This window comes from Puma concolor, chromosome A3 (genome assembly GCF_028749965.1).
Source record: "Puma concolor isolate L17-30 chromosome A3, mPumCon1.1.hap2, whole genome shotgun sequence".
NCBI lineage: Eukaryota > Metazoa > Chordata > Mammalia > Carnivora > Felidae > Puma > Puma concolor.
Genome location: NC_141669.1, coordinates 109,871,645 through 110,136,623, shown reverse-complemented (window position 1 = coordinate 110,136,623; position 264,979 = coordinate 109,871,645). Strand labels below are relative to the sequence as shown.

General features: G+C 46.0%; 3 protein-coding genes across 13 annotated transcripts; 1 reads left to right on the top strand and 2 right to left on the bottom strand.

Annotated features, from left to right (window-relative positions):
- Positions 1 to 27,542: 27,542 nt before the first annotated feature.
- Positions 27,543 to 71,961, bottom strand: RASSF2 (Ras association domain family member 2). Of its 5 annotated transcripts, none has more exons than XM_086701752.1 (11): positions 71,936 to 71,961; positions 46,835 to 46,925; positions 43,854 to 43,929; positions 41,145 to 41,296; positions 38,799 to 38,887; positions 37,172 to 37,332; positions 36,237 to 36,338; positions 34,855 to 34,906; positions 34,235 to 34,356; positions 32,931 to 33,028; positions 27,543 to 31,454 (listed from the first exon to the last, which is right to left on the bottom strand). In XM_086701752.1, exons 2-11 carry the CDS (start codon positions 46,891 to 46,893, stop codon positions 31,385 to 31,387), a joined length of 981 nt encoding a protein of 326 aa, XP_086557878.1. In that variant the 5' UTR covers positions 46,894 to 46,925; positions 71,936 to 71,961; the 3' UTR covers positions 27,543 to 31,384. The 5 variants fall into 5 exon arrangements, with proteins under 5 accessions (XP_086557878.1, XP_086557876.1, XP_086557880.1 ...); XM_086701750.1 differs by lacking the exon at positions 71,936 to 71,961 and adding an exon at positions 71,714 to 71,886; XM_086701754.1 differs by lacking the exon at positions 71,936 to 71,961 and adding an exon at positions 71,582 to 71,601.
- Positions 71,962 to 77,844: 5,883 nt separating this feature from the next.
- LOC147582656 (protein S100-A11-like) lies at positions 77,845 to 106,664 on the top strand. Its single transcript, XM_086702802.1, has 4 exons — positions 77,845 to 77,910; positions 94,526 to 94,851; positions 104,337 to 104,398; positions 106,507 to 106,664. Exons 1-4 carry the CDS (start codon positions 77,845 to 77,847, stop codon positions 106,662 to 106,664), a joined length of 612 nt encoding a protein of 203 aa, XP_086558928.1.
- On the bottom strand, positions 103,744 to 241,035 carry SLC23A2 (solute carrier family 23 member 2). Of its 7 annotated transcripts, XM_086701745.1 has the most exons (19): positions 240,885 to 241,026; positions 214,288 to 214,411; positions 203,492 to 203,650; positions 202,643 to 202,706; positions 182,756 to 183,016; positions 163,028 to 163,126; positions 154,315 to 154,431; positions 151,777 to 151,934; positions 136,418 to 136,506; positions 135,343 to 135,413; positions 134,156 to 134,337; positions 125,794 to 125,914; positions 125,138 to 125,294; positions 120,668 to 120,815; positions 119,417 to 119,522; positions 114,014 to 114,143; positions 113,230 to 113,367; positions 110,285 to 110,380; positions 103,744 to 108,524 (listed from the first exon to the last, which is right to left on the bottom strand). In XM_086701745.1, the coding sequence occupies exons 5-19, from the start codon at positions 182,861 to 182,863 to the stop codon at positions 108,292 to 108,294; spliced, it is 1,953 nt and encodes a 650-aa protein (XP_086557871.1). In that variant the 5' UTR covers positions 182,864 to 183,016; positions 202,643 to 202,706; positions 203,492 to 203,650; positions 214,288 to 214,411; positions 240,885 to 241,026; the 3' UTR covers positions 103,744 to 108,291. The 7 variants fall into 7 exon arrangements, with proteins under 7 accessions (XP_086557871.1, XP_086557870.1, XP_086557869.1 ...); XM_086701744.1 differs by lacking the exon at positions 203,492 to 203,650 and having other exon boundaries at positions 214,288 to 214,407; positions 240,885 to 241,035; XM_086701743.1 differs by lacking the exon at positions 203,492 to 203,650.
- Between the last annotated feature and the right edge of the window lie 23,944 nt (positions 241,036 to 264,979).

The window sequence follows — 264,979 nt, the reverse complement described above, 5'->3', positions numbered from 1 at the left end:
CATGATCTTGGACTCTCAGACTCCAGGCCTCTGAGGAGTCTGTTGTTCAGAAACCCCCCCAGCGTGTGGTGCTTGGGCTTAGCGGCCCAAACTGCTGAAGATGTGATAGGATCTCCGAGCTTGCAGGGCAGTGATGTCTGCTATGCAGCTTCTACAGCAGCAAAGGTCTGGTGGTTCCTGGATTTGGGGTGCTGATCCCGACGGCTTCGTATAGAAGGCCACCCACCTGCCTTTGACCCTGCCCCAGGATCCCAGATTCTACAAAGATCTCCCGCATCCCATTGAAACGTCTTTAACACCTATCTACAGAACTGCACTAACTTTGTTGACATTGCCTCCTTCTGTGTATTCCCAAGCAAGATATAGATTCCACAGGGATACCAGCTGGAATGTCTGCTTCTTTTGTATGGCACACAGCACCTAGCCCAGAGCTGAGTGCATCAGCCCAATGGATGACGGAGTGAATGCCACTCTCTTGCCTGTGGAAGCCCCGTTTACTCCTTCCTAACTGATCCTCCTCCCACCCGGGAGATTCTGTCAGGGCTTTGAAGAACTCATTATGGGGCACTCAACTCAGTCGGTTGAGTGTCCAATTTCAGCTCAGGTCACGATCTCACAGTTCATGGGTTCGAGCCCCGTGTCAGGCTCTGTGCTGACAGTTCCGAGCCTGGAGCCTCCTTCAGATCCTGTGTCTCCCCCTCTCTCTGCCCCTCCCCCACTCATGCTCTGTCTCTTCTCTCAAAAATAAATAAACTTTAAAAAACATTTAAAAAAAAAGAAGAATTCATTTATATCTCCAGCACTGTCATAGCAACATTATGTAAGTGGCTCAGTGTGATCCAGGATGAATTTTTTTGCCTACCTTGTCATACAAAAACCCAAGGACTCCAGAGTTTGCCTGAACCATAAAAAAGGCAAAGTAGGGGCACCTGAGTGGCTCAGTTGGTTAGGCGATCGACTTCGGCTCAGGTCATGATCTCGCATTTCATGAGTTCGAGTGCTGCGTCGGGCTCTGTGCTGAGAGCTCAGAACCTGGAGCCTGCTTCAGATTATGTGACTTCCCCTCTCTCTACTCCTCCTCTACTCATGCTTTGTGTCTCTCTGTCTCTCCATAATAAATAAATGTCAAAAAAAAAAAAAAAAGGCAAAATATAGGAGCACCTGGGTGGTTCAGTTGGTTGAACATGCGACTCTTGATTTCAGCTCAGGTCATGATTCCACAGTTGGTGGGTTCGAGCCCCTCATTGAGCCCCACGTCGGGCTCCATGCTAACATCATGAAGCCTGCTTGGGATTCTCTCTCTCCTCTGCCCCACCCCCATTCTCACACACACACACACACTCTCTCTCTCTCTCAAAATAAGCAAATAAAACTTTGTTCAAAAAAAGGCAAAGTACAAAATCATTGAAAAGAGATGGGGCAGGTTTATGAGAACATCTTTCAGATTCTCAGAAACAAGGCAGGTTGTGCACACTTCTCACTCTTCAAGGAAAGCAGAATGAAGTCATCTCTACAGTCTGTTTTAGATCTACTGCTCTTTGTTTATAAGGGTCCTCCACATCTATTCAAAATCCTCTGGAGATGCTCCGTCTTGCCCGGAAGGAGGCCATCGTGTCTCAACAAAGTGCATAAGGTCTGCTCTGCCTGGTTCTCCAAGCTCATCTTCCATAACCCCCGCACAGGCCCCCAGTCCCACATATCACCAGACCCTCTCAAGTCCTTCCCCCCTGCAGGATTCCTACTCAGCCCTCAGGACAAGCTCAGACGTGACCTCCAGAAAAACCTGTCCTAAGATTCTAGGGGACATAACTAGCCCCTTGTCACTTTGTGACCTAATTATTCACCTGCATGCGTATCCCCCATAGTGGACCGTGTCTCCAAACACAACTATGTGTTTTAGTCGCCTTGCACTTCTCTACGTAGCTGCTGCCCCCATCTTGCCAGACCGTCTGCAGGGACTAGAGCTCTTGGGATGGGGTCTTCAGTGTCTCTCTACCTGCCTGACGCCCGAATTCCACTGCCCCTGAATCACTTTTCTTTCCACCAAGAGGCTATCTCCCTGTCCTGGAAACACCAGCACTTACTCTGACATGCACCAGGGAAGTCATTCCTCTGCTGCTGTTCAAGCCCATTTCCCATGCCTGACCTTCTGTGATGACAGGGCCTCAGCCGAATCCCTCTGCCTCTAGGGCAACACTTGCTCTGCAGGGTCCCCTGCCTCTCAAGAGCCACAATATGGCATCCTGTTTGTTAGGTCTTCCTAGACGGGCTGCAGGAAAAATTAATGTTCCAGTATCGGCCAGCAGGGGGCAGTGCAGAAACACAGAAACTAGGCCTTTTCTAGGGTCATCTTCCCTGACCGTGCCCATCTTGGATCTATGAAGATGGCCTGAGCCATTCCTCAGGTCCCATGTTGACCTGGATTCTTCTCTTACCCTTTGTGTCTATTAAATTATAAAATCCCAATTCACTTTCTGGGTTGTTTGGAGAGGCAGCAAGTTCTGCCAGTCAGTTCTGGGTATTTGAATTAAATGTGGGCCAGGGGCGCCTGGGTAGCTCAGTCGGTTGAGCGTCCGACTTCGGCTCAGGTCATGATCTCACGGTTTGTGGGTTCGAGCCCCGCGTCGGATTCTGCGCTGACGGCTTAGAGCCTGGAGCCTGCTTCGAATTCTGTGTCTCCTTCTCTCTCTGCTCCTCCCTCACTCATGCTGTCTCTTTCTCTCCTTCAAAAATAAATAAAAACATGAAAAAAATGTTTAAAAAAAAAACGTGGGCCAAAAAGTGTGGACCTTTGGTTCAGTGTTATCAGATCTGAGTCAGAAAGATTTTTTTTTTTCTTTTCTGCCTGTCACATGCCAAAGTAGGAACGCTAAATATTTTAACCTGGGAGATGAAGACAAATGGGTTACTTTTCCCCTCCAGCTTTATTGAGGTATAATTGACGTATAAAATTGTAAGGTATTTAAAGTGTGTGCAGCGATGATTTGATACACGTATTCATTGTGAGAGGATCCTCTGCATCTAGTTAATTAGCACATCCATCACCTCACAGATCTATCCTTTTTGGTGAGAACATTTAAGCTCTACTCTCTTAGCAAATTTTAATACCGTACAGTGTTGTCAACTACAGTCATCATGTTTCACGTCACATCCTCGGCCCTTATTCATCTTCTGGCTGAAAGTTTGTACCCTTTGACCAGCCTCGCCCCCTTTCCCCAACCTCCCCAGCCCAGAAACAAATGGGTTTCTAATCCTCTCTGATGCCTTGCATTCTAGAAAGTACGTCTTTGTATTCTATTGAAGTGTTTGGATATGTCTTTTAAATACGCTTTTAAATGTACCAGAGATTTCTTTCTCTGATGGATTCTCTTTCTCTGAAAAGAATGATCTAACGTTGGGAGAGCATCAAATCCTCCAGGTTTTACCATTTGTACCACAGTGCAGGTTTCATAAGAAATCCTGTTACTGAAGCCACAGAATCTAAAATCATGTTATTTTGGCCCTGAAGTTATAACTTCAAGTTCTCTTGGCTACTGAAAGTGTTGCCGAGATCATGCAAGCACACCGTGTTCTTTGTCGCATTATCAGAACCATGACGAAATATTTCTATCTCACCCTTCATTTCAAAAACACATGTGAGCACTTGCTTCTTGATACACGTGGGATACCCTGGTATCAGCCTGGTATCAGGCTGGATAACCATGTAAACCAAATGTAATTTTCAATCTCTACATTTTAAAGAAATAATGCTGATGGTACAGGATGCCTTCAAGGGGGTTTTGGGAGTTTCGGGCTTTAAAAAGCACTTTGCGGGGCGCCTGGGTGGCTCAGTCGGTTGAGCGTCCGATTTCGGCTCAGGTTATGATCTCGCGGTTCGTGGGTTCGAGCCCCGCGTCGGGCTCTGTGCTGACAGTTCAGAGCCTGGAGCCTGCTTCCGATTCTGTGTCTCCCTCTCTCTCTGCCCTTCCCCCACTCACACTCTGCCTCTCCTTCAAACATAAATAAACATTAAAAAAATTTTTTTTTAATAAAAATAAAAAAGCACTTTGTAAATCACCAGGAAGAATAATTCACCCGTATCTTAGCCAACGGTATTTACCAGACTCTCAGATACCTCTGGAGTTGAGCATCCCGCCTCCACCAACAACTGCAAGTTAACCCCATCCTTAATCACCAAGGACTTCCCCATCATATGTGTTGGGCACTTTGTTCCAGTTGGTACAGGTGTTTCCCACAAGGGTATGGGTTAGCAATTCTGATACATGTATACTAGAATTGAACAATTAACTAAATGGATGGTGGATAGTAGGTGCCAGGTTCCCCAATGTTGGAGCGAGAACTCAGAGAAGCAAGGGAAGGAGGCTAGAATGACTCATGTGGTAATGGAGCAGAGTTGGAGACACCAGTATGAATTTCATGTTTAACTCAATAGAGACACAGAAAGTTACATGTAGGAACATTTATAGGTATGTGTATCTGCTTGGGTTAGCATACACACATGTATTTCCTTTCTTTGTCAGCTGAGAAGACCTGAAAGAAACAAAACTCCAGTAGTAACAGGCAAACCTAGTGCCCAGATCTTGGTTTCTAATACCATTTCCCAATAAAAGGAACCAGGGCTCCTTGGAGAAATGGCTGATTGTACGACTGGGGCAGAAATGTACAAGAAAGCGGGTGCCTGAGTGGCTCAGTCAGTTGAGTGTCCTACTTCAGCTCAGGTCATGATCTCACATTTCGTGAGTTCAAGCCCCACACCGGGCTGTCTGCTGTCAGCCTGTCAGCTCAGAGCCTGCTTTGGATCTTCTGTCCCCCTCTCTCTGCCCCTTCGCCGCTTGTGTTCTCTCAAAAATAAACGAACATTTAAAAAGAAAGAAAGAAATATACAAGAAGGGCCTGGAGCATCTTGTAGTGCCAGAAAAGAAGGAAGTGCAAAAAAGCAAACAACAAGCAAACCCATATTCAAGGGGCTACATCAAAGGGACACAGGAGCTCTGAAAGAGCTCCCAATGGCCAAAACTGCAACAATTTGAGCAACGAAATAGAGTAGTACTGGATTATAACCCAAATAAAATAAAATATATATCCATGAGTCCATGCTGATATAAACAAATTGGGTAAATAATATACAGGGGAGAAGAGATAAATCCCCTGGGTAGCAGAATTCCCAACGATTTATGTAGATACTCTGCCCTCAAGGGGGGTGGAACATAACTTCCTATTCCTTCAGTGAGGCCATGCATAGTGACTTTCTTCCAAGGAGGACAGGGTGGGATGGGGGGCAAAGCCTAACTTTACAGCGAAGAAGCCAGGTGATCGAGGTCAACAGCGAAACAGTGATAAACCAGCCTGATATACATACTACTGAGACAATGTGAGGAAAATGGTGCTTTACCACTGTGGTCTTCCTCCCCAAACTCATAACCCCATCTAATCATGAGAAAACCATCAGACAAATCCAGTAAAGGCACAGTCTACAAAATATCTGCCCAGTCCTCCTTAAAGCTGTCAAGGCCATCAAAAACAAGAGAAGTCTCAGAAACAGTCACAGCCAAGAGGAGCCTAGGGAGACATGATGACAAAATAATGCACAATCATTCATTGTAACAAAAGAACCATACTAATGTAAGATGTTAATAACAGAGGACACTGGGTATGGGGTCTATGGGAACACTCTGTACTATCTTCCCAATTTTTCCGTAAATCTAAAACTGTTCTAAACAATAAGGTCTTTTTAAAAAAATTTTTTTTTAATGTTTATTTATATTTGAGAGACAGAGTGTAAGTAGGGGCGGGGGAGGGGCAGAGCCAGAGGGAGAGAACACAGAAGTGGGCTCCAGGTTCCATGCTGTCAGCACAGAGCCCGACCCGGGGCTCGAACCCACGAACTGTTGAGATCATGACCTGAGCCGAAGTCGGAAGCTTAACCAACTGACCCACCCAGGCGCCTCTAAAAGATAAGGCGTTTTTTAAAAATGCAAGCAGCAGAAGAAGAGAAAATATTTGCAGAAAATAACGGATAAAAGATTATTACACAGATTGTGTAAATAGCTTCCATTATCAATGACAAAAGGATAAGCCAATAGAAGAAAATGACAAAAGATATGAAAAGGCAATCCATAGAAGAAATGCAAGGACCGATAAACATAAGGAAAAAAATGCTTAATCTCACTAACAATCACAGAGATGCACACCGTATTAAAGTATCGATAAGATTGTTTCCCCCATCAACTTAAGAGACATGACATTCAGTCTTAGCAAGGGAATAAGGAAACAATACAAATGTGTTCAAATAAAACTTATGTATTTAAATATAAATTGACATGCGTGAATTTTTAAGAAAACTCAGAGATAAGGAAAGGCATGATCCCTTTGCCAGACTCTAACGGAAAATATGACTCAAAATGATGGGTGGCTAGCCAATGGCCGATAAGCATGCGGGAAGGTGCTCATTCTCGTTCCGCATCAGGCAAATGCAAATTAAAACTACCATGAAACACTACTACACACAAGAATGACTGACATTGTCAAATGTTGATGAGGATGTGGACCTATCAGACCTTCAAACCCAGCTGGTGGGATTGGTTCCACCCACTTTGAAAAAAATGCTTGGGCAGTATCTACTCAACCTAAATAGGCACCTGCTGGTAAGACCCAGCAAATCTACTTCTCAGTAAATACCCCACGGGAGACAGAGCTTATGAACACCAAATGACACATACAAAAGTGTTCATAAAGTTTTGGTCACAATAGCTTCACCCTGGAAACAACTCAAAGGTCTGTGCACGGTAGAATAGCTAAACAGCAGGAGAGACATACAATGGAATTGGGCACAGCAACCAAAGAGAGCCAGCTGTTGCCACATATGAATGAATCTCAGAGACAGGGCTGAGCCAAAGAAGTCAGATGCAAAAAAAAAAAAAAAAAAAAAAAAAAAAGAACTATTGTATGGTTCCATTTTTATGAAACTCAAGGGTAGGCAAACATAATCCTAAGAAGATCGAAATTAGAATAGCGGTTTTCTTTGGGGGCGAAGCGGGTGGTATTGAGGTAGCCTGATGGAAGGATGGATTGTTCTATATCTGCAGCTGGGCGGTGGGTTATTCAGGTAGAAACATAGCTAAAAACTCATCAGTCTGGACACTTAAGGTGTGCACACTTGATTATATATTAGCTATATATCAGTAAACATGCACGTTAAAAGGAGGACATATGTGAATCTTTGAAAATGGGATAACTGCTAGCAAATGAGTCACTTGGCTGTACCCGCTGTATGGTGTGGAGGTCAGATTTCAAAAGGAATCCTTAAAACAGAGGAAAGATAGAGGCACTTGGGTGGCTCAGTCAGTTAAGCGTCTGACTTCAGCTCAGGCCATGATCTCATGGTTTGTGGGTTCAAGCCCCGCATCGGGCTCTCTACTGTCAGCACAGAGCTTGCTTTCGATCCTCTGTCTCCCTCTCTCTGCCCCTCCCCCACTTGCATTCTCTCTCTGTCTCTCTCAAAATAAGTAAATAAACGTCACAATTAAAAAAAACAACAACAACAGAGGAACAGTCAATAAAAGGTTGTCCATCCATACAAGGGAATATTTTTCAGCCAGAAGAGGGAACGAAACACGGATGAATCTTGAGAACTTGATGCTGAGCGAGCCAAACCAGACAGCAAAGGCCACACACCATCTGATTCCACTGGACTGTGTGAAATGTCCAGAACAGGCAAATCCATAGAGACAGAAGGTAGATTTGTGATTACCAGGGGTTCCAGGGAGGCAGGAATGGGGAGTGACCGTTACAGACCTAGGGGTCATTTTTGGAGTGATGAAAATGTTCTGAAATTAGATATTGGTTGTGGTTGGGCATCTTTGTCAATGTACTTAAAAACCACTAAACTGTACCCCGTAAAAGGGTGAACTTGACAGTGTGTGAATTATAGCTCCAAGGGGGGGAAGAAAAGACAAACACACAAACACGAGGAAAGGATCTTCAGGAATCTCAGGACATGGCCATGAGCAGGGCACAGCTCTGTCACCCAAGCCAGCTTCGTGGGCATGTGGCCGGGCCTGCACTTGGTTCAACCCCCTGCTGTCGCCACTTTGAAATTCTTAATCTTTAACAAGGGCCTGAGCCTTCATTTTGCACCGGGCCGGGTGAATTAAGCGGCTTGTCCTGTGTGTTGGAAAGACTTCAACCTGAGTCTGATGGAGGCTGATGCCTGTCCCGGGAGGCAGAGGCACACAAGGACGGTGTGGGCCTGGGAACTCGGATCTCTGGACATTGGCCCCTGTGGCTGCCTCTCCATTCCTGGGGCAGCCAAAGACCCAGACCGAGGAGACGAGGAGCTGCTTTGGCCCCTGTGCGGCCCCAGGAGGTTCAGCTGCAATCTACTGGGGGTGGCGGAGGAGAAGGGGCCCCAGTGGTGGGGCGGGGGGGAGGTGGGGAGTCACCCCCAAACCTGGGGCTCCTATCATGGAGCATCCGGGCCTCTGTGACTAGTGTCTCCTTGATGCCGTTGATGCTGATTAGGGTAAGGCAGCAGGATACAGAAGAAGGGACGGCTCCAAAAGAACCCCAACTATTTGCTGTTTCTCAAGGGCAAGCACAGGGTCTGGCAGGTGGCTACTGCCTCGTGCACTTGGGAGCTTAAGGAGCAGGCATGCAGAAGACTGCTTTTTTGTTTTAGGCTTTCATTAAATTGCATAATCCCTCTTATAACCACCCATTCTCTTCTGCAGGTTACTTGCTTCTACTGATCTGTGATTTATTTATTTAGTTAGTTTTGAGAGAGAAAGAGAGAGCATGGGTGCATGAATAGGGGAGGGGCAGAGAGAGCGAGAAGGACAGAGGATCTGAAGCAGGCTCCAGGCTCTGCGCTGACAGCAGAGAGCCCGATGCGGGGCTCAAACTCACGAATCCCGTGAGATCATGACCGGAGCCAAAGTCGGACGCTCAACTGATTGAGCCACCCAGGTGTCCCGATCAGTGATTATTTTAATTAATTAAAAGTTTAAAATGCAAAATGAGGGGCGCCTGGGTGGCTCAGTCGATTGAGTGTCCAACTCTTGGTTTTGGCTGCAGTCATGATCTCATGGTTCGTGGGTTCAAGTCCTGCGTCGGGCTCTGTGCTCACAGCTCAGAGCCTGGAGCCTGCTTTGGATTCTGTGTCTCCCTCTCTTTTTCTCTCTCTGCCCCTCCCCTGTTTGCACTCTCTCTCTCTCTCAAAAATAAAATAAAACATTAAAAAAAAATTAACTAGGCATGATTGGTGGTAAGCAGGTTTCAAAGGCCACACTTTAATCTCCACATGTTGTTGCTGCCTTCTAATAAATTTTTATAATTTTCATCAACAACATTGGAAGGTCGTCTCTTGCCGCTGAGGTCTTCGACTAAAGGTCATGGTCCCCACGTAGGGACATCCACCTGGCTGTACATCGTCACACTCCCCACCCACAGGAAGACCACGTAGGTCGGCGTTCCTGGTCCCAGCTGCCCTGCCAGAGGTTTGCAAAGCCTGGGGTCTGCAATCCTGCTTTCGGCTTACAGATCATATAAGCAGTTCCTGTTCAGTCCCCTGCTTTCCTCTCTGTTTTTATTTACGGCATCCTCTCAGAGAAGAGCATGGCCAGGGATCTTCCCTCTCTCAGGCATTTCGGACTCACACAAGACCTCGGCCAGGCCTCGCTGGGGGGTGGACGGGGCCACCTTGCTGAGAAGGGCTTGCTGCAGCTCTGAGGGGTCTCCCGCCTTCTTGGGGCATCTTCCTCAGACACCGAATGAACAGGTGGCCAGAGGTCCAGGAGGAAATGCGCCCAATGCCAGCTCTCCCTCTGCCCACCTGCAGAACGACCTATCAAGCCTGGAAATTCTGCAGACTCTAAGTTACCGGTCTCCAGAGACAGGCTGTCCGTTCTCGTCCTCGGTACAGACCTAAGAGAAAGGAGTGTCAGGTGCACCAAAAGACAAACAAGGATGTTCATGGTCTCCTCAGGCACCACTTCCGACAGGCAGTGAGTCACGAGGAATCGGCAGAACAGTCACTAAGATGGTCCAGAGGAAGCAGACCCATGGGCTCTCCTGAGCCATGAGAGCTCCATTGTTCTCCGTGAGGCCCGAACATGTCCATCCGGGACACAGAGAAGGCCAGCCGAAGGAAGCCCCGGCTCCGGGTTTTGTCATCTCTTCCTGCCGATGGAAGAATAAGGGCTGGCAGGGAAGGAAACTCAACAAAGAGCCGGAGAAAAATGAGAGGTTCTCAGGGGAGAAGTCCCAGCTGGCCCGGGAGCTCCTTGTAGTGGGGCGCGGGCACCTGTGTGAGAACAAGCCACTGCCCGGGAATGTGCCTGAAGCCCTAAGAGAGCCCCATGTCCTTCACCACCTAACCAGGGTCCAGCCCCCAAATTTGACTTTCAGGGTCTCCAAGGGGACCTAAAGTTGGGTTTTAAAAAACTCGACTTCTTCCATACGCATTCAAAACAGAACCTCCATTAAAAAGCAAATGTTGGGGTGCTTGGGTGGCTCAGTTAGTTAAGTGTCCGACTTTGGCTCAGGTCACGATCTCACGGTTTGTGAGTTCGAGCCCCTCATCGGGCTCCCTGCTGTCAGCATGGAGCTCGCTTCAGATCCTCTGTCTCCCTCTCTCTCTCTCTGCCCCTACCTCACTTACTCTGCCTCAAAAATAAATAAATAAACCTTTAAAAATGTAACCAATTAAACAAAAAAAAAAGCAAATGTTAACTCTGGGGAATCGTGTGTGTTGACGTTATCGATCAAGAAAAAGCTTCTCAGGTGAATTAGCCACCATCCAGAGATGGGAGCAAAGCTGGGTTCACAGCTTGGGTCACAGATGGGTAGACGAGGATCCCAAAAGGGTTATGTCACAAAGCGACACGTGAGAGGTGCTCAGGGGCCTTGGGCATCCGGCCTCCAGGCCAGCGTGTCACAGAGTATGGAGACCCCACTCAGAGCTGAATGAGGGACCTCTGAGAGACTTGCAGAGGCGGCCTCCAGCCCAGAGACCGTGCAGACCCCCAGATCCCTCTGCTCCTCTTGCCAGCCGTGTGCGCTCTTGAGCAAGTCGCCCCTCCTCGTGGCGTCTCCACCTCCTCGTCTGTAAGGCGGGATGATGACCTACGTCGGGTTGGCGTGAGGCCATCGAGCGTGTAGGGCGGCGCCTAGAATACAGGAAATGCTCGGCCAGTGCGAGTAATCACGCTGCTACCATGACTTCTGTGCTCTCATTCAACACGCATACCCATCATCTACCCTCCCCTCTCTCCTCTGCGTTTCCGGGGATGGTTTGGGGGAGGTGAAGCGGTAGCCGGTGGTAGTTTTCCATCATACCCCAAACCAGAAGTCTTGGCCCCCTGAAGTCTACTCTGAAATGAGTTATTAACCACTCACTTCCCACAGTACCATTGTCACCACCTGGTACAGGCCTACCCTCGTCTCATCTGGATGTCTGCCGTGGCCTCCTAACTGGCATTCCTGCTCCTGTTCACACAGGAACAAGGACGGTCTATTAGAAATAGCCATCTCTGCCTCTCTCTCTCTCTCCCTCTCTCCTTAAGATCTTTTTAAAGTTTCCCATTGTATTGAGAATAAAGCCCAAACTTCTCACACTGGCTTCAAAAGCTCTGTACCTCCCTCTATCTTCATCTTGGCCTCTATTCCCTGACTAACTCTGTGTCAGCCACTGGGGCCTTTTTGGCAGCTCCTGAAACATAAAAAGTTCTTTCCAGCCTCGGGACCTCGTCTGTTTTTACTCCGTTCCCTTCATCGTGTGAAAAGCTCCTTCTTAACCTTCAGGGCTCAGCTTAACTATCAGCCCCTCATCAGACCTTCCCAGACTAGCCTGCCAACAGCAGCTTCCTTCTGCCATCTTGGTCTATCTCAGCTTCTCATTCCCTTCGAAGCACCTGTGTCAGCCAGCTGTTGCTGTGTAACAAGCCTCCTCTAAACTTAAAACCACACTCCTGCGGGGCTGGCTGGGGTTCAGCTGCTAGGCTGGGCTCAGCTGGACAGCTGTGCTCCTCACGGGAGGGCGGTGAGTCAGTTGGGGGCAGCTCTGCTCCACCTGTCTCTCATCCTCCTACTGGGACCAGATGGGGCGTGTTTTCTCATGGCAGCGGTGGAGGAAAAATAGAGCAAGCAGAAATGTGTGAGGCTCAAATCTGACACACTGTCACATCTACCCACATTCCATCGGCTGAAGTGTTGCGATTGATCCCAAAGTGAAGGAGTGGAGAAGTGTCCTCCACCCGTGAAAAGGCCAAGCAGGCATGTAGGTGCAGGGAGGGAAGAAAAATCGGGGCAATCATTCAACTGCCACCATTTGCGATTCGTGGTCAGTATTTTTGTTCCTCCCTTCTCCACTGCGAGGTAAGCTCTGGGCAAGCAAGGAACTTGTCTGTCTTACGTATCTTTACCTAGTCTCTCCAGCACCTAGAGCAGTGTCTGCCCTGTGACAGATGTGCAACCAGTCCTTCATTACGCATCTGAATAAACCCCTGAACCAAAAGTCTGTGTTGGATTCCAAACAATTGTCTATAAAACCATCCTGCCAGATGGATTTTCAGAAATGGCCTCTGTGGGAGATTGACTTGGACATGGATAGATTTTGCTTAACAATGGAGGTTTTTTTTCATCCTATGCAGCCTCATACCTACTTGTTAGCAACTGTTTTGGACATGGCCTGAGAATTACCACCGCCAATAAGCCCATGAAAATGGCCCTGACCAGGACAAAGACCTTGCAAGGCACTCTCTCTTCTAAACATGGCGGAACTGGTAAAATTCAAAGCAGGACCTGTCCCCAAATTCCCCTAGCCTCAAACTTGCTTATCCCTTGGAGAAGGGAGTGGGCCGAAGGTAGCCAGAGGGTAAGTTACAAAGGCTAACGGTCCTCCTCTTGTGCCTCCAAGGAGAATGGGGCAGACCAGAAGTTAAGCTGTCATGGAAAGCATCTGGGAGCATGGGAACCATCAGTCTTCGCAGTGAGGAGGCCCAGCTCAGCCAGTGGCCTCACTGAGTAACTTGGGATTTAGAGTCTAGCCCATTGTACCGTGAAACCACTAAACACGGCGTAACTCTGAACAAGGCTGCTGAGCAAATCAAGGGAGATGTGCAGGGCAAAGCCCACACGTCTACTGGGCTTCTGTCATCCAGGTTAACAAGCAGTGGTCCCCAAGCTTTTCACGGCGAACACCACCCAGTAAGCGTTCTTCATATGTGCTCATTCTTGTTTATAAAGTATTTCCATGTGCTTTTAAGAATCGCTAATTTTAGCGATCATCTGGACGTCTTGTGTTCACGTTCTTCATATGGTCTTTGGTCTATGTTTTTTGCAGTAATCTTGAAGCCTCTTAGGATTTTTATGAGGGTTTTAGCCTAAATAAAACCAAAAAGTTGTAGTTTTTGCTGCTTATACGGTCCCCACAAAGGCACTTTTCTAAATGTTTTAAAGGCATTTAATCCCCCAGCAGCCCCATTAAATAGACGAAAAAATGGAGGTAGACAGAGAGCAGTCGTAGTATGAGTCAAGGACTCATAATAATGGAACAAGGGTTTGAACTTGAGCAGCCTGGCATGAAAACACACCAGGGATGTGTCAAATCTTTATGTCTCAAACACTGAGTCCAGGCAGGGCATCACCAACAGCTCTCCAAGGTGTGGGGCCCTCCTGTGCCCACAGGGTACCCCTACCCCTTTTATTTTATGCAACGTGCTACAGGACTGACGCACTAAGTAAGGGCGCCAAGGTCAAAATGTCGCTACTTTTAAGATTTAAAAAATTCAATGATTACAGTTACAATAGAGGTTGTAGTCTTTTCTCTCCTGGCCCCACTTTGGAGACCACCACTCAGAAGTGGGAGAGTGAAAGTAGCACAGAGTCTGGACCACCAGGGGGCGCTCCAAAACCACTGACCTGGATGGGTGCAGAGGAACCTTCCAGTAGCGCAGGCAACCTGAAGACCTAGACCCACGGAGGCTTTCTGCAGAGTGCACTTTTCACATGCTCATCAACCATCAGGTTCACCCAGTGTGACAGATGGGCCTGCCTTTCTTAGCCCCAGAGACTTCTTAGGGCTGGACCCAGGACAGGGAGGCAGAGTGCGACACATAGCTAATACCAGATGGGGCAGTGGCCATGAAATCCTCATGGAGTCACAGAGCCAGAAGGTACCACCTGGAGAGACTGCCCTCATCCTCTGCCTCCACATCTACCACCTTCTGAGACAGGTTTTTAAAGGCCTTCTTCCTGATTTCAGGGGGAAGCTCCATCAGGATGTTCTGCTTAAACAGAAATGGATTTTGAAAGGTGCTTCTCGAGACTCTAGCTCACACACACACACACGCGTCATCCAAACGTTCCAAGGTTAACATGAATACACTTGGCTTTTGGACTGTGTTTGATCAACCTGACCATGGCTCTCCAACATGGCTAAGCTTTCAGACTGGGCAGGTGTGGGATGTGGAAGCGGTGAGACAGACAGAGCACAAAGGAAAGGAAAGAGTTCACTCCCAAAGGCCCAAGAGCTAAGAGTGTTGCCCACCCTAGGGACCCTGCAGTCTGAATTCCATTCCACCAAGCAGAGGACAATGCCTAACCCTAAAGAGCACCTCCAGTGAGTTTGCAATGTTAGAAACCAGGGGCTAGGGTACCTAGGTGGCTCAGTTGGTTGAGTGCCCAACGCTTGATTTTGGTTCAGGTCATGACCCCAGGATTGTGGAATCGAGTTCCACATCCAGGGCTTAAGATTCTCTCTGTCTAGGGGCACCTGGGTGGCTCAGTCGGTTAAGCATCCGACTTCACATGATCTCACGGCTCGTGAGTTCAAGCCCCGCGTCAGGCTCTGTGCTGCCAGCTCAGAGCCTGGAGCCTGCTTCGGATTCTGTGACTCCCTCTCTCTCTGCCCCTCCCCTGCTCATGCTCTGTCTCTCTGTCTCTTGAAAAATAAATAAACATTAAAAAAATTGTTTAAAAAAAAAAGATTCTCTCTCTCTCTCTCTCCCTCTGCCCAACTCCCACTCATGTGCACTCTCGCTCTCTCTCGCTCTCTCTTAAAATAAATAAACATTTTATTTAAAAAAGGAAGAAGAAGAAGCCATCAGTGGTTATGCGCTCATACAAACCATTCATTCAGTCAGTGCAAGCAAGAAAGAACATAAGAAATATAGCAGGGAACAAAACAGATGGGTGAGACCTCTGTTTCTGAGAGTTTCCTTTGTAGAGGGGGAAAGAGATAAATAAGTCTGACAGAGCTAAGTGAAGTCAATGAAACAAGGCAATGTGATAACAAGGCGATGGGGAAAGTTTGTATCTTGACTGGGATATTGCTACACAGATATATATATATATATATATATATATATGCACACACACATATATATAAATACACACACATATATACATATATGTGTGTGTATTTATATATATAAACTTTATATATGTATATATGCATGTATATGTGTACATATATAAACTTTATATGCATAACATATAAACTTTATATATACTACATATGTATAACATAAAAGAGTCAGAACTCTCCAAACTTAAGACAGGCTCATGTCATTGTATGTAGCTTTTATCTCAATTAAAAACTTCTTCTCACGTATTTTTTTTAATGTTTATGTATTTATTTTTGAGACAGAGAGCGAGCAAGCATGAGTGTGGGCCAGGGAAGGACAGAGAGAGAGGGAGAGAGAATCCCAAGCCGGGCTCAAACTCATGAACTGTGAGATCACAACCTGAGCCAAAATGAAGAGTCAGACACTTAACTGACTGAGCCACCCAGGCACCCCTCAATTAAAAACTTTCAGAAAATAATGAAAAGAGTGATGGAAAGGAAGACATTAGCTAGAATGACCAAGATGGCCTCTTTGCAGGGTGGACATTTGAGCGGAGACTTGAACAATGAGAATGAGCTAGGATAAGTTTGCCATGCCAAGATCTGGTGTCTTCTCCTGCCAAGACGCTGTCAGAAGAGGAACCTGTGCATTCAAAGGGCCCATAGAGAGTGTGTTGAAGGTGTGGGAGGCAGATGTGAGCAAAGGGAGCAAAATGGCAGGTATGTGAGATGAGGTTGAGGAGAGCTGGTGATGGGGACCTTGAAGATTGTGTAGAAGTTCATTCCAAGTATAGTTGGAAGCCACTAGGGGGAACAGACAGGAGAAAGATAGAGCTTCCCAGTCTGATCGGCCCTAGGCAAAGTGTGAGGAAGGAGGAGGAGGAAGCAGCGAAGTTTCGAGCAGCTATCTGAGCATTGGTGGTAGACATGACCTGGGCAGCGGGTGAGCAACTGGAGTTCAAGCTGTCCAAGGAGGGCATTGTGGCCACAGGTAGAAGACATAGCAGGGAATGGGCAGGACTAGAAGAGTCGGGAAGATCCAGGGTCACTTGGAGAGCCCCAAGGTCTCGGGTGATCAACAAATGGGCACCACTGTATGCTCCCAAAATGAAGCCCGGGAACACAGCCAAAAGGGGAGTCAGAAGAAAAGGGATAAGGCCAAATGCTATCAACAGGAAGGGCACTCCCCAACCACTGACCTGAGCTCCATAAACGCCCGCTTATACGAGTGCACAGGTCATTGTGGTCACAGTCTAAGAAAGCCCGGTGTTTCCAGGGAACAGGTGAATGGTTGGGCCGCATGGTGCATAATTAACCCCTGAGTCTGTAAGGCAAAGGATTTCTGTGATGTGAGCAGGTGGCTGGAAACTCAGCAGCATGTCCCCAAAAGACCCTCATTCACTGTTTCTGTCTGGCTTGACAGCTGTGTGCTCTGAGGAGAATGAAGGCAACCAGCTCAAAGCTGCCCTCCCCCCACCCCGAACACCCAATGGCCTGGACTCCTTAGGGGAGAAAAAGCCAAGTTGGATATTTGAGATGGGGCTGTCTGCCATCACCCAAGAATGGAGAATGTCACTGACGCTTATGCAATGGAGGGCTTGGCCTTCTGAATCACCAACAGCCTCCTCCCCTGGGACGGGCTGTTTGTTTAGAGATGGAAATGTCCTCTTTCTGGTCTCCCTGTGTCTGGGATCTCCGTGGCTTCCAGTGCTCAAGGAATGACACGGGGAAAGAACCTAAGTGTCATTAGGTTCACCAAAGTGAATTCCCTAATTCACTTTGAGAAGTGCTTTGGGAATTACCCATAAATACGTGGCAGCCTTGAGATGGCCTTAGAAGGAGAGAACGATCGAGAGAAGCAGATGTTAGGGGCTGAGGGCTGGGGGCCTGGGGTCAGACCTGCCTTGGCCTTCTTTTGTTTTTCATGACCGGGCGATGTTCCAGGCTTCCGTTGGCATGCATTTTCTTGTCTCCTACACAGGTCATCCAACTGACTGCAGGCACTTCTTTTTGCCTAACTTCACGCTTCCCAAGCTAGTTCAGGTTTTCCATAGTATAGATAGGCTGGAAAATGGCCCCCAAACATACCAGGAACCTGTGGATGTTACCGTATACAGAAAAGTGTTCTTTGCAAATGTGATTAAGTTACGGCTCTGGAGAAAGGGCAATGATCGTGGATTATTTAGGTAGACCATAAGTAAATTTCTGGAGTGTCACCTGGGGCGGAACAGAGAAGCCTCTCTTTTTAGAGGATCCAGAAAATCGCAAGCTGAAGAAATGTGGAAACAAGTTTACAAAAGTGTGGAATAGTTTAAGTATTTGCATCTAATTCAAAAATTTGCAACAGCTGTTGCTTTTAACACATACAGGTACAACAAGTTCACGTAGCAGACATTGTCCCTATCCACTTGACATCTCTGGGCACCTACACCTGACCTCTAATGGCCAGCACTTGTGTTTCTCGGCCTGTGCATTTTCTTTGGCCCCCAGAGCCCCGATCTGCCCATATACACAGAAAGCCAGATACGCCAGGGAATTAACCCCCATGAGCAGTCCTCTCCCTACCAATGCCTGAGGGAAGCTGATATGTAAGTGCCCCGGCTCCCTCACCCCTCGCTGGGAGAACACTGAGGTATGCTGTACCCTGACTTCCCGAGGTCTCAGATGGGATGAAACTCCAGTTGCTCATAGTTGTAACTTAACTGACACGTGTTTATACATGAAATATTGGTGTGTGTGCGTGTGACATATAAGTAGTGCCCTCCTGTCCATGTCTCTTACCCACCAGCTCTTTTCGCCAACATCTGCTTCCAGTTGGTGACATTGGTTTTGTACCCCGTCTCCAGGCTTCAACACACTTTCTCTGCAAATTCCTGATAAGGGAAGTATTACACGCTGTGAAACAAATCTTTATCGCCAGGACTTTAAGCTCCTTCACGTAGCTCACTGAAATCACATTATTATCTTTCGATTTGTCTCCCAAGAGAGATGGTATTAAAGATCTTGATCTTTCAGAGGATGCATTTTTGGAGCATTTGCCTCTGGGGGGATAAGGCGGCTGAAGTCGCCACCACTGAGGAGAACGTGTTCCAGTATCCTGTCTGGATTCTTGTAGCAGGCTTACCTTGACGTGGTGGCCCTGGGATTTTGGTTTTCCCCCCTCAACATGTTACATGTCATACTGGCCTGAAAAGCAACTTGATGACTATAAGGGTAGCTTAAATTTAGTTTTATAAAGCCTAAAATCTGCATGATTTTTGTCCTAATTCAGGGTACATTTCAATGATTACACTGAGAAAAACATGGCGCACGACCCTTAGATGAATTTGGGGGCCCCAGCTCAGAAGTGGGATGAACTTCTAAAAAGTATTAATTACTTCACCATATTTTTTAACTAGATCCTTAGGTGATGGCACACACATGGAACCCAGGGTAAGGAGTGTTGTGAGGGTTTGTGATGTTCCATATCAGGAAAATCAGAGTTTGGTACCCCACTTGGGTATCAATGCTGCTTTCTCATTTTTCTCAGTGTTTAGGGTTTATGGTCAGGGTTATTCGAGTTTAGAGCTCTGGGTATCAGAAGCAAAGTCACATTTAGGTCCAGATAAGCCTCGGGGTAATCTCTGTCACAGTTCTCCTGACATTTGGATTATTAGGGTGAAGGCATAGCATCGTTAAGGGGAAGGGTACAGGGTTAGGGTTGTGGTCAGGATATATGTGGATCTGCTCCAGTCTGCTTTCCAGAGTTTACACTTCAGGGTCATTAGTTTATGGTAACCAGGCATTAGGGTTGCCCCTCGGGGCATTCAGAGTCAACCATACATGAATCCATTGTCATTTGCAACTCAGGGAATTCAGCATGAATGGTCTCCCTGGGTCAGGGTTAAAGTCAAGGCATATGTTCTGCTCTTTGGAGCATCGATGTTGAGTCATTGGAGTGTGGAGTAATCAGGGTCAGGACAGGCCATCAACAAGGTGTCTGCTCCATTGCCTCTTAGGGTTTTACGTTGTTTCATCAAGTTCACTGAAGTTGTTAGCACTAACGTCACTGAGAGTGGGGAGGTCAGGCTCGTTAGATCTAATCTCCATTTAAACTATTTAAGGTCAGTTTGGGTTTAGGATAACTTGGGGGCAGTTAGAATTGTTTACCGAGTCTGGGATTTTAGGTGTGTTTAGGATCTCTTGGGCCTTTTAGGATCTTTTGTACTGTTGGGGTTTAGAATCATTTAAAGTAAATTTGCATTTTAAAGACATTTAGGGAGGGGCAGGATTTAAGATCTTTTAGAGTCTATTTAGACTCTAAAAGAGTCTATTTATCCCTCTATTTTAGAGTGATCCTTAGGGTCATTCAGAGTTGTTAGTTTAGGGTCATGTGGATAATTTGGGGCTTATGGTTTTAAGCATCAGCTGAGAAACTTTAGGGTGGTTAAGGTTATTTGAGACTCAGGATTGAATTTTGTTGAGGATCTTTTGTTGGGATCACCTTACCCATTGGGCCATTGAAATAATCATTTTTTTAGAGAGTGAGTAGGGGAGAGGGGAGGGGGTGGGGGAGAGAGAGAGAGAGAGAGAGAGAGAGAGAGAGAGAATCTTAAGCAGGCTCCACCCTCAGCCCGATTCAGGGCTTGATCCCCGCAACCTGGGATCATGACCTGAACAGAAATCAAGAGTCGGACACTCAACCGACTGAGCCAACCAGGCACCCCGTGAAATGATTGGGTTTTTAAGAGCCCTTAGAATTAGGGTCATTTTTTTTTTTCATTTAGGATATTTTATGCACTTAGAGTTAAAATCATCTAGGGTTCAAAAATATTGAAGCTCTCTTAGAGACTGCTAAGGTTTGGGTTCTTCTTGGATTGCTTAGAGCTTTTTAAGGATGGTGTGTATCATTTGGCATCATTTAAAGTCATTGGAGATCATGTAGGGCTAAAGTAATTTTCAGTAATTTATGCCTCTTCAGGATCTTTAAGTGTTTGAAGTCTTAGGCCATTTCGGATAGTTTAGGCTACCAAAAGGTATGGGAACATTTGGAGTGATTTATGGCCCATTAGATAGTTTGGGATGTCTAAGGTCATTTTAGCGGGGAATACAGGGGTTATGATTGTTAAGATACTTGGGTCAAGACCTTAAGGTTGTTATCAGCATTGGCATTCTTGCTGTTTTAAGGTCTTTCTGTTTAGGGTACATCTGGTTATTCACCCTTGCTTTCACCAGACATTATCGAGGTGCCCGCCAAAGGTCAGGTACTACTCTAAGTGTTCGGGTTACCCTCACAGAGTTTGGGTTCTAGCGGAGGAGATAAATAAATCAACAAATCTATTCAGTGACAAGTGCTTTCAGGAAAATAAAAGCAGAGGGGGACTGGCAAGAGGGCGGCCGATGGAGGTAGGGCACTCAGGGAAAGCCTCACTAGGACGCAAGTGTTGTGTTCAGACCTGACTCAAAAAGAAGCCAAGCATGGGATGAGCTGGGAGAAGAATGTTCCAGAAAAAGAGTGGTGAGTGCAAAAGCCCAGAAACAAGAGAGGTCTGAGGACAGCAAGGCCAGAGAGCATGAAGCACGTTGACTATGGAGAAGGTGGAAACCAGGGGATCCAAGATTAGGTGGGACGAGACCATTTAGGTCTAGGTAGGCTAGATAAGGTTTTGGCATTCTTTTAAAGGTCATTTAGGGTCGCTGAATATCATGTGGGTTCTTGAGGTTTAGAGTTGGTTCCTTCAAAGTTTAGGGCTCTCTGGGGGCTTTAGGAGCCATTAAGGATCATTTAGGAACTTTTATGGTCACTTACGATCTTTCTTTGTTGTATAGAATTTTTGAAATTCATTTGGATCACTTAGGGTTAATTAAGAGCATTTCAGAATCTCTCTCTGAGTTATTTAGAATAATTTTAATTGCTTATCACATTTAAATATTTCACATGGAGTCATGTTTAATTGCTTAGGATTGTTTGGGTTTGTTTGGAATCTCTTAGGATTGTGTGGGAAGTGGTTCTCAAATTCAGTGCACGCAGGGATGGGAGGGGGTGGTGGGGAGGAGGAGGGACAATGTTAGAAGTCCTGCTGCCAGAGCTACACTTTAGAAGAATTAAATCAGAATCCCTTGGCATGAAATGCAGGCATCGGTGTTTTTAAAACTCCCCAGGCGATTGCAACTTTCAGTCAGGGTGAGAGCCATCGCTTTATACTGGTTTAGAAAAGAGCTACTTACAATGGACCAGCAGCCTCAGAACCATGGGAGGATTTTTCAGAGATGCAAACTTTTGGCCCCCCATCATCTGCTGAATTGGGAACTCTGGGGGTGGAGCCCAGCAATCAGGTTTCACGCGTTCCCCAGGTGATTCTGATTCTAAAGTTCAAAACCACTGGCTCAGGGTTTACAAGAATCTTCAGGATCCTTGAAGTTTTCTAGGGTGGGGGATTCTAAGGGCATTTAGGATCTCTTCCTGTCAGCTGGGTTCGTTTGGGGTTGTTTATTATTGGTTGGCTTAGTGGGCATATCTTTGTAGGGTGCTGGTAGACACCTGAGGCAATTATTTTTCAATTAAGTTTATTTGGTGACTACCTGAGTCCAGAAATAGTCTTCCCTGCCACCATCCCTGGACAGCTTCTTCCCTAAAGCTCTTGGAGAAGGTGAGCCTCTGACCTGTGGGGATGTAGGTCAGATCAGTTCCTGAGCTCCTTGGATCAGACCTCCAGGTGCATGAGGTGAGAGAGAGGAATAGGATGTATCCCGTGTGCCAGGGTGGGGCGAAGCACACATTATCCAGAATCCATGATATGGGCCTTAGTTAGCCAATCAAGTATCCAATCCTTAATAAAGAGAACTTCAGAATGTCAGAAACTGAAAGTGGAACAGTCTGACAGCATATTCTGAGTGATGTCAGGTTTGCAGAATTTGTAATAGGGTTTTTTTTTTTCCTCCTTTTGAAAGCTGTTGCTTTTCTAATCCCTAAAAGAAACATTGAGAGGACAATCAGAAAGTGGGTTCGGTGTCCAGGGTAACTGAGCCTAAACACAAGGAAGTCCCCAGCTCAGCACATGGAGACTGCATCGTTCAGACTCGTACACACTCAAGACGTCAGGAAACCAACCACAGAAGGGTTTTCTCCAGGTCCCTAGAACTATGGATGTGATCCTTCCATTCTGGCGTGTGTGTTTGTGTGTGTTCGTGTGTTGTTATGTCAGTGTACACGCATGCGATGTATTTTACATGCACACACACATAGACAGGTTGGGCACACAGGGACTGCATTTCAACGGCATGAAATTGAATTGCCTCCTGGTAGGCTTTGAAGTCTTGCACTTGGAGAAAACTGACCCCAGCAGGGGGATGAGGGCTTTAATGTTCTCTACTGTGGGTTTTGTGGGGGGTTTGTGTACCCATATGTGCTTTTGAAGCCTTCATGTTTCTGGCATACTAGCAGGAAATTTTAATCAAAAAGCCAGTGTAATAAAAACGTAAAGAAAGCATAATCCTATGGCTCCAAGGTAACTTTTCTCATAGGCTTTTATATATAGGCCTGCCATCATATTGAACATGCTGTTTTACTCACCTTATGTAATAACATATTCCATGTTTCTACAAAAACTTCATAATTATACCTTTAATGGCTGAATAATATTCATGTTTATGGTTTCGATTTTATCTGCAGCATTATCACAGAAGGAAGGAAGAAAGAAATAGTCCTACTTGGCTTTTTTTTTTTTTTTAATTGAAATATACCTACTCGGCTTTTCCATGGGATTATTTAAATCAATTTTGGGAGAGCTGCTATCTTTCCAATCCAAAAATCAGGAATAACTTTCCATTTGTAAACTTTATTTTTTCGTATTTTATTGCTGATACACAGAAACACAATAAATTTGTATGTATTCACATCATTTTAGCAACATTGTAAAATTCACTTAGTATTTCTAAATAATTTCTAGATTATTATGACTATCTTATTTTTTTATTTTTGTTTATTTATTTTCTAGTGGATTTGAATTTCAACTGACTTGTGAAGAATGTTTAATATCTTTGTTATTTTTAAAAGTTTTTTCTTTTTTTTTTTTTTTTACTGTTTAAATTTTATTTAAATCCAAGTTTGTTAACATATAGTGTAATAGTGATGTCAGGAGTAGAATCTAGTGATTTATCACTTACATATAACACCCAGTGCTCATCCCAAAAAGTGCCTTTGTTTATTTATTTATTTTGAGAGTGAGAGAGAGAACACACAAACGGGGGAGGGGCAGAAAGAGAGGGAGAGAGAATCCCAAGCAGGCTCCAAGCTGTCAGCGAAAGCTCGATGTAGGGCTCAATCTCATGAACGCTGAGATTATGACCTGAGCCAAAATCAAGAGTCAGAAGATTAACCGACTGAGCCACCCAGGTGCCCCTAAGATTATTACGACCATTTAAATTCAGCTTTCCCTTGTTGGTTTCTTTTAATGGATCGTGGACATCTTAACTTTCTATTTCTTCTTTTTGCTTAGTTAATTCAAGAGCTTTTGGGCAAACTACTCAAATGTATTTTTGTGACTTGTGTTAAAGACAAAATTTGGCTAAGGAATTTTAACAATTTAAGTTGAACGATAGGTTACATTCTGTAAATATGTGCCTTACCTTTATTTTTTTCTTCATTTCTCATTTTTTATTTATTTTTCATTTTTTAATATTTTTATTTATTTTTAATTTACATCCAAGTTAGCATACAGTGCAATAATGATTTCAAGAGTAGAACCCAATGGTTCATCACTTACCTAGAACACCCAGTGCTCATCCCAACAAGTGTCTTCCTTAATGTCCTTTGCCCACTTAGCCCATCCACCCTCCCACAACCCCTCCAGCGACCCTCAGTTTGTTCTCTGTATTTAAGAGTCCCTTGTGTTTTGTCCCCTTCCCTGTTTTTATATTATTTTTGCTTCCCTTCCCTATGTTCATCTGTTTTGTACCTTAAATTGCACATATGAGTGAAGTCATATGGTATTTGTCTTTCTCTGACTGACTCATTTCGCTTAGCATAATACAATCTCGTTCCATCCACGTTGTTGCAAATGACACGATTTCATTCTTTTTTGATTGCAGAGTAATACTCCATTGTGTATATATACCACATCTTCTTTATCCATTCATATGTCAATGGACATTTGGACTCTTCCCATACTTTAATATGTGCCTTACCTCTAGAATCTTCCCTTAGGATCATTTTGGGTTCAAGGTTTTCCATAGCCCCAGACATTCAATATTTGCTATGTGTGCGAGTTCTCGTCAGCAGTTTGTTCTTGAAATTATACCCCAGACATCTCTGAGACATAATTACTTTCCATTAGCAAGACATATCCACGCTGTCCTGTGCCTTCTCCCCTGGTCTCTGGCACCAGCTACCCTCCTGGGAGCCCAAATTTCTCAGTGGAGGATACCGTAAGAGACCCAAAATCTGGGTGTTGCCCACCCCTTAGATGGTTCTGCAGCCATCCATGGACAGAGTGACATTCAAAGCACGAGTTAAGGGGCATCTGGGTGGCTCAGTCAGCTAAGCGTCCAACTTCGGCTCAGGTCATGATCTCATGCAGGGTTCATGGGTTCAAGTCCGCATCAGGCTCTGTGCTGACAGCTCGCAGCCTGGAGACTGCTTCAGATTCTGTGTCTCCATCTCTCTCTGTCCCTTCCCCGCTCACGCTCTGTATCTCTTTCTCTCTCTCAAAAATAAAATAAACGTTAAAAAAAAGAAACAAAAAATTAAGCACTAGTTAATGCTAATGTGTCTATAAAAAGTCTTTGGGAAAAAAATGGATCTCACTGTAATGCAAGAACGTTTACATCAGTGTTATCAAAATATTGATATATAAAATATCCATATTATATTTTGCCTTTCACCAAAATTTGTGTTTAGATTGCAGTTCTATCATAAATTTTTTAAGTGGGAGGAGGGGCAGAGGGAGAGAGAGAGAGAGAGAAAGAGAGAGAATCTTAAATAGCGTGGGGCTCAATCCCATGACTCTGCGATCATGACCTGAGCCGAAATCAAGAGTCAGATGCTCAACCAAGTGAGCCACCCAGGTGCCCCTCTATCATAAAATTTAAACTTAACTCTCAAGTTCCAACTTATGGCTCCGTCTCGAGGACCTCGCACATGAAAATTATGGTACGTTGTTTTCTAGCCAATGCGTGGAGTCAGCCTAAGTCTCGTCCACACTGAGACATGTTGGAGAAATAGGGGCTGCTTTTGATCATCACAATAGACCAACAGGCAGAAACTGAAACTATCCTAAGGAAAACAGAACACACAGTCCCTACCAATGCACCCCTGGCTTTAAAGCTTCTGAAGTTAACTTCTATACTTCTATGACTTACATGCTTAACTCATAAGCAATCATTTTTATCTTCTGTAGGTTTAAAATGGAAAAAGGCAATGTCGGTTTTACCCCAAGTCCAATTTTCCGTAGATTTGCCTGCGTCTAAGCATCTTAGCAAAACCTATTCGAATGGATTCGAAACTTCACAGCTCAGTCTCCTGCTCCAACTCCATTCAGTACTCGCTTCGTTACCTAAAATAGACAAAACCAAATTATTTCATAAAATCTGTTTCTGTAAAGAAAGCCAAAAAGGGCTGGCTCCTTGGGGGAGAAGGTTATTAGTATTTGCAGGGTAGTGTTCAGTACTCCAACGTTTGTAAGGCTTCCTGCCTGATTTGTGGTGTTGGTGGGACCCCAGATTATCTTTTGTCTTTGTCACCTACATGCACAATCTGAACAATACAAAAAACCTCACTGCCTTGGAAGGGTTAACTGCTCATCTGTTTCACCCAGTTTAGTTAATTCAGCAGCTAAAAAGCTACTGCTTGGAGTGATAACTCTAAATATAAAAACTCAAAACAGCACGTAAGGGGAACACTGATTCGTCCAAATTTTTCTCTCTCTTTTAAAAAGAAACCTATAGGGGCGCCTGGGTGGCGCAGTCGGTTAAGCGTCCGACTTCAGCCAGGTCACGATCTCGCGGTCCGTGAGTTCGACCCCGCATCGGGCTCTGGGCTGGTGGCTCGGAGCCTGGAGCCTGTTTCCGATTCTGTGTCTCCCTCTCTCTCTGCCCCTCCCCCGTTCATGCTCTGTCTCTCTCTGTCCCAAAAATAAATAAAAACGTTGAAAAAAAATAAACAAATAAAAAAAAAATAAAAAGAAACCTATAAGTATCATTTGGGGTCATTGTTAAAAATCTTATCTTGGTTGTTAGCCTTTTTTAGAGGCCAAATTATGATGGTCCCTAAATTCCTCCCGGGAAGACAACTGTCGATCACATATTCAAATGTTGTGAACCAATCACACAACCCTCCTGTGTTCTAGTTCTCCAGAAAAAGAGGACCCACGGGATGTGGGTACATAGAGAGGGATTTATTTTAAGGAACTGGCTCATGCAGTTGTGGGGGCGGCTAGTCCAAAATCTGCAGGGTGGGCCGGCAGTCTGGAGACCCGGGGAAGAGCTCGGGCTGTGGCTCAAGTCCAAAGGCAGTCTGGAGGCAGAATTCTCTCTCCTTCAGGGGAAGCACGATCTTTCTTTTAAAGCTTTCAACCTATTGGATGAGGTCCACCCACATTATGGAAGGTGATCTGCTTTACTCAAAGTCAACTGATATACAAGTTAATCTCATCTAAAAACCACTTTCACAGCAACATCTAGACTGGTGTTTGACCAAATATCTGGGCACCATGGCTTAGCCGAGTTCACCTAGAATTAACCGTCACACTTGCCCTGCTCCTTGGGGTGGAACTTGGGCCCTCGTCTGAGGTCTTACATTTGGCAGCCTCTGGGGAGCTGCCTCTGACGGAGGCAAGTCCAGGTCCCCACACCCCCACAGGGTGGCTTGGCCATTTTACGGCTGGGGAAACCAAGTCCTAGCAAAAGGTTCCACGAATTGGTCCCAGGATCGTAAGAGGCCTGGGGGTACAGTCAGGACAAAATCTTGCCTCATGGGATGGTGGCTCCCAGCTCTTTCCACCACAATCGTTGGCTCCAGCAGGGCCTGAGCTCGCCGGGGACATTCTCATTTCACTTCTGACTTGGAATATTACAGCCAAGCCTGAGCCCATTCAAACCAGAAACTCTGGGGGAAGAAAATCAACTGACTTCCTGGATGTGCCTTCGCGTTCCCATCCCCCACTGTCCCACGGGGCAGAGCGGCGCGCCCAGCGGCCACACACAGAGCCATCCACAGAGGGACTTCTCTTTGAAAAGTGCTTTATTTCAACAAGATCTACGTTGGTGCATGGAAACATATCAAAATGTTACAGAAACGCGTCGCCCCTACTGAGGCCTTGTCAAATTACGACATGATCCCTAGATGCATCCGTTTGTAAGTTCAGAACCCAACAGTGAACCTGGTCATGTACCATTGCAGAGGGCAAATTATGATTAAGAAAAGGATACGTCACAAAGCTAAAACAAGTGGGGAAACCCTCAAGGACACTAACAGTAGTAACACACCAGAAACCATCGGCCGGGGAAGCAGGTTTGCGATCGGCTGGGAAGACTCCAGGGGTAAACTGAGGCTCTCCCTTCACCGCTTGTCCACATCTTGTGCTTGGGTAAAATGCAGGGGGCACTGTAACCTCCCGCGATGGGGTCACCGCTTTCAGTCCCGTCTGAAAGGCAGGTTGCTACATTCATTTTTCTCTCTCCCCCTCTCGGAGACCACTGTTCATCTCCTGACTCAGGCAGGAATTTGTGTACAACTTAAGCAGCAACTCAAAAACGTGGGTTGCGGCATGGGGACGCAGGAGACTTGCTCTGCTTGCTGTCTCGGCCCCCACATCACGGTTTGGCCACGAGGCCCTGAAATTCCCTTGTTCGTACAGAAATTTCTCTCTTGGCGATGTATCCAGGGCACCATATTTCTCCATGTTAATAAGGAGCTTTGCATTTTTTATTTTTTTTTTAACAGAGCCTCTCTTAAGAGTTTCTTGCGCTTCTGGGATCCGTTGCTCCTCTTCCTTCTGACATTCTGAAATAACCACCCAACTCTGCAGAAAAGAATTCGTGCCAAGAAGTTTTGCATCTGAGAACAGATCTGTGTGTGTGTCATTGTATTTCAAAGTCTAAGCTACAGTGATGATAAAATGTCTTCATCTGGGGATCTCCAGGAGAGAGGATTATTGTTTTCTTTCCGTAGGGAGGAGGGAAGGGTGCAAATATTTCTCCTTGAAGTCTCAGACCAAAACCCCAGTCCCCGCATTTTTCTCGAAGGTGGGTGGCTAATCTGAGCTCCTCCCTCCTCAACCTCGCTTAGAATCCAAGTCCATCGGCCTGGTGCACACTCCTCACCAGCACGTACAGGCAAGCCAAGCCTGCTATCTGTGCTTCTCAGTCTCTCCCCAAGGTATCCCCCCACCCCCATGTAACTCATCACCTGTCCACTCATGTGATCACCGAGAACGTGACCTTGTGCTTAATCTCACCATCACCTAGGGGAGCGGACCCCCTCCCCAGCCAGATGGACTCGGGCTTTTCCTTCATTTGATCACCTTGTAACATAAACCCCTAGAAAAAGAAAGCCAGATGTGGCTCTACTGCTTTTCACAAGTTAGGGGGAGAAACCTATAAACTGGCCTTTTGTTCCTCACACGATTTCAGGTTCATTGCACACAATTACATAACCCCCTACAAATCGGTACAGGAATTCAAAGCTGCCAGGCCATGTGATACCAGTGAGAAAATCCGGCTCCACACTGTGGTGAAGTGTCTCTGTTTCAGCCGCTGCTATTTCAAAGGCCCTTTCCAAAATTCCTGATCGGGTTGTTAGGAAGTAAGAAATGATCTCCAAACAGGGTGGGCCAAAATGCCACAAGGTACGGCCCACATTACGTGGAATGTATCCTGTAAGATGCGATTTCCCCTGGCTTCCACCCTGAATCCCTCCCGCCCCCCATCTTTAAAAAGCCAGGTCTACCTTAGCATCACTTTCTCGGCAAGGGATCCGGCAAACCTGACGTTTTGCAACATCGCCATATTTAAACTATCGTAATGCTAGTACAAATCAAAGAGAACTCTTATGAACCAGAAATAGCTGTCCAACAAAAGTTAGTGGTTAGTAGTTTGCTTTGTGGGGGTTTTTCTGCCTCGCGCACCAAGGAGAATTACTGGGGCCAACAAAGGCTGCGAACATTCAAAATAAAAAGAACTGGAAGAGAAGTTTAAGTCATTTTCTCAAAGGCAAGACTCAGGAAGTGTGTTTGCATTCACAAACCTGCTCTCGCCCATCTGTATGTAACAAAGGAAGCCTCTCCCGCCCCCGGGGTTTTCTGTGCATTTAGCAGAGGCCCACGGAGATGTCTGATTGAGACTAAGGTCGCCGGATTTCCAGTCCACACCCCACAGGGCTGGTGGCGCTGTCCCCGAGGAGGAGGTCGCCTTGCTAAGAGACCCCCGGCAACACGCCAGGTGGCAGCGTGCCATCTTTTTGAAAATCAACAATGAGACCACAGCTGTGAGCCACCTACAGAGGCCACGGAGGCCACAAGGGACAGCAGGGGGCAGGAACCTCTCTGCTGCAAACCTCCACCTTCCTTGCAGGTGCTGACCACTGGCACTCCTTCCCCCAACCGCCCAGCTCCCCAAACCTTCCTTGGAGGGGAGGTGAAGAGATGGGGAATCTCTCCACCACCAAGGCTGAGACCCCTGATGTCAGGAGCTCCTGGCCTTGCTTGGTTGATCTCCCAGCCAGGCACCCTGCCCCCACGCATCTATCAGTCCCTCTTCAAACTGTGTCAGCCATACTGTTGCCCAGCTGCCCGGAAGTCTTCCTGATGGGGACCCCACGGGGACAGACTGTCCTGCCCTTTCCCTGCATTGGGGTCTGCTCTAAAGCTCACCCAGGTGGCTGCTCAGAGAGGCCGAAAGAGAAGCTCCACCCTCCCTGTGCAGCCCGACCTGGGCCCCACCCCGGTCAATAGCAGCCTCCTCACTCTTGGGAAAACCATCTCCACACACGAGGTGAGGGCCACTTGCAAGAATCCAGTGGTTGGAAAGACTGAAGCCTTGACTTCAAACACATGGCTTCAGTATCAAGTGCAGGAATCTCCCCTGGTGGTATGAAACGGGCCGGGCTCACAGGCCTGTCATTTCTGCAAGGAGCCTCTACACTTCCCTAAAGAGGGAAACTCTCTGGCCACCCCAGAACGAGGCCAGGCCCCGGCCACACTAGCCAGCCTGCCACGTACAAACCGGTGAGACCTTTCCCTCAACTCACGGAGGCACCAAAGAGTTGGGGCCGGCAGCCTGGCATGCTTAGCGCATCAGGCTCCTCTCCTGTCTCCTAGACGTGGCCGTGGAGGCGAGGACAGAGGCAGAATCCGCGCAGATCATCACATATGTCTTTGTTATTTAAAACAATCCAAGTTTCCAGTGTAAAAACGTGTGGGCCTACTGCAGCTACCCCAAGGACGGTTTATCTTTTTCCATCGCATCCCCCAGGAGCATGGGGCTGTTATTTTGTTAATTTCCAATCCCCAATCCTGTTACGTGTACAGGGAGAATCTCTACTAACATATAAATATCCCAAATGGTGCGCTGGCTGAGTCCCCTCCCTTCTAAACATGTGTGGCTTGCTCCCTGGCACTGGAGGAGAGAAATCTTCCCTCCGACTTAAACCCCTCAGATTGGTGACTCGTCTGATTTTCCCCGTCTCGGCCAGCCTACCTGCAAGCCCCGTGGCACTTGTGCTGGTTGTTTGGAATTCAATGGCATGTGAATGTCAGGTAGGCACGTGGATACACACACTTACAGTGCACGCACGCATTCATGTGCGGACACACGCCCATGCACACATTTTGGGTCCTTATAACAAAATCAAAAGTCCTTGTGAGTGAAAGAAAGGAGCGGAGCACAGGGTTCCAGGGATGGGGAGTTGTCTGCTGGCTTCCCCATCCTGCTCCGGGCAGCAAATGGTGGCTTGGTGGGAGCTGGAGAGGTCTGCATCTAAAGGTTTCCACAGAAGGAAACCTTCCTGTGCGTCTTCTCATGTCAGCGGCGGCCCCTGTGGCATCTGGATCCCCTCCCTCTTGTGGCTCAGATTGTTGCTGGGGTCTCAGCCATCTCTTCCAGCCTCTGCCGGATCATTAGCCGGAGCACGGTGTACCTGGGGACAGGAACAGCTGCGGTGGACAGCGGAAGGCAACACACACCCCCTCTTGATCTTTCCCCACCACCCGGGCCACAGGGGCCACCTGTCGCTCCTTCTGCTTCTATCACAGGCCCAGCCATCCGCCACTTTGTGGCTTGTGTTCATTTCCACACCCAGAGGACAGGAAATGAACAGACCAAATCCAAAGTGGACAACTTGACTATATAGTTAGACACTCTGGCAAAAAGAAGGATGGGAAGGCGAAACCGAAACACCAACAGTAAGGGTTCCGCTAACCGAGTGCTGACTAGGCCCAAGGCTCCACGACACAGGAGCACGGGATCCTCACCTGAGCTGGACCATACGCAATTGCCATTATTTGACTACTTGGGCGGGGGGGGCTACAACGGCAGCGGCAACTTCGTATGGTTCAACCTAATATCAGTACCCGCATTTTGCGGAACAGGCTATAACAACTACCAAACGTGGGTGTCCATGACTTGTCTCCACCCTCTCCCTGAACTAATAAGGCAGCGCGGACGCTGGAGTGTGTACGGCTGTAGGACTAACGGGAACATTCCTTAAGTCCAGGGCTTGGCACCGCACAGCAAAAGCCATCTTAAAAGTTTGGCACATAGTAAGTGTTCAATAAATATTAACTGCCATCATACTAGCTATTATCATCGATACAGCAAATATTATCGGTGTTATTCGCCAGTGGCAGAAGTCAATCAACTGTCCCGCTGTATCCATGAAAAGCAGCCCGATTTATGGCTAACCATGGCAAAAAATATCATAAAACATAACCAAAAACATCAAAGTCACAATAAAAAAAAAAACCCACCCCCGAGAAATAGGGTGAAACAGGTGATGGGGATTAAGAGGTACAAACTTCCGGTTATGAAATAAAAAGTCACAAGGATGAAAAGCATAGGGAATACAGTCAATAATACTGTAATAATATATGGTGACAGATGGTGACCACACTTGTCACGCACGGTGAGCACTGAATAATGCATAGAATTGCTGAATCGCTACGCCATACGCCTGAAACAAATATAACATTGTATGTCAACTATACTTCAACCGGGATTTTTTTTTTAAATCCTCCCCAGAGAGAAGCTTTACTGGGCTTTTCAACCCAAATGCAATTTCCAGAAGAGAAATTGTTGAGAAGGGAGAAGGGTAGGAGGAAAGGATTTCATAGGTAGGGCTGTTCAGATTACTTTCCGCTGCTAAGATGGCTTTCTCTGGCACGCTTTTATGTCCCACATCAAAATGAGACGCTGGCCTAAGAAGCAAAGAGACCAACACACTTATGTTTTGTGTCCCCATCTGAGATCCACATTTGTCACGGGAAGCCCCCGGAAGAAGGTCCATGGGACCCAGGCCCACACAGCTGCTCAGCACAGTCCCTGCAAGGCATCTGAACACCTGGGCTCCCCACGGCCCTGGGAGAAGCCCAACCAGCCGCCCTGGGGCCATGCGTACTTGCGTATCAGCTTCTTGACTTCCCGGTCTTCTTCCTCTTGGAGCTTCTGAATGAAGCTTTTAAGGACAGGCATCTCGAACTTTATGTACTGGGCCACCTGGGGAGGAAGAAGTAAGTCTGGGGCGCACACACACCCCCTCCCAACCCTATTCCAATTCCTTTTGGTGTCTCTCTTACGTAAGGCCCAAAGCCGCGGGCACCTATTTCTACACGGATCCAAGATTTCCTTAAAGGCAGTAGCCAAGCCTCGTTCTTTTCAAGGCTGGCATCGAGATGGCTCCCTATACGTGATACAGATCTCCTAACTTCTCATTTCTCGTCCCCATGTATCCAGTCCACGACAAGGTGAAATCAAACATGGAAAAGCACTTTCTCCTGATGCAGCAATGCAGAGGAAAACCTGACCCGTGGTATTCAATAAAACTCCGTGTTCGCCCCTAAGAGGATTTATGGAACCGTGGCTCAGGACGATGGTTTGCATCTCGAGTCTCAAGCAGGCGTCCAAATGGGAGCTTACTCTGGAGAGGCTGTGGGGGTGAGGGTGGTTCCCGGGTGAGCCATCTGTCACCCCCCACAAGAATCCCCACCCTACTTTATCAACTCTTCTCCACGGGAAAAGTGGATTTCTCCACCCTATTCATGGCTACGTGACTTGTTTTGGTCAATGGAATGTGTGTGGACGTGATGTAAGACGCAACTGAGTGGAGGCTTCAAAGGAGCTTACGTGGTTTTGCCTGGTTACTTGCACTACAGGCACCTGCCATGTACCTCAGGGAGGCACTACCCCTTAGGCCTCGGTCTCTGAATGAGACATGAAGTGCACACCTGAACTCAACCCACAGCCCCCAGCAGAGCTGCTGCTATTCGCCTGCGGCCTCCTGAGAAAAAGGTAAATGCTGTTGTAAGCAGCTAAGATTTGGGGATGTTTGTTACCACAGCAAAAGCTGACTGATGCATAAGATGAGGTAAAATCACTGCTAACTTCTTGAAGCCGCTAAGAGAGGTTTGCAGAAACTTCTCGGGCCTCTTACAGTACCCCAGAAAGGCTGAAGACATTTACTCCTTCCATGGAAACCACTTGGTGCCTGAGCCTACCTCCAACAAATCCCCAGGGCATAGCCTCAGTCTAGCCTCTGCGTTCATTCTCCCTGCTAATGGCTTCAAGGAAACCCGGTATTGAGGAATGGCAGCAAAATGGGACATGGCCCTTGGCCAAAAAAGTCAAGCTATACCCCAGTTGCAGGTAACCCAACCAAATCCCCACCCACCTGAGGACAGACCAGCCGACCAAAAGGGGACTCACATCATAGGTGACTTCCTCCACCTGGTCCTTCTCCATAAGAAACACTTTGGAGACCTGCTCACATGGGCCCTGGAGGATTCGAGCTACCAGCGGGTAATCGGTGTTCTTGAGCTTCTGTTTCTCTGTAACACACACACAGCCAGGAGCAGCCCTGAGTTCGGCCCGAGGCCCTTCTCACCATAAGTAGTGGCCAACTCAGGGGCCCAAATGGCCCAGGCACCTTAGGAGATGCGGCCACGTAAGTCAGGAGACTGAATAGTGAATGAACAATTCTTGTTCAAAGCAACCATTCCCTCCCCCCTCTCCCTAACAAAACTACCATGCTCAAATCCTTTGGAAGATACTCTACTGGAGGAATTGGTCTTATCTACCTCTTAAGAACATCCAGTTCCTCTTTAAATAAGCAGTTACGTTTTAGTGTTTGTTTCCTGACCACATACGGCATTCCCCAGTGGACTCAGCCAGTGAGCCCACTGGCCTTGGAGGCAAACAACATTTGGAGGTTTCCAAAAGCCAAACGACAAGCAAATGAGGCAGAGGTTTGGTTTGTTTGTTTGTTTGCTTTTTCCTGTTTTGAGTGAAGTAAAAATGTTCAAGTACACTGTATTTTTCAGACTTACCACCGCTGGTATGGACCACATACAAAGCAAACTCTTCTGCGGAATTCTCGATCTGAAGCAGAAACAAAAGATACTTGGAGGAAGCACATATTCACACATCCCAAGCCCGAGCCATTCCTTCTTGAATGCCACAAAGCTCAATCAATTTTAGGCAACTTTTGAGGGGGGGAGCTATTTATCTACAGCTCTCAGAGGGGATGAGGAGAGGGGGCAGGCCGGAAACTTCACCAGTCACAGCAGATAATCAGGGCTGATGCTTTCTGCACCCTGCCAAGCACAGCGCTCCACACTTTGCATGCGTTCACTCATCTAAGGCGCCCGACAACCCCTCAATGGGGTCCCGTTAACCCTCATTTTACAGACGAGGGAGCAGAAACACAGGGAGCTTTAGTAAGTTGCTCAGCTCATCCATGCAGCAGGTGATGGCTGGGGATTCGAACCCAGAGCCTGTGCCCTTAGGCCACTGGGCGACACTGGCCTCAATAAAAATAAGAATCTCTGACACCAAAAGATAAGGGGATGATTCCTATAAAGGGATTGTGGAAAACAGAGTAACAGGACTTTAAAAAAACTCAGGCACTATAATTTACACATCTACTGAAGTTCCTTTTTAAAAAAAATTTTGGGGGGCGCCTGGGTGGCTTGGTTGGTTGAGCATCCGACTTCAGCTCAGGTCATGATCTCACGGTCCGTGAGTTCGAGCCCCACGTTGGGCTCTATGCTGACAGCCAGAGCCTGGAGCCTGTTTCGGATTCTGTGTCTCCCTCTCTCTCTGCCCCTCCCCTGTTCATGCTCTGTCTCTCTCTGTCTCAAAAATAAATAAAAACGTTAAAAAAAATAAAATAATTTTTTTAATGTTTATTTTTGAGAGAGAGAGTGAGCATGAGAAGGGGAGGGGCAGAAAGAGGGGACAGAGGATCTAAAGGGGGCTCTGTGCTGACAGCAGAGAGCCTGATGCGGGGCTCGAACTCACAAACTGTGAGACCGTGATCTGAGCTCAAGTCAGACGCTCAACTGACCGAGCCACCCAGGCGCCCCCTGAAGTTCCTTTTTCAGAGTCGGTTCCCCAAATGTGTTTCAGAAGTCAGTCTGTACACAGAGCCCCAAACCAGGCATCAGGCCTGAGGTCTCAGAATCCCCCGCAAGTTGCCCAACAGGCTCCCGGCCTCACCTCCGGGCTTTGGACTCAGCGGGTCTAATTCAGGGCCAGGGCCTGAGAAGCTCTGCTTTGCTGACAAGCTCCCACGTGATGCTGATGCCGCAGGGTCTGAAGAACCAAACCGTCTGCCCGGTGCCCCCTTACCACACACTCTCCATGGCCCCCCTTTCCACCCCGGGCACATGCACCAGCCATCCCAGGCCAGCCAGCAGAAGGAACTTGCCTTAAATTTGTTAAGCAGCAGCTTCAGGACCTGTGGGGTGGTCATGGTGCTGTTGATGCGGACGTTGGTGACAGAACCATAGGCCGGCGTGAACACTGACGTCTGTCAATAGAGAGGTCTGGTTCAGGCTGGCAGTGGGGACAAGGACCGGGGCACTAAAACTTGGGTGTCCAGGCCCCGCGACCTGGGGTACAGGGCCCAGTGACAATGGCACTTACCCTGTGCACCCTGAGAGCCCCCTGATGGCCTGGCAAGCAGTGGGCCTTAATGTCAATAAGGCCGCCCTGGGCTTTGCCTAACTCAGGAGCTCATCGCCCACCCACCGCCCCAGAGGGAGTCTGGGGGTTCTGAGCTGGGCACGTGGCAGGGCGGGGGAGGGGGAGTAGACCCAGATAAGGAAGACCTCCTCTCCAGATAAAACACGCACGAGGCCCCCTCCACTGTGACTTCCACACAAGGTCTCTGACCGCTCTCCCATGATGCACTTGCTTCCGGGGCTCGGTTCGGACCAGGCAGCAGGAGGAAAGAGGGTCAGCTAGCTTTGGGAGAGGCAGGCGGTGCAGGGACGCCCCTGCCTTGAGTCCTGCAGCTCTGTGTCAGGGGCAGCACTTAGCTCACAGAAACGGGAGACCCCACAGCAGCTAAGAGGCACGCGGTGTAGGAAGTGGGTAACGTGTGGATTTTCCGGGGAGTGGGGAATGGCTCTGATGTTTGTGGGGTCATCTCACCCACCACCCTGAGGGGACTCCTGATCTGGGGTCCCTCACCCCTCACAGGGCCGGCAGAGCCTGAAGCCCACCCACGACCCAAAGATGGAACAGCAAACACTTGGCTTCCCACACGTCTGCGGCCTCGAGGGGGCGGCTGCCCGGGGAGAGACCTTATTCCCTTGAGGCTCCCCAGGCCCCCGACCCCCCCCCCCCCATCCTCTCTACCTTGTGGTTGTAGAAATGGCCATTGATGGAGAATCGGTGGCGTCTGATTCGCCTCTGGTCACTGGGTGTCCTCACGTTGCCACGGCGACGCACCCCAACGTCACTGCGCGTGCGCATCAGCTGTGGGGTGTCTTCCTGCAGGGTCTTCAGGCCCCTGGAGTCTAAGAGGGAAGGGAGAAACGAGCTCGGTCTGCCTGGACCCGGGATGTGGCGGTTCGCACACAGTACCCTTTTTGTGGCCAATGCTACGGTACCCACGGCCGCCTCCCCCAAAACGCGTTTCATAAAAACAGTGTTTCCCGCTGGGGGGGTAGGGGTGGAAACATATGGTATGATGCACTGAGAAGCAATCCAGTGACAAGGTTCAGAGCACAGACTTCAGAGCCAGATTCCCAGGGTCAAGTCCCAGCTCCACCACTGCCACGTATCATGAACCCCTCTATGCCTCAGTTCCCTCACCTATAAAATGGGCATCACAGAATTGTTGTGAGAGTTTAGTGAATTAATTCACACAAAGCACTTAGAATAGCGCTTGGCACAGGATAAGCACGACATAAGGACGTGCAAGATATAGCAAGCTGACAATATCTTCAAGATTACACATGCGCATAGCCTCAGACCCAGAAATTCCACTTGGAAGAATCCTACAGACACTGATGAATGTGCGAAATGACACGTGTACAAGGCCACTAACTGCAACCTTGTTTGTCACAGCGAAAGCCTGGAATGACTTGGGGTACCTGGGTGGTTCAGTTGGTTAAGTGTCAGACTCTTGATTTCGGCTCAGCTCACAATCTCATGGTTCTGTGGGATCAAGCCCCACGTGGGGCTCCGAGTTGATGGCATGGAGCCTGCTTGGGATTCTCTCTGTCCCTCTCTCTGTCCCTCCCCCGCTCATGTGTTCTCTCTCTCTCTCTCAAAACAAATAAAAGACTGGAATGACTTCAATGTCTATCAGCAGGGAGTGATCCACATTTCTTCACACAATGGAAAGAACACAGAAGTTCTTCATGGATTTGTACGGAACAGTCCTCAAAACAAACTAATAGAAACAGGGATGTGCAGGGGCACCTGGGTGGCTCAGTCGGTTAAGTGTCTGACTTCAGCTCAGGTCATGATCTTGCTCGGTTTGTGAGTTCAAGCCCCACATCGGGCTCTGTGCTGACAGCTCAGAGCCTGGAGTCACCTTCAGATTCTGTGTCTCCTCCTCTCTCTGCCCCTCCCATGCTCATGCTCTGTCTCTCTCTCTCTGTCTCTCAATAATAAATAAATGTTAAAAAAAATTTTTTTAAAAAGAAAAAGAAACAAGGATGTACAAAATGCTACCCCTTATGTAAATGGGGGAAGAAAAGAAATGACGTCCGACGATAAAGGTATGTTGCTGTGTATTTGCTTGTATTCATATAGAATATCTTGGCAAGATATTCTCACCATGCCTTCAGGTTTTTTCTAGGGAGAGAACCTCTAAGGTGAGTAAACAAAATGGGGAGTTTTCACCTGTTTCCTTTGAATCCTCTTTGAATCCTGAACCATGTGAATTTCATTTATTTAATTTACAACATCTATAACCGCATCGGTCTTCACATAAGTGGGCCCAAAGCAGGAGCCCTGCCCTCCACGCACGTACCTGTGGGACTTGCTGTCTGTTCACTCTCCGGTGGGGCATCCACTTCTGAGATCTGAATGTTGGGCACGGTGAGGGGCTTCAGGATGGTGCTGGGGAGGCAGAAAACAAAAAGAAGCCTGGCTCAGCCCCTGTGGAGAGATACTCCCTCTCCTGCAGGGGGAGTACTTCGCCTGTGCCAGGCAGGGGACCAGCCACACCCTCATGGATGGCCCGTGCTAAGTGTCCCATGAGGCTGGCCCGGCTCCAGGGCTGAGCCCTGGGTAGGGAGGGGGTATGTCGGAGGAGAATATGCTCATTCCCAGCATCTGCAGCAACATAAGCACCCAATTCACCAAGGCCAGGATGGAGAACACCGAAGAACAAAATCCACGTGCTATGTGCGTGCAGTTTCTAAGCACATACGGGTTCTATAGCTTCTTTGGGAAACCCTAATAATCTCCGGACAAGATTCCAGTTCAGATCCTTTTCTGTTGTAGGAGTGACTCTAAAGGAATCTAAAAGGAATGGCATCTAAAAGGAATGGAAAGTATCTAAAAGGAATGGAAAGTAACAGGTTGGTTGCCGTGAGGGTCAGGGCCTCATCGGAGGGGCCACTGATGATGGCGTTCTTGGGATTGCCGGACGGAATGCTCAGCCGAGCTGGAGAAAGGATCACAAGCAGGCAGTCTGAGCAGAGTCCTGGTGTTGCCATGGTAATTGGCAAATGACTCCCCGAAGCCAAAAGGGATAATGACAGCAGCTCAGAGAAGCACACCCAAAATCAACAGAGGATTTGGCTCGAAAGGAGAATCATACTTAACCAATGAGGACCATCCCATAATGAGAAGAGTGTGGGCTCCCTGGCACCCAGCAGAGATGGGACTTATGGTCCAGGGATGATAGTTTTAAAAGACAATAAAAATTGAAAATCTGAAAGAACTTCCTGTTGTAGTAGAACTCTGGACTTCTGACCCTAGAATGGAACTGGTCAGAGCCTCTCAGGAACGGTGAGCACTGGACGCTCACAGGGGCCACCGCCCATTCCCGCATCGAGGCAGAAACTGGCCTCAGCATCCTTCTGGACACAGTGGTCCAGGCAGTCACGTTATTAGAGCAGGCATCAGAGCTAACATTCTTACAGTTCTGACAACTCTCTCAAAGTACTAGTAGGTTTCAAGAACCAACCAAGACCGCTTGATGTTGCAGGGATGGGGGAAGAAACAAGTGTGCAGAGTGAAGGACCCCTTAGCAGGCTCAGCCGAAAATCACGCGGTCAAACGGCATTTTAAAAATCCTCTCACTTAGGGGACGGAATGCAGCATAGTCTGGGCACTGGGATGCGGCTGTGGAAAGGGCTTGACCCACAGGAAATCAAATATGGTAGAAATGCTGAAATCAGAGTGGAGTGAGAAACCATCAAAGACAGATGAAGCCAGAGAACCTTGACTAGACATCGCAGCGCCTGATGGGATGGGCAACAACTTCCCTCCTAAAATTCCCTTGGAAAGAAAGCAGATCAGCTCCAGGGTTTGGCCACAGTGTAGCTTTCTCTCCACTTTAGAGAAAGATTGATTTGGCTGTGGAGTTTAACAGAACATTCAGCGTGTCCAACAGACAGGGCTTGGTTCTGGGTTAAAACAGAAAACACATCGCAGCGGTTTTGGCTGCGAGGTCGGCACACCCCTCCCCACCCCCCCCAGACTCCGGCCCCAGGGCAGCAGGGACCAGTGACAAGTGTCTGGATGGAACGCAGCTAGTCACTTGATACCAAGAACTAAAGTTCCAGAAAGAAGGCCCAGTAAAGAGGGCGGGCCTCACTACAGGTGCTCGGCCACCATCTGGCATCGGAGAGAGGAAAGGAGCAGACCTTCCCAGACTCCCAGCGGGGACCCAGAAGAGAGGGCCTCCCAGACATGCAGAGCTTCCATGTTGGAACCCTAAGTGTCTCCGCAGCAGGGTCATTCTATGAGGAGGGGTCCCCGTGGAGAGGTGCTGGGACACCAGGTGTCCCATCGGAAATCTGTAGGCTACGCCTGGCTGGCCGCTGGCGGTTCCCCTCAGAGGCTCCGGAATTCTCCATGACGGAGGACTCACTGCTCAGCCAGGTGCTGGCTGGTGCGCCTCCCCTCTCACTCTCATCCAGTGATTGTGGTGACAGGCACAGTGGCCAGATCACACGAACATCTGCTCCTTCCTCCTCCTCCTAAGCCGAGAACAGGTGCACCCGCAGCGCAGGTGGGAGAGTGGGGCGCTGGGGTCAAGGCTCTCTGGATGAAGGTGGCATTTACCGACTCAAGAACACTCAAGAACGGAACCCCCAGACACGCCCGGTCCCCCCCCGCCCCGGTCCCATCTCTCCCCACTCACCCCTGAGCCCCCAAGTTACAGCCAGAGTGCCAGGAGGAAGAGGATGGCGGGGGGCGAATGCGTTCATTGTCATCTTGCATCTGCAGGCGGATGGGCCGGCGCAACCCCCAGGAGATGTTCAGCAGCCCCTCCACGATGAACTCATCTTCCTCCTGCCCACGGAGCAACTGACACAGTGAGCCAGCCCAGAAAACCCCACCAGCGCCACGCTGAAGGACAGCTGACAGCACCCTTCTTGATGTGTCCTTGCTGGGCACGCCCAGTTATACTCACACCCCAGCTCCAGGACGTGCCCCACTGCAAACTACCCCGATGACCTCACGGGTCAACACAAAAGTTGCCCTGAAATTCAAGTACATGTGCGTAAATTATAAAAAATGGGGTATTTTTTCAGGCGCCTGGGAGGTTCAGTCAGTTAAGCATCTGACTTTTGATTTCAGCTCAGGTCATGGTCTCACAGTTCGCGAGCTCAAGTCCCACATCCGGCTCTGCGCAGACAGTGCGGAGCCTGCTGGGGATGCTCTCTCTCTCTCTCTCTCTCCCTCTCTCTCTGCCCCTTTCCTCGTGCTCACGCTCTCTCGCTCTCTCTCTCTCAAATAAAGAAACTTTAAAAAAAATGGGGTGTTTTTTAATACTTTGCAGAAAAAAGAATACATCTTTTAAAGTGAGACTAACCTTGCTAACAAAGCAAGAGCTAAATTCTTGCATTAGCTACTTCCCCTCCCCTACCAGGGAAAGTGATATGTGTTTAGCCGTAACATGTGTTTAGCAATCTGACCTGCCGGTTGAAGGAGATTCAAAGTAACGTTTCCCCAAGTTGATTCTACAGAACACTAGCTCCTCTAACAGGTCACCTGTTACCTTAAAAAAGGGTGTCAAGTGATCATGAGTTGGGAGACGATGTGTTAATCAGATTTCTTACCAGCAGAACTTCCCAGAGCCTTTAATTAGCTAATGTGCTACCTGACGGCTCTCCACGAGGTGAACAGGTCTTGTAAGGATTCCCAGTTTATACTCAAGGGTTGTTGACTGGTAAGAAATTAAATGTGAAACCCTTTTTTTTTTTTTAATTTTTTTTTTCAACGTTTATTTATTTTTGGGACAGAGAGAGACAGAGCATGAACGGGGGAGGGGCAGAGAGAGAGGGAGACACAGAATCGGAAACAGGCTCCAGGCTCCGAGCCATCAGCCCAGAGCCTGACGTGGGGCTCGAACTCACGGACCGCGAGATCGTAACCTGGCTGAAGTCGGACGCTTAACCGACTGCGCCACCCAGGCGCCCCAAATGTGAAACCCTTTTAAGGGCATCTGCATGTTTTATCCCCAAGAAATTAGTCTCATTGATGACCATGAAACCCTTTCATCATAGAACATTCTGAGAATTTATTCTGTAAGACGCAGCCCAGAAACGTTGTTCAAGGACCTAATCTTGCAAATGGCCCAGCCACAAATTAGAAGAAGTTTTCAGGACAATGCATAAAAGGGTCAGACCTTCTTTCCCAAGTCTCAGAAAAACCCACAGATGTCAGACCTGGGCCACAGCCACATCTTTATGCTGTATGGATAAAGATGACACCTGTCCAATGAACCACTGACCTGGATCCCAGGATCACCCTCAGAGAGGTGGGGGAAGAATAAAAGAAAGCAGGAGATAAGTGAAACAACTTTCATGTGTGGGGGAAGCTTGGGGGGAAAGCTTTATTTAAGAACAGGCCATATGGGGCACCTGGGTGGCTCAGTCAGTTAAGCATCTGACTTCAGCTCAGGTCATGATCTCACGGTTCGTGAGTTCAAATACCACATCAGGCTCTGTACTGACAGCTCAGAGCCTGGAGCCTGCTCCGGAGTCTGTGTCTCCCTCCTCTCTCTGCTCCTCCCCTGCTCCCACTCTGTCTCTCTCTCTCTCTCTCTCTCAAAAATACATAAACATTAAAAAACTTTATTAAAAAAGAAAAAAGAACAGGTTATATGTATGCCTTCTAGCTGGTCGAGGCTGGCATCACTACTCTTACATCACATGATTTAGGCAAAGTAGGACTTTGCCTGGTTTAAGGGCCACAGAAAAAGTCACTGCATCTCACATACTATCCCCAACCAGCCTGCCTTAGTAGTTGAAATTCTACCATCTGACTGATATCTGTTTCTGTGGATTAAATCGCCATGGCTAGATAACCTGAAAATGTGTTTAGCATGGTATTACACATATCTTCTTATCAGTCTAGAACACTTGAGTATAAATTACTCTACCAGGCTCCTATATAGCTCATCATCTACCTGATAACAGGCTTTACAGAAATGGATACAGGATGAGTAAGCTTAGATTCAGGATGGGGGCTGGGAAAAGACAGAAGGATAGCAAAGAGCATCCTGGGAAGACACCCTAGGAAGACCGCTACGGCTGTGGGGAAGGGCAGAGCATTTCCTCACAGACCTCACATGATTTGCCGATTTCATGAAAGTCCCCCTTTGGAGGACCCCCCTCACCCCCCGCTCAGCCTCACATCCCCAGAAATGTCCTTGGAACAGAAAAGCTCATCCTCTTTAGAACAAAATGAGCCTGGGGGTATCCTTCCAAAGAACTCCAGGGACACCACTGACATCCTAAATGAGAGGCCTCTCCCAGGGGCAGGAGAGGCAGGGACCCTGAGACCCTAGAGACACGGAGGCAAAGTCTGGCCGGCCCACAGGCCTTCCCCGGGGACGCCTTACCTCACGGTGCCGCAGCTGCAAATTCTGGCCTTCATAGTACAAATTATAGGTCTTCAGATGCAGGAGAAGTTCGTTCCTTAGGGGAAAAAAATACAAAAGGTGTAACACTCTTAGCTGAAGCCACTGAATGCCGTCATTCCCTCTTTTCTCACCTCTAACCTGGCCTTCAGCCACCCCAGTCTGGGTGTCTGTCCACATGCATGTACACACACACACACACACACACAGCCACCACCCCCACCTTCATGTTCCCCCAAGATCCAGGTCAAGAGTAGACACCAACCGTAAGGAACAACTCCAGAAAACCAAGGCAGGCCACGCCTGCTGACGAAGCCTGGCAGTTCTGACCACGCTCCCTAAACCCAAGCTAAATACGCCATCTCCCATGAGGCACAGACTCAGAGGCCAACGCACTACAAAGTCCACAGACAAGGTTTCTCTGGCATCTCCACTGTCTGTCTTCCCTCACATATGCTGTGAGTTAGGACAGGATGATTGATCCCTGTAGGCCTCCGTGAGACTCAGAAACTTCTGGGCTTTTCAGAAAGTGAAAAGGTCTGGACCCCACCGACTTAAGCTTCATAGACATGACCTTAGGGCGTGTTTAAAAACCTACAAACTCCCATCAACAGTGGAGTGGATGAATAAAGGGAGCTGAGTCACATAGTGGAATATCACGTAGCTGCAAGAATATGAACGAGCTACGCACAACACGATGAATCTCACAGACGTTATGCTGAGCAAAGGAAGCCTCACACAAAAGACCACGTATCATATGGTTCCAGGTATGTAATGTTTAAAATGGGTGCTAGAGGGGCGCCTGGGTGGCTCAGTCGGTTGAGTGTCCGACTTCAGCCCAGGTCATGATCTCGCGGTCCGTGGTTTCGAGCCCCGCATCGGGCTCCGTGCTGACAGCTTGGAGCCCGGAGCCTGTTTCAGATTCTGTGTCTCCCTCTTTCTCTGACCCTCCCCTGTTCATGCTCTGTCTCTCTCTGTCTCAAAAATAAATAAACATTAGGGGCGCCTGGGTGGCGCAGTCGGTTAAGCGTCCGACTTCAGCCAGGTCACGATCTCGCGGTCCGTGAGTTCGAGCCCCGCATCGGGCTCTGGGCTGATGGCTCAGAGCCTGGAGCCTGTTTCCGATTCTGTGTCTCCCTCTCTCTCTGCCCCTCCCCCGTTCATGCTCTGTCTCTCTCTGTCCCAAAAATAAATAAAAAACGTTGAAAAAAAAAACTTAAAAAAAAAATAAATAAATAAATAAATAAACATTAAAAAAAATTTTTTTTAAATAAAAAAAATAATAAAATGGGTGCTAGAATTCAGGATAGCGGTTCACCTTGGGGAGCAGTGACCACAAGGGGGCAGAAGAGGGTTCTGGGCCCTGGTAATATTCTATTCTACAAACTTTTATCTTTTTATTGTATTCTAGATGCTTTCGGTTTATTTTATTTTTTGTTTATTTATTCTTTTAAATGTTTATTTCTTTTTGAGAAAGAGAGAGAGCACAAGTGGGGAAGGGGCAGAGAGAGGGGGAACAGAGGGTCTGAAGCAGGCTCAGTGCTGACAGCGGAGAGCCCGAGGTGGGGCTCGAACTCACAAACTGTGAGATCATGACTTGAGCCGAAGTCAGACGCTTAACTGACTGAGTCACCCAGGTGGCTCCTTTCAGTTTATTTTTTAAAAAATTTGGGGTTGCTTGGCTGGCTGAGTGGAGGAACATGGGACTCCTGATGTCAGGGTCATGAGTTCAAGCCCCATGTTAGGTGTGGAGACTGCTTAAGTAAATAAATAAACAAAAAAAAAATGTTTTTTAACTTGCCAATCTCCCTCCGAAGCCTCATATCAGGCCTCCCTAGCTGTTAGATCCTGGTTTCCAGGTGGTCCTCTGGAAACACAGCTCTCCTGAACAAGAAAGAGCAAGGACTTCCCGCCTTTGTGATCAGGGTGAGCCCGCGTTGAACCTGAGAACAGTCTATGGGAAAGTGCATGCTAGCGCCTGGGGGCTGGGAAGGGAGAGGCTTGAGGAGGCTGCCGTGTGCTTTTGCCTCATCTCAGGCAAGAGGTTATGAAGTTTGCTCCCTCTGACTCCAGCCATTTCAACACAGCGATGCGGGGCCACACCAGAGGTCAAAGCTGGCTTGAAATTCCAAGAATCTCCTGCCAAGCTAAACCTAGAAAAATCGGAGTAATTCTATGGAAGCCTAAGTGAATTAGCGAAAAATGCGACTCCAAATAACCTAACGCAAGAGCCGTTTGGCCCTTTTGAACACGCAGATCTCAAATTACTGGTCAGCAGAAGTCCCCGGGGAAATCCGTCAATGAGGAGATAAGAGCGATCCATATCTCACACAACTGCGTGTCTGTATATGGCCAAATATGTGTAAAGGAATTAAAACAATTTGGTGGCAGATAAGCTAAACATTTAGCTCAGATACAGAGCACCCAGCGTGAACAAATCCTGGTGCCGGATATAAAAATACATCCTCAAACAGATAATCTGGAAGAGTCCACTTTGGCTCACACGAGCCAAATATCTGAGCTCGAGAGATTTTCGTACATACAGAGCAATGAAACTGTCTCCTTCTGTTCAGGGGGCACCTGAACGTTTAGTCAGAACGCCGGCAGCACAGGGACCCAGCCCAGCTGGGACCCCCCCCAAAGGGACACCACAGGTAGCACAGCGAGCCACCACCATTAACTCCTCCTCCTGGGAGCCCTCCAGGACACCATCTTTTTGAGCACCCAAGGGTGCCGTGTCTTGAAGGTCTTTACTTCGCGGTCTATGGCCAGGCTCTGGGGGCATGTTTTTATCTATAGCACCAACCTTGCTGTGCTGACACTAGTTCACAATCGGGAGCTTCGCTTCTTCCCCCCGACAGGAGCCCCTGCTCGCCCACGTACAGAAGAGACTCCTGTGCCAGGGGTTTCCAACCATGTGGGACTGGCCCCTGGGGACACAACACTACAGCAAAAAACCTTACTTGGAGATGTATTTATCTTGTCCACACGGGACTAGGGAGGTTTCGTGACTGTAATCCATTCTTCCTTTCCCTTGTCATCAGAAGGGGAGACCTATATTTGAGAAAAGACACAGGTTAAAGTCAAGTTGTGTCCTCAGGAACTCAGCAGAACCTGGACCAGGGGAGGGAGAACAGGGCTCCCTGTTCCCACCCCCGATCCACAGCTGGTACAGCCCAACGCTGACCCAGGGCTGGTGAGGTGCCACACTGTGGGCTGCTGCCTCCGCTGGCCACAGCCGCTGGGGAAAAACCACCCCAAGACGACAGCCCTTGGAAAGCCCCAGAACAAACGTTCCAGGCACAGAGAATGCTGACACCCAAGGTGGTCCCGAGGACGACCAACAAGCCTTTCCCGAAGATATCTTCACCACACAGGATAGAGATTTGTCTGACAGCGAAGGTTCAAATTCTACTGAGGTAGACTACAGATTGGTCAACTACCTAAAAATGCCCAGAGCGAGCTGGGCCCAATAAATCACAGCATATACATCTATAATCGCCATTAAAATATGACAGCGTTAAAGCCAATTTAATTACCTGGGAACGTGACAATACATTATGAAGACACAGGTTATAAAACTGTGAGTCCGATTTTGTTTAAAATATATGTAAGCATAAAACATGCATATACACATCTATATGAATGGATATCTATATTCAGATACTCAGCTATATACGTCAGGCTTTCTCAGCCTCAGCGCTATTGACGTTTGGGGCTAGGGCATTCTTGGTTGTGGGGGCTGTCCAGTGCGTTGGAGGATGTTTAGCAGTATCCCTGGTCTTTACCCACCAGATGCCAGCAGCACCACCAGTCATGACAATCAAAATGTCTCTGGACATTACCCAGTGTCCCCTTGGGGCTAATTTGCCCCTAGTTTAGAACTTCTGGTATATGTACATCTGCATGTAAACGAATGAAGGATTGGCTCTCTCGGGGTAATGGCTTACCAGAAAGTTTTTTCATTTTGTTATGAGCATTTTCAAACATAAAGATTTAGAGTAAGACAATGAACAGCCATGTATGCATGGCTATTCTACCCTTAACACTTACTATATCCTTCATTATCACACATCTGTCCAGCTATACGTTCCTTTATCTATTCAACAATCTATCTTGTTTTTGATGCATTTCAAAGTAAACTAAACGCAAAACAAGTTTCATAACTTAAGATTGAAATCATGTCAAGTGTCTTCTCCAACCACAATGGTATGAACTAGAAATCAATAGTAGGAAGAAAACTGGAAAATCCACAAATATGTAGAAATTAAACAACACAATCCTGAACAATCAATGGGTCAAAGAAGAAACCAAAATGGAAGTCAAGAATACCTTAATACAAACAAAAATGGAAATTCAACATATCAGGGCGCCTGGGTGGCTCAGTCAGTTGAGCGTCCGACTTCAGCTCAGGTCATGATCTCGCAGTTTGTGAGTTTGAGCCCCGCATCAGGGTCTGTCCTGACAGCTCGGAGCCTGGAGCCTACTTTGGATTCTGTGTCTCCCTCTCTCTCTGCCCCTCCCCAGTTCATACTTTCTCTCTCTTTCTCTCAAAATAAACATTTTAAAAAATTAAAAAAAAAAAAGAAATTCAACATATCAAAGTTATGGGATACAGCAAAAGCAGTTCTAAGAGAGAAGTTTATAGCAATAAAAACCTGCATTAAGAAAAAAGAAAGATCTCAAATAAACAACCTGAAGGAACTAGAAAAAGAGTAAACAAAGCCCAAAATTAGACGAAGGGAGGAAATAACAATGATCAGAGCAGAAATAAATGAAAGAGAGAAGAGAAAAACAATAGAAAAGACCAATGAAATTAAGCTCGTTTTTTGAAAAGATAAACAAAATTGATAAACCTTTAGTAAGATTAAGAGAAAAGACTCAAACAAAATTAGACACGATTTGGACATCATTACAACTGATACCAGAGAAGTACAAAGGATCTTAAGAGAATATTATGAACAATTATATGCCAACAAATTGGATATCCTAGAAGAAATGGACAAATTCCTAGAAACGTACAATCTACAAACACAGAATCGTGAAGAAAAAGAAAATCCGAATAGACCAATAACAAGTAAGATCGAATTAGTAATCATAAACTTCCCAGGTTTTGAAAAGCCCAGGACCAGATGGTTTCCTGGTGAATTCTACCAAACATTTAAAGAAGAATCAATATCGGGGCACCTGGGTGGCTCAGTCGGTTAAGCGTCCGACTTCGGCTCAGGTCGTGATCTCGCGGTCCGTGAGTTCGAGCCCCGCATGGGGCTCTGTGCTGACCGCTCGGAGCCTGGAGCCTCTTTCAGATTCTGTGTCTCCCTCTCTCTGACCCTCCCCCGTTCATGCTCTGTCTCTCTCAAAAATAAATAAACATTAAAAAAAAAAAAAAGAAGAAGAATCAATATCAATTCCTCTCAGATTCTTCCAAAAGAGTTTGAAGAGGAGAGAACACTCCCAAACTCATTTCATGAGGCCAGGGTTACCTTGATACCCTGGTAGCCAGGTGAGCCTCCTACCAGAAAAGAAACTACAGGCCAATATACCTGATGAGTGCAAATTTAAAAATTCACAACAAAATATTAGCAAACCAAATTCAACAGTGCATTAAAAAGATCATACAACGTGAAGGGCACCTGGGTGGCTCAGCTGGTTAAGCATCTGACCCTTGATTTCAGCTCAGGTCACGATCTCACGGTCTGTGAGATCGAGCCCCACGTCAGGCTCTGTGCTGACAGCATGGAGTCTGCTTGTGATTCTCTCTCTCTCCCTCTCTCTCTTCGTCCCTCCCTTGTTCACAGGTGCTCTCTCTCTCTCAAAATAAGTAAATAAATAAACTTTAAATTAAAAGATCACAGAACATGATTAGGTGGGATTTATCCCTGGGATGCAAGGATAGCTCCACACACATAAATCAATAAATGTGATATATCGCATTAACGGAACAAAAGATAAAAATCATATGATCATCTCAACAGACGCAGGAAATGCATCTGACAAAATTCAACATCCTTTCAGGACAAAAACTCCAACCAATTGGGTACAGAAGGAACATACTTCAACATAAAAGAAGCCAGATATGACAAGCCCACAGCAAACATCACACTCAATGGTGAAACCCTGAAAGCTTTTCCTTCTGAGATCAGGAGCAAGACAAGGGCGCCCACCCTCTCCCCTCCTATTCAACACAGTCCTGAAAATCCTAGCCAGAACAATCAAGCAGTACAAACGCATACAAGGCATCCAAATCAAAAAAGAAGACATAAAATTGTCTTTGTTTGCAGATGATAGTATCTTATATATAGAAAATCCTAAGGACTCTACCAAAAAACTGTTAGACTTAATCAATGAATTCAGTGAAGGTACAGCATAAAAATCAGCATGCAAAAATTGGTTGTGTTTCTATCCACTAACAGCAAACTATCTGAAGAAGAGATAAAGAAAGCAATCCCATTTACAATAGCATCAAAAATAATAAAATACTTAGGAACAAATTTAGTCAAGGATGTGAGAGATTTGCACACTGGAAGTTACATGACATTGATGAAAGAAATTGAAAACAAATACAAAAACAAACGGAAAAATGTCCCGTGTTCATGGATCAGAAGAATATTGTTAAAATGTCCATAGTACTTAAGGCCATCTCTAGATCAACACAATCCCTATCAAGATTCCAATGGCATTTTTCACAGAAACAGAAGATATAATCCTGAAATGTGTATGGAACCATAAAAGAACTCAAATAGACAAAGCAATCCTGAGAAAGAACAAAGCTGGAGGCCTCGCATTTCCTGATTTCAAATCTTACTACAAAGTTATAGCAACCAAAACAGTATGATGCTGGCACATAGACCCCTGGGACAGAATTTAGGGACCAGAAATTAATTAATATTTATTAATTAATATTAATACAATTAATACAATTAATTATTAAAACAATTAATATTTGACCAGGGAGCCAAGAATATTCAGGCGGGGGAGAAGGGTCTCTTCGATAAATGTTGGAAAAATTGGAAACTCACATGCAAAAGAATGACATTAGACCTCTATCTCACACCTGTCGGAATGGCTAGTATCAAAAAGATACAACAGGGGCGCCTGGGTGGCTCAGTTGGTTGAGCGTCCAACTTCAGCCCAGGTCATGATTTCGCGGTTCATGAGTTCGAGCCCCGAGTCGGGCTCTGTGCCGACAGCTCAGAGCCTGGAGCCTGCTTTGGATTCTGTGTCTCCCTCTCTCTCTGCCCCTTCCCCTGCTCACACTTTGTCTCTCTCTCTCAAAAATAAATAAACATTAAAAAAAAAAAAAAAGACATGAGATAACAAGTGTTGATGAAGCTGTGGAAAGATGGGAACCCTTGGACACTGTTAGTGGGGAATGTAAAATGGTGCTGCCACTGAGGACATGTGGTCCATGTGGCAGTTCCTCAAAAAGTTAAAAATAGAATTACCCTATGATCCAGCAATTCCGCTTCTGAGTATATATCCAAAAGGATCGAAAGCAGGATCTTGAAGAGATATGTATATACTCATGTCCGTAGCAGCACCGATCACAACAGCCAAAAGTTGGAAGCCACTCAAATGTCCATCAACAGATGAATGCATTAACGGTGTATGGTAATACCATGAAATATTATGCAGCCTTAAAAAAGAAGGGAATTCTGGGGTGTCTGGGTAGCTTAGTTGCTTAAGCGGCCAACTCTTGGTTTCGGCTCAGGTCATGGTCTCACAGTTCGTGAGTTGAAGCTCCACGTTGGGTTCTCTGCTGACAGCACGGAGCCTTCTTGGGCTTTCTCTCTCCCTCTCCCTCTGCCCCTCCCTAGGTCTCTTGTTCTCTCTCTCTCTCTCTGTGTGTGTGTCAATAAATAAATAGATAAACATTAAAAAAAAAAAAAGAAGAAGAAGGAAATTCTGACACGTACTACAATATGGATGACCCTCGAGGACATTCTGCTAATTGAAATAAGCCAGCCACAAAAGGACAAATACTGGCTGATGCCACCAATATGAAGTCTCCAAAGTAGTCAGTGTCATAGAACCATAAGGTAGAAAGTTGGTTGCTGGGGCCCCTGGGTGGGTCAGTCGGTTAAGCGTCTGACTTCAGCCCAGGTCATGATCCCATGCTTCGCGGGTTTGAGCCCTGTGTCAGGTCCTGTGCTGACAGCTCAGATCTCAGAGCCTAGAACCTGCTTCAGATCGTGCGTCTCCCTCTCTCTGCCCCTCCCCTGCTGGCACTCTGTCTCTCTGTCTCCCAAAAATAAATAAATACTAAAAAAAATTTTTAAAAAATGACGAAGCTGATACATTTTATGGGTATTTCGCCAAGATTTTTTACAAAATGGAAGAGGGAGGCAGAAAAGCCAGTGTTATCGTGATACAATGTGAGAAGGACACAATCTGCTGTTGCTGGCTTCGAAGCTGGAGGAAGACAGGCACCAGCCAAGGAATGTGAAAAGCTGAAAAGGACGAGCAAGTGAATTTTTCCCCTGGGTCTTCTAGAAAAGAACACAGCCCCAGCTGACACCTTGATTTGAGCCCAGTGAGACCCCGAGATAATAAATTTGTGTCGTTTTAAGGGGCTACATTTCGGTGACGTGTTCAAGCAGCCACAAGAAACAAATACGAAAGGCCCCGCGAAAGGAGGGGCAATCGGTGTGGGGGAGGGGAGCTGAAGGGCTGAGTTCCATTCAGAAAATTCAATCCCCACCTGCATACCCAAAAGTAGTATCCTAAGAACACAACTGTTCTCTCTAAATTATAAATATTAATTTCTCTATTTTTCCTAAAGGGAAAAAAATCATAAAAATAGGAATACATATGTACTGCAGGAAAAAAAAAAAAAAAAAAGAAGAAGAAGGAAACAAGAGAATCAGACCGGTGAAAAAGTTATTTTTTTAAAAAGACAATTACCCGTAACTAGTGAGTAGTTTTTAAAGTACCCTTTCTATGCATATTTGAATTTACACATTTCACAAAAATGTATTGTATGCCTAGCGTGTGCCACATGTTGCGCTTCCTGATGGTGATTCAACAGCAAAGTGAACAGGCACAGTCCTGCCCTCAAGGTCTAGCGGGAGACGGACAGGAGGAGACTGTTCTAGCAAGGAAGGCAGGTATATGGCAGCACACAGAAGGGCGCTTAATCTGGACTTGGGGCGTTCCCGGGAGCTTTCTGGAGGAAGTGACCTCTCAGCTGAGACCTCATTGATGAGGTACAGCTGACAAAGGTAAAGGTGAAGGGCAGAGGGGTCCAGACAGAAGCAGCATGCACCCCGGAGCTGTGCAAGATGGGGTGGCGCCCACGGGGGACCCTGACCATGCCAAGGAGTTGGGGTTCCGCGGGAGGTGTGGTAGGCTGAATAATGGTCCCAAAGGTACCCAGGTCCTAATCCCGGGAGCCTGTGAATGTTCCCTTATGAGTCCCCAGGTGTGATTAAATTAAGGTTCTTGAAATGGGGAGACCATCCTAGGTTACCTGGGAGGGCCCTAAATGTAGTTACAAGTGTCTTTCTAAGAGAGGCAGAGGGAGGATCTGCCACAGACAACCCCAGCAGAAAGAGAAATTTGAAAGTGCTACACTGGCTGAGGGTGGAGAAAGGGGCCATGGGCTAAGGAACACGATTTTCCAAGTCAGAAAAGGCAAGCAAATGGTTTCCCCCCAGAGCCCTCCTGGCACCATGGTTTGGGCCCAGTGAAACCGTTTTCAGACTTCTGGCCTCCAGAACGTAAGAGAGTAAACCACCGCATCTGGGGTCATTTTTACAGTGGCAAGAGGAACACAAGGAGAGGGTGTGATCTGACTTGAACTGCAGAACGATTGCCCCACCCCACCTGCTTTGAGAAAGGATTATGGAAGGGAACGGTGGCAAGGGGACCCCTGGAGGGTCCTGACCCAGGGAAGGGGACAGTGGGGGTGGAGTCACAATGTCTAAAGGGTTTAGAGAGGTAGATGGAAAAGTCGTTGACGCATCAATAAAAAGGTTTGGAAAGGGGCACGCTGCCAGATTTGCTGTGGGGTTACACTTGATCTTAGCCAAAAGGCCGAGAAGCGATGGCCGTGGGCTTAAAGGCAGAGTCCAGGATGATGCACACACACAGGCTGCGGCTGGCAGGCACAGCCCCCGGTCTGTGGCCCAGTTAGGTGACAGCACGCAACTCCCAGGGAAGGAGGTCGGGAAAGCGTAGAAGGCTGAGGGGGCTGGGCTCCAATGCACGCCATAGGTCAGCGATGGGCAGAGGAAAAGGAGCCCCTGGAAGGGGAGCAGGGAGACACGGTACCCTGGAGGCCAAGAGGAAAAGGTGCCTTGAAAGGGAGGCTGGTCGGCAGAGCCGGGAGCTGGTGGTAGGAGCCCAAGGAAGAAAACCCAGAGCCGTCATGGGGGAACCTCAGCCAGAGCCAACCCCACAGCCTGGCTGGAGCAGACACTAGGTTAGTGGCCGTGGACAGACGTCACCGTGAACATTCAAGTCTTTCCTCAACCAGGGAAATGTTATTCTATTCTTTCTTCGATACTCTTCTCTTCCTTCCATTCTTGGTTCTTCTTCGGCAGTGTCTCCAATCCTCTTTCTCTAGCACTGTCTGTCCATCCATCCATCCATCTGTCCCTGCCCCGATCCCTCAAGTCTTGTATCATTTTTACTCAAACCTCCATCTCCTTCTTTTCCTAGAATGCTGCAGCTAACCTGGGGCGCCTGGGTGGCTCAGTCGGTTAAGTGTCCAACTCTTGATTTCCGCCTCAGGTCATGATCTCACAGTTCATGGGTTTGAGCCCTAAATCGGGCTCCAAAATGCTGGTGGAAAACCTGCTTGGGATTCTCTCTCTCTCTCTCCCTCTCTCTCACTGCCCCTTCCCTGTTGATGTGTGTGTTTTCTCTCTCTCTCCCTCCCTCAAAAAATAAATAAACTTAAAAAAAAAAAAAAGAATTCTGTAGTTAATCTAACTCACAGATTGGGTTTTCTGCAGGACTCTTTTGTTCACTGCCTCCATCATAAGCTATAATTTGGTAATTTTGTTTTGCATCTGAAAGCAGTCTGTCCTGTTTTAAGACAAGTCCCTTTGATAGCATGCCCTCTTAAATCCACTGAACATACCAATTAGTGAATTTTTTTTAAGTTCATTTATTTTGAGAAAGAGAGAGAGAGAGAGCATGAGCAGAGGAAGGGCAGAAAGAGAGGGAGAGAGAGAAAATTCCAAGCAGGCTCCTTGCTGCCGGTGTAGAGCCCAACACGGGGCCCAAACTCATGAACCGTGAGATCATGACCTGAGCCAAAGTTGGGCGCTTAACCGACTGAGCCACCCAGGCGCCCCTCCAATTAGAGAATTTAAGTCTTCTCTACAGTTATTAAAACAATTTGGTACTTGGAGAAAAAAATAGGCAGATCAATAAAACAATACAGCATATAGAAACAGACCCAAATATATTTGGGAACATAGAATGTGGGCTACATCTAAATAGCAGGGGAAAGATAAATTTTAAAAATGTTGCTAGAGAATTGATTAGCCTTTGGAAAGGGGAGGAGGGGAAAGCTAACCCCCTACTTTACTCCTTCCACCAAAAGAAATGATATCTGTATAAAAAATTTCAACATTAAAACATAAAATGCTGGAAGGAAACATAGGATATATATAAACTTGAAGTGGGAAAAACTTTCCTATGAAAGACTCAAAATCCAGAAGGCATAATTGAAAAAAAACCAAAATGGAACCAATCTGTAAAGATTTTCAACTTCTGTTTAGAAAAAAATTTTTTACCCTGTCCAAAGTCAAAAGTCAATGACAACTTGGGGGAAAACATTTACAATACATGTGACAAAGGGCTAATGTCATTAATATGTAACATTAGCTAATGCCATTAATATATAAAATTAGCTAATGTCATTAATATGCAAAATTAATAAATCTATAAGAAGAAGATTCTACACCCAACAGAAAATCGGGCAAAGAACATGAATACTTTCACAGAATTCACAGAAAAATAAATTAAAATAGTTAACAAATTTACGAAGAGATGTTCAACCTCCCTAATCACTATTTTTGTATTTGCCAGATTGATAAAAAGCAAGTAGTCTCATGGCCCAAATGTGGGGATTCTCCGGGGTCCCATCGCTCTACCTGTGTTGGGTGATCTTAGCAAGACCATCGCTATGCTACTGGCTCATGTTGGCTCCATCTTTGTTTCCAACCTGAACTTCTCCCCACCTTTTTTCTTACTTTTACAAGTCTTGGGTGAGGGGTGTTAGGAAAATAATAGCCTACCACACGGTTAAATTAAAACTACAGGTAACTGGGGCCCCTGGGTGGCTCAGTCAGTTGAGCGTCCAACTCTTGATTTCAGTTCAGGTCACGATCTCGCGGTTCATGTGGCTCTGCACTGACAGCATGGAGCCTGCTTGGGATTCTCTTTCTCCTTTTCTCTCTGGTCCTCCCCCACTTGCACTCTCTCTCTCAAAATAAAAAAATAAACACAGGGGCGCCTGGGTGGCTCAGTTGGTTGAGCTTCCGACTTCAGCTCAGGTCATGATCTCACAGTTTGTCGGGCTCTGTGGGGACAGCTCGGAGCCTGGAGCCTGCTTCGGATTCTGTCTCCTTCTCTCTCTCTGCCCCTCCCCACTTGTGCTCTGTCTCTCAAAAATAAATAAATGTTAAAAAAAATTAAAAAAAAAAAAAGAAACACAAAATAAAATAAAATAAAATAAGTAACTGATTCTAGGACCCAATCCTTTCTTTGTCTGTCTTGAGACCAACACCTGCATCTCCCTTCACAAGCTTTGCAACTATCACCACAAATCACTGGCTGCCTCCAACCAGTTGGGGGTTTTGGAGGGGGGAAGGGGACAGGGGTGGAGAGGGCTGGGGGAGACAGGAGTGAGTGTGGCGGGGGGGGGCGGGGGGGAGTGTCAGCTAAATTAACATTCACTTTAAGGCAAATACAGCAGCAGAGCTAACAAAGGGCCGGAAATTTAGAGTTCAGTCTGATATTCCTTAAACAGAGTATTGTTCCTCGCACAAGGAGGGGTCGGAGGAAGATGGTCGATGGGGCTGGAATGTGGATTCAATTGGACACTTCCTCCAAGGCGCCTGCCAATGTCTGCAGCCTCGGAGAGAGGGATTTGTTTGGTGGCTGTTGCAACTCTTCTGCCTTGTCTCTTATTATCAAGAATTTGCGGAGCACTCTGGGACTCCAAAATGCCTTGTAAGGATCACTTACAAGCAACGCTTCCACGATGCCTTGAGGATGCACAAGTGGCAAGCCACCATCTCTCTGAGGAAGAGCCAACAAGATGGGGAGGAAGGCCGGGCTTCCCACATCGGCCAGCATCTCAGACACAGAACTGAAACGGCTCACGGTTCATAGCTTCCCACACAGAAAAAGAAGGGGAGAGAAAGGGGACACGGATGAAGGACAACTCTGACACAACACATAAACTTTATAGAAAAAGAACTTTATAAAAAGCTATTTATCAAAAATATTTTGTAATGTGGCACTGCTCTTTGGGAGTCTAAATCCTATTTACAACTACTGAACTTCCTCTGTGAACAGAGTCTTTCACTCCTCAAGCATTCTAAAATTTTTTTTAATGTTTTTATTTATTTTTGAGACAGAGAGAGACAGAGCATGAGCAGGGGAGGAGCAGAGAGGGAGGGAGACACAGAATCGGAAGCAGGCTCCGGGTTCCGAGCTGTCAGCACAGAGCCAGATGCGGGGCTCGAACTCACGGAGTGTGAGATCATGACCTGAGCCGAAGCCGGACGTTCAACAGACTGAACCACCCTGGCGCCCCTCCTCAAGCATTCTAAATCAGCACGACTTCCCTGTAGAAAGACTTTAAGAGGTGGAGTGTATGTTGAACCACATCTGCTAAAAGGTCTGGAGATGTGCGAAATACCGGGCTTGCCACATCGGGACACGAGCCTCCCAGGGTTTAGTCACACTGAAGACCCGCTGGGGCCACCAATGAGTCAGTCCTTCCTACTGGCACTGACATCATGCCTTGGCAGAATGTTCTAGGTGCTCCTCGGCTCCCTCAAATGCCTGGGCAATACCATGTACCTTGCTGGTGCAACCTAGTTTGTATGTTTCACGTGACTACCCATCCATTACTTCCTGCTTGCACCAAAGACAACCTGGGGACACGACCCTCCTTAAGATCCAAGAGAACGTTTTTGACAGAGGAGAGGTTCCTACACAACTGGAGGGTGACACCCCAGCCACAGAGACTTTCTGGGTCTGCTTTTCACGCTCTGTGTCCATGCTCCTCTACAGACCCAAGCAAACTCACATGCTCCCCAGACCCTGATCCAAAACTTAGCTCCTCCTTCAAAGTGTCCCCGCTGCCCCTGGGCAGTGTCGGGGGCAGGCGCTCACGCCTCAACCTGCCCTCCACCCCAGCACTTAACCACCACACAGAAACCATCCATCTGGTGTTTCCATTATCATTGTTTCTTCCAGGGAGGGAGCGGGTTCCTGCTGTCTTAGGTAAGAGGATTCCTAGAAGCAGAGCCCCAAACAAGGATTTGGGGGCACATGAGTTACTAAGGAAGTGTTTTCGAGAGAAACCTGTGCGCAAGTGAGGGAAGCAGGGCCGGGCCGGGGAAGGAACTGGGTCACCGGGGTTCAGCTGGACCCCAGCCATAGCCTGATCCCATGGGAACTCCGGCGTGTGAATAACTCCACAGAGTTGTCCCTGCTTCAGACAGGCAGGCCAGGCTTTGCTCCCGTGCGCCAGTCAGGCATCAGCTGAGAGCCCCTCTGGGAGGAGGGTCCCAGGACTGGGAACAGTTCCCAGGACTGGGAAGCAGCTAAGACTCATGAGCAATCCACTTTCTCCCACCACCCTCAGGCTGGGAGGAAGCAGCTGGGGGCAGGAGACAGCCAGGTGCCGCTGGCTGCAGGCTAAGTTGCAGGAATGGGGGCAGACTTGCCCCAGCTCCGGACCAGTCAAACCCCTGCAGCTGTTGCACAAAGGATCCCTCCCTCTTCCTTTTCACGGACTCCCCCACTCACAGGTGTCTCCAGCCTCCCCAAGAATAAATGAGGGGCCGTGCAAGCCCTTGAAAGTCACCGGCTCAGCTTCCTGTGAGGAAGGCAAACATTAAGCACTCAAGAAGCTCAAGGAGGTGGGAAAAGGCATCCAAAGCTCTCTTCGAAGAGAGCAAGGTCTCCTGTGTTCTCAGCTCTTGGTTGCTCCAGACTCCGGTGCCCTCACTCCCTTACTGTCAGGGGGCCTGGAGAACACACCATAGTTGGTTCTGGTCTCACAGCATCCCCGGGACGCTGGCTAATCCCTACCATTTCTGTTCTGGCCTAGACACAAAGGAACTGAAAAGCCCCCAGAGGGAGAAGGGCAAATGCAGAACAGAAAGGCTGGCAACCCCTGGCAGGAAAGTCCAGAGTGAGATAAAGAACCCCACTCCGTTTCCCAAACTCTCTTCCTGGTGGCACAGCAGGAGCCAGGCTTGAGCTCAGCAACCGGGGTAGGATGGGGGCCGGGGGCAACAGGCGGTTTCCAGCACCCAGGCAGTCCCAGTATCTAAGAAAGTACAGCTAGGAGAACGAGACAGGCTGGGGGAGGGGACGGCCTGCCGCAGAGAGTTCCCAGGGGGGCAAACCCCACAGAGCCGCCCTCTGACCAACGAGAGGGATGTGCAGTCTGCTAGGCCTCGGCCGAAACCAAGGCGGGAAGGAGAAGCAGCTGCCTTGAGTCACAGGACACCTCAGAGGTTCTCATTCTAGCACTCATTAAACTCTCCCTGAGGATGGGGCTCGGGGTGGGGGTGGGGGGTGGGTGGCAAAAAGAGTTGATTTTAAATTCCTGATATCCAGGCTGCAACTCATACTGATTACAGCAGACCCCCTGAAAGGGGCCCAGGCATGACCGCTTTTTTCAAAGTTTACTTATTTTGACTAAGACACAGCATGAGCAGAGAGAGAGGGAGACAGAGAATCCCAAGCGGGCTCCGTGCTGTCAGCGCAAAGCCCGACGCGGGGCCCAATCCCACGAACCTCGAGATCATGACCTGAACGGAGATCAAGAGTCGGACGCTTAGCTTAACCAACTGAGCCCCCCAGGGGCCCCGCATGAGCAGTTTTAAAGCCTTCGCAGGTGGTGCCAATGTACAACCAGGGCTGAGAACGATCGTCAAGTCCGATAGGGATAGAGCTGTGTAGACTGAGGACACCACAAAATGTACCCCAAAGCAGCCTTTCAAGAATGGAAGGAATGGGATCTTCTCAAAGCAAACTAAGTTGGATCTTTAGCACCCCCTCTCCGTTACTAATCTTTCAAAGGGGCGAGGGGACGGTGTAGAGCATCGCAAAGGATCAGTGTGTGCAGGGCCACAGCTAGCTGATGCAAAAGGGCTCCGTCATGCAGGGCACCGCACCGCAGAAGCCAGGAAGCCAGCCCCAGGCTCCAGATACAAAGGAAATTCTCGCTGGAGGCCCACAGCTTCCCCTTTTGGGGCCTGTCCCCACCTCTTCTCTGAGTGCTGCCCTGCCTCCCGGGGACAATCGGGACCCCTGGGTTGGAGCAGAAAGTTATCTCACACAGCACTTCATACTATAGTGTTAAAGACTTTCTCATCAGGTCTCCTGAGAGACTCCGTTTTGTCACCAAGCAGCGACAGAGGAGATAGTCCCCCTGCATTTCAGCTCCTTGGTATAGGGGCAGGAAGAAGTGTCGATGGCAAACAGGAAACCCCAACCCTATTGCGCCACACGAGGAAGGACACAAGAGTTGTGGGCTGGGACCCTGCCAAGTTCTAGAGATTGCAAGCGATTCCACCTCCTGGTTCCTGAACCTGAACTTGATCCTGTCCCAGACACAGGCAAAATTCAGGCTGCTTGGGAAGGAAATAGGGCACATTTTGCCTTCCACCTGCCTGCTTTATTCAATGAAAGGCCCACTTACTGGCCAGGACCGGGACCTCTCCGGGACCTGTTCACCCCACTGATCTTCCCCTCTCTGAATGCACTTCCTCTGTCCCCTTTTCCAGGCATTTAGGCCTCCAGTGACCCATCCACACAGCTCTCCCAATCACTCTGCTCGAGAAAGAGTCTGGCACCAAACACTGCCAAGGGACGTAGGGTTAAGGTCAAGTGTCCCAAGTGTATGTACTGCACTTTCTCAGCTTTACATTTGACCGTGAAAGGCTTTGCCAATCGCCACCTCAAAAGCCCGCTAAGCATCAAGAAAGGGCGAGTGAAAGGTATTTGGGAAGAGGCTGGCAGGTGGAAAGGGGCTTAGTGCAAGAGAACTAGCAGAACACTCGTCTCAGGAGGCACCTTGACACCTGTTTCCCCCACAAATCAGGAAAAGAACAACCACAATATTATCACCGTGCTAATAATAAAATACCAAATGCAGATAATAGACAGCTACCCTAAATGAGAGCTTACTATGGGCCACCTAGTATCTGCTTGGACCCATCGAATCCCCACAACAACCCCATGAAGAAAGAAACCCTAATACCCCCATTTTGCAGATGAAACCAAGGAGGCACAAAGACGCGAAGTAGCTTGTCCCAAAACACACAGCCAGGAAGAGACGGAGCTGGGGTCAAACGTCGGACTGTGTGGCGGAGAAGCTGAAGCCCTCGAGTTCTTGCCGAGAAAGCTTTTTCGAGGGGAAGGGGGAGAAAAGAGTTTTCAGCGACAAATCGGCTGACCCAGCCATATCCAGAGGGGTGGTTCTCACACTGGAGGGTGTACCCGAATCCCCTGGAGGGCTCATCACATACAGACTCCTTTCCCCCTCCCCCCAGTTTCCGATTCAGTACTTCTGGATGGGAGAATGTGCATTCCTCGTGGGCTCCCAAGTGATGCTGCCACTGCCGGTAACAAGGCTCTAGAAGCTTTATCTTATTCCTTACAAGAAAGAACCCATGGGGAAGGCTTTATTTTCACCGTTTTACAGATGAGGAAACAGAAGGTCCCAGAGGTTAGGCAACTTGTCCCAGGTCACAGAGCTGACAAGAAGCCCGGGGCTCCTTCTGTGGTACCCTGGCGAAACGCCAGACATGGGGGAACGGGCTGAGCAGGACAGGCAAGGATAGGCTGGCTTTAGCAGCCAGCCACGGTGGGTCCAGGAGTCCTGGGGAGGGGAGGTAAGTGAGACAGACAAGCCATAGGTAAAGCAGACCCTGCGGGAGCCAGGGATGGAGACCTTGTCCAGGGACCGGGGCACCTGCAGCGTCACAGAACCACAGACCCTAAGTCACATCTACCCTCTGTCTAAAGAATGAGCTAGCTTCACAGTCGTGGGTCCCACAGACCACCTGCTCCCCCAGCCTGGAAAAAGCCTGGGGGCCTGACTGATGACAGATACGAGGCCTTTGCTGATGGGAAACTTGGTTCCCATCCCAGGAGGCAGCCCCTGCCTGGCCCACTGTCCAGATGAGTAGCTGAGACTCAAGCCATGCTGGGTTCCCCCCTCAGGCAGCTTGGTGTGCAAAGCCCCTGCTCTTTCCACGGTCGGCCGGCAGGGACCCCGGCCTGTTCTGCTCAGGCCTTCCGTGCACTGATCTGAGTCCCCAGTGCGGTCGGGGCAGATATGAGGAAATGGTCCTGGGACTCCCGCCAGAAGGGCCTGCCTCCCACTCCACACCAGCGGGCGGGTGGCCAGGTGAGTGACCTGGAAAGTCACCACGGGTACTCACCCAAACAATCACCTCGCAGGCCCGGATGAGCAACTACTTGTTTATAGGAAAGTCCCACCGGCGTCCACGAGCTTTTGACCTTCTGGATGGATGTTTAGGAGGAAATCCAAAGGCCCTTAGGCTCCCATCAGAGAACCAGGGTGTTGGAGCAGGACGGAAAAAAAAAAGGCACTAAGGAAGTAAAAAAACGCACGCATGCGTGTGTGTAGAATTTAGACTCTGGCTCGGAGAAACTAAAGACTTAGAAATCTAACCCTCCAATCTGACAGACCTGCCGAGGAAGGGCCTGGTTACATCCACCTCCCTAAAGCAGCACCTTCGTCATCTTTAACCAGAAGGGCCTCGCCAAGATTACCCCCTTCAGGGGCTAAACTCCAACAACTTGGGAAACTCTCTATGGCTGATTTGGCCTGAGGAAAAGAACAGGAAGCTGGTGGAGGAAACACTGGCCCTGACCAGGCAAATAAGACAGCATTTCTTGACCTGCATCTCTCAGAACCAAGAGCTATTTTACAGGGTAGTTTAATGTTGTACCTAGGGAAGGGTGAATTAGGCTTTCCTCCAGCCCAATAATGATGGGGTTTAGGTGGAGCCCCGACCCACGGGGAGGGCCCAAGGTCTGGATGAGTCCTTGCCTTGGGGCCCCCACTCGCTATCTGTGGTTAGCATCTCGGCTCTGCGGGGACGTGCTGACCGATCTGGGCAGGTGAGGAGGGGCTGCCTTCAGTTCTCTGTTTCTGACAAGCACAGGTTTCTTTCTGGCCGCTCTTCCTGTTTACTGAGTGATTTCTCTGAGACCCATCTCTGACCTCACTTCCCCTTCCTCAGGGAACCCCAGCAGTTTTTCCTTTTTTGGTGCTCTAGGCTAAGATTCTGAGTTTTGTGTGCAGAGATCTTGGGGTTTCTGCTCCTGGCTACCCGGGGCCAGGATTGGAAACCCAAGAGCCAGGAGGGTGGGCCTCCTTCACCCCACCCACCCCCCAAGTTGGGCAGGTTCCTTGCACTTCAGAAGCAGTAAGGAAGGGACAGCAAAGGAAGAATCCAATGTGTGCTGGGCCCTCCCTGGGGGCAGCCATGGTGGGGCATCTTACATCCACCTTCCTTTAACCCCCTTAACCCCCTGTGCGTGTGGAAAAATTCACTCTCACGCAGCAGATCTCAGACCCGTCCAACTACCAGGAGAGATGGCTCATCTGGGGGTTTCCAGAACATTTCCAGGAGGCTGAGGGGAAGTTTTCCACAAAACCACATTCACACCCTCTTCTGCCTGCCCTACAACCAGCCAAATGACCCTAAAGAAAAATCAACAGCATGAAAAACAAGACTTCTCCTCAAAATGGGCTTCTCAAAGGCCATCTCTGTAAAATCTTTACACTTCCCCGACTGTCTAGGATTAAAAGAGCAGCCTCCCACAGGGCAGAGAGGAAACAGACAGGGCCAGGTAAAGAAACTTCCAGAGTCCAGTGGGCAAGTCTGTCCTTCCCAGACCTACATCCTATGGCTGACCCCCTGGAGAGCCTGACAGGCCCTTCCGGGAGCTCACTTACCAAGAAAGTTCAAGCTTTTCCCACAGAACAAGGTGTTCCAGAGAAAAGCCACGTGATCCACTCCCGTGACGCCTGAACACATGACCTGGTTTCCCAATTCTGGGTCCTAAAGCTTCCCGACGCCCTCTTACCTCAGACTCAACCTGAAGCTGAAGCATACACACCATCTCCCCTGTTCCCCACCCCACTATACCATGTGCCTGATTATCTTGTCAGAGGCATAAGAAAGTACTCCTTATCCCAAATGTCTGTATGACCAGCTGTAAGATCCCGTGTGGAGCTTTAGGAAGAGGGCACCGACTATCTAAGGCTACCACCCATGTCTCCAGAGCACTTGGGGCCTCATGGACCCCCACCAACTAAAGTCCTCCCTGCATGCCAGGCAGGTCACCCTGCCTGTGGACAGAACATTCAGCAGCCATAACCACAGCCACCACGGTGGGCACTGAGCGGGTCAAGTTGAGCCTCACAGCCTGAAACACACAAAGGATGCTTGAAACTGAAATGGGGAGGATCTCATTCTCAATCTTCAAGGAAGATGGCCTCAACAACTCACCTCCACCTGGTTTGGACCTCACTCACTACAGGACAGCTCTTACGTTCAAGGCACAGTGAACCCCAAGACTGTAAGTGGAATAGGGGCTGTGGGGGGCTTGAGGATAAGGAGTGGGAAGCTAATGTTCAATGGGTACAGAGTCTTTGTGTGGGATGATGGAAAAGTCCTGGAAATGGATACTGGTGATGGTTGGATAACAATGGGAATGCACTTAATGTCACTGCTGTTGTCTGAATGTTTATGTGCGTCCACATTCATATGTTGAAATCCTAACCCAAAATGTGATGGTATATGGGGCGCCTGGGTGGCTCAGTCGGTTAAACGTCCGACTCCGGCTCAGGTCATGATTGCACCGTCCGGCCCGTGAGTTTGAGCCCCGCGTTGGACTCTGTGCTGACAGCTCAAAGCCTGGAACCTGCTTCGAAGTCTGTATCTCCCTCTCTCTCTCTGCCCCTCCTCCACTCACGCTCTGTCTCTGTCTCTCTCAAAAATAAATAGACATTTTTTTAAAAACTTAAAAAAAAAAAACACGTGATGGGATGAGGAAATGGGGCCTTTGGGTATGATTCATAGGGGTGACTCCACCCTCATGAATGGGATTGGCACCCATCTCATGGAGCACCCCCCCCCCATCCTTTCTGCCATGTGCAGGTATAATGCAAAGTCAGAGACCTGGAAAAGGCTCTCACCTGCCCATGCTGACACCCTGACCTTGGACTTCCAGCCTCCAGAACCATGAGAAACACATTTCTGTAGTTTTTAAGTCACTCAGTCGGTGATATCACGTTACAACGAACCCAACGGGCTAGACAGCCCCTGAACTGTACATTTAAAAGGGATAAAAGATGTAGATTTTATATTATGTATCTTTTACCATAATTAAAAATAAAAAATATAAATATTTAACTTAAAAAAAGACTAAGATCAGGGGCGTGTGGGTGGCTCAGCCGGTTAAGCGTCTGACTCTTGATATCGGCTCAGGTCATGATCTCGCAGTCATGAGATCGAGCCCCACGTCGATGCTTGGGATTCCGTCTCTCTCCCTCTCTCTCTGCCCCTTCCCCACTCACACTTTCCCTCGCTCTCAAAATAAATAAATATATATTTTTTTAAAGACGAAGATCAGTATCTCCCCAAATTTCACCAGAGACAATCACTATGAACATTTTGCCATACATCCTTCCAGAGACAAATATAAAACAGAGGGTATGATACATTTTACAAATAGCGCAGTTCAGTAACCTGCTTTTTAGAAATATATTTTTCCACAGGAATAGATGCACATCTGTACCCTGTATTTTCTGTGGCCACACAGTAATCCAGCATATAGATATGCGGGTCTTCCCTTCCATCCAGAAGCCGAGCGTTCCTGTGAAACTTTTGTGAGCCGAAGTGGTATACAGCGAAGAAGCAATTCCCATGAATTTGTATGGAAAAATGTTTTAGCACTCCTAGACCCCAAAAAGAACTTAGGCTTTTCCGACACCTCAGGACACATCTTGCTAACGGATACGTAAAATAAACTGAAACAAGCACAGGTGCTCACAAACCCAGTTCAAAGCTCTGAGGCTCGATGCCGACATGCTGAGTGTTGGGCCCAGGGAAGGAGCCTGGCGGGACCACTCTCAGGGCTCAGGTTGTACGTAGCCTCCACATTAGTTTGCTGCAAAACAAACACTGAACGCTATTTCTGCTTTTCGCCTATTTTCATAAAAGTGAAAATCCCCTTCAGATTTCTTTCTGTTAGAAAAAAACAGGGACAAAGGTAGATCTTTCATAAAAGCCAAGCAGCATAAAGGCAAAGAACTTTCAAAAAGCGAGGGATACCTGTACCATAAGAACAAGCTTCCTTTTGTTGGGATTTAGTCTCCATTTTGGTGGTGGTTATTATTACAAATAATGGTGCAAGGGACATCCCTGTGCACGTATTTTCCTGCACCTGTCCAATTATACCCTTAGGGTAAGACTTCCTACCAGTGGCATTGCTGAGTCAGGGACTCCCTCAAGAGGACTGTCAACCGAGACTTAGGAGTAAAACCGCACCAGGGATGCTGGATTCTGTCATACGAAAGTCTCCTTCTCCGTGTGGACTTCTCTTGGCTTTCACTTGGAGGTCTGTGACATTGCACTGTGGTTCAGGAAAGTGGGGACAGTCTTCCAAAAGACACCAGCTCCTCTCTCCCCACCACCCAGGCCTCCTCAGGGGACCCGCCATGCCTGTGTCATGAAGAGAAACGGGTACACAAGGAAGGGGGAACGTGGCTGGGCTAATCTCTACTGACTTCCCTTTTGCCAGCAGGGAAGACCACGGCCAAAGGCTCTAACAGGGCCCAGTGCTGAGTGCCCTGTGGTGCGCAACAGAAGTATGGACACATGAAAGATTCTCCTTTGTGAAAGGTTTTGTTTCTGAGTGGACGCAAGAAGAATGCAGTGGACTCTTCCTAAAGAGACCCAGGGGCAGAAGGATCTAGTGGAAGCATCTAATTCTTTACCCCGGAGATGGGGAAACTGAGGCCCCGAAAGACAATAGCATAAACATTTCAATAGTCTTTGAGTAAACCCCAGAAGCATCTCACACAGAGTGATTCAGCCGGCTGTTCAAGGGCAGAGCTTGAACATACCCCGAATTGTGGACGCCTCGTACAATTCTTACCCTCCTTACTTGGTATACAAAATTGAAAATTAAGATCACTGAGGCCACATCCCAGCTCGGTCATGGTCAGCTACGAACTGGAGCTGCTCCTACTGGCTCTCAAGGGCTGACTATGTACATCTCTTCCCGACTTAGTGTTCACGCCGCCATGTTGGTAACTTGAAATCAGCCGCGGTGGGAATACTTACACTATAGAAATCAACAAATACTACAAAGCAGGGCTTCCCCCAACCTCTAGAGAGTCAGTTGTTCAAAATGTATCACTGGTCACAGCTTAGGTGTGAAAGCCATGAGCAGATGAGCTGTTTCCTCTCCTCGCCTAAGGATAGCTTATTTCCAAAGCATTGGCCATTCATGGGCCATCATAATACCCGCTCCCAAATCCACCACGGCTGCTTCTATATTAATCAATGAGCAGCAAATGTCTGCCTGAATGCCTGCTCTGCGCCAGGCTCCTGTCTGAATGCACATCACAATATCATCGTGAGACAGTTACAGTTTCCATCTTACGGTTAGGGAAACTGAGTCTCAGAGACTTTAAAATACTGTTTACATTTACCGGTAAATGACTGCGAACTAAATCCTATCCTGGGTTGGTTTCCCCTGGAAGTTGACCCTCAAACAAGAATCTGAGTGCGAGTGGAAGAGGGCTGGGAAAGTGAGACAGGGAAGGGACAGCAGCCAGTGAAGGGAGCCAGTTACTAGGCAACTCTGACGGCACAGCACGTGCCCCTAAGTCACCCCAGCAGAGATGTGAGGGAATTGGGGTATTTATCACCTTCTCTCGTCAGTCACTGGTTGAGGCCAACGGAACATGGGAAGGATGCTGACAGCATCTATTACATTGCCAGGTATCATGCAGCCGAAAATGTTAAAACCACATTCAAACTGCAAATCCAATATTCTGCATTACTCTTTTAGAAATGAGCAGTTAGGGGCGCCTGGGTGGCTCAGTCGGTTGAGCATCCGACTTCGGCTCAGGCCATGATCTCATGGTTCCTGAGGTCGAGCCCCGCGTCTGGCTCTGTGCTGACAGCTCAGAGCCTGGAGCCTGCTTCGGATTCTGTGTCTCCCTCTCTCTCTGCCCCTCCCCTCCCTCTCTCTCTAAAATAAACAATAAAAAAAATAAAAATGAGCACTTAATCTAACAAACACAAAATCTCACAATCTAACAAAAAACAAAATCTCACAAATCTGAGTGCCCAGTATGGGTAAAGCACCATGCTGGTCAACTAAACCTATCTTGCCAAATCACTTGGTGTTGAGATGCCCAAGGACAGCACAAGGTAGCTTCTTGTCAAGTTTTATCAATGGAATGAATAGGCAAAGTCCTTCTAAGTCACTTTGCTCATCCCACGGGAATTAGCCAAGACCCCCTCCCCACCCCCCTACTTCTGGGAAAGGTTTCCTTCCCTGATTCAGCCGCAGCTGACTTGGGCAGGAGTTCTGCATCCTCAAGCTGTCGTCCCAAGCAGCCGTGCAACCTGTGATTACAGGCTCCAGAGTCTGCCTGCCATCCCAGGGCTGATCAAAAATGACCCACTGGACGCCCCACTGGCCGAGTCTGGAGGACGTCCCTGTTTACTGTGCCCGCTTCCCTCCATTCTCACACAGACATCTCCTCCAGGGGAACCCGGAGGCAGGCCAAAGAAATGAAACCAGCAATCACAGGCCTGTGGGAGCTTACCCCACCTTAAGGACTTATTTAAAATTCTTCTGGAGATGTGGGGAGGTGCTTAAATAGGGCAGTGGGTCATTAGGGTAAATCACTGGACCCTACTATAAAGAGTGGTGGCAGAAGCAGGGAGGTGGCAGAAAGGGACCGCCGCCCCAGTTCTGTAAACCGCGTGGTCGCAGCTCTCAGCAACTGTCTTGAAGACAGAGAGACTGGACGTCTTCTGTTCCGAGCACACTGCGGAGACCTGCCCAGCTTCTCACCCTGGGGGAGAGAAGGAGACACAAGGCAAATCCCAGTCCATTTCCTAGCCTCTCAGCAGAATTCGCTGGCAATCTCGTCCTGCCTCCACACCCCCTCCCGGTGAGGACGCTTCCTGCCCGAGTACCCGGGGAGGACCGAAGGCAAGAATCAGGCCAACGTTCTTTTGTGCTTTGGGACAGCCTTTGGCACTCCAGCGGAGGTGCCAGGATGTGCGGTCCTGGGCACGGCTCCAGCCAACTCTCTCGGCCATTCCTAAGCAGCTCACGCACGGAAGGCAGACACGAAGCTTGGCTCTGGGGCCCCGGAAAACAGACGAAGAAATCAAAGCAAAACCAGTGGGTGACTGACAGGCCCCAGGTAGGACAGCGCATCTGAGAACAGGGGGGGTTGAGGGACTGAGAAGAAGATCGTATACCACTCCTAACTAACTTCCAAGACAACACAAACTGGAGAGAGGTCTTGGAGCCCCAAACAGAAGCAGTGCAGACATGCAGAGAGGCAGGCAGGCTCTGGAGCCCCCGTGGCAGAATGAGACCCCCTCGGGAAGGTGGGGATGCTGCCAGGGGAAGAACACAGGCACAGGTGCACATGCCCTTGCCCACGCAGTCAGGTGCAGAGGGCACACACCCCACCTTCCCCTGGAGGGGGGCAGGTCTGGCGGCTCCAGGTCCCCCGGCCTCCTTTCAGCCCGGCTCCCCAAAGATACCCCTCACTTTAACCGATCTCACCAGCACAAAAATAAGGGCGAGGAACATGGGATATATCTGGGCTACCTGCCCCCCGCCCCACCGCTAGATGATCCTGCCTCTCAGTACGGCACCCCTGCTGTCCTGTCTTCTGAAGGAGGGGCAGGACTCCCCGCTCAGCGTCCCCAGCACAGAGAATCCCCAACTGTCCCAGCCCACCCTCCCAGGTGCCCAGGCAGGCTGTATCTACGGCTTCCTCTCCTTCTTCCAGGGCAAGAACAATCTGCTATCTTTCCCAACCTACCCCACCTCTCCGAGCTCAGCCACCAACTGAGACCTTCTTGTAGCCTCCCACGGCCCAGCAGGCTGCAGCCGTTCCCAGGCGTCAGGCTGCCTGATCCAGAGCAGAAAGCTGGTGCCCACACTCACTTTGCCACTCCAGGGTCGCTGCTCCCAAGTGGGCACCTCCCAGGCTGACTCCACACTTAGTCCCTGGGACACTGCATTTGGACACAAGCTAAAAACAAAACAAAAACAAAAATAACCCTCAAAATAACCCATATCTCTTGGCGGTGAGAACTTTCTTTAATTCCTCAGACCACCTGCAGAAAAAGTTCCCAGGAAATAAAAGTGGATTGATAAGTAAAATAAATCCAACCCCAGATTCCTCCTCCAGATGCTCTGGCAAGAAGGCCCCTGGCTCTGAATCACAGCTGTTTAAAAGAATCATTGTTTCTAATTCTTTCCTCCCATTGTACCAAGATCAACTGTGGCAGGAACAGAGTCTCACTCCAGGATGAATTGTTATTTGTCAGCTCACTGGTTCAAACTTTCATTCATCACATTAAGGTACTTACTACAAACCCGGCCAGCACTAGTCACAGCCTCTCTCCTCTGGGAGAACCCGGATTCCGGACACCTGGGAAGCCTAGCGCTCAGCTCCTGCTGTCACTGAGGCGCAGAGGTGCTGTGAACAACCCAGCACCCACAGAGAGCCCCAGAGTAAGATGGAGCCCTCTGTCTCCCCGCCCGGCCACCTCGCCTCTCTGTGCTGTCCCCAGGGCTTTCCCAGCTTAAGAGCTGAATGCAAAGCAGGCGCCCGAAATGCAGAAGTACCCGGGTCGCCTGAGGCACCTGCCTCTCTTGGGCGAGAGAGAACGCGAAGCCGCGGTCCCCAACGACCTCAGCGCTAGCTCCGTAGGCGGGCGGGGAGACCGCAAAGGGGAAGTGCCACGAGGACCGAGGGCCCCGGGCCCCTGCGCCCTCCCGGAGGAGCCTCGGGCGCGCCGCCCGCCCGCGCTGGGTGTTGGAACCCGCCTTTGGGGAACCGTCCGTTGGGCAGGGAAGATGGGGACCGGGCTGGGGTCGGGCACTCCCAGCGCTGTCCGGGCCTGCCAGCCTTGCACCTGCTGCCCGGGCCCAGCTCACCACGGAGTCCCGGGGCCCCGAAGAAGGGGTGGGGGCGCCTTCCTGTCGCCGCCCCTGGCGCGGAGAGAAGGAAGGACCCCCAGAGGTCTCGGGGAAAGACGAGCTTGGGACCACAACTTTCTCCGACCAGAAGGTGGGCGTGCAGGGGTTGGCGCCCACGCGGCCCCCGGGGAGTCCGCACGCCCAGGAACCCCGGCGGTCGGGGGAGGAGGGAGGAGACCAGGGCAGCCGAGGACTGAGGCGCTGACCTGGACCCGGCTGGGAACACCGCGGGAAAACTTTCGGCGAGGCTGGAGGGAGGCGGGGGAGAGAGGACCGGCCCGCGCCCGGCACCTTGCGCCCCGCATCCCGCGCCCGCTGCCCCGCGCCCCGAGCCTTGCCTGCGTCCCCAGCCGGCTGCATCGCCCGCGGAGTTGAAAAGTGGGGGTGCCTCGGCGGGGGCGGGGGCGTTGCTCCAGCGCGCGCCTGGGTCAGCGATCCGCGGGCCCGGCTCAAATCCAGTCGGGCAGCGCAGGCGGCGGCCGCGCGATTGGGGGTCGAGCGCCCCGCCCTCCTCGCCTCCCCTCCGCCCCTCCCGCCCCCCTGCCTTTATCCGTCCCTACCGCGTCGGATCGGCCTCTCTCCCCGCCTTTCTCTAGCTCTCCATCTCTCCCCCGCCCCTCTTCCCTCGCCTTTCTTCCTCCCCTCCTCTCCCGCCGTCCCTCCCTCCTCCCTCCTCCCCTCCCCCTGGGGGGCGGAGTTTCTCCCCTCCCTCCCAGACAATGCTGGAGCTGCGCGTCCCCTCCTTCCCAGCTTGAGAGTCGGGGCTCCGGCTGCCGGCGTCTCTTCCGGGCTGGGGGTGGGGGCGACAGGGAGGGGGTAGGAGTGCAGGGGTGGGGAGGATGGGCTGGCTTCCCTCACCCCGTTCGGCCGCCGCCCTCTTCAAGCCGGATGGAATCTCGGCCCGAGCCCCTTGGCTCGCCCTGCGCTTGTGACAGCCACTCCCAGGGAACAGTCACGCTGCCCCTCAGAGCCCACCTCGAGCGCCCCGGATTCCCCAGAGGATGTGGGATTCATTTTCTAACCCTCTCACTCCCTTATTCCAAAAAGGGTTTGAGCTGAGCAGGGGCTAAGCAAGGCCCCTTCGACTGACGGGTGGGCAGACGTGACGGTGAAGGAGGCCAAGTTTCTTTGTCCACCTCTCACCTCCCTCTCTCATCCATCCCTGGACTTCCTGGGGCTCTCAGCACCCCAGCTGCGGGGCCCCTTTTCTGTTCCCTTCCTCTTATCATAATTCTCCCCCCACATACAAACCTCACCCCTGCAGGGTGAGTCTCCGTGCCAAAAAAGGGGGCCTGATGGTTAATGGGGAGCCAACCCCAGGGTACAGCCGGCTCTGCCCTCCTGGAAGCCAAGCATTCTTCACTAAATTCATTGTTTGGATCTTGGAATGTGTCTCCCTTAGAAACAATGTTATAAATGGTGATGTGCTTCCCAGCCCAGCCACAAAAGCCTTTGAACCCAAAATGCAGCTGTAGGGTGGTGCTCAAAACTGTGTCAGCTACCCTGGAACAAGGAGGCCACTGATCAGCGTTTTCTGGAGGGGAAAAAAAAATTATCTATTTGTACTATCCCCTTGACCTATAAACACAAAGCTCTCCCATTAATATCCTCCCCTACCCCTCAGCCGGAACTCTGTACTGGCAAGCTTCTTTGGTTTGCAGGTTGACATGAACACCATGGGGGGGGGGGGGGGATGTATTGAGGACATGGCACTCGCTCTATGACCTCGAGGTCAGAACTGCAGGGAAGAGCTCTGTTAGAGGCAAATCCAGAGCCTGGAGGGCTCCCAGGAACCCAAAAGTCTTTTCTAAGGGGCCAGCTCTTCCCTTCCATCGTAGACTGGCCTTCCCTGCACCCCAGGCACATGACAGAGGGTGCCCCCATTTCCAGCAGGAGGGGCTGGAGCTCCCCTATGGAAGACGGCAGCCGGGTGAAGCTACAGACCGGTAGTCTCTTCGACTCCAGTCTCCCAAGAGAGCAGTTCATTGGCCCAGCTTGGGTCAGGTGACCACTCTATGACCAATCAACTGGGGTGCGGGACTCCTAGTGCAGAAATTGGGCTGCCATGTTCCCCGCCCCCAGGCTCTGTTTACAACACAATCCAGGGGTGCTTGGGTGGCCCAGTGGGTTAAGCTTCTGGCCCGGGGTTGGTGTGTTCCAGCCCAGCGTTGGGTTCTGCTGAAGGCTTGGAGCCTGGAGCCGGCTTCCAATTCTGTGTCTCCTTCTCTCTCTGCCCTTCCCTGGCTCGCTCTCTCTCTCTGAAAAATAAACATTAAAAAAAAAATTAAAACACAATCCATTCCCGTCTACTTATATTTTCACCTTGGTGAATAAATTGATTCAGTAGTTCAAGATACCAGAAAACAGGTTTTTTTTCCCCCATCAGCTTCCCCACACAAAAGCCAAAGAAGAGAAAGGAATATGTTTTTATCCTTCCAGGTGGTGTAGGGACAATACCGCTGTAACAGGCTTAATACTTTGCAGATATTAAACTGACACATATTTTCTTGCCACCATCCACCTCTGGGGACATGGCCCCAGGGAAGCAGCAGATAACCTTGTCTAGAACCCATTCTCCATTAGAAGTACAGTGTAAGCAACAGGTACAATGAAAACTTTCTAGCTATATTAAAAATAGTAAAAAAAAAAAAAAAAAAAAAAAACAACAGTGAAATTAATTTTAATATATCTCATTTAACCCAATGTATTCAAAATATAATTTCAACATGTAAGCAATCTAAGGACATTATTCATGAGGGATGTTACATTCTATTGCTGCACGAAGACTGAAATCGGGTGTGTATTTACACTTCAGCACATCTCAGTTCAGATGTTACATTTTTATCAAAAATACTTGATCTGTATTTAGGTTTTATAAAATTTCTATCTGAAAAAGTAGAGTCACATACCCAGGTTGTTCCAAAGATACTTTAAAGTTACCCAGTAACGGGGGTGTTTGGGTGGCTCAGTCAGTTGAGTGTCAGACTCTTGATTTAAGGCTCAGGTCACTATCCCAGGGTGGTGGGAAGGAGCCCCGCTCCGGGCACAGAGCCTGCTTAAGATTCTCTCTCTCTCCCTCTGCCCCTACTGTGTGCATGCCTTCTCTCTCTCTCTCTCTCTTAAAAAAAAAAGTGTTTAAATAAGTAAAGTTACCCAATCACTGAATTTAGTAGTATCAGTTTAAAAATTTTTCCTTAATGTTTATATTTATTTTTGAGACAGAGAGAGGCAGAGCATGAGCAGGGAAGGGGCAGAGAGACAGTAAGAAACAGAATCCAAAGCAGGCTCCAGGCTCTGAGCCGTCAGCACAGAGCCCAATGTGGGGCTCGAACCCACAAATTGTGAGATCATGACCTGAGCTGAAGTCAGACGCTCAACTGACTGAGCCACCCAGGTGCCCTGAGTAGTATCAGTTTTTTCAATTTTAATTTTCATTAATGAAGATTAAATGAACTTAAAATTTAGCTCTTCAGGGGCACTAGATATGTTTCAAGTGCTCAATGGCCACATGTAGCTTGTGGCTACCATATAGGCACAGTGCAAGTTTAGAGAGCGAGGAAGCCACTGATGAAGTCAGAGTCTCAAAGGTGACTTCCCTCTTCTCTTTAGCAAACCAGTGGCAGGAATGTCAAGCATGGCCAGAGAGAAAATGATTTTCCAAATTCCTTATGTCCCCGTTGAATATCTCAAGAGGCAGGCTTTGCCGCTAGATGAGAGGTCTACCAAATGCCTGGGGAGAAGGAAGTTATGCAGAGAAGAAAAGAAGTCCCAAGGCCCACTCTTGTGTTCCCAGTGGATTCTAGGAGAAGAGAGAAAGAAGTAGGACAGACAGCTGGAAGGAAAGGTTACATCTTCCCTGAATGTGACCTTTGACCAGAGTGAGGAGGTATGTCCCTGGGTTAAGGGAAGTTCCGGGATTGAATAGAGGGGTTGGCACCATGGGCTGCCCACCTCCTTCTCCCCAGTCCTCAGGCACTGACCTAAGAGAGGGGGCTGCCTCATTAAAGTCAACTTAGTGGATCACCATGGTCATACAGAGACAGGGCCTGGGTTTAGCTTCCTGGAGTCACCCCCCCCCCAAATTCCTTTGTGGCACCCACATGATGCAGAAATTCCCACCTACTCACCAGCACCAGGGGCCTCCGAAGGAGACTAACTTGTGCGACACAAGCTTCCCATAGGGACGTCTTAGTTTGAGTTGTCTCAAAAACACAACCTGAGATCAGGACTTGGGTGCAGGTCACTTGCTTGGAGTTGATCCCAGAAAGCAGGAAAACGAGACAGGAAGGGAGGAAAAGCTCATAAAGCGTGTACAGCTGGGGCTCCATTCATCTGGGGACCCTCTGAGGAACTGTGTAGAATGTGCCTCAGAACTGTCCTCTCTGAAGGTCAGGGGTCTGGGGCATTTATCTCATCTCCCACCAGTTGAGGATTACTCCCAGGAAAGCTTACTTCTTCTTACTTCCTGGTTGTGTGGACGCCTTTGGCCTCAAAGAAACATCTGAGGCAGAAAAGCAGGAGCCACTGCCTTGAGGTGCGATGAGTCATTGTGCCTGAAGCCGTCCACCTCCACTATGCTGGGGTGAGAGGTGGGCTGAGGGATGTAACACAGAATACACAAATCATCTGTTCTAAGACCCAGCATGGAGAGGGGAGAGTTGACCCCGGAGCCGGCGGGAGGACATGATGGGCACTCAGAGGAAACATTGGTGAGGCCTGAGTTAACGTCGTTGGGGAGGTTGGGGAGCACTGCAGAGCTCTGAATGAGCGTGAAGCACCCAGACCATGAGGTACACAAGCCACAGACATGCAAACACTCAGGAATGGGGCCATCACCCCTCAGCATTCTGCTTTTAAGGGATGATCTGCAGCAGGCCCTTGAGACCCAGAGGCATCACCTCACATGCCACCCCAGGAAGAACTTGGAGAGTCTGAGGAAACCGGAGAGTCTGAGGAAACCGGAGAGACTGAATTATTGCCTCAGACTCCATTTTTTCCCCTCTGCTATCCAGGAGGTGAGACCCTACAAAAGAGTACCTAATGAGTTATAGAGAAATAAAGAAGACTAAGTGAGGTCTGCCACTGGGACCTGAATATATCTGGACATGTCTGGCACACAAGCATGGTGGGCTGACTGGATATCTATTTGCTTGAGAGGTGTAAAAAGAACTCCTGGAAAATAATTTTTATTCTAAGGAAAGAAGAAACCAAGTTTGGTTTGGTCCAGTGACAAAGTTTTAGTTGACGGAAGGGAGATGAAATTGTCACTCAACTCTGCCCCCAACTTGGCCCTTTGGACATGTGGGATCCTAGGAAGCTGGAAGAAGCTTCTAGATGTTACAACACAAAGGACTGTTTCATAAGGCACAGGAAGACTCTGGGGCCCAAGCAGCTATGCTTTGGGGACCCTCCTGCTAAGTAACAATTCAGGGACATACACTCCAACACTCAGCTTCTCTATTTCAAGGGCTTGGTATGGTGACATTACTGAGAAAGTAGTAGATGGATTGCCAAAATGGTCGTAGTTATGGGGCACCTGGGCGGCTCAGTCGGTTAAGCATCCGACTCTTGATTTCGGCTCAGGTCATGATCTCACTGTTTGTGAGATCGGGCCTCACGTCAGGCTCTGTGCCGACAGCGTAGAGCCTGCTTGGGTTCTCTCTCTCCTTCTCTCTCTGCCCCTACTCCCCTCTCTCTTTCAAAACAAAGAGATAAACATTTTAAAAATGGTCACAACTTCCCCCCTCCTGCAAACGCTTTGCACTTCCTCCCACAAAAAGGGGGGGCCTACCTTCCCATCTTGAATCTGGGCTGACACTGTGAGTTGCTTTGGCCAAGAGAATGTGGCAGACATCATATTGTACCTTCTCAGAGGTACAGAGTAGAAGCCTTACATCTTTCTACTCTCTTCACTGGAACATTACTCTGCCACGTGAGTGAGCCTGAGCTAGCCTGCTGGAGGGTGACAGATCTCAGGCCCCAGAGCCAGGGCAACCCAGCTGTCCCAGCCAAGGCCCTAGATGTGTGAGAGGCCCAACCAAAATCAGTAAAGCCCTCTACCCCATCCACAGCCGACTGCTGATGCAGGAAGGAGCCCAGCTGAGTCTAGCCCAAATAGCCAACCCATAAAAGCACGAGCTAAACAGTTTGTTGTCATCTTAAGCCACTAAGGTCCCAGTTGTTGGTTATACAACAGCAGCTAACTGTTAAAGAACTTAGGAGGATAAAGGAAAAAAAAAAAAAAAAAGGTAACTGTGGGAGGTGACGGATGTGTTCACTAACTTTATTGGAGTAATTTTTTGCAATATGTACACATATCGAAGTGTCATGTTATACACCTTGAACTCACATGATGTGATATGTCAGTTATATCTCAATAAAGCCGGAGGGGGGAATACAAAAAAAAAAAAAAAAAAAAAAAAGCCTTTAATCCAAAGGAAGAAAAAGAACATAATAGGATAAAGTGGCCATGGCTGACATGACCAGGATATCGGTGGACGCGAATCTGGAGCCTCCTGGATTTGTTTATGAGCTTGTGAGAGATACCCCTGGGAGTTCTTCCCCCACAGACACACCACTTCCAAAAGCAGTATGGACGTCTCGATGGCTGAAGTCTCAGGGTGCTGGCGAAAGTTCTATTTACAGCTGCTAACGTGACCATTTGTTCCCATCAAGGGGAGCGACCTGGACATTTGAGTAACAAAGACTTTGTCACTGAACCCCACAGGTTTATCTTTCACGGAGAAGGGCTATCTTAATTAAAAGAGTCCACTTTATCCACCGCCAAGAAATTTCCATAGCACCTTAAATATTTATACCGGACAGTGTCTGGATTCATCCTTGGAGAGGGGAGAGTGGGTTAAAGCTCTCTCACAATTGGCATCTAAGTAGGCTCAGGTGCGCGAGTCTCAGGCCCCACACAGGTGACCGATCTTACTAGATTTTTCCCTTTTCCACTTAAAGTGCAGGCAGGGACCCGTGAGCAGAAGATAGGAAAGCAAAGTATATAACTCAGACTCGGTTCATTTCTTGCAAATATGCTTTTTTCCCCAGTATTTGGTGGAGAGCCGTAGGTGAAATTCTCTGGACAGCTATCCCTCTAAACGAAGTTCTTATAAACAGAATTTGGTAACCGAACTGTGTTTCGGATTAGACGGGAGATTTCATATAATTGTTCTAGGAATCTATTCAAGTTTCCTTAACCCCAAGGTTGCATTCCACCAAAGCTCCCCTTCCAATTTTGGATGTATTGAAATACTAATTATTTGGTATAAAATGTTATCTTGTCATAATACAAATTGAATACACATTCCAAACTGTGTTGATAGATATTTGCTAGGCATCTATGGTATGCAAGTTGCCAAATTAGGCATGGCGAAATAAAAAAATATATAAGAATCATGGAGCCAAAAATACCATCAAGCAACATCTAGTCCAACAACACATCTGGAGGACTCAGAAATTGAGACTTAGAGAAATCAACTCACCGCACCCTTTGGTTGCAAGAAACAGAAGCCATTTGAGCCAGCCTAACCAAGTAAAGAGAGACCGATTTTAAAGAAATAAAGTTTCTTGCAGAACTCATGGGAAGGAAGTGAGCCAGCACCAAGTGGGGCTAGAACATGACCTACAGTCTTCTCTCATTCTTGCTCCCCACCTCTCTGTCTCCCTCTCTCCCTCCCTCTCTTCCTGCCTGCTTTTTTAAAAAATGTTTTTATTTAGTTTTTAGAGAGAGAGAGACAGACAGAGCACAAGCAGGGGAGGGTTAGAGAGAGAGGGAGACACAGAATCCAAAGCAGTCCCCAGATTCTGAGCTGTCAGCGCAGAGCCTGATACAGGGCTTGAACTCGTGAACTGTGAGATCATGACCTGAGCCGAAGTCAGACGCTTCACCAACTGAGCCACCCAGGCACCCCACTTCCTGCCTGCTTTTTGTATTGCCTTTTCTCTTCGTATCTGCTTCAGTCTGCCCAGATGGCAGTCTTGATTCCAAAGTCTACGTGCACTTAGAGATCCTGTGCCCACCATCAAGTCACGCAGTCTCTGGGTGTCATCAGCTGTGGCCGGCAGCAGGGTCGGGTGGGCAGGTAAGAAGGATCCGTGACCTCAGAAAGGGAAGGGGTGGGCAGAGGGTGGAAAGGGAGAGTGCTTGGAGTCTCTGAGTGGTCACATCGTCTGTTCATCTCCCTGCTGTTGGCCTTTTCATCTCTGACAGCCCAGGTCCGTGGCCAGACGAGATAGCCCCTGCCCATGGGATTCTGACCTCTGGGCATTCTTGAGAGATCCTGGGTGGTGGGTTCCTTGAATGTGCCATGCCTTCTCACATTCCCCTTCTCCTGGAGGCCCTTACCTCCCCTCTCTGCTGGACTGTTTCTCCCATGACCCTTTACAAAAAAATTGAGAGAGAGACGGAGAAAGACATGAGATGGGGGAGAGCAGAGCAAGAGGGAGACACAGAATCCGAAGCAGGCTCCAGGTTCTGAGCCGTCAGCACAGAGCCTGATGCGGGGCTCGAACCCATGAACCGCAGGATCACGACCTGAGCCAAAGTCAGACACTTAACAGACTGGGCCACCCGGGTGCCCCTCCCAATACCCTTGATGTAACCTCCATCAGTGCCCTCTACCCTTCATCCTCCCAACTTAAACATGCAAACTAAGTAAAAGGTCAGTTCAATCTTAGCCTCTGGTGAGTCCCCTAAGTTCCACAGTCCAACTGGAACGTTGCCTAAATCCCTTCCCATATGCTGGAACTGCTCATTCTCCGAAACGTGGCTCAAGTGCCACTTCTCTCCCCACCCACCCCATCACTTCTTCAGTGCTCTCGCAGCGTTTCAAAATGCATCGACAGTGAGCACTTCCTCAGGTCAGCCAGCCCAATGGCCAAGATGGCGTCTTATTTGTCAGTTCATCTCGTTCTCTGTCTGCCATGCTGTGAGTACTCAACACATACCTGACCAACAAAGGAAATGAAAAAATGAATCCTGTCCCATAATTTCCCACATTACTTGCCACAAGCTTTAGCTCATTTAATCCTCATAGGACCCTGGGAGGTGGTATTATTATTATCTTCATTTTCACAGAAAAGGGAGCTGAGGCGTGGGGTGGTGAGGGAACTTGGTGAGGCGGTCTATCAGAAGGGTCTCTCGGCCTCTGTGCTTTCTGCCTCCTCCTAGCAGCCCAGTCTAGGTAGAGAATGATTCTTGCTGATCCTCACCCTGCTAGCCTCAATTAAAACCTGAAGCCAAATGGAGAAACGAGGTTGCTATATGTCCTGGGGTGAGAGTAGAGAAAGTCAGGTTATTGCTTCTTTGCAATCTCTAATGGCTAGGCATTGGAAGGAGCACTAGCATCACCTTAGAATTCCTGGGGTGGGAACACAATGCCCATCCAGTCTTGGAAAAATTGTGGAGTCAGCAGAAGTTGGCCTTGTGCCCTGCCCTCACTCCCCTGTCTTCCCTTCCTACCCCTACACCCCCATGTTCTCTTCCATTATGATATAGAAGGCTCTGTTGGTCACTGATTCATTCAACAAACATTCAGTCAATATGAACAATGCCAGAAGTGTTCCTGGCACTCAGGAGACAAAGCCTTGTCAAGTTACTGTAGTATAATGAAAGAAGTAAGTAAGAAGTAAATATACATTACTGTTAATACTACTGTAAATATATATTACTATTAATATCATATACATATTACACACACACACACACACACACACACACACACACACACCCCTGTGTTGTTCAAAGCTTTCCAATGGGCCAGAGAGACTTCTTGCTACCCCTTGGGAAAGAATTTGTCTTGGAGACAAAGATTGTGATGACAATTTTCTCATAAATTCAATCACTGGATGGAAAAAGTCACCTATAAACAATGACTCAAAGAAAAGTTACAAGCACACAAGAAAAAAAAGAATAAGACAAAGGAAAGAGGAGAAATCTAAGTTGCTAGGAGCCAGGAAAGAAGTGAAAGAGAAAAAGAAAATCATCACAGAAATGAAGGATCCAATGAAGCAGGAAAACAATAGAAACATTTAGCTTGGAGCATCAAAAATAAATTCCAGAAAAATGAACACCATAACATGGAGAATAACAACGAATTTTATTTGTTTGTTTGTTTGTTTATTTTAAGTAGACTTCGAGCCCAATGTGGGGCCCAACGCCAGGCTTGAACTCACAACGTTGAGTTCAAGACCTGAGTTGAGATCAAGAGTCGGACACTCGTCTGACGGAGCCACCCAGGTGTCCCAACAATAAATTTTAAAAGGAAGAGAATAGGGGTGCCTGGGTGGCTCCATCAATTGAGTGTCTGACTTCGGCTCAGGTCACAATCTCCTGGTCCATGGGTTGGAGCCCCGCATCAGAAAACTTGCCTAAACAAAAACCTTGAATTTATAGATGTAAAGGGCCTACTATGTTTTGAGAAACGGACATAGTTTTCTTTCCTAAATTTTTGTCAAAATGTAAGTTCCAGGAAGTGTAGGGACAGGGATTTTTCTCGTCCTTGTTGTTCACTGTTGTATCCCCAGTGTTCAAAATCATTCCTGGCACCTAAGAACCCCCAATAAACATTGACTGAATGAACTCCTAAGGGAATAGACCAACTAACACTGACATACCCTATTAATGTTACCGTACTTCGAAGATAAAGGTTCCTTTAGTCACCCAGCAGAAAGGTCAAATCACCCATTTGAAGAAAAACAAAACCACAAAGATCAGACCGGCTACAAACTGTAGCATGGTGACACTCGAAGCTAGAAAACCATGGACCAATCGCGTACCTCATAGAACACCACGGTGTCTGCAGAGAAAGAAAACATGGCCCAGGAACTTTGTATCAGCCCAAACTGTAGTCCAAACATAAAACATGCAAATATTTCAAAACTACAAAACTTCAGCCATCTTGAAGAAAATACCATAAAAGACTAACTCTGGTGGAGCAAATGGATAGAGAAACAGAAGCAAAAACACCAAGGGGACACTGGATCCGTGGATGTTTGGGATTAAAGTTAAAACAACTCTTGGAATTCTGGTTACAAAACATGACATATTACAAAACGTAACATAGAACACCATTATGAGATAGAAACTGTAAAACCAATGGAAGTAGACGTTTGCTAAGTATCCTGATTTCTTCCTTTTTTAACGGCCAAGGGACCGAAAAGCTAGGTTGCGAGTAGGTGGCCCAGAGAACAGAGATACAGATCAAGGTGTACAAGCATCCACCATAGCGGTTTCCAGCCAGGGGCCGTGTCTGCATCTTTGGTGGTCCTGGAATTGAGCAGCACACATGCCATTCAGTGTGATGGGATCAGAGCTTATGAGCAAACTGCAGACTGCTCGACTGCCTTGCACAAAGAAGAGGTGTCTCGTGGAAACACATTAATTCATCCCCACGGAGAAATAAAGCACTCCAGCCAGTGGTAACAACCAACCGGAATGAGGGGCGAAGAGAGGAGAGAGAAGGGACAGGACCGACTGGACGCACGTGGATTTTGTCATCGCTGTGGTGGAGATTCAAAGGATATTGTCTTAGATGAGGAGATTAATTGTGTAATAAGTGTGAGTGCTCTTTTGTATTATGTGAATTACTTGTTCCATATACATATGTTAACTAGTCAAAAAAAAAGTAAAAAGTAAACATAGCCCTGTGGGATGCAGGGAGGGGGCGGGGAGAGTGAGCTGGCAGTGAAGGAAGTCAGTTACGTGCTGGTGGGGATGTCTGGGGTGTCCACAAGCTGCCTCCTCTCTAGGGTTACATCCAGAAGGATGGGAGAATGGGCAAGGAGACCCTCAGATTTCAGATCAGTTTGGGACCTGCGAGTGGGGAGGAACTGTACAGCTTCCCACCAGGCACCTGGAGTAAGCTGGTGGCCATGGCATGGGGACTGCCTAGGGCATCTTCAGGAGGGGAGGGACCTAGACAGATCCAGAAAACTTTTGGGGGCCACAGGGTGTGTGGGAGGCAGCTTACATTCCCCAGACCCCAGAGAAGGGCATGGAAGCCAGATGGGAGAAAGCGGAGGGACCTGAGGGTATCTCACAGTTGGGACAAGGGGACCCACAAAAAGGCAGCGGTCTGGGCCATGCCAGGGACCACATGGGAACTCAGACATCTTGGGGGAGCCGGTGGAAGGAATTCTGTACCCACAACCAACATGACATCCACCCGTGGTCAGATGCTTCCTCCCACGCAACCCCTGCCCCCAACTGCCAAGATGTTCCATAAGCCCACCACCAGCAGTTAGCAGCAGCAGCAAAATTGAGATAAGATCCTAGAGAGAATGTGGGGGTGGGGCAGGCAGAAAGGAATATTTTACCTGGAATGACCCAAGTTTACCAGAAATTAACCAGCATGTTTTCTGCTACTAGCTGAATGGGGTTCAAAGTAGAGGTTAAGTTGTATTTTTTAAAAAGTTTCACGTGTAGCACGTCAGAGCACTTGGCCCAAAAATTCAAGTGAGAGAACAAGATCAATGCTTTAAATCTTTGCTTCTCAGAGTGTGGTCCAGGGACCAAACGGCACCGACCTCGCCTAGCAGTTGACTGTGAACACGGGGCCAGGCCTCAGGCCACGTTCAGTTTCAATGAGGCGGCCAGGTGCTCTGGGTGGATGCGAACAGTAGAGGCCCCTGCTTTGATAGTTTCGGGTACCACTTGGAAGTGCCTAGAAAGACAGGACGAGGTATATGAGGGGGACCTCAGGAAGGAGGAACCTCTGGGTTGAGTCTTCAAGGGTGATCAGGAGTTCCTCAGGTGAAGGGCATTCGGGCAGAGCTGCAACAGGTTCAAAGCAATGAAAAGCCTGACCCCCTCAGACAGCAGTGTGTGGTCCGGCGTGGCTGGAGCAGAAGGTGGGAGGTGAGATGTGTTTTCTGTTCCACTTATGCAGCCAAGACACGAAGTGCAAGACGAGTCGAGGTCCCTGGCTCCTGCGGTGTTTCAGGAACACAGCTCCCCTACCCCTAGGCTTGAACATTGTTCAAACTGCAGGGCCAGACTGGGAGCCAAAACCACCTCTCTCATGGAGATGCAGGCCGGCTGAGGGGAGCCAGCTGGGGGAAGTTTCTTGGAGGACGAACACGCTTCCTGGGCCAAGAAACCTCCGGAAGGAGCCAAGGAGGCGAGGGCAGGACGGCTCAGCCAGTGGGACCAGTTCATCAGCCTCTCCCGGCCCCGTGTGAGATGCTGACCCTCCACCCAGGGCCAGCCAAATCTCTGCAGTCACAAAGCCAACTCTCAGGGCTTTTACCACTTTGAGGCCTTGACCGCCCTTCATTCCTGGCCCTGGCTCACCCCACCCTTTGCTGTGCACAGAGACGAATATTCAGAACATTCAGCGGGTTCTCCCACACTCCAGCGAATCACTCTGCTATGGAGACTTCCCCGACCCAGCAAGCAGCCCCACGCCTTCCTGCTGTGCCCTGATTGAGAACAGGCCTGGGCTGTCCAGGCCTTCCAACAACCTTAACCTCTTCCTCCCCAGACCCAGGCCACAGGGAAGGGATGGTGAGTTGTGCCTTGAAGCGGCTGAGTGACTAGACAGAGAATGTAACTTCCAGCATCCCACCAGTTGGCTCTTGTTGGGAGGCAATGGTGAAAGTCGTGTGCAGATGAGCAGGGGGAGGGCTCGGGGAGATGGGCACAGATAAGGTGGCAGAGGCCAGGTCACGCCTCGTGCCACAGGCCAGTGAAGGACTTGGGTTTCATCCATACTGCAGTGAGAACCCTAAACCATGGACTTCATGTAACCATTGGGCCTCACCTCCCTTGTGGGAGAAGTTGGTGAGGTGACATCTGGAAGAAGGTCGTGGAGAGATCAGAAAATATCATGAGGCGAAACCACCAAATGGGGGAAATGATGAAGAAATCTACAAAAGGCTGCCACCTCTGTATTCAGGCTACTGTTTAAAGATGGATTAGCAAGGGGGTAAGATTAGAACACGGAAACTGGTCAAAAGGTCACCACTGAAGTTAAAGAACAAAATTGTGATCACTTAAACTACAGAGGTGTGTCAGTCACCTATTGCCACAATACTGCTGTGTAACAAACAGCCCTAAAAAACTCAGGGCTGAGAACACTCATCCTTTGCAGGGGCCCGTTGGGACAGCTCTGCTTCATGCTGTAGGCCTCAAGCTCTGCTCTACGTTCTCTGCTCTTCCAGAGACCCGTGGGCTAGCCAGGGGCCTGTTCTCCTCATCACGATGGCTGGGACACAAGAGAACACGTCTCACCCCACAAGGACACTTCAAGTCTTTAAAACATCTCATTGGCCAAAGTAAGTCACATGGCCAAGCCCAAAGTCAAGGCATGGGAAGAACACTCCGCCTCTGGTTGAGAGGAACTACAGTCATATGACAGAGGATGTGGACTCTGGGCCGACTCAGATACAATCACTTTTCAGTGTTACAAGTCGTAACACCACCAAATGCTGATCAGTGTGATAGAGGTAACAGTGAGTGTGCAGAGTAGAGGATAGATTCAGGAGAGGGTTGCAAGGCAGGACCCACAGGGTTTGGTGATAGACTGGGCCCAGGAGACGAAAGAAGAGAGGACTCGTGAGCGAGTGCAATGAAGCTGGAAGAGAAGTATATTTGGCAGAGAGGGAAGGTGCTGCCTCCGGATTGAGATGCAGCCTGTGGTTATGCCACATAAGCAGTCAGCTCTCCAGTCAGGAACTTGGAGACAAGGTCTGGGTAAAGGTTTAGAATGGCCAGTCATCAGCTTACCAAAGCCTACCAGAGGGGTGAAGTATTTGCTCGTGGCCGTACTCTGAGATACGATTTTTTAAATTTATTTTTATGTTTTATTTATTTCTGAGACAGAGAGAGACAAAGCATGAGTGGGGGAGGGGCAGAGAGAGAGGGAGACACAGAATCCGAAGCAGGCTCCAGGCTCTGAGCTGTCAGCACAGAGCCTGATGCGGGGCTCGCTGAGCCAAAGTTGGTGGCTCAGCCGACTGAGCCACCTAGGCGCCCCTCGTGGCCGTACTCTGCGATGCCACGGGAGATGTGTCCTCCTTTCCCCAATCCCACACCCTGACACAGACCTCCGAAGACATCAGACCCCATGTGACTAAGTTCCAGGGGCACCATGCTGCCACCCAAGAGGACAACTCTCTGTCAGGCTCAGAGAAGCTGAAAAGACTCTGCACTGGGCTGGAAAGAGGATTTTTGTTCTAGTTTGTTTATTTTGAGAACATTAAGAAGTTTTGGAGTACTATACAACCCCCCCCCATTTCCCCACTTCCAGGATGAGGCACCTGTGAAGTTCAGTGATAATCGCGGGTGAGCGTGTCTGAATTCGGGTGCCCTCAAATGCAGACCCCAAGACGCAGATGCAAGTGCAAGCCGCTTAGGTGGGGAGGGGAAGAGGGGAGGTGAAGAACACCAACACGGGGCATGTGGTGCACATCACCACTGTGGGCGACGGGGGCTCGGTCCTGCTGGGGATTCTGGGAGAAAGTGTAGAACACACCTCAGCTGCCCACCCAGGGGATGAGGGAGCTGGCTACTGAGGCCCTTCAACCACTGGCTGAGAGCTTCTCCTGCGTGTTATCCCCCTGGCACTTCCTGTTTGCCTGAAAGGTTCCCAGAGAGCAGCAGTAGTCGAGCGAGTGCCAAGTGTCTAGAGAACAGGAGTGGGCAGTGACAGTAACTCCCCAGGGAAGGCTGTCATCCTGTCTGTCATATGGAGTGCACAGAAAGGCCGTCTCCCTCCCTGTGACGTGTCTACAGGTGTCGGTAGGAGGGATAGACCACTTCCAGGGTTTCTGGGAGCCGTGGATGCCACCTGGGAGAGAGCAAGGTGAGTGTGGCCGCCTCGGGAGACCATTTCAGGGACTTGTGTCACAGTTCACCTAGAATGGAAGGGGGTGGGGGGTGTCCAATGTGGCTTCAGTTCCGGGGCAAGCACCTTACTCAAGGAGGCAGAGTCTTCAGACATCTCATATGAGAGAGGGAGTTTCAGAGGCTCTGATGTGCAGAAAAAAGGGCACCTGGGCATCAGCAGCTGAGAAGCAAGAGCAGCCAGGGGTCTGGGAACGCGGTCAGACGGGGACACGTAGCCCTGCACTGTGGAGCTGGCGAGCAACCTGGAGTGAGGGGGAGGAGGCTGGGTGGCAGCCTGGGGTAGAGGAGCTGTGCTGAACAGGTCCTGGGTACGAATAAAAAGGCACCTCCTGGACTACCTGTGCCAGAGAGGACCAACAGAAAACTGTTAACGGGTCTCAAGGGTCAAGAAAACAGTCACTCATCAACAGAAGTTTTCATTTTTGCATATATCCAATTTGTGCGTGCCACCTTGGATGATAACGCAGGCCAAGGCCATGGGTGGGAGTAGGCATCCTGAAGAGAGAAAAGACGCAAGGTGGGAATCTGCTAGTTAGAGGTGGGAGCTTCTCCCTTAAACTCCTTTTGCAACTTCCTACGCCTATAGGATTAGGTCCCAAAGCCTCCCATGTCTTAGTTTGGCTTTACCCCAAAGTAGAATCTGTATATTAATTAACTATTTCTAGGTAATAAATTAGCACAAAGGTGAGCTTAAAACAATAATAAATGCTGGTTATTTCATACACTTACTATCAATCGGGGATTTGGAAGTGGCTTAGCTAAGTGGTTCTGCCTCAGAATCTCTCACAGGGGCTGCAGTCATCTGAAGGCTTGACTGGGGCTGGACAATCCACCTAGAAGGAGGGTCATGCACACAGGGGGCCTCAGTTCTGCTCCACAACATGGACATCTCAACAGGGCTGCTCAAGTGTCCTCACAACATGGTGATTGACTTCCCCAAGAGCAAATGATCCAAGAGAACAAAGGAGAAGTCATCATGTCTTGTATGACCGAGACTTGAAGACACATTGTCATTGCTACTGCATTCTACTCATTAGAAATAAGTTATGAATAGAATGCAGTGGCAGTTACAATGTGTGTCTTCCAGAAATAAGTTATGGGGGCACCTGGGGGGCTCAGTTGGTTAGGCATCTGACTCTTGATTTCGGCTCAGGTCATGATCTCGTGGTTTGTGGGTTTGAGCTCTACATCAGGCTCTGCACTGACAGTGTGGAGGCTGCTTGGGATTCTCTCCCTCCCTCTCTTTCTGCCCCTCCCCTACTCTCTCTCAAAGTAAATAAACTTAAAAAAAAAAAAGCACCTGAGTGGTTCAGTTGGTTAAACATCTACCTCTTGATTTCACCCCAGTCCTGATCTCAGGTTTGTGGGCTCAAGCCCTGCATGGGGCTCTGTGCTAACAACTTGGAGCCTGCTTGGGATTCTCTCTCTCTTCCTCTCTTTCTGCCCCTCCCGCCTCCCCAGCTCATGCAAGTATGCACATTCTCTCTCAAAACAAATACACATAAAAATTGTTTTTAATGTTTATTTTTGAGAGAGAGCAGGGGAGGGGCAGAGAGAGAGGGAGACACAGAATCCGAAGGAGGTTCCAGGCCCTGAACTGTCAGCACAGAGCTCAATGCTGGGCTTGAACTTACAAACCATGAGATCATGACCTGAGCTGAAGTCGGACACTCAACCAACTGAGCCACCCAGGTGCCCCAAAAAATACACATTTTTTGAAAAAGGGGGTGTCTGGGTGGCGCAGTTGGATGAGCTTTCGACTCTTGGTTTCAGCTCAGGTCATGATCTTGCAGTTGGGTTCACGGGATTGAGCCCCATATGGCAGAACCTGCTTGGGATTCTCTCTCCCTCTCTCTCTGCCCTTCCCCCACCCATGCTCTCTCTCTCTCTCTCTCTCTCTCTCTCTCTCAAAATACATGAACATTTTTTTAAAACAAAACAAAAAAAAGAAGTACGTTTTGAAAGCCATCACCCTCAAGAGGAGGGAAATTCACTCCACTTTTTGAAGGAAGGAGTGTCAAAGAATTTGTGAATAGATTTTGAAATCACCGCACCCTTTATTTGGGAGGTCATCCTAGGAAACACGAGTGAGGGAGTGAGGAAGTGGGACGAGGGAGGGAGGAAGGTGAATTAAAGGTGCGCTAATAAGCAAGTTACGCTGGGGGCAACTGGAGCTTGGTCCTGTGAGTTCTCCGAAACACTATGTGGAACACGCCTTAGAGTCATCCCGTTGGGGGACGGAAGTCTGGGGCACGACCCACCTTTGCCAGTCCTGCATTGGTTGAGGTTAAATCCCTGCATCTTCCGCTTCTGGGTACCCCTGCCTTCAATGGAGCAAACGCGTGTGATGCTCAAGCTTTAAGCACAGAAAAAGCAAAACGTACACGTGCTTGACGTAGGAAGCTGTCAGTGCGCCGGAAACGGTCTTCTTCTGCAGCTGCAGGTGAACTCAGGTGGCCCAGGGGGATAGGAAATGAGGCAGAAACAGCATCTACTCCAGCCTACGAGGTCGTCCATTAATTAGCGCTTACCTAAGGCTCCCTTTTCATGACTGACTTCTCTTTGGCCCACACTTGAATGCTCCAACAACACTGAAGTGTTTGTCACTCCCTGCAATTGCTCTCCGGGTTCACTCTTCCTTGACTTTGCTCGGTTAGCTATCACGCCCCAATGTGAGCAAAAAATTAATGACTGTGCCTAGCTAGATGTAAGAGCAGCACAAAAAATGTGGAGCTAAAATACTGAGCCTTATTATGAGTATTTACATATACAAAGTAGAAAGTACCATGAATTCTCATTTGCCCGTCACCCAGATCCAGCAACTGTAAAGATTTTGCCACAGGCTTCATCTACTGCCTTTTCTTCCCTATTAAGTATTAAAAAAAATTTTTTTTGATGTTTATTTATTTTTTGAGAGAGAGTGAGAGAGACAGAGCATGAGCAGGGGAGGGGCTGAGAGAGAGAGGGAGGCACAGAATCCAAAGTAGGCTCCAGGCTCCAAGCTGTCAGCACAGAGCCTGACGCGGGGCTCGAACTCATGGACCATGAGATCATGACCTGAGCTGAAGTCAGACACTTACCTGACTAAGCCACCTAGGCGCACTGCCCCCACTACTAAGTGTTTTAAAGCCAATTCCAGGGGCGCCTGGGTGGCTCAGTCGGTTAAGCAGCCAACTTCGGCTCAGGTCATGATCTCGCGGTCCGTGAGTTCGAGCCCCGCGTCGGGCTCTGTGTTGACAGCTCAGAGCCTGGAGCCTGTTTCAGATTCTGTGTCTCCCTCCCTCTCTGCCCCTCCTCTGTTCATGCTCTGTCTCTCTCTGTCTCAAAAATAAATAAATGTTTAAAAAAATTAGAAAAAAAAAAAAGCCAATTCCAGACACCATGTTCTATCACCCCTACATATTTCAGTAGGCAGCTCTAAAAAATACATACTTGCTCTCTTCTAACCATAACACTTGTTTCATCTACTTTTCTACTTTGCAAAAGTATTTTAAAGCCAACTCTAAAAAATATGGGCATCTTACCATCTAATCACAATAATAAATATATGATTTTTTAATTAAAAATTTCAGTAAATGAGTTGAAGGAAAGGATGACTGATGTTGAGATCTGAAAGAACTAGGCACCTACCACAGGAAAAAATAATCAAATTGACACCAGACTTTTAATCTGCAACACAGGAAGCTAATGGACAGTGGAATAACACATACTGATAAAAAATTTAAAAAGTAAAAACCCCAGCAACCCAGAATCCTCTATAAACCAAGATATCACTGACAGGTCAAGGTAAAAGAGAGATATTTGTGGATATGAGAGGCATCAGAATGTCCCGTTCCTTAGGGAAATTCTCAAGAAAGTACTGTCCAAAGACAAATGACTCAGAACACAGATTTCAAGTTGAGAGAGAGTAAAGACAGGAGGAAACAGTGGTGAGCAGTGGACCTTTAAAAGAGCACACTGTCGAATTAAACAGAATAATACACAGTGTGAACTGTGTGGTATAAATATTCAGCAAGGATTGATAAATAGAAGAGACATACTGTTAGGGAAATTCAAGGAATCAGCTGGAATGAAGGGTATTAAAGTATCTCTGCACAACTTAGAGGAACTGTATTTGTTTAATTATGAAATCTGGGAAAAGTTCAACGATATTCCCTAGCTAACCAGGCAGAGAAGGGAAAGGAAGGAAGAGACGAACACAATTTCATCACATTAATAAGAAATGTTCGAAAGGTAAAACAGATACAACAAAGTAAGTGATAAGTAAAATGAAGAAAGAATAAAATCAAGAATATCAGTTAATACAGTAAGTTCAAACAGAATTAATGAACCCGGCAAAATACAGAAATGTCAAAGTGAAAATGTGAAACCTAGGTTTATGCTGTATATAAAAAGCACAGTTGAGGGGCGCCTGGGTGGCGCAGTCGGTTAAGCGTCCGACTTCAGCCAGGTCACGATCTCGCGGTCCGTGAGTTCGAGCCCCGCGTCGGGCTCTGGGCTGATGGCTCAGAGCCTGGAGCCTGTTTCCGATTCTGTGTCTCCCTCTCTCTCTGCCCCTCCCCCCGTTCATGCTCTGTCTCTCTCTGTCCCAAAAATAAATAAACGTTGAAAAAAATAAATAAATAAAAAGCACAGTTGAAATAGAGTGACAGGTTTTCAGCACACAGATCTCTTACATCTTTGGTTAGGTTTATTCCTAGGTATTTTATGATTCTTGGTGCAATTGTGAATGGGATCGGTTTCTTTGTCTTTCTGTTGCTTCATTATCAGTGTATAAGAATGCAACTGATTTCTGTACGTTGATTTTGTATGCTGCGACTTTGCTGAATTCATGTATCAGTTCTAGCAGACTTTTGGTGGAGTCTATTGGGTTTTCCATGTATAATATCATGTCATCTGCAAAAAGTGAAAGCTTGACTTCATCTTTGTCTGTTTTGATGCATTTGATTTCCTCTTGTTGTCTGATTGCTGATGCTAGAACTTCCAACACTGTGTTAAACAACAGTGGTGAGGGTGGACATCCCTGTCCTGTTCCAGATCTCAGGGAGAAAGCTCTCAGTTTTTCCCCATTGAGGATGATATTAGCTGTGCGCTTTTCATAAATGGCTTTTATGATGTTTAAGTATGTTCCTTCTATCCCAACTTTCCCAAGGGTTTTTATTAAGAAAGAATGCTGAATTTTGTCAAATGCTTTTTCTGCATCTATTGACAGGATCATATGGTTCTTTTCTTTTCTTTTATTAATATGATGTATCACATTGATTGATTTGCAAATGTTGAACCAGCCCTGCAGCCCAGGAATAGATCCCACTTGATCATGGTGAATAATTCTTTTTATATGCTGTTGAATTCGATTTGCTAGTAAGCCAAATTATGGAAAGAGCCTAAATGTCCATCAACTGATGCATGGATAAAGAAATTGTGGCTTATATACACAATGGAATACTACTTGGCAATGAGAAAGAATGAAATATGGCCTTTTGTAGCAACGTGGATGGAACTGGAGTGTTATGCTAAGTGAAATAAGTCATACAGAGAAAGACAGATACCATATGTTTTCACTCTTATGTGGATCCTGAGAAACTTAACAGAAGACCATGGGGGAGGGAAAGGAAAACAAAAGTTAGAGAGGGAGGAATCCAAACCATAAGAGACTCTTAAAAATTGAGAATAAACTGAGGGTTGATGGGGGTTGGGAGGGAGGGGAGTGTGGGTGATGGGCATTGAGAAGGGCACCTGTTGGGATGAGCACTGGGTGTTGTATGGAAACCAATCTGACAACAAATTTCATATTAAAAAAAAAAAAAGAAATAGAATGACAGGGACGCCTGGCTGGCTCAGTTCATTGAGCATCCAACTTTTGATTTCAGTTCAGGTCATGATCCCAGCGTCGTGGGATGGAGCCCCATGTGGCACTCCATGCTGAGCATGGATTCTTCCTCTGTCCCCCCACCCCTCCTCACTGTTTGTGCACGCTCTCTCTCTAAAATAAAATAAAAAATAAAAATTTAAAAATTGTGATAATTTTATATTAAATATGAAATTTAAAAATTTAAAGCACTAAATAGGATAAAGAGAGTCACAATATATGTCACAGCATACAAAGAAGATATAACAGCTATAAACATATGAGCAAAAAACAACATGGCAACTGGGGTGCCTGGTTGGCTCAGTCAGCAGAGTGTGCAACTCTTGATCTTGGGTTCATGATTTTGAGACCCACCTTCGGCAAAGAGATTACTCTAAAAAAAAGGCAACTAAATATATAAAGCAAAAATTATTAGAAACATGAGGATAATTCCATTTAAAAATTAGTGTTAGAGATTTAAATACAACTTTTTGACATGTCTAATAAATGTAAAATAAAAGCAATAGAATAATATAATAGAACTAACATACTTAAGTTTTTTGAGTAGAGAATATATTTTTTATGGATCTCGTGGTTCGTGGGTTCGAGTCCCATGTCGGGCTCTGTGCTGACAGCTTGGAGCCTGGAACTTGCTTCAGATTCTGTGTCTCCCTCTCTCTCTCCGCCCCTCCCCTGCTCATGCTCTCTCACGCTCTCAAAAATAAATAAACACTGAACAAAAAAAATAAAATGCTAAATAAAATTGGAAACTTCTTAAATATATAATAAAGTCTATTTACTAAGATCCAGTAGGAAATATTCTAAATGGACACTCAACCTAAATCAGCAACTACCCAGGATGCCTGACCTCATCATTATTATTCAGCATTGACTTGGAGCTCTAGTATTTGCAGTACGATAAGAGAAAAAGAAAAGAATCCCAGCATCAGTCAAGAAAAAGTAAAAACTATCTTATTTTTGTCAAGAACACACTGTTTGAATTCAAAACCTAATAAAACTAAAAGAATTAATAATAGAAGTTAGTAAGCTGGCTAGATATAACACAAATATATAAAAATTCATATCTGATGTGTACAATACATGTGGAGATCTAGATCCTAGATAAAATATTCCATATACAATAACAATAAAATTATTAACTTCTTACGAATAAACCAAATGAGAGGCATAAGACATATATGAAAAAACTACAAAATCCTTTTGAAGGTCTTAAAAACAAGATTCTAACCAAATGAAAGGATGTATCACATACTTTATTGGGGAAAAATATATAAATATACTGTAATTCTAGTTAGCATCTTAACAGGGCTTCTTAGGGATTTGGATAAACTGTGCTTAATACAATGTTAATAAACAAGAAACAGCTGAGGCTGCTCAGACCTCTCTGAGCCACTCCCCAGTCCCAGCCTCTGATTCAACTCCAACAAGGCAAGGATCTTCAAGTCTACAGAGACTGAGTGGTGCCCTGAGTCTCTGATTGCTGTGTTCCAGAAGTGTCCTGGGAGGGACGGTAACAACTGCAGACTCTCTCAGAGTGTGTTCCTAAGCATCATGAAGATGAAACTGACTGCCTTCACAAAGAGCCAGAAAGACCCTGGTGTCCTTGACCACATGATGCAAAAATGGAACCTCAACGGTGAAGGGCAGCTAGATTTCCAGGGGTTTCTCATTCTGCTTGGCAGCATGGCTCTGGCTTGCCATAACTCCTTTATCATGGCTACCCATTCCCATAAACTAATCCGAGGAACCCTTGGGCCTGGCCTCCAAACCCATCTTCTTTCTTTCCAGCTTCCCAACCATCATCTCACACCTACCCTGAACCCGGTGCACCGACCACCCACCCCATGCAGGCCACTCCTGTTGGTAGTAATAAAGCAATACAGTCTTTACAAATAAAATAAAAGCCTGAGAAAATGTAATAAATATATGGAAAAGAATAGTAGGCATGGATTTGCCTTCTTATTATAATAGGAACAGATTAGTAGAATAGCCAATCATAAACATAACTTCCAGAATCATTAAGCATTTAAATGTAAAAAATTAAATAGTGAAACTCAAGAATGAAATCTTGGACTACACATGCAACCTAGGGGTGGGGAGACTGTCTTAATCAAAACAGGAAACACACTTGCTCAGCAGACACAGACATAGTTAACTATATAAACATTAATAAGAGCTCTTTATGCATCATGAATATTTAACTCTATCTGTACTGTGAAAATCCCCCCCTCCAAATTTGTCTATTAACACTGTTCCTGATATTTCTTGGCAAGAAATAGTAAAACAAATACACGTGGGGAAAAAATTATAATACAGATGAGGAGTTAAATATCCATAATACACACAAAAAAAACCTCACAAAATAAAAGACAAACAACCGAAATGAAAAAAATGAGCAAAAAATATGAACAGACCATTCATCGAAGGGAAAATCGAAATGGCTGAGAAATATTTTTAAAAAGCTGTTCAAATACATGATGGTCAAGGAAAGGTAAGTTAAAGTCCAATGAGATATCCTGTTATAGTTATTAGGCTGAGAAAAATTAAGAGAAAGGTAATGTCATTGCTGGCAGGGGTGCAGGGGTGAGATATTCTCATACCTTGCTCGCGGAAAAAAAAAATTATTATGGCTTTTAGAAAGCAATCTGGTAAGATCCCTTAACATTTAAAGTACATATACTCTTTATCTTTTTAATTATTTTTTTTTTGAGAGAGGGCTCAAGTGTGCAAGAGGCAGAGAGAAGGAGAGAGAGAGAGAGAGAGAGAAAGCAGGGCGTAAGCTCCCCCAAAGAGGGTCTTGAGCTCACTGATGCAAGACTTGGGACTCCTGAACTGTGAGATCATGACCTGAGCCGAAGTCAGATGCTTAACCGCCTGAGCCACCCACGCACCCCCAAAATACTCATGCTCTTTAGCCCACCAGTTCCACTGGTGGGAAAGTATTTTATCATTTGTTAAAAGCTCTTACGAAAATGTCTATTGTAGCTCTCTAGGACAGCTAAAAATGGAAAACACCGATATCAGCTTTGAATAAGCTACAGTGAATCCTCAGCAAGAAATATTATAAAATCTTTATGAAAAAATGAATCAGAGTGATGGTGGCTGACTTGTAGAGACTTCCGCAAGATATTGTTGAGGGAACAACGTGGTGCGGAAAAGTGTTTAAGAGGATCTTTTTTTTTTTTTTTTTTTGGTAGAGCAAAACCTGACAAAACATGAATGAATGTGTATATGTGATGTGGATGCCTATATGCGTGTACAGGTAGGTAGGCAGTTTGCATAGCTGGAGGAACATGGGAAAATGTATGAATGCTAAAAGCAGGTTGCCAACATGGATTACTAGAGCAACACAGAAGGATGGGCAGAGGGAGAGGGAAATGGAAAAAGAAAAGCAAGCAAACAGAAAAGATGTAAAGAAGGCTGCGCTAAAAAGAAATCGTTGTGTATAAGATCTTATTTATGTTAAACTGTATCTCAGGGCATAAAATATCAGGAAACAGATCTACCTCTTCCCCTTTGTAGGAATGCTTATGCCATACTATAAAATGAAAAAAAGCAAGTTTCAGAACGTAGTATGCCACCATTCTATTTCAATAAAATCAGCAAGCACAACCCTTGTATATGTCTATTTATGATTACATACATTTGTCAAACAAGAATATAGTGGAAGGAGACACCAGATGGGTAATGATGGTTATGCAAGATGGGGTAGGATTGGGGTGGTTGGGGGAATAGTTTTCACTCTTCACATCTCTGTATGATTGAGCTGTTTTGCCAGTCACAATAAGCACATATTACTTTGATAGTTTCAAAACATCAATAGAGAAAGAAACCCTCTAATAACAGGTTCCTTTCTCTTTACATCTTCATTCATCCTAACGTCTGGCTTTGGATGTAGTCCAGCTCCCCATGCCCCATCTCACTCCATTTCCTACGTGAGTAGACATTTGTGTCCCATTTGTAGAGAGACTTGAAGTTACTTTCCACAAAACTCCCAGGTGGTGGTCAAATTCAGGGAATGTGTCTGGGTATCTGTGAGGCTCTTTGAAAATTCTGGGCCACTTAAGGACTTGGCTAGTCTAGAGAACACAGAGAAACTAGGGATGGGACCCACGACTCTACAGATTGACATATCCAAGTCTCGGCACTGGCCTGGCAAGTTCTTCCAGTGGAAGGATGTACACCATGATCACGCTCTATAAAAATATCTGTGTGTGCCTACAAGGCCTGGAGAGGACTTGAGGAGCACTGGAACCTAGCCTGTTAAGACTTTGTATCTTAATCCCTATAATCCCTTCTAATACTCTGGATGAGTATTATTTCCATTTTATAGAGAAGAAAACAGTTGAATGACATGCTCAAGGCTATATAGCTGGTCAATTTTTAGGTGGAAACGTAAGACTTGCTAGTCCAAGTTTAGGTGGTTTTTGACTTACAAAATCTCTAATAGGGCACAGTTTTGGTTGCTACAACAGATACACAAGTAATAATGGTTTAAACCAGTGTATCTCTCTCTCACATCAATTCTGTGCTGCTGTCGTTAGGATTTCAGGCTTCTCCTTTCGTATTTTCCTGCCCACCCCGGTGTTGTCCTCATTGAAATGGAACGCACTGGTTGGCCACCACTTCTGCCTTCCAGCAGGAAGGGTTGGGAGTTGTGGGGGAAGACAAAAATAAAGGTAAACATCTACCCTTTAAGAACAAAACCCAGAAGTTGTACCTTCAGCCTTGTTTACTCCTCACTCATCCGAGCCTGGTCACATGACCATAGTCAGCTACAAGCAAGGCTGGGAAGTGTAGTCTTGTGCCCTTCTGCAATTGCATGATCATAGAAGAATGGGAGAATAGATCCTGAGGGACACTTGGCAGTTTCTGCCATGATGGGAAGAAGGCTCTGGAGATCTGAACGCTCAAAGCTCATTATCTGATCACTGGACCACAATACAAATGGTTAGGCTCCTACTCGAGATGAAATATTTTATTTAAAAAGTCTTCTGTTGCTCAAGAGGATCATTCCTAAGAAGATCTCTCTGAGGGTGATTCTTCCTGCTTCAAAGTCATTGTCATAATTTTCCTGAGACCACAGTGGATCACTTGCTGCCCAAGAGGTAAAACAAAACAAATTGTACATATGTGTTTGCACACACACACACAAATATATTAAAGGCCCTCTGACATCTTTGAGTCTCCAAGGGCAGTTGCTTCATAGTTGACATAAACAGAATTTGAGGCTCAGCATCTCCATAGTGGTTGAAGGTTGAGGCTGCAACGGAAGGAGAGTTTTCTAGTTGCTCTGCCCAGGCAGAGCACATCAGTCCAGAGACCACATCAGCCCAGTTCAGAGCAGCGCTGTGTTGGTGTGTGTGTTGGGGGACGGGGTGTGGTATGGGAGTGCATACTGTAGACTTCTGGACCCAGCTCAGGGACAGATGCCCAAAGTCCACCATCTGAGAGACATTCAGCTTGAACCTGTGTTTTCAAACCCCATTGTGCTCTCCCCAACTGACTTCCCCACCTGCCCCCGGTCCCTAAGGATGGAATGTTCTGGAAGATTTTATCCACCAAGCCATGTATGTCATTTAGGAGGCAAAAATCTTCCTATATAAGACAAAGGGTAGCAAACAGAGTAAGTGGTAGCTTTAGCACTTTCATATTTTTACTGAGGTATATTTGGCCACAACTGTTATTTTAATGTCAAGTACAATATGAGGAAGTGGAATGTTTTATATTAGTATTAGAAGAGTACAGGGACTTTCCTATTTCTTCAACTGTGATATTACTATTTACAATACAACTTTCATTTAAGACAGTTTAAAAATAAAAAAATTAGGATAGAAAAAATGGCATTAAGTGTAACCTGCAACCCCACTTCCCCAAAATAATGATCACAGATCTTGGGCTACATTTTTGTTACTTTCTTGTAAGCACATGTTCACATAAATATGAAGGTATCTGTAATAAAATGGAAATGTTGGAAGAATACCCATGGTGAGTTACTGCCAAATAAACAAGAGTCTGGTAAATGGATGCAAACTGATGAAAAGTCCAAGGAGAGGTCATCTCAAAAGGTCTAAAGGATTCTAGTTTCAACTCATAAGCTTTGGGGAAAAAGTAATCAACCAAATCCACCGTAAATCCTGTTGTTGAACAAACACAGACCTCCTTCTTTAGCATAAGCGGTCAGAAAAAAATCACCAGATACATGAAAAGGTTCAATAGTCCCAAAGAAGGGTATATTTAGAGTAATTGGAAGAAATATTTGCCAATGAAACGTATGAAATGGGAGCAAAGTCCCTAAGATATGCTTTCAGTGGGATTTGAGAGGTTATTGCATCTATGAAGGCATCTTGTGGGAGTGTTTTAACTTGAAATGAAATTATTGAACCAAATTTAAAAAATGCAATGTCCCCCAATAAACTACCGGATCTGGGAATGGGGTACCAATAGCTGTAAACATCACAAAAGGAGAGACTGTGTGCTGCCTGACAGAAGGACACACAGCCACTTACAAAATAGTGCTCTCCCCCACCAATACCAGATTCGGGCCAAAGAACATATTTAAGGAGCTGTACTCAGCACTTCTTGTAGGGAACTGCAGGACAAATAAATTGCTCAACAAATAAACTCCAAGGAAGAGACTTATCAACCAATAACAAAGTATAAACATTATGTGGATTCTATCTCAAATACTTATGAGACAATTGTGAATTTGAACACTGAGTAACTATTTGATCATATTAAATACTGTTAAATTTTAAAGACAGGTTTTTTTTAACTACCTTTTGGCGATAACTGCTGAAATATTTACAGATGATGTGATATGTGAGGGATTTGATCAGAAAAATGGAGGGAAAGTTGAGAGGTGTAGATGTTTGAAACAAGACTGGCCAGGAGTCGACGCCTGTTAAGCTGGGTTGTAGGATGTGGGGGAGTGGTTATGCTTTTCTCTTTATGTTTGAAAATGACCAAAATAAATTGCTTACAAGACATGAGTAAGAGATTCAATATTCTAGAAAACCCAGTCAGTAATCTAGATCATTGCTCAGGAAATTCTCCTAGAACTTAGAGGAAATGGAAAAAGACAACATGAGTGAAACTATATGAAACTTACAGGAGAGATCTAAGAGACGCAGTGTGGATGTAAAGTCAGAAGTCCAGGACGCGTGCATAGAACCACCAGAGGATACATGATACACATCCATTAAAGAACATTTCTATTATTGGTTTCTTCTTTGAACATGCAGCTATTTAGCAATATTCCGTACATCCAAATACGTAAACTTGTAAACTCAACTTTTTATTGACTTCCGACTTAATTGCTCATAGTTTAGTGGACATGTTCTGCATAACACGTATTCTCCAGATTTTTGAGGCTTGCTTTAATGCCTAGAACAATTAGTTTTTAGAAACACCCCTGAGTGATTGTGAAGAATGTGTATTCTCTAGTCGTTGGGCGTAGAGTTCTAACCATACCCTCTGACCACTTTCACTTCTGTGCCTCACTTCACTTTTTGCCTGCCTGACGTATCAAAAGGTAAGTGCTAGAATCTCCCACTGGCAGGTGAACTTATCAGTTTCTTCCTATAGTTCTATCCATTTATACTGCATGAATTTTGAGGCTGGGTTTCAAGTTGACTCTTTGTAAATTGCACCGGTCTATCATTACACCATAAATTTTCCTACCTTAACAATGCTGTCTCAGGATTTATTTTGTCTGAGAATAATATAACAAATAGATGGTTAGTATTTACCCCATGTGATTTTTCCCCATCCTCTTACTTTCGATTTTGCCCATCCTTAAGTAAACCAGTTTCTGGTGAGGTGCTTCTAAATTTTTTTTTTTTTTTTACATTTATTTATTATTGAGAGAGAAAGAGCACAAGCAGGGGAGGGGCAGAGAGAGAATGAGACACAGAAGCAGGCTTCAGGCTCTGAGCTGTCAGCACAGAGCCCAATGTGGGACTGGAACCCATGAACTGTGAGATCATGACCTGAGCCAAAGTCAGATGCCTAACTGACTGAGCCACCCAGGCATCCCTAGGTGCTTCTAACCCTATCTGTGTTGAAGGATTTTTTGTTTTCCCCAATCCATTATAGCCTAAGACTTTCAAAAAATATGCTTTAAGAGATTTATGAAATTCTGGAATTAGAGACATACAAAAATACAGGGGAGATACTTTAGTATTAAACTCAACACACATAAGACGATGTCAAATTGACTAGAAACTTTTACATACTTTTTAAAAAAGTTTTTAAAATGTTTTTTTTTTGATGGGAGACAGACCATGAGCAGGGGAGGGGCAAAGAAAGGGAGACACAGAATCCGAAGCAGGCTCCAGGCTCTGAGCTGTCAGCACAGAGCTTGACATGGGGTTCAAACTCACGGATCGCGAGATCATGACCTGAGCCAAAGTTGGACACTTACCCGACTGAGCCACCCAGGCGCCCCCAATTTTTTTAAAAATTTATTTTTGAGAGACAGAAACAGCATGAGCAGGGGAGGGGCAGAGAGAGAGAGAGAGACAGAATCAGAAAGAGGCTCCAGGCTCTGAGCTGTCAGCACAGAGCCCAACGCGGGGCTCGAACCCACGAACCGTGAGATCATGACCTGAGCCCAAGTCAGACACTTAACCGACTGAGCCACCCAGGCGCCCCCTACACACTTTTAATAAAGTTTCTAAGATGTTATCAGCTCCCGAACACATCTTCTTGCAGCCATCAACAGAACCACTTTTGAACACTGGTGTTGTTGACTAAGTCAGGATTTTGTTCTAGCCGTCCTAACATCTTCTAATTGGCAAGTTTAGTCCAATAATTGTTATTGGTGCATTTGGTCTGGTTTCTCTCACGTCTAAGACTCCTCTCTTACCCCATCAACAACTTCATATGACCTTGAATTACAATTTGAGAACAGAAGCTATATAGACTGTCCCCCTACCCAACAAGTTCACGTGAAAACCTAATCCCAATACGATGGTATTAAGAGGTGGAGCCATTGGGGTGACTAGGTCATGATCATGGTGGGGGATTTGTGAATTCCTCATTAGTGGGATTAGTGCCCTCATAAAAGAGCTCCCCCCCCCCCCAAAAGAGATCCTTTGCCTCTCCCACCACGTGAAGACACAGTGAGAGGGCAGCATCTATGCACCAGGTGACAGGTCCCTACCAAACACTGAATCAACTGGTGACTTGACTTCTAGCCTCCCAAACTGAGAAATGTTGGCTTCTAAGCCACCCCATCTATGGTTTTCTGTGATAGCAGCCAGAATGGATCAAGACCTCAGTTTTACCAAGTTATTTACTGTTTATCTTGCTCTCAGCAATTACAATGCTTCCTAGGTTTGTTTCTCCTCATATTCAAGTACTTTATCTGAAGCATTTAAGTGAGGGCATTTGAGTGGCTAGACATGAAATTCTAAGTTCAAAGTTCTTTTCCTTCGGTCCTTAAAAATGTAACTCCATACACAAAGTTGCTGCTGAAATATCTGATGTGCATTGATCCTGGCTCTTTAGGCTCCGCTTCTGGCTTACAGTCTCTGGAAACTTTCAGAATGATCTTTGTGTTTGTTAACCTTAAATTTTACTACCCAGCAATGAAGATGGATGAACTACATCATAGACACGTACCAACATGAAAGAATCTCACAATAGTGAGTGAAATATAATATATACACTGCTATTCTTTTTACATGATGTTAAAAACCACGTAAAACAAACTAAACGGTAAATTGTTTAGGAACGCATATACATGACAAAATTGTGAAGAAAAACAAGGAGAGGATAAACCCCAAATCTGGACGGTGGTTATCTTGGTGCATGGGGTGCCCCAGAAGAGAGGCCCATGGGGTAGAGGGTCTTGAGTATTGGTAATGTGCCATTGTTTCGCTGGGGGGTGGGACCATGGGTATTCTATTAATACCTTATACACATGTTTTGCATGCATGTAAGGTGAACATTTCACCTTGTGGCTGGTTGCCCAGTGGCAGTGCTCAGGTTAGGGTACTGGGAACAGGAGGCAGCAGATTGCACACTGGATGGGAGCAGCCGTGGTGGCCACTCATGGCCCAAACTGCCAGAGATGGACCAGGGATGGAGATGGGAACGGGAAAATTCCAAGTCAGCTCTACATCAATATACTCGAACACCTCCGCACACATCTTCAAGCCCCACCGGGAGGCCTGACAGAACGAGCTGTCACCAGCTGCTCTCAAGCTGGGCTCCGGGCCTCTTTGGCACCCACGCCTCAGCATTTCTGGCCCCTGCCTAAACACTCAGTAGGGCTTACTCTGCTCTGGAAGCCTTTGATTCCACCGTGTGGACGGACTGGCTCTCTCCATCCAGCCTCCAGATGTCGCTGACCTAACAAGAGGTTCCTGATTTTGCCCACGGCGCAGCAGGGTGCATCCTGTAATGAAGGTTCGCTCAGGCATCCCCCAAGCGGCCCGCTGTGGTTCTCTGCTCGTGGGAACAGATGATGCTTTGGCTCCTGCTTTCCTCCTGTGGTCTTCCAGGTCCCCAACAACGGTAACATCTGAGACTTGCTGAATCGAGTTTATTGAGTCGATTTCCCTCCCCTGGGTGATGACTTTTAATTAACGACAAATTTCCTACAGACCAGCCAAAGGAGGAGGCACATTAACAGGAACTGCGTCCAGGAGAGCTTTTATTTGTACGGAACAGTTTTAAAAATACAGAATAAAATAGCTTTATCTCTACTATTATTCACAACATCTGGTCCAAATATTACATATTTTTAAAATACTTAAACGTTTAATGAAGCCATGTTAGAAAAACAATATGAAAATTCTTTTTTAAAAACTCCATAAAAGAATTACACATCTCAAAAAACAACCCCACCCCCAGATACCCTCGGTATGCAAAATAAAAATAAAAAACAAACAAAACCCCAGAAAGGTATATAGCCAAAGTCAGTCACAAAAACGCAAGGAAAATATAGGCATCCCCACTGCTTTAAGAACAGTCAGAAATTTATTAATGTGTCAAACAGAGGTTGTTACCAACGAACAAAAAAGGGTATTAACTTGAACTGTCAGTGAGACGGCGACACTGGTGAGGGTGCCCTAAGTGCCGGGAAACAAGCGCAGTGAGTCTAAGGACGCCGGGTGTTCCTTCTGCGGAGGATGACCAGGCACAGTCAAGAACAACCTAGAAGGGCAGGAATGTGTGTGAGGCTGCTGAAAAGGGGTGCCCAGCGCTAACGTGCTTTCCGCATCCACAGGGAGAAGCCGAATGTCTGTGACAACGGGCAGTCTTCTCAAGCTATTCAGGAGGTGACTGCAGGTGAAGTGGCGGGTGGGAAACGTCCTGTTGTCTGTGTCCAAATCATAAGGGGACAGAGCACAACACGTATGGCATGTGGAAACCCGGGGCCCTTCTCTGAGGCGCAGGGGGGCTCCCCTGAGAAGGGGCGCCCCCCAGAAGCCTCAGGCCCGTGTGCAGTGAGTGCACAGCCACGGTGCCCGGGGGGTGTGGCTGCGTGTGCACGTCCCAAGCACAGCGCCCACGCAACGTTGCCGCTCATTGCCAGGCAGGTTCTGGAATGAGGCTTCTGCCACAGCTCCTTATTCACCTTCTACCTGGTCTGGCCACTCTCGTGGCATCAGTATTCTGGATGATTATAGTTGCCAACCCATAAGTCTAAGTTGCCAGTACCAATCCTTCAGCAGGGCCGTGAATGAAAGAATTACTTTAGCTCATGGTGATAAAATACACGCATGGTTAAATAAAGTATACACACATACTAGAGATTCATCAATGGAGAAATTCTATTATCACATGACATTGTCATGAAAATTATATCATTCCCTCCCTGGAGAACTGACTATTATCCTGGGTAGAAATGTTACTTTACTATATGGAAATACTGCAGTATTCATGCATAAACCAAGTCGTCATCATGAAAGTCAGTATTCTACAGTATAAAGCAAATCCGGTGTGTGAATTTGTTACCATGAAAACGGGAAACCACCAGGACCCACGATGCCTCATTCCAACTGGCCTGGTTAAGCCACTTCTCTTACCTCCATCAATCACGAGAAACTACGACATCTGAAACCCTCTTAAGAAAGAGTCTGTATGAAAGAATCTAAGTTTAATTCCCTAATGAGACAAAGACTGGAGCCATTCCCCATTACTCTATGAACCACGTTAGATAGTTTTTATTAAAACCAGTGGTGGGCTCTCCCTTGCCACCCACCTCGATGGGACAGTATCTACTGTCCTTCTAAATAAATACTTTCTACTTCTTACATTGAGATGGCCAGGGTCAATGTAAAGACGATGGGTAGGTGTAGTCACTATGGAAACTAGAGGCTGAATGCCCTGTCCAAGAACACTTACATCCAAAACATTTAAAAACGTTCTATTGGCCAAAGTGTGGTGGATATGCGGCCCCAGAAATGCAGGCCAATAATGTAAATGCACATGACCCCTTCGTCCCTCAAAATCTCCCTTTCAGTGTGTGCTTGAACCTAAGGAGCAGACGAATACATTTCTCTTTTAATTACAGACTCATTCTGTAGCGTATTTGCCGGCAGGAGGACCACTTTCGATCATGGTTGTGTGTGCTGCACATGCAGGATCTGTTCATTATCAGGAGACTCCACTCACTCAAGTGAAAGTGAGTGCAGAAAGCACCAGACTCAATGGGACCTTTAGTTGGGCTGCCCTCTTTCCTCCCCACTTCCTGTCCCCTTCCCCCTGCCTTAGAGAATCTAAAGTTGGCCCCAACGAAACAAAAAGAGCAAAATCCATCATCTCTAACATTCGGTATGGATACAGGGCTTCCCTCCACATTTAAATGCTTGCAGAAGACATCCCCCAGACCAGCAGATTTGGAAGCTCCCAATAAAACCCGGCCCAAGGAGGGGTTTCAGAAGGGAGTGGGTTTCTGGATGTTTGAAGCACATATCCTAAGTGTCACTCACTAGGAGGGAAGATGCCCCATCAGGTTACGCTGAAAGTTAAATTACCCAATGGTTCAGATGCTTTTATTTGATATTTGGTCCTTCTGCTCACCTAGAGAACTAGAATACTGCAAATCTCTGGCCTGTTTAACAGTTTCCCCACTATTTAGAGCAGAGAAATTAGAGATGCTGAGCAAAAACACAAACAGAAGGAAACTGAGAGCAACTCAGTGCAGGACGGCTGTCGGCATTGAGTGTTAGTTAACCAAGTTAAAGAGATGAAAACCATTGACCAGTGTGCTTCTACAGTTAACTATGCACCAGATACACTTTTAAAAAACATACAAAATTAAATGTAATTTAGAATCTCATTTTTTTGTTTTTTTTGTTTTTTACTTAATCTGCAATAAGATCTTGGCAAAACGGTACAGTGGCTCTGAACTATTCTTGCCAGAATACGCCTTGAAGCCCCAAACTTCCCAGGAATCGAGGAGGCTATAGTGGTACAACAATGCTGCCAAAGACATCAGAACGAGGTGGAGGAGAGCCAGCTATGGGGGCAGGAAACGGGCCCTGTGGACACAGAGCTGCTGAGAACCATGCCCTGCTGTCAGAGTCAAGAACACCCATTGGCTGTCTAAGGCTCAACCAGGTTAACAAACGACCTAGGAAGCACAACCTCACGCAGCGAGGTTGCTACCTTGTGTTTCAGGGTTTCCTTTGGCTGAAAATTTTCAAACCAAATTCCACAGAAGTAACTTTTCCAGAAAAGATTTAGTGTTATTAATGAGAAATCAACAGAAGGGGCCCTGCCTACTGCTTTTCTTACCATCTTCTGCAATAACTTAAAACAAGAAAGGCAGCATTTAGCCAGTCTAATTTCCGCCCCCCCTGCAAAATCAAAATCCAGTGGACATTCCACATGGTAACTCACAGAAAGTCTCCTTAAGCCTAACTGCCAGAAATGACTTGCAACAGAACTACAGGGATGAATTTACCAGGATGTCCAACCATTCAATATGGCGGCTCTGTTGATTACCTGCCTCAGCTTCCCTTCTTCACAAAACAAATTCACGTGTAACTTAACCCACGGTTTCTGGGCTCTGGTCCAGTAGTCAGTTTTGATAAATAGATTAGGCATTACAGTATTTACACTTTCATGGTATCAAGCAATACAAAACACAACCACAATAATGGTTACTGGCCTTCAAAAGCCTTGACGACAAGCTTCCCTGATGGTATCCACAGCTTTATAAATGCTGGTTCTTTTCTTAATGGGAAGTGAGGGGTGGGGGACAAGTAACAGGGATGCAAGGAAAGAGGGTCACATGGAAAAACACTGATTTCAAAAACCTGTTATAGTCAATAACATTAAATAGGAATAAAATCTGGTAATTTATAGATACGCGCAACAAGAACTGACATCCACATGACGGCAGAGTCAAGACTCCCATAAACATCTGCTTAGTGCCCCTGTGTGGCACTCTATACCCATCACACCAGCCTGGAGTGATAAAATGTCAGATAGAGTGTCTCAATTATAGTGAAAAAGAGGCCAGTATGAAATGTGCTGGCCCATCCCGGGCCAGGGTGGCACCAAGAAAGAGCAGTTGAGAATCAGATATTGACTTCAAGGTCCTTTCCTTTCCCCTCCAATCCCCCAAACAGATTTCAATTCTAATTAACACCTGTACAGACCTTACCCACACACAGATATGGGTATAAGGTAACCATGTTGACTGTTTTCAATCAGGTCAATAGTTTCCTGCTACAGGAGCATCAGGGGACACAGAATCACATTTGACCAGTCAGATGTGACAATGCGAGGATACTGGTGCCCCTTGAGCAGAGGGGGTCTATGCGGGTGCAGGCTGAGGTCAAATAAAATAGAAGCGGGTCCAGGTGCTTCTGGAACAGAAAGCCCCTGCACCCCAGAGGCAGCTTGTAGGAAAGCTAGCCCAGGGTGGTAGAAGGAGACCGAAACCAAGGAACCGCTGTGGATTTAAACACCCACTCCCACAGGAGGACAGGAACTTCAAGTTCAATGGACGCTCTCAAAGGCAAGGGGTAGGGCTTAAATAAGGAGACAGGTGAGACACAATATTAGACACGATCACCACCCACAACAAAAACAGCTATTTGTAATCGTCTTAGCTCTGGGTGCAGAATGTAAATGCAGATATACAAACATACAGGTTACTGCTTGTTACTCAGCAAGGAACTACAGATTCATGCCTCACTGCGGCCGGGCCACAGGGTGAGCTACAGCTATACCGTGGCCTGCGAGTCCTCGTCTGAACTCCGGCTGGTGGCATTCTTCCTGAGGCCTTTCCACGTGTAGCCCGCAAAGGTTGGGCTGATGGGTAAGTAGCCGAAGCATCTGTATTTTTTAATAATGTTCATGCCGAACGGCAGATCGTAGGATTCCATGCCATCGAGCGACTTGCTCCCTTTGCCCACGCCCTTCTTCCACTTCCGGATTCCTCTTTCCTCCGGAGTACCTGTGGAACACCCCCCCCCACACAAAACAATACAATGGAATGTTTAGTTTGACAGTTCCACCAAGAGTTGAGATCCTCCGACATGCTGTCCCATACATGGAACCTGCCAGGACGACAGCAAAGATCCCTTGAGGAGCAGTTGATGGCACTCAGCCATCCAGGTACCTAAACCAGAAACCTAAGAACCACTAGCCCATCCTTGTTCCTTTTGCTCCACAAACATCCCGATGTCTTTGCCTCCTCACTGCCCTCCCACGTGGCCCATATTCTCGATTCCCATTGTTGAGGTCAGTCCCACACCACGTTATTGCTTTCTTGGGTCATTTTAACAATCTCCTAACTGGTTGTCTGGTCTTCCATCTCACCATCTCTTTCCCCAAATCTGTTCTCAAAAACCAACACAAGAACTTCTAAAATGCAAAATATGATCTTGCAGAATAGGACCCGGTCTTTATTATATCACATATAATGTCTTCATAAACTGGTCAGGGCAAACCACCCCCCATCCACACATGCCAAGGTTTATCCTGCTTTGCTCCATCTGTGTGGGGTGGGGGAGGGGGAGGGAGGGGGAGGGGGAGGGAGGGAGAGGCACTTTTGCCATGTACTCCCCACTTGTCATGGATGAACATGTGAGGATGAACTTCCACGTTGTAGCCTGACAAATGAGTCAGGGAGAAAGATCTGGGCCCACAGGGCTCAGAAGCTCCTGAGCCCTTGACTTTTTCCTGTAAATCTTTCTGGTGCAGAGAGGCACAATGGCACCTGCCCTTGGCTACATGGGATACCTAACAACATACTATCTCTGCCCAAACCCAGATGAGGAGCTTAAGTATGTGGTGCAGGATGAGGAACACCGTTGTTTTCTTACATTTAAGCAAGGCCCTCCCGTCCATGTTGCTGTAACAAAGTGAACTTTAATTTCCACCTGTCAGACTCCTGTGCCTCTCGCTCAATTAGTTCTGAGAGAGTTAGTGACTGACCCCCATCAATCTAACACCTTCCACCTATTCATGCATGTGATTCCTTTTGCCTCATTTGCAGCAACCTCTTGATTGAGGCTTTTTGGAGTGTGTTTTTAGGGGAGAAATCTCAACAAAACCTTCAAGTTCAAGAATAAGCCTCACCCTTCCTTGATGGAAGGTACATCAATCAGTGTGTCCGTGGTGGCACTTTCCAATGGTACCAGCAGCCTCCTCTAGGAAGCTGGGAAGGCTGTGAGGCAGGGCCCAGAATGCACCCAGCTGAGAAACAAGGGCTACGGGTGTGGGGGAGACAGCTGCCTCCATCCACCTCTCAGTCACTGGTCCTGGAAAGATCCTGTGCCTACCATACTGTCTTTTGGTCCTAGGTAGCTGGGAGCCTGCCTCAGAAAGGAGGAGGAGACACACTGCAGGCTGTTAACAGCCGGCTCAGAAGAGTGTGTGAACAAGATGACAAAAGCCACCGTGGGCACTGAGCGAGGCTGTGCAAGGAGGGCTGGTGGCTTGGACAGTGCCCCAGACATCCCACCACCCTGCACCATGGGCAAGAAGCTTACCTGCTTTCTCTCAACTCAGCAAGGAAAAAAAACCCCACTAGGTTTATCAGCAAAAAACTGATTCATAAAAGGAGGCTGGAGGCATCATCTTAACCGCTTTAGAAAAGACAGTTTGAACCAGTGAGGGCTCTGAACTGATTCACTCTTCCTGCTTCTGTATTTACTTTGCAAAACAAGTAATTCACATACGCAATAAGCACGTTTGGTGTATACCACATACCTGGGATGGTGTTATCCAAAATAAAGGCCACGCAGCCTCCTACAAACATAGCAGTTGTGAGAAGAACGTTCAACACCTGATCGATCCCCGTTATGCCTGGAGACAGAACACAGTGGGAGGGTCACTGCCACAGCCAGGACAGCTAGAAGGAGCACTGGGGTGGGGACTAATCACCAGCCAATGTGATGCATGAAGGTGAAAATTTCTGTTGTATATGAGCAGATAAATTTTTTGCTAGTAACATTTTCAACTATTATAAGTAATTTCCATAATAATCAAAAGGTGATCTCCATGAGGAGAATTCCCAACGATGGACCGTAGAAGATAAATCTAAGAATGAAGCTTACCCGATAATGAACTAGGAAGCCACTGGGGCGTGGTGTTTGCAGATTGAGAAAAAAAATTAATATAAAAGATAGCCGTTGCAAGGCTGAAAAAACTACAAACAGAACAAGACAACAAGAATATCTGTGGTGTTCACAACCAGATAAAGGGTTTCAGAATCCTGGATCACTGATGTGTGCTTTAGCTCCTTTTAATTAGGAGCAACTGAATTTCTATAAGTGAACTCCTATAAATGTGATATATTAAAATGTGAAAAGCAGCAAGAATCTCCTCGTTATCAGAAGCTCACACACTTCCTAGATTTAAAGTATAAAAATCCTCAACAGAAAATAACAAGCGTTGGCAAGAGTGTGGAGAAACAGAAACCCCTGAGCTCAGGTGGTGGGAATCAGTTTGGCAGTTCCTCCCAGAGTGAAAAATCTAGAACTTCCCTATGACAAGGCAATTCTACCCCAAAGAAACAGAGAGCAGGTACTCAAATCCAGCTGATCCTCATGATTAGCAGATTCTGTATCTGAATTTACCTAAACAATAAAAACTTATCTGCAAACCCAAAATGAATCCTCCTGGCCTTCACAGTCATTCACAAAGCAGCAGAAACTTTAAGTTGTCAACAACATGCATGTTCCTGGCTGAGGCTGAGGTCAATCAAGGTAACGCTCTGCCTTCTTGTTTCACCTCTGTTCTTCTCAAGTGTGTGTGTGGCGGTCTGTTTAATACCGCCTCTTCCCCATTTTTGTGTTTTTGGTCGGTGATTTAGTTGTTTAAAATGGCCCCCAAGTGTCATGCAGAAGCGCGGTCTACTGTTCCTAAGGGCAAGAAAGCCGTGCTGAGCCTCAGGGAGAAAACACATGTATTGGGTGAGTTACACTGCTCTTGGCTGTTGCTCCCCTAGAAGGGACGGTTCAGAATTTGCTAATTCCGTGTTCACAGTGACCTTACAGAGCAGAACTACCATGGGTGAGGACTGACTGTACTTGTATGCCAATGTTCACAACAGCACTATTCACAACTGTCAAAGGGTAGCAACAACCCAAATGTCCACTGTTGGACAAATGGATAAACAGATTATGGTGTGTGTGTGTGCGCGTGTGTGTGCGTGCACGCGCACACACACACACAATGGAATACTATTAGCCATGAAAAAGAATAAAATAGTTATATACAAATCTCAAAAACATGCTAAGTGAAAGAAGCCAGAGATCACATATGATTTCATTTATGTGAAATATCCAGAACAGGTAAATCCACAGAAACAGAAAGCAAATTGGTGGTTGTCAGGGGCTGGGAGAAGGGGGATAAAAGGAATTAACTGCTTAATGGATACGGAATTTTATTTTGGGGTGAGGAGACAGTTTTGGAAACTAAATAGAGGTGGTGGTTATACAACATTGTAAATGTACTAAAACAGCACTGAACTGTTCACTTTAAAATAGTTCATTTTAAGGGTGCCTGGGTGGCTTCGGTCGGCTGAGTGTCCGACTTCGACTTAGGTCATGATCTCACAGCTCATGAGTTCGAGCTGCACATTGGACTCTGTGCTGACAGCTCAGAGCCTGGAGGCTACTTCAGATTCTGTGTCTCCCTCTCTCTCTCTGCCCCTCCCCTGCTCAGGCTCTGTCTCTGTCTCAAAAATAAATTAAAAAAAAAAACAAAAAACAAAAAACAAAAAACATTAAAAAAAAAACTTAAAATAGTTGGGGCACCTGGGTGGCTCAGTCGGTTAAGCGTCCGACTTCAGCTCAGGTCATGATCTCACGGTCCGTGAGTTCGAGCCCCGCGTCAGGCTCTGTGCTGACCGCTCAGAGCCTGGAGCCTGTTTCGGACTCTGTGTCTCCCTCTCTCTCTGACCCTCCCCCATTCATGCTCTGCCTCTCTCTGTCTCAAAAAAAAAAAAAAAAAAAACCTAAAATAGTTAATTTTACATTATAGAATTTTACCCCCAAAATATGTATATTTATATAAATATATATTTAATATAAAATGCTTAATATAAATATAATAAATTATAAATTATATTTATAAATAAGTATAAATATAAAACATTATATATAAAATACATATATAGTATATATGCTATATGTGTATGTATGTGTGTGTGCTATATGTGTATGTATGTGTGTGTGTGTGTGTGTGTGTGTATATATATATATATATATATATATATATACACACACACACATATATAATGCATATATAAAATGGTCCCCAATTCCGCATAAAATGTCAGCAGCCATTGCTACTTAAGATGGTTCCCCTTTGTTCATTCTTCATGACATCAGGGTATTAAAAAGGTGTTAAAAGGGTTAATCTTGAATTCAAAGTAGTTACAATCTCAGGAGAAAGACATGTACTTGAAAGTCTATGAAGCTGGGTTTTGAATTCTACATTTTCACATTCTCCCAAAAGACAGGGTCCCTGTAAATAAAGAGCCCTTAACGGGCACATGCCAGCTCATGCCGGAAGCGCGAAGGGTTTCCAGATAAGCTGTGGCAAAACAAGACTCAAATGAGATAGACACATGGACCAATGTTCACGGAGACAATTCCTGAAGTTCCAAAGTCTTCTCTGAGCTGGTGGCTGTGGCCAGTTTTCCTTACCTGTGACGAGAGGGTTCTGCCTGAGGTAACTTGGAAGGACGAGCCCAAAGAAGATTGAAAATCCCAGGACAAAGAGGTTCCGGGAAGAATTTAAGTCGATGAACTGCAGGTTGGAGAGCCCAACAGCTGTGATCATTCCTGGAGAGAAAAACATCAGCTGGCGGGCAGCACTAAGCTCAGTACAGATGGGCGATGGAGGGGACACAGACTCCCCACCCTGCCCCTCCTCTGTCCCGCCAGAAACAAGTTGGGAGACAGAACAGTGACAGGACAGGGTCGGAATGTGACCACCTGGGTCTCTGAACCAAATGACTCCTGGCCTAAGCACCATCTGGGCTTACACAGGGACACAAACATCACATTCGCTTTCTTTAGACCAAGCAGAAAACTAAGGTCATTGGTTGCCCTTTAAAACCTCTATGCAGACATCCTGATTAAACTGGAAAACCCACCCGAAGATCTGGGCCCTGATCACAGCCGAATGGCACAGAGTTCATGTCAGTTGTAAATGCCATTCAGAGAAGATATCTGAGTTAAAGCAATTAGATACACCAATTAAAGATTAAGGTCATCTTATTTTTCCTAGCATAAGTATTCTACACTTGGTTCTACCTTTAACATAAATTCAACTCAGAGACTGATGTTTTTATGTTTTGAAGGAGTATTCCCTGCGTACTTTTAAATGGAAACGTATTAATTATTACCTCCCATCTTACTAAAGGGATTCCTGAGCAACTGTGAAAGGGAGGAGAGGAGACAGGCTCTCAAGGAAATGGGATTTTACCGAAGAGAGTACAGAAGAGGGCGCCAAGCACCGGATCCGGGAGGGAGGCGAAGAGGGCGCTGAACTTCCCGATCATGCCAAGAGCCAGCATGAGGGCCGCACCGTACTGAATCACCCGCCGACTGCCGACCTGAGGAACACACCAGAAGGCATTCACCGCCAGTTCTGCACAAATTTCCACACAGGCCCCTCGGGGGCAAATGTGACAGAAGCCCCAAACTACAAAACTTTCGGTTAAGAGAGATGTCTCATTTTACAAGGAGGATGGCTCTCAGGACACAATTCCTCCCTCTAAAGACACCCAGAGTAAAGAGATTACCACCAACTCCCCTCTTCCTCTTCCTCCTTCCCTCCCCTCCCCTGGAAGAAGGTGGCACCAGGGCCCAGCCTTTGCTCCCTGTTCCCTGGGTGATGTCACTTCAGGGTAGACCTGCTCCTGCTCTCAGGTCTGGGCTTTCAAATACCATTACAGTCAAGGGCCAGGGTGACCTTCTAACGTCAAATGCAAAAACTAGGCTTATTCCTGCTTTTCTCTTCCAGGTTCTTGGAATTACCCTTTATCAAGTTACCCCACCCAAAAGCAATTCACTTGTCTCCATCTTCCCCACACCTTGAATCAGACAAGAGTCCCAACTATTTCTGGAACCTCCTCCCCTCCTCCTCTCCTTCCCCGTGAGAGGTGACACGGCCTAGAGGCCAAGGAGTGTGGATTCTCAGCCCCTCGCCTGGTCTGTACCCCACTCCACTCCAACCGGGGAACCAGGGCAAGCCACTTGGCTTCTTTGGGTGGCAGGATCCTCGTTTTAGAATGACACACCACGAGCTTTTAAGGGTTAAATGAGACAAGGTGTAAAACAGTTTGAACAGTGCCTGACCAGCATGAGGCTACAGGACAGCCTCCCACTTGGGCTTGTGGCCTCAGCCTTTCCTCTACCTATCTGTCCTGTCTGCTGTGCAGAATGACCTTTCTCACACAGTGATTCGCGAGGTCAGTGCCTCCCCCCTTTAATCTTCTGGTGTTTGGGAAATAAAACCCCTTTCTCAGGCATCCCCAGGCCTGTCTACCTGGACACTCTTTCCCACATCCCCCTTCTGGCCGGTTCTAGACACATCCTTCAAAACACTACCAAATGCCACCTCCTCTTAAAAGCCTTCCTTGATGCCAAAGGTCTGCCCCCCCACACTGGGTCTTTGCAGAACCATAATATTTCCCACATGGTCTCCTCTCTGTTCAACCTGATCTCTGCCTTCTAGAAACTTCTGCCTGGGCAGAAGTGGGATGTGGAGCCAGCACCAGGCTCCAGAATCCTGCACTGTGTGCTGCCTTTCCCAGGAAAATACCTTGAGGATATAAATTGATAAAAGAGGTTCCAGAAGGATGACTTACAGTGAGGAGATGGCTGCTAAACTAAAATGAAATGGAATTTCAGATTTAGTCCCTCAGGTGCACCAGCCACTATTTCAAGTGCTCAACGGGAACGTGCGGCTGGCAGATCCCACACAGAATGGCACAGGTGTGCATAGAACGTCCCACACCGCACAATGCTCTGCTGGGTGGTGCTGGTCTGGAGCTTCCAACAGGGCCCAAAAGTCAGGTGGTTAAGAATCAGAGTAGAATCTTACTGAGCCAACGAAGGGATGGCTGGCTGTCCGGCTATAAGCAGGCACAGCGGACCCTGGAGCCCAGGCTCTGCCGTCAGAATCTACCGCTCCCCCCACATGTCATCAGGGCAGGGAGGCAGTGAAAAAGGGTACGCCAACTGGAGAATCAAGCAAAAATGACTTCTGTTTGGCTGCATTACATGATAGGGGAGCCTGCTGTTTTTCAGCAAACGTTTTTAGGAATCTACTATGTGACCAGCACTTGTTAGACTGGCGGGGGGGGGGGGGGGGGGGCGGAATACAAAGACGAGCAAGCCACAAATTTATGATCAAATAACTGTACGGCTGCAATGGTTATGCTGTGTGGGCACCCGGCAGGGAGGAAGAGCTCTGAAGAGCTGGGGAGGGATGAGTAAGAGTTCCCTGGAGGAAGAGCATCCAGGTACAGGGAGCCACCTGTGCAGAGGGGATCAGATGTACAAGGGGGAGGGCAAGGCCAGCCTTGCTTGAAACAATAAATCCTATATGAAGACCATACATGGAAGGCTGATCTGCCTTAGATACTCAAAAACAAGCAAACAAACAAACGGGCAGCAGCTAAGCCATTCTCCTGTTCAATGACTATTAACTGATGCCTATTACACACTTCTGGTTGAAACACCAGAAACACAGCCCTAATCCCTGTCCTCCCGGTGCGGTGTACACGGAGCCTTTTGCCTCTCCTTCCCTGCTGCTGGCTCCCTGGAATCTCTTCCCTGCCTCAGTTCTGACTTCTTTCTTGAACTCTGTGCCTCTAGGGCCATCAAAATATTGACACTGCATTTCTGGCTTTCCAGTCTTCGACAGTGTGGAATGCAGCACAGGAGAAATGACTTTCCTCTGGACACCTCCAAAGAGACTGCACTGTCAGGAGAGGTGGTATTTATTCTGTCCCTAGAAACAAACTTAGGGCTAAATATCAAGGATGCTAGCTGGTGCTTACTGTGCATCTACACTGTGCCAGACTGCGCTAAGTGCATTACATCAATTTATTAATTGCAACGCCTGGCTTTGTAGACAAGGGCATGGAGACTCAGGGAGGTGATGTAACCTGTCCACGGTCACACTGAGAGAAAGTGATGGGACCAGGGCTGGAATCCAAAACAGTCACCTCCCCACCCTGATACGCCATCTCTCTTTGTGGGACAGACACTGGAACACACTGAGCAGAGAAGTACGTGGAATCCAACCCGAGGGCTTCTGAACACAACAGGGTAGCTGGCATCCTCAACTCCTAATCAAATAGGTTAGAACTGCCATGTACAGGGACCGTCATAACTGGATAAAGGATAACAAATGTCAGAGCTGCCAGGAAATGGGAGACAGATCCTTTGGAAGAACCAGAGTTCACCCTCTTTCTGTAGGCCACGGTAGTCTCACACAATGGCCCACACCACTGCTGTCCCTTAGAACTTTCCACAAGGATGGAAATGTCCTGTATCAGTGCTGCCCACTGACAGCCACTAGACACACGTGACTGCTGAGCCCCTGAAATGTGGCTAGTGCAACTGAGGAACTGAATTTCTTATTTCAACTAACTTAAAAGAGCCACATGGAGCTACTATTAAACTGGACAGCACAGATCTTGATCTAGAATTGTAGGATTTCAGAGCTGAGAGTTCTCAGAAAAGGGACTTGTCCCAAGTCCTTCAGCTGGATGAGAACACAGCCTCCAGCTGGTGCCTTTCTTCTGGAACAGGGACCTTCCATCAGCTGTATGGCTGGGGCCAAAAAGAAATATCTGCTCCAAGTCCCATTTCCCACCCCAATGCAGCTGTGCAGACAGCTCAATTATCCCTCTAGTGAAGTCAGCAATGAAAACCAATTCCAGGCCCCTGAACGGATGCCGCCCTTGCCCGGGGATACTAATCCAACGGGATTCAGAAAGATCAATTAGCTCATTAAAAAGTGCTGGCAGGTTGCCTTTTCAGAATAAGCTCGCACCATTCAAACTGTAATAAAGAAATTACTCCCCCAACCACCTCAGTCGCATTTCAGAAGGGAGCCTCAATGAGCACCACCACCTACTCCCTACAGTGACCCGGGTTAAGTTTTGTGAGGCTCGTTCTAAAGGGGTGCAGAAAGGGAGCTGGCTTGTTAAACCGCTTTGCCCTAGGAGTCCCTCCATCTGTAACAATTTTACTGCTATGATATTTCAGATTAGTTACAGGTCTACTGGGCCACGGCAGCAAACTGGTTAAAGGGCCCTTAGCTCTGTGTGGTCGGCACCTGCTTCTAGCATGGCAGTGACAGGACCCAGCACAGCCTGTGAGGAGTAGCAGGCAGGGCTGTGTGCAGCCCTGAGCCCGAGCTCTGTGATGGTCCCGCCCACGTACAGGAAAATGAACAGGTCAGGTGTGCACTGTGTGCTCCCGCTCACCTGGATTTGTAGTCAAGATTAACCAAACTTAGTGTCTGGTTTCTTTTTATCTGGTTACAGAATCCTCCAGGGGGCGGGGGATGGGTTTCTAATTTTACAGAGGTCAGATAGCTCTAGAAGGCTGCAGCTCACCCCTAAATTCTCAGGATAGAGGGCTCAGGTGAGGGGGACCTGTGGCTCACACAGGCCATCCCAGACGGTGAGCAGGTCCTAACTGTCTCTAGCTGCCCAGAGTACAGCAGCCAGGGTGCAGGCCCGTTCCAGCCTGGCAGACGACGCACTCTGGCCCAGGGCAGCTGGGATGCAGAACTTAGCAATAAATTTGGAAGGCCTAGGAGCAGGCTCCTTACAGAAGCCGGATTGTGGGGTGGGGCAGCCCCTGGTCACGTGTCTATTTGGAGGGGTGAGTCGGACTCCGGACCCAGGCCCTGCTCAGCCTGGAGACTTGCTGTAGCTTGTCAAATCCACTAACTCCGCATCAGATTTCATCTGAAAGAGAAGGACTCTGGTGCTGTGGTTTGAAAATCACATTAATTCTTTACTGTAAGGCTGATTTTTTTCCTCTAAGGACTGGCATCATCTCACATTTAGAACTAGTGCTGTCTCCTATTTCCACCTCCTCCCCTGACCCCAAAGTCCACTCTCTTCGTAACAGGGCAAGTGAGCCTTAAAAAATACCCTGACAGAGCCAAGCCCAGGGCACCCCCTTCTCCTGTCTCTGGCAGCTTACAGGGCTTGTGTGACTTCGTCCTGTTACCTGGAGGGCGTCAACTGCTCTCACCACCCCGTACTCTGCTCCTGCCCCACTGGCCTCCTTGCTGATCAGCAGCATGAGGGCCTGCTCTCACAATAGGGCTTCACCCTGGCCGCGTCCCTGGCCTGAAGGTCCATCTCCATCACTCCCTCCACTGCCCTGTTCAGGTGCTTGCTCAGGGTCATCTCAGGTGAGGCTGAGCCTGACTTACTCCCCTTCACTGCCGATACCTCCATCCTGCCCCAGGTTTTTCTCATACTAACTATGCTTACTGTTTATTGTTGATCTTCCCCTCTCTAGAATGTAAACTCTGACAACGGGATTTTTTTTTCATTCACCGACGCATTCCAAGTGTCTAGAACAATAGCCTGGCACAGGGTTGGGACTTAGTATTTGTAGAATGCACGAGGGAATGGTAACACTGAGTGCCTGGCTACCGGGGCAGCCAAGGGAGGGAGACCTCCATCAGCATTTCAGAAACCTATCAATGAGAAAAAGATTGGGGAGCAGGGTGGGAAGATGATCTCAGAATCAGAAGCCTTCCTTTTGGAATTCACAGTGGTTAGACCAAATGATGAAATGGATCAACACCAGAGGCCCAACCATTTAATTAGAAAAATATCTGTACCTTAGTAATTCCCAAAACTCCAATGTTGGGACTGGACGAAGTAGAGCCATTCCCAGTACCAAATATGCCATCGAGAACACAGGAGAGACCCTCCACGAAAATCCCCCTAAAACGTAAAGGAATGGGGGAAAGAGAAACATTCATTCAATGCGGGAAACACTCTGGAATACTCTCCAAGTGGCTATAATCCAAAGGCGGTGTGCACAGGTGGGGAGCCTCTGCACTCCTGGGAAGGGTCAGAAGGGCAGAGTCTCAGGCCCGCCTCCCAGACCTGCTCAAGTAGAACCTGCATTTTCACAGGACCCCCCATGCTCACTCAACTGTGAGAAGCACTTCTGTGAGCCACACATTAGACACAGGTGTTTAAAAATCATTCCAAATGAAAGGCTTTTAGCCAGAAAACAGCCATTTGTTGGGATCTGAGACAAGTATGGGCTGTCCACTGATTTGATTCCTTTACTATTAATACACAGTTTCATCAGGAAGGAAATGCTCTGTAATTTTGTCACACTGGAACTTTTTAAAGAATCAATATATAAGTAGCTCAAACATATGCAACACCCGTGGGAGAAAGCTATAAGAACCAAGACTATGAATGCTAACAGAACCAAAGCAAAACATGCTGACACCAGCCCAATGGATCTCATCTCACACAATCCCTTCCGGAAGGGCAACAGTTAGTTGGGCAAGGGGGCCTTCTGTGCTCTTTTCTGCAACCCCTCAGGGTCCAATTCGTTCCTAGCTTCCAGAACGTGAAGACCAGATATGCTGAGAGGATAAACCCCCCTGCCCATAAGTCTCTAGGTACTGCAGATTTCACCTATTCCTGCTCTTCTGGTCTCTCTAGGAATTGTAATTGTGAACAGATGACACAGTATTTACCCTTAAGAACAGTAAGGAAAACAAGAAATCAAAAAGGACATACAACCCTGACCCCAAATCAAGCAAAGAACAATGGCAGCGTCTCGCCTCTGTTCTGGTGAGTTTAGGGTCTGGCACGGTCTCAGAAAGAGCATCTTACGTGACCATCACTGAGGAAGGAAGGGTGGGGACTGCGCTCCATGCTACAGATGAGGAAAAGGAGAGCAAAATGGGGGAGGGACTTGTCCAAAGACAACCAACCAACAAAGAGCCCTGATGCTCAGCTGCTTCCACGCTGAAAGTCTTGGAAAGTCTTCTCCATGATTAACCAAAGAGCCAAGTAAGGAGGCACGGGGCCCAAGGAAGAACTCAAGTTTCTCAGGAACGTACCTATTTATCGCATGGATGGGAGGTGGCGGGGCACAGGACAGCCTTGCACAGGCGTAATAGTCCCCAATAGACTCGATAATACTGGCAACGACGGCGCTGAGCATGCCGATGACACCAGCCGCGGAGACGGTGGGCAGTCCCCACTGAACTGCGGAAGGAAAACGGAGCAGGCAAAAGTGATCAGGACATCAGAGGACTCTACACGACACACTCAGGTTTTGAGGCTCATGGAAAAAGATGTGTTTATTTTTAAATGTTCTTCATCAATGCACTACATGCCTGGAGACAGTTCCTGAGTTGGATGAAGAGGACCATAACCAGGATTGGTCTGCTCTGCATCTTTATTAAAAGTAAAGCGTTTGGCTACAAGAAAGAAGAGGGAAGTGCTTCTCTTCCTGCTTCAAAGCCACACTCTCTGTCTACTAAATTACACAGCCTGTTGGAGAGGAATTCCCGACAGGATAGGAAATTTGTATGAAGAGGATTTTTAACCCTACTGTGCAAAGCAAGTAGGTGATCTTGCCCAGGAGGTGACATTAAATGAAAAAGCAGTGAAAGGTCACCAGTTAAATTTAAATCCCAGCAGTAAAGCATGGCACAAGATGCAGTCAGCCCTCCAATGTAAGATCAGCACTTTTTAAAGTAAACCGTGTTGGGGCGCCTGGGTGGCACAGTCGGTTAAGCGTCCAACTTCAGCCAGGTCACGATCTCGCGGTCCGTGAGTTCAAGCCCCGCGTCAGGCTCTGGGCTGATGGCTCAGAGCCTGGAGCCTGTTTCCGATTCTGTGTCTCCCTCTCTCTCTGCCCCTCCCCCGTTCATGCTCTGTCTCTCTCTGTCCCAAAAATAAATAAACGTTGAAAAAAAAATTTAAAAAAATAAAAATAAAAAAATAAACCGTGTTATAGAAAATTAAATAGTTTCCTTTAAGAAAGCAAAGATTAAGTCCCCAGGTGACTTTATTTTGAGTATCTGGATTTAGTTAATTCTACATTAGTTTTTTTTTTTATGTTATTTGGATACTGAAAGGCATGAATCTTGGGGCGCCTGGTGGCTCAGTCGATTAAGTGTCTCTTGATTTCAGCTCAGGTCAAGATCTCACGGTTTTGTGAGTATGAGCCCCATGTCTGGCTCTGGGCTGACAGCAGAAAGAAAAGAAAGAAAAGAAAGAAAGGAAAGAAAGGAAGAAAACAAACCATGGGTCTTATTTAATAAAAATATCATGAGAAACTTTTACTTTTAAAAAGAAGAGACTTTGATAATGTGCTTTCTTTCTCTGAACCACTATAGTGCAATCACTAAGTAGGAAAGCATAGTAACAAAGAAAGATGTGTTAAATGGTCTTGTTCAAGACCAACAGTAGTTGGAGGGTCTGGACACTGCAAGACCTAAAACTGTAAAACAGACTTCAAACACAGGTGACCCGCACCGGTCACAAGGACAGGTTAGGAAGATGCTGGGCTCTTGTCCAGAGGCTCTGGGGAGGGTGTGCAGGAATGGGCTGGTGCTCTGCAGAATGGAGTGCAGCGTGGGGAAGGTGGGCCTGGGAGAGGCTGGACGAGCAATACCGCAGGGCCTGGGTTTTGTAACAGGAGTGACCACGGGTTTGGGAAGATAAAGAAGACAAGTGAAGTAAGGTGTGCAGAATATGTCTGGAGTGTATAAGGGCGGAACTGCTCCCGCCTGGGAGCAGACAGGGGCATGCTTGGTCAACACGCATCTCCAGGTAGGTTTGGAGCAGATGTCTCTATCCAGCAACATTTTGTATTTTCTAAATAATCTTATAGTTACCATGTTACTGACACAGCATTGTGGTTTTTAGTGTCCTGATTTGGGGGGAAGGGATCCTTATTTTGCCATTTACTATTTCTTCAGAAATTGCCTTTTATTTTCTTAGTCTCATTACTATTTTCTTACTTTTTTCCCTTTTGCCTGCAGTCCTTCGATTTTTAAAATCTTTATTCCATCTACTTCAACATTTTAAATCTGCAATCTTCTAAATTTTTGACCCTTTTTCCATATAAATATATATATATATAAATACGTGTGTGTGTGTGTGTGTGTGTGTGTGTGTGTGTGTAAATGCACTAGTCCAGGGCACCTGGGTGGCTCAGTTGGTTAAGCATCTGACTGGCTCAGGTCATGATGTCACCGTTGGTGAGTTAAAGCCCCGTGTCAGGCTCTGTGCTGACACCTCGGAGCCTGCTTTGGATTCTCTGTCTCTCTCTCTCTCTCTCTCTGCCCTCTCCTGCTCATGCTCTCTCTCTCTCTCAAAAATAAACAAACATAAAAAAATAAAAATAAATGCACTAGTCCACTTATTTGTTTTTTCCCCCAAAAATGCAGTAATGTAAATGTATTTTCTCTTATGACTTTAATAACATTTTCTTTTCTCTAGCTTACTTTTTTGTAAGAATATATAGAAACATGTAACATACAAAATATGTATTAACGGTTTATGTTATTAGTAAGGCTTCCCGTCACAGTAGGCTCTTAGTAGTTAAGTTTTGGGGAAAAAAGTTGTATGTGATTTTCCGACTGTGGGGTTGGGGTGCCCCAACCTCCCCACACCCCCACCTGCTGTTCAAGAGTCAACCTTGTGCGTGCCTGCGCGGGAAGCAGGTCTGTGTATACATGTTGCTGTTTTCCAGCTTTCAGTCTTAACTGTCATCTCATGTCTCCTTTCAACTACAACACCTAACACCACCCATGTGGTTACTTTACAGCAGAGTTTCTCCACCGCAGCACTGTTGACATTTTGGGCCCCAAATCGCATTTTACCAACCAATTCAGGTAACTGTTATCAAACTAGAGACTCAGGACCACCGCTCTAGATCCCTGAAAACCTGCCTCCAGGTTAAGCCAAACTGTCAGAGTGCGGCTCCCTGGGGGTGGCTTTTTACCCGGGGAGCTGCGGCAGCAGAGCCGCTCGGCCCCGAAGCGCTGCCGCCAAGAGGCCCTACCGCGTCACCGCACCAGGGGCCCCACCGCCCTCCTCACACAGGGGCCCTGGGAGACCCCGGGGAAAGCGCTTCGGACTCTCAGCACATGCGCAGCTGCTGCTCCCCAACGGCCCGCCCGGCCCTCCTAAACTGTGCTCATCCAGCGAACGGCCTGAACAGCAGAGAAGCCCGGCCAGCGTGTGCTGTGGCGCTTCCTCCTGACCCCCCTCGCCCTCCGTACCTCCTCCTCCTCCCTGCACACGCCAGGCCCCCTCCTGGCTGCCTTACCGATTTCATCTCATTTTATCTCAAATTATATGTTTACAAACCACGCATTTATTCTTTTTTTGGGGGGGGGGGGTGGGGCAGGTATACAGAAATACATATGATCTGGTGAGGAAGTTATTTTATTTTAAATGTTTTTTTTATTTTTGAGAAAGAGAGCAAGCCGGAGAGGGGTAGAGGGAGGGAGAGAGGGAGGGAGGATCTCACGCAGGCTCCACACTGTCAGCACAGAGCCCAACTCAGGTCTCTGAACTCAAAAACTATGAGATCATGACCTGAGCTGAAATCAAGAGTCAGCTGCTTAGCCACCTGAGCCACTCAGGCGCCCCCAGATGGTAATTTTAGAAAGAGTAAATTTTGTCAAGTATAAATTTTGTCAACCATACAAGGAACAACTACCAAAATCACTTCCATTTAACATGCTTGGAACAGTTTTCTTTCACCCAACCTTAATATTCTCGGCTTTTCCTGCTTTTTCTCCATATCATCATAAGATGTGAAGATGTGACTGTTAAACCAGGGAATAAATCAGCACAACCCCACCTAGGTCAGGTTTGGGTTCTAATTAAAATGTCCAAATGCCAGGAACAGAGTCTTTACCATGGAACAACCAAGCGTTAATAACCACTGGACTCACACAAGTCATTTTGGGGACTGGGGCCTAGAAAGTATTATGTGTGAATCCAAGGGACACCTCAGCTTGGGACTGTACCCCCCGCCACACCACCTTGCCAAGAGTTACCCAACACTTCAATTATAACTTAAGACCCATCTTCCACCCACTGGTGAATATCAGTTTACTTCTGACAGCTGTGACCAAATAAAAAACAAAGATTATAGCTACCCATTAAAAGATTACACAAATCCCATCATGCTCGAGCAGTCGGCTTGCTAATCTTCAGGCTCCTTCTGCTCAGTTTTGGCGGCTTAGTTACTATGCAGCTTGATACTTGCCTTCTTCAAACCTGACAAGAGACCCCTTGTCCAGGATTACATCCCAGTGGAACCAAAAGGACTAGATAATCTGAGAAGGGAGCTGGTTAGTCTCTGTGTGCTAACTACAGCCTCTGGGGACAGTGCCTCCCATCTTTCACTGTCAAAGCCTCCTACCAGTAAGCCCTTCGTGGGACCTCCTAGAACAAAGAAGGCTTTTTAAGCTGCAGAGCCTTCTGCCATCTCCCAGCTCCTCTAAGTGGGACCCTCGTGAGCTCCTGACCTGCTCTTCCCCTGTCACCAGAATACTTACACGGGTACGGGACCTTAAACCACGGGGCTACCAGAAGCACGCCCTGCCTGGCATCCGTTCGAGCGTAGAAGCCATACTTTGTGCTGTCAGGAGGGAAGACATCTGTCACTGTGAAGATGAAGCACAGCAGCCAGGACACGAGGATGGCCAGGATGATCTAAAGTGGTCCAAGGGAAAAGCTCCATGAGGCCAACAGAGGTGGTGGATGCTGGCAAAACACACACCTTCCTAGAGGCTGAGTATCAGACCCCATAGCTTCCACCATCGTCCATACTTGGCAGAAAAAACACGTCACAGATCTGCTGGAAGCCTATTACTTGAGTGGAATCTCATTCAGAGAGAGCACTTTTATGTAGGAAAGAGTTATTTTAACCCCAAGTCTGGCTAGAAAATAAGAGTAATGGACAATGTGCTTGAAGAAGCCACGGGAACACAGATCGCCCTCCGTCTCAAGAACTGTGTCCTCCTGCACGTGCCTGAAAGGACTGCAGATTCAGAACCTTCTACTGCTGTTAAACTCAAGTCCATGCCAATTTGGTGGGCCTTAGTACCCTGATGTCGCCACCCATAGTTCCCCCAGAAAGACCAGCTTAAAACTTCCTTTCACGTAAACAAAGGCAATATTGTCAAGGGAAAAAAAGAAAGCGACTACTCACAGGGAACATTTTGAAAAGCTGTAACTTGTATGCAGTCCATCCTTTCTTGGATTTGTAAATTGGGAGAGGAAACTTCACGTTCCTGGCATACTGCGAAAATAGTAATACTAGGAAAATTGTCCTGACGAGAGAGAGAGAGAAAATAAATTAGGTTAAAGGCTGTATGTCTGTGTTTTAAAATAATACTCAGAGCTGCAAGGGCAAAACTAACCATGTGTGTTGAGTTGATTTCTCTACAAAGCTGCTAGTCCTCTTAACTGTTCTTTGGGAAATCATAGCTTTTGGAAATGCGATTTTTGAAAAAATATTAGTTCTTAGCATTTCTTGATACTAAATAAAATTGCCATATAAATACTTGGGCTAACTTTTCCTTGGAGAACAAGAAAACCCAAAGAATGCGCACACTCCTGCCAAATGCTCACACCGCGTAAGGGAAAAAAGATACCATCTGCAACACAACGTACACTAAAATCACAACTAAGAACTGAAAAAACAAGCAAGTGCTGCACATGCACATACACACACGCAGGCGTGCACACAGGTAAGGAGGACAGGGTCCAAGATGCGCACAGGGACTGACCACAGGTGGCAATATGTTTTGAGACCTTTTTTCTACTTTTCTGTATTTTTTGATTCACGTGTCAAGAGCATAAACTGCTTTTAAAAAGCAAAAACTCCAATATTTAAGAAGGCTACATACAGATTTCAATATTAATAACAATGCTCCCAAGAGGTCTGCGTCAGGCGTTACGTGAAGGTCATCCTGCCCATCATCTCAGCCTTCTGCAGCGGTGGCTTCGAGGACAGTCCACTTCCCAGACAGAGCCACCATTGTCCAAGATCATGCAGCCAGAGTTTGCAGGGTGGGAGGAGGCGGGGCAGGAGGTCTAGCTCTACAGCCTGGGCTCTGAACTGCTTTGTCGCAATACTTTGTCATAAGGGCAGGGATGCCGGGGTGTGCTCAGAAGTCTCTCTACCTTAAGCCCCACACTCCTGACCGAGCTGCAGTGAGGACCACAGGAGGCAGCACCATCAGCTGACTCCCCTGCAGCAGGACCCAACACGTCCTCATCCGTCTGCTACAAACGTGGCAGGTGTGGGATGGCTTCCCACCGCTGACACAATGAAGGAGTGTACAACAATGGGTTTCATCACCCACAGGGACGCACTCTTTCACTTATAACCCGAGGGAGAGTTGGCACAAGAGTGGGTTCTCAGTCAAAGCTCAGCTTAATTGTTCCTGGGCACAGCTCCAATTGTGGAGATGGAATCATCAGCTCTGCTGACAGCCGGTCAAGTGCAGCTTCACGGTCATGTTCCTAACGAGGCGCATGGTCTGCAGCCAGCTGGAGAACAGGCCTGTGCCGCACCCCTACCTCTCCCACTTACCCAGGTGCTTGCTCACCAGGGACATGGGGGTCTCAGCCCAAACAAAGTCACCGAGCCGGTACCAGTCCAAGGTTGGAAATATACACAGTGCCAAGTTATTCCAATTCTCTGGGGAGAGGGGATGGTGAAGTTTAACAACAACAAAAAATGATATGGTAATAAGGAGTACTGAAACTGGCTTACTCTAAACTTAGATCAACATAAAATTTTTCACATTCAAAAGAATGCTGACTTATTTTGAAGTGAACACTATGAGATTCCAAAAAGCCCCAAGTCTATTATCATCATTATTTCAGGCAATACCCTGCTTGGCTATTATCACCTGCACGCAGTGTTCACTTTTTAAAGCATTCTTACGAGGGGACGGAGGACCCCTGGCGAATTCCAGGAAGGACGCCCATCTCAGGCCAAATCTGGCAGGGCACATGGAAGTGGACCAAGCAGATGAACACTCCACTTTTTGTTGACTCTGTAAAACCCACACCCTTCTAATTTACGTTTATCCTCAAATACGCCTGTGGGGCAGACAGGGCAGGCAGTCCCACCCACAGCAGTAAGGCAGCAGCAGAGGCTCAGAGGTGGGAGACGTGCCCAAGCTCACGTATCTTGGCGAAGCACAGAAGGGGAAAAGATGAGCCGCAGGTCTTCAGGCCAGGGTTCTATCCACCCACTGGCTTGCTGACCTTTCTTTTTACCTTACAAACATTATGCAAGGAAAGTTATAAAAGGCAGATAAGCAAAAAGGCAAAAGCCTGAAGATCACTGTTCATCCCACCCCAGGTAACAACTATGTAACATTCTGGTCTAGATTCTAAACAGCTTCCATTCCCTGGATATTTACAGGGCATCACTGGGTCCAGGGCACTGGGGTTAGAGAGAGACACAAGACTGCCTGCCCTTGGAGCACAAACAGGTCACCATCTGACCTGAACTAGAATCATACTTCACAACGTACTTTCCAACTAACTCGTAGCCCCTACGAATGCCACGACCTCAACAGGAAGGAAATCGGCAACAGCACCTTAGTGGCTACTTATTATTCCATCTTATGGACACACATCTTGGTAAACAATTTCCATATGGTATGATGTTGGGAGCAACAGAAACAACCGTGATAGATCACCCCTCCCTGGCACCTGTCTGCACATCTCCTTAGGGCAAGTTCCTAGGACTAAAACGGAGCTGTCAAATAGTAAATATCTTATTAAAAAGTTTCTTTAAAAAAAAATAATAAAGTTTATTTGAGAGACACAGAGACAGCGTGTGCGCGCGCAAGAGAGAGTGAGCAAGCGAGCGAGCAAGCAGGGGAGAGTGGCGTGGAACCTGACGCGGGGCTTGAACTCACGAACTGTGAGATCATGACCCCAGCTGCAATCAAGAGTCAGACGCTTAACTGCCTGAGCCACACAAGAGCCCCTAAAAAGCTCCTGATGCAAACTGCCAAATACATAAAAGTGAGCAGAGTTTATAATCCCACCCAGAGACCAAAAATGCCTATTTGCTACTCACTGAAATACAAGATCTTATACTTTTTATTTAAAAAATTTTTTAAAATATTTATTTATTTTAGAGAAACACAGCGTGTTTTTATTTTAGAGTGAGACACAGTGTGAGCGGGGAAGGGGCAGAGAGAGAAGGAGACACAGAATCTGAAGCAGGCTCCAGGCTCTGAGCAAACGGTCAGCACAGAGCCAGATGCAGGGCTCAAAGCCACAAACTGTGAGATCATGACCTGAGCTGAACAGTCAGACGCTCAACCAACTGAGCCACCCAGGTGCCCCACAAGGTCTTATACGTTTAAGTCCCTACCAATTTCATCAATTTAAAAAACTATCAATTATTTTAATATTCATTCCTTACACTACATAAGAGTATGAATTTCAGTATTGTTTGCAACAGCAAATATTTTAAACAACCATGAGTATCGATTGGGAATGGCTGAATAAATTCTATATTTCATACTATTTAACACTGTGCAATTTTACAAAGAACGAAGTAGATCTAAACACACTGTCTTAGAGAGATGAGCCCAACAAACTGTCAGGGTGAAAAACAAATTATAATGGTGAAGCTGTAAATGTGTATATGTTTGTATTTACACATATAGGATAAATACTAACTTTTTACTAGTTATTCATGAGATGTTTTCGAGGGGTGGCAGTTGGATGGATGGCAGGAACTATTATTTTACTTTAGATTTCCCTGTTTAATTACTGTTAAACTTCAAATGACTAGAATTTTTTTTTTTTTTAAATTTTTTTTTTTCAACATTTTTTATTTATTTTTGGGACAGAGAGAGGCAGAGCATGAACGGGGGAGGGGCAGAGAGAGAGGGAGACACAGAATCGGAAACAGGCTCCAGGCTCCGAGCCATCAGCCCAGAGCCTGACGCGGGGCTCGAACTCACGGACCGCGAGATCGTGACCTGGCTGAAGTCGGACGCTTAACCGACTGCGCCACCCAGGTGCCCCTCAAATGACTAGAATTTTAATGTATTTTGGGGGTAGAGAGAAAATGAGACTTCTCTTAAGTATTTGGTACTGGGGTGTTCATTACACTATTCTATTTTTGAATAGGTTTGAAACTGTATATAAATAATCAAAACAATGTTTTCGCAAAAACAAATGGCTCCCTTCCAGGACCTATGTGTCACTCCATTTACCCTCCCCCTTGAGAATCTAACTGTGCCTCTCTTGGCTGACTTAGGAACCCAAGTCAGTACACTCTGATCCACTACCACTACCCCATTCTGTTAACAGAATCCCTGTGAATATGCATGTTAATAACTGGGGAGGCTAAGCCTTTCTGTACTTAGTGATCTGTACTTCCCATTTTGGCTAAATGGGTGCTCACATCTTCTCCTTCCTCCATTGTTCCACCAGGACTCTCTACTTCAGTTAGTGAAAGTATTCATTAAGGGCATTAGCCTTTTTAATGGAATTTGTTGTAAATATTTTCCCAGATGTCATTTATAATTTAGTTTCAGTGGGCTTTTCACTTATTTTCTAAAAGTTTATTTATTTTGGGAAAGAGGGGAGGAACAGAGAGCATCCCAAGCAGACTCCACACTGCTCAGTGCAGAGCCCAATGTGGGGCTCAAACTTAGGAACTGTGAGATCAGGACCAGAGCCAAAACCAAGAGTCAGTGACTTAACTGACTGAGCCACCCAGGCACCCCAAGTGATTTTTCTTTTGGTCACCCTGGCTTTTGTGAATTAAATCCACCATGGGCCCATAATGAATTTTATTAATAAATTCTAAAATTTAATCATCCTTAAATTCCTAAAATGACACACCTAATGTGTTGGATTTTTGTTATTATTATCCGGAACAGCATTTTCCCAAGCCATGTTCCAAAGAGCATTCTTCCAAGATATGTTAATAGATATGACACTAAAAAAAAATAGTGTGCGCAGAGCTGGATAATAAGACTTTCCGAAAAGCTTCTTCTGCACACTTGCATTTAAAATTTTTTTTTTTAATGTTTATTTATTTTTGACAGAGAGAGACAGAGAGAGAGAGAGACAGAGCATGAGCAGGGGAGGGGCACAGAGAGGGAGACACAGAATTCGAAGCAGGCTCCAGGCTCTGAGCTGTCAGCACAGAGCCCGACGCGGGGCTCGAACTCATGAACCGCGAGACCATGACCCGAGCCGAAGTCGGACGCTCAACCGACTGAGCCACCCAGGCGCCCCTGCACACTTGCATTTTAAAAGATCACAAGGAGACCTGCAGTAGAGCAAGACGCTGGGCTTTAGCATACTACTGCCTAAACATACCTGAACTCAGCCTGGGGCTTTACACAACTCTGGGGAGGAAGACGTAGGTCTGGGCTCTCCCTTTTGTATTAGCTCTGTCAGGATCCGCCACGGAGATCAACTTGGTTGGGAAGTTTCCCATTTCTTAAACTGCCAGAACCACTTAACCGATGCAGGAATTCTCTCTTCCTTGAAATATAATATACTAACTATTGGAGCCCAGAACTTTTTTTAGGGATAAAATCCTTTGATAGCATTCTTGACTTATGGTCACGGATGTACTCACAACCCCCAGTCCTCCCCACCCTTACTACGAGGTGCTTACTAAACACCTGCTCTGTGACAGGTGGTGAGCCAGGTCCTGGGGGTGCTGCAGTGACCAGCATGGAGCTGAAGCCTTGCCCTCACATAGCTGGCATCCCAAGGATAAGAGAAGCTGGCTGGAAACTAAAAAAACCTGACAGAAGAAAGGAAAAGCTTGGCAGAAGGATGTACAGATACAGCTGAGGAATTTTCCCATGAATGGAGAAAAAAGCTGGAGAAATGGAAAGCAGAGGAAGGATTTGGGAGGTCCAAACACTCTAGAGGTTCCAGGAAGCGAAGAGCTAGAATGGAGTAAGGAAAGCATCCGTGAAATAATTCAATCATTTCCCACCCCCAAACGTCGGAGATTCCAACAGCGAAAGGCCCCAAGTGCCTAGTGTGAGATGTAAACAGAATGAGGGACAGCGGAGAAGGTTTCAGACATAGACAAGAAGACCTACAAACTTCCAGAATTCCTGCTTGTGTCCAAGTGGAGTTTCAAAAGGAGGAGACAGGAGAGGAGAATGGCCAGGGACTTCACGGGGCTGTGAATGAGCAGGGAGGGAGCAAGAGAGAAGGTGGAGACGTTTGGAAGCATGGCCACGGGTGAGGCTTGTCCAGGGGAGTGGCAGTGGCGTGACAGGCTGGAGAGAGAAGGCAGAAAGATGGCTTGTACATGAGCTGAGGGGAAGCAAAGAATCAGGGACAACTGTAGGGCTTCTGACTCCATCAGCGGGGTGTGTGGTCGTGGCCTTGCCTGAGAGCAGGATGACAGGAGGGGACTGGGTTTGGGGACAAGGAAGGAAGCAAACGATTGACACTATCTCCTTTTGAAGTCTGAAGAGTCCTGTGTAACGGTGACTGGAGGGTGCGAACCAGGGTTTGGCCCTCATGGCTGGTGTTCAGGGGTATGGGCTGCAGGCTCACATGGAAGTCAGCAGCATCACAGGCTTGCTGGGGCCGTGCACTAGACGAGGTCTTCCTGGGGAAAGGCACGTGGCAGGGAAGTGCCCAAGGACCAGGTTCTGGGGAACCCCAACATTTAGCGCTCAGGGTGAGGAAGAGTCCATTTTTGTTTTCACGTTTTGGAAAACCACCCATTTTATTAATTTGTTGTTGTTTTTAAGTTTGGGGGCGGGTAGCACAGCTGGAACTCTTCTTCCCTGGACCTAAGGGTTTATCCCTCTATTTGTGCACTCACTCCCTCCTCTTCTCAATCAGCCTCGCCTGAAGTGTGTCCACACGCTCTTTTCCACAGAACCAATATTTGAATTTTTCACTTCTATGTTTTACATTTTTTCTATCTGTATTAATTTTTGGTCCCCTGCTTCCATTAGGCTCATTTTCATCCTATTTTTCTAGTTTCAAAGACATAAGCTCTTCATGTACTTTGCCTTTAAGATTGTATGTTTTTTTCAAGAACAACTCCGCTCTGTGTGACTGGTTTGTTCTTGTCCTCGTGTTCTAAATTATCAGCAATCATGAGTTTCAATTTCCCCTCTGACTAGGGGTGATTTACAACAGTGTTTTTCAGCTCCTAGGCGATCTGGGGGTTCTGTTCACCCTTTGTCACTGGTTTCTAATTTCACCGTATGATGGCAATTCCAATTTCTCCTTCTTGGAACTTACTGCGTTTCATAGGACATCCTTCCCTGCCTTCTACACACCCATGCTGGTGTGGGGAATATGGACCAACCTTCAGTGAAAGGAGAAATGAAGAATAGCCCTGGACATTTTCACACACCTTAATCTGTAAGGCTAGATGGATTATAGGTACGTAAAGATGCACTTTAACTTGCACACCGTGTTCCAACACAGACGGGCAGGATGAAGTGTTAGGGACTAAGTTCTGACCAGACTACTTGGGTTCTGAAAACCATCCAGCCAATTACTACCTGTGCGAACCTGGGCAGCTAACTTTGCGTCTTTGTGCCTCTGCTTCTTTTGCTGTTAAATGGGCACGATGCCGGCACCTATCTTAACGTACAATATATACGACGAGTGTTTTTATAAAGCACTAATGCAGGAGCTGGAGAAGCGCTAGCTACTGTTTAAGAATTACCGAGTAGTTCACAAAGCAAAACAAAAACCAGCGGAAACTCCCTTCTGTTATTACTTACTTTGTTTTGGGAACTGTACTGGTTGGCAAATGCCAGGTTTTGAACCATTTCCCTATAGTGTGATCAGCTCTTACATGTGTTCACCAGGCACACAACAAGAAAGCAGGCTCTGTTTGTGGCATACAGAATTCCATGGCTCTAATAATCCATCTTGTAATAAACCGAAGTCTTGGATGTCTTTACTGACAACACATAAAGGGGTAAGTGACATTTTAATGAACTTGAAGTTCTGTGCTTAAGGACCAGCAATGACTGGCAGGACTCTGGCAAGAACCATGGCATCCCCACAGGTGTAGGAGGGAGCCAGGGGAGCCACGTCTCTCTCAATGCCAACAGACTCTACTCGTGCAGCATCTCTGTCTCCTGCCAATCTGGAAGTTTTTTTGAGTCTCGCCGAAAGGATTTGGCTTCGCGGTATTTCCACTCGTGTGCAAGAGACTTGGCATGACCTCAAAAGTTAAAAGCTAATGGCATCACCGTCTTACACCCCCTTCTTAAAGTCTGAAACCTCACAACCCTCCCTCTGCACATCACTCCCAAACAGGTCTTTGGAATACCGTGCTGCATGTCACTTCCCAACCTCCGGGTCTAAAACACCCTTCGGTAACTTCCTGGCAAGAAATGAATGAACTTTAAACCGTCAGCCTCTTCTTACTTTAAAAAAAACAAAAATAAAAACAAAACCTATCTCCTAAGTCTTCGCGTAAATGCTCAAACTATCCCAAGAGACTGCACTTGGTGGTGGGAAGAGGAGGTGCTGACAGTCTGTGCTACGTAGTCCAGAGCACTCACAGCATGGCGATGCCCCAGTGCTTCCCCGCTCTCTCTCCTGCCGCCTGGAACCCAGACAGCCCGATGAGGGCCACCGTAGGCGTGATGGTCAGGGGCCCGATGTATTTCAGCAGAGCCCCGGGCAGGCCCAGGAGGCCGATGACCACTTCTATCAGCGAGGACATGATGATGGCGCCTTGGATCTGGAACGAGAGAAGGCACAGACACGAAGAGTGAGCTGCTTGTAGATCCAGACTCCAAGCGTCACCTGCAACCACAGTGGACAGTTCTGACAGGCAGCGGCTTATTACCTAACAAGTGTGACACTGCTGGAAAATTCCCAGGGCCCCAAAGAAACCAGTGGGGTGAGCGGGGTCTAGCCAACCTATGAATGACATGGTTGACACAGGGGCATTACAGAAACAGGAAATGGACGTATAGCCACTCTACCTCTCCCATGGAGAAGTGAGAGATTTATCATTCCTGCTCAAGACACACAACATTCAAAACCAGGCTCAGAGGAACACTGTGGCACAAAGATTCTGGACTTTAAAATGTGAGTCTCTGAGGGACGTTTAGAAGATCGTGTTATCGACACAAATTCTAAAGGAATGTTTCTATTGTGGAAAACGACTATTATCTGTGCTAACTCTGAACTAATGGTGAAGGATCTTCCAGATTTGGGAAGATGTGGATAAGTTGTTGGCCATTCTTCGTGTCTGAGGACTCCCATGCCTTGTTCTGTTCAAGTGCACCACAGCGGACAAGTATCTGTAATTCTTTACACACACACACACACACACACACACACACACACACACACACACGGAAATGCGGGGCTAGAATGAAGAGGTGTGTGCCCTCAGGCAAGCCTCTGTAGCTCTTTCTAAGGGAGCCACGCCCCTCAGCCAGTTATGCTGCAGCGTGTGAGTGGGCAGGTCTGTGGGTACCCAGGGGTTGGGGGGCGGGGGGGAATGAAGGCTAGAAACTTCTGACAGAAATACTGTCTGGCTGTACAAAGCATTTCTGCGTGCTTTATTTTATGGTGATGCCATCTACATTTAGTTTCACAAAAGAAATAAACATGTCAGTAGTTGAAAAGGAAAAGGAAGGCTTGGTGCCCATCACTACCACTTCTTGGGCACGGCCAACAATGGAGCAGGAAAGAAACACAAAGAAGCCAAAAGCAGACAATGCTCCTCTTTTACCTCACGTATCCGGGGATACCAGATGTGCTCTGTGTGCAACAGCTCTGTTGTTCCATTGGACACTGAAACATCTTGAAAACAAAAACAAAGACAACATTTTTTTGGAGTGACACCCATGTTTCACGGGATACATTCATCTTACTCTTTGTAAGATGAAATTTCCTCCCTGTTTTAAGTTTTATTTTCCATAAAACACCCATCCCTAAAATTCGAGTTACAACAGTATGGCTTACCATACTGAATGGTGTCTTCCCCAACGCTAAATGTAACCAAATTTATTCATCGACTGCGAGCTCCCAGCTTGTCAAAAGCTGAACTGGGGGTGCACATTGCTAGTGCCAGCCTCACACAAAGACCAACCTTTGCGAGCAGCTAACGGAAACGCCCAAAAGCAAGGTTGCCTGAGGTTTTTAAAACCTAGATAAAATGGAGGGCCTTTTCCAGTTCCTGAATCAAATCAGTGGTCACAAACTAACTCCTGGGAGTAAATGGGAAGCAAATGTTGGAAAACTTTGCTCCTAGAACCTAACAGTATTTTGAAAGTATGACAGGTCTACTTGATTTTCTTAAACCTCCATCTGATCTTTTCCTGACCTCATCGGGTTATTTAAGGATCTTTGCAATCACTAATTGGGGGGGGGGGGGGGAGAGTTAAAGTCATTTGCAGAAAACCAAAGCAGCCAGATCCTTAAAAAGCAGAGATGTTTCAGAGAAGGGATGCTGACGCAGCAAAGAGAGTGATTACTGGTGGTTCATAAAATCCACTGAAAGAAAGAGGCAGAAAAATAGCACAAATGTTCTATTCCGTTCCCATATTTATCAGTTTCATTAGCATAGAGAAATGAGGTCCTTTCTGGTCCTTACTTGCTCTGAGGTTAGGGATGAACGAGTGGGGAGAGAGAGAGACAGAAACACGATCCACAGACTGGAGTGTTCTAAGCGGTTTGTTGGTTTGTATGTTCTCTGCCCGATTCCAGAAAGGATTTAACGCTGCCAAGGGCAGCACGTCCAGGCCTCCCTTCTATCGCGTGCGTTAAAGGACCCCAATGACGTATGCGGAAATAACTGCAATTACCTGTGGTGTTACATTTCCATTTATCTAAAGACAGGATGGCTCGAGCAGGGGCCAGAAATGCAAAAGCACTGGCCTGAAACAGGGGTAACCTAAAAGAAACGAGACCAAAACCATGATCACGGCATCAGGAACTACCGAGGTAGTTCACGATTTGACAGCTTAACAGTCTTTTCCATAGACAAACAGCACATGAGTAAATGCAGGCACACGCCGAAGAGCGAGCCCCGGTCTGCAAAGATCTCCTCCGCCACACAGCCGGGCCCCCGGCTTCTCCGTCTTCCCCTCCCACTGCTCTCCCCACAGACAGCCCCAGCATGGGCCCTGGGGGAGCCCTGCACCCCTCCACCAGCCCCTGCCATCACCACCTTTCCCTTTGGGGGTGGGGGGTGTTGGGCATTTGGGCATCTCGCTTTCCTGCTGAGCTTGTGAGCTCCTTCTGAAATATCGGTGTGTGTCTTCCACTTTACGACCCTCCTCCTCCTCCCTTTCACATTCTTATTGGTTAGCACAGGGAAAAAAAATCTATCTCCCCCGTCACTCCATTTTGTAAGTCAGAGGCTGCCCTCAATCCTAGAGGACAGGCATCATAATCGTGTTAGTGATCTAGAGCTATGGGGAAAGGAAAGCTGTACGTTACAGATCAACAGTAGACAAGATATTCTGCTCAATCATAAAAAAAAGCATGTGGACTCTCTGTTAAATCCCCTGCCTACAATCCTCAAATGTCACCATTCAATTACATTTTATTTATTTATTTATTTTTTAATTTTTTTTTTCAACGTTTTTTATTTATTTTTGGGACAGAGAGAGACAGAGCATGAATGGGGTAGGGGCAGAGAGAGAGGGAGACCCAGAATCGGAAACAGGCTCCAGGCTCCGAGCCATCAGCCCAGAGCCCGACGCGGGGCTCAAACTCACGGACCGCGAGATCGTGACCTGGCTGAAGTCGGACGCTTAACCGACTGCGCCACCCAGGCGCCCCTCAATTACATTTTAGATATTTCATGTTGACTTTCTGAACACCTGAGCTATTCAAATTCAGGAGATTTTGCTTTTTTTTTTTTTTTTTTTTAAATGTACAGCATTTCAGCTACAGTTGTATAAAGATAGCTTTATGAGCTAACATGAAACCTTGATATCTATTTGCTATTTTTAACATTATTTTCAGGGTAAAATATAAAACTGGCTCCTTCTGTTTGCAGGGCTGGGAACTCTCAGATGTCCAGATCTTTCTGAAATACCCCCAAACCACCTGGTACCAGCGTCCTGGACAGTGGACGGGAACCCAGCACGTGCCCCTCAGTGCTCTGATGGCATATCCTGCCCCACCTGGAACAGGAAGTGGACTAAGAGAAGGTGGCTCTAGTGGGAAGCAGCCATGTTACCAGCCCAGGGCCAGCACAGACCACTCTGTGCCAGACACGGGTCAAGATTCTTTTGTTCTTCTGGCCATTTTAATCATGCAATGAAATCAACCAAGAGTAGGCATGATGCTAGCTTTAGAGCGCAGAGACAGGCTGCACAGTATAGACCAGATGCATTGCTGGTGGTTTCTCACGTGGGCACACCCTCTACCAACCATCCATTTATAGTTACCTGTCAGAGGGGCCCAGAGCACAGTACCATCAAAAGTGGACATGAAAGTCATCTAACGTGGGAACGTATGCCACGAGGGAAACTCTGATTCACAAATACTCCTGGAGCATAACTTTTCAGAAATGTCTTGAAAGGGCAAAGGGTGGTCCCCACTAATCAGGAATGGATGCCTTCTCAAATGGCCCAAATAACATCTGCTTTACTGTCATTTCAGATTTCCAGCAACACATCCTAGGGCCACGTAACGTGGGTTGCATTCCGAGATCTCGGCCTAGGAACGCTGCAATCGACACCACACTGGTGGCTCACTGGTAAAGTGAAGACTGGCTCTGGGTTCCACCCCCAGTGACGTGAACTGCTCTTGACCTCAGTCTGGGCACCTTACGGGGCAAACATTTTATGGCTTAACCATGACCAAAGGTCCTGAGAACACAGCTGCAAAGAAGCTCACTCATTTCAAACAACCAGGATCCTGAATTCCTTTGAAAGTAGGTGATAACAGAAAATTCCCACATGTGCTGTCTCGAAGTCTCCCAAAATGATCTGCAAAGGGGCTGCACATGCCAGCTTACACGTTCCCGTTCAGCCACACACACGCTGACCGCCACAAGCAGTACTGGCCGGAGGACAAGCGGCCGCTGTACAGGAAGGAGCAGAAGTGCCCCAGAAGTTAAGGGTGGTCTCCACAACTAGCAGAGTCAATCAGTGGCTTGACAGAAATTTTCTTAGGGAAAGTGGTGACAAGAGCTATTATTTCACCAAATAAGAACTTCCCTAAATACAAAGCCAATTTTCCAAGAAAAAGGCTGAGGACGATAAAGCACTAGATATTCTCATCTGATAAAGCAGCTTTTTCCAGCCCTTCCCCAGTGTGCAACTGATCAACCCCAGGGCTCTCCTTCCTGTACCTCGGGTCCCTGGGCTCTCCATGTAGACAAGACTGCCTATTCTTTTAATTTTGTCCCGACAGCTAGAAAGGATTCAGCTTTGCCTTTCTTTACACCAGGAGCTGACAAACTGGACCGTGAACCAAGTCTGGCATATGACTCGTCTTTGTGAGTAAGGTTTCACTGGGACACAGCCTCTCCATCCGCCGACTGTCTGCGGCTTCTGTGGGGCTACGATGTGCAATCCAGAGGTCACAACAAAGACGACAGAGCCCCAAATATTTATTGCTTATCCCTTTACAGAAAAAGTTTGCCACCCTCTTCTATAGGGAAAGTAGATCTTAAATACTGAAGAGAGGTGGTGGGTTTTTGCAGATGAGTTTTTAAGGTTAACAAGATCACTAGAGGTTAGTAAGAAAAAAATGTGAGCAGACAGACACTTCTGTTGTGACACATTCCCATGTCAGGCTCTGGCCCCAGGATGGAGAAAAACCTAACCAGTCCCAGACAAGACTTCCTTTCTTCAAAACTCTGCTGGAGGCGTCCCATTTCCTCCTGAGCCCAGAAGACCAGAGCCCTGGGCCCCCAGCTCTTCCTCACCAGCCCCTTCACAGACCTGCACTCCAGATTCTTGCCTCGGAGCCTTTGCTCTCCGCTCAGTCATCAACTCACTTCCGATGTTCAATGTTTATTCATCATTAAGGCACAGAGGCCACACCACCTCATCCAGAAAATGCTCCGGGATCTCCTTTGGATTTGTAACGTGTTCCCCTTACAACTCAGGACTTTCTGGCCGTGATTTCCACAAGTCACTCCACAAGTTGCCAGGAAGCTGCTTCAGGGGTGCTGGTTAAAAATGGAGACTTCTGCATCTTACCCAGTCCTGGTTAATCAGAGTCTCGGATGGGGCCTGCACCCTGCATAATCACTTGTGGGCGACGCTGAGGCACCAGGCACCTCGAAGACGGACAACCCCTGGGCCAGAGGAAGGGATCTACCATTCTGCAACGACAAAAAAAACTACCCTGGGCTGCCGACAGGTTTCTGCCGTGTGAAGGAGGACAGCTAGACATGGCCACACACGGAGGTGGTGGTGCCGATGGGGCAGGTCACTGAGGCAGGCATCTGCAGGGGCCGTCACCTACCTAAGGGGCAGGAAGCGCCACACCACACACGGCAGGGGCTGTGAGGAGCGCAGGCAGAGAGAAGAGCAGGCACACACCAGAGCCACAGAGCAGCCCCAGGAGTCCTCAAAGAACTGCAGCTTGACTGTGGGCAGCACTGCCGTACTGAAGGTCAGAGTGGACCAAGGGCACGTGCCCCAGCTGGCGCCCACAGGCAAAAGCGACCTTGCTCGGAGAGGACCACCTTGGGGGAACTGGGAAAGCTGACCTTAATCCCAAAACGTCACCAGAAGGCACTCTGGCAGCCTGTAGCCATACCGTCTGTGGTCCATGCTTCCAGACTCGCTCACGCTGTGGTGTCATGTCAGCTCCAGGGACCTGCCGGCCCGGGCCAGGTCTCCGCACGTCAGCCTCGGTGGCCCCCTTCACAGCACCGAAGCTATCTGTGTGTGGACCCGCCCATCTCCCAAAGGGGCGGAACTGCCCTGACCGTGGGAACCAGGCCCTTTTACCCATCACCATGGTGTCCCCGGCACCAACTTTCACTTAACAATTAATTAATGGATTAAAGGTGCTATTGACAAATGTTATTCTTTGAGAAGAATTTTATTAGACTAAAAATAGGAAGTCTTTCTGTCATGTTGATTTTAACTGCAAATTAGGGAAAGAACTTTCTCTCTCTTTCTTTCTTTCTTTCTTTCTTTCTTTCTTTCTTTCCTCTCTTTCTCTCTTTCTTTCTTTATGATAAAAAGCACTAGGCAGAGAGAACAGGGAGTAAAGTGTACATGTGAATTTTCCAGACAAAACCAGACAACTTCCCCAAGGTCCCAGGGGCTAGCAGTCCTCCTTGGTGTCATCAGGAGAAAAGTCCTTAAAAAGCTTACAAGGGCAGGTGGGCCCTACAAACAGCACCTCAAAGGTAAGAAACGTTATCTTCCCAGAACTGAATCATTTAGGGAAAATGAATAAAATAAAACAGTTCATCTATACAGTAAGTACGCTAAGAATCTGGCTGCCTTCCTTGGTCTACCAAGAAAGCTATCAAGTTGGTACAAAACCTTTTGTTGTGAAATAAATATTTACTCGAGTCTAAACGGCAGCATGATTTTAAGACAATAATCTCTGAGAAACATAGAGCAGGTTTGGCTTCAAAGAACTATAGTTTCAAAACTGAATCTGCCATCAGGAATGTTTATCCTAAGTGCCTTAAGGAAAAGCAAGCCACAGTATGTCACAAGAAACTCTTTAACTGGTAACATTTTCCTATTGTTTCCCATATGTATATATGTTCTATCAACTAAACTATCCGGAAAGTAGCTCCCATTTCCTAAGGATAAACATACGCTCCTGCATCATCGCTTTCCCATATCATACCCAAGGACATTAACTTAACAATGTTATCTAATATTCAGACCATATTTAAATTTATCTGTTTATAAATAATGCTCATACCTGCTCCTGCTCCCCCAAATCCAATCAGAGTTCCTATACTGCATTTGGTAGTCTTGTGTCAGGCTTAGAGCCAGGCCAGACACTTCCCGAAAGGACACTGCCTGGGTGTTGGGTGCTGTCCCACAAGGTGGGACCTTTTTCCTGTTGTAATTAAGAATCTATTGCATGATTCTTAGGCTGTGTGAATATTATATTCCCACTAGCTTATGAACATTCTTACATAGTGGGCTTAAAAATTACAATTTTTCAATTTGATCATTCCATCTGTATTTAATTAGTGGCCTTTTGTAAAGAGGAGCTTGCCTTTTTTGTCCAACTTTATCTTTTTCTTTTTTGAACATCATTGCAGGTGCGTGAATGAATTCCTTTCAAATTCAGTTTTACAATTCACTTCCATGACCATTCTTTTTAATGTACTGTCCCAAACTTGCCCAAAGAACCTGCTCAAGCAGGTTCTCCTTCTTTATGAAGTTGACTCTCCCCCTACACCCCCCAACGCCCTGACCTCCACCCCTTATTCTTTAAGCAGTTTTTTGCTTTCTGGCACAAAATGCTCCAGGGTCAATGTGCACTTTTTTCAGCCCTGGCCTTTGAGTCAACCACTACTTTAGGAAGCCCAGGTCCATTTTAGTGGAGAATGGCATTTAGAAACCAAGATTGAGCACCAGGTGGGCTCACTGTCACTGAGCGGACATTTAGTTAGTAAACAGAGCTACAATTCATTTTTGAATTATGGGGTCATGATACCTATAGTTCAGCCCAATACCCCTGGATTACCTTCTTTCTTTCCATATTTGTATCTTTCCTTTTCTTACACCAAGTGTCCTGATTCTCCATCATTATCAACATACCATTCGTTTGTCTTACCCTATATAACATCATACAGCACAGTCCAAGAATTACACATCTATGTAATTACGTGTCACTATGAACAAGACTATTAAGATTATTAAGATTTCTCTTTACTTTGTGCTTAGGATACACCCCAATCACGGAATGTAAAGTACTGTGTTCTAAAGTCTGTGAATGAATTCTTTTCTATGTGGTTAGCAATCTGACATATAGCTCACCTCTTTCTATAATTCAATTTTAGGTTTGCTTTTCTTCGTTTTTGATTTTATGTTTTGACTATGTTGAACATTTGTACAGTTTAAAAATCAAATCATATAGGGAGATATACCAGAAAAGTCTCACTCCCATCCCTAACCCCTCCACCCCCTTCCCACCTAACTCACTATAGTTAACCGTTTTCATTAATTCCTAACTTACCCTTACTCCTTCATACATACACTCACACACACTTTTCTGCAGCTTGTTTTTTCAATATATCCTGGAACTTACTCTATACCAGTTAACAGAGATCTTTCCCATTCTTTTCAGGGCTGCTTGGGATCATACTGTGTGAGGTACAGATAGCAGCCAGTCTCCTACAGATGGACATTTAAGTGTTAAATATTTTGCCATTACAAATTATACAGCAATAAATCACTTTTTGTGTATTATTTTGCATTTATGAGAGTGTATCTTAAGAGTAAGTTTCTAGAAGGAGGATTGCTGGATCAAATGGTAAATGCACATGTACTCTAGATACTGTAAAATTCTTCTTTGTTATAAAGGTTGAACTCCTGACAGCAATGTATTAAGAATGCCTGTTCTCCCCACGGTCTTGCTATCAGAGTAGCTAATCAAAATTTTTATTTTTTGTGAATCTGACAAAGGTGAGAAATGGTTATCTCAGGGTAGCTTTAGTTTATATTCTGTTATAATAAACCAACTTATCATTTCCAGTGGAGAAGGACCATTATATAACTCTTCTGTGATCTGTTCACAACTTTTGCCTTTACAATTTCTGGTATCTTTTAAAAATACTTCATCTGCAATACATTACAAATATTTCCTCCAGTTTACCATTTTTTGTTTATGGTATATTTTTCCAGTGTAAAGTTTAACGCTTTTTAGATTTAATGTCATCAAATTTACTATCCTTGTTTCTGGGATTTAAGTCCTAGTTTAAAAGTTTTTCCCGGGGCGCCTGGGTGGTGCAGTCGGTTAAGCATCTGACTTCAGCCAGGTCACGATCTCGCGGCCCGTGAGTTCGAGCCCCGCGTCAGGCTCTGGGCTGATGGCTCGAAGCCTGGAGCCTGTTTCCGATTCTGTGTCTCCCTCTCTCTCTGCCCCTCCCCCGTTCATGCTCTGTCTCTCTCTGTCCCAAAAATAAAAATAAAAAACGTTGAAAAAAAAAATTAAAAGTTTTTCCCTACTTCTGGGTTATAAAGGAATTTACCCTTGTTTTATTCTTCTATAGTTTCATGATTCTTACATTTGGATCTCTAATCCATTTTTAGTTGATTTAAAATACTCCTAACTAAAGATAAGTGTAACCTTTTATCTTCAAGTTCATGCCATTCTGGTTTTATAGGCAAATGCCCAGATTAGATGAACTATTCCAATCAGTATTTCCAGTTACAGACTCCTGGAGATCCTTGGCTGGAAGCAGTCAACCAGCTTGTCTCCCAAGCCACAGCTCACAGCCAGAGGCTTTGTCCAGACAGAGCACAGGAATTTAGGAGGACTAGCTGAATACAATTTTGATAACCTCCTTGTCAAGCATGATAGTATCAACTATTTCCAGTCAAGAGTCTGTTAGACTAAAATATCTGAAGAACTGAACTCATCAACCCCACCATGTACTAAGAGGACTCAGCCAGTCTCCTAGTATCAGAAATACAGAGAAACAGCATGTCAGCTGAAGGGGAGACCACCTGGCAAAGCTAGTGTTGAAGGAGCTAACTTGAACAGCCTCAGCTGAGAGACGGCCGGTGCTCAGGCTGCAGAAGGAGCTGGATAAAGTGCCCTCACCACTTTCTGATGGCCTGAGACAGATTCTGGGGGCCCTTCCTGATCGGGGGACGCCGGCAGTGTGGCCGAGGATTGCACCCAACCACGTGCTACACGCCATCAAGGACATGCCGCTCTGCTAGACGTCCTAGACCTTGCCCACTGCACCCTTCTGCCTCACCTGCACTCACCTGCCTCCTTACTTTCCAGAAGGCCCACAAAAATAATGAGAGCCAACAGACAAGTACAGACAGGTGCCAGGAATTATCTCATTCAGCGCTCACTAACAATTTCATCATTATTAATTACCATTTTACAGATGATGGAAGGGGGCCCTGAGAGACCAGGCAGTTTTTCCAAAGTCACAAGGCTGGAAAATGGTGCAACAGGAGTGAGGCCAACTCTGAAACCAAAGCTCCCCGATGCAGCTGGTTAGGGGATCAAGGCAAAGCTCCCTCCAAAGTCATTAGCTCCGGGTTCTCACTGGCTCCCAATTCTATAATGTACTACTTGAAATGTGAGTTAAATGGACAATTTTTTTTATTTAGCGAGAAAAAAACCTGTAACCTGCTACTATGTGTCTGCTTAACGTGACAGAATATGAAAGACAGTCACCTACATGGTAATTTTGGCAAACATGTTCACCTGAATCAACGATGCCTCTGGCTGGCCCCATCCTCCAGTTTACAGAAGATGAGGGGGACTGTGGAAAAAATCAAATACCACCCTGAAGACACAATCAGACAAATTCAGACCATTGGATGCTCCATAAGAACACTGGCCTGGGCACTTTAGGAAGGTAATGTTATGCAGGAAAGAAGTGAGGACGGTTTATGATTAAGAAACCAAAGAAACACATAAAACAGACGTGCCACATGACCTTGACTGCATCCGGGTGCAGGGAGGTGAACGAATAGTTAAGGAAGGTATTTTAGCGACAACCTGAGAAATTAAATAGCCTGCACATTAGATGACATGAGGGAATGACAATGTTCTCAGGTGTGTAAGTGGTTACAAAGGGGACCCTCATTCCTAGGAGAGCATTTAGGGGTGAGCTGGCATGTTATCTACAACTACACCACCAATACATAAACAGAAAGCGGGAGAGATCCCAATCTCCCTCACCCCCAATATAATCACTGCGTCCTGTCATCCCTGTTAGTTTTATGAACTGTGAAGAGTTCAAGGCCCCAAACTGGAGCCCTGGAAGCATCCTGCAGCCGCCCGTGCTCAGTGAGCACATATCTCGTACAGACCCCTAGAACCCAGGCAGGTGACAGGGGAGCTCCCTCCTCAGGAGGGACGATCCGGTTAGAGAACAGGTTGCTGCACCTGCAACTGTCACTCTTGGCCCAAACCCTACCTTCTCTCAGCAAAGGAAGGTTTTGCATGCCTGATATAGGCCTGTGGTGGCCAGGAGGGGCTCCTTTGGGTGGGTGGGGGGACCCCCACCTACAGTCTCTTCTTTTGTGGGAGACCACAGAGTGAGGCCTCCAAGAGGCGTCTGGGGCAAAATGCTGAAGGTAACCCCCAAATACAGCACGTGACACACCAAGGGGAAGGTCAACGTGGCAGATGAGGGCAGGGATAGGGCCCTCCCTTCCCCCCAGCTCTGTACTGACTGGGGTGAGGGGCGAGGACTCTGGGAAGCTCAGAGCTGGACTGAGACTTGACCTCTGTTTTAAGAGGCAGCAGCAGCCAATGCATCAGCTGAGTCCTCCTGCTCAAACCTACAGTGGGGCGGGGCGGTTAGGGGGATGGTGTCAGAACAAACTTGCCTTGATCTCTTGGGATTTCAAAGTTTTGCACTAATTCTTGGAACAAGCCTGAGGAGTTCCCAGGATTGACATCACAAACTAACCAATGAAGACCTCGTTGAAAGCAAAGTGCAGGGAGTTGAGGTCAAAGGGCAGGAGGAAGAAGGAAAAGGCAGGGTGAGGAGGAGGGACGCGGCAGCGGCCATGGCAGAAGTGCCGCCCCCAGCAGGCAGAGGCTCAGGGAAGCACTAAAGCCACAGAGTCACTCAAGTCAGGGACTGCGACCCACGACCGCCATTTCAAAACAATCAGGACCTGGGGGACAGGAAACCACCGAGTGCGCCCGGGGAGGTGTGCAGTGAAGGGAGGAGGGTCTGCAGCACACATGGTGTGGCCTCAGCCAACCGGGGGGCGGGGAACGGACGGGACATATCCCCCAAAGGAGCCTTCAGTAAGCAGCATCTGAAAGCTGGCACTCTGGGCTCGTGCCCAGTTCGCAAAGGCCTGCATCTGCTTCACCTTCAGTTTCCCTACCAATTCCGGTTATTTTTACGGAATGAAACGGGTTTCCCGGAACAGCGCACCACTCTTCAGCAGGTGCCCGTGTGAAACGAGGAGGAGGGACGACCCGGTGGCAGCCCACAGGTCAGGGGTGTTGACACTTTCCTCCCTCTTCTGCTCTAGACCCCAGCTTCCTCAAAGGAAAGGTCCCGCTCCTCACAGCCACGGGCCACAGGTGGTCTTTAAGCCCCACGCACCCACTCCAACCAATGCAGGGGAGCATCAGGTACTCAGTATGTACTGGGCAAATACGCAAAGACATGTACACAACTCAGGCACTATGGGGTCTGAAAATAGGTCCTAGAAATCAGGAACACTGAACATGAAATGTTGTCCTTCTGCTGCTCTAAGCCCAAGGAAACGGGCACCAAACTGCAAACACACATGCACACACACACGGACACACACGGCTGCACACGTGCACATGCATACACAGGCCACCTACGATCCTTACAGCTATGACACCAGGAATAAACCTCACTCCAGGCTCCGTCAGCCCTCCCCTCCTGCGCTGTCCCTCCCTGGCCATCCTCTCTGCCCCAACTGCTTTCTGTATTTAAATGATCCCGCTGTGATCAGGATATGAATGCATAAGTCTGTTAAGATGATAATTCACAGCCTGTGAGGAGGACCCACATTAGCACCCAGAACTAAAAGGTGTTTCATATGATTCATACTCCACAACTTCTCAAACCTACTGTAGAAAGCTTATAATAATATACAAAAGCAGAATAATGGCAAAACGTCATCTACAGGCCACCTTCAGAAAAGCTGCCACTCATTTTCACAAACGGAATCAGCTGGGGAGGTCATCTGCCCACGGTCAGGGGGCTGAGTAGGTCCCCGTAACTTCTTGTGCTCACTGAACTCCATGTATGAAAGGAAAAGAAACCATCATTTGCCACATGGCTTCAGCTAATGCTTTATACTGGGTACTGTGGGTTCTCCCTTCCCATGGGATTATAGTTCAATCACTGTAATATCCCAAAACTTGATTTCAAAAAATACATCAATTACTTTTATTAGCTGCAATTCAAAATTAGTTTTCCTTAAAACAGTAATGTTTGACTTTTAATATTATTCATCCATTAAAGCAACATCACTGCACTGCAAAATTAACCATATGCAATTAAACAGCTAACAGGTGCATCCCAACTCGATCTGAACCAGCAATGCAGCCAGCTCTGGCAGCACCGACTTGGTGGGTCTCTGGAACAGACCCGGGGATGCTCACCCTCAGCCCCTCCTGAGTGTCTGAGCACCACGGATGGATCCTCACTCTGAGATCTGACCGCCAGCCCTGCTCTGCTGGCAATACTGGAAGAGGGGGCGTGGAGGGGAGGAAGTTGGATATCTGGCCACTCTGGGGATTTCTGCTCTTCTCCCATTCAACCTACGGGAAACTGGACAAGGGCGAGGAGGTGGTTCTGCTGGAGAGGGGAGCCCTGCCTCTTGGAGCCCAGTGGAAGGAGGGAAGAGGGCATTAGAGAAGTTAGAGCTCTAATGGAAAGGGTGGGGAAATGCAGGGGACACAGGGAGATGGGAGGGACAAATGAATATATAGGTGCAGCAAACAAACCCCAGAGGTGGTGACCAGCCAGTCAGGGAGGGAAAATTCCCTCACCCACCTCACCATCTCAGTTCATCTTTGCTCAGCAGGACCTCAAGTATGAGGTGGACAGACACTGAAAAGAATGTATCAATAACAGCTTAAGGCTTTGCAGAGTTGGGAATCCACACCAATGGAAGCTAGGAGGCCAGGCAAGAAAAATATACTATTAGCACAGAGAAGTAGAACAACAGTTAACCCTGGCAAGAAGGGCCAGGAACCCAAGGGACTGACACTTCGAGGTGGGCTGCTCCCCACCCCGCCCAAGCCCAATCTCTCCAGTCCCAAGGGCAGCTGCTCAAATTCATTCAATCTTAATTCTTTAATCAAGACACATGAAACATACACCCCATGCTTTTCTTTCCATTTAAAGATCAAAGGCAGGAACAGACCTCCAGAATGCAGGCTAGAGCTAAACTCTAGCTAAACTCATCACTCAACCCCCAAACACACACACTCACTCTGCCTCCATCTTGTCTGTCTCTTCCCGCTGCCCCCTGGCTAGCTATCTCATCCCACATCTGGACTCTGCCACCTCTAACATTCTCCTTATCTCCCCACCAGACTCCTTTGCATGGATCCCCACTGCCTTTCTCTTGGATATCCCTGATCTCCTGAATCTGGCCCATAACCCCTTCTACATAGCACCCAAGTAATGTCTTTCAAGGCTCAATCCCAGTAGGTAAGTGCCCTGCCAACAGAGCCCTAGCAAGTTCCCTGTGCCCCGTTGATAACGCCCAAGTATCAGAGACGGGCCGGGCCCACAGCTCAGCCTCTGGTCAGGGGAAGCACTCACCAGCCTGACTTCCTGCCTTTGCCCCTGCCCTTCCCAGGACAGAAAATGCTCCTTCAACCCTCCTGGGCCAGGGGCCTACTGAGTGTTCAAGACCTATCTCACATGCTGCCAACTCCCCTGTGACTCTCCCTTCAAGTCCCTAGGACATCACTGCAAATCTCTGAAGGTGCACATGGCTGCCCTTTAGGCTTTGCAGCACGTGCTCCCTTCACTGCCTCCATAGCTGGGGCCAGCCAGTCACCCAGGGCCTTATATAAAGACTGTTTGCTAAGTGGGAACCAGTCCATACTTTTCTCCTCCTCTTTTCCCGGATAAAGAACGTGGACACCACTCCACACGCCAACAGCCAGAGAAAATCCACATCCCAAGACAAAACCACACCAAGTCACCCCATCCAGCAGCACATACTTGCTGGTATGGCTGGCAGACGTGAGCCACCCCCTCCCAACTTAGAGCCAGTGCAGAGGGCCACCACAGTGAGGATGGGACTCACAGCTGCTCATGCCATCCAAGGACATGGGTGCGGCTTCCCTGACACCTCCAGCAAGACAGAGCAGGGAAAGCTACTCTCACCGAGCCTCTTGGGCATGGAGTGCAGACCCAAGCACTTGTACTGCGCGTGCAAATGTGTGCCCGTGCACACACGCTGCAGCTCTGCATGATGGGGCCACGAGCCATCCCAGCAGCTATGTCCCGTCCCAGCAGCTACGTCAAAGCCCTCTCCTGTCCTCCTCAGCTCAGCTGCTGGGGGCGGCATAGCAGCAGGGGTGAAATGCACAGACCCAAGCTGTTCTGTTTACATCTCTTGTGCCCCGAGAATGGACAAGATGTCCCTGAGCGGGTGCCCTCCCATGATGAGAGCCCTCACTGAAAGTCCCCACCCCTCCCTTCTGTGTCACCAGTAGGCACCTGTGCCCGCCGCTGCCAGGCCCCACCGTCAGACAGGACTAAGAGCACAGTGCGTATTCTACCACAATGAAGATGCACGCATCCCTTCCCCTCTTCAGATCAACCAGCACCATCAACTCTAAGCACTGCCCAGTTCATAGATGGTTTGTGATACAAGTTCCACAGTGAGTCACTTGTTTAGAAAAAGAACAACTCCCCCAGAGAACTGGTGGCCTGTGTACAAGGTAACACTCTAGAGTCAGCCAACAGAAGTTTCTTAATACACTTAGACTGGAAGTGCAGAATCTTGAATGTTCTATCAAAAGACTGAAAGATGCACCCAAAGTTACCTACCTGGCTCTAAGAAAGTAACTCAAATCCTCCAGGGGATGCCCAGAACACATCCCCTGCCCCAGCAGGTCAATGACACCCTGCCCCTCCCCTCACGGATCCCCCAAGGAAATCCTCCCACTGAGGGAATGGATCTGCTCAGAGCAGTGGCTGCAGGCTGGCCTGCCGGGACTGGGGTGTGACAACTCCAAGAGCTGGGCGGCCTCCACCGCCTTCCTTCCATCAGCAGACCTGCCAGGGAGCTGACCCTATCCCTTCCCAGGACATCGCCTTAACACTGCTCATGGCCCTTCCCGTATTTCTCCTGTCCCCAAGTAAGGGCAACCCTCTTGAGGTCCCTGAGGATTCTGACTCCTTGGAATACAGTCTGTGATTCCCAAGCTGCCTCTCATCTTCTCCCTCCTGTACCACCCGCCGGGGAGGCAAACCCCTCCTCCAGCTGTCTCTAATGGAGCAACAGACGGCACTCACAAGTGTGCCCTGCTGCCCTTCCCCTGGGGACAGTCCTGCCCCAGCAGACTCCACCCTGTGAGCAGAGCCCAGGGCCAAGGAAGAGGCTGTACTGTGAAGAGGGTGGAAGAGGAGAGAGGAGAGGCACGAGCGGCCTGCAAGAGGCAGGCAAGGACGGTTCTCTTCCTTCTTGAGCCAGCTCCACACCTGTTCTAAGCTGGGGGCTGGGGAAGCGAGATGAACAAGCCAGAGCCCTGGCACCAATGAAGGGAGCACAATCCAGTGGGAAAAGACATGAAAACAAAAAAGGACAAAGTGGAGGAAGAGCCACATTAGAAGACCGTGCACAAGATTCACATGTGGGGATTCAGAGGTGGCAGCAACGGGGCCTTGAAGAGACAAGGATGCTTCACAGAGGTGGGGGGTGGGGGGCAGGCCAGGAGGATGAGCAGGGTGTCCTGGCTGCTAGGGAGCCAAGCACAGGACGGTGAAACAGCAGGTTCCAGAAGGAGCTCATCGTAGCATGAGTGCGGGGCTCAGAGGCAGGCCGGGAAGGGCGCTCGGTGGGACAGAGTGAAAGGGAAAAACCTGAAGAGTGGGTGCAGTCGGATTTTTAAACAGGGAGTGGGGGCTGCAGCCCAGCACCCGGCAGCATGGAGGAAGACGTGGTGTCAGCAAGAGGGCCGGGGACAGAGTGGGGAGGAGGGGAGGAGAGCAGCTCTGGAGGTGGGAAACCAACTGGGCATGAGTGGGGCAGTCAGGTCTGAACTAAAGAAAGTGGGGCAGAAAGGAGCTACTGGAGAGAATGAGCCCCACCGCCTAGGGATCTAGAAGGAGTGGATAGAGAGACTGAGTTTCCAACTTGCACACCTGGGCGAGAAGCAGGGCCACTGACCAAGAGAGGAAACACAGGATTGGGGAGGGGGGTGCACTGGCCAGTAGGACATGCTCCCTGCCAACTCCAGCTGGTTCTTCCGTGTGGCCCTAGGTGAGCGGCACTGCTCATGCCTTAGGGGGCTTCCGCATCCCAATTCAGCATCCCAATCTCACCTGCATCCAAACGTTGTCTGCAGCAAAGTCGTGATTCCCACACAGAAGAAAATGGTCCCGATGAGCTGGCTGGTGGCCCACTGGTCGTACCCCACGCACATGGCATCCGCCAGCAGAAAGGGCACAGCGATGGTGCCACTGAAGCAGGTCAGGTAGTGCTGTGGGCGACAGGAGATGGTTGAGGGAAGAGCAAACTCTTCCGTGTGTGTGTGTGTGTGTGTGTGTGTGTGTGTGTGTGTGTGTGTGTGTGTGTGTGTGTGTGTGTGTGTGTGTGTGTGTGTGTGTGTGTGTGTGTGTGTGTGTGTGTGTGTGTTGGATTTTATACTAACTTTGCCCCGTTGGTTTTAAAACAGCCCACGTGAAGAATCTCTGGTTTTGGTGTATACGTGCACATCGTGTGCCACATCATCTATCTTTTTTCCAGCATTTCTCCTTTCTAATACATTTTCCTGTCTTACCACTCACCTGAATCCAGGCCTGCACAGAGCACATGATTCAAGCACTGGTGTGATTTTGTTTACACAACTCTTACTGGAAATACCTGCTTCTTTCAAATGCTTTTTTAGCATCAATTGCTAAAATCCTAGGTCTTTTCTTCCTCTGATCTGGTGACGTGAATTGTGTTGCATGGTACCATTCTTTTTTTTTTTTTTTTTTTTTTTAATTTTTTTTTTTTCAACGTTTATTTATTTTTGGGACAGAGAGAGACAGAGCATGAACGGGGGAGGGGCAGAGAGAGAGGGAGACACAGAATCGGAAACAGGCTCCAGGCTCTGAGCCATCAGCCCAGAGCCCGACGTGGGGCTCGAACTCACGGACCGCGAGATCGTGACCTGGCTGAAGTCGGATGCTTAACCGACTGCGCCACCCAGGCGCCCCTGCATGGTACCATTCTTGAAACAAATCCTAGTTCGTCATGCTAGGTTTTTCTTCTGGGATTTGATCTGCTAATATTTCATGTGGACTTCTACATCTATATTCTTGAGATAATTAATCTGCTTTTTAAATTTTTTTAATTCTCTTGGGGTCTGTGGATTGAAGTTACACAGGCTTCACTGCACAGGGTGTTTTCCATCTCTTTCTAGGGTCTGGCATTATTTGACTACCATCAGGGAAAGGTTATGGACACATGGTAGCTGTGGGAATCCTCTAGAAAGAGCCCATCCCCTCTTCCCTTGGGCCCCAGCCCTACCCTTTCAGCTCTGGAGGGACATTCTTGGCCCTCACTGCTCACGTCCCTTCCTCCCAAAGGCCTGTCTCTTCAGTTCCCACTTCTGTTCTGCAAACTTCCTACTTTCCTTCCCAAGTCCCCCATCTCTGCTCACGTTTGCCAAAATGTGTGCAGCCCCTGACGCTCAACTGTACAACACGCAGAGTGTTCCACACGGGGAACAGAGCGTTCCTGTGCAGGACTTCGCAGAGCTGCTCACAAGCTTAAGAGCACTGAATACTGTCAAGAAAGGCACGTCGCACATAGAGTTTTCCAATCCTAGACCCGGGCACACTTCTAGAGACATCTATAACATAAACATTCCCCAAAGCGAGTTTCCTGAACCTAAAGACCCCTTAGCTCCTTTGGCCGTGACTCCTCCTCTGTCAGACACCTTTCAGTCGGGGTGACCAACTGCTTTCATGCCTGTGTGGGAGATGAGGGTGGGAGATGAGGGTGGGAGGTGCGGGAGTGCTGGAAACCAGGCCGAAGCATCAGGTGTGGGCAGGTACAGCCCCGCCTCCAAGTAACTACCCTGGTGTGGGTGATGGGATCGATTTTTCTCAGCATCTGAAATCCCTCAGGTTGAACAGCCCATTCCGACTTGAGAAAAGAAGAAAGGGAGGCCAGACCCCCAACAGAGTCCAGGCTAAAACAGCCAAGGCAAATACAGGCCAGGGGAAAAGGGCCTCCCAACTTATGTTCTTCTCCAAAAGCCCCACTCCAATCCCTAAGAGGGAAAGGGGATGGAGAGAGGGAAGAGGGGAGGAAAATGCCCAAGATGCAGGGACCTGGTGTCAGCCTGGGTCACCTCCCGCCCCACCCCCCTTGCCCTGGTGGCCTGCCCTCTCTGCTCACACTGTAACCTGCAACCTCTACCACAACAATGCTTCCCTTCCTTTGCAGAGAAGACTGAGTCTCCCACGTGTGTCCTGGCCAACACAGCACTTCTCAGGGTCACCCACATTTCGTGGCAGAGCTGACCACGACTGGACTGCACGGGTAGGAATGACGACGAAAGCTTCTCTGCCCTCCCTGTACCCTCCCCTTTCTAGATCTCTACAGTCCTTGCTCCTTCCTTCCACATCACTGATCTTGCTCACTCCTTGAACATTTTCCTTCCTTTGTTCCCTGGTTGACCTCCTCCTCCTGTTCCTTTCTTCCTTTCACTACCCTGAAATGGATGCTAACAAGTCCCAGTCATCATTCTTAAAAGAGTAATTTATAACAAAGTCGGTAATAATAAAAATCAAAACTGAATTTTTAAAGGATCCAGACAGATGAGTCGAACATCTGCTGGTGGTCACATCCTAAGGGAACCACCTTACCTGCAACCCCAGAAATATGCACAGGTACCAGGGGGGGACGTCTTCTATGGTATAAATCATGTCCGATCTCTGGGGGTCTAGACTGCCAGTGCTATCCAAGGTCTCGGCGAGAGAGCTCTGTGAGTGAGAGGGAGAAAAGGAATTGTTTAACAAGAGCAAGGAGTAATAGTAACTCAGCTCAGTACAGCCCACAGTTACTGAAAAACAACTTTATAAAGTGGTGACCATTCTCTTGTGTAAAAATAAGCCTTGGCTGCCTTTTACACAATGCTCAACCCACTCAGTGAGACGAGCTGTCCTAAGAATTTGGGGGCTCGATATCCCCTGTCACTGACTCATCCCCAAGAGCACCCAGCTTGCTCAGAACTTCTCCCCAAGCCTAGGGAACCCCTACATGGAGAGGGATGCTCCCAGGTTGAGTCTACAAAGCGATACCTTGGCATGAACAATCCTTGAGTGGTGCCCCAAAGGAAAAAAGGTTATGAAATGCTGATCACTTTGAAACAGAGAGCACTAATCTGTCCTTCCTACCCCATCCCATTCCTGCAAGGACAAAGATCTCTGTACCCTAAAAACCAAACAAAACAAGTCCTATGCCTTCCTATCAAAACACTGCTTCTCAGACACAATGCTGAGTGAAAAGAGCAAAATTTTAAGTACAGAGATAGGAAGATTTCAATTTTGTTTAAAGACTAAAACTTTGCTTATAGTTTAGGGGACAGTGGTTTTTTTTTTCTTCTCTTTCCCTCCCCCCACTGTTACTACAGACTTTAAAAATATTAGGTGTTGCAGGCTTTTTGAGCCCAAAATTTTCACCAAGACTGAACACGTTAGGTTATAGTCTAGACGTTTACAGTCAGTGTCTGCATTACTTCTGAGCTAAACAGAAAACTGAAGGTAACCCCAAGTCCCCCATGTACCCTTAAAACTGCTCTGGTTTCTAAAACTCTATGAACAGTTTCATAGAATCCACGATGAGCATTTTTTCCTAAGTCTTTTGTACTTAAAAAAGTGCCTAACAGGAAACAAAATTAAAAGATGTTCCACAAAAAAAAGTAAGGATAGCGACCTTCTGACTATACCTAGCCCCATTTGTGCCCCCTTGTCCATGGATACAGTCCACAGAAAGATGCGGACTCTCTGTCGCTTGATTTCCCATGCAGAGGTGGACAGGGATTTGGGGGCCAAATATTCTTGAACAAAAGGAGTGATGCAGTTCAGCCTTACCTTCTAAAGCCTAAAAGTAAATGTCTGCTGTAAGTTGACATTTGAGTTAATCCAAATGAGAACGGAGTATGACCTTTCAGAGAACTTTTTCTTACATTCAAACAACGGATATTGGCAGATTTGCATTCCTGAATGAGTTAAAATATACTATGTAAGTCTTTTAAAAATCTGGGATTTTTTAAAAGGGATGGTAGAGAAAGTACATGTGTATGGAAAATGTGATATGATATGTGGTGATGTGCAGTAAAGGATGAACAACAGCAGGACTGGGTTGTCCAAACCCTCACACATTTCAAAAACAGCTTGGTCTTGCTTGGCAAGTGGGAGAGAACCTGCGAGTTCTGGGAATATGCTGCTCTTAAGAGTGTGTCTACCTCGAGCCTTGGGCTGCCTCAAATGGTTTATGCTAACGATGCCATTTATGGTGGGGGCCTTGAACCACACAGCATCACTATGACCTCTGGAGGGGCTGGATGCTAACATCAGCCACATGGGTGGGTCAGCCATACTTAACATGGCTGGCCCCAATCAAAATAATGGATGCCAAGGCCTGAGTACACATCCCTGGCTGACTGAACAATCCTTGAGGGTTGTCACACATTGTTTTTGGGAAAATTAAGTGCTGCCCACATGCCTCTACTGGGAGGAGACAATGGAATGCTTCAGTTCCTTGGACCCTGCCCTATGTACCTTCGTCTGCTGATTTTAATCTGTATCCTCTCGCTGAAATAAACTATAATCATGAGTTTAATGGCTTTCCTGAATTCTGTGAGTCCATCTGGCTAACCACTGAACTATATTCGAGAACCCTCAACTCAGATTTTGGGAATCCGTGAACTCAGTTGACCATTTTGTTCACATAATAGAATTATGGATTATCCAAAGGACAATCCAATACCATCTTATTACCCATGGCCTCACAGGTAGGGGTACTACTGCCCACAAAGAAACAAAAAATATCTGAAAACAGAGTATATATTAACACTACAATTAACAGATTTGGACAACCTATTACAATAATACTGTGTGCAATATTATTCTAGTGATTCCAAGATAACTGGTTTTAACTATAAAAAGAACAGAAATGAAAAGATTTCATTATCTGTCCTCTTTCAGGTCTTTCACTAAGACATGTACACAAACACACATCCCATTTTTCTTAGTAATGAGGGTGGTTCCATAACTCATAAATGGAACTAATATAAATGCCCATGAATGGTATTAAGATGACACAAAGTAGGAAACTGTGTGGTCATGGGGGTCAATTAACCCTTGAAGACAAAATGCTGCACTGCCCCCCACCCTCGAGACAGGAATGTGTTTGGCCATATTGTGAGCTATGGTACTACACTCAATTATCACTGCATGAAAATATAAACCATTTAAAACACTAAAGGAAAACAAGGCCCTCCAAAAGCTTTTTTCGATGACTACATTAACAGGTTAACAATGTCATTTTCAAAAGACTTTTCCATCTTATTCTATGGTCTGAAATAATCTAAAGAACTAGGTAATTACCTGCCCATCAAAGAGTAGGAAACTCAGAATTCAGCTTTCTGGTTAGAGCCTTAAGACTGTCAATAACCTTTTCAACCTCCTCTATCATTATTTACCAAGTCGAGCATTTTTGTGATCCATTGTGGTCACTTTTTCTCTAGGAAATAATTTATGCTAGATCAGGAGTCAACAAACTTTTTCTGTAAATGGTTATACAGTAAATATTTTATCTTTTGTGGGCTATATAGTTCTGTCACGACACAACTCTGCCACTGTAGTGCAGAAGAACCTTTGATGGTATGCCAACAGGTGAGTATGGCTGTGTTCCAATAAAACTTTATTTATAAAAATAGGTATTGGGCCAGCGAGATATAGCTTGCCAATCCTTGCTACAGGGTTTCAAACGGATAATCATAAAGTGGTAGTTAACATCTCCTTCACGGAGCACCTGGGTGGTTCAGTCGGTTGAGGGTCTGACTTCAGCTCAGGTCATGATCTTGCAGTCCATGAGTTCAAGCCCCACGTCAGGCCCTGGGCTGACAGCTTGGAGCCTGGAGCCTGCTTCGGATTCTCTCTCTCCCTCTCTCTCTCTGCCCCTCCCCCACCCATGCTCTGTCTCTCTCAAAAATGAATGTTAAAAAAAATTTTTTTAAATATCCTCCTTCACAATTCTTACATCACCTTTCACATTGCTAATATATGTGTGCTTTCTCATTTTTTTCTTTAATCAGGTCCACCAAAGATCAAGTTCATTGGTCTTTTTAAAAAAAGCTTTTGAGTTCCAGTTAAATATGGTAGACTGACCACCTGTCACTTCCTCTAACTCCTAAAAGGACACAGAAGGAATGATCACACCACAAATTTACAAAGATGAAGTAAACAAGAACAGAAGAAATTAGATTAACCCCCTGGTAGAATATGTAAAGCATTCGCATGAGTTGTGACCCACTGGGGAGTGGGAGGAATCTAAAACCTGGGTGTTTAAAGAGGAAGAGCGTGAAGAAGTGAGCTGGTTGACCTAAAGATGCCCCGACAGGTTCTATGCTTGCAGACACAGATAAGAGTGGGAAAGGGAAGAGGATGGGCTTTAACAGCACAGACCAATCAAATACCCTGTTGCCTACTGCCTTCCTCATCCTTCAAGATATGAAAAGGTACTGTTTTAAGAGCATGAACCAGAAAGACTTCCACCTCAGAGGTTAAATGCAATCATGAACAGTGGGATCCTCATTTGCTTCTGGAATGCCAGACACCAGGTTACAAAAGCCAGGCTAACACCCACAGGAGTCTAGACGATTCCTTTCTGGAGGAACAGACCCAGAAATAGTAGGCTTTAAAAATAACTAAAATAAAATAAATTTTAAAAAGTTTTAGGGGCGCCTGGGTGGCGCAGTCAGTTAAGCGTCCAACTTCAGCCAGGTCACGATCTCACCGTCCGGGAGTTCGAGCCCCGTGTCGGGCTCTGGGTGGATGGCTCAGAGCCTGGAGCCTGTTTCCGATTCTGTGTCTCCCTCTCTCTCTGCCCCTCCCCCGTTCATGCTCTGTCTCTCTCTGTCCCAAAAATAAATAAACGTTGAAAAAAAAATTTTTTTTAAAAAGTTTTAAAAAATAATAAAATACAATAAAATACAATAAAATACAATAAAATACAATAAAATAAATAAAATAAAATAAAATAAAATAAAATAAAATAAAATAAAATAAAATAAAATAAAATAAAATAAAATAAAATAAAATAAAATAAAAAAATAAAGTCAAGTCAAGTCAAATCAAAGTTATAGTAGAACAGAGGCGGCGCCTGGGTGGCTCAGCTGGTCAAGCGTCTGACTCTTGATTTCAGCTCAAGTTATGATCTCGTGGTGCATGAGATCCAGCCCCACATCGAGCTCTGTGCCGACAGCATAGAGCCTGCTTGGGATTCTGTCTCTGCCCTTCCCCAGCCTGCACGCTCTCTCAAGATAAATAAACTTATTAAAAAGTCAGAAAAGAACAAAGAAAACAGAAGACAGGAATTCATCAAAGAGATTTAAAAATTTCTAAGAACTAAAGAACACGTTTGCAAATTAGACCCACCAAGTATTCAATGAATTAATGAAAACCTATTCAGATATTTTAGAATGCACTTTACCACCAACATTGCAACGTTGTATTAAGAATGGCCCCAGAATAGAAATTTAAGAACAAAGGGAAATAAAACATGGGTTGGTAGAATTTGGATAAAATAAAAAAATTAAAAAATTAAAAAACAGAAAGTAGAAGTAGAAGAACACGAGAAAACAGACATTATGAATAATACAATAAAGGTCACAGGCTGGGGAAGAAAAAAAAAAAAAATCAAACAATGTTGGGGGGGCAGGAGGGAGATTAGAAATGATAGCCAGAGAAGGCAGGCAGATCCAAACACCTATCATCAGAGCCCCCAAATAAGAAAACCCAAAGAACAGACTGAAACAAAAAATAAAGATAGAATTCAAGACAGCTTTACTTAAGTAAAAGGATCTTTAATGTTAAATACTCCAAGTGCCAGAAAAAACTGACCCAGAATGGTCAACATGAAAACATATCTATGTAAAGTTACTGAATATCAAAGATAAATAAAGAATCCAAAAATAGCCAAAAAGATCAAGATACTGATAAAAAGAAGAAAACAAGACTGACCTGGTATCTTCACAGCCACAATCAATACCAAAAAATGAAAGAGTAGCAACAGTAAGTTATGACTCAATTATTCTCTCAACTTTGTATCACACAATTGTCCAAACATATACAAAGGTGGAAATATGGAATGCCCACCAGTACCTGTCTCCACCCTTCAAAAATTACCAATGCTGTGTTCTTGTTTAATCTATTCCAAGAGAACTTCCTTTTTCAAGAACTTCGGGTATCTCAACTACAAGGGGGGGGGGGGGGCGGGATGGTGGTAAAGAGAATCCACAGGACTGAAAGTTAAAAAGATCTTTAACTTTAAAAAGAAATCTCAACATTATGAAATCAAGTTTATCTTCTATATAACAAACTCGGCGATAACTGCAACCACACAGCTGTTGCAACGACCGGCAGGCAGCCAAAGATCCCAGTGCCAAGCTGGGTGGGATTTTCAAGTGAGGACACACTGTAAATAGTTCACCTGTGACCGTTTTCACATTTCGACAATCTCTGCTCCCTAAAAGCCTCATGTTATTTTACACTCTCTTTACACTCTCTTCCTTACACTCTCTTCCTCACGATGGCCCTGGGAAGTTACGTGCTTTATAACCCCTTTCACAAACGAGGAGTTGGAGACTCTGAGAGACTGAGGGAGCTGCCCAGGATCTGAACAGACAGGCTGTCCCCAAAGACTGCATTTGCCACCATACTATATGGCCTCCCAGGGAGAAACAGAGCTGCTCTTTAGTCATTACGAGAAATACCTGATTTTTTGACGTTGTGATTAATAACAAATTGCCCAATACCCCTGCAACCACTTCACAAGCTCTTGTAAACACATGTGGTGGGGAATCTGTGAAACAACAAAATGCTGGTATTTCAATGGGAACATCTAAACCTTTTGCTTGTATTTACTTCATTTTGTTCCAAATGCCCTCTCTATAAACAAAATCAATTCTTCAACATCCCTCACTGAAAATTCTCAATGATACTGAGATCAAGTTCAGAACGCTATCTTACAGACTCACTGTTCCATGATCCTTCTGGGCCTTTCAGGAATAAATGTCTTTGAGCACATTCCAAGATGGGTACCTTGTGGCTAATACCATACTAACCAGCATTTACCATTAGTAGTTAAGTTTTGTATAACGTTAAGTGAACATAGGACAACCAAGAGCATACCATAATTAGGAAAACAAGCATGAATATGGAGAACGCATGAGATGATCTCTCGGGCCCCCACTTCTCCCATCTCTCCTGCAATGTCGCATTGTTCACTCACGCTCAGCTGTCCAGAGACAGCCTGTCACTGCCCTCTGAAAAGCAAGATCCCAAAGGGCAGCATTCTTTGGTGTGAAGTTTTCTTTGCACAAATTCAAGACAGCGGAAATCCTAAACATTTCATTTTCTTCTTCTCTAAAACAGAGATAGTGGCAGCACCTTTCTAATAGAGCTTTGGTAAGGACTGAACGTGACCCATTGCTTAAAGCATTCAGCCCAAGGCCTGGACCATTAGCACTGTTTAGTACACGGTAGCTCTTCTCCCTGAACTTGCCATTTCATAAAACAAGAAGAGTGGCCAATGAAACAGGAAGATATTCCATCTCACTGGTATTCAAGGAAATACAAATGTATCAAAGTTTCGACAATGAAAAGATTTTCAAGCAGGTAAATGAATGTCTAGCATAAATGTGCTAATATAAATAAGCTAGACACTTTTCCTACCGACAGTTCACTAGCATCAGTAAAAGGTGCCACTAGAGGTGTTAGAAGGCCCTGCGTATGTTAATGCTCCTTGGTATTCATTTCAAAAGGTGACCGTCACTTACTGGATACTGGAGGAGGAAGTCTAAAATCATGACAGTCTATACCCTGGAAATTCTGGTGGCTCTGATTAAGGGCCCAGTACCCGAGAACTGGATACAGCCTAACGAGTCTGGGAATTCAGAAGCACTCTGCTGCAAGATGTACCATTTGAATGCTGAGACCCAAGCAGGCCAGGCGGTAGCTCGCTGCCCAGATCCCACTCTGCGGGCTGTGTCTCAGCTGCAGACATAGGCGTCGGTCAACATGTCCACAGTGGCAACTATAATTTCTGCACTCTGAGCAGCAGCTTAGAATCCAAAACCACAGGAATGTCAACAACTCAGCATGAATCTAATTAGCCTCCACAAAATTTATAATAGCCTGACCAAAAAGTAATATTGGTCAAGAGAGCCAAAAATGGAAAAAATAAACCATACAGACACAAAAATTTGATTATTCCAGAATTTCAAAATGATTTCCTTGTTCTTTATCATTTTAGTGATTACACTGTAAACTTACTGTGCTAATTAATGCCCAAGCTGGGTACTATGTTTGCATGTATCAACTTTCCAGTGGTCCCTTTCTAAAATATTAAGTGTGCACTATCTAAAGTACAATTCAGGGGACTCCTGGCTGGCTCAGTCAGCAAAGCATGCAACTCTTGATCTCGGGGTCAAGCTCCACAGTGGACATAGAGATTACTCTTAAAAAAAATAGAATACAGTGGTTCTAGAAATACAGAAACTGATTAAATTAGCGAATTTTCACAACGAGTACAAAATGTGCTTTAAAAAGTCTACCAAATAAAACTCAAATGAAATTGAGGAGTCTCAGAGCTACAGTACAATCTGGAAATATCCTCTTGTCAAACTCTTCATGCGTTGGGCACAGTGACCAATCAATACAGAATAAAAAAAGAAATTAAGGCATCTGGATCCTCTTTGGGCAGGCCTCTTCTGGCCTCTGTGAATAGGGTCACACAGACTAATCTCAAGGAAATGGGATGGCGGGGGAGGCGGGGGGAGCTTCTCCCCACCTTAACATGTGATTTCTGCCCCTTTGTTCAGTCTACACAAGCTACTGCTGGCTTCTTGTATTATCTTGTTCACTCCAACGGAGTATGTACCAGGCACAATGCTAAGAACTACACAGGTTATTATTTCATTTACTCCTCACAACAACCGAAGACAGATGCTGACACTTTTATTCTCATTTTGGAGATGAGGCAACGGATGATGCCCAGAGACCTTAAGTAATTCCCTCGGGGTCCGAGTCACATTAGCACCCAGCCCTGAGTCCAGACTCACACTCTTAACCACCTCCCTCAGCATCCTGGCTAAGGCTTTTAAATATAAGAACTTCTATATGGAACTCACCTTAATTGCCATTTAGACAATGAAAAGTTAGTAACTTCTACTCCTCACCATCCCTTCTATTTCCACTATGAAGGGAACACACCCACTCGGGAGGGCCGAGACGAGCCCGGGGAAGGACAGCCACATCCCGTGACGGGGAGGAGGCTGGGGCAAGGGAGTACCTTTTCTGCGATGCCGTTTTCTGTGGTGTAGATTGCCATGAGCTCGGTGTCTTCGTTGTCCTGTTCACCGCTGGACGTGGCGCCTCCATTTATCACCACCTGAAGACAAACACTTCATTTATAGGCTGTTTCACCGTGCACCGCTCTGCCGTGTGGAAACGTCCTCCCCAAACACCTTCTGTCATTTTCACAACAGACACAAGCTGTGTGTCTTTTGCCTACCACATCAGCCAAGTTTCGAATTTTCTTAAAAGAAACTCCCGACAAGTGTGCACCGCATCCGTGACCACACATGGTTCCGATGGAGGAGAAATGCATCGTGGGTCCCCCAGGGGAAGGCCGGAAACGGAGCACCCCCAGAGAGTCCACGGAGTGGGGCCTGCAGCTCCATCCAAGGCCAAGGGAGGCACAGCTGGGCACCGGAGCTGCTGTCTCCGGACGGGTGGGAAGCATCAAGGGCGGCCTTGGTCAAGAACCCTGCCCGAGTCACCGCGTGCTAAGGATTCTGTGTGGCATTCCCAGCAGGGGCAAGTCAGGCACTGCTGATCGCCTGACGTGCTGACATTTCCCGCCGTGGATACGACGCAAACCAGCCTGCTGGTGCGTGCGGGCAGTAGTGTGTGGCATCGGACAGGCACGGGGGCCGTTCTTGCCAACAAAATCTAGCTTCTGGGCCCTCAAGGTAAGAACCAGAACTCATCTTGAGGACTGGAAGGAAACCCCTGGACACATGCAGGCCACCAGCCCTCATGCCTGCCCTGGCAAGGCACTTGGAGTCGTCCGAGGTTCTGGCTGCGTTCTGGCAGCCTGCAGCAGAATCTTAAAATATTTTTACTTTTTTTTTCTTTATAATTTATTTATTTCAAGAGAGCGAGCGAGCACATGCAAATAGGGTAGGGGCAGAGGGAGGGGGGAGACAGAGAGTCCCAAGCAGACACCACAATGTCAGCACAAAGACCAATGAGGGTCTCGAACTCACAAACCATGAGATCATGACCTGAGTTGAAATCAAGAGTCGGACTCTCAACCAACTGAGCCATCCAGGCACCCCGAAATAGTTTTACTTTTTAGCCAGATAGTTCCATTTCCAGAAATCTATTTTGAAACATTAATACTAAAAATAACTGTATGCGTGAATGACAGCACAACTACATTTTTTATAAATTTTTTTAACACTTATTTATTTTTGAGGGAGAGAGAGAGACAAAGTGCAAGCAGGAGAAGGGCAGAGAGAGAGAAAGAGACACAGAATCCAAAGCAGGCTCCAGGCTCTCAGCTGTCAGCACAGAGCCCGGCATGGGCTCAAACTCACAGACCATGAGATCATGACCTAAGCCGAAGTCAGTCACTTAAGCCACCCAGGTGCCCCAGCACAACTACATTTTTAAAATAAGAGAAAAAAGACAAAGTATATAAAAAGTTTAAATCTGATATTGCGAAGTATACTAAAGAGAAATAAAAGGTGAGATGGCATAGGGGAAGGTACCGTGCGATGTCTATAGCCCACAAAAGTTGGTACCAGTAGGGGGCGCCTGGGTGGCTCAGTCGGTTGAGCGTCTGACTTTGGCTCAGGTCATGATCTCACGGGTTGTGAGTTTGAGCCCGGCGTCGGGCTCTGTGCTGACAGCTCGGAGCCTGGAGCCTGCTTAGGATTCTGTGTCTCCCTCTCTGCCCCTCCCCCACTCACACTCTGTTTCTCTCTCCATCAAAAATAAACACTAAAAGGGGCGCCTGGGTGGCGCAGTTGGTTAAGCGTCCGACTTCAGCCAGGTCACGATCTCACGGTCTGTGAGTTCGAGCCCCACGTCGGGCTCTGGGCTGATGGCTCAGAGCCTGGAGCCTGTTTCCAATTCTGTGTCTCCCTCTCTCTCTGCCCCTCCCCCGTTCATGCTCTGTCTCTCTCTGTCCCAAAAATAAATAAACGTTGAAAAAAAAAAAAATTCAAAAATAAACACTAAAAAAAAAAAAAAAAAAGTTGGTACCAGTAGTTCATAAACACCTGCAAATCAATAAAGCAAACAATCCACAGGAAATGGGCAAACGATAGGTGTATGCAATTCACAGAAAAAATCTGAATATCTAAAACACAGGAAAAGCTGTTCAATCTCATTTAAATTTATAGAAATTAAATTTTTTTGAAAAATTTCATTTTTAACATAAATTAGGGGGATATTTTAAAAGATGAATCTAGTGTTGACTAGGGTGTTGGGGGGAAAGCTATGCTTAGTTATCAGAGAAGATCACATGGACTGGCCTCTGTAGAGGGTAACTTAGCACTGGAACTTAAAACAGGCATTTTCTTGGATCCAATAACTGAACTCCTAGAAACATCCTCCAGAAATATCCATGCAAGTGGTATGTGCATTCAAGACTGATGAATGCACTATTTTTAAAATACTGAATCTCTGGAAACAAGCTAAATGGTCATCCAAAAAAAAAAAAAAAAGATAACCAATGGGGTTGGGAGGAAATAACGATGAACATTAAATTATGGTACATCCATTTCAAAAATAATGTCATTAAAAAGAAAATAATCAAAAAGCCACTAAAAAAGAAAAAAATAAGCTGATGCACTGATAAGAACTCCAAAAAATACAGTTTTTGAAAAGAGCCACAAAACAGTAAGCCTAGAATTATCACAATTATACTAAAAAAAAAAAATCTTAATAACCTCCTTGTCTTAACACTTGGGAAAGGATCCAGAAAGGTCTGAAACCAACAACAGGAAGGTTGCCCTGGGGACAAGGAGTAACGATGGCCACTTTTCATTTTTCACTCCCAATACTGCTTTAGCATTTGGGTCTTTTATAAACAGCATGTATTTGTATGGTTTTTGTATACTGCTGTTTTATTTGTATGTCTGTATGCTGCTGTATACTGGCACCTGGGGTGCCTGGGTGGCTTAGTCGGTTGGGCTTCTGACTCTTGATTTCGGCTCAGGTCACGATCTCACAGTTTGTGAGTTTGAGCCCTGAGCTGGGCTCTGCGCTGGCAGCACGGAGCAAGCTTGGGATTCTCTCCCTCTCTCGCTCTCTGCCCTCCACTGCTCATGCTTGCACTCCTGCTCTCTCTCTCAAAAGAAATAAAACATTTAAAAAGTTAAAAAAAAAAAAAAAGATGTTCACCAAAATATTAACCGTGGTTGTCTTTAATCAGTAGGGCTGTTTTGACCTTTTACCCTTTATATATTTTGAGAATTTCCTAGAATGAGGACAACTTCTTTTTACAACAGGGGAGAAATTATAAAGACTAAAGATCTAAGCAGCATACCTTAGACTGAGGAGGTCCAAAGATATTTCAATCCACTTATTTTTACAAGTGAAGAAATCGGGCCAGTGAAAAATTAAACTTCTCATACAGATTAATACCCAAGTACGAGGCTACTTTCAAAAAGTATGCCAGAGATCTCAATTACCTCCTACATAATTTTGACAGGGCAGAGTTTTCTTATGGCTCTTCAAATAAAGATTTACCTCTAAAACTACCTCTTCAAGTAATGCAATAGCTTTTTACGCAAGCTAACTGGGTTTGTGGCATTTGTTGGGCCATAAAACCAGCTGCGGGCAACACAGACGTTCCTAGCCAAGTTCAAGTCCACAACAGGAAACTCTTAACTATCAGAGCCACGCTCCAAGTCCCATCACAGCAGTGCTCAGCCCACGGAGACGCCAAGAGGTACACACACTCAGGATGAACTCTCTTACAACAACAACGCTCAGTTACTGAGTCATCAGAGAAACCCAGATCTGACTGAAAGTCCTACCCCGGCTGTAACTCACCCACATCTGCACTCATCGCTAGCCACTGTGGGGAACAACTGCTCTATGGGGACAGGGCTTCCTTTAGGGTGATGAAAGGTTTTGGAACTAGGCAGAGGTGATGGTTGCACAACACCAGGAATGTATTAAATGTCACGGAGTTGTTCACTGTAAAACGGTTAATACTGTTAACCATTTGTGTGAGTTTCACCTCAATGTTTTTCTTTTCCAATCCATATACTGGCACCAAAGAGATTTTGGCAGGAGTGATCAATTCCCACCCATTTCTGACTTATTCCTTACACATACTCTCAGTGAGAGAAGTACCATGAAATGCAAATGCTTCCCAGCCCAGGAAAAGGCTCGCGTACTCATTCCAGGAACCGTGCGAGCACTTGCTGCACCAGGTAATGAGGATGCGGTCCTGCCAGCCCCCAGGAGGCCACCTGCAGTGGATGCAGGCTGTAAGGAATTCTGACTCAACACGGGGTCCAGCAGGGAGCCACGAAGCAGTGCCGAGAACAGCAGTGCCACAATCGGATGTGTCCTACGATGGCCACTCTGACGCAGTGGGAGAGAGGAAGGGCGGCGTGCGGTACAGGGCATGGTGACAGGAACAGGAGCAGACGGACCCTTTATGAGGCTAGTGCCAGGCACCAGAGACAGCAGCTGCGGCCGAGGTGTCAGTAGTGCTCTGGGAAAGGTAGTGTGGTTTGAGACGGAGCAAGGATGTGGCCTGATGCCCCCGGGGACTGGCCTGAGGGAAGCACAGCCTCACAGCTGCTCGGCGTGGGCGCCTGGGAGACACCACTGCAGTACAATGGGCAATACCCTAGCCCTGGACTGAATGTTGGGGACAGAGGGGGCAAGTGTCCAGGCCACCATCCAGTTCACTCACTTGGCGGCTGGCTGGATGTAGGTGCTGGGCCAAAGAGACTGGAGCATGGAAGGGCAGAGAAACAAATCGGTACAAGAGCAGTGCGTGTAAGCCAATCCAAAAGGTATGTGTTTCATAGAAGGCACACAGGAGGCTTGTTTTCCCAGGCCAGTGTGGGGCATTTATTTAACTATAAATATTACTGACCTAAATAACCTAACCATGACTTCTAACACATTTCCACAGGTCAAGCCCCCCCCTGGGGACCTCGGAGCCCACCTTCCATCCCCATCAGCCTCCTGTTCCACAGCTGCACTGCTGTCCTCCACACGTGCCCTCCTCCTCACTCTGCTCCAGCACTCCACCAATGCCCTGGGGCAAAGGGAACAAGCCTGGAAGGCAGTAGGTTCTGGAGCAAGTGGGAGATGAACCAAGTTTCTACTGAAAGGACAGGGGGATTCAGCACCAGAGAGAGGCTGAGGCGACAAAAGGCGGGGTAGGTCCACCAGGGCGCCCATCTGATCTGCTGCCCCCACTGTGTGCGCGTACAGGAAATGACCCAACATTACTGAAAAAATAAAACACTGGTTCTACTAATGTTTCCTTTGGTTTATTAAATTAGCTATTCTGATGATCTATACATTTTTTAATGTGAAATTTAAAAAATCAAATGTTCAAAGCAATTCTTCAGGAAAGGCACAGACTTTTTGTTAAGAGAAAAGGATAGGGGCGCCTGGGTGGCGCAGTCGGTTAAGCGTCCGACTTCAACCAGGTCACGATCTCACGGTCCGTGAGTTCGAGCCCCGCGTCGGGCTCCGGGCTGATGGCTCAGAGCCTGGAGCCTGTTTCCGATTCTGTGTCTCCCTCTCTCTCTGCCCCTCCCCCGTTCATGCTCTGTCTCTCTCTGTCCCAAAAATAAATAAACGTTGAAAAAAAAAAAAAAAGAAAAGGATAAAAAAAATGTTGCTTATACTATTAAAGGTTCACATTTTTGAATCTCTAAATATTATTTCAACTGGGAAATAAAACATGACTTGGAAAGCTTCTCAAATGCAGTGAGACAGGTTTTCTTTTGTGTTATTAATAGCATGGCAGATAACGGGGATCTTGGATCTTTCATATCAGTAAACTGATCTAGTTTTTATTTTTAAAAAATCAGATTATTTTTGGGAACAAGATGTCCTTTCTCTCCCTGAAACTATTTGAAACCAGACTTGATGGCTTTACATTTTTTCTGAACCAATATTGTATAATCACCCCACCAGCTGTGATTTAAGCAGGTTTTCTCTGCCTAAATTTGTCCAGCTGGTGGCTTGCCATGACATGCAGGGCTCAGGTTGTCTGTGGGTAGGAGTGTGTGTCTACTGCTCAATAAACATGTCTCTCTTGGTCAAGTGTTTTATCTCTAGTAAACAAAGACAATAGTGCTAAAGTACTTGTTTGTAAACAGTAATCCTGAGATGGCCAAACCTACAGGAAGCAGGAGAGACAGGAGCCATAGCTGAGGAGTATCATGCTGAGGGACAGTACCACAGCAACGTCAGTTTCAACTGACAGCAAATGAGCCTCTGTTACTCGCAGAGAAGTTACAGCGAATCAGCAGCTGGACACTGGTAAGCTAAAGCGTACCAGGAACCTGGGAAACCCAGTGCTTCTGAGCAGAGGTTCAGAAATCAGTTTATCACCTATTTGAAGGCTGGTGTAAATCACCCACCACTATCATGTGTTCAGTAGCTAAGTGAGCCATTTTATACTTACTCACTTTCGAGTAATAATGAAGTACCCCAAATTACCTGTTTTCTATTAAGGTAGCACTATTCTTACCCTCCTATACATACACACATACACACACACACACACACACACACACACACACACACACACACACGATTATTTCCACTAGTTTCCATATCTATTCTACAATTAAAATGTGTTTAAAGAATAGAGGTATCAAGGTGTCAAGGGGCACCTGGGTGGCTCAGTCAGTTAGGTGTCTTGACTCTTGATTTTGGCTCAGGTCATGATCTCACGGTTCCCGAGTTCAAGCCCTGCCTGCTTGGGATTCTCTCCCCCCTCCCTCGCTCTCTGTCCCTGCATAGCTCATACACACTCTCTCTCTCCCAAAATAAATAAATAAACTTAAAAGAAAAAAGAAAAAAGAAAAAAAGAATGGAGATGTCAAGATTAGTGCTTCTCAGCCTTTAACCCAAACCCCTTTTAAATGAACATTAAATAAATAAATACATACATACATAAACAAACATAAAAATCTTCCACCTACTTTCAGTATTATTTGAAATTTCAAAATTAATTACCATTAAAAATAAATCAAGGTTAGTATAATACAATATATGCGAATCTCCAGAGTTTGTCGATCTTAGATTATGATATTCCAAAAGATACAGTTGACAGAACTAACACAACACTAGTAACCCTAAAGTTGTCAGAGGCAGCAAAGCCCCTAACCTTGTTTTCATTGCTTCCTCAAATATGGTGGCCCCAAGGACACTCCTGACAGCCACATGCAAGTTAAGCCACCTAGAGCAACTTACTGCAGCCTCCTTCACTTGCACTGCCCAGCCTAGGTCTTCTTTTTTTTAAAAATTTTTTTTTTCAACGTTTATTTATTTTTGGGACAGAGAGAGACAGAGCATGAACAGGGGAGGGGCAGAGAGAGAGGAAGACACAGAATCGGAAACAGGCTCCAGGCTCTGAGCCATCAGCCCAGAGCCTGACGCGGGGCTCGAACTCACGGACCGCGAGATCGTGACCTGGCTGAAGTCGGACGCTTAACTGACTGCGCCACCCAGGCGCCCCCAGCCTAGGTCTTCTTAAGGCAGCCTCTTAACTTCTTCAGCCTTCTCCAGAAAGCACCTGCAGCTGCACAGCCAAAGTACGCTTGGAGTTCCGGGTATGTCCCACCTGTCCCCTAGCACAACTTGTGCCTTGCCTCTCCCCAATTCCAGTCCCTATCCCGAAGCACTGGATGGGTTGGTGTGCCTGTCACCAGCCCCCAAAGAAAGCCCTCTGTGCTCCCCCTCCCACACATCCCATGACAATGGTGATAGAGACAGCTGTCGTTTGCTGGGCAGATTCATGCCAACACTGGGTTGGGCACTTCCCTTCAAGTGAACATCCTCCCTTCAAGGGGAGATTTACAGGGTGCCTGGGTGGCTCAGTTGGTTAAATGTCTGACTTCAGTTCAGGTCATGATCTCACAGCTCGTGGATTCGAGCCCCACGTCGGGCTCTGTGCTGACAGCTCGGAGCCTGGAGCCTGCTTCAGATTCTGTGTCTCCCTCTCTGCCCCTTCCCTGCTCGTGCTTTTTCCCTCTCTCTTTCCCTCCCTCTCCCTCTCTCAAACATTAAAAAAAAAAAAAAATCAGAACTTAAAAGTTTATTTTGAGAGAGAGAGAAAGAGAAAGAGAACACAAGCAGGGGAGGGGCAGAGAGAGAAAATCCCAAGCAGGCTCTGCACTGCAGCACAGAGCTGGACATGGGACTTGAACTCACAAACTATGAGATCATGACCTGAGCTGAAATCAAGAGTTGGATGCTTAACCAACTGAGCCGCCCAGGCACTGCTACAATTGTAACTTCTAATAGGTCTGTGGCATTTCCAATCATTGCTACAGCGCAAAAGAGGTAAAGAGGCTAGGGTGGAGAAGACAGACATTAACAAAGGAAAGAATATGAACAGCCGAGGAACAGAGGAAGAAGTGCTCCACCTCATTAAAATTCAAAACTAAACCAATAAGATATCAGTCTCTTGCTGATTTTTTTTAATTAAAAAAAATTTTTTTTAATGTTTATTTCTGAGACAGAGAGAGAGAGAGAGAGAGAGAGAGAGAGGATGAGTGGGGGAGGGGCAGAGAGAGAGGGGACACAGAATCCAAAGCAGGCTCCAGGCTCTGAGCTATCAGCACAGAGCCCCATGCGGGGCTTGAACTCACAACCCACAAGATCATGACCTGAGCCAAAGTTGGACGCTCAACCGACTGAGCCACCCAGGCACCCCTTATTTTAATTTTTAAATTTTATTTTAGAAGGACAGAAAGTGAGTAGGGGAGAGGGGCAGAGGGAGAGAGAATCCCAAGCAGGCTCCCGTTCAGCTCAGAGCCCCATATAGGGCTCGATGTCATGACCCTGGGACTATGACCTGAGCTAAAATCAAGAGTCAGACGCTCAACCAAATGAACCGCCAGGCGCCCTTGACTTGCTGATGTTTATTTATTTTTTTTAATGTTTATTTATTTTCGAGACAGAGAGAGACAGAGAGAGACAGAGCATGAACAGGGGAGGGTCAGAGAGAGGGAGACACAGAATTTGAAACAGGCTCCAGGCTCTGAGCGGTCAGCACAGAGCCCGACGCGGGGCTCGAACTCACAGACCGCGAGATCATGACCTGAGCCGAAGTCGGCCGCTTAACCGACTGAGCCACCCAGGCGCCCCGGATGTTTAAATCTAAGACCTATTATTGGCACAGGGGAGGGGGCATCTCGCACAACTGCTGGGAGTATGAACTGCTGCAGTAAGGTTAACATACAGCAGGCTAACGTCTGCTCTGGCAAAGGCTGAGAAACAACCCAAGGTCCCAAGGACAGTGGATAAATTAGAACAACAATTTGCTATTATGTCACAAGTACAAATGATGTTTTCAATGGCATCAATATGCCAGGATATAATATGAAGTTAAAGGGCTTTCTACAGCAGTGGGGGGGGGGGGGGGGTAGAGAGAGGGAGAATGAACTTGATAAAAGATCCCCCAAATATTTGTTTCAAATGTCTAGAAAGAAACATGCCAAAAAAGCATATTGTTTTTCTGGCTGATGGGATTCTAAATGATTTGGTTTTCCCCTCATTGTATCATTTCATAGTTTCTAAATTTCCCACAATGAACATACTTCTTTTGTAAATGAAGAAGTTATACAAATAATGAAACAATAAAAGAAACAGATGTAAACTATAAAAAATATATAGTAAAAGAACACATGAGTTTTCCTGCTACTTCCATTTTATTCCAGCACCACGTTTGTGCCATGAAGCCTGGGGCGAAACGTGATGCTTTCGAACATCCGTATCTTTTTTAAATGCCTATCTTCCACTTCAAGTACAGTATCAAATCCTAACAGGAAATTAGCTTTTTCTGCCAAAAGAATTATGGACTTAGATTATGGTAAAGAAATCAATCTGAAATACCTAACCTGTAATTGTTTAAGCCTGGGAGCCTGCCTACCTAGCTTAGGTAAACACAGTTTAGGGGTGAATGGAGAATTTAGAGGTAGCAGGTTTAGGAGGTATAAACACGTACAAGAGAAAGAAACCTCAAATAGTCTAGGAATGCAAAAGACATGGGCAGGAATGACAATCAGGGCTTGCAAAGAACAAGGCTGGGAGGCTAGGAGACCAATTGGAGGTTCACATGAGGACCCCAAGAGTACCCCGTTAGGCCGCAGCCATAGCGCGAATGGTGAGGGGGCTTAAGTGGGTGGGGAAGGGGAAGCTTAGGCAACTACCTTTGTTGCCCTCCAGTCACATCTGTTAAAACTCAGAGCACAAAGCAAGCATCGAGTAAGAGTAGAATGGACAAGATGTGCGTTACGGCCCGGATTCGGTGGATCTGGCCTCACACAAAATTAAGAGACAGTCAGCCAAAACGCTTCTCAACTTTGTAAACCTACTCTAGGAAGTGACTGCACCAATTCTGTTATTTCGTGATCATTTATACCAAACTGTCTATGTCCCAACTACTAGGTGAACTTTTTTTTATTACTAACATCTCTCATTTAAAACTACCAAAGGTCTATTTGAATTAAAAGCTGAGGGGCGCCTGGGTGGCGCAGTCGGTTAAGCGTCCGACTTCAGCCAGGTCACGATCTCGCGGTCCGTGAGTTCGAGCCCCGCATCGGGCTCTGGGCTGATGGCTCAGAGCCTGGAGCCTGTTTCCGATTCTGTGTCTCCCTCTCTCTCTGCCCCTCCCCCGTTCATGCTCTGTCTCTCTCTGTCCCAAAAATAAATAAACGTTGGAAAAAAAAAATTAAAAAAAAAAAAAAAAAAAAGCTGAAGTATCAAATACTATCTGAAATCTCAAAACCAAAGCATAAAAATTCATTTTAATGGGGCACCTGGCTGGCTCAGTCGATGGAACACACGACTTTTCATCTCAGGGTTGTGAATTCAAGCCCCATGCTGGCCAAACAGACTACTTAAAAACCTTTAAAATTAATTTTTAAGAACATGAACTCTAGAAAGAAAGAAGGGAGGGGCTCTTGGGTGGCTCAGTCGGTTGAGCATCCGACTGTGGCTCAGGTCATGATCTCACGGTTTGTGGGTTCGAGCCCCGCGTCAGGTTCTGTGCTGACAGCTCAGAGCCTGGAGCCTGCTTCGGATTCTGTCTCCCTCTCTCTCTGCCCCTCCCCCCCCACTCTCTCTCTTTCTCTCTCCCAAAAATAAACAAACATTAAACACAGAAGAGAAAGAATCTCTCACACTATGCGTCAAAACCACTTGCATCCCATCTTTTGTTTTTATTTCAAAGCATGTATCAGCATATCCCACTTCCTAAAAAATTTTTCCAACTGATAGACTTTAAACAGCAAGTTATGCTGCCAATCTTGGCTGTTCATTTTTGACCTGTCAGGAGCATCCCTTCCCTTACGTTGGTCACTACGCAGTAGACTCAAGCTCTTATCTTACAGGAGGGAGAGGAATTAAACCAACTCTCTGGGAACCACAGCAAACATACTCTCTTCATCCTCTGACTGGTGTCAGAATCACACTCTCGATCCCAAATCTAATTATTCTTCTGAAAGAGAACATTTCCCAAGACAACTATTATTACCATCCAGCTGAGACTTAACGGTTTTAAGAGCTAACAACTCCAAGCCCTCTATTTAGGAATGCATCAGAAGAGACCCCCACGGCACCTGGCATTTAAGTCACAAGAACAAGGACATTTTGGAAGTTTCCATACTCAGTTTTTTAAATAGAACTATCTGCACCAAAAAAATCTGGTGCCTTCTTTTCACTGCTGAGGATGAGCCTGTTCAAATCTGCCATCAGAGAGCCAGCAGCCTGGAGGAATCAGAGTCATTATTACATGGTTTCTTTACCCACCCTTCCCTATCTCTGCCTTCCCTTTAAGAAGAAAAAGCAAGAGAAGGGAAGGGAAAGAATGGGAAGGAGAGGAAGGAGGGTGAAGGGACAAGAAAGAGGGAAACGGGCACCTGTCTCCCTGGCTGCACTCTTACATGGTACAGCTCTGGGCTGCTGCCCTCCCCACCCAGTACCTCTGGCTAGACCAGGGCTCTTTCTCTGACTTCCATGTAATGACCTCCTTTTTTCCTTCACAGACTTTCTCACGATCCATCGCCTTCTTCTACTTCAACTTTGAAGTTTAAACTTTCCCTCCTTTACCTGTAACTTAAAAGACAAGGACAATGTCTTTACTGGTGCTGATAAAATGCCCCAGATCAGCAGCAAACAAGGAAAGCCCTCCTTTTCTCTGGTTTGCTGGATTACGGAAGTGGCCAAATCTGGCAGAAGCGTAAATTTACAGGAAGAGAAAAATTCATTTGTAGTAACTATAAAGGTGGGAGGCAGGGGACCCAAAGATATTTTCTGATCAATTCCATAACCTTCCAATTCAAAAATATTCTTTCATTTTTAAATGCTTTGCTGTATTTGCCACATTTCCTAATGTGAATGCATATTACTTTTACAATCAGGGCAGGGTCTAATCATATAGCAGACTTTTCAGAAAGTTTCTCTGAAAGAGCTGAAATGTTCTCAGCGATTTCATATACTTATGTTTGGTTATTACCAAGGTGACCATGTAATTTCCCATCCAAACCAGGCCCCGTGTGGGAGGTCAGGGGAGCTGGATCTGTTGTGTGAACGGGAACAACAGACCTGAACCAGCATGGCCCCAGCAAACCTGAATGTCAGAGAGCCTGCGTGTGACCTTCCTACATTCCTCTTCCCACCTGGTGGCTGAGGGAACTATCTTCTGTGCTACAAGATGCCAATGCAAACAGTGTTCAGAGCGCATTTTAGCCGGTCACTCTGCAATAACGCAGTAGGCCTGCTGCCTGGCTGACGGAAGACAAGAAGAGGGAAAAGACAGCTCGGATGCAAAGGGATCAGAATTCCCTGACTGGAAATGGACACAGAGCATCACAGAAGAGTAGGCTCTTATTTTCTATGTTTTATTAATTCCTTACTTCCCTACACCAACTTAGGAACAAACAAAGCACCCGGTGCCCAGTGTGCTTATTTCACAGACAGGTGCCTCCACGCCCCCAGGTGCCCAACCCCAGCGCCTCCAGCCTGACCTTGCTGCCCACATCCAACCCGACATCAAATCTCGTCACTGTCACGTCTACCTCTTCTCTCCTCTCAGAGCCACCTGTTTCCCCACCTACCTGTCTTTCCTTCTAGGTGCCCCCAAGGACCCCAGGCCCCAGCTTCTCCACCCCAGCAGGCCTTCTCATGGCCTTGCTACCCCACTGGGACTGGTGGAATATCCCTGCCACCGCTCTCCCACAAACTCTCAACCCACTGTCCTCTCTGGCCCTCACCTGGCAAAGGCCCTGCCCTGGCTAATCCTACAGCCCACCCATATTCTCCACCCACGAGGCTCACAATGCCTTCATGGCTGGTTGCCCACCACACTGCTTTCTTGGTTCCCCTCCCGCCTTAGCAACCACTCCTTACGTGTCCCCTTTGCTGGCCCTCCTCCACCTCCACACCCTCTTGGGCCCTCAGACCCCCTTATATCCCTAGTGACATCACCTCCCAGGTGATACCATGCAATTCCCTGGCTCTAAATACCCTCTCCCGCTACAAACACCCATGCTGCTTCCCTAAGCACCACAATCTTGAGCCCTCTTCCTGCCCAGTGTCCCCGTGGCCAACACCACATTCCTGAGCTGCCCCTACCTCGCCCCCCCCCCCCCCCCACCACCACCACTCACCTGTCTTCCATCCACCTCAGTACTTGGCCAATTCTTCCAGATGCTCAGGGAAAATACCTGAAGCTGTCCTCGCCTGCCCTCTCTTGCTTCTATCCTCATCCAGTCAGCTCTGCTCCAGGGCCTGACCACTTCTCACCACCCCCACACAGCTAGCACCCTGGCTGGAGCCACCGTCAGCTCACTGCCCTGGGGGAGTCCACTCCTGACTGGTCTGCTCCCCTCTTGGCAGCCAGAGAGAGCCTTTTAAAACTAGGCAGAGCATGCCACTCTGCTCAGAGCCCTCCAACAGTTTTTCATTGAACTCAGGAAAAGCCAAAATTCTTAGCAGGGTCACGCGGCCCACATAATCGCTGTTGACCCCCTCTTGCCCTCTGTCCAGCCACACCACCTCCTCAGGATCCCTCAGACGTACCAGGCACCTCCCCCTCAGTGCCTCTGCACCTGCTGCCCACACACTGCCATGGTGGGCTTCCCTCAACTCCTACAGGTCTTTATTCACATGTCATCTTCTCGACACAGCCTTTCCTGGCCAGCTGAACATGCAACACCTCACTCCTAGCAGTTTCTCTCCTTCCCCATTTTATTTCTGCATTCATATTTGTCAATATCTAATATCTCCACCTGACTGACTTCTAGCATGCACTCCTGACTTGTCACCAGCATGGAGCTCTGAGAGGTCAGGGACTTGTCTGTTTAATTCATTACTGTTCCCCAGAGCCTTAAACCTGTGGGAAGCACTCAGCACATTTTAAGGGATGAGTTAGTTAATGGCCTACAGGTCCTAGGTGATCCCTATATGACTTCACATTGCATTCCCCACTATCCCTCTTCCTTCATTTATTTCCTTCCAGAATTTGTCGCTGGCTGCCATTTGATGCTTCTACTTCTTTGTTTATTGTCCATCTCCTCCCACAACTGAAGTCAATGCCAAGAGAGCAGAACCAGGTGGGCACCTAGCAAACATCTGCTGCAGGAAGCAGTCCCTTTCCTGCCTGCCTTCCCAGACCAGGCCACGATCCGCTCTTACCTGGACTGCCATAACACCGCATTGGGCTTCCTATCTCCAGACGCTTTCCTTTCCCAGCACCCGAGGCAGGAATTCTTTACCCCAAAGCTCAAGTAACTTTGCTACAACTGTTCATCGGCTCCCCGGCTCCCCACCTCCATTCTCTGTATTCTGACGGTACTAAGCTTGTGCCAGGACAAAGCATGGCCATGTTGTTCCCCAGCTGAACAGCCCTGGGTCTCCCTCCTCTTGACCTGCTTCACCTAGACATTTCTCAGGACTCTGAGGTCCTCTCCCCTGGGAATCTGTGACAGCCTCCCCACCCCCGACCATAACGTGGCTGGGCAGAGGCCCCTAAGGGCCGACTTGCCATCTCTCCTAGTGGGGTGTAGTGGCTTTTTACACGCTCTATGTGGTGCCCACCCACTGGGAGCCCTATGGGTTCCTACCATTATATGACTCTGAGAAAAACACACTAGGGAAGTGGAAACAAATTATGGATTTGTATGAACCATGAGTGTTTCTCCCACCCTTCCATAAAGTTGAACCTAATGAAGCTACTATTCAGTCCATACCCCTAACAACTCCAGACTAAATGATCTACTCTCGGCACCCACGAGAGGAGACCCCAATATTCTCACAGAGGCTATTAGAAAAAGTAGAAGACACAAAACCTTAAGGAACCCTAAACACTTCTGCCAGCTGTGAAATTGGCACTGGGACATCAACGTGTTGAAACAACAGGCTGTACTACCGGTGGGCCTCTGCCAACACCAAGTTCAGGCTATTAACTTGGTTTCCCCTGGACACCCCTCCGGGTTCAGATGACACAAGAGCCACCGACACAGGAGAACTGCAGAGCAAACATATGACCTTTACCTGGCTGGCGTCCTTAGGGTTCAAGCCTTTTTGCGGTTTTTCTGGTTCTAATTTCTTGCCACATGGCATTCGCCCATATGACACATTTCCTAGTTGCCTTTAAAAGCATACAAATTTGCCTAACAAGATTCCCATGGGATAAGGAGATCTTTTGTTATGCTTCTCCTATTTAATATCAATTCTGATCACACGATCTAACTTCTCTGAATGCCAGGGCTTTGCAAGTCTCTGGTTCTTCCTGTGACCTATTCATTGTTCTTCTATGTATGGATTTATTCTTTTTCTCTTTAAGTTATTGTCATGGGCCATTATTTTACTTTGTTTAAAGAAACTCTGATCCCCTTTCCATATGAGTTTCTCAAAAGTCACCTCTTGCCCCATTTGAGGAAGCTTTTATTCAGCATAGAAGGCCCAAGAGAATCTCCAGTGAGAAGATCCTCAGCACCCCACCCCCACCTCCAGCAGTCTGCTCCAGCAGACCTCCCCAACATGGTTCAAGGAGCAGCCAGCTTTGGTTCCTGCTGCCCCAGCCTCCGGGCACTGGTCTCTCACATAGTAACAGCCGACAGCCTGAGCCCCAGCTTCTGACTCCAAAGCAAACATGAAAATAAGAGCCTGCATTTTAGTCTGGCAAGACCTTGACCAGCAAGCAAAAAGAGATGGGCTAACCAGTAGCCTCGTGAGGCTGTCAAGCACTTGATCAGTGTGACTGAGGAACTGAATTTCAGATTTTCATTTTAATGAGTTTAAATAGCCACATATAGCTAGCAGCTACTGTGCTAGGCGGCACAGATCTGGCAAAAAGGACAAGTATCATTTATTGGTGCACAGAGAGGCCATGTCATATAAGAGAAAACAATACACAACCAGAATCACCAAGACAGCCAGATGCTCACAGTGACAAGGAGCTGGAGGCAACAAGAGACCGAGCCTCATTTTTCACCTTCGCTCCCGCCAGAGCATCAGCTACAGCAGTTCAATCCCCGCCCATCCCAACTCTTTAAGAACATCCCCAAGAACACCTGTTAGAGTCAGCAGATCAATCCACCATACCTGTCATTAGTACTGCTTACGTGCAGCTCCTGTCTTCCTCACTAGCTGTGAACTACCTGGAGCCAAGAGCCTGTGTGATCCAACTGATAGAAAAGTCTACCTAATGCACCAGGTGAACTGCAGGCTTGGGGCAAACCCGTGTACCTCACCTTCCCATAGAACTATCAGGAGAGTTCTACAGCCACCTTTAGCTCTCAGGTTGTCAGATTCAATGAAATTAGCGTCGAGACCTTCTGGGTGGGACGAGGAACAGGGAGATACAGATGTACATCCCGAGAGCAGAGAGGCAGCGACCCAAATAATCCTACCAGCTGGACAGTGGAAAGAGAGCAGCTGTGACCTAGCCCCTTACACCTGTCCTGTTAACAAGCAAATCATGCAGAATGGTCTTCTACCTTAAGCTTTCTTAGGCAGCAATTTCACTAGTGATTAAATACGGGCAATGCAGCTTTCCTACACGTGAACTATTTCTTTAACAAACACTCCTTGTTAGACTTTAGTTTTCATCTGTTTTCCTGCTGCTTGGCCCTCTGCTTTCTCATATGCTCTGCAGGCGCTCGTGTGAACACACTTCCTGACCTCCCTGCTTCTAAGTCATCCTGATGGTGCGTGTGCTGACCCTTCACAGCCCCTCCTCCTGGAAGCTCACGCCCATGATGCCAACTCTATTTCTCTTCTTTTTCATCCCCCTTTTTGATACTTACCTTGATAGCCCGACACGGGTAAAAATTCCAGAAGTTCCCTACTGAAACTGCTATAATGTTAAACCGACCTTAGGTGTACATTATGTTTATATCCAACTACACGTATGTCCACGTTCTCAGCTCCCATGTACTTGCAGGAGCAAGTAGAGAATGGTAGAGGGGGTGCCTAGGTGGCTCAGTCGGTTAAGTGCTAACTTTGGCCCAGGTCATGATCTTGCAGGTTTGTGAGCCCTGCACTGCACTCTGTGCTGACAGCTCAGAGCCTAGAGCCTGCTTCTGATTCTGTGTCTCCCTCTCTCTCTGCGCCCCGCCCCCCCCCCCCCCACATTTGCACACTCTTGCTCTCTCTCTCAAAAATAAAATAAATATTTAAAAAAATAATTTAAAGAACAGTAGAGGGAAAAACCCCAAAACAGACAAACCTTTCTGTAACAAGAAACATAAAAAGCAACGAATAGGCTGACACTGGGCCAGGCAGGGCTCTGAGCCCAACAGACCTCGGTCAGGCAGCCCTCGGCTCCAGTTGGTAGACAGGAGCTGGGGAGCCCCCACACAAGGGGGAAAAGAACCAGGTCCTTTGCTCAAAGCCAGGACCCAGCAGGTCATGCCATGGTCGGCACCACTGAGGAAGAGAGTAAGACCTCTGCCATACGACCTGGTCCTCGACTGGATCCAGAAAGAGAGAATGCAAAACCACAGCAACAGAAGTGGGAAGTGGAGGGGAGAGGGGAGAAAATCTCAAAAGAAACACTCAGAAGAGGATTTCACACCTCTTGATAAATAGAACAATTGGAGAATTACTTTAAAATAAGTACATTAGGGTCCTCGGTGGTTTAAATAAAAAAACATTTTTAAACAACACAAACACACATACAAGAAATTAAGAACCAAAAATAGGCAGGAGTGAACCAAACAGAAATCTCAGAAACAAGAACTATAATTAATGCAACAAAAATTCAACATAAACACATGACCATACACAAGGAACTAGTAAACTGGAAAATAACACTGGGGAATCCATCCAGAATCGTCACTAGAAAAAGATATCCAAACCATGAGAATGCGGTTAAAGAGAAACACAGACCGACTGGAAAGCTCTAGTGTGTAATTAACAGAAGTTCATCCAAGAGTTGAGAGCAAAATACAGTTATTTTCAGATGTACAAAGATGAAGGCAGTGACCGTTCACAGACCCTCAGTGTTTTTTTTGTTTGTTTGTTTTTTTAAAGAAAAGTGAGCAAAGAGGAAGGGAGAGGGAAACAAACAGGGGAATAAGTATGAAAAAGGACAGCAAATGCTGTGGGTTTAACAAACTGTAAAGTATCACAATCTGAATATGAAAATAAGTCAACCTAAAACTCGACCATAACGACAAGGTGGGTGGGTGACCAAGGAAGCGCCAGATTTTTTCTCTCAAGTAGAGGGTGAGGGTGAGCGGTCTGCTGGGCTCTCAGGCAACAGGAGAGGCAAACTGATAACCAGGCACAAAACCCTCCTTTTCATTTTTCAAAGATGATCTTATTTAAACTTGAAAAACCAACTTGCCTCTTTCTCTAGAAAGACTGTCTATGTCAATCCTAAGCCTTCAACACAGCAGAAAATACCATTTAAAATTCTCACTTTATAGGAAGAAAGAAAACAGTGATGCGAGGTGTAAAATCATTGAGACAGCTCTGTGAATTAATAGGGTAAAAAACCAAAATGTGAATACAAGTCGGGTCAATCAATGTGCTTAAAGATACGTGTTCGCATCCTTCTTCCTGAGTTAATGCCACAGTGAGGCAAATTCCAGGACCATTCAGTAAGGAATCTTAGGATAAGGTATTCTTGCCCTTAACCTCATTTCCAGTATTAAGAGAAAAACAGCCAGAGGCAAGTTCTCTCTGAAGAGCTTTTTCCTTTTTTGAACCAACACTTTAGGTAACTTCATACACATCAAATCATAATCCTGCATCTGGAAAAATATTAGCATTGAATATAATGAATGTGTGTAATCAGCTTTATCTAACTGATAACACTTGTCCAGATAAAACTACATCTTGGATGCTGCTGCCATAATACAAAGCATGGACTTTTAGGTTCCAAATAGTAAGTCATCCATTCGTTCTCCTACTTTGCAATATAAATCCACAAAGTTGGGTTTGGGGTTATTTCAGTAGAACACTGTTTTGGAGAGAGAATTAAGCTCGTAGCACGCTCCAGTACACAGTAAGCACTGGGCTGATTTCATGATGGTCCCGCCAATGCATGCTTCCTTCCTGGAGCTAATCCCATCAGGTGACTGGGCAGAAAGCAGTAGAGCCAAAACCTGAGTCAGCCAACAGGGCTCCCAAAGACCATCTCACGTGAAAAGCATTTGGTTTTCAAATGCCTTAACCTTCACTGACAACAGGGGTATTAAAGCTAATCCTATGCTGATTCAATACAAAAACTACTTGAGAGTGATTCAAGAGGAGAGAAAGAAGGGAACATAGTTACCGGAAGAGTAAAGAAAGCGGGATGCTTCGCTTCATCTTCGTATTTGCCTTCAGTTGAACTTCCAGCCTCCATGGATTTGGACGTAGTGTTCTTACCAATACCCATCATTAAGAGAAAATGAGTAGTTTGGCCGTTGGACTGGAGCAGCTGGAAGAGAAGGCTTGTTCAAGCGAGGAGCCCAGGATCTGAGCTGGCTCTTCCAGTGCCAGGAGCACCCAATTCTCAGGCAGAGATGAGCCCCACAAGTGCCATCTCTAGCACCTAGAAAGAGAGGAAGCAGCCAAATCACCAGGAGCACACAAACAGCACAGGACACACATTCACTGCATTTCCTGCAGAGAAGTCAGAGCGTAAGTCACATCCAAACATCAAAAAAGCACATTACTTAATCACACTTTTCAAGTCCCCACTATTCTGGTTATAGTCAGTCACACAGATTCTGAACTGGCCCCTGGAGAGTGGGACCACTGAACTGGACCATCAGAAATACCCAAATACAAAGATGAAAAGGCAGCACAGGGATTTCTCTGACATGCATTATGGTACAGATCTCACAGCACAGCACTATCCAATGGAACCTGCCACAGTGATTAAATGTTCTGTATCTGCGTTGTCCAATCCAACAGTCATTACCCACAAGGCAATTAGTACTGAGCCCTTGAAATGTGGCTAGCGCAATAGAGAAATGGAATTTTTACTTGCATCTAATTTTAACTGATTTGAATTTAAACAGTCACATGTCACTAGTGGTAACCACAGCTAATTTACCAGGATATCAAAAATTCCGAATTGTCTACAGGTGCCCAATTAAAGGCAGGGGAAGGCATTCAAAAGCATAAAAAAAGGAGGGGGGGGGGATAAAACGAACCCAGGATTAAATGACCAGAGTTCGAGAACATGTCAAGATGACCTTTAAATGGGCTAGAATGCCACACAAAACACAGAGCCAGAACATTCCGTATCAATCAAATGACAACATAAACCTAAACAGGAAATCAGAAAGACAAAATAGAGGAAAGGAGGTAAAAAGGCAAGAGATAAGGGAGGAAGGGGAAGGAGCACAAGATGGACCTGGAAGGCTCAGGCAAACTGATATTGTTTGAGGAGGAAAAGTGCACTGCTCTAGGCTAAGAAAAAAATCTAAGTAATAGATGAGTAGGAAATCACTGGAACAATTCTCTGTGGCCAAGTTTCAGTGAAGAAAATTAAAAACTCAATGTCAAACAACAGAAGCAGGACTTACACAATGAAAGAGATCCACCCAAAAATTAACAAGCATTTGGGGAATTTCAGCTTCCAGAAATGAGAGGACACATAAGATCCTTACAAGGATTGGCATGTGTACAATAAAACATGCCTAAGTATGCCCAACGTTTTATTAAAAAAAAAAAAAAATACCACAATCAGATAGGGGTGAGAAGGGACAGAACACTCGTTAGAACGATGTCAGATCTCAGTGCCAATTACTGTTCCAACTGAGAAGAAATAACCCAGCCAAACAGTCCTGCAAATGTGAAGACACACCTACAAAGTTTAGGAATATAAGTAGGCGGACCACCTGGGTGGCTCGGTCAGTTGAGCACCCGACTCTTGATTTTGGCTCAGGTCATGGTCCTGGGGTCATGGGATGGAGCCCGGCACCAGGCTCCAGCATGGAGCCTGCTTGGCATTCTTTCTCTCTTTCTCTCTCTCTCTCTCTCTCTCTCTCTCTCTCCTTCTCTCTCCCCCCCCACCACCCCGCCTCTCTCCCTCTCTCTCAAATAAGTAAAAACAATGAAGAAAGAAAGAAAGAAAGAAAGAAAGAAAGAAAGAAAGAAAGAAAGAAAGAAAGAAAGAAAGAGACGAAATACAAGCAGGAAAACCTCCTGTTCAGGGAATTCTGTTACAGACTTTCATTCAATAATGACTTTGGATGAGCCAGGGGAAAAACGAAATATAGGCAGATAAGAGAAAGAATCACACAAAATTTGATAGTTTGGTAGAGTGCAAGATGGGAAAATAAAGGAAACGGCTGCCAGAATATCAAGTTGCCTCAAGTAGAACAGAATCAAATGCACATATCAAACTTTTTTGAGGGGCTCGTTTGTTTTTTTGCTTGTTTTTAGTTTTCTTTTAATGTGTATTTTTTGAGAGACAGAGCACAAGCCAGGGAGGGGCAGAGAGGGAGACACAGAATTCGAAGCAGGCTCCAGGTTCCAAGCTGTCAGCAAAGAGCCAGATGCAGGCTTGAACCCACAAACCATGAGATCATGACATGGAGGGGCTCTTTTGGTTTAAATATGCATGCACATTTTGCATTCTTGGTTATATCCTATCCATGGTCTGTTGAAAGCAGCAGCTCTCAACCCGGACTTTCCCTCCAGGGGACATTTGGCAATGCCTAGAGCCATCACAACCCGGAGAGAGCCACCAGCATCTAATAGGTAGAGGCCAGGAGTGCTGCTAAACATCGTACAATGCATGGGGCAGATCCCAAATGTGACCACCCCCATGACTGGGAACAAAGGGGGACAGTTCCACCGTTGCAAGACCACTTTCCATCAAGTACCCCGTGTCCTATTTCTCTACCGAATGTTTAACTGGCCCTTGTGAGCTCTACCGGGACCTACCCCCTGCCTTTGCTGTCTCTTGCAGAGCAGCACCCTTTGGGGTACCCTGAAGACAAGCCCAGCGAGCAACAAGAGGAGATGGGGCCTCTTGTACAGGACAGTGATGCACTGAGAGGCTTTGGGGCAGAAGGCTCCCAGACCTGGAAGAGGGGACACCCTTTTCAAGTAAGACAGAGAGCGGAAGAAGGAGAGGAGACTGAACAATGAGCACAGAAAGATATCCTCACAAGTCCCCAGGTGACAGAGCATTCCACACTCAAGTGTTTGAGAGTGAAGAAGACAGTCTCAAGGCCAGAACCCACAGCAAAGTGCTTCATCCACATAGGCTGAACTTGAGTGGGGAAATGTCAAGGCCCAGATGCAAAGCACAGCAAAAGACAAAAGTGGGGGGGCGGGGTGGGGGGGGCTTAGGGTCTGGTTTAAAGTTTGTGTTAAAAGGCAAAATCTGGGGCGCCTGGGTGGCGCAGTCGGTTAAGCGTCCGACTTCAGCCAGGTCACGATCTCGCGGTCCGGGAGTTTGAGCCCCGCGTCGGGCTCTGGGCTGATGGCTCAGAGCCTGGAGCCTGTTTCCGATTCTGTGTCTCCCTCTCTCTCTGCCCCTCCCCCGTTCATGCTCTGTCTCTCTGTTCCAAAAATAAATAAACGTTGAAAAAAAAAAATTAAAAAAAAAAAAAAAGGCAAAATCTCCCAGGGAATCCAACACTGGGGAAGATCTGCCTGCCCCCAGCCCCCCATCGCCCCTCTTCCTACTCCTTGAGAAAGGAAGACTAAAGCAAAGCCACTGCTATCTTGCCCCTGACCCGGTGATGAGGGAAAGGAGGAGCTGAGGGATGAGTGATGGGGCTCATTAACGATGAAAAGGACGAGGAACAACACAGTGAGAGCGACAACCACAGTCTCCCAGCTAAGCACCTGCCTCACCAGATCAACAGCCCCTTGTCCTCCTGAGTAGGAAACGGTATTGCATGATATTCCACTAATTCCAAGGGGAAGGTAAGCTTCAGAGCAGCTCAGTAACTTGCCAAAGGGCACACAGCCAAAAGCAGTGGAGCAGGATTCAAACTTTAATCAGCATTCCTGCCCTAACAGCGTTTATACAAGCAAGACCCCCGGCCCCCCTCCTGGAGCGAACGTGGCCCAGGCTGGCCTGGAAGCCCAGCCGCCCGACTTGCCGTGTGCCGTCTGCCCTACCTGAGATTTCTGGGGGGGCCCCAACGGGGCAAGGACCACCAAGCTCCCTCTCCAGGAGCCCCCACCTGCCCCAGAGCAGGAGCTCCCAGAGCCGTACCCTCCAGGCGCTGTGCGGCATCGCCACCACCTTACCAACAGCCCTACCGCCTCTGGCCTCCCTTTCCTGTTCTAGCTCGAGCACTCCACTTGTCCACACAAGCGCAGCCAGCATGCCCTTTGATATGTCCTGATGCACCTGAGAATAACAGCCCAATTCCTCAGCAAGGCCACAGGGTCACCGTGAAGCCTCCTGGGAAGCGTGGCCCCACTGCGCCGTCATTTCCATCTTTCAGGTTCTCGGGTGCTGGGTCCCTCACGAGCCCTCAAGCTCACGTACAGGCAGTGCCGCCCAAATCAACACCCTTTAGCTCGCCCCTTTCCATCGGGGTAACTCCCATCAGTGCTTCCTCTGCTCGCCACCTCACCAGGAAGCACGCATCCAGGAAGCGTGAGGATGGATGGCTGATACAGCGAGATCACGTCTGCCTGCCCAGCCAGACCACACGTCCACTGCCTGTATCCCTGGCTCGCGCGGCTCAATTTGGCACCTGTATTGAAGGTTGCCCGCTATTTGTGCAATGAATAAATACACTGTGAAAAAATAAAGGTACTAAATATAATGTAAGACTCAGTCTGGCTTAATACTCTTACTAAACTGGAAAAGGAGATTAACAGCCAACATTCACCACATCTGTAACACCGTGGATGCACGGATGTCAGGGACAAGCCAGGGTGTGGACATCACTGCGATCATTCGACTGACAGAAAGAGGAGGGAAGTGTCTGAAAGGAAAGGAGCAAATGAGAACCACAACCAAGAGGTAGGAAAGTCAGAGAATCTACCGATAGCCAGCTAGGCACAAAATATGTGAGCAGAGCTCCTTTGGCGCTGATTGGCTCAAACATTACCCAAATGCCAGCAACAAGCATCTGGTTCCGAAGCTGGCAAAATACCGCCCTGCCTGGCTTTGCAGGGCCCCCAGGTAAGAGTGGGTTTTACGTTGTCATGGGTGGTAAACAACAGCAAGGAAGAAGCACACGTGACAGGGTATCTGGGCCAGAAAACCTGAGATGTTTATGGAAAAGTTTACCGACCCCTGAAGACAACAGGATGAACAAATCCTGTTTAAAATGGCAATTATAGAGGAAAAAATAGTTTCAAACAGAGGGAGGCAAACCATAAGAGACTCTTTTTTTTTTTTTTCAACGTTTATTTATTTTGGGGACAGAGAGAGACAGAGCATGAACGGGGGAGGGGCAGAGAGAGAGGGAGACACAGAATTGGAAACAGGCTCCAGGCTCTGAGCCATCAGCCCAGAGCCTGACGCGGGGCTCGAACTCACGGACCGCGAGATCGTGACCTGGCTGAAGTCGGACGCTTAACCGACTGCGCCACCCAGGCGCCCCCATAAGAGACTCTTAAATACAGAGAACTAACTGAGGGTTGGTGGGGGAGCTGGGGAGAGAGGAAATGGGTGATGGGCATTGAGGAAGACACTTGTTGGGATGAGCATGGAAGTGATGAATCACGGGAATCTACCCCTGAAACCAAGAGCACACTGTACATAGCTAACTTGACGATAAATTACATTTTTAAAAACGGCAATTATAGCATTAAATACTTAAGTTTCACAAAAAATGTGCATGACCTTTATTTATACAACAGTCAACTATTACTAGGGATCATAAAGCAGATTTAAATAACTAGAAAAAAAGACTCAACCCTGGAATAAGAGTGCTATTCGTATATTCATTTTCCGATATACATAATGTATATGAATTCAATAAAAATTAATACTGCAAAAGAAGAGAAAGGGGGCTAAAATTCCTGTGGAAGAATAAGGATAGCCACAAATATCTGAAAAAATAATAAGAATGTGCTCTATTAGATAGGAACCCTAACACAAAGTTGGAATAAACAGGGGAGCTCACAAAAACTGACAAACAGACGAGACAACAGAAATCCCTGAGGCCTGCTTCAGATTCTGTGTCTCCCCCTCTCCCTGACCCTCCCCCTTTCATACACACTCTCTTTCCCAAAAATAAATAAACATTAAAAAAACTGGGGGGGGGGGAATGCCTGGGTGACTTGGTCAGTTAAGTGACTGACTTCAGCTCAGGTCATGATCTCACATTCCGTGGGTTCAAGCCCCACATGGAGCTCTGTGCTGACAGCTCAGAGCCTGGAGCCTGCTTCAGATTCTGTGTCTCCCTCTCTCTCTGCCCCTCTCATGCTCACGCTATCTCTCAAAAATAAACATTTAAAAAAAATTTTTTTTTAACTCAAATGAAAGTATATTAAAATGAGATACTTTTTTTAAACTATGTGGGTTGTTTTTAATCCCTTATTTGTAAGACAGTGAATAGACAAACTTACACTCCTAATGAAAAATAAATTTGCTAATGAAAAGGCAATTTGATTATATGTATCAAAAGAGGCCTATTAATGTTCACTTCTAACATTAATAGATATATTTACTGTTTAATATTTGTTAATTAGGATGCAAAGATTTAGGTATGAAATTGTGCACATTAACATTATTAATAAGACTAAAAATCAGGAAAAATCTAATATTCAACACTAGGAAATTGAATGGCAAAATTATGGTATATTCCTACAAAGAAATACCACGTGGTCAGTAAAAACAGGACACAGAAATAATGACTGACATAGAAAGATGTTCGTTCACCTTATATTATGTAAAGAATCAGGTTTAAAAAAAATAGCATGCATAAGACTATGTTAAGTGAAACAAGCCAGTCACAGAAGGACAAATATGGCATGATTCCCAACTTATGGGGCACCTGGGTGACTCAGTGAGTTAAGTGTCCAGCTTTTGGTTTTGGGTCAGGTCATGATCTCACAGAGTTCGTGAGATCAAGCCCCGCGTCCGGCTCTGTGCTGAGCGTGGAGCCTGCTTGGGATTCTCTCCCTCTCTCTGCCAAATAATTTTTTTTTTTTTTTAATCACTATCCTAAAGCAAGTAGGAAGCCATCACTGGCTCCTAAAAACAAAAATCTTTTTCAACCTCAAAATAAATCTGCAGCCTGACAGGGTAGAAAAACAGCAATTTGGCAAATGCTGCTATGAGCAAGTAGGAAAGTAAAATATTCAGATCTTTATTTAATAAGCTTCCATTTCTCCAGGAAGTGAACCACCAATGATCATGAACAAATGCAGAATAACAGCATTGAACCAGCACTTCTTTGGTCAACTATTCAGCCAGTGATCCTTTCTTTTGCACTTAATCTGACCATTTCTCTGCTGTTCAGGAATGTGTCGACTCCCTACTGTGGCTTCCCACAGCCACCTGACTTGGCAGTATGATGGTACTATCCAAACAGAATTTAAAGTCTGAGCTGCTCCCGGAGTTGACTAACCAAGACTTTGTGTTTCTTGGAAGCAAAACCTAAGAAAATGTGTCTTCCCATCACCATCTGGCAGTACCTAGTCCAAAGCACTTAATGGCTGAATGAAGGAACCACTAAGAGTCCTCCCAAAGGGCAGAATTCTCCTGTGTACAATTCATCTTTATATTCCCAGCTCTGAGCACAGGATACTCAGTAAACATTAATCAACTACACATTTACCCCATATAGATGGCACTGAATGAATACTACATCAAAAACATAAATGCATGCCAAATCCAACTTTTACAGTTCTCCAAAATGATACAAGAAGAATAAGAATAGAAAGAATCAGTAGTTCATATGCCTAAGACTTGCGTGGGAAGGTTATTCAAAATACAGACTTCTTCCACACAAATACCTGTGGACAAAGTCTCAAAGCTGTCTTCATTATAACAGCCCCAAATTCAAGACCCCAAAAGGTCCATCGACAGGCAAATGGATAAACAAGCCATGGTGGGTCCCTACAAAAAATACTCAGCAATAAAAAGGAAGCAACTACTGATGCATAAACGTGGAGAAAATGCACAGACACTATGTTGAATGAAAGAAGCTGGACCCAGGACATGCTGCCTGACTCCTTGATCTACGGTGACAGGAAGCAGATAGTGGGGATCTACTGCAGGAAGGGGGGAGGGACTCCCATAGGCAGAAGGAAGGAAACACTGAAGAAATACTCTACACCATGGTTGTGATTCTGGTGGCTCCATCTGTATGTATATCCATTCACTGTATGTGAACTATACTTTGGTAAAAATAGATTTTCAAAGGAAAAAAAAAAACAATTTAAAACTCCCATAATCCCACCGACTTAAAAAATGTTCCCTCCTCCAAATTCTGATTCTGTAGACCTATATTGGGACCTGGGAACATTTTTTTTTTTAATATTTTTGAGGTGCGGTGGGGAGAAAGAGCACGAGCAGGGGAGGGGCAGGGGGGGGGGGGGACAGAGGATCACAAGCCGGCTTAGAGCCGACAGCAGTGAGCCCAATGGAGGACTCGAACTCACAGTGAGATCATGACCTCAGCCAAAGTTGGACGCTCAACCGACTGAGCCACCCAGGCGCAACCCCCCCCAACGGGAACATTTTTAACAAACGCACAAACGTTCTGATGCCAGCGGTCCTCAGATTACCCCCACCTTTTGATGGACAACCTGGGGTGGGATAAAACTACTTTCTCTGCAGCAACCTACCCAGACAGCTGAGAGTATGACTAACAAGGAAAACTTTGGGATAAAGAAACTCAAAACCTCAACTTGCCAAGTGGTAGTTTGGTTCTTACCAAGGTACAAACAAGAGCTTTCAGAGCCGGCCAGGTTCAATGATAAAGCACATTTTAAAAGCCAATCCGTGGCTCTCTCTGCTTAAATCCCATCATTAGGGGATTATAGTTGAACTGCGGCTGCTCCATTAAATTCTGTTAAATGCTAACATTTGACCTAAATGCTTTTAATCCAAGACAAAAAAGGATTATTGGAACACATATCCTCAACTTATAGATGTTCAACTCCCTTTAATTAAATAAAAGGACTTAAATGGTTGCCTAATACATAGGGTCCTGCTTTAGAAAGTTTACAATCCTGACATTCATCCTAGCTATTATTATTCCCTTTAGGCAGCAGCAAATGAACCAGTTAGGGGTGGTTATTATTTGATCTTGTGATGACAGTTACGGTCATAGGGTATAACGGGGGGGGGGAGGGGGGGCGATCCTCCCGCAGCCTTTTGCGAAACACTCCAAGAATTTTTGCTCTTATTTTTCAAACTGCCAGTCAGTACCCACTAGTAGTGGGCCATGATCTCAGCCAGAATTTGTAAGACGATGAAATTTAGCAGAACAAAAAAACCTCAGAGCATATCTCATGAGACAAGGGTGTCTAGTTTCAAGGTAAAATACTTTACTGTGGCTCAGTCAACACACACACATATACACAAGCCTAAAAGTCACTGATGTCACTAATGCCCTGCCGAGTGACATAGAAAGCATATTCCAAGTACCCAATTTAAATCAGGTTATTTTCTGGGCTTCAAGTAACATACCCATAGAAATAATTTGTCCAAGTGGTGCAAGATGAAGACACTGCTAAAGTGTCGTACTATCTCCTTGCTATAGGAAGAGACCACCCAGAACAAAAGCCTCCGAGTGGCCCTTCTTCAGCATCTATCAGAGCCCTATACCAAACGACCTCCATGGCTGCTATCAAGAAAATCTCCAATCCCCGCAACGAGCTGGTGACAGCTTTCTGTCACCATCTCAGTTTGTCGACTTTTCTCTCAGGAGGAGAAGTTTAAAAGAAGCCGGATAAAACCTGGATTTCCGGAGGGGAGCCCAGAGTCAGCTGCCAGGTTCCATGTCAGAAACCTGCTGAGAACTCCAGGAGGAACAGTCCTTGAGAGGTCACACCCCTGGGGCCCATGAGGTGCCCCCATGTGACAACCCTGCTCTGAAGGCGGAAGAAAAGGCTTCGGGCAAATATTGCTGGACTACCTGGGTGTCCCCTGAAAATGGAGTCGGGGGCCTCGGCCGCAGGGCCCCCTGGGAAGACATGGCAGATCTTCCTGGAACACCACAGGGTAAGGGAAGATCATTCCTATTCGAAAACAAGTATTTTATGAAGCATAATGTGAAAACCCCCAACTGCTAAAATGAAACAAGAGATGTTAAAGAACACTCTGTGCCTGCAGAAGACCCCTTCCGTCTCTTCTAGAGACAGGGCCCGAGAGGCCAGGGTACAGAAAAGGCTCTAGACCCAAACTGAACTCTAAATCCTAAGAGAGCTCTTAAATCCAGGCTGAGAGGGAACTGGATTTAAGCTGATGTCAGTTTACACACAGGCTGAGCCATGAAAAGTGACGGTCATGGGATCCAGAGGGCAAGACGCTGACTCATCGACTGCTCAGTTAGGGGAAGACGGGAGTCAGGCGTACAGTAAAAGGTCAAAGCAGCTAATGTTCTGCTGGTGTAGGGGCTTTAAAATACAAACTCATCAGGGATCCTTGTTCTTCTGACCTAATGTGGTAGCTAGCAGACATCTTCTGCAGTTGATCTCATCCAGCAGAAATTTCTTCCCTAAACTTTCTTTAAACACAATTATGACAAGACCTTGAGCCTCATTATCCTAACAATGCCTCTCCCACCCCAGGTACCATCCACATGGGCCACAATGACCTGCAGTTCCCAGGTCGGAGCTCAAGAAGCCTCCTCCTCCAAGAAGCATCCCTGGGTTTGCTGCCCCCCTTCCATGTTTCCATGGCACATGCCTTCTTGGTCTAGCTCCCTGACCAGGCAGGGATAGGGACAGGGATGCAGTGCCCACCACATAAAAGGCACTCAAATATTTAAGGAAAACTTGAACATTTTCCCAGAGGCAAGTCATACATCTGAAACAAAACTTGTCCCTGCCCTCCAGATTCACTCAGGGAAATCCTGTGCCCAGGACAAGTGAGGCGAGGACAGGTAATGAAGTAAATTAAAATATAGGCCAGAATTAAAATATAAATGTATATTTGAGAAAACTCAAGCAAAATCAAGTTTTATCGCATTTACTTCTACTATATGATTTAACATATCATTTTGTACAAGTGGGTTTTTTTTCTTTTTATTTAAAGACTACCTTAAATTATTAATCGGTAGTTTTAGGAGCCACTGGGAAGCTAATTTTGTACGGAATTGTAACAGCAAGATAAGAGCATGCTCAGAATTAACTGACTGCCTATTATATCCAAGATACAAACAGGATTTCACTTAACCCTTACAAAAATACCGGAAGGGCTATTATTCTCACCCTTTCACAACTCAGAAAACAGAGGCAGAGAGGCTGATTTTCCCTTGGACAAAAGCCAAGGGCAAGTGGCAGGCACAGCAATCCTGAGAGCATGAGAGCTGCTCCAGTGTCCTCAGACACCAATGGCACGAGGCTCCGAAGAGGAGCACCCGCCAGAGGCCCAGACAGTTACGTGTAAAGGTCATTTTGGAAGAAGCTAAGAAAAGCCTCCCAGTTACTATCCAGGAATGGGAAAAAGCTTCCTCCTCCAGCACACCTCCAAAGGACCTTTGCCATCTGCCAGCTCCCCCACCACCCCTTTCCCAGTACAAAGACAAACTTGAGTGCTAAGGTGACTTCTAGGGATGGCTGTGCCCTGCTAACCCTGTGGCCGCCTCGGTGCTGCTCCAGCCCCCGGCTCCACCCTCCCTTTCCAGCACAACTGAGGACTCGTGCTCCCTCTCCTCCTGCAGGGGAAGCCTCCAGAGGGCACAGAGTCACCTCCAACTGCTTTGCCACGGCTGCCTGGACTGGGAAAGGCTCAGGTGCTAGCAGAAGCATTTCCCACAATCCTTCACCCCATCGCCTCAAGCTCAATGTACTTATCAGCCCTCCCTCTGAACTACTCTTCAGACTACACCATTCCTCTCTGGAACGTTCTTATCAGTTCCTCCAGCCCCCAGCACCAAAGCCAGATTTCCTTCCCTCACCTGCAGACAGAGGTCAAGCTCGTCCTTCCCTCCTTTCCTAACTGCCCATGACACCTGCTTAGTTTTGCTGGACTTTGGCACCTTTACTCAGTCCCCTCCATCACCTGCTTCCTTCCTACCGTCCATTACATCTGCAAATCTCTTCTGCAGTTATCTTTTTTCTCCTCACGCAACCCCCACTTTATCAAGACTTCTGTCTCCTCCTCACACACTTTCCCAAGATAAGGAAAAGGGCACTCTGAAATTTCACCTACACTGATGGATTACCTGATGACTGAATGTGGGTTTGCCTAAACTGCACTGCAATTACCTGGGGCTGAGACGCTGTAATTCTTCTCCAGGTTAACCCCAAGTACACAGTGATCAAAATAATAGGTTTCCCCTGACCTTCAATAAATGGGAGCCTTTTCCCTGACCGTCAATAAACATCTCATGCCTGGGAGTATGTCATATAGTTTTTTTTCTGCAAAGGAACATATTCCTCCTAATTCATAAAAAAAATATATCCATTCAATACAGAGACTGCAACCACTTAGAATCCTGTGCTACACATGTACAGCTTTTTTTTTTTTAGTGTCTGAACCTAACATTTTGATAATCCCCCAACCTTAAAGGATTAAAAAATTGATGTATTCATCTATAAAAGACTCCAGCTCTCCATGAAGTTTGTTTAGTCTGTACTCCCTTTTGTGTACTTAGTTTTCCTTGAACCCCGAAAATTCTGCATAAAAGAAAACATAAAAGGCACACAAAGCCTTGGATGGCTGGGGGCTGGACCTCACTCAGACAAGGTAAACGAGCACCTGAAACACACCGTATCTGACATTTCAGCTGTTGCAGATGGGGTTCTAAGGTCACTGTTTCTCACATGTTTAATGAAGGGCACTGCCTTCTAAGAGTTGTATAAATGCTAATGTTCGGTTATTTAAATATTGTCAGACGGCACTGAGAAACTCAGGCTGGAGACTTTCTAGTAACACAGCTGGGAAAGCTGGAGCCGCAGGCTCCTCACCCGCCCACAGACACACACGCAGACATAGTTGTGTATCTTCGGAAAACCAGACACACAGCCACAGACGGGAGCACATGGTCACAGATGCATGCGTGCGGAAATGGACCCTGCAGCCCCAGATGCACATGCAGACAGAGACACATACACAGACGCTAATTCCCCCAAAGCAGAGTTCACGTACCAAAAAATGGTCTTACCTGCAGAAGGAAATCTTACCCTGTCCACAAAAACATTCATTCATTAGCATCCCCCCCACCAACTCTCTGCTGGCATCTGTGCTGGGCTGGGACCGTTCTAATGCTCAGCCTGAGACGCTTCAGGTACCGAAGGAATTTCAGCTTTTATAACCCACACAGGCTCGCCAAAATTGTATAACCACACCACCTAGTCAGAAATGCTATCCATCTGTATTACACAACAGCCACCACCTGGTTACGAACGGTTACTGCACACTTCTAATTCGGCCCGCTTACCCTCAGTCTGTAGGTTTCTACGTGGCACCTGGATATTCTATTGTGGAAACCAACCAGTCGCTGGGATCACATTTCTCAAACCCACACAAACAAGGGTAATTAAAACCTATCTTTCCAAACACTCTGTTCAGATGAACAAGTCCACCCACACTGCTTTCAGCTCCGTGAAAGGGGGGGATTAATTTTGCTTCCTGGTAATTTCTCATTTCCCCCCTTGGGAGCCCCAAAACAATTGTTTTCAAAGGTCAAAGACTTTCAAAGATTAAAAATACATTTTCCAGGGGCGCCTGGGTGGCGCAGTCGGTTAAGCGTCCGACTTCAGCCAGGTCACGATCTCGCGGTCCGGGAGTTCGAGCCCTGCGTCGGGCTCTGTGCTGATGGCTCGGAGCCTGGAGCCTGTTTCCGATTCTGTGTCTCCCTCTCTCTCTGCCCCTCCCCCGTTCATGCTCTGTCTCTCTCTGTCCCAAAAATAAATAAACGTTGAAAAAAAAAAAAAAGTTTAAAAAAATACATTTTCCAGGCATGATGTCTTCACTCCAATGATAGGAAAAGCCACGAGTAACTGCAATACGGAGAGCCAAGGGCTGGAGCCCGGCTGCGTGTGGTACCCGCTATGCAGGTCCCAGCTGCAGAGGCCCCACTGGAGAGTCGAAGCGCCTGAAGAAACACAGAGGCACGTGCCTCTGGTACCCATAAGACGGAAGGAGCCACACCCGTACTCGGACTTTGTCCTTTCCGGTCCTGACTCCAGGCCAGGGCCTGCCAGAAGCCTGGGCGGTGGGCCTCTGGGCCCCTGGGGATGTGCCGTGAGAGGGCAAGTACCACCTCCATCTCCCCAACACCACACAGAGACCACAGGCTCAGAGGAGAAGCAGCCGGGCAGAAGGGGCATCCACCAGCAGCAGAGTACATCTTGAAAGATGTGATAAAGGCAGAGGAGACAGGACAACCTAGAGAGCAGCCTGAGAGTGACTCATCCATGAACGATCTTAGGGAAGTCTGCGGTGGGCACAAGAGAAAGATGCCAGTTGACTGGAGGAGAGGCCACAGTAGAAGCTGAGGAGGAGGTTGGGAGCCAAGAGCTTGCAGTGTCCAGGAGCAGGAGACTCACCCCCACAGGTCCCCAGAGCACAGGTCACACGTGACACACCCAAAGCATCGGGGTGACACGCCCAGGGAGACCAGAAGGCCCCTCGCTCCAAAGTGAACCGGGAGAGAAGACCCAGTAGATAGCCTACGGAAAAAATAATCCAGTCCCTGTACCCTGAACACAAGAACTGTCCTCGGGATGTTCTATGAAGATTCTCACCTCAAAAAGGTTAAACTGCAGGAACCAAAAGAAAATTTCAATTTGGAACAAAAGAGTGAAGAATTAAAAAAAACAAAACAGTTGTTATTTTTTTTAAAAAAGGGGAACAGGACCAAAAGATGACAAGCTGGGGGTGTTAAAGAAGCGACAAACACAAGTGAAAACTGGAGGAAGTAGCAGAAAACTAATGGGTGGAGGACAAGCTAAAGAAACTTGGGCAGACAAGGAGAAGTCCAGAAAGGCAGTTAACAGTCCACAGATGAGAACCACAGAGGGACAAAAGCAAAGAGCAAAACCAAGACATGAACAACCTGTGCTCCTTGACTAGAATTAAAGAGAACAAAGAAGCCAGTCATGTTGTAGGGCTCCCGTTTACATGAAATGTCCAGACAGGGCAAATCTCGAGAGACAGAAAGTAGATTAGTGGTTGCCTGGGGCTGGGGTGGAGATGGGGGACAAGAATGGGGAGGGACTGTTAATGAGTTTGAGATTTCTTTATGGGATGAAGAAAATGTTCCAAACTTGAAGGTGATGGTTATGCAAGTCTGATTCACTGAAGGCCGCTGAACTGTATGTGCTAAAGGGGAGAACTTTGTCGTGTGTGAATTCCATCTCGATAAAACTTTTTTATAAAGAACCAATGGGATAGAAAATATAAAAAAGATACAGAATAAAAACTACTCTGAGATTGAGAAAAATCTGAGTACAGAGATCACAAAGGCACACCAAATTCATGCAAAATCAGAGGCAAAAAAACCTATACTTGGTCACATCCTGGCAAAATAATTTAGCTACAGGAAGAAAAAGGTGTAGAAACATCCAGAGAGAAGGAGAAAATATTTGGTTTACTTAATAGCAATGATAAAGATGAGCCCCAGGATTTTCCAAGGCAGCATGAAAATGCCAGAAGGCAACAGAAAGTGAAGACAGAGAACCGAGGAAAAGGTTTCCCCAAAGAATTTTATACCCACACAAGCTGCCCTTAATGTAGTAAAACCAAAAAATGCAACCTCAGACATGCGCAGGCTAAGAAAAAGGAGGTGGGGGGAGGCTGAGAGGTTGAGGTTTATTATTCCAACCACGTAAGAGGCAAAATCCAGGGAGGCCACTAATACACAGGGCTGCTAATCATGTATGCCAACCCCAACCGTCAAGGTCAGGGCAAAACTAAATAATGAAGATAAACCTAATTATAAGACTGAATGCAATGTCAAATTATTCTCTAAGCATATGCTAGGTGATATGAAAAATGTAATAACAATAAAGCAGATCAAGCAAGATTACATTAATAAAGACTGAAGACAGGCAGTAAAATAATGCTGAACCCCATCCTGCAAACAGGCAGGAGTTTTAAAACACCATTAGATCTTAGCGACAACTACTGGAGAAACAGGGGTGGGTTTTTTGGGGCTTGTTGTGTGTGTGTGTGTGTGTGTGTGTGTGTGTGTGTGTGTGTGTGTGTGTGTTAAAGGAAACCACATTAAAATTTGAAACATTACAGACTAAAACACAAACCAAACTGTAAATGAGTTAAATTCAACCTATTCTCAGATGCACCAGAAAATAAACACCAACACCCAACAATATACCTTAAAGTGACACACAAGTAAAGCAACAGTAATGCTGCCTCCTGATTTTTCAAGTAACAGACACAATGAAATCATGCTAGGAAGTAATAAATGAGGGAAAAGTAATAAATGGGGCAAACTTCACATTGGTAAAAAGTAAAAAATTCACAAATGAAGCATCATGTCAATTTTTATTTCCAAACATTACTTCATGGACATAAAAAAGGTTCATAAACACACCTGTCTCCAAGAAGATGGGTGCAAGAGGGTGGAGGGACAGGGGCATAGGCTGCATCTCCATGTGAGTTTTCTTATCAATTAGAAAACCTGACCGATAAAATGAATAAAGCACATATGATAGGTACCAGACTGTGCATCCCACAGAAAACAGAACCTAATTTCATTGGCTAAAGAGCATTTGTGAAAACTGACCATCATCACAAATGAAAAGTTCAACCCCCACAAAAAGGAGCATTTATTTTTTCCTCACTGCCTGAGGATAATGCCCAAAGAGATCAAAAGAATTATTAACCAACAAAGTCTAACAACTTCAAAATTTTCAACCTTTCTCCAAAATAACTGTTGGGTCAAAGGTGAAGCTGAAACTGTAAGCACACCCTTACGAAAAGGAAGAATAAGCAATAAAATATCATACACAAAGCGTAAGAAATTAGAGAAAAATTAGCTAGAAAATAAGAAAAAAAAAGATAAATTTGATAAATACATCCAAGAAGGTTCTTGAACACACCTCCCAAGGCCAAAGCAGATGGAAACTTTCCACTCAAAAATACACAGGCCCAATTAGCTTCCCAGGCAAATGTCTCCAAGCGCTAAGGAATAGTCACTTCCTATGCTACTCAGCTGCAGAGCACTGGAAAAGGAGAAAAAGACTGGTGAACCATTTTAGAAATCTAGTACCATCTTGATCTCCAACTTAACAACGAAAAGGAAAAAAACCTAGTATCACAACTCACATCAACAGGTAGAAAGAAGAAAGCCTATAAGACCAATGAAAACCAAAAAGGCTCTGGATAAAACTCATCATCAATTTTCAAATAACTCTTAGCACATTTGACACAGAAGAAAACAAGTCCTCCAAAAGAATCCCTATCTCATGCCAACAGCCAGTGATACTCACTCCGAAAAACCCCAAGTGGTACCCATTAAAGCCAGAAACAGATGGAGTCTGATAGCCTCCACTATAGAAGGCTGTCCTAATTCCTACAATATGAAAAAAGGTTTTAAAAGTTCTAACACTGGAGAGGCACCGGGGTGGCTCAGTAGGTTAAGCGTCCTACTCTTGAGTTTGGCTCAGGTCACAATCTCACAGTTTGTGAGATGGAGCTCCCCCTCCCCCAGTTGGGCTCTGGCTGACAGCATGGAGCCTACTTGGGATTCTCTCTCTCCCCCTCTGCCCTCTCCCAACTCTTGTGCTCTTGTGCACTCTCTCATAATAATAAACTTTAAAAAAAAAGTTCTAATACTAGAAATGGAAAGACAAAGTAATGATTTACAGGTAATGAGTCTAACTCAGAAAATGAGTTTAAAAACTTAGAATAAAATACTTCAGAAAGGTAGATCATTACAAAATAAACACAGAATGGGCTCCTGGGTGGCTCAGTAGGTTAAGCTAAGCATCTGACTCTGGATGTTGGCTCAGGTCATGATCTCATGGTTTGTGAGATTGAGCCCCATGTCAGGCTCTGCACTGAAAGCAAGGAGCCTAAAGACTCTCTCTCTCTCTCCCTGACCCTTCTCTGTTTCTGCGCACGCGCTCCCTCTCCCCCCTCTCAAAATAAAAATAAAAAATAAAATTGGTTTAAAAACTGAACACAGAAAAAACATGCCAAACACTAGCATTAACTCATGATTTGCTCACCTTGTAAAGTATCGTATACATGCATGCACAAGTATACTTACTAGCAAAGGAGGTGGCAATACACCGATTAGTCATTTCTGTAAAGCAGGATTCTGAGTATTTCTTCTTTACATTCCCCTGATTTTCTAAGTTTTATGTCCCTCCCATTATTAAGGGACAAATCAGAAGTAGTTGAAATCTTAGTGCCTGGAAGTGTAGTAAATCTAGGACCAAAAAAATATGCAAAGCAACTAAAAGGCTAACCTTAAAACAAATACTGAAAAAAATGTTGAACTCTTCAGAAATCATTATGCATTTGAAAATATTTGATTAATGTAATCTCTGGTTTATGTTTTCCTTTTAAGGACAAAATCTGAACTGTTTTGAGAAAACATCCTTATATCTGGGTGGTTATTTCTGCTTTTCCAAATAAATGTTATATACTGACATTTTAATGTTGAAAAATGGAGTAAAACAACAGAGAAAGTTTAGGATTATCAACTGGACAGAAACTACTCTGATTCTGTAATGAGCCAACTTGGGGTGGGGAAATAATTCTGGAAACACGAAGAGCAAAGGCGCTGACTTACAGCACCCCCTAGTGTTACAACATTCAACTGGCACTTGGTAAAGTAAATTGGAAAATACAAAACGGCCTCAATAAACTTCCGGAAAATTTCAAACCTACAGAAAGCTAAACAGAATTAAAAAACACTTTATATACAACTTACTTCCAACTATGCGTTGTTCTATGTGCAATGTCTGTATTTCATCAGAAGTATCAGAGACCACCAGGTGTCTCCAAGAAGAGTCCTCTCTCAATTTATTATTACAAAACCCCTTGATTTTAAGCTGGGGACACAACCAACAAAATTCAGGCAACATCTCCCGGCTTCCCCTGCAGCTAGATGTGACCACATGACTATGTTCTGGCCAATGGGATGTGCATGGAAGTACGTCCTCTCCTTCCCCCTAGCTGCAAGAACCATCTTGAGCCATGTTACTAAGTCAGTATGCTAACAACGGTGAAGCAATAAGAAAAAAGGAGCCAGGTTACGTGACAGAAAAAAAGCTTCCATTTCATATGTGGTTATATTAGAATTACCAAAACTATACTCTTTAAAAAAAAAAAAAATGTAGGCACAGACACAATGTGGCAAAACAACACATTTTAGAATTAACCCCAGTTACTAAATTTTCAAAAGGAAATGGATCAGTACACATTTCAAACCTAGATGAATGTTATTTTCCTTCAAACGGTAGCTTCATGATCAAGGGTAAACATCTGGGTGAGATGAGTAAATTGACTGTTCACCTTGACTATCAAAGACTTCAATAAACGGGCTTGGCTTCTCTGACATTTAAAGGCTACTTGTTCGGGGCGCCTGGGTGGCGCAGTCGGTTAAGTGTCCGACTTCAGCTCAGGTCACGATCTCGCGGTCCATGAGTTCGAGCCCCGCGTCAGGCTCTGGGCTGATGGCTCGGAGCCTGGAGCCTGTTTCCGATTCTGTGTCTCCCTCTCTCTCTGCCCCTCCCCCGTTCATGCTCTGTCTCTCTCTGTCCCAAAAATAAATAAAAACGTTGAAAAAAAAAATTTTTTTTTTAAATAAATAAAAAAATAAAGGCTACTTGTTCATGGTCTCAAAGCATGACTCAGAATGTGTACTGACAGCACATGCCAGAACTCCAGCACTGAAAGTAAAATCAAGTTTCTCTGGCTCTCAAAGTAAATCCATTATAAAGACTGCATCCTCCAAACCCAAGATTCACATCACAGCACGGCCTAGTCAGCACCATGCAGAACACAAGGATTAGCGGGAGAAAGCACTTCACTGGGAGTCCAGAAGCCCACACTGCAGACTAAGCACAGTGGCGTATGTGCAGGAGAGTCATTAACTAGTGGGCCTCACGTGTTTTGCTCTATAAAAGAAGGGTGTCGACCTACCTCTGTGGTTTCTGCACTTCCGTTTTTCGTAATGGAACAAGCATTCTCAAATCTTATTCAAGGCCTGGAGAGAGGGAAAAAATCACAAGTAGGTGGGTGAGGTCATTAAAATAGGGACTCCACGCTCTTCACTGTAAAGTTTTAATACATATTTTCCAGAAATAAAACTAAAAAGTCCAGCCGGTAAATCAAAGAGTCCATAACTTAAGAGAACTTTGCTGAAAGCAGCAAGAAAACTACCCTGACCAAATTTCCTATCAGCAGCCTGCAAATGCTCCACTACACCCTACCACCTCTTATCACTGTTGGGTTCTCCTAACACAACGCTTGGATTTTGAATGGGGCGGGGGGGGGGGGTCAAAGAGCAAGAAGGGCAAAAATCAATTACTTTAAGTCATTTTAAAATAGCCAGTTTTTACAATTTAATTATTTGGGTTAAAAAAATATAGGACATACTTATCAGAACGGAGAAAACAAACATGAAAACTGCTGAGACGATACACCAAGTTCTGATCAGGACACAGAGCATTTGGGACTCCCATACTGTCCTGGTCAGTACATAAAATGGCACAACCACTTTGGAAAAAGTTTGGCCATTCCTTATAAGGTTAAAAGACACATTTACCCTATGACCCAGTAATGTTACTCCTGTTCATTACGTAAATGTAAACTTCTGCTCGATCCAAAACGTGCACATAAATGTTTATGATGGCTTTATTTATGATAGCCCAAACCTGGAATCATTCACCTTTAGCCAGTGAATGGATAAACCAATGTGGCATATCCCTGCTAATGAGAGGTCATCCCACACCCATCAGATAAGGCCAGTACAAAAGAGTTTAATAATACCAACTGTTGGGAAGACTGTGGATAAACAGGAATTTTCCCACTCTCTTGCCAGAAATGTAAATTGGTTCAAACACTGGGCAAAACAATTTGGTGGCAGCTAGCAGGTTGAAGAGGTGTGTGCACTATGATCCGGCAATGTCACTTCTCAGCATCTTGACCCTGTTTTTAACAGTACATAACCAATACATCAACAGAATATAAAAGTTAAGTTCTGCTACTTAAACAGAATTTAAAAAGAGCAGTTCAAATGAACTCTATCTAGCTACTCAGGTCAGCATGCCTTGAAAACATTCCTGAATGAGCAGACTACAGAACACGTATCACATGAAATCGCTTACTTAAGGTTTTAAATCATGTAGTCAATACTGTATGTGATGTGGGTTTATGGGTATACAAACATGTAATTCAAAAGTGAAAATATCGATGCAGGGTTACCTCTGGGAGAGAAGGGAAGGAGAGGACACTAGTAAAGAATACAGAGTATCTAAAATGTTTTATTTTCTTTAAAAGGAAGGAAGGAAGAAAGGAAGGAAGGCCTAAAGCAAAAACAGCATGTTTAGATTTATTAAATCTGGGTATCTGGCATATGAGTGTTCATTCTTTGATTTTTTTTACATTTGAAATTTCACAATTAAAAAGCAGACTCTTAAAGGATACACAAAACAGACGCATAAAAACTGGTACAAGTAGTTGCCTGCTGAGAAGGGAGAGGCAATCAGACAAGGAGGGAGACTTAATTGCCTTGACTGTCCTCAGGACCTCTTAAATTTTGTTCCATGTATATCCATTATCTATTTTTCTTTAATTACAAACACATCTCATGTCCTCATCACCTCCAATCCCACCTCCCCCTTAGGGGGATTTTCATTTACAATCAGGCAAGGCCACTGAAGAGGCAATGGAGATTCCAGACTCCTGACTGGGCCACATTTGAGCTCCATCATCTCAAGAGGTCATTTAACCTGCTCCTCTCCAAGGGTCACGCCACTTCTAAGACCCTACCTTCTGTGAAAACACAAACCTATCTCCATAAACCAGGGAACAGGAAGCAGTTCTCCTGTGACCACAGCAGGAAAACTTAGAATCTGTTACAACAGCTCCACACAGACCATCAGTGGGACTGCCTCATTTCCTCTGGAAATGGAATAAAGTGGGCAGAGATGTATTCAGATAGTTACTATTTCTCAATACTCGAGGAGGTAGGAGGGCAGGAAGCTGAGGGGATCATTTATCTGAGGACTTCTTAATGAACTAAGAAGCAGAAGTCATGGTGGAGAGGACAGGTGGAGGATGAAACTAGAGGAGTGAACAGATGACATAAGGAACAACAACAACAACAAAGTCAAGGGTCTGGCTGAGCCCAGAACTTGGACATGGGTGATAGAAAAAGTCACTCTGATACCTGGTTTCTCTCCCGCAGAGCATGACAGACAAAAAAAACAAAACAAAACAAAACAAAACAAAAACACAGAGAAGTTACAACAGCAGGACTGTGCCACTGAGGAAGGCTGGGAAGTCACCCAGACAATTCAGTGAGGAAACCAAGATGTCAGCAAGAGGACAGTCACATGACTCCCTGAGGAGTCCGCAGCAGGTAAAAAGGGTGAGGAAGGGAAGTGGAAGCCAGAGAGCACCGGAGTGCCTGAGGATCAAGAACTAGATGAGAATGAAAGAGACCTAGGGAAGGACAGGATGTGTGCAGAGAAGACGCTCTCGAGCTCAAGATTCCAAACGTGTCATCTGGGAGAGAACAAGGCCCAGGAAAGTGGAAGTAACTGGAAATAAAAGTTCCAAAAAAGATCCTGTGAAGGGAGGGTGAGGTTTGGATTGGAGGCGGGAGGAGCCAACAACACAGAGACAATGTTAGAAGACACGGCAGAAAGAAAAGGAGCAAGCCAGGAGGCAACATTCTCAAGGAACATTAGGAACGGTTAAGAAGTTGGTAGACGGAGGCACAAAGGTAAGGGGAGGGCGGGGCGACAGACTGGTGTGGCCTTGAAAATGGCAGGCTTTGTAAAGATGAAGGCTGGAGGTCACCGTCCACTGTTCTCTCCATCTGGAAGGAGGGCACATCCAGGGAATTCCTATTCACATTTGAGATCTCTGGTAAAATCACCAATTCCTCAGAAAATCCTTCCCAGACACCTCAAAATCAAAATCAAATCACACACTTTGCTTTGCCATCCCCTCCAAAGCAACAACCACAATTCATACCAAGTATCCCTCGTCGTTCAAATGCACGCTCTTCTTGGGCTCACTCAATGAGAAATCCACATTTTTCTTAATCTACTTGGTTTCTAAGCTTTGGCTAACAAAAAATACAACTTCAGAGAATAAAGTGTACGTCTAAAATTTATCCAGAGAGCCACCGAGTCAGGAAGGCTTCTGGTTCTCTGGTAAACTGGGCTTCAGAACACCTTAACCACACACGCTTAAAAATAGTCTGCTTGGGGGCACCTGGGCGGCTCAGTCACTTAAGAGTCTAACTCTTGATTTCAGCTCAGGTCATGATCTCATGGTGTGTGAGTCTGAGCCCCCCAACAGGCTCTGTGCTAACAGTGTGCATCCTGCTTGGGATTCTCTCCCCCCACTCCTTCCCTCTGTCCCTCCTCCACTCACTCTCACCCTCTCTCTCTCTCAAAAAAAAAAAAAAAAAAAAAAAAAAAAAAACAATAAAAAAAAAACTAAAAACATAAATAAAATAAAAATTTTTTTAAAGTAGTCTGCTTGGCTGTAAGAATTCCAAATACTGTCAAAATTTGCTTTTTATTTTTTCATTTAATGTGATTCTCACTGTATTGCTGACAGGAATATAATCATGTATAAGCTTTCTTATAAAAAATATGAAAATATAAAAGAGCATACATGAAATCAGAATCTACTGCTTGTAAATCATTCAAAAAATCTTAACACTACTGAATAATTGCTTAACATCCCTTCAATAGGCAGGCACTTGCATTAACTGCTGGTGGGAATAATAATTGGCTTAACATTTCTAGATGGTCATTTAACAACATCAAAAGCTCTAAAAATACACACAGCCTTTGACCCAATAATTCTATTCATAAGGAATTTAACAAAATAATTAAAATAGGCTCAATTTTTCATTATGAGAACGTTCACCTAAAAGAGTACACAGAACAATCCAGAACTGGAGGGGAAAATACTAATGTCTAAACTGGTTGGTTAAATTATGGATACATTCTTAGAATATTGTGGGGACTTAAAATTTTGGTAACAGAAGTACCCACTGACATGAAAGATAATGTGTTGAGCGTGTCCCTGAAAGGAGGAAAAGGCGGGTTACAAAACACACTGAACACTTCCATTATAGTGTGTACATACACACATGGAAAACAGGAAAAACACCAGTGTCTGGTGATTTTGTGATTACCTCCAGATGACAGGATGACTTTTTGCTCTTTTTTGATTTTTGCTTTTTCTACAGTGTGTGTATCATTTTAAAGATTTCGTTTTTTAAAGTAATCTCTACAGTTAACGTGGTGATCGAACTCAACAACCCCAAGATCAAGAATCGTATGCTCTATCGACAAAGCCAGCCAGGAACCCCTATTTTCATTTTTAAACCTTAAATCACTGCCTAAGGACAGTACTAAAATAAATATGCAGGCAAGACAAACTAGGTGAAATTAAGGCACTCAAATCCTTGTAACGAGATGCTTAGCCCCTCATTTCCAAGGACTTCTTGACAGCAGCTGAGTAACTAAGGAAACCAAAAGGTGTGGTCAGAAGGGAGGCACTCCAACGTTCTGCAAACTTTCAGAGTGGAGGACTCCCGATTTTCCTGTATTTCCTCACAGCCCTGTGTTCTCTTCAGCTACTTCCAAAGGCTGTTGTCATCTAAAGACAGTACCGTACTGCACTTCTTCACATGTTTCTAGGTAAAATTCTTCATTTTAAAAGAAATGAGAAATATTCACTGGACCCTAAAAAAGGGAGCACTGAGTAATGAACAGAATTATTGAACCACTATGCTATACACCTGAAACTAATCTAACACTATACGGTAACTACACTGGAATTAAAACTAAAAAGTTAATTAAAAAAAAAAAGAAGAAGAGGGATGCCAGGGTGGCTCAGTCTGTTGAGCATCCAACTCTTGATTTCCACTCAGGTGATGATCTCACAGTTGGTGGGTTCAAGCCCCACAGGGGGGCTCCTCACTGTGAGTGCAGAAATTCTCTCTGCCCCTCTCCTGCTCATGCTCTCTCTCCCTCAAAATAAAGAAAGAAATAAACTTAAAAAATTTAAAAATTTAAAGAAATGAGAACTATTCATTGGACCCTAAACTTCAATGTATTATAACCTAAAATTACATTTATATATAATGCAAAATTTATATTTAATATTTTTATGTATATAAACATAAACGTAAACATTAACTTATTAAAATCATAAGCTAATATTATATCTAAAATCATAAGCTATAAAACATTTGTGATTCTTGGGTAAAAGAGAAAACTAGTTTAAAAAATCTGTATACATATATGTAAATTTTAAATACATTAAAAAAAATTTTTTTTTCTTCTCAAGCCAGGGAATAAATGAAATAACATCTAGAAAATACTGCCTTATCAAGCAAATTAATTGAACCGGTTCAGAACCATTTTCCAGGCAATGGGAAACCTCTCAATTTGACAGGGAAAAAAATGAGAAAGGGAAGCTGAAAAAAGCATCATTTGATGATGAGTATATGGTATTACACAGCCCATGAATACAAGTGGCTTATGTTATGAAATACCCAAAAATCCAAAAGCTTAAAAGTTGAAAACACTACTTAATGTACATAAAAACAATGTGGGCCTTGAGCCACCCAACCCAAGAGCACCAGCCCCATGGGACTACTAAGCACTTGAACCGTGGTCAGCCCAACTGAGATGTGCTGTTAAGTATAAAATACACATCAAACTCCAAAGACTTACTATGGGGAAAAAAAGCACATCTTACTAATAATTTTATATTATGTGAAACAATAATTTTTTAATATATTAGGTTATAAAACCTATTACTAAAATTAATATTACCTATGTCTTTTTACTTTGTTTACTAGAGCTACTAGAAAAATCACATATGGGACTCCCATTATAATTGTATCGAACAGTACCGGTCTAAAGAAAGTGGATACCAGGAAAAGAGAAAAAAGTTACTGCAGAGTACACAACCATGATAATCATGATCAGACTTCCATCCAGAGAGTATGTTGTGATACTGATTTTACAAGCACACGTGCACACAACACAGGCAAGGCCACGTATCTTAGCCCAAACATCAGAACACTGTAGTACTATGCTCCACCACCAGTTCTGTAGCCTGCCTTCTGATGGAGGGGAGCAGGTGCCATAACCTAATTTCTCACACTCACAGCACCAGAAGGAGGGAGGGAGCCAGATGTGAGAAAGGTGAAAGCAGAAATCCACATGCTAACAACAAGCAGGAGCTAAAAGGTCATAAGGGGACCTGGGGGCTCTCCCCTAGAAGCTCAGAACCAGCACAAGAAACCTAAATAAAGCTAACAGGGTCTATCCATGGGGCTCAAATCCAGAGGGGCTTTGTAACTATTGAATTGCCAAGTTCTAGTTTTGTATGGCAAAACTAAAATAAAATACATGTATGAAAAAAATTATCATTAAAAGGAATGGGACAAAGTTATTGATGAGATTTTTCCATACCAAACAGAAAGGCAGCAAAGGACTTAGGCAATTTATCAACAGCTGGTAGTAATCCAACACTAACACATTGATTTTAAAACAAAGCCCACTGAAAAGGCCAGAGCTGTTCTAATGCGCTTGGAACCCCTTCATAGTAACGGTTTCATAGAAACCATCTTCCTTCCTTACCTTCTTATGCAAGCTCTGTGATCATCATCAGTGTTTACATAGGTTTTTGAAAGTACCCACTTTTCCCAGTAAATATTTAATTCTCTTGTTGCTACCGATCAAACTATAAACAATGCAGCATTTTATATAACATGTTTAGTTACGAGAAAGTGGGACATTGACGTCAATAGCACACAGTCTGTAAACCAAAATTACCAGACAGAGACTCTCAGAAATCACCCACTAATAAAACAGAGATTTCTCCTCACGGCTGAAAGTTTTTAATCCAGTTTCTATCCGAGTCCTTCCACATCTGAGGATCAACTTCTAAAACGTGCCTGAAGCAGAACTGGGTATGGGGTCTGCAGGCTCCAGGCGCTGGGCAGTGCTGGTGTTCTTGGCTATGAATGCCCAGACAAGTGTATGCTCTTGAGAACAAAGATGAAAGGTACTAACTAGCAAACCTTCTCTTTTCTCAGTTTAGTAAACTGAATATTTAGGATCTGTACTGAAAAAGAAAAGGATAAATCAACCATTTGGCTAGTTTCCTGAACTGCCAAAAGTCTCAGCACTGAGATGGAAATGGATTATATGTGAAGCCATCTGCCATCTCAGTGGACAGATTGGGACAACGAGTCAATCACAGAGACATGATAGATACTTCCCAAACTGTGCATGAGCACTCGGGAGAAAACAGCTCAATAGAGCCTGAAATGGTCAGAAATGAATTTGTGGAAATGGGATTTGGGGTCAGCAGGAAAGTCCTGAGTGGAAGGCCACCTTGGAGACCAAGGCAGGCAGGAGTACTGCAAGTCTCAAAGCCATGAAAACAGCTTAACCACAGCTCACAATGGGAGGTGGAGGACGAAAACAACTTGCAGTGTCAAAGGAGTCTCAAAAGTCCAATGTAAATGCAACATGGCTTTAATGAGACATCAGTTTCTGGGCAGGTGAGGAGTCCACCACTGGAAAAATCTCAAGATGGAAGGTCAAGAAGCTACTGTGTTAATCCAAGTATAAGGATCTTGGCAACTGGGGTGACAAAAGGGATGACAAAAAGGGACGGATAGAGTGAGTGATTTAAAAGAGAAAAAAAAAAAATCAAAGATCGGGTGTCAAAGAGGACCTCTAGAAAAAGAACAAGATTGTCTGTCTCCTTTAAATAAGTAAGGAAATGGGCTCGACAAGGCAAGTAACGAACGAGGTCTGGACATGCTAAATTTGAGCTGGGGGTGGCATGTACATCTGACAAGTGCCCACCAAAGACGAGAGATTTGAGAAAAAAGCTCTGTGCACAGAGCAGAGAAAGAGATGTGTGAATAGAAATATAAAGATGGTTAACAGAAACTCTGAGAGCTGGGAGACCATGTATTCGGCAGATATTCCCAGAGATATTCACCTCACCTCCCTCGTGGTAATAAATATTACTTTTAAGAAAGTATTATAAAAAGGCCCCAAAGAGCCAAAATAATGTTGAAAACGAAAACCAAAACTAGAGGCATCACAATTCCAGACTTCAAGCTATAAAAGCTGTAATCATCAAGACAGTATGGTACTGGCACAAAAACAGACATGTAGAGGGGCACCTGAGTGGCTCAGCTGGTTAAGTGTCTGACTCTTGCGTTCAGCTCAGGTCATGATCTCACAGTTTCATGGGTTCAAGCCCCACATTGGGCTCTGCACTAACAGTGCAGAACCTGCTTGGGATTCTCTGTCTTCCTCTCTCTTGCTGCCTCCTCACTCATGCTGTCTCTCAAAACATATAAACTTTTTTTTTTTTTTCAACGTTTATTTATTTTTGGGACAGAGAGAGACAGAGCATGAACGGGCGAGGGGCAGAGAGAGAGGGAGACACGGAATCGGAAACAGGCTCCAGGCTCTGAGCCATCAGCCCAGAGCCCGACGCGGGGCTCGAACTCACGGACCGCGAGATCGTGACCTGGCTGAAGTCGGACGCTTAACCAACTGCGCCACCCAGGCGCCCCAAAACATATAAACTTTTAAAAAATTATTAAAAAAAAAAAAAAAAAGACCAATGGAACAAAAGAGAAAACCCAGAAATTAACCCACAAATATATAACCAACCAATCTTCAACAAAGCAGGAAAGAGTATCCAATGGAAAAAAGACAATCTCTTCAGCAAATGGTGCTGAGAAAACTGGATGGCACCATGCAGAAGAATGAAACTGGACCACTTTCTTAACCATACACAAAAATAAATTCAAAATGGATGAAAGACCTAAATGTAAGACAGGAAACCATCAAAACTCTAGAGGAGAAAACAGGCAACAATCTCTTCGACCTTGGCCGCAGCAATTTCTTACTACACATGTCTCCAGAGGCAAGAGAACAAAAGCAATAATGAACTACTGGCACTTCAAGATAAAAGGCTTCTGGAGGCGCCTGGGTGGGTCAGTCGGTTCAGCGTCCAACTTTGGCTCAGTTCATGATCTCACAGCTTGTGGGTTTGAGCCCCGCCTCAGGATCTGTACTGACAGCTCAAAGCCTGGAGCTGCTTTGGATTCTGTGTCTCTCTCTGCCCCTCCCCTACTCACGCTCGCTCTCTCTTTCTCTCTCTCTCAAAAATAATGTGGAAAAAAAATTAAAGATAAAAGCCTTCTGCACAGCAAAGGAAACAATCAACAAAATTAGAAGGCAACCTACTGAATGGGAGAAGACATTTGCAAATGACATACAGGATAAAGAGTTACTATCCAAAATCTAAAAAGAACTTACCAAACTCAACACCCAAAATACAAATAATTTAGTGAAGAAATGGGCAAAAAACATGAACAGACACTTTTTTCAAAGAAGACATCCAGATGGCTAACAGACACATGAAAAGATGCTCAACATCACTGATCATCAGGGAGATACAAATTAAAACCACGATGAGATACCACCTCACACCTGTCAGAATGGCTAAAATGAACAACTCAGGAAACAACAGGTGTTGACAAGGATGTGGAGAAAAGGGAACCCTCTTGCACTGTTGGCAATGCAAACTGGTGCAGCCACTCTGGAAAACAGTAAGGAGGTTCCTCAAAAAATTAAAAATAAAACTAGCCTACAACCCAGCAATTGCACTACTAGGTATTTATCCAAAGGATACAAAAACGCTGATTCGAACGGGCACATGCACCCCAATGTTTATAGCAGCACTATCAACAATAGCCAAACTATGGAAAGAGCCCCAATGCCCATCAACTGACGAATGGATAAAGAAAATGTGGTATATATATACAATAGAATACTACTTGGTGATGAAAAAAATGAAATCTTGCCATTTGCAACAATGCCGATGGAACTAGAGTGTATTACGCTAAGCAAAACAAGTCAGTCAGAGAAAGGCAAACATCATATGATTTCATTCATATGTGGAATTTAAGAAACAAAACAGATGAACATAGGGGAAGGGAAGGAAACATAAGATAAGAACAGAGAGGGAGGCTAACCCTAAGAGATTCTTAAATACAGACAACAAACTGAGGGTTACTGGAGGGGTGTTAGGTGAGGGGGATGGGCTAAACGGGCAATGGGCCTTAAGGAGGGCACTTGCTGGGATGAGCACTGGGTGTTTTATGTAAGTGACAAATCACTAAATTCTATTCCTGAAACCATTATTACACTATATGTTAACTAACTTGGATTTAAATAAATAGAAATCGAAAAAAAAAAACGTATTACATACAATTTGATGACAGCTTAAGACAACAACTTGGGGCACCTGAGTGGCTCAGCTGGTTAAGCATCCGACTTCAGCTCAGGTCATGATCTCACAGTTTGTGAATTTGAGCCCCAAGTCAGGCTCTGTGCTGATGGCTCAGAGCCTGGAGCCTGCTTTGGATTCTGTGTCTCCCTCTCTCTCTGCCCCTCCCCGCTTGCTCTCTCTCTCTCTCTCACAAAAATAAACATTAAAAAAAGAAAAAAAGAAAAAAAAACAAACAACTTCACATAGAAAACAAAAAGTGGAAGAAATCCACAAATGTTCACGGTGGTGTCATTAGGTGGTGAGACCAAGGCTCTTCCTAAATTCTTGGAATTTTCCTTTTTTTTTAAGAGCAAGTATGGACTTTCTATTAGAAAATGAAAATAAATTTTTTTAAAAAAGAAATGATACCCTTTCAGCATTTATAAAAGCTCTTATAAATGTATACCTAAATACTGAATGTCACTGTTTGTAAATTAATAGTAAATAAAAGTACCACTGACATAACTTTCTATACCCACCATACTGAATACATTTAGTTTTGACAAGACAACCTGTTTGCAAGAATGTTTATTAGGAGTATAAATTCTTGTAGCTTCCCTATGGGACAATTTGTCAAAATTAAAAAAGTAAATATTCATAAGCACTATACTCAACAATTTTACTGTTAAAAATTTACTTATGGGTATTGTCCCTGAAATAGGTGCAAGAAATTTCACTGCAATATTGTTTGCAATAGCAAAAAATTTTAAATAACCAAAATACCCATCAAGCCTTGGGACAGGAGAGCATGGGAGGAAATGCAGTGTAAATGTGCTTATTTAGTCTCACTACTTAAATTGAAGAATGCTTGAAAAAGAAGGAACAGGTCTTCAATCTCTTTACCCCCGGGGTTCAGACCTGTGACCCAGACATGGAGCCTCAAAGGCAATAGGTATTCAAAAGTTTGCTCATTTAAAAAAGTCAAAAGCATGTAAAGGAAAAAGAAAATACTTACTTCATTACCTGTACATGGCAAGACTTTGCCTATTTTCTACTTTAATCTACTTAACAAGGAATTTGGCCGACAACAGCCCATTACCTTATCATTAGCATTAACCAAACAATTAATTATTCCCAGGATTGCATTTAGACCTTTGGTGACATGTACAAAGGGCGAGGTCAAGCACAAATGAATTCTAACACTAAAGGGCTGTCAGCACAACTGCATCATGAAATGCAGAACGAAAAAGATTAGGTTTCAGACGCACCTAAATGCCGTGACGTGAACCTGTCCATATGCTTTCCGTTACAAGCTGCTGAGCTACATTTCCCGGTGCTGAAGTCCAAGCTCGAAACCACAGGAGGATCCCGGTTGTCAGAGTCAAGACCTAGCTAGAGAAAAACAGATGATCAATAAAAACAGAGTAATAATAAACCTAGCAGGAGGCCTCTGCATGAATGGAATCTACTTCTCATTCAGCTCTGCCCAATCCTAGAACTTGCTCTGTTGCTCCCTCATTCTTAAGGAGCATCTAGGAGTCCCCAGCCCATCCCCAGGCAGAAGCACAAGCTGCACCTTCAATCCCTTCAAAATTGGCTCTCCATTTGCACAAAATGTGTTGGGAGATGGTATTTTAGAGTATCTGGAAAAAGCAATTTTGTACTTAGTTGGGGTTTTTTTCCTTTTAAACTCCATATTCCCTAGAATAAGATCTCAATTTCCAAAAAAAAAAAAGACAAAAAAACTTCTCTAGTATTCAATATGTGCCAAGCACTGTACTACACACTTCTTAAAATTAATAAAGGGAAGCCTCACTAAAGTGGAGTGGGGAAGAGACTAAGGGAAGCTAGAAGAGGGAAGCCACTACCAATCGGTCAATTACAGGAAATTGTCATCACAGACCCCAACAGAACAATCTCTACAGGAAAGAATCATCAATGACAGGCCTTGACAAAGATATAGACTGCAGCTCTACAAGAAACTGGCTATCCTTGCAACTCAGCCAATGGCAAACCATTAGCCTGAATTAGTATTCTCCTCCAATGGGCTTTGTTCAAAACAACCCCTCCCAATTTTCTCCTCCGTAAGATAACCTTCTTCTTTGTTGGACTTGCCTATGGCTTTGTTATAGCTTAATGCCCAGGAGTTGTAATTCTTGGTTACTCCCAAATAAACCCATTTTTGTTGGTAAAATAACTTTTTTTTTAAGATTTATTTTTAAATTTATTTATATTTAGAGAGAGAGAAAGCAGGGGAGGGGAAGACAGAGAAGGAGAGAATCCCAAGGCTGTCAGCGCAGAGCCCAACACAGGGCTTGAACCCACGAACCGTGAGATAATGACCTGAACTGAGATCAATAGTCGGATGCTTAACCGACTGAGCCACACAGGTGCCCCTAAAATAACTTATTTTTAAGGTTAACATTATTTGGTGGGATCCAGAAGACCACCAACAAATCCAAGGCTAGTGAGCAAATATGCACCCATACCCACAGAGCTCACTGCTTTCTTGCCCACCCTAAAATTCTTCTTCTGGATTTTGAGCTCCACTCTTGTGTTTTAAGCTCTCCAGGAATTATTCAGAATCTAAGGCTTGGTCCTTTGTAAGAACACTCGTTTGGCCTTTGGTCCGACTCCTCCTAAGAACTAGGCCATTCCTAATAAAACTGCTAGTCCTTGGCCCAACTTCTCACGAACAGGGCTGTGCCTACCGGAACAGAGCTGGCCTTTGCTCGGATTCCTTTTAGAACCAGATTGATCATACCGTTTAGGAATCTTTCTTTCCTGCTCTAGAAAAGACAGACAAACCAAAATAAACTGCTAAGAAGTGGGATCCCAGTTATCAAGATGTTTTGAGGGTGACCCCTCTTCCGGCACCCTGGTCAGTTCCTCTTCACGCACACAGTAGTTTAAAACTCCAATGGCCATTGCAGGGAACTCGCCATCTCTCCCAACTTACTCTTCATCAAAAGTAAATTGGACAGCGCCGCCTGAGTGGCTCAGTCAGTCAGTTAAGTGACTGACTTCGGCTCAGGTCATGATCTCACAGTTTGTGAGTTTGAGCACCGCGTCGGGCTCTGTGCTGATAGCCCGGAGCCTGGAGCCTACTTCTAATTGTGTCTCCCTCTCTCTCTGACCCTCCCCTGCTCACACACTGTGTGTGTCTCTTTCTCAAAAATAAACAAACATTAAAAAAAAAAAAAAAAAGTAAATTGGATAGCCATGGCTCTAAAATTGTCAAAACTGAATGGGATGCCTACTTTGGGATTGTGAAGCTTCGGAATTCTGAAGCTATAAGGAATCTAAAATTGCCTCTCTGCAAAATACAATTTCTAGACTAACAGAGACAAACAAAAGAAAGGGCTCCTGAGGCCTCTTTCTTCCCTTCCTGTCTTCTAGGTCTCAGGATGTACAGCAGCTGTCTTGTGTTCAGTCCCCACCTTCACTTAACTTTTTTCTCTGAACCTCTCCCCACTCCCTTCTTTCCTGAATCTAAGAAAACTGCTCCTTTAAAATTAAGTCTTCCAGGGGCGCCTGGGTGGCGCAGTTGGTTGAGCCTCCGACTTCAGCCAGGTCACGATCTCGCAGTCCATGAGTTCGAGCCCCGCGTCGGGCTCTGGGCTGATGGCTCGGAGCCTGGAGCCTGTTTCCGATTCTGTGTCTCCCTCTCTCTCTGCCCCTCCCCCGTTCATGCTCTGTCTCTCTCTGTCCCAAAAATAAATAAACGTTGAAAAAAAAAAAATTTTTTTTAATAAATAAATAAATAAAATTAAGTCTTCTGGATCTGAAAAAACCCCAAACTTCTTATGTTCCCTGGACCAAGGCCAAACTGCGAGCCAGAGTTGAAGAGTTTCCGAAAGTGACTCAGGACCCACGTTTGCTGGAGAATTTAACATAGTTACTCCAACTTAACCACCCTGCCTTCTCAGATCTGTATCAGTCAGCCCATGTGCTTGTTGGTGAGGACCAGGCCTAACACGGGATGAAACTAATCCCATAAGAACAGCCTAAAGGATTCAGAGAATTAACCCTAACTTTTGGCAAGATGCTAGAACACTCGCTGGAAATCTCCATTGAGCAATTACAGTAGATTTCCTAAGACTGTTGACTGGAACAAAATTCAGGCTTCACAAAAAAGCCCGATCAACCTGTTCACGACCATTATAATCAACTCCAAATGATCTTTCAAAAAGATTCTGGTCTTCCTTTAGAGGCTGAATCCAAATGGGTAGCATTAACTGCATTTACTAACAGGCTGAACCAGGATCTTCTGGTTAAAGGACCAGCATGGAATGGGAAACTGTGCCCACTCCAGAATTAGCTAGCTCGGCAAACCAGCTCACCCACATGCTAGAGGAGTCACCTCAAAGAAAGACCACTAATATTCTCAGTTTTCGACTCTGGCAAATGAAGGTCCCTAAACAGAACAAAACCCCCTGGCTTTCTGCTATCACTGCAAAGGGCCAGGGCACTAGAAAAAAAAAAAAAAAGACTGTTACAAACATAAGCACTCCAGAAGCCTTCAGCCCTCTAGCCAGCCTTTCCACTGTCCTCCTAATTCCCAGTGATGGGACTCTGAGGACCTACAAGGGCTCTTCCCACTTCTCCCCATTAACTGGCTTGGAAAAAATACTCTCCCGACTGAGAATGAATCTCTTTGTCTTGGTGACCCCAGAGCTGCATTCTCGGGGCTCAACACCACTCCTATAAAGCAGGTCCTGTCTCAGAGCATGAAAACAATTCAAATAGAGGGGGTCTCTCATAAACCTCAACAGGTTCCTGTCTCTGCACCTGCTCCCATTTGTTTAGGCCTGTTGAGATTCCCATCTTCACCTCAAGTTTCTCTACCCCATTCATTTACTGGGCCAAGATTTCTTAGGAAAGTATCATGCCAGAATTTCTCCCAGAAAAAAGAAATAATTATAGAATCAAAACCACCAACCACATGAATTAATTGACCCTTCAACATCCCTGATGGCACTATAATAGAGTCTGGGGACACTGATCATTTATCCCTATTAGATCAGCTACCATCCTCTTTATGGGCAGATTCCCCAACTGATACTGGCAGAATTCACAGTGCACCTCCCATCAAGATTCAAACAGATCCTTCAACACCTCTCCCCAGAGCTAATACCCTATAAGTAAAAAAGCCCTTTAAGACATCAAGCCCATAATAGGAGACCAGAGACTCAGGGCCTTTTTATCCCCTGCACTAGTCCCTGTGATACCCCCATTTTATCTGTCAGAAGACCCAGTGGCTAAGGATGGAGGTTAGTCCAGGACCTCAGAGCAATAAATAACACTCTCCCTTGGCACCCCATTGTTCCTAACCCCCACACACTGACATCCATCCCCACTGAAAGCAAAGTTTTCACTATAATTGTTCTATACAGTGCACTTTTACTATCCAGTTGACAGGGATAACCATTATCTTTTTGCTTTCATTTGGGAAGAACAGTACTATACCTGGACAGTAATGCTCCAGAGTTACAGAGAGAGTCCTTCTTAACTTTTTACAAACCTTAAAAGCTGATTTGGAAGATATAAAATCTTCTGCAGGCTCTGGTTGGTTACAACATGTAGATTATTTGCTTCTCTGCTCCCTTTCTCAAACCTCTTCACAGGAGACAGCATTCACCTGTTAAAACTTTTGGCCTTAAAAGGACAAAGTCTTTAAAGAAAAATTGCAGTTTGCTCAAGCTAAAGTTCATCTGAGGGCACCTGATTTCAGAACAAGGCCTACACTTAGATCCAGGTAGCTTTCGTGGCATCCTGAACTTCCCAAAACCTACAACTAAATGCCAATTACAAAGTTTTCTTGGACTGGCTGTCTACTGTCGAAATTGGGATTCCAAACTTCTCTCTTACAGCTCAAGCTCTATAGGCTTTACTAAAAACTGACAAACCTGACTGCGTCATTTGGAAATAATGAGAAGACCTAGCTTCCGAGACTTCATAAAGGAAAGTCTAATAAAGCCTCTTGCCCTCAGAGATCCTAATTATCAACTCCCCTTTTCTCATTGTTTGTGAGAGGGAAGAAAATGCCCTTGGAGTACTTGCCCAAAAACATGGGGGACCATCACTGACCCTTGGGGTCTTAGAACCAAGCACTGGAGCAGCCCATGGCCAGGGATCTCCCTCCTTGCCTCAGGGCCATTCCTGCCACTGCCCTTCTAGTTAAGGCCCGTGAAGGGTCACAGGCCTCCCTCTAAGCACACTTGTGCCGCGTACAGAGAAGCCCCCCTAAATCCTCACCACTGCACTCACCCAGGAGATCCCCCTAACTGTTCCTCATATAACTCCTCCTCACTGCAAGAACCTTAACCCTGCTATTCTCCCTCCTCCCTGGCAGAGACCACTCACAACTGCTTCAGACGGACAGATCACCTCTTGACTCCCTGTGACTGTTTATAAGAACCTCCTCTAACCGATGCAGATTTTTCATGGTGTCCCGATGGTTCTTAAAGGATGAAAATGGCAAATCCTGTGCTGGGAATGACTCCTTTTGAAGCCACCGAGGCAGCACTTTTACCTTTCGCTATCTCAGCCCAACAGGCCAAGTTCTATACTTGTACCTTGGCCAAAGGTAAAACCACAAACATTTATACCCATAGCTGATATACCTTTGAGGTAGCTCAGGACTCTGGAATAGTACCCAACAATGAGGTGCTCTCACCTCCAATGGGGATAAAATTTTAAATGGTTCCTATGTCCAAATTTTATCAAATGCCACACTTTGGCCAGATACTCTTTTATTAAAGCTCCTCAGCATTCTAGACTCCACTCTCTGGAGGCCAAAGGAAACCACCTCGCTGATATTTCCACCAAAGCACTGCTCTCAAAGCAATCAAGAGCCAAACCTCTGTCACAGTCCAAAGGGATATTCTCCCAAATGAAGATTTTGAAAAACTGACCAGAAACGCCCAGTAACTGGCTCCAGAAAAGGAAAAATACTGGGAACCTAATCACTGCTGGTTTGATAAAAAGAACTGTGGGTTAGACCAAATAATCTGGCCGAATTCATGGACCAATATTGGTGGGGAAATAAAGCTACAAAAAGTGTCTACCCCACTTGTCCCATGCATCCAAAACACAACACAGAAAAAAGTGCTCACACTGCTCATTTTAAATTACCTAAGGGGCCATTCAAGTTTTGGTAAATGTATTTCATACAGCTACCCCCATCTCTTGGATTTAAGTACGTTTTAGTAATGGTTTGTAGGTCTTCTCACTGGACCAAAGCTCTCTTGTAGACAGACCACTGCTACTTGTGTAGATAAAATTTTGCTAGAAAAAAATTACAACGGGACACCTAGGTAGCTCAGTCGGTTGAGTGTCCAACTTCGGCTCAGGTCATGATCTCATGTTCCGTGGGTTCAAGCCCTCCATCAGGCTCTGTGCTGACAGCTTGCTCAGCGCCTGGAGCCTGCTTCGGATTCTGTGTCTTCTCTCTCTGCCCCTCCCCCACTCGCGCTCTGTCTCTCAAAAATAAATAAATGTAAAAAAAAAAATTAAAGAAAAAATTATACCAATGTGGAGAAGCCCTCTTTAACTTCATAGTCCTCAAGGAACCCATTTCACCAGGTGCTTGAATAAGTCCGTACTGTTTCACCAGTTTTACAATACTCACTGGGTGATACCATTCTCAATCCTCAGGTTGGTCAAATGCACTAAGGACACTATTAAGACTCAATCAGCAAAATTTATAGAGACCTCCCATATCATCTGGCCTAAAGCATTCCCACTGGCCGTTCTTAACTCAGATTCACCCCTTTGGAACTCACAGACTTTTACCCTTTGAGATAGTCAGAGAAGGTCCAATGCACTTGGCCCCTGACTCCTTTGACCCACAATTAATAAAGATACACTTCGGGGACGCCTGGGTGGCTCAGTCAGTTTAGTGTCCGACTTTGGCTCAAGTCATGATCTTACAGTTTGTGAGTTCAAGCCCTGTGTCTGGCTCTGAGCTGACAGCTCAGAGCCTGTCAGCTCTGAGCCTGGATCCTGCTTCGGATTCTGTGTCTCCCTCCCTCCCTCGCACTCTGTCCCTCTCTCTCTCTCTCTCTCTCAAAAATAAATACACACACAAAAAAGATATACTTCAATATTGTAAAGGCCTAACTGCTCCTACTAAAAATAACAAGATTGATAGAGCAATTTCACCATGCACTCTTGAGAGATGAAGACAAGTATCACACCTTAATGCCTGGGTGGCTCGGTTAGGCATTCGAATCTTGGTCTCAGCTCAGGTGATGATCTCACAGTTTGAGTTAGATCCCCACATCAGGCTCTGTGCTGCCAGTGGGGAGCCTGCTTGGGATTCTCCCTCTCTTCCTCCCTCTCTGCCCCTCCCTTGCTCACATTCTCTCTCAAAATAAATAAATAAATAATTATAATTTTTATAATATAAATTTTTTATAATATAAAAATTATAATTTTTATAATCAAAATTAAAAAAAGAAAAGCATCACACCTTGCAACTGGAGATTTTATCTATTAGAAAAGACACCTCCAGAAAGAGTCTCTTCAACTTCACTGGAAAGGCCCCTCTTATGTACTGCTAACCAACCCTTGTGCTGCCAAACTCCAGGGAATAGACTCTTAGATTCATGGACATGTCTAAAGAAAGCAAACTCTGAGTGGACCTACACACCATCTGATGACCTGAAAGTAAAGATTTCCCTGTATTGAAGCAGACATCTGAGGAGACAGCTTCCTCAAGAAGCCAGGTCTGGTAGAAGGCTCAGGATACAACGTCTCTGTTTTTCATTTGGACTATTGTTAACCGACTCTGGATTCTTTTCCAAAACTTGTGGTTTCTGAATTTCAGTTTTACTGTACTATTGACACATTTGGTTAGAACAGTTTTCTTGAGATAACAATACTGTTTTAAAATGTCTTTGAAGTTTTGTTGTTTTGCAAAAAGCCCACCAACTGCTGCTTCATACTTATACCTGCACTGTATCTTCCCAAATGTACTCGGTTAATTCTCAGATTCTCACTATTCTGCTTTCATGACTGCTCAACGGGTGACTCCTCATCTGCATACAGGACTCTGGGTTTGCCTCTGGAGGGGGATCTTTTCTCCCCTAAACTGGAATGAGTGCCAATGAATATTTTTTAGTTGGCTACTTTCAGATCTAGGATCCTGTTTTAGAACCACCACACAATTTGGAATTGTCACGTTACTTTTGATTCCATACTTGCTGCCTGTCAAACTTTTCTAACAACGTACCCAAGAAGAGATGATCTCCAACACTTACAATCGTGCTAAATATGGACTAGAAGTAGGAGGTACCTGATTGTTCTCCCTGCTCCTCCTCCTTGTTACTCAAATGTGACCTCAGATTTCCAATCCAAATAATTTCCCCCCAGTGTGGGACATTATACCCAGGAAAGGTCTTTCCTAGAACTGAGGGACAAAAGACTCTTGATCAGCAATGCCTTTGGAGAAAGATCATGATCAAAAGGGGGAAAATGTGAAAATTTATAAAGAGAAAATAAAGTGGAGTCAGGAGGCTAGAAAGGGAGCCAGTACCACTGAATGTCAATTGCAGGAAGAACTGTCAATTACAGCCCCCAACACAAGAATCTCAACAGGAAAGAATCATCAATAACAGACCCCAACTGGGAAAGATGTACACTGCATCTCCCATAAAAAAAAAAAAAAAAAACTAACCACCCCCCTGGGACTCAGACAATGACAAACCCTTATGACCCTGGATTCCCACTTTTCTCCAATGGACTTTTCAAAACAACTCCCACCTTCCTCTTGTTTCTCTGTAAAATAACCTGTTCCTCCTTTATCTGCTGGGCATAGCTTGCATGTCCAAGGTTGCAAGTCTTGGCTATTCCAGAATACATCCATTTTGCCGGTAAAGTAACTTTTATTTTTAAGATTAACACATCATACCTGTGCAATTATCTTCATAACCACGCTCCGAACTACTGGGTCCACACTTTACAAGTAAGAACCCAAGAAGGGAAAGGCCTGGTCTGGGTCCTGGAGCTTCTAAGATAGATGACAGTAGGGGTCAGAGCCCATTACACCCATGACAACGGAGCCCTCACCTTTATAACCCTACATTGCTTTCAGTGCCGCCACTAGAATAAACTGCTGATGCTGTTTTTAATAGGGAAAACAGAAGAGACAATTTGATTTCTTAAAAATCACCTTTTAAAGCGTCTTACAAACCTATTAATATACATCGGAAGGATGCTTATAAAAAAGCTGGGTCACATTCCACTTTTTAGGCTGGGTTATCAATAGGTACACAGATATTCATTTTCTTGTTTATTAAATGAATGTGTTTTTTATACTCTTGTACCTATGCAGAGGCATCACAATAAAAAAGAACCCAGAGCCTGACGTGGGGAGCTATCTCTGAAACAGCTGGCAAGGCACCAGTCACCAGCCTGGCCCTCCATTATAAAGAAAAATACAAGGGGGGCGCCTGGGTGGCGCAGTCGGTTGAGCGTCCGACTTCAGCCAGGTCACGATCTCGGGGTCCGTGAGTTCGAGCCCCGAGTCGGGCTCTGGGCTGATGGCTCAGAGCCTGGAGCCTGTTTCCGATTCTGTGTCTCCCTCTCTCTCTGCCCCTCCCCCGTTCATGCTCTGTCTCTCTCTGTCCCAAAAAAATAAATAAACGTTGAAAAAAAAATTAAAAGAAAAATACAAGGGTGCCTGGGTGGCTAAATTGGTTGAGCGTCCGACTCTTGATTTCAGCTCATGATCTCGCGGTTCATGATGTCGAGCCCTGACATCAGGCTCTGTGCTGACAATTGTGGAGCTTGCTTGGGATTCTCTCCCGCTTCCTCTCTCTGCCTCCCCCTACTCCCTCTCTCAAAATAAACAAACTTAAAAGTAAAATCACACAGGTGATGACAGTTTAGCCAGATACCAACAAGTTCTTTTTGTTAGAAAAAGTTAGCTGTGTTTACGGACATACCACCCTGAACGCGCCCGATCTCGTCTTATCTCGGAAGCTAAGCAGGGTCGGGCCTGGTTAGTACTTGGATGGGAGAAAAAATTAGCTGTGAGTCAATTTTTTTTTTTTTTTTTTTTTTTAATGTTGTGAATCTTCCAACTCCACAGTTTGTTTTGGAGCAAGTTAGCATCACAATCACTGATCTTCTAGAGGTAGATAAGCAACACAAATGCCATCAGACTTGTACCATCCAGCCTTCAATAAGCCTCCAGTGATCCTATTTTTTTAATTTCAGAAACTAAACATTGGTCTTTTGCTGTTTGGAACAAAAAAATTACTACTTATTTTAATGGATTAGAATATGAATGGAGAAGTTATTTTTCTCTTGCTAAAACATTTTGCATTCAAAGAGGAAAAACAAGGTAATTTATTGCCCAAAATAAAATCTTCATAACCACAAATCTATTTTAAGCTATGTTTATTAAAAATTTAGAGTCAGAAGGGAAGCACAAAGGCAACTTCCATCAATGAAGATTAGTCAAGAAGAGAAAGAATGGAAATAACAGAAAAAAAATAACAAAAGAAAAGCTTTAAAAGAACAGCTTATTTTCGGTTAAACTGAAATTATATATTTTGTCCTTTGAGAAATGCAAGTTGCACAATATGTATAGTATAATCCCATTTTTATTAAAAGTGTAATTATACAGAACATATTTGTGGACATAAGAAAGGGCTGGAAAGAATAAAGATCAAACTGCCTTGAAGTATAGGGGGTAAAAGAGGCTGTGTGACTTTCAAAATTTGCTTTATCCAATTCTGACAAGTTAGAATTATTTTCCAACACGTGTATGCTTCTTTTGTAAATCCTTTAAAACGCTAAAAATAAAAGAAAAAAAAGTAAGAAAAAAAGTTTCCATGAGGGCAAAGCTGCAATTAACAAAATCACTTTAGCTGGAAATCAAGAGAAAAATTATAGAAGGGTGAGTGCAAGTACTATGACCCCATGAAGATTTGTTTTTGGAAAGTATTTTTTAAGCTGATTAGTACAACCAGTGTCTGGAAGGACTGGCTTTCTACTTCACTGGACGACTATCAGAGATCAAAACACAGAATTGGGTCATAAGTTTTAATATCGGAAAAATACAAATATATTTTTGAAAGGGGAATTAAGCAGGAGGAGCCGAACAGAAACAAGACTGAGTTATCAGGGCGCATCCTTGAACTTCTGTCCTGGTGCCAGCCAGCACCCCTCCCCTTCGTGTGCCACCACACTCGACATGAAGACCTGCCCTTTGTACGCAAGGTTACAAGGCTGAGATCAAAGCCCAGGGCCCTGTGAGCAGCTCAGAGGAAACGTCACTTGGGAGCTCAATGACGCACCACCTGACTGTCCCCCACAAAGGCCACTGTGAACGCACAAGAAAACATTCACAGGACTTCTCTACACTCTTAATTGGGGCGTGCAAAGGTACTAAAAGCTATGATTTTCAGGCTTTGATTTCACAGAGAAAAAAAAATCCAAAAAATTGGGGAATACATCCATATTCGTATAACTGTCATCTCTATATTTTAGCATTTCCTTAAAAAAGGATGTTAATACTTTAGAAGCAGGAAGGATATAGCCCTGGGGGCCAGTACCATTCACAGGCCAGAAACTAAGCAACCAAATCATTTTGTCAATTTAGTAAACGCCAAAAAAGCTGATAAAATACCTACCTACCTAATTCAAAAAAGAAAAAAAACCTCTTCAATGAAAATTAAAATACCTGTGGAACAGGACAGCGAGTATCTTCTGAAAGCAAGAGCCAACACAAGATACTACATACCCTTCATGCTTCTACATGGAATTTGTATTTTTTAAAGGACTTAACAAAGGAAGCACATGTATGTACCCCAAAATCTAAATGAAATGGACAATTTTTTTAGGAAAAAAAAAAATTTTAAGCCTGAATAACAGTAAACGAATAGACAAAATTAAAAAAGCAAAGACCTAGGCTTGAAAAAGGTGCCAGGCTCATACAAAATTCACAGGCCAGTTATATCCTATCCTTCCTGGTAAAGAAATAGGAAATGGGAAACCTTCCCAACTCCTTCTGGGAAAACTGACAAGCTAACAAAGAAAGCACAAGAGAAGAAAACTGTATGTTAACTTCATTTGCCAGTCCTAGTTTTTTTTTTTAACGTTTGCAAATTTGACATGCAAAGAATGACATCTGGTTTCAATCTTGATTTCTTTGATCCATGTATCTATAGTTCTCTTATGAACTGTAAAGTGCCTTTTGTCCACTTTTTCAGTAGGCTTCCTTTTTTTTCTTATTCATTTGTAAGAGCTCCTTAACAAATTAAGGACATTAATTAACCCTTCGCCATGTTGCAAACATTTTCCCCAGAAAAAAATAAATGACTGCTTTTTCCTCTCTGTCACTTGAAATAAAGGATTTATTATTATTTTTTTAATCTCTCTAAAGTCAAATCTAACATCTTTTTGCAATTGCTTCTAATACTTTCAGGCTTAGGAAGTCCCTCGTCATTCCAAGATCAGAGAAATATTCGCCTTCATTTTCAGCTAGATGTTTTTGGTCAAAATCATTTTAAAACAGGGGCGCCTGGGTGGCACAGTCGGTTAAGCGTCCGACTTCAGCCAGGTCACGATCTCACGGTCCGTGAGTTCGAGCCCTGCGTCGGGCTCTGGGCTGATGGCTTGGAGTCTGGAGCCTGTTTCCGATTCTGTGTCTCCCTCTCTCTCTGCCCCTCCCCCGTTCATGCTCTGTCTCTCTCTGTCCCAAAAATAAATAAAAAACGTTGAAAAAAAAATTTTTAAATGTTTGACATCCACCCCTTTAAAAATGTATATCCAATAAAATCACTGTTCTAAGAAAATACCTAGTGAGTACAATTATAGTCACTTTAGTTGTAGAACAAGTAAATGCCCAATATCTAAGGGCTGGCTAACTAAATGATGACAAGAAAATGCTTTATAATAAAACACTACACAGCCATTCAGGAAAACAGCCATGCTCTATTACTAAGGTGGGGGGGGGGGGGGGAGGTCAGAACATACCCCATTTTTATATAAAAACTACACTTATGTGGTAAACCAGGCAGTCTAAATACTCTCCCTAAATATTAACGGTGATCCTCCCTGGGTGTCAGATTGCATGTGAGGTCTTCTTTCTTTTTTTCTTTAACGTTTAGTTATTTTTGAGACAGAGAGAGACAGAGCATGAACAGGGGAGGGGCAGAGAGAGAGAGTGAGACACAGAATCTGAAACAGGCTCCAGGCTCTGAGCCGTCAGCACAGAGCCCGAAGCGGGGCTCGAACTCACGGACCGTGAGATCATGACCTGAGCCGAAGTCGGACGCTCAACCGACTGAGCCACCCAGGCGCCTCGAGGTCTTATTTCTTTATGCTTTTCTGTTTTACATTACTAATGAACATGTATTTGTGATCAGGGAAAAAAAAAAAAAAAAAAGCTTGAAATTCAAGAATACACATACAAAACAAGATAATTTTGCCCACATGCTTAAGTTGCAACTGTCTTTAAAAAAAATTAAAAATGCCTTTCACTTAACATATTTAATCCCATATTACAAATAGGATAATAATGACTTCATTCAAGAAGAATGGAGGCTTGCCAATCTTCCTAATTACCCAAAGATCTAAGGAGCAATGTCTGATCTATGTTCCTGGCAAAATGACCAAATTAAAAACACGGCCCAATGACAATTATCAGTGGTAATAAGTCAAGCTCAGCTAACACAAACGGTTCCATTTTCCCCTAATAAACTGTGCCTTAGTGCGTGAACAAGTACAGTGGAGTTACACTGAAAAGCTTACCCCAAAGCTTCCCTCCAGACTGGATGTGCCTGTATCTTCTAATGACCCAACCTCTCTCTGAAACCCCCTATTCTCTGCCTGTTGGTGCCGGGTGTTCCTTAAGCCACCCAGCCTTGACGGCTCAAAGGGACTCCCCTGCTATCGCTCCTCCTATCCTGTACCCATTTCTGGGGCCGCATCACTGTGGAAGACAGGAAAAATTTGGGGACAGAACCAGGAGTGTGGGTGAAGAGGGATGACAAGGTTCTCCAGGAACCTTGCTAACCCCAAAGCTAATTCCAAAACTCCCTAAAACTTCTCCAAAGTGTCTAAGAATGATAACAGATAATGCCTGTAATCAGATTAAAGTAAATCAGGGTCAGAATCCTGAACTCAGAACCAGGGAAGACCTGTGGAGATGGTGATGCCAGGGTCCCAGCCAGGCTACTTCTTCCCAGGTGTGCCTCAGTACCCTGCCCAAGATGGTGCTCAATAAAGGTGGGTGGGAGAACGAACACAAAAGGTAAATGAGAAATCCCACAGACCCACCAGCCAAGGGCAGTAAGGGGCAGAGAGGGGAAGCAGAGACACAGGCCTAGAGAGAAGCAGAACAGATCCCAAACCAGTCTCACTTCTCAGTAGAAACTGTGGGGAGGCACAGAACGCACCCAGCACCTGCTCTGAGCCCTTGCCACAGGTTATTAACTTTCTGCCCACAACTCCCCGGGTTAACAAGACTAATACTACAAACTAGTTAGGACAAGTGTTTCCAGAGACCTGGAATACAAAGGAAGTCCGTATTTTGGAAAAAAGCCTAAAGGATATAATTAGAAAGTCACTTGAGGCAACTATTATTTAAGTATGATGCAAAAGTCTCAATTTTTTAATAGTACTGGACTTAAAAAGTAAGGAATTAAAGCACAGGAGCTCCATCAACCCCAAACAGACATCATACATACCCAAAGGGAAAAAGCACTAACCACCAAAAGTGTCGAAATATTTTTTAATTTGAGTGGAAAGCTCCTAAGTGACATCTAGCCCCACTTTCTGGCTGTTTAGAATAACAGCACCCAACTGCCAGGTGATCCCACTTACAGTTCTCATTTATTGGCACCAGGATGTTGAAAAATCTCCAAGTTCACTTTTAACTTTTTAAAATTCAGCTGATTATTCTCCTCATACTTTGACAGGCAGATGTGAAATCTAAAAAACTTATTTTAGGCAAAATCACATCCTGACAGATTTTTATTCATCTTCAAGAAAATATTTCATTTGAAACTTTCAAGTCTGAAAAATGAGATTTTTATTTTGAAAACGGAAGCCCCCAAAATGATCTACAAGTAAAACTTCTTGAACGGATCATAAAATTACAAGACAAAATGGGAAACATATTTGCAACATTAATTAAAGTGTTAATATCCTGGTTGTAAAAAGAACTGCTATAAATCACCAGGAAAAAGATGAACACAAAACTAGAAAAATTAGTAAAGGAAATAAATAAGCCAAACAAAATACAAATGGCCCAAAACCTAACGAAGAAGTGTTCAAACTCCAAGTTATCAAAGAAAAGCAGAATAAACAATGATTCTATTCTCCGGCCAAATTGGTAAGAAAGAAAAAAGAAAAGGAAAGAGAACAGGAATGTTCAACTATGGCAATAATTCCCAGTCCGTTAACCTGGATGCATCTTATGTATGTAACAAAGCCTTAAAAAATGCAAATGATGTCCCTTCCAAAAAGTAGTCTAAAGAAATAATCTGAAAAATGCACACAGATTTCCATACAAGGCTGTTCACTATTGTATTATGTTCCCCACAGCAAAAAACGGCTCATAAGCTAAATGCCCAACAATAGAAGGATTTGTCAAATAAAACATGATGCATTCAGCACAAATGAGCTGTTAAAAGCCATGTTTTAAAGGGCTATTTAATGATTTAGTCATATGCCTAAAGTACATTGCTACATAAAAAAAGAAATTGGTTTAAAAAGGCCCCGTACCTCTACTTTAAAATACAAATATGCATGTGCGCTTATAAGTACACAAACGAGAAAATTTTACTTTCAAATAAACCAGAAAAAAAAATTCAAATGAGTAAAATAAGCTAGTTTGTGTGTTTTCACCACAGTCCTAATTTCCCTTAATATTCTAAGACAGGACACCAGTTCCACTTCAGATGGCTTTTCAGTAATTCTGACCATAGCTTTATACACTTCCAACCAAGAATTCTAACCAAGAGCTTCAGTGTTCTTTAAGGGACAATCCCTAAAATAGCTGTGCATTTCCTCCATATTCTTCTCAGATCAGTCCATTTCCAAAGGCAAAAGACACAAAAATTCCTGAGAAATGACCCTCTCCAGGACTGCTCTATTCTTGCTCTCTATACAGACCACAGACAACTACCCACACCCAGAAGTCCAAAGCAAAACGATTTCATTTCTCCAGAGGACAATGTTAGTGAGCAGATTAAGTACACAGACCTAACACATTCCTCACCTAAGTGACCAAATGTTTCACGCATGTGGCTCTGCAGCTATAGTATGCACATTCCCATCCCGTAATATGTTCAGCTAACTATGCACAGGCTTTAAAAGGGGTATCTATATGCACTTCAGTTCTCTTACTGCAATGGTTCTCAACCCTGGCTGCACACTGGAATCACCTGGGAGAATTTTTTCTCTTAATCTCAACACTCAGGCTGGACTCCTGATCAAGGGCACCTCAGCCTCTGGGATGAGACCACGTGGATATAAAGTACTCTGGATGATTCCAATTTGCTGTCAAGGTTGAGAACCATGGACTTGAAGCAGGTTTTTCAAATAATAGATAATAAACCCATGAACAAAATTAAAAAATGGAATGGACTAGATAGGCTAGAATATCTGGATACATGCTCCTAGTGCAAATAGATATTATCTCATGAAATTTTTCTGTTAAAAATATGTAGTTCTTGGCAATACTACCCAGACTGATCTACAGATTCAATGCAATCACTTATCAAAATCCCATCTGCCTTTCTGGCAAAAATTGACAAACGAATCCTAAAATTCAAATAAAAATGCAAACGACTCAGAATAGCCAAAACAGTCTTGAAAAAGAACAAAACTGGAGGACTCGCGTTTTCTAATTTCAAAACTAAATACAAACCTATACTAATTAAGACATGCTGGTAGAAGGATGGACACACAGATCTATGGGGGTAGAATGGAGAATACAGAATAAACCTTAACATTCATGGTCAGGTGATTTTCAACGGTGCCAGGACAATTCAATAAGGAAAGAATGGCCTTTTCAACAAATGGTGCTGAGAGAACTGGAAATCACCATAAGTGAATGAAGTTGGACCCCTACCTCACACCATATACAAAAATTAACTCAAAAGTGATCAAAGATCTAAATCCAGAAGATAAAACTCTTGGGGCACCTGGGCGGCTCAGTCAGTTAAGCGTCCAACTTTAGCTCAGGTCATGATTTCACAGTTCAGGAGTTGAGTCCCGCATCGGGCTCTATCTATGTTGTCGATGCAGAGCCTGCTTCATACCCTCTGTCTCCCTCTCTTTTTGCCCCTCCCCTGCTTGCTTTCAAAAATAAACAAACATTAAAAATAATAATAAAAGATAAAACTCTTAGGGGCACCTGGCTGGGTCAGTCAGAAGGGCATGTGACTCTTGATTTCAGGTTCCTGAGTTCAAAACCCACATCAGGTGTAGAGGTAACTTTAAATAAATTAATTAATTAAAACTCTTAGAATATACAGGGGTAACATATAAGAAATGGTAAATCTTTGTGACTTTGTGATTTGGGGTTAGGCAATGGTTTCTTAGATATGACATATTAAAAAAATAAAAAAAAAGTGAGACTCCAACCAGAATTAAAAACTTTTGTGTTTCAAAAGGACAGAAACACAAAGTAAAAGGACAATCCACAAAATGGGGGAAATTTACAAATTATGTATCAGGTAAGAGACTGGTACCTAAAACCTATTAATAAAATGACAATGACCCAATTAAAAAGTGGGCAAAGGATTTGACAGACATTTCTCTACAGAGGACATATAAATGGCCAATAAGCACATGAAAAGATGCTCCACCTCATTAGTTATTAGGGAAATGCAAATAAGATCCACAATGAGGTAACACTTCAAACCCAACAGAATGAGTATAATCAAAGAGACAATGACAAGTGTTGGTGAGGATGTGGAGAAATGACAACTGTCAGACTGCCGACCCACCTACTTCGGAAAAGTTTGTTAGTTCCTGAAGATGTTGAACACAGAATCACCGTACGACCCAGTACTTCCACCCTTTGATATTTATCCAAAAGAACTGAAACATGATCACACAAAAACCTGTACAGGAACATTCACAGAAGCATTATTCATAACAGCTACAATGCAGGAACACCCCAGATGTTCATCAACTAACCAGTAAACAATACAGCAGTGATACATGCCACGACATGGATAAACCATAAAAACATGCTAAAAAACAATCACAAAAGGACACATAGGTAGAATTCCATTTATATGAAGTATCCAGATAAAGCAAATCCATAGAAATAGTGTAGGTTAGTGGTTGCCAGAGGCTGAGGGGAGAGAAGCATGGGGAGCCACCACTGAAATAGGCACGCGGTTCCTTCATGGGAGGATAAAAACGTTCTGAGAGAGCAGTGAGTTACATACAACTCAGTGAATATACTAACACAACAGAAGCATATCCTTTAAATGGGTAGGTTTTACGGAATAATAATTCAATATAACTTTTTTTTTTTTTGAAGGTTCCTCTGTGTCAAGAGTTTCCTCCCCATCATTCGCTCCTTACCATAACACAGTATGGATAAATAACCTCTCAAAGTCACAAGCAGAGCCATGTACACATTTCACGACCAGATCACAAAATCAATGTAGAGCACCATAACGAATTTTTTCATGAAATAGGAATACAAAATTTCAGCATACACAGCATACAAGGTTATGCGTGTTTTTTTGTGAAACTTTGAAATGCACACAAGCACACTTGATGTATATATACTTATCAATGAAAAGGAGTCAAAGCTGTCTGGAAAACAGGAGTTGACTGACACCTGACACCAATTCAAAAAAACAAAAAAATAGGAGCTCTTAGAGTTGAAAACAGAAAGTGAAGAAGAAATTGAAGCCATTTTGGAGCAGCACCCTAGGCACTGAACTAAATGCTAGAAAAAGAGTTGGACCCCGTCTGCTTTTACTGCCCAAGTAATAAGACTCCCTACCCCACCCACCTGCCAGGGCCTCTCAAGGGGTTCAGAGCAGCATCTGGGGCCACTGGTAGGGGAGTCCACAGCAGACCCACAGGGAGCTCAAGGGGTGAGGGTGCAAACCCATCATTTAAGAAGGCGGGGGGGGGGGGGGCGCGGCACACACAGGCTGCAGGATGGGCAGCCTAGACATGGGCCTGAACTCACAGTGGGTGTCAGGAGGCAGGTGCAAAAGGCAGAACTTCAACAGAAGAGGCAAATCGACATTGCTAGAGTATTCAGTGTATCTTCACAAGGATGAAAGAGTAAAGGAAGGGAAACAAGAACCCACAAATACTCTCGAAGGGAGAGCACATTTTCAAAGCCTGCGGGTCAGAATCCCAGACACAAAAGATGCCAACAGCTGCACAATACGACAGCATGGTTAGAAAATAGAAGCCCTTGGGATGAACCTGAAGGAAAGATATAACTCATATAATTTCTCCTGGCAAGAAATTTGAGGTCATCCTCAAATCAGCAGGGAAACTGAACTTCTTTGGAGAATTACCACAATAACAGGGACAGAGACGGCTGAGGATTTTTGTGGTGTACAAAATTCCAGGGTCAATGTCAAGGTGACAAACTGTTCATTCAAAACCATTATGTATAAATACTGCAATTTAGTGAAAAAGACCTTTAAATAGGACACTTCTTTAATATCATTAAAGACTATATACAATAACGCATTCCAGGAAAAACTGACTAAAAGGACTGTTACATTAAAACATGTTCTAGGTGCGCCTTGGTGGCTCAGTTGGTTAACAGTCAGACTTCGGCTTAGGTCAGGATCTTGCGGTTCACGAGTTCGAACCCGGCATCAGGCTCTGTGCTGAGCACCTGGAACCTCCTTCAGATTCTGTGTCTCCCTCTCTCTGCCCCTTCCCCGGCTCACACTCTGGCTCTCTCTCAAAAATAAACATTTTTTTAAAAATCTGTAAGTACTCTACAATTTATTAAGAAAAATGTGTAAGAAAAAAAATCCAAATGACCATATTATTGCCTAAGAAACTCAAGAATCAACTGAAAAATAAGAACAACAGAGTTTGGTTAAGTACAACAGCAGACACAGTGCCATTTCATTTTCATCACAGATACACAGAAGGACATGCGTCTGTCCCCCGTGCCTCTGGGACAAGCCAACAGACTGTGGGAGCAAATACTGCTACTTCCAAGCCTAGCCTGTGAAACAATCTTCCACGCACAGAATTCCACGGCAAACTTAGAAGCCACATTATGAAGTCAGCAGTAAGATGGAAGGAGCCTAGATCCGTAACTCGCCACACTTGAGGAAAACAACCCAAAAAAATGTAAGAAATAACTTTATTTTGTTAGAATACATATAGCACATATAGAACACACATAGCATAACCACCCTGAGTTAATACAGGTGGTTGGTCAGAACAATTCACTATTATAAAGATGACAAGTCTCCCCAAATTAATTTACATACATTTAATAAAATGTCCCATTATTTTGAAACCCTAAACTGAAAAATACAGGAAAAAAAATTGAGCATAGGCACTATCAGACAGCAAAGCCTACTATTAAGTAATTATAACGATGAAAATAGCTAGGTCATGGCAAAGGAATAGACAGATAAATGGAACAAAAGAATAAGTCCCACAACAGATCTCCAGATTCAGCATATGATTAAGGTGTCATTTTAACTTAATAAGGATGAATTAATGAATAAATGGTGCTAGGAAAAATGTAGAGAAAAAATAATCCTTACTCCATGCCACACTCCAATAGTTATTAAATTATAGCCACATATTTTTCAAAAGAATGAAGACACATATAAAGGAATATTAAAATGTCAGGATAGAGAAAGCACAAGAAAGAAAAAGACTGACAGATCTGAATTCAAAGCACAGACAAATATTTGCAACTTATGACAAAAAAATGCAAATCTTAATGGCTTATTCCTCAAACAGAGTGAAGCAGGATTAAAATAACATATCCAGTAGCATCAACTTAAAGATTAAGGACAAAAAATGTTCCATATTAAACCAAGCACTGATGTTTCTGGAATAGAATAAAAAATTCACGTTATTTTTAGATAAAACAGAAGACTTAAAAGAAGTGTCATGCGTGTTATACTCCCTAACACTTCAAAATATGCATATATTCCCCATATCATACTTTTGTGGAATAATTTGCGAATCAATGTCTTAATATATGAAGAGCTCTTGATAAAATATGAATTCAATAGAAAATATCCAGCACTGATCTCATACATCCATACTGTGAAGCAGAGGTAATCACTTTTTCTATAAAGGGCCAGACAACAATTATTTTAGGCCTGCAGGTCATATGGGGTCTTGAATGCACATGGCTGTGTTTCAATAAAACTTGATTTGCACAGGGGCCAGTGGTTCTCCCATCAGCAGCATCCTCATCACTGGGAACTGGTTAGAAATGCAAATTACTGGGCCCCACCTCCAGACCTTCTGAATGAGAAACTCTCCAGTTTGAGTTCAACATGTTAGACAGGGAAGAGACTGCACCCCCAGCCAGTTGATTTGCCTTTGGTGACAACAAATGATTTAGCCAGCACCGAATAGAGAACAAGAAAGCCAAAGCAACGGGAGGCTGAAATTCCAACTACAGTACCAATGTAGAAGAAACAGCATTTCCAGCAGTGCTCTTCATCAGAAGTGGGGGGGGGGGCTTGGGGCACCTGGGTGTCTCAGTGGGTTGGGCATCCGACTTCAGCTCAGGTCATGATCTCACAGTTCATGAGTTCGAGCCCCACATCAGGCTCTGTACTGACAGCTCAGAGCCTGGAGCCTGCTTCGGATTCTGTGTCTCCCTCTCTCTCTGCCCCTCCCCCATTTGTGCTCTCTCTCTCAGAAATAAACATTAAAAAAAACTTTTTAAAGAAAAGTAGGTGGAGAAGACAATCCAGAGTCCTAATACCAAGACCTCCTTGATGAAGTGATGCTCCGGGATGAAAAAGCTAATGCAAGTTTAATAAAATGAAGCTGGTGGCAAAGGGCTGCTGCCTCAAAGAGAGACCATGTAAAAGAAAGGTGCATGTGTTGGGGGAGAGGGGCTATGGAAAATTCCTACAGGAAATGACGAAGGAATAGAAGGAGCAAAGGACCCAAGCTGGGGTACACAGAGGAAAATACCATAGCCAGGAATGAAAAACAGGCCAGGTAAGAAGAAGGCAGGAAAAAGGAAGAAGGATCCAGATCTTGGCATCCTCAGCTGTAAAGCAGACACAAGAGTTAATACCTAGTTCATAGGGCTGCTGTGATTAAAGGGCATTAGTGAACACAGGAGGTGCTAGGCGGAGCACCTGGCACCCACCACCAGCTTCTTTGCCCTCTTCTAGGCCAACAGGAACTTGAAAACCCAGAGCTTCAGACCAGACCAGGGAATGGCATAGTATCTCAGAGGGCCCCACGGATAACTGGAGCTTACGAGCAGAAACCGAGACCCAAGAGTTTATTCTGGTAAATTAACCAAACTCCAGTTTCTTCATCAATAAAACGAAGCCCAGACAGAAGCACTCCGCCTGCCAGTTGCTGGGACTAACGATAATGACCTCAGGTGCTCAGCACCTAACCGATGCATACTGGCACTGTCGTTACTGCACTGGCCCTATCTCACAGGGCCCACCGTCTAGTCTTTGTTGGGTCTTCTCTACCACCTGGAGAGGCTCCTAGAGGGGAAGTGCATTTTATTAAACTGAGCTCACACTCGACTGAGAAGACGGGGGGATTTGGCTGTGTAAGATTCACACTGAGAGTGAACTGAGAGGTGGCCATCCAGAAGGGTGAGTCTCCACCAGAAACTCACTAAGATGCCCCAGGACAACTGACACCAGGGCGCCACTTCGGGCAAAACCTAGGAGAAGAACTGTATATGAAGAAGGCTTTCCTGACCAGAGAAAACCATGGTTTGGGGCAGCCAGGCAAGCAAAGGCCCAAGGCCACTCTGATGCCCTTACAGAGGGACAGACTCCCGGAGGCTGCATAGAGAGTATGCATCAACAAGAACTGGGAGTCCAGACAATGGCCAACAGAAAGTGGCTTTGGGCTGCAACCTAAAGCTACTCAGTAGTTCGTGACCATGAGAACACTTGATTTAAATCGCAAATATGATCCTCTGTGAAATTATACACTGTCCACGACCGTGTTCACTACATGTAAACAGAGGTTTCCCTACAGAGCGTATGTGCAGATCGTGCCTGCCACACTCCCTGGGATACAGGAATTTTCAAAGGTCATTTTTTATGAATCCAGATCTTTGCTTTTTGTGCTATCTTTAGATGCTAGGCCTGCATAACATGTAACCCCACTGAAGCAGCGCAAGAAATGGCTCTTGAATAAATAAGATGGAACTCTCCTTCGTAAGTAAACGTTCAGAGGGCCTTAGAGGCCACCTACACCTGAAGACTTGCTGAGGTCACAGGAGAGAATTAAAACGAAAGGTAATGAGGAATTCTCAAGAAGATTTACATTTCCATGGAGGAGCCCCCCCAAAGCACGCACCCTCTCCCTTTATGACTGCATTTGGGTTTGTCAGTTTAGTGTGACAACTTAACCTGAGGAGGAGCTATACCAGCTCCTCAGCCATCACCGACATCTCGGTCCCTTTCATTCTAAATGCTCAGGCCAGACCCTGGGCATTGCCCCCAACTTTCTTTCTGGCCTATCGGCAATTTCCTGGGCCCCACCTCAGAATCCCGTCATTTTTGAATACCCTCCGGCTACCCTAGTCTGACCACCACCCTCAGCCCTGCACTAGCAGGTCACACAGCTGCCCTGCCCTCCTTGCTTCTAGTTGATTCTCAAACAGCAACAACCAGCATGTCCCCGTTAAAAGCTATGTCAGCCCATGTCCCCTCTACTCAAAACCCTCCAAAGGTTTCCATTCCCCTCAAGGTAAAGTCCACAGACCTCACTATGTGTCACATGGCCTTACAAGATCCAACTCCCAAGATCTCTTTGACCTCAAAACCAAATGCTCTCCTCCTGCCTCAGGGCCTTTGCATCTGCTGTTGCCTCCACTGGGAATGCTCCTCCCCCAGATATCATATGACTCACTTCCTCCTGTCTTCACTCAAAGGTGACTCAGGCCTTTCCTGTCTATCCTTCCCAAGTTTCAGCTCCCACCCTAAGTCTTAATACCTCAATCCTGCCAGATTCTTCTTCAGGGCACCACATCTCATGGTCTGCCTCCTCACCAGTGTGTGAGCTCCATGTGGGCAGAGAATCTCCAACGAAGCATCCAAAACACCAAAAACATTGCCTGGCACACAGCAGGCTCTCAATAAATGTATTAATTATATGCAAGTCCTATGAAAAGTATAAGATGGAAGCAAACCTCAGTCATTCGAGAGTCAACAATCTAGCCTGTGACAAAATAACAGGCTAGAAATAGAAAAGCCAGGGAGAAAATCGAAGACAGTGCCATAAAGCACACACAGGGCTCATTTAAATCCCGCGTCAGTAACACACAGCCTAACCTGGAGCAGGAAATGTTCCCCAGCAAAATAAAAAGCCCAGACAGGCAGCCCTCTGAGAAGAGAGTAACTACAAGAACAGCAGGGAGTAAAAATGAATTAATGAGGTTATCTGGTATTGGGAACCAACTGGCGTGTTGGGAATTTTATAGGCAAGGCCTGGAAACAGGTCAGGGAAGGACTATAAAATGTTTAAATTAAAAAAGCCTAAGAGGATTAAACAAAAATAAGTTTTTAAAAAGCTTTCATTTACAAGTACAAAGCACTATGTAATTGCAAATTATGACTGCTGACTTTGAATTCCCTTAAGCAAAATGGGAAAATTCCTCAAGCTACCAGTGGTGCCAGAAAGGAGTCCCCAAAAGGATCCCAGATTTGTCTTTAGAGACACTGAATAGGATGGCAATGGCCAACTCAGGATTTCCAATATCCCAGACCTTAGGCTCCTTGAGGGCAAAAGACTGGGTTTTATTCAACAACGATTTGTTCAAACAGCACCTGGCACCAAATTAGCAGCTGGGCTAATGGAAGGCTATGGGAGGCTGCTCCTGAGACACCTAATTTCTGCAGCGCTAAGACCTCTAGCCTTTGCCACACAAACGCCACAGGCAGTGTGGCATGAAACGTAGCAAAACCTCCTACAATACTCTAGCCAGGTGCTTTCATAAGCATTTCTGAAACATCCGGACATTAAAACTCAGCTTAATTAACTTTGCCACAGTCAGAAAACACAACTACTATGCAACTGTGTGGGGGGGGAAAAAAAAAGACAATATGTAAAGTTTTTGAAATACCTCTTTTCTTAAAAAAAAAAAAAAATCACCCCCCACTCGGAGCAAAGAAACCAAGAGAAATGCCCTGTATTTCAAAGAAAGGAGCCAGTCGCCATTTTGACAAAGGAAATGGTCTAGAAAGCAGATAGCTCACGTTCAGGCCGTCAGGTGAAACAGGTAGCTGGCTGGACACACCTGCTCATCTCCTTTAACTAACAGGTGTGCCACGAGGAGTTACACGGCACACCCACTGCTGACCATTTAAAAGGCTGGTGCCCAAAAGCCATGACATTTTGGACAACTGCAATGATCCTGACAGAATCAACCATAACCCCTTCCAGAATTCAGAATTTCTGAGCTGAAAGGCCCTTTCTCAATCTCACCAGATTCAAACACCTTCAGGGCCAACCAGGGAAAGTCCTGTGCAAAGGTGAAAAGGCAGGTGGACACAACTGGAAATGGGGAGGCCCCTGACCAACAGAATTCAACTACAAAAAAACAGAAATAAAAAAGCTCCAGCTACCCTTGATTCTTGTCTCAGGCTTTAGAGAGGAAGAACTGGCCGGGAGAAGTCACATGGCCAATTAATGACAGCTCAAACCAGACTGCCTCGGGACTCCCGGTCTCCTGTCCTCGCACATCACCAGCCTTCTCAGCACACCCAGATGTCATCAGGGACGGCATCTTCCCCCTCCCATCTTCCAGCATTGCAAGAATAAAAGTAACAGCTCCAGCTGACGCCCCAGACCCAGAAATCCCTTATGGGTGACTTTCTTCCACCTGCAGTTGCCCTCATTTACCCTTTGCCCTGACAATCAAGAATTTCTCATCAGTCATGTTTAAACCCCCCAGCCTGTAGGCCGAGTTCCTGTCAGCTATCCATTCAAGGGTACATCAAGAGTCAAAGGAAGGAGAAAATTCTGAGCCCTTAAAGTAGTCACACTGGAAAAGCTCAATTTCTCCTTCCAGCAAGGCAGCCAACAAGGGGAATCCGCGACCCCCCGGGAAACAGGCCGGGGAGAAAGGCCCTGGGGTCGGGGCAGAAGCTTCTAAAATTACTTGGCGCAGCCTTTGTAGGAGGGAAGGAAGCAAAAAATGTACAAGGCACCCCCCGCCGCCCTCTTGATGGCCCTGAATTCCGGGGGGCGCGGGGATGCCAGCCGCACCTCCCGCGGAGGGATGACGGGGCGAGCGACCCCAGGACGCGCGGTCCGAGGGCCCGGCAGGAAGCGGCGGCAACGGCCAGTCCGGTCCCCGGGGACCCACTTGCCTCCCCGCGGCGCGGCCTGAGGGCCCGAGCGCGCTGAGGCTCGCGCGGCGGGCAGGGTGAGAGCCCGGGGGCCGGGCCGGGTCCGGTGGGGCGGCGGGGACTGGGGGTCGCCGGGCATCCATGGGCCCCGCGGCCAGGCTGGCCCGCGGGTGCGGGGACCCGGGGGAAGGGCAGAGGCTGGGGGGGCGCAGGCCGCGCCGCGGGGCCGGTGACAGCGCTCGGGGGCCGTGCCAGGCCGGCCTCGTGGGCGCGGCGGGCACCTCGCGGCCGGGCCCGGCAGGTGCGGTTCGCCGGCCGGGCAGGGGGCGCGACGGCCCGACTCTCACCTGGCTGCAGCTCGCTGGGCTCCCGTCCTGCCGCCGCGCCTCGGCGCCGCAGTGCCCGCCGCCGCCTCCGGTCCCCGCGACAGCCGCCTGCAAAATGGCGCCGCGGAGGGGCGGGCCGGGGGCGGGGAGCCGCGGAGCCGCCCGCCCCCGCGCCGGCCCGGGACCCACCTCCCTCTCCGCCCCAGACCCCCGCCCGCTGTCCTCCCCCCAGGGGAGGGGCCGCCCCCTCTTTCGCGGGGCCCCGGGCGGGGCAGCCGGCTCCCTGCAGCCGCCCCCCACGGCGTTCCCTGCGCCCCCCCCCCCCCCCGGTCCCTTATGAACCTTCCCCTGCGTGAAAATCGCCCCCCTTCTAGCGCCTTCCCGCCACACCTGCTCCTGGGGCCCACCTGGAAGGCAGAGCGCTCGCCCGGAGTCTCCCCCTCTTGGCGCCCCCCATTTACCCGGCCTGACACTGAGCCCTGTCATCGCTGCGGGAAGATAATCGTGCAGTTTGCGCGGTGCATTGGGCTCAGGGAGCCGGAGGTTTCAAGCCAATTTCAACGTTTCTCGGGTCAGGTTTTTTAACTTAACTGGAGGAGAGGTCCTCATTACATGAGGCAGACACGGTAATACAGACCGACATTTCTTAGACTCGACTACCCTGGGGATCGTGTTTAACTGCGGGTGGTGATTCAGCGGGTCTGGGACGAAGCCCGAGATTCTGCATTTCTGTAAAAAGCCCCCGGGTGAAACCGCTGGGTCAGGGCCGCTGTGCGGAAAGGCTGCAGGTAAAATTTAGCGCAAAGCAGCCCCACCTTGAGCGTTTGGGTAAGACGCACGTGGTTGGGCCCCACCCCCCGGGCTGCTGAGGCCGGAGGTCTGGAGTGAGTGATGCTGCTGCTGCTGTCTGAGGTCCACACTTAGCGAGCCAATGCTGAAGACTGTCTAAATACATGGCCAGAAACAAACAAAAAACACTAGTAATTAGCACTCTCAGAGCACCTTCCATCTTGAAACCACTGTGGTGGTTGCTGTTTCCACCGAATAACTGACTAGTTCCCCCAAGCAACTCTCGAGAGAGCTGAAGAACCGTGGACTGTGTCTGACCTGACATGGGGAGGAGGAGATTTTATCATCGGAATTTTCTGTCTGTTTCACACAGTTTGGGGAACTCCATGTTGTAGGTATCATACATATTAATGAGGGGGGAGGGGTCTGACCAGCCACGGGGAATTTCATAAAATACAGGGGTGTAGTCTGTGTTTTTGAGAATCAGTGTGTCATCATATTTACTTCTCTAATAACTTGTATGTTTAAAATACAGCAGTTGGCTGGTAAAATTCTGTACACATTCTATTGTATGTTTACTATACTTGAGTAAAAAAAAAAATTTTTTTTTACAAAAAATATCAGGTGTTCTGATCCTCATTGAAGATGGAGGAAATAAGGCAAGGAGATTCTGTGACCAGCAGCTAGAGAAAAATTCACGTTCCCTCTCCATGTAACATCCCCAGCATCCTTCTACACCAGTGAGCGCGTTTTACAGCCAACCTTGTTTTTAGGGGGTGAGGAGTCCTAGGTATTCTGCTCAGCCACGGATGTGAGATCTGGGATTGAAAAAGGAGAGCTGTTACATCTCCAGTGTCTCTTTCTCTCTCAGAGATTTTTCTCTATCCTAGAAAAACTTCCACTTTCCCAGCCACTCTTCTTTCCCCTCCTCCCCATCGCTTCTCAGGCACTGTCACTGCCTGCTGCCTCAGACGTCACCAGTGACCTTCTAATGGCCAAATCCAATTGCCTGTTTGGAGCCCTGCCTTTCTACAGAGATGGCTCTGTAACCTTCCATTGGCTTCTCCCCCCACCTGGAAACTTTTTCAGGGATAATACTCCTGGGTCCGGTATGTGCTACAGTCTCCCCACTTCCCTTTCCGTGATGTAAGAGTTGCCCCGCGCTCACTCCTAAAAAGGTTAGTTTTCACTAACATTTCCTTTCTCTCCTGTCTTTTCCCTTTCCCTCTCCTTCTCGAATCCCTCCGAAAGACAGCCATTTACTCATGGTTCCTAAATCCTCTCTCCTGCCCAGACAGATGTCTTTCTGAACTTCTAGACACACATTTCCAATTGCCCCCTGGACGATCTCCCTGGATATTATCCAGGAATTTAGAATATAGCATCTCCCTACTCCTTATTCTCCTCCCACAAACTTATCTCTTATCTGGGTTCTCTCATTTTGCCACCAGAAACTTTGAAGTTGACTTTGACTGCCTGCCCCTCAGCCCCCATTTCCATTTTGTCAACCTCTGGCCTATTGGAACAAGGAAGTGTATCTGGAATTCTCTTCTCTGCATGTACCTTCCCAGACCCTCACTGACTCTTCCTTGGACTGTTGAAAAAGCTTCTCTCTGGACTTTTGGCCTCAAGAGTTATCTCCCAAAGCCATCCTTGTTATCATCCCAAAACACAGAATTGACCACTTCACGCCCCTTCTGGAAATTCTTGAGGGCCTCCTGGTCTACAGAATAACCTGGTAAAAAGAAACAGAATATTTCCCAGGACAGCATTCAAGGCCTTTTGCCAGCTAGTCTCCAGCTGCTTCTTTTTTTCTGGACAAAGTACCACTTTTTGAAGCTAGCAGACAGGAGTTGGTATCAGGATGACCTTGACTTCAACCTTGTAGGGTTCTTGTGAGGATATAATGAGATCATTTATATAAAATGCTTATTCAGTGCTTGAATTTCTCGTAAGTGTAGCTTACATAGTCAATATGTATCCATGTCCTTATTTTTATATAACTATTTTTATCCTCATCAATTCAAAAAATACATGAATAATTTCATATTCGTTTCATTTTCCTATTTCCTATTCATTTTCCTTTCCTATTACAGCAGATACAAACAGGGTTTTTTCTTCCTCCTTAACTTCTCTAAACTAAATCAGCAGAACGTTTTGTGACCTGGATAATTTGATTGAAATTTCTGTCATTTCCAGGCTGTGTTATTTTTGAGAGGTAATTGTAGCTTGGGGCTATTCCATCTTTATGCAGTGCTTTTCTTTACAATATTTATTTCCGATAACTCTCCGGAGTCTAGAACTGAGATTGGCAAACTTTCCACAAAGGGCCCGATAGCGAATGTTTCAAGCTTTGTGGGCCAAGAGGCAAAATCAGGGATATTATATAGTGGTTATAAAATGAGAGAAAATGAATTTGCACAAATTTTTTATTGATGAAATTCACAATATGACACTAGTCATTGAGTATAAGCTTTTTATAGTGCAGTCCTACTAATGAGAAGAATGGAATTTGGGGGGCCGAGGGGAATAAGATTTGGCTTAATTTGAGTTCAAAGTTAGCATCTCCTATCATCAAATCAGTCACAAATGTGCATCTGTAAAAACCATTCTTAGCTGATACAAAACCAGCCGTGTGGTGTAGTTTGCTGACCCTTCACCTAATCCATAACTCCCCTCACTTTGGGTTGTCTCCTCAGGGTAGTATAGGACCAATATAATTTTTTTTTTTTATGTTTATTTACTTTGAGAGAGAGCGAGAGATCAGGGGAGAATCCCAAGCAGGCTCCGTGCTGTCAGCACAGAGACGGACGCAGGTCTCCATCCCAGGAACTGTGAGATCATGACCTGAGCGGAAATTGAGAGTTGGACTCTTCACCGACTGAGCCACCCAGACGCCCCAGGCCAATATAATTTATAGTAGATCTTCAATGATAGAAGAAAGGAAAATGATGGTCATTTCAAGGACTTTTCTTCTAACTCTGAGAAAGTGCTTGGAGCAGAGGGTGAACGCCTCATCCGAACACCATCTCTTGTTGTCAGCGTAATGGACACTTTCTAAATCAGGCTCATATTGGGACATGCCCAGGTATGAGGCAGCATGGGGGAGCCCAAGACCTGCCTCAATAATCTCTCTCTTTCTGTTTTTTTTTTTAACGTTTTTATTTATTTTTGAGACAGAGAGAGACAGAGCATGAACAGGGGAGGGTGAGAGAGAGAGGGAGACACAGAATCTGAAATAGGCTCCAGGCTCTGAGCTGTCAGCACAGAGCCCGATGCAGGGCTTGAACTCACGGACCGCGAGATCATGACCTGAGCCGAAGTCAGACACTTAACTGACTAAGCCACCCAGGCGCCCCTCTTTCTGTTTTTCAAACATGTTCAATGATGTTCATTGCAGCGTTATTTCAAATAGAAGAAAAAAAAAACTGCAAAACAACCCGAATGTCCATCAACTGGGAGATGGCGGAATGAACTGTGGAATAAGCACTGTATGGAATACCATACAGCCCTCTCACCACCCCCAGCCCCATTCTCTCTTTTTAAAATTGAGATACAGGGGCGCCTGGGTGGCGCAGTCGGTTAAGCGTCCGACTTCAGCCAGGTCACGATCTCACGGTCCGTGAGTTCGAGCCCCGCGTCAGGCTCTGGGCTGATGGCTCGGAGCCTGGAGCCTGTTTCCGATTCTGTGTCTCCCTCTCTCTCTGCCCCTCCCCCGTTCATGCTCTGTCTCTGTCTGTCCCATAAATAAATAAAAACGAAGAAAAAAAAAATTTAAAAAAATAAAATTGAGATACAATTCACATAACATAGTATTCACCATTTAAAGTATTCAGTTCAGGGGCACCTGGGTAGCTCAGAGGGTTGAGCGTCTGACTTTTGATATCAGCTCAGGTCATGATCTCAGTCTGTGAGATTGAGCCCTGTATCAGACTCTGTGCTGGCAGTGCAGAGCCTGCTTGGGATTCTCTCTCCCTCTCTCTTTCTCTCTCTCTCTCTCTGTGTCTCTCTCTCTCTGCCCCTCCCCCACTCATGCTCTCTCTCAAAATAAATAAACTTAAAAAAAAATAAAGCATACAGTTCAGTGGTTTTTAGTAAATTGGCAAAGCTGTACAGCCATTACCACGATGTAATTTCAAAACATCTCATCACCCCAAAAAGAAACCCCGTACTTATTATTAACAGTTGCCCCCTATGTCCCCCTCCCTCCAGCCCCTGGCAACCACTAATCTACACTCTATTTCTATGGATTTGCCTTTTCTATTTTTTTAAAACAATTTTTTGAACGCTTATTTATTTTTGTAGGAGAGAGAGACAGAGCATGATCAAGGGAGGAGCAGAGAGAAGGGGAGACACAGAATCCGAAGCAGGCTCCAAGCTGTCAGCACAGAGCCCGACATGGGGCTTGAACTCACAAACTGTGAGATCATGACCCTAGCCCAAGTCGGACGCTTAACCGATTGAGGCACCCGGGCACCCCCGGATTTGCCTTTTCTAAACAGTTAATATAAATAAAATCGTATCACATGTGGTCCTTTGTGACTGGCTCGTTTCGCTTAAAAGGAAGTTTTCACAGGGGCGCCTGGGTGGCTCAGTCAGTTGAGCATCCGACTTCAGCTCAGGTCATGATCTCCTTGTTCATGAGTTTGAGCCAGGCTTTGGGCTCCGTGCTGACAGCTCAGAGCCTGGAGCCTGCTTCGGATTCTGTGTCTCCCTCTCTCTCTGCCTCTCCCCCACTCATGCTCTGTCTCTTTCTCAAAAATAAATAAACATTCAAAAAAAATTATTTTTAAAACAAAGTTTTCACAGTTCATCCATGTTGTAACAGGTGTCAGTATTTCATTTCTTTTTTTAATTGTGGTAAAGTATCTACAACATAAAATTTACCATTTTACCCATTGAAGTATAGAGTTCAGTGGCATTAAGTGCATTCACACTGTTTTGTCGCCATCCTCCAGAACGTTTTCCTTATCCCAAACTGAAACTGTCCCCGTTGAACACTAACTCCCCGTGGCCCCCTGGTAACTACTATTCTACTTCCGTCTCTATGAATTTGCCTACTCACATATGTGGAATCGTACAATATTTGTCTTTTTGTGTCCAATTTCTTTCACTTAGAATAATGTTTTCAAGGATCGTCCTGTTGTCTCAGAATCCCCTGCTTTTTAAGGAAGAAAAATATTCTGTTGTATGACGATACCATAAAATGCCACCTTGACCACCAGGCTGACCGCCAGGAGAGACCTAGCTGTAAGTACCCCCATCGGGGACACAGTGTACCGAGGGTCCCAGCAGTGGCTGGGAGTGCAGGGGTGGGGAGAAAATCTTCAAGGAGGAAGGTGAGATGACCAGTCAAGGGCACCCTGCAGGAGGGGTCGTGACAGCACAGGGGGTCAGCCCGCCCGAGCAGGCAGGGCAGAGCTGGCCTGAGGCATGGGAGGGACTTGGGCTCAGTGGTTGAGGACTAGACAATGCCACCCAGCCCTTCTCTGAGAGCTGGGGCCCCTCCTCCCCAAAAAGAGGCAGAAATGTAGTCATCCATGTATCATCTTTCCTTTTATCTGATTGGCAAAGATTAATAACATCCAAGGATGGTTAAAAGCACAGGGAAATAGGCTTTCCCAAAATCGGTGGGAAGGAGTCCGAATTGGTCTGCCTTTTGGGAACATAATTTGGCAATATTGATTGCAATGTTTCTATGCATGCCCTGTATCTGTTAAAATATCTATGTAAAATGTACACACCCTTAACCCAGAATGCCGATTCTGGGAATCTATCTGACACAAGCCCACACCGGAGGGATTTATGCACAGGGTGCTCAAGGAAGCAACATTCCCTGCCCCTTTGGCCTCTTCCACACCCCCTCCCCTCCCACCACCCCCCTCCCCCCACTGCTGGCCTCCTGGCCCTGGCTCCCCTGCCCTCTCCCTGTGCTCTACCTGAGCCCCATGCCCTCATGGTCCATTTGAAGCCCAGCCCCCATCAGCCATGGAAGCCTGCACCATGAGGCCTCCCCCCTGAACAGCCCTCTGCCCTTTATCTGTCCTTCCCAAGTGACCTCTCCTGCCCACACTCTCCTACCCTGCAAATAACCTCAAATCCCCTACCTAACCATTTCCCCCGACTTGCAGCTTCCTGCTTCCCTCCTGGGAGACCATTTATTTCTGAGAGGTGCTTCCTCAGCCCCACCTGTCCACGGGGGACCCCTCCCCCCTCCCAGCCTCTCTGGGGGTCTCTCTGGAGACCACCTGCCCTCAGGTATCCTCTTTCTCTGCATCTCCACACTCACCACCCCCTTCTAAATCCTGTATCCTCCCCACTTCTTGCCCCTCTCTCCCCTTCTCAGCTCAGCTTCTGGAAAGAGCCATCTCCAGCCTCTGTCTCCATTCAGGCATCGTCCTCCCTTCTCCCCCTGGCAATCTGGCTTCTGTCCCTGTTTCCCTCTGAAGCCACCTAGGTAAATTGGCCATTTCCTCTACATTGCACAATCTAGGGATCTTTTCTGTGTGCACCTTACTGGAACTTTCTGGAGGCGCTTGGCACAGCTGGTGCTGTGTTCTCTCAGGAAAATCTCTCCTTTGGGCTCTGTGGCTGCATTTCCCATTGGTTCTTCTATGTCTCTGACCATGTTTTTGCCATCTCCTTCTAAGATTCCTATTCCTTCTGTCCCTTCAAACACCGGTGTTGGGGGTGGGGCTAGTGTGTCCATTCCTATTTTCCCTCAAAAATCCTTTAAGGGCTTCACTGTTCCTTCTGCCTGGATCATCTTAACCTTTCCTCTGGATCATTGTGACTCATAGTTTAAGTCCTCCCTTGGTCTCTCCTGGAAACCTCCCCTAAACCCCTAAGCTGGTGTAAGCGTAGCCCTGCGTGCTTCCCAGGATTTTTTAATAAAATGATATTGAAGGGCGCCTGGGTGATTCAGTCGGTTAAGCGGCCGACTTCGGCTCAGGTCATGATCTCACGGTTTGTGAGTTTGAGCCCCGCGTCGGGAGCTCTGCTGTCAGTGCAGAGGCCACTTTGGGTCCTGTGTCTCCCTCTCTCTCTGCCCCTCCCCTGCTCGTACTCGCCTGCTCTCTCTCTCTCTCAAAAATAAAGAAAAAAAAAATCAGAATGAAATTATATTGAAACAATTTGTTTTTCTTTTTCCTCTGCCTCACAAACTGTCAGCTCCCTCCAGGGCAGAGATCTTGATTTATGTAACTCTGTGTGCTGACTGGTCACATGACGCCTGCCACACAGTGGATGCTCAGAAAGTAGTCAAGGATCTCAGCTGTTGGACTGAACCACTCCAGGGCCCAAGCACTGATGGAAGGTGCCGTATGAAGGGAGAGGAAGACTCAGGATCAACTCCCAGGTTCCTGCAGAACTGGAAGCCAAGAGGGAAACATACATCAGAGGCAAAACACAAAAGGCCTCAAATGCCAGCAAATACTTTTTTTTATTCAGTCAAGGAGTCGTTTGAGCCTAGAATTTCATGGTCTTAGTGGGGGGGGGGGGGGGCGCGGGGGGGGGGAGTGGGGGAAGGGCCAAAATCCATCAGTAATTATATCAAGTAGAAAAGAGGTAAAATCAATCCAAGCTGTTGGAATTCAGGATGCTGTCACCCTGTCACGGGGGATAGTGACTAAGGAGAGGCCATGGGGTCTTCTGAGGAGCTGGTTATGTTCTATGATTTGATCTGGGTGCTAGGCGTGCAGGCATGTTCACTTTGTGAGATTTCATCAGGCTGCACGCTGATGATACGCACGTTTTTCTGTATGAAAGCTACAAAGCTGGGGAGCCTGGGTGGCCCGGTCGGTTAAGCATCCCACTTCAGCTCAGGTCATGATCTCGCGGTTTCTGAGTCCGAGCCCCTCATCAGGCTCTGTGCTGACAGCCTGGAGCCTGCTTCGGGTTCTGTGTCTCCCGCTGTCTCTGCCCCTCCCCGGCTGGTGCTCTCTTTCTCTCTCAAAAATAAATAAACATTAAAAAAAATTAAAAAAAAACAAAAAAAACATTTTTATTAAGTAAATGCCACGAGACTTGGAAAAAAAATTTGGTTAACAGATTTATATTCAGGAAATTGGGTGGTCCCTGTTTTAAATCACATGGCCCATCTCCAGAAGAAAGTGGAGATGAAGCCTACCTAGAATGAGTCCTGGGGCAGAAAGTCAGGCCCAGGGAGGTGACCTGGTCCAAGCTGTTGTCTCCGGGAATGTGCATCTTAGGCAACAGTGTTTATATGTGCTTATATATTGCAGGATGTGAAAGTTTAATTTAGAATATTCGTTTGGTCTTAGAACAAATGTGTCATACACCGCGTGCAGCCTTGGGGAAAAGTCACAGGGTCCCTGGCCCACCTCTGCCTTGCTGGATGACCTTGGGGAAATCATTTTACCAACCTACATGTAGGTCTCCCAAATATGCAAACTGGAGATAATTCTGTCTGCTCCATCTACCACCTAGGCTGGTGTAAGCATTAAATGATACAATTGCTGTGAAAATGTTTTCTGCAAATGTTTTCTATAGCCCTTTACAGATACAAAGTATTAGTATAAGACGCCTAATCTAGTCGTAGGACTGAGTCCACAATTGGTTTTGAGCCATAATCACACAGTCTTTCCCTAGACTATGTTTACACTTCATTCATATGAAATTTCATTCTCTTTGTTTTTGATAAGGTCTCCAGTTATGTAAGCTCACTTGGAACTCAGGTTCTTTGTGCCCAGACTGTTGGCTGCACCACTCACTCATCTGATACAAGTTAGTACAGCCACTCTTCGCTGATCACATGGTACCTGGCAGGCATGGGGCTAGACGCCATTGACAAAACGATAGATAAGTTCACCTCACCTGCCCCAAGTGAGCCTGTGTACTAGAACGTGAGAAATCGTTGCTTACTCAGTGTCTGGCTGGGTTTCTGGTGCTCGGTGGACTTTTTCTAAGACATAAACCATAAGCAACTAAAAAGGCATTATGTTTGTGGTAAGTGCTGAAAAAGATATCGTAAAAAGGGCTGACTATGATCCAGTTTGGGGAAGGGGTGGGCATCATAGGTAAGGTAGTAAAGAAACACTAAAGAGGGGACATGATTGGGGCACCTGGGTGGCCCAGTTGATTGAGCATCCAGCTTCCCCTTAGATCATGATCTTGTGGTTCAGGGGTTCAAGCCCCACATCGGGCTCTCTGCTGTCAGGGCAGAGCATGCTTTGGATCCTCTGTCTTCCACTCTCTCTGCCCCTCCCCTGCTTGCACTCTCTCAAAATTAAATGAAAATATTTGAAAAAAAGAAAAAGAAGGAATGTTATTACTGAGCCTTGAAGAATTCAATCATGCAAAGAGCTGGGAAAAAGGCCATTTCAGAAAGAGGGGATAGCAAGTACAAAGGTCCTAGAGCAGGAAAGAACTTATCACATTTGAGAAGCTGAAAAGTGGTTGGTATGATTGGGATGTGGCCGGTAGGAGGAAGAATGAAATGAGATAAGACTGAAGAGGAGGTCATGGGGGGCTAGATGGCGTTCTGATAGGAAGTCATCAGAGGCTTCCAGCAAGGGAGTGACATGGCCTCATTTCGGTTTTAAGATCGCTCAGCCGCCCTGTGGAGAACGGATGGGAGGGCCAAGGATAGAGCAAATCGAACAGGGAAGAGTTAGAGCAGTTCACGTGGAAGACAGTGGCTTGGCCCGGGATGAGAGCAGTGGAGATGGAGATAAGGGGCAGATTCCAAATACTTTGGAGATAAAGTGACAGGGCTTTGCTAATGCATGTGGACCATAGAGGAAAGAGGAGAATCAGGGTAGCTTCTGGTTTGGGAGCTCGGGCAGCTGGGAGATGAGTGGCCACTCTGTCGATGGGGGAGGGACAGAGGTGGGTTTGGGGTGGGGAGACTTCTTTCTGTGACATCCCCAGAGGAAACAATTGCATAGCTGCTTCCAGATTCCCTTACATGGGCTCAGGGAGGAGGACAGGCTGGAGCTGTACACATGGGAGCCACCAGTGCGATGTGATATTTAAAGCCAATAGATTCAGTAGGACCATGGAGGGAGAGAGCATAGAGGGAGAGGAGCAAAGGCCCAGGAACGGGGTCCGGGGGCTCTTCCAGCATAGGAGACTGCATCTAAGCAAGAGAGGACAGTGGGTGAAGGGGACACGGAGCATCCACTCTTAGTTGATGGGACCCTCCAGCCATAACACATCCCTTAAAAATTTGCACTCAAGGGGCACCTGGGTGGCTCAGTCGGTTAAGCGTCTGACTCTTGGTTTCGCTCAGGTCATGATCTCATGGTTCATGACTTTGAGCTCCCACATCGGGCTCTGTACTGACAGTGCAGAGCCTGCTTGGGATTCTCTCTCTCTCTGCCTTTCCCCCACTAGCTCTCCCTCTCTCTCTCTCTCAAAAATAAACAAACTTAAAAAAAAATTGTACTCAGCCCAGATGGAGGGAGTAGAGAGGAAAATCATGGTGTGACAATGGGTTGATGCTTGAAACTGGCCTAGAGAAAACCAGAGATCTTGGTCTCAGGGCAGGGGGTTAGACCTTTAGAAAAAAACAACAAAAACCAAAAAACGAAAACAGGGGCACCTGGGTGGTTCAGTCGGTTAAGTTTCTGACTTTGGCTCGGGTCATGATCTCACAGTTTGTGAGTTCGAGACCCTTGTCAGGCTCTGTGCTGACAGATCCGAGCCTAGAGCCTGCTTTGGATTCTGTATCTCCCTCTCTGTCTGCCCCTCCCTTGCTCACACTCTATCTCTGTGTCTCTCTGTCTCTCTCTCAAAAATAAATAAACATTAAAAAAATTTTTTTAACAAAATAAACAAAACAAAAACCACTAAAACCTAATATACTTGAAATAAGACACACAGCTTAATGTGCTGGTTGATGAATTTTTACCTATGTGTGCACCTGTGTAAGTACTACCCAGATCAAAATTGAGGCTCTTTTCAGAAATCTAGAAGTTCCTTTATGCCCTCTCCTGGTCATTACCCATCTCTCCCATGAAACCACTATTCTATCACCATCAACTGTTTGGCCCATTTTTGAACTTTGTATAAACAGAATCATCCAGCATGTGCTCTTTTGTGTCCGGCTGGTTTTACTCAACGTAATGTCTGACATTCATTCGTGTTGTTACAAGTGACAAGAGTTCATTTTGTTTCACTGCCGCACAGAGTTCCATTGCATGAAGACCACCATTTATTTACTTATTCTGCTGTGGATAGACATTGGGATTGTTCCCAGTTAGGAATATCATACGCTATGAACATGTTCACACAAGTCTCTTGTAACAGGTTTACATTTAAGTTTTCATGTGGGTGTTTTTTTTTTTTTTTAAGTTTATTATTTTTGAGAGAGAGAGAGCACAAGTAAGGGAGGAGCAGAGAGAGAGGAAGACACAGAATCCGAGGCCGGCTCCAGGCTCTGAGCTGTCAGCACGGAGCCCAATGCGGGGCCCGAACCCACGAACCATGAGATCATGACCTGAGCCAAAGCTGGATGCTTCACTGACTGAACCACCCAGGCGGCCCTAGTTTTCATGTGGTTTTAAGAACAGCTTCACGTAAGTACCAACAGAGTTTCGTTAAAACTCAAGGAGATAGAAAGAAGACGCAGGTGGCAATCCACCCAGCTAGAGTTGCCGTATGTGTTTGGGACATCCATATTCCAAAAAATATTTATTATAGAGCTGAAAGTCACTTTCAACTGGGCATCCTGTATTTTTATTTGCTATACCTGGTAACCCTATCACACCTGGCCTCATTTTTGCACGTGGCAGGTTTTTAATAAAATATTTTTAATAAGCATGAATGTACCTGGATGTGTCTCTCCTTCGTCAATTCATGCCGACTAGCTCTCCGTGGGAAAAAAGACGCCTGGGTATTTACCCAGAGAAAACAAAAACAGTAATTCAAAATTCAAAAAGGTACACGCGCTCCTGTGTTGATTGCAGCATTATTTACCATAGCCAAGATACGGATGGATAAAGAAGGTAACTGTTACTCAGCCATGAGAAAGAACGAGATCTTCCCGACTGTGACAACGTGGATGGACCGAGGGTGGTACGCTAAGTGAAATGAGTCAGAGAACGATAAGTACCATGTGATTTCACTTATATGTGGAATCCAAAGAACAAAACAAAACAACCAAAATACAGAGAAAACCTGGTGGTTGTCGGAGGGGAGGGGTGTGGGGGATGGGCAAAATGGGCGAAGGGGAGAGGGAGGTGCAGGTTTCCAGTTACGGAATGAGTGAGTCACGGGGACGAAAGGTACAGCATAGGGAATACAGTCAGTGGTAGGGTAACAGCGTTGTAGGGTGACCCACAGCAGCTACACTTGCGGTGAGCACAGCATAGCTCTAGACTTGCCAAATCACCATGTTGTACACCTGAAACTCATGTAACACTGGGTGTCAACCGTACTTCAGTTAAAAACAAAAGAGAAGGGGCGCCTGGGTGGCTCAGTCGGTTAAGCGTCCGACTTCGGCTCAGGTCATGATCTCACGGTCAGTGGGTTCGTGCCCCGCATCGGGCTCTGTGCTGACAGCTCAGAGCCTGGAGCCTGTTTCAGATCCTGTGTCTCCTTCTCTCTGTGACCCTCCCCCGTTCATGCTCTCTCTCTCTCTGTCTCAAAAATAAATAAACGTTAAAAAAAAAAAAAACAAAAAAACAAAAGAGAAAAACCCTTCCGAGGCATTTAGCACCATGTTCGTCATCCTCTGGTGAGGTGGGATCAATCTTCATGTGTTTGTTCTGATTTTCTTTGAATAACAAGCATATTCTAGAATCTAAGCTCCAACATACAGAGGTGTGGAATTCTATGTTGGAAAGTGTTGATGGCTGCCTCAACATCTACTTTAGAAATGGATTGTTTCTGGGGCACCTGGGTGGCTCAGCTGGTTGAGCGTCCAACTTCGGCTCAGGTCATGATCTCACGGTTTGTGAGTTCGAGCCCCGCATCGGGCTCTGTGATGACAGCTCAGAGCCTGGAGCCTGTTTCGGATTCTCTGTCTCCCTCTCTCTCTGCCCCTAACCCACTCGCATTCTGTCTCTGTCTCTCTCAAAAATAAATAAACATTAAAAAAAAAAATTGAAATGGATTGTTTCTTCTTCCAGTGTTTACGGGTGCTTGCCTCCTGGGGCTGCCTCACCACTGTTCTGCAGACACATTTTTGGACAAGTGGACAGCCTCTCAGGACAGCCTCTGCCGAGCGACCTCCTGTTACCACACTTCAAAATACCACACCCGAGCTGCCACCTGCCATTTACTCCCCGTCATGTCTCCCCTGCCTGATTTCTTTAAACGGAAAATACTGCCTGATTTCTTTAAACAGAAAATAAGCTATTTGGAAACAGCTTATTCAGGGCATAAAAAGAGTCCATAATTTGATTTTTTAAATACAGATTTTACGTGATATAGATAATTAACATACAACTTTTTTTATCTTTAATTTTATCATGACAAATGCCGGTTATAGAAAATGTAAATCAAAAACTGGAACCCCCCGAATGTCTAACAAGAGGGAAGTGTTGAGTACATTACAGCCCAAGTGTTATACAACCATTTTCTTTGATGATGTTGAAAAATATCAAATATGGAATGTAAGTGAAAAGCAGATTAAAATGCATATAAATTAGATTGCTTTTGGCTGAAAATCACAAAGAATGCTGAGTCCTACTTACGCGTAAGAGATAATGAATATACGGAAGTAAGGAAAATATATTCTTCCTGATAACAAGCCCAGAGGTAAAGATGGGTTTGGGCTGATTAATGGCTTGATGACATCTTCAAATCATGATGTCATCAAGGTTCTTTTCATCTGTCCATCCCATCTCATCAACATATCTGCCTACTTCCCCTCAGGGTTGCAAGATGGCTCCATGGTTCTAGGTATAACGTGCATTTGTAGTGATGTCTGAAGAAGAGGGACTATTTTTTCCTATGCATCTTTTTTTTTTTTTTTTCAGTTTGTTTAGAGAGAGAGACCGAGCACGAGTGGGGTAGGGACAGAGAGAGAGGGAGAACGAATCCCGCACTATCAACACAGAGCCCAAACTCATGAACTGTGAGATCGTGACCTGAGCTGAGATCAAGAGTTGGATGCGTAACTGAGCCTCCCAGGTGCCCCTCCTATGCAGCTTTCCAAGAGCAAGGAACTCTTATCCAATGGCCATTATCAGAACCTCACATCTCAGCTCAGCGGATCAGAAAGGTATGAAGCTCCCGCACCCCCGTGGGACCAATCACTGATGAGGTGTGCTTGTGCCCTGAGTGGTGTACAGGTGGGCCAAGCGACTGGTCCCCAGGGCCCTCGGACAGCCTGCCTCCTCCCAGGCGGCAGCGTCCATTTAGCTAGATGGGGCAGGCTGTGCAAAGGGTTTGGAGACAGTGGTTTCGGTAATCCTTATGCCATCAGCACCAACTGGGAATTTTTAAAAAATACAAACCCTCGGGCCCCAGCCCAGTATGGTCTAACTCTGAAACTCTGGCGGTGGGACCCAGGAATCTGTGTTTCAACAAACACGTAAGGTGATAATAATGTTTGAAAGCCATTGACCTAGACTCTTCGGGATTTGCTCTTGAATTGGGAATACCTGAAAAGCGATGCCTTTTGATGGCTGATGCTGGGGTTCCTTTTCTAGCACATCGTCCTGGACTGGAAAGGCTGGAAGCGAAAACTGCATTTCCGCCTGTCCAAATACTCACGTGAGTTTCTGCATGAAGGCTGAATCACGTGGAGGAAAAGGCAAGACTCAGAGAAGGTTGACTTGCTCGTGTGAACTTGGCCCAGGGGTTGGGATTCTGCAGGTGGCAGATGTGGTGGCAGCTTCCTTATTTGCAACATGCCCCCTGCGGCAGGGACAACGGGACCCTTGGCATTCCAGTTCTCCGTGTGCTTGGGGGACTCATTCTGTGACTTCTTTTTTCTGTGTGTGGTAAAAACAAAAACCAAAAAACAACAACAAAACCACATAACATTAAATTTACCATCTTCACCATTTAAATTTTTTTCTGAAGTTTATTTTGAGAGAGAGAGTACGAGGGGGGGGGGACAGAAAAAGAGGGAGAGAGAGAATCCCAAGCAGCTTCTGCACCAGCAGTGCAGAGCCGGATGCGGGGCTGGGGCCCATGAACCATGAGATCATGACCTGAGCTGGAACCAAGAGTCAGATGCTTAACCGCCTGAGCCACCCAGGCACCCTCATCTTAACCATTTTTTTTTAATGTTTTGTTTTTTTGTTTTTCGAGACAGAGGGAGACAGAGCATGAGCAGGGGAGGGGCAGAGAGGGAGGGAGACACAGAATCCGAAGCAGGCTCCAGGCCGTGAGCCGTCAGCACAGAGCCCAACGCGGGGCCCGAACCCACAAACCGTGAGATCATGACCCGAGCCGAAGTCAGACGCTCAACCGACTGAGCCACCCAGGTGCCCCACATCTTAACCATTTTTAAGTGTACAGTCCAGCCGTGTTATGTACATTCACATGGTCGTACAACAGATCTCTAGAACTTCTTTCATCTTGCAAAATGGAAACTCTACACATTAAACACGAATTTCTCCTCCCACCCCTAGCCCTCGGCAACCAACTTTCTACCTTATGTTTCTACGCTTTGGACTGCTTTCGAGGCCTCCGTGGAATCATACAGTATTTGTCCTTTTGTGGCTGGCTTATTTCACTTAACATAATGTCTTCAAGGTTCATCCATGTTGTAGCCTGTAACAGGATTCTCTTCTTTTTTTTTTTTTTAAATATATTTTTTTAATGTTTATTTATTTTTGAGACAGGGAGAGACAGCATGAACGGGGGAGGGTCAGAGAGAGAGGGAGACACAGAATCTGAAACAGGCTCCAGGCTCTGAGCTGTCAGCACAGAGACGGATGCGGGGCTGGAACTCACGGACCGCGAGATCGTGACCTGAGCTGAAGTTGGATGCTTAACCGACTGAGCCACCCAGGCGCCCCAGGATTCCCTTCTTTTTAAAGGCTGCATAATATTCCATTGTGTGTGTATACCACGTTTTGTTTATCCCTTTATCTGTTGACGGACATTTAAGTTGCTTGCACATCTTGGCTCTTGAGATAATGCTGCAGTTCTGGGTGTGTAAAAATCTCTTCGAGATCCTGCTTTGGATGCTTTTGAATATATACCCAGACGTGGGATTGCTGGATCATATGCTAATTCTATATTTAAGTTTTTGAGGAACTTCTATATTGTTTTCCAGAATGGCTGCACCATTCTGACTTTTTCTTAAAGGGCCAGGTAGTAAATGTTTTAAGCTCTGTGGGGCATAAGGTCTCTGTCACAACTACTCAACTCTGCATTATAGTGTGAAAGCAGCCATAAGACAGTATGTAAACAAGTGGGTGTGGCTGTGTCCCGATAAAACTTTATAAAAATTGGCAGCAAGCCTGCTGGCCATAATTTGTCCATCGTTGATATAGATCATGTTTCGTCAGCCCTGCCAACGATTCTGGGGGCAATGCACATCATTTTCTGCTAGAGTAGATTGTGTTGTCCAACACTAAGAATCCCGAATAATAAAACTTGAATGAATTGCTGCTCTGTTAACAGAGGGAATGGCAGTTGGGTTCGCAACCAGTACCAACTCCTACAAAAGGCAGTGTGTGCAGTAGAAGAGAGAAAGAGTAGATGAGAGAGAAGAATGGAAGGGGATTGTGATAGCCACCCTCCCAGATGGCCCCCAGTGATCTAACCTCCTGCTATTCACACATTTGGGAATGGTTTAGGGTAGGTCAATGGTTTACAGGGTAGTTTTCTCCCACAATGAATCGGGCTGAGCTGTGTAACTCAAGGATGTTGCAGAAATGATAGCGTGCGACTTCCAAGGATAAGTTGTGCAAGATCGGCCACTGCACGAGTGAGAAGGCCTAGGTGAGTGACGTACAGAAATGGTCAATGGGACCCTTGGGCTCCGGGGTGGACCACTGAGAGCATCTACCGACACCGCATGTGGGTGTTTAAGACATTTGTTAAGAAGCTCACTGTCACTAAATGTGGAGAATGGGGAAGTAGGCAAAGAGATGGGTGGAAAGAAGGCTACTTAGAAGGTGATGAAAGTCTGGATAGGAAGTAACGAATGAGGAGCACATGGGTGGCTCAGTCGGTTAAGCGTCTGACTTCAGCTCAGGTCATGATCCCACAATTCATGATTTCCAACCCCGCTTCGGGCTCTGTGCTATCAGCTTCTGATCCCCCCTTCTCTCTGCCTCTTCCCCACTTGCTCTCTCTTAAAATTAAATAAACATCAAGGATGCCTGGGTGGCTCAGTCGGTTGAGCGCCGACTTTGGCTCAGGTCATGATCTCACAGTCCATGAGTTCCAGCCCCGCGTCCGGCTCTGTGTGGACAGCTCAGAGCCTGGAGGCTGCTTCAGATCCTGTGTCTCCCTTTCTCTCTCTGCCCCTCCCCCACTTGTGCTCTGTCTCTCTCTCTCTCAAAAATAAAATAAACATAAATTTAAAAATAAATAAACATTAAAAAATTAAAAAAAAATAATAAAAAGTGATAGATGAGCATTTTGGCAATGGGGACACACATGGAGAGCCAGGCTGGAAAGCCCCAGCTCTGTGAGCTTAGAAGAGTTGCTTAACCTCTCTAGGTCAATTACAATAACAGTGAAAAAATGAGAGTAGTGGTAATAACACTTATTGAACGTTTTACTCCGATCAAGATACTGCTTGTCCAGGGGCGCCTGGGTGGCGCAGTCGGTTAAGCGTCCGACTTCAGCCAGGTCACGATCTCGCGGTCCGTGAGTTCGAGCCCCGTGTCAGGCTCTGGGCTGATGGCTCGGAGCCTGGAGCCGGTTTCCGATTCTGTGTCTCCCTCTCTCTCTGCCCCTCCCCCGTTCATGCTCTGTCTCTCTCTGTCTCAAAAATAAATAAACGTTGAAAAAAAAAAAATTAAAAAAAAAAAAAAAAAAAGATACTGCTTGTCCAAAGATATTACAATTCTAACTCTTAGTTAGCCCTCCTAACAACCCTATGAGGTAGGCACAATTATTGTCCCCGTGTGATGGATGAAGACAACAGAATTCAGACACATTAAGGAACTTGCCTGAGGTCCCACAACTAGTGCTTTCCTCAAGATTGGTGATGAGGGGCGCCTGGGCAGCTCAGTAGGTTGAGCATCTGACTCTTAATCTCATCTCAGGTATTGATCTCAGGGTCATGAGTTCAAGCCCCGAGTTGGGCTCCGCACTGAGCATGAAGCTTAGTTAATTAAAAAAAAAAAAAAAAAAAAAAAAGATTCTTGATGAGATTAGTGGTGGCCCAGGGATGAAGGAGTTGGAGGGAAATGGGGAGTGGCTGTTAATGGGGGTGATAAAAGTGAGCAAACAATGACAGGTGTTGGTTGCACAACTCTGTGGAATACTAAAAACCATTACATTTTATTTTATTTATTTTTTTTTTTATTTTTTTTTCAACCTTTATTTATTTTTGGGACAGAGAGAGACAGAGCATGAGCGGGGGAGGGTCAGAGAGAGAGGGAGACACAGAATCAGAAACAGGCTCCAGGCTCTGAGCCATCAGCCCAGAGCCTGACGCGGGGCTCGAACTCACAGACCGCGAGATCGTGACCTGGCTGAAGTCGGACGCTTAACCGACTGCGCCACCCAGGCGCCCCAAAACCATTACATTTTAAACTTCAGAAGACTGAAGTGTATGGTAGATGAGTTATATCTCAATAAAGCTATTTTAAAAAAATTGTTTTTACATTTTATTAATTTTTGATACACAGAGAGACAGAGCTTGAGTGGGGGAGGGGCAGAGAGAGACGGAGACACAGAATCTGAAGCAGGCTCCAGGCTCTGAGCTGTCAGCACAGAGCCCGACGCGGGGCTTGAACTCACAAACCGCGAGATCATGACCTGAGCCGAAGTCGGACGCTCAACCGACTGAGCCACCCAGGCGCCCCTGAAGCTATTTTTTTAATGTGAAATACCCAACGGGTAAAGTTTATGAAAATGTGTGCCATGTGCCTATAGAAGTAATAAGTGGCTTTCGATGGTAATAAAGAGCATTTCATTACGGCGAGAAAAAAAAAAGAATTCTTCATATATCCTGGATACTCTGGATACGGACTCCTTTGGCACATGGATGTACTGGCCGAAGGCAAAACTGTGAAACTGAAGTTCACGTTAACATGTACTTGTGTCTAGCAGGTGCCAGGTGTCTTGTGCTGCGTGTTTCTCGCCCTCACGCTGCAGGAAGGCATTATGTTCTCCATGTTGACGCTGAGATACCAGAGCTCAGAGAGGTTCAGTAACTTGCTCGATACTCTACAGCATTTCAGGGGAGGAGCCAAGATTCAAAGAAATCTAAATTCTGTGCACTGAAATTAGTGAGCTCTCGGCTCTCCTTCTCTTCGCTTTTAACAACCTCATCTCCCCTAACCCTCAGCCAACTTGTCTTACTCCCCAGTGTCCCCGGTCACTTCCTCTGCGGGGCAGGCAGCTCCGCTGCATAGGAGCAGGCGCCTTTCCAAATCACTCATCACACCATTCCCTCATCTGGTCCAAACTGGACTCTGGGCTCTTGGAAGCAGATGGACCATATCAGTCCTGCCCATTTTTATATCCCAGTAGTAGATGCCCAGTAGTTGGTTCTTGAATCAGTATGAGTTTATTGGTTTACGGTAGACGTTTTGGCTTCGTGAAGGGGGTGGCACAGATGTGTTTGAGCAGGGGACCCCGGCCAAGCATCAAGCCCCCAAATCACACACTTGTGCTTCTTTCCTAGACTCGACCTCCCTGTCCATCAGCCACGGGCACAGCCCATTTCAGTGCCCCACCTGTGGCTTCTGGCTCACTCCCTGCTGGCTGGACAGCAACACCAAATAGGCCTGGCCTTTATGCTCACCTCCGCTCCCTTGCGGAAGGAAACTCCAGGGGCAGGGTGCCTACGTCCTTGAGCCCAAGCCGGGTGCATTTGCAGCTCCACAGGGCAGTTCCTTCCAACACCCAACGTCTGGTTTTATTTTGTTTTTACTCCTAACATTTTTATTTTGAAAGTTTCGAATTTCCTGAACAGTTGCAAGAAAGATCCAATTAACCCTCCCTAATCCTTCCCCTACATTCTCCGTTGCACTTCCTCTCCCTCTCTCTCCTTTTTTGCCCCTGAACCATTTGGGAGTCACTGCAGACATTATATGACATTTCAGCTCTGAACCCTTCACCGCAAACCTCCCAGGGACTAAAGACTCTCCTACACAATCACAACTTCACACTTGGGAAAGCTAACATTGTTACTCTACTGCTTTTTAATATTCAGTCTATATTCAAATGTCCCCAGCTGTCCAATGATATCCTTTATTTTTTTCTTTTTGATCCCGAGTCCAATTAAGGATCACAAGTTGCATTTGGTTGTCATGCCCCTTTAATCTCTTTTTCATCTGGAGTTTCTTTGCCTCTTTTTATTTTTCATGATGTGGGTGTATGCATTCGGAGAGTTCAAGTCACTTATTCTGTAGAGCGTCTCTCTATTTGGATTTGTTGATGTTTTCTCGTGCTTAGATTTGGATTCAACATTTTTGGCAAGAATCACACATGGATGTTGTATTCTTTTCAGTGCACTGTATCAGGAAGCATTATTGCTATTTTGTCCTATTATTGATGATGCAGGGGCAATCGCTTTTTTTTTTTTTTAATTTTGATAAAACTTACCATTTTGTTTATTTATTCATCCATCAATGGACACCTTGGGTGGCTTCCACTTTTTGGCTACCGTGAATAATGTTGCGATCAGCAGCAATTTCGTGAAGATTTTCCCCGATGTTCTCTACTGTTTGTTTTTATAGTTTTAGGTCATACGTTTAGGCCTTTGATCCATCTTGAGTAATTTTTTTGTGTCTGGTATAAGGTCAGGTCCACCTTCATTCTTTTACACATGGATATCCAGATTTCCCAACACCATTTGTTGAATAGTCTGTCCTTTCTCCATTCTATGGTCTTGGCACCTTTGTTGAAATTCAGTTGACCAGAGACATAACAGTGTATTTCTAGGCCTCTCTCCTATTCCATTGGTCTATACCAGTAGTCTAACTATATGCCAGTTTCACACTATTTTTTTTTTTGACGTTTATTTATTATTGAGAGACAGAGAGACACAGAGCATGAGCAGGGGAGGGGTAGAGAGAGGGGGAGACACAGCATCTGAAGCAGGCTCCAGGCTTTGAGCTGTCAGCACAGAAACCGACGCGGGGCTCGAACTCACAAACCGCGAGATCATGACCTGAGCCACAGTCAGTCGCTTAACCAACTGAGCCACCCAGACACCCCTCACACTATTTTGATTACTATAGCTTTGTAGTAAATTTTGAAATTGGGAAGTATAAGTTCTCCAACTTTGTTCTTTTTCAGGATTGTTTTGGCTGCCAAGGGAAGGCAGAGACTTTTCAAACAAGATTCCCGGAGATTCCACTTGGTATCATGGAAGAGATGATAGCTGATGCTTACGCACTTTAAGAAGAATGTTGGCAACTGTGTCCGGCCGCCTCGAATCCCATCTCGTGGGTTTGGTGACTTTAATATCTGTACCAAGAAGTAGAATGCATGGCCTGGTAAAGATAAAGACATTACGTCCCATTTCCCTATATGCTGTCCATGCTTCATTTATTCAAAATGTATAAAATAGCATGGGCTCAGAAGTATCTGAGCTGCCCAGTGTGTGCACCTGTGACACCTGTCTTCCCTCTAAGTGTTCCTTTTCCTCTCCGCAGCCACCTCCTCCCTTATTTTCCCCACAGCCCGATGCCACATGGAAGTCATTTTTGTAATCTATTTTTATTCCTTCCCTTCCCTGCAGGCTACTTTGCTCGAACTGCACTGATGAAAAATAAGGAATACATTCACCGGGTTCTAAATTCAAGAGGTAAAAAACGTCCCTGCTAAAAGTCTCCCTGGCCTCCCTGCCATCCTCCTGCCCCGCAGCAACCGGTCTTGCTTTCTTGTACATATGTAACAAACACACTTTTGGGCCCAGGCAAGCACAAAGAACTTCCTGACCCAAACAGCTGCCTAGCAGATGCTCTCAGCCCTCCGCTGTGCGCCTTGGGCCTGATCTTTTTCACGGTGCTCCCGCTCACTGACCCACCTGCCTGAGCATGGCTGTGTGCCTGAGCTTCAGTGGGAAAGCGAGACAGTGGACACAGCAGCAGGCTGTGCCTGGGGGAATTACTTCCATCTAGGAGTGCCCCCATCCAAGAGCCTTCCAGTGAGATAACTGGGCGGGGGCGGGGAGGGAGGGGAGTGAGTTGTGAGCTCTCCACTTCTCAGCAGGATTCACTCCACTTGCCCACATCAGTTGTTGGTTGGAAAAGCCACGCATCACAGGCCGCCCTTCCCTATCTCCCTTCTCCACTCTACCTTCCTAATGTTTCCCCAGCTCACTTCCCAAATAAACGGTTTACTCTCACATCCTCGTCTCAGAGTTTTCCTTGGCAAAAACCCAAACCAAGACCCACGGTATACCATACACGCTGTTCCATTGCCTGTTTGGCTTGACAAACGTAACCGGGAGGTAGTCCCGTATCACCACGTGCACAAAGCCTTCCTCATTCTTGCACGGAAACCGGAATTCCTGGCAATGTCTCTGTTCTGGCGTGACCACAGTCTTCAGGGCTGCACCTGAGGGTCCCGCCCCCCATGGGGGCAAGGGTTGAGGTCTTCCTGCCATTAGCCCATCCCACACAATGGGCTCCTTATTCATTTATGGGACCTCTCTGGTCCTAGCAGGTGACTGAGGCTGAAATCCCCGGCTTGGGCTTGCAGTGATGCAGGAATGAAGTATTTCTAAAGCACGTAAAATTAAAATGCAAATTCTGGGGGCACCTGGGTGGCTCCGTCGGTTGAGCGTCCAGCTTCAGCTCAGGTCATGATCTCACAGTTTGTGGGTTAGAGCCCTGCATCAGGCTCTGTGCTGACAGCTTAGAGCCTGGTGCCTGCTTCTGATTCTGTGTCTCCCTCTCTCTCTGCTCCTCCCTCGCTCATGCTCTGTCTCTCTCTCTCTCCTTCAAAAATAAATAAAAACACATTAAAAAAATTTTTTTTAATGCAAATTCTGATTCAGTAGATCTGAGTCAGGGCTCGAGATGTTGCCTTTCTTATAAGTGTCCAAGTGATGCTGGTGTTTCCTGGTCTACAGTCCATTCCTTGAGGACCAAGGGTCTAGTCTCGCCCTTCCCCAATCCATTTTGCACATCATTGTGCGCACTCAAGGGGAGGGGGACTCATAAGGAAGGACCTGTGTACCAGGAGGCGAGATCATTGGGGGATCACCTTAAGGACTACCTACCACAGTACATTTATTTTTTTGAACTCTGTTTCACTGT

Bases quoted from the DNA above. Each gene is read 5' to 3' on its own strand.
- SLC23A2 (XM_086701744.1), bottom strand. From the start codon at position 182,863: ATGATGGGTATTGGTAAGAACACTACGTCCAAATCCATGGAGGCTGGA. The intron at 125,295-125,793 runs GTGAGTAGTCGC...GGACCACTTTAG, and splicing joins AGCTTTTCAAAATGTTCCCT to ATCATCCTGGCCATCCTCGT. The intron at 119,523-120,667 runs GTACGTTCCTGA...TTTACGTTTTAG, and splicing joins CCCATCCATGCGATAAATAG to GGGGATTTTCGTGGAGGGTC.
- LOC147582656 (XM_086702802.1), top strand. From the start codon at position 77,845: ATGGCTGACATGACCAGGATATCGGTGGACGCGAATCTGGAGCCTCCT. The intron at 77,911-94,525 runs GTGAGAGATACC...AACTCCAACAAG, and splicing joins CTGGATTTGTTTATGAGCTT to GCAAGGATCTTCAAGTCTAC. The intron at 104,399-106,506 runs GTGAAGTGGCGG...CAAACTTCCCAG, and splicing joins TATTCAGGAGGTGACTGCAG to GAATCGAGGAGGCTATAGTG.
- RASSF2 (XM_086701752.1), bottom strand. From the start codon at position 46,893: ATGGATTACAGTCACGAAACCTCCCTAGTCCCGTGTGGACAAGATAAA. The intron at 43,930-46,834 runs GTAAGGTTTTTT...TTTTCCCCTAAG, and splicing joins CAAGATAAATACATCTCCAA to GAACGAACTTCTCCTGCATC. The intron at 36,339-37,171 runs GTAGAGAGGATG...CTCTATTGACAG, and splicing joins GCCATTTCTACAACCACAAG to ACGTCAGTGTTCACGCCGGC.